The sequence below is a fragment of the Tachypleus tridentatus genome, chromosome 3, assembly GCF_004210375.1.
Source record: "Tachypleus tridentatus isolate NWPU-2018 chromosome 3, ASM421037v1, whole genome shotgun sequence".
Taxonomy (NCBI): Eukaryota; Metazoa; Arthropoda; class Merostomata; order Xiphosura; family Limulidae; genus Tachypleus; species Tachypleus tridentatus.
In genome coordinates, this window is record NC_134827.1 from 34,017,917 (window position 1) to 34,275,524 (window position 257,608).

Genomic DNA, 257,608 nt, shown 5'->3' on the forward strand with positions numbered 1-257,608 from the left:
TTCAAACCCATCTGTACAAATTTTCTGTATTATCTCCTAATCGGTGTCATAGGTTGTAACACTTCCTTAGTTTATTTGATGAAGAATTACCTTCTTGTGGAAGACGTGAGGCTTAACTGTTTGCATAGAAACATTGTTGTAATTACATTAATGCTACAGGGATTGGTACAAATATGTTTTTAACCCAAATGATGTATTTATTTCAGTGCCCTTTTTTACCATTTTGCATAATGTGATAGATTAATACTAGGCCTATATTTTAGGTTCTATTTAGGATAGAAGCACTATCATAAGTGTGTCTTTGAGGTATATATTCACCTTGAAAAACAAAGTTTATTTTTCTCAGTTTCTCCTGCATTACTTATTTTGTTCACATAATGTTTACACATTACTGATACTCAGGTTGTAATTTAGACCTACTTTTGATGGTAGAATTACGTATATGTAATATACAGCCTAACTTACAAAGTATTTGTGATTCAAAGCTAGGTTGCTCTTTGTTAGAAACGTAGTCACGTAAAACATAGTAGTCATTAATCATCAAATAACTGGAGCATGTAATTAACCATATCTTTATTTTAAGGAAACTGATATATTTACTGCAGGAGGAAGGATTGTAAGGTATGTTTTTAACTTGTATGTATTCTTTGAGAAAAATACTGGTATGTATCAATGGTTATTGCTACTTGCATATTTTGTGTATATATATATAGATTTATTTAATATCTAGTAAGTGTCATGTAAAAACATTCCAAATGATCGAGATAATCGGTTGTGATAACTTACTGATTCAGTTATCATATACTTCAGTGCCTGATTGGAACCTGCATATATTCTCTTCTAAACACGCATCTCTCTTAGTGAGAGCCTAACCAGAAAAGTTTCTGATATTCTAAACAAGAATGAGACATAGTTTAGATTGTGTACGTTTAATTTAAAGAGGCATTCTTACCATAATGAGTAAAATTGTCTTGTATTGTAAACGGTTGAGTGATCAGAAAACTAATCTTCCAACAATACAGAATCAAAACAGCATTTTGAGAATTTGATTTCATCTGACTCTGTCAAATGTGTCATGCAATTTTTTTTTATTTCATTATATGTGCTGGAGTGATAAGTTGACTTGTGTAACTGTGCTGTAGTAAGTGAACAGCCAATGTTTCCGAGAAGGTTTGTGTCTTTGATTTTTCTAAAAAAAATGCACTATGCACAAAACCTGGAATTGTGTTCACTAACTTATTGCCCAGCAAGTGGAACTGAAAACAATACAAGAAAAAACTATTTAAATTAACAATCAAAATAATGAAAACATTCACTAACACTGGATATAAAAATTATGTTTATGAATTGTTTGATATGTTAGGTTTAACTCGGACGTTATTGATTTCTCGTTAATGCAAAGAATTTTATTACTTTATTTATGAATAATAAGACAAAAAGTATTATTTTGATATTATCCATCACGGTAATTATTTTCAATAATTTCTTACATACATGATAGTTACAAAGAAAGTTAAAACGAAGAAGAAGTAACAATCTTGTTATCACAGTAGGTAAACAGACACCGTTTACTGGGAACTGGCTTGGATGTGATGAACATGCAAGCAAATCACAACACAGATTTGGCTAGAATTTTGAGCAGATGAATATTTAACTGAGTCCTGAGATCTCTTTTATATTCTTCTACTGGTATTAATGCAATAATTACTTGGTGTTTGCTACTTGTATTTGTAGATCATATAAAAAATTTGCATCTTCTTAATTCAAGACAATATCATAGTTTAAAAGCACTTTTAGAACATAAGTGGCTAAGCTTTAAGGTATTTTTTCAAAACCAAGACAAAAATAAATGTTATAGTAAATAGAACAAGACCGTATTATTTAGTTGGACATAAAAGAACATACTCTGTGAAACAGTATATGTATGTTATTTGTATGGTATGTGCATATTTGTACGTCTGTGTGCTTTGTTCATGTATAACTATATAAATGTTGTATGTTTACATTGTGCATGAATTTTTGTGCTTCATACATCACTGTTTATTGAATAAAACTGTGTACTTGCTGTTAACCTAACTGTTAACTTCAATCTTTGGGTGCAGTGTGCAGGTAAGAAAACTAACATAATTTAACACTGGCTCTTTTGTGTATGTTTTTATTAAGTGAATGATTTCATAATGCCAAACCATGTATAAAAATACACGTTTTTCGAGAAAAAAAATCATTTGTGTTCGGAATATGTGGTGTTAATTTTATATCATTTTAAGTTAAGGGAATTAAAGGCATGTTAAAAAGAAAACCCAACAGAAGTTACAAGGAGAATTATCATATGCCTACCCAAGTCAACGTGATTATTTAATTTTGCTTGTGTATAATTTGATAGAAATAAGAAATAACTAATCTATTTGCCAAAGTTTTTTTTATAATTGTGATGAGAAAAAGATACCAAAGGAAGATAAAATATCTTCTTTATAAATAAGTATTTTTTATTAAGTTAAATTATAAATTTAATTCATGGATTTGTGTGGTGTATAATGTTGAAGCAGCACTTTAAGGCCTAACAGCTTTAAACATTTCACTTTCAACATCCAGTATGAGTATTCTGTGTACTTGATAATGTAAACTTTGCTTGCTCTGTCCCACATATCAAAGGTTATGAGGTTGAATATATATAAATTACTGACAGAAATTACATTTCAACTAAAAAGGCTACATTCGAAATAGTTTCATGCAGACAAAAATGTAGCTGAAATGCTTTGTGCTTTAATAGTAAATAATAAGATATTTTGGGAATAATTCTGGAGTTATTTCACTGTTTCATCCTACTTGATAATGCAAATTTAATTTATAAAGTTTCTTAAGAGAACTCTGATATTTGTCTGAGGTGATTTTCCAACTTAGCATTTTTGTTGTTGTTATTCTATGTCTTAATGTTTTCTTCTGTCAGTGTAATTTGTAGTAACTACAGTTTTAGAAGTAACCCTAAAATAGGATTTTTAGATTCCTTCAAAAGATTGTTTTGTCTTTTTTTTCTATTATATATTTATCTATATTTTGAGAGAGAGAATACCTGTTTGCTATGATTTCTAGTTAATTAGTTCTGAGTATTTGTTTCTGTTCATTAGTAGTGTACTTTGCATATAATTAAATTATTTAAACTACTTCTGTTTTATAAAATCACTTGTTACAAAATGTGTGTTAACACCATTTAAGTACTGGGCCTAAAATGCAAGTTTTTTTACCATCATTCAAAACAACATTCCAAAGATGATTTTTATTGGTTGTTGATAAACATAATGGATATAGATGTCGCTTGTTTGCAGCTGTAACTCTGATTTCAGCTGCATACCTCTCTTGCATACAAAAAAAGTGTAAATGTTAAAAATACTTCCTTTAACACACACATTGAAGCTCACAAACAAGAGTTGATCCCTGGTAATTAATATTTTATGAAGATCAACCAGCTAATGTCTAAATTAAAAGCTGACAGCTCTGTTATACAATTAAATTTTGGTATATGATGAATCAGTTTATGTAAAACAGGAGTGAATGAACCAAGGAACACTTTATGGAAAGTGTTACAATATAATGAAGAAAGTATTTAAACTGTTTGTTTTCTTAAACAATTGTTGTAAACATACATGTAAAAAACAAAAAGGGTATAATAAACATGTTTAGTTAATGTACGGTTGTTGTTGATCTTTAGTAATCACGTGACTGATACCTTAAGATAAACTAACAAATAAATCTTTTATACGCTGTAATATGGCAGCATTTATAAATAGCAAACTTCTGGATAGATTGTGACCAAACCCAGCATATGCTGATATAGTCTCTATAGGAGTGTGTTAAACTGGTACGTCAACTGGTATATGGGTGTACCTACATCTATAGGAGTGTGTTAAACTGGTACATCAACTGGTATATGGGTGTACCTACATCTATAGGAATGTGTTAAACTGGTACGTCAACTGGTATATGGGTGTACCTACATCTACAGGAATGTGTTAAACTGGTACGTCAACTGGTATATGGGTGTACCTACATCTGCAGGAATGTATTAAACTGGTACATCAACTGATAAGTGGGTGTAACTAGTGTACCTACATCTGCAGGAATGTGTTAAACTGGTACATCAACTGGTATATGGGTGTACCTACATATGCAGGAATGTATAAAACTGGTACACGTGTGTACCTACATCTACAAAAGTGTGTTAAATGGGTACATCAATCAGTTTGTATAATTTCATGACAGCAACAGTGAAGTACCCAAAAGAAATAGACTGGTTTATGGACACCAGTTAGGTTGATTGTTGGATAACAAAGTGAGAGGTAATTGAAATAGTTCATTTTCCTGCCAGGAACATGAATTGTTTTTCACTGTGGATGTTAATAACAGTTTATTGGAGAATATGAAAATATAGAAAATTTATTATATTTCTAAAAATATTTCATTAGCAATGAAAAATTACTGCTTCCATAGAAATGAGTATGCAATGACCACTATCTTTTCTAACCGAAAAGGTTTGATTTGTTTGTTTTGAATTTCGCGCAAAGCTACACGAGGGCTACCGGCTAGTTTTGAAGTAAAATTTCATCATGCATAATCATATAGAATATTGTTATGTAGCAATCAATAACGCAGAAGGCCCGTTACAGCCAGGTGGTTAAGGCGCTCGACTCGTAATTTGAGAGCAGCGGGTTCAAATCCCCATTAAACCAAACATGCTCGCCCTTTTAGTCATGGGGACATTACTATGTTTTTGGTCAATCCCACTATTCGTGGGTAAAAGAGTAGCCCAAGAGTTGGCGGTGGGTGATGATGACTAGCTGCCTTCCCTCTAGTCTTACACTGCTAAATTAGGGATGGCTAGCACAGATAGCCCTCGTATAGCTTTGCGCAAAATTCATTCATATCTTCTATTATTATTAATTATGTTTGAATTTGACAATTTGAATTTTGCGATCTCTAAACTTTACGTTCTTGTTAGTTAACTCTTTCTCATCCATAAAAATACTTGCACGTCACATGAATCTCGCATCCCTTTGATAAAGAAAAATACAATTCAATAAATGTGTTCTTAAAAAAAGAAATCAGATTAAGTATGAAACATTAACATGACAAACGTTTGACTCGTTTGACAAACGTTTGACAAAATAAAAAAAAACACGTTCTTCAAGGAACCACATAACACTAACGTAAAACCTTTAAAAATTATATACAATTAATTGGAACAAAGAACATTACTTTTTAAAATCATTCTTTAACATACTATTAGGTTGTCCATAAATAAATTTTCGGAATTCTCACAATGACATTTAGAAACTGAATATTGAGCAACTTATCGTCGGTGTTGTTGCTTACAAGGTGTCTTTATTGTCCACTGTTTTAGCTCTATTCAGAGAAAGTTTTGCAGCTGTCAAGGAAGCTTGCTTGGACAAGAAGGGATTTGTCTCATTTTCCTCTACGACTTCAAACTTGGACGAAAAGCTATTGAAACTACACGGAACATCAACCAGGCATTCGACCATGGATTTGTTCCTGAATGTACAGTTCAGCGTTGCTTCCAAAGGTTTCGACAGGAAGATGAAAATCTTAAAGATCACGAAGGTCGTGGAAGGAAGCCATCCCTACATGAAAACACATTAAGGAAAACAGTTAAGACAGACTCTCACACGACAGTATGTGAGCTTGCAGAAAATCTAGACACAAGCAAATCGACCATTGTCAACCACCTGAGTGTGATTGGAAAGACGAAAAAGTTGGATAAGTGGGTTTCACAGAAGCTGACAAAAGATCAACAAACACGGCGTTATGAGACCTGTCAAGGATGACGCTCCAGATTTTCATTTTCTAAAGCACATTTTGAGCAACTTTCTCAACAACGTTTTGAACAATAAATGCTTTCAAAACCAGGCAGTTTCAGAAAAAACTTTCATGGAGTTCATTGACCCTAAAACTGATTTCTACAGCAGAGGCATAAAGAGCAATGAAAGACTTTTACCAACGAGAGTGAGATTGACCGTCACATCATAGCACCAACATGGCTGAAAGGGCGAGCACGTTTGGTGGGATGGGGATTTTAAACCCACGACCCGCAGATTGTGAGTCGAATGACCTAATTACTTGGTCATGGTGGGCCAATTATAAGAGCTTCTGGTAAAAGTTAAAAAAGTGAGCAATACATAAATTTAACTTATCTGGTGTAAACAAAGAAAATAGCGGCAGAAACCTGTGTAGCCTCTACTGAATAAATTAAAGGAGTAGAAATACGTATAAAATCTGAGTTTGTTAGATTCTTATATGAACCAGGATGTGACTTTTTGGCAATAAATTTCAACAATAAGTAAATAGCACATAGACCATTTGTTTTAAAATAGTATATCAAAATAAGTAAAACTTAGCTACAAATTCGTCACATTGTTGATCATCACAATTGCATCCAGAGCTTTAAATAATTGTTTTGTTTTCGTTAACGTTCCCACGGAGTGGTTCAATTACTTCAGAACACAATTGATAAGACAAATTATTTTTCTACAGTTTGTTATTACAATACAGTCCATGATAATTTCACTTTAAAAATAGCCACTTTATTATCTTTATGGCTAAATTGACAATTACGCAGTCTAGGTATGTTTCGAACTAAATTTTATACGAGTATTTATACTCAACAAAGGTTTTGAACGTTACGTATGTTATAAGATACTGTGATGGAATAATACTCAATTAAAACATCGAGAAAATTCAGAAATTTCTTGTAACATGATGCAATAATATAACAATAATCAATTCATAAGTATTGAACTGCACAACGTATGATTCATAAATGGTTATGTAAACAAACTTGCGATAAACTATCTCATAAAAAATAACAATTTAACACTCATGCTATGTAAACTTTAAATAATAACACAAGCACTAGACTTAAACTGAAACAGTCATATACATCTAACATAGCTAAATAACACAAGCATAAATTTAGATATGACAAATGGTTTCAATCTATCGCTGTTACAGTATTCATCACCACAAATAGCACAGCTTGCTAATTAAATGTTATTTTAAATATTCTTGTAAGAACACCAGCTAAGTAGGTTTTGGGCTTCATCGAAAAATCACGTGCTTGTCAAAGAAAGTTGACGCTAAGGGCTAATGAACTATGACTGAAAGAGAAACTATGAAAAACAATATAATTTTAGAAAAATTACTTTTTAAAGTGAAGATAGGGAAAACCTGTGATATTTTCTGCTACCACAGTTACTCCCCAACTGGTCTTTTCTAACTGTTAAATTATATATATGTATACAACATATCAAACTTTACTTTCATAATACTAAAAAAGTCAAGTAACTCACTCTTCTCGCGTACATCAGTTAATAAACACTGCTTATCATAACCACAAAGCAACAACAACAACGTACTATACAGAACAAAACGCGTTACAATTTTTTATCTTTTTTGAAGGGTTATCCTGATACTCGACACTAACAATTAAACAAAACATACACAAAAGAAAACATGTCAAAACCGCAACCTTTGACACACCTCACCTATTTCCTTTAAAAATGAGTAATTCAAATAAACAATACATAAAAGTACATAAAGAAAATTTTCACAGAGATAAAAGCACATGTATTACCCTTAGATAAGTTAAAAACATTACCAGAAAATAGTCTTAATGAAAATTACGGGAAAATAACCCTTAACGTATATATACAAATCGTAATAGGTTATAATTTCATTGTATAGGTCACTGGTTAGGCCACATTTGGAGTATTGTGTTCATTTTGGGGTTTCCTATCCTAAGAAAGACACTGAAGTGTTGGATAGGGTTCAAAGGAGGTTACGAAAATTGTACCTGGGATGGAAAGGTTGTCATATGAGGACAGCTTACGATCCTTAAAACTTTCTCTTGAATAAAAAAAGAGTTGGAGGAGATCTGATTGACGTGTTTAAGATGATAAGGGGAATATATTGTGTTTATGTATCAACATTTTTCATACTTAACAGCGAGAATTATAGAAATAAGGGACGCAAGTATAGATTTAGGCAAGATAGAATTCGTCTTCGGCTAAGAAAAATTTTAATTTTCAAATAGTATGGATTGCCATCAGATGTTGTGGAGGCATTAAATTTCAGTGAGTTTAAAAAAAAAAACTTGATAGATGTATATATATATATGACAAGGGCTGGCTTTAAATTGTATTTATTTACTAGTTTTAGTTTGGCTTAGAGGATGAGACGGTCGAGATAGACCAACAGGCCCTTTGTTGTCCCTGAACATTGCGTTATGTTTATCATATTGCAGTATCTCTCCAAAATATTGCAAGGACTATTTTCATTAGAATAAGTTTTATTGCTTGTAATCATAATTCCTATTCATCTGTTTGAACGCTGTTATAATTAACTTGACGGTTTTAATATGATGGTTTCAGTACTTCTCATATTTACTGCTTTGATCACCATCGCGAGGGGTACGATCCATGTATAATATAAAACAATAATGATTAAAAAAATGATTACTTTTTGTAAGGACACTAAGCAGCAAAAGCAAAATCAACTTGAGATGTAGTTTTTGTAGTGATTTTTACCAGGTATACCGCTTAAACGTTATTGGGGTGGAACAGTATTATTTAATGTTCAATGTTATGTAATAGCCTATAGCATTCTGTAAATGCATCCATTTCGGAGATTAGAATATTTACTTATTTTTGAATGAAACATATTAAACTTGTGAACTGTCTGTTTTAAAAACTAATTTTGTATTTTTAATAGCAATGTATGTATTCAAACACAAGAAATGATTAACATGAAATTTGCAAATAATTTCCCGTCTCTCCTGCAACCTTTGATCACAGTATCAACATGCTATGTAGTTTTGCCACGTGTAGTCGGATGGTTACCGGTTGGTGAGAAGTCACGAGTAGGTAAATTTAGTTGACGTGGTCTTAGAAATAGTGATTGTAAGTAATATTACAAAAATGTTAAAAATATTGTTATGATATGTAATTATGTATTTTTATTCACTTCATCTCTTCATGCTAGCATATCGTAAGATACATTTTTGTTAAATTCTTAATGGCAAAGACAAGTTTAGACTATGAAGTTAAGTTAGGCCTACTAAATTACTTGTTTCTTTTGAATTTTACGTTTAACTTAAAAATGAAAGGTTTAGTTTAGTTTAATGTTATAGTGCATTCGAAAGCTTGGGAAATTATTACACCTCGAAACAATCAGACGAAGAAATGATTTTTGTTTATTAGAGAAAATTAAATGGTTTCCAAATTTATTTAATGAAAAGCTTATTTTATTTTTAGTTTTTTTTAGTAATTATAGTTTATTACTTGACGTGCTCGTTCAGCGCACGGAATAACATGGGGACTCCTTGAGGAATAACAGTTTGTTAGTTTCATTATCAACATCAAATATAATTCAGGTAATTTGTGCTGAGTTGTAGGGATATAATTTCGTAAGTCTTGGACTATCCAGTATTTGTTCAAAATTTGGTGAAAGTGGGTCCAGTTGTTGATCAGTTATAAATGGACATGCACACAAAAACGTCAAATAATGATTTTATATACTTGAACCTTCGGTCAGAAATGTAAACTTGCCTCTAATGGTGACAATAAATTGTATAATCTGAAAATATAGTGGTCTTAAACTTTTTTTTTTATTTTTCTTTTGTCACACCATTAGTGGTTTGTTATTTTTTTCTATTTACAAAATAATATCATTACATATTCTAAAATGATATAAAAACTGGTTGAAATTGGTAAAAATTGAACTAAAAATCACAACAGGATAAGTCATTAGACTGATATTCATATAACTGTCTAAAAACATTGTTATGGAATTCAAGTAGATGTACCAATTTGTGTAATAACTTATTCTAGTCATAGTGCTTTGGTTTCAAAGAACTGTACAGTTATTCTGCAACTGTTTGTTGTCTATCCTTTACTGTTCAGTGCTCCTGAGATAACAGGTCTTGACTAATTTTGTCAATGCTGGTAGAATGACATTATATATGTTTATAATAATTAGTGTGTAAAAGTTCTTAATAAATCTGCATGGGAGGTAAGTGTAAATTTTTAATTACTGCTACTCAGATATATTGTTCAACATTGAAGTAATTTATAAGTAAGTTATATAGTGCCATGATTTCTATACATAAATACATTTTTATAGAAAGTCATTGTGAATTTAAGGGCCCATTATTTTAATGTTTCAGTATGGACTGGAGAGACCTGACAAAATCTGACAATAGAATGCTTTGTATACATAAGAGTAACATGTGGGAAGCTTTTAAGCATCATTAAACAAAGTAAAAATTAAATTAATAGTAGAGATGTATGACATCACCATATGTGTGGGACGGTTACAGATAGCACTCTGTATTACAAAGGGAATGGATCTTTCAACCTTCAGAGCAGTACCTCAGTAGTGTTTATGTGTTAAAGTTTTGTGTGTGAGTGTTTAAAGACACTTATGATACTGGTACTGTCACTGTATTAAGTTTTTATGTGGGTCCTCGATACTCATTTTTTGAAAATTTTTCATATCATGATTTGGTATTGGTATCTCTTACTAGATAATTTGATCAGTGTATCAATTTTTTTTAATTGGACTATTCGACTCGAAGTGTATTTTCTTCTTGAGGAATCTGGTGTGTATTGTGTTATGGAATAGGTTTAATGTCACCGAAATAAACCTACACAGTCATCAGATTTATTCAGAACTCTACATGTCTAGCCTTATAATGTAATTAATCTAGGTAGGCCACACATTGAATATATTGCAGTGCATTTACTTTTTATACATACAACAACTAAAAGAATATTTTGTTCACAAAATGTGTTCCCGCCATTGAAATTATTTGTCTCCAAACTGATTGTCAGTTTTACAATTGCTAAACCAACCTTCTGAGCTTCATTTACAAGTACTTCATCATCGTAGCTATTATTTGTATATCATGACAAACAAACATATAAACAGATAAATTGTTCAAAAGTGTTATTTAACCCTTAAATACTACCATTTGTTTGAACAAATTTTCTCATGATCCAATCTATGACAATAGTAAAGGAGAAATTGAGTAGAACATCACCCTACCTCTCTCCAGTTTTTATTTTCTTGACTGACTGACCCTCTTGCAACTTTGTGATTACTGGGACAGCACTCCTGTTCCAAGATGAACCAACTCAGATCCTGGAGCCTTGCTAGTATGATCCTTCCCTCCCAGTGATTTAAATATTTGTAGCTATTGTATCATTTCCTGTATTTCTGTTATTTTTAAGTCTTAACTGGCTCAATAAGTTCTCTATCCATGTATATCAGTAGGTAGCTTTTGTGATGAAAATCATTTAGATACACAGGGTCATTTTCATTCAATGTATCATTAAAATATGGTATCCACTTCTCTAATTTTTTCATTCTTTGTAATTTTATTGTTTTGTTCATCATTAATTAATTACACCATGAGTCTTTAATCATTTGATCTATTCTGGTGGCTTCTTCTGCTTCTCCAGGTATCTCGTGGTGACATCTGTTTGTCTTTTCCAAATGTTCTATGGCTTCTTCTGCCTCTCCAGGTATCTCGTGGTGACATCTGTTTGTCTTTTCCAAATGTTCTATGGCTTCTTCTTCTTCTCCAGGTATCTCGTGGTGACATTTGTTTGTCTTTTCCAAATGTTCTATGGCTTCTTCTTCTCCAGGTATCTCGTGGTGACATTTGTTTGTCTTTTCCAAATGTTCTATGGCTTCTTCTTCTTCTCCAGGTATCTTGTGGTGACATCTGTTTGTCTTTTCCAAATGTTCTATGGCTTCTTCTTCTTCTCCAGGTATCTCGTGGTGACATTTGTTTGTCTTTTCCAAATGTTCTATGGCTTCTTCTTCTTCTCCAGGTATCTCGTGGTGACATTTGTTTGTCTTTTCCAAATGTTCTATGGCTTCTTCTTCTTCTCCAGGTATCTCGTGGTGACATCTGTTTGTCTTTTCCAAATGTTCTATGGCTTCTTCTTCTTCTCCAGGTATCTCGTGGTGACATTTGTTTGTCTTTTCCAAATGTTCTATGGCTTCTTCTTCTTCTCCAGGTATCTCGTGGTGACATTTGTTTGTCTTTTCCAAATGTTCTATGGCTTCTTCTTCTTCTCCAGGTATCTCGTGGTGACATTTGTTTGTCTTTTCCAAATGTTCTATGGCTTCTTCTTCTTCTCCAGGTATCTCGTGGTGACATTTGTTTGTCTTTTCCAAATGTTCTATGGCTTCTTCTTCTTCTCCAGGTATCTCGTGGTGACATTTGTTTGTCTTTTCCAAATGTTCTATGGCTTCTTCTTCTTCTCCAGGTATCTCGTGGTGACATTTGTTTGTCTTTTCCAAATGTTCTATGGCTTCTTCTTCTCCAGGTATCTCGTGGTGACATCTGTTTGTCTTTTCCAAATGTTCTATGGCTTCTTCTTCTTCTCCAGGTATCTCGTGGTGACATTTGTTTGTCTTTTCCAAATGTTCTATGGCTTCTTCTTCTTCTCCAGGTATCTCGTGGTGACATTTGTTTGTCTTTTCCAAATGTTCTATGGCTTCTTCTGCCTCTCCAGGTATCTCGTGGTGACATCTGTTTGTCTTTTCCAAATGTTCTATGGCTTCTTCTTCTTCTCCAGGTATCTTGTGGTGACATTTGTTTGTCTTTTCCAAATGTTCTATGGTTTCTTCTTCTTCTCCAGGTATCTCGTGGTGACATCTGTTTGTCTTTTCCAAATGTTCTATGGCTTCTTCTGCCTCTCCAGGTATCTCGTGGTGACATTTGTTTGTCTTTTCCAAATGTTCTATGGTTTCTTCTGCCTCTCCAGGTATCTCGTGGTGACATCTGTTTGTCTTTTCCAAATGTTCTATGGTTTCTTCTGCCTCTCCAGGTATCTCGTGGTGACATTTGTTTGTCTTTTCCAAATGTTCTATGGCTTCTTCTGCCTCTCCAGGTATCTCGTGGTGACATCTGTTTGTCTTTTCCAAATGTTCTATGGTTTCTTCTGCCTCTCCAGGTATCTCGTGGTGACATTTGTTTGTCTTTTCCAAATGTTCTATGGTTTCTTCTGCCACTCCAGGTATCTCGTGGTGACATTTGTTTGTCTTTTCCAAATGTTCTATGGTTTCTTCTGCCTCTCCAGGTATCTCGTGGTGACATCTGTTTGTCTTTTCCAAATGTTCTATGGTTTCTTCTGCCTCTCCAGGTATCTCGTGGTGACATTTGTTTGTCTTTTCCAAATGTTCTATGGTTTCTTCTGCCTCTCCAGGTATCTCGTGGTGACATTTGTTTGTCTTTTCCAAATGTTCTATGGCTTCTTCTTCTTCTCCAGGTATCTCGTGGTGACATTTGTTTGTCTTTTCCAAATGTTCTATGGCTTCTTCTGCCTCTCCAGGTATCTCGTGGTGACATCTGTTTGTCTTTTCCAAATGTTCTATGGCTTCTTCTTCTTCTCCAGGTATCTCGTGGTGACATTTGTTTGTCTTTTCCAAATGTTCTATGGCTTCTTCTTCCTCTCCAGGTATCTCGTGGTGACATCTGTTTGTCTTTTCCAAATGTTCTATGGCTTCTTCTTCTTCTCCAGGTATCTCGTGGTGACATTTGTTTGTCTTTTCCAAATGTTCTATGGCTTCTTCTTCTTCTCCAGGTATCTCGTGGTGACATCTGTTTGTCTTTTCCAAATGTTCTATGGCTTCTTCTGCCTCTCCAGGTATCTCGTGGTGACATCTGTTTGTCTTTTCCAAATGTTCTATGGCTTCTTCTGCCTCTCCAGGTATCTCGTGGTGACATCTGTTTGTCTTTTCCAAATGTTCTATGGCTTCTTCTTCTTCTCCAGTTATCTCGTGGTGACATTTGTTTGTCTTTTCCAAATGTTCTATGGCTTCTTCTTCTTCTCCAGGTATCTCGTGGTGACATTTGTTTGTCTTTTCCAAATGTTCTATGGCTTCTGCCTCTCCAGGTATCTAGTGGTGACATCTGTTTGTCTTTTCCAAATGTTCTATGGCTTCTGCCTTTCCTCTGTGTAAAAGTTAAATAAATAAGACATTGTTTTAGAAAAACATAAATTTTGTGGATATGGAATATGATCTGGGTTTGAATCTAAAGATTCATTTTAAGTTTAGGAATGTGAAGATTATTGTAAGTGAGAATAAGGTCATTGGTGGATCGTATAAATTCTTTGACCTTCCTGTTATAGGAAGCTCATATTGTGAAACAGGAGCTCCCCACAGTAACACTGGGTGTTAAGTACCGTGAACAATTGAAAGAAATCAAAACAGTTCACTTCTTTCAGCAGGAGTCTTGAAAAATGTTAAATGATGTAATGTAGATTTATAGAATTGTGCAAAACTTGGATAGATTGTTTTAAGATTGTCTTATAAAGTATGGGATGGTGATTGGAATTTTAAATGTTTAATTTTTCTATAATTTGTATTCAGTTATTTTTAAGACAGTTGCAGCACACTTAAAAGTCTTTCTGATGATGTGATAAATATTATTTTTGGTAATTTAACTGTATTTATAGGTAGGAATGACTGTATCACTAACCTCTCTATACAGAGTAGCTATTTTCCATTTGAAGTCATGCTTTTTTGTGTATGGAGCTGAGTATCTATTGGAAATACATTTCCAGCTAAGGAAAAACGTTAACATTAGAGAAAGTTTTATGCATTTATTATTGTTAAGATCATAAATAACTGATTAACCCTTTATTACCTTGCTTATTGTTTGAGCTAATAATTCCTTGTGTGAAACTTTACCTTTGTAACTTTCTTCTTAAAGAAAATATTTGAGATATGTGTTAAGTTTTGGCAGAAAATACAAATAGAACAAGTGAAAACATTTTTAAGAGCATCGGATATGTCTTGCAGCTTTGACATTCATACGTTAATCTACATTAAAATTCAGCCTTTACTTTCAACTTGCCAGTACAATATGTTTTAAATTAAATTTTTTATGTAAAAAATGATCAGTAAGCATGTCTAAGTTTTAAAAATAAAACTTTATTTTGAATTTTGTTATCCAAAGATGTAGACATGTGTTAACAAGAAAGTTCATTTTCCAACAATCTTTATATAGTTTAATGAGATACTAAACATTGTTTTATCCATTCACCATATGTATTTATTGTTTTGTTCAGTTATCAGTCATGTCAGCCACTGGAGTTCAATATAAGAAGAAAGGATGGCTGATTCAGATGTCTCCAGAGAAGCAGGATACACTTCTGAAGATGTTGATTCTTTCAATGGCTGCTATACTGTGTAAGTCGATGAAGAATTCCGATGTTTTATTTGTGTGCATGGTTGGTAAGAAAAGTGATCTCAATGTGTGACATTTCCACTTTGATACCCGACATAAAATGTCATAATTATCCAATACCTATTCATTTTAAGATGTTACATCTACAGCTAATTAGAGAGAGAAAAACAGGCTTATGTGATAAAGAACAGAAGCAATGTCTTTTACTTCATTACTTTGTTTTTAATTAAACAAAAAATGAAAAAAACGTATAGTAATTTGTTAAAAGCGGTCACGTTATTTTTTAAACTATTGTATTCAAATTGAAATATTTTGCACGCTTCAGTTCTTAGTGTAGCAGAAAAATACGTATAATAAAGGTGTGTAAAGTTACATGAGATTAGAGTGATAGATCTAGACAAAAGAGAATTCATAAAAAACATACAAACAATCTAAGGTTTCCAATGAACACAAGGCACAGTTGGCTACAATCATGAATAAAGTTTCTCACACACACACACACACACACACACACACACACACACACAGGAATGCAGTCAATCTTATTGGTCAGTTTCCCATCTTTATGTACTGTCACTCTTTTTTTTAGTTTCTAAGAAAGTGACGGCTGACTATGTCAGATTTATACTTGTTAATATCCTTGACTTTACCCTCATTCAGATGACTTCTGCTTTCCAGTTTTATTCCCCTCTGTAGAAAGGATGCTTCATTGCTGGTAAAAGTGTAGAAGTTTTTTCTCAGTCTGTCTGTCTGAAGTTATGTCAAGAAGGTGGCATGCTGACTGAAAGAATCTCTCCATCATAGCCATGTAAGGGTGTCTTCATGATTCCAGGACAATGAGTATTTCTGAGGGTTTAAAGGATTTTCATGCTTGTTTGAATGTACAGATTGTTTTCTGGGAACCTTAATTTTGAAAGCATTGATCATGTTGTTAGCCCTAACAAATGTCATTTATCCTGGTGTCCCTGCCATCTTCATGTGATATTTCAATGTCTCCATAAGTGTGATTTCTATGATAAATACATTTATCCCACAGTGTCCCAAAATCTTTTTTCTCATAGTGCAAAAACCAGGATACTTGTAAGTTCTTCAGTATTTTGGCTGTAGAACTGCATATGTGGATATCACTGGGCAAAATTGTAACTTGTTGATTTTATTCTTGAAAGAAATTACTAAAAAGGGTTAAATTGAAAATTTTATTTTTTAGTGAAATTAATGTAATAAAAATTCTAGGTGTAAAATATGTTATGTATAGACCAAAAAAGCATCCAAAGTCTAACTTAAAGAAATGAAATCAAAATTGGTGGTTAAACTGGTAGCTGCACTTACAGCATTGATAATGATTTTATAGTAAATGTTTATTCATTAGTTAGACAAGTTGCAATTTTCATTCAGCCTGGGTATACATAGCCTTAGCTAATTAGTAAATGAATACTTGCTGCAAAAGTTTAATCAGTGTTATAAGTGTAGCTGTCATTTTTGATTTCATTCATTTGAGTCGCATGCTGAACTTTTTTTTGTTTTGTTTTGTTTTTTGGCTGAAACTTTTTTTTCACACCTAAGGTGTTTTGATTTGGCATCATGACATTTTGACAATACACTAACAAACCATACCAAATAAGAAAGTGACACTTGATAGTAACCAGCATTAACCTTAGAATCATAAACCTATTATTTGGAACAGATCTTTACCCTACAGAATCAGCCAGGTTCTTTAAAATATGTGGTGGTAGTTTTTCTTGTCTAAAACAGTGTTATAACTTTTTTTTATACTGACACCATGGAATTTAGATTAACAGTTTCTTGTCATCACCTCCATGAACTCATTGCAACTGTATCAAGCATCATTTTTTATGCTAAATTCTTAAGCTTATATCACATGATGCTAAATGATCTTTAATTAGTATAATTTTATAAAATTTAATAAATTTGTACTGAAAGAATAACAATCAGTAATAATTGTCTATTCATATGATTCTTTTGAAAAATTGAGCTAGAAACTGCTAATCTAGTTTGCTTGACCTAACCAGTACTTAGGTATCTGCACATCCTTTAACATTTTAGTTTTATTGCTCTAAATTAGTCATCTTTAATTCATATAACAAAAAAACTAAAGGTGATCCATTTTTAATCTTAAAAATGTTACTGATAACTCGTTTCTCTGTTTTTTGAGGGAGTCCACAAAATGTTTCATTACATCTCAGCAGTTTTTGTTGAATAGGTACATGTGGCTTATTTACACCAAATGAGACTCCTAATTGCAGGCTGTGTACCAAATTTGAAATAAAAATCCACAAAGGTTAAGTGTGTTTTACCATTGGATAAAGTTTCTTTAACTGGTGCAAAGAAAAAACAAAAAGAGAAAGAAATTCTATCAAAATGGAACGTGTTATATCTCGGGTGTTTCTTTGAATTGCTGTGAAATCTGGTATTTGAAGTAAGAGTCCAGTTGAGTGCACGTATTGAAAATGTGTAGCAGTTTGGATTATCACAGTCTAAGCTATAGAAGGTGGAAAAATCACTGAACTGTTACTCTTTTTAATAACACAATGTGTTATACAGGTTGTTTTTTGGTACTCAAAGGGTTAAAGTGCAGTTCTAAATGTATATCTGATTATGGATTTGTGGGTATCAACACTAATGATTTACATCATACATAAGAAGGTAGAACTGATTAATTTGAAAATAACACTGACTATTTTATTCTAAACACATGTTTAGTGTCTGATGCTACTAAGTTGTGCTCACTTCTGTGTGAAACATTAAGTGCTAATTTCTATCTCAACTGGTTGTAAATTCTTCAAACCTGAACTGTCTGTAATATATATATATATATATATATTATACTGATTAAAATGGGTTACTTGGTTTTACACAACGTAAAACATTTTTATTTTAGCATTTTCAACTCGTCTGTTTTCCGTGTTGAGGTTTGAAAGTGTAATCCATGAGTTTGATCCTTACTTCAACTATCGCACAACTCGCTTCTTGGCAGAGGAAGGGTTTTATAGTTTTCACAACTGGTTTGATGATAGGGCCTGGTACCCCTTGGGTAGAATCATTGGAGGAACTATCTATCCAGGTGAGAATGGATTCATTACTTTAACTACATTAAATTTTTTTTTTTTTTTTAATTGAGTGTATGAAAAGTACTGATAAATTTTATTGAGACCAAGTTATCAATGAATGAATATTATAATTAATTCATTGAGGTAGTTGGTATATGGCAGCTTCATTAGACTGTTGATTAAAATTGATGTTAAGAAATGATGGGGATACGTAAATTTTGTATGGATAACAAAGATTTTCATTTGATTAATTTTGTTAGTAACTCTGGCATGCAGGTATTTGATCCTTCCAACAGCTAGAGATTCGAGGATCTGGTATGTGTAATGAGTTGTAGTACTAGAATAATGCTGTGGTCCGATTTAAAATTTTTCTGAACAAACAGAAGGATGATTGACCAAGTAGTGGAAAAGCAGTGTGCATTTTTGTGTAAGGTAGATACTTATCAGAGAATGACATAAACAGAGATGCCAACTATTTCAAATGACTGAGTGTAATGATTGTAGACAGAGGCTTTTTAGATTTGCCAGAAACAAGACAATCTGGTGAACGAGGCCTCTTTTTTTTTCCATCTTGTGAACGATCGCATTGGTGTTTTTATGCCGCTTAGAAAATGAAAAATACCCGTCTACGCGAGCGCTGATTGGCTGACAAGCACTGATGACATAACTGTGGATTCCCCCACGTACCCAGTAGGAGAAGCACTGCACTCAAACTATTGGTAGACGTCAGAGATACAAATATTTTTTGTTATTTCAAGCACAAACATGATTATCACAAGTAGCCATTTGGACTATGTATTTTATTTATTATCAAAATTTATTTGTATCTCACTAGAAATTTTCTTTTCATCTCTTTCAAGCCCTGGGGGAACAATTTATCACTTTATTGTATAGGCCTATATAAAGTATAATAATTTGAGAGTTGCAACAAGTCGTAATATTTGTCTGTATGAGCGTATAGTGCTAATGTATGCACCAAAATCATAATGATTACGCTCAAATCTTAATGGTTGGCATCTCTGCATAAAGTATGTTTATCTTTAAATGAAAATTATAATATGAGTGTATGTTCAGAAGGTGACGAACAAAAGGTGTTCTAATTTTGTGGCATTTTATAAACAGTTCTTGGAAAATAATTGCGTATTGGAAAGATAATTTGTTAAAGTGATACCATGTACAATCTAAAGTGCACCAGTGACTCAAGAAAAATTACAGTCCAAAAGATATTCACTTAATGTATCCTTCCTAGCTAATACTGTTTTAACAAAACAAGATTAAACTTATTGTGCTATGTGTTAATTATTTCGTTATATCCTTACACATGTAATAAGACATTAATATTAATTATCAATTAGAACAAAATGAAAACCCAATCTTTTTATTAGTGTAGCTAATTACCTGTACTTCTGTATGTGTCAATTTACAAAGATTTTAATGTATTGTTAGCGATGAATGTTTTAACATTTTTTTGTTTGAAATGTGTAAAGAATGTGTTGTATATCATTTTAACCCAGTGTTAATTTTTGTAGGTTTGATGATAACTTCTGCCACAATCTACAGGGTGTTGAGGTTTGTCAACATCCCTATTGATGTCCGAAATGTTTGTGTATTTCTGGCTCCTCTCTTCTCAAGTTTGACGACTATTGTGACATATCTCCTGACTAAAGAATTAAAGGTTGATTGTGTATTCAATCACTTTATAGAAACTTCAAAAGATAACATTTTGTTTGAGTTATTTACTATTACGATGTAAATAAAAATTGCGAATGTCTGTCAAAATATAATTTTTGACACTTTATTATAAAGTTAATGTATTTATGTTGGAAATGGTTCCATATATATGTTGTTATGTTTAGATGAAAGTTTAATTTGTATGAAGTATTTGAACCTTTTCTTTGTGGTTTGTGTAAATCTGTGTACCACCCCATATGCAAAGATTCACAATTTTTTGTGGTAGGCAACATTCAGAATGTTACACACAAGATGCTTGAATCTTATGATGTCAACTGTAGTTAAAGAGTTAAAACTGTATGTATTGTCATATCCCTTGACATTGAACTTTGCCATGGCTTTGAAAAGTTGCCTACTAGCAACATGTGATATTTTTAACTTATATGAGGCAGTAACATTGGTAGCAATGTTCATCCAAGGGCAGCCATGTTGAAAAGTGTTTGTAATTAACAAAATACTATATACCATTAAGTTTTGTTCCTTTCATTTGTTATACTAACAATTCTTTTTATTTTGTTTGTTTTACTCTTTGCTAAACACTCACAATTTGACTTTCCAGCTGGTTAACTTTTGTGTAAGATGCTAAAAATACACCAATGGAATGTTTTTAATTTCACATGCATCAGAACTGCAAGTATCTCTGATGTTACCAATTTTAAAACTTGCTGTTAGTTAAATAATATTCTGAAGTAAGATAAGATTGATTGTTGCATCATGTAAACCAAGATGTTGTACTTGTTTTTTGATGCACATTGTATGATTACCTTGTGTGTCTCAGATTGAAATGGACTGAACCTTTGCTTTCTGCCCTTCTTCACAAACATATGTTAAATGTTAAAAATCTGAGTTGATTCATAGCTCAATTGGTTATTTAACTTTTAATTTATTTAACATGTTACATGTAAACAAATTAATGTAGGGACTTCACTTCTGGTAATGTTGAAGTCATATTCTTAATAGGAAGAGCAGAAAAGATTTGCATTATCAGGGAATCCTTAGGATTTTCTCACGTGTATATACTGAGTCTCGGGTCGATGTCCTGAGTTACATGTTTAACCAGATGTTTACTGGGACCCCACAGGGATTCTTAGGATTGTGTTGATAGTAATAACAATAACGTTAGAGATTAAATTATGGTTAAAAAACATTCAGTTTAGAATAATTTAACACTGGAACTTGTTCTCTGTTGGTTGAAGGCACTTCCCTCTTTTATACCTTATTATTGAGAAATGGATGATGAAGGTTCATTAGATCAAGTAACAGTTTTCCACCACAGATCTGGTGCTAAATCATAGTTTGTAAATCACTTTGTTAAATTTGCCAGAGTTATGCTTGATATGGTATCAAACTAATTTTTGTAAGTCTTATGTATTGATTTTGTGTTTTCTGAGAGGACCATATACATTTTGGAATAAAGTTAAATAATTTTTATGTATTCATGAAAATTAAAGATACAAGATAGTTATTGGTTTTGGTTTCAGTTTGTTTTTGAGTTTCATCCTTAATACTTGTGTATTGCATACAGTGCTGAGAATTTAAAAATGGATGTACACTCTGGGATGTCACATCATGTTCCTTGACCAAGAAAATAGAATATCGGACCTTCTGTGTTCGCTAACACAGGTGTTGAATATACATACTGGGATGTTACATTATGTTTTTTGTCCTATAAAACAGGATCTCAAACCTGCTGTGTTCCTTAACATGACTTTCATGTTGAATGTATGTTAAAGATTAAAGATGTAAGTTTCATTGCTGATACAAGTACAAGTAAATAAAAAGGTGTAGATTGTTAATGTGATTGAATGATATTGCACGTTTTGGTCACGATTATTAAGTATCCTTATTGTCAAGTTGACAAGGGTAGAATGAAGTTATATTAGTATCACCACCAACATAATGGTGTTAAGGTACCGCTAAATCACAGCTAAAACAAGTGATAAAGTAATATTTTTGTCTTTACAGATTGGAAAGCTAATTCATGCCTTTTGTCATGTACTTTTACACTTGCAAAGATAGGACCAAAAATAGTGCACTGGCATTGTGAGTTATATTTATTAAGTATGGGAAATAGCTACACCTCCAACTGTAAACCTTTTCACTGTTATGAACAGGATGCTGGGTCAGGCCTCGTGGCAGCTGCGATGATATCCATTGTTCCGGGATACATCTCTCGATCAGTCGCTGGTTCGTACGATAATGAAGGTATTGCAATCTTCTGTATGTTATTAACGTATTACCTTTGGATCAAGGCTGTAAAGAGTGGAACAATCTACTGGGGAACGTTGTGTGCTGTAGCATATTTTTACATGGTAGGTGGTTTTTAAAGAAATATTTTTTACCTGTGCTGTAGTACCATTTCTTCCGTTCATAGAAAAATTAATAACTTTGAATTTAAAAGCATATTATTTCTATACCATTTGTTTTGATCAGTTTGCCTTTAATAAAACTGCAAACCTGTAATGGTAATTATTTTTAAGTTATATTAGTTATAAAAGAGTTCCTGCAATAGGCCAACAATAATTCTATTTCGGATATTAAATGTTCTATCATTTGAGATTTCGGAAACTTTTATAGGATGGCTTAAGAGAATTGGTGATTTGCTTCTTTTCTTAAGTTCTAGTTAATTTTTGAAGTAAAAGATTGTCTGCATTTATTATGTGTTTTGTAAGCTGATAAGGGAATTTGGAAAAAGACAAAAAAAAATCATTAATAACCAATGTCACAGTTCAGTTAAACCTGCGTCTTCGATTTTTAGTTCTACTTTCTTTGTAGGAAATAAAGACCTCGATTTAGTAAAATATATTTCTTGTCCAGTCTAACATAACTGTGGAAAACAACAAAATTTTAGGGATTATTAAGTTATTTATGCTCTTACCTTGACAAAGAAAAAAGGATATTAATGAATTCATTTTAAGTGACAGCAGACAAAGAATGTTTGATACGGTTGAATATTTCTATGAGAGTGTTATTAGTAACATTAAGACTACATTATTTTCCACCTTGTTTTTGGTGTCTTTAAACAGTTATTATTCAATTACTTTTTTCTTTTTGAAAAATGTGTCAACTTTTAGTCTTACATTTGCTCCCAGTTTCTACAGTGTAAGGTGATCATTGAATTTTAACATGAAATTTAGATTGGTTGATTATTACTTTTGAGTATATATATATTTTTACTGTATTGTTTTGTTAACTGCAAATTAAGTAAAAAAAATCGCACGACTTGCACGTCTTTGTCCTTGGCCTTATCTGGCCTTTTGGTTAACGTGCTGGATTGTGGATCTTGTAGATCCATGGTTTGTGTCCTGTTTTCACAAGTTCATGCTCTGTGTTTCGAAGTCATGGATGCATTATAAGAGTGATGGTTAGGTTTCAGTTTTTGAATAGAGAGGCCTAAGAGCTGCCATTGAGTTCCCAATTAGCAAATGTTAGCACATGTAGTTCGTGTAGCTTTGCTTGAATATCAGAAACAAATGGAGCCATCCCAGTTTTCCATGTTGCTCCAACTTGATATATGCTATAGACATGCTGTCACTTCTCTCCAGTCTTCAGAGTTTCATGATTAAAACACCTAATTCTGGGTTAGAACACTGCCAAAGGAGAACTTCTTTGGATGTTACATTAAGTGGTTGAAATATATTTGTTCTTAAAATACTGTTGAGAAAAATATAAAATATATCACAAACATTGGCTAATGACTTTACTCTGATACAAACTGAAATAATGATAAAACTTGTACCTTTTTACTTGACAGATTTTGCTATGCTCTTTTATGAACATTCACAGATGGGATTACAACATAAATTTCTATATTTAGGTCTACAGGTTGCATTGAGGAATGTATTAAAATTAAAATATTTTTTCATATACAATTCTTATAACAAAATCTCTTCTTTTTTTTAATTTACTATTTATCTTGATGTTATATTTTTTCAACAGAGTGCTGTTGATATTTCCTGAAATGTTCTCGTTTATTTATTTGTTAGGTGTCATCTTGGGGAGGTTATGTTTTTTTGATCAACCTCATTCCGCTGCACGTTATAGCACTCATGGTAACTGGCAGATTTTCACACAGGGTCTACATTGCTTATAGTACTGTAAGTTTATGTGACTATTGTCAGATTTCATGTCTTTGTTAATTGTTTATCAATATTTTTTTAACATTTATAAAAATAATTCCATCAAAAATAAGGGTATTGAAGTAATGACAAATGCATGTGTTAATATCAAAGTATTTTAAAGTTTGAATTTCTATCAAAATTGTCTTTTTTCCATAATAACAAATATGATATAAATGTAATAGAACTTGTCGATTTTATCAAAAATGTCCAATTTTTCACTGAACAAAAATATTGTATTTTATTACAGATTTCATGTCCAAATTTAATAAAAAGTTCTTTAACTCTTTTTCAGGTGTACTGTTTAGGGACCATGCTTTCAATGCAGATTTCATTTGTGGGTTTCCAACCTGTTCAGTCAAGTGAGCACATGGCAGTGAGTAAATTCAATGTGTTTTTCTAGTACTAAGAATAGATTTATCATAGTGTGTAATAAATTGGAAAACTGCTCTTCAAGGCTGTCTTAGAAACAGTTGTCATCAGGTGCTTTTCTGTAATAATTGTAACTATCCTGCAGCTCTAAGAATGATGAATTAATAATTAAAGTGTAGAATAACTTTATTGTAACTACATTTTATTGTTTTTCAATATCCTGGTTAAGTAGAATTGCAATACTATAATCTACTAGGATTTGAAAGTGAACTTATCCAGAGAAATGTTGATAAGTTGAGTTAGATGTGGTTATAAAGGAACTTCATTCACTTTGCAGGGAGGGCTGAATCTAATACTATGTAGCATTCCATTAGATTCCAATTGGTTGTAAGTTATGTAACTGAAAGCTCAGATTTCAGGGTTTTGGAATAATGGTAGTTTGGCTGTAATTGTTTTGTTGTCATCTTAACTTTTCCCACTTTTTTGGAATACTTCTTTCCTTTTTTAGTTTTATATTTATATCGTGTGTTACATGTTATTGTATTTGGTTAATTTTCAAATCAGTTTTATAAATAATTTGAATTTTTCTTTTATATTCAAAACTTATGCATGTGGTAGTTGTTTCACAGCTGTTATGCAATTAGCATGTGGTGTTTCCAGTTCAAATAATCAAAAACTAGACTTACCTGTCAGGGTTAATCACACTGTATAATATTAGACTTACCTGTCAGGGTTAATCACACTGTGTAATAGTAGACTTGCCTGTCAGGGTTAATCACACTGTGTAATAGTAGACTTACCTGTCAGGGTTAATCACACTGTGTAATAGTAGACTTGCCTGTCAGGGTTAATCACACTGTGTAATAGTAGACTTGCCTGTCAGGGTTAGTTAATCACACTGTGTAATAGGAACAGTATTCCAGGTCCTTGCTTTTCTTGGGACTATTTTCTTCACTGTGAGTTATGCTCAGTTGGATAATCATGCCAGTGTACTACTGTCTGTCAACACACGTTGTTTATTCATGATGTGTTAAAAACATGTTGATCCAAGAAGTCTTGATAAAACTAAAATAGAAACCCTTCTATTATCAACACACCTTGTTTGATATTGAACAAGAAGTGAAGTTAGATTTAAAAGTTTTCAATATCACATGTAAAAACCATGAAAGCTCACTGATTTGTTTATGATTTTTATTTTTGTATGTTTTGAGACATGGCTGCAAGATTGTGGACTTGTGTGTTTTTTGTTTATCGTCATTATAGTTGAGGGCATTACTCTGGAATAGGCTTAATGAATCTTTAATCTGTTTTCCTATTTTTTGTCTATTACACTCTTTTGTCTTAATTTTTATTTATAAACATTTATGGTTGATCATTAAAGCTGTAGATAATTAAAGGCTATTATAAATTTTAATAACTAACGTCACGTCATAATCAGTTTTTAAGGAAATGGACAATCTTGTTTCTTACAGTACCTCATGATTTCAATCTTGAGTAGAAATGCAAGAAGTGAAACATCTGAAATGATATTTTTACATGACTCATGTTGGGAATCTGAAATAGACACATTTAGGAAGACTGGAAACAAAACCATGTGCAGTTAATTTGATATTTATCACATGTTTCAGACCTATAATTCAGTCTTTGCTAATGTGTTTCACATCTTATTTTAAAAAATACCTTGTTATAAACAAAACTTGTCTAATTGTTAAATCAAAATATAGCAGGTTATTGTCCTCTGTTGATGTTAAATATTTTACAGGCCTTGGGGGTGTTTGGTCTCTGCCAGCTTCATGCATTTGTTGATTATGTCCGATCTCGCCTGCCTAAAGAACATTTTGAGGTCCTGTTTAAGACGGTTATTCTTTTGACTGCAGGACTTTCTGCATTAGTTGGAGGAGTCTTAACGGTCACTGGGAGTATCCTTGACTTATTTGCTGCAGAAGAATTCCTTCGTTTCATATTATTTCGGAACATTTTTGACAAAACCAGAAATAATACATTCATGTTGTTACTGGCAATTATATCTGTTTTATTAAAGTTGTATGAAGTTGAGTGTTTTATTTTCTTTGTTTATATCTGTTTTATTAAAGTTGTATGAAGTTGAGTGTTTTATTTTCTTTGTTTATATCTGTTTTATTAAAGTTGTATGAAGTTGAGTGTTTTATTTTCTTTGTTTATATCTGTTTTATTAAAGTTGTATGAAGTTGAGTGTTTTATTTTCTTTGTTTATATCTGTTTTATTAAAGTTGTATGAAGTTGAGTGTTTTATTTTCTTTGTTTATATCTGTTTTATTAAAGTTGTATGAAGTTGAGTGTTTTATTTTCTTTGTTTATATCTGTTTTATTAAAGTTGTATGAAGTTGAGTGTTTTATTTTCTTTGTTTATATCTGTTTTATTAAAGTTGTATGAAGTTGAGTGTTTTATTTTCTTTGTTTCATTTCATAATTTAGACATTACTAGCAAGACCAAGAGAGAAATATTTATTTAATGGTAATGTTGTTTCTGTTGAAGTTCCATAATCCTTTGCATAAAATTGTACATTCTATTCTTTTTTCTCTGTTAAACTGTTTGGGCCAGAATGAAGAACTGTAGTTAGGTTGGATTTCAAATTTAAATACTGTGTTTGAAAAACACAAAACAAACAAGTGATTAAAATTGGCCATACAATTACAAAAAAGTGTCAAATGAGATCATTAAAGGTGCATCAAAGCTTGTGGGCCCCCAGTGGCACAGAGAAATGTCTGTAGACTCGAACTTCTAAAAACTGGGTTTCAATACCCATGGTGAGCGTAGCACAGATAGTCCATTGTGTAGCTTTGTGCTTAATTACAAACAAACAAACAAAACTTGTGTTTATAAATAGTGTTTTGACCTTTGTCCCACATTGTTAGCTGCACATGGATACTTGGATTCAGAATGTTTTACTTTCTTACATTTATAAGTTTGTACATTTATGTATCTGTAGTGTAGTGAAACTGATGTGAATTCACATCAGTTTTAATAACAATTTTGTGGACTCTTTAATGTTGTGAAACTGGATGCATGGTTGTTATTTAAACTACGCAATGGACTATCTGCACACTGTCCGTTACGAGAAAGTAACCCTCAAGTTTCAGTGTTGTAAGTTTGTAAACTTACCACTGATCCAACAGTTAACTGAATTTGATAAACCTGTAATTCATGAAAAAACGTTCATTCTTGAGTGTATGCTTGTGTGTGTTAATGGTTGATTAAGTTTAGATATATGATAAATTGGTGTATGCCATCAAACTTGAACTATTCAAGAAAATGAACATAACCATAATCGACGAGCAAGCGTAAGTTAATTAACAAGTTATTAGAATTAACAAATAAAAATGCATTTAAACATTTTAGTGCTTAAATGCATCTTAAAAAATCCACAAAAAATATAATCAAAATTTGTCAGGTTAAGTAAGAGTAAATTATTATAGGCCTTGACAGGATTTTCATTAAGAAATTTCTCCATGGACGGGCCGTTTCTACTCACTTCTTGACCCTTCGTATGCCAAAAACAACATCCCTATAATTGCATCTGTGTCGGAGCATCAGCCGACCTCATGGTCTTCATTTTATTTTGATCTACAACTGCTTGTATTCATGTTTCCAGGTAAGTGTAGCATTAGTGCACAAAAGTTTAATGATTCTGTGTAGAACCTCTGAAGGCACTGTGAAGCAACTATGGTTTCATCTTGAACCTCTAAAGGTATGTTGAACTGGAAAATATTTTAGTAGGAGCAGTAGTGGATGGTGTTTATAAAAAAAACAAAAAAAAACTGCAGTTTTATAATCTTTTTTTTTTACCCAGTAAGATATAGTTCATAGTTTTTGGTGTTGGAATCAGTGAGTTCTTGAAGTGTCTCTTTTCCATTACAGAAATGTTTCTATATTTTATAAATAATTTAATATTTCTAGACTTATTTATTCCTTTTGTAAGCTGATGATGCAACTAAAATGGCAAACGTCTGTCTAGTTTGTGTATTTTTATTTTGTTTTTTTAATGTGATGCTTAACACAAATATTTTGAAATAACAGTTTCATCTGTCTAGAGCTTTTCTTTTGAAGTGTTGGGCTTAGGACTGTAAGGAGTTTGGTAACCATGCTGTCGTGATAAGTTTGTCTTCAACTCTTTTTAGACCACAACTGTTAACAAAATAGTTAATACAAAAGTTAGTCTTAACTGTTAATAGTTACAGTAGGTTTAATTTCTATTACAAGAATCTAAATTAATGGTGTATTGGTAAAACTAATAAATAAAAATTCCATATTTTTGTTATTTTAACAGCAAGCACATTTAGATATGTATAATTTGGATGGTTTGAACCTTTGTCAGATAAAAGCTGGAGTTACGTAAGGGTTTGTTGTGAATAGCTCCTATTCTTTAGATGGTTCTATTATTTTTAGGGTGGTTAGGCTATTCAATTCGCAATCCCTGTCTCACCAAGCATGCTTACACTTTCAGCCTTGGGGGTGTTATGTTGTAATGGTCAATCACACTATTTGTTGCTAAAAGATCAATCCAAAAGTTGGCAGCAGGTGGTAACAAGTAGCTGCTTTTTGTCTAGTCTTTCATTGCTAAGTTAGGCACATCTAGCTCAGATGGACCTCATGTAGCTTTGCTCAAAATTCAAAACACACTGTTCATTAGGTACCAAGGCATGTGATTAGTTTATTTTTGCATTAGTAGAATCCACAAGTCTTTTGTTTTAATTTTACAAGTTTTTTTTTTTTATGTGTAAAGGTTTTTTACTTTTTTAGGTGATAATTACTTCAAAAGATGTAGTCAGAGAGGGATAAAAGCAGTATCTTAAATAAAGTTTCTTTTGTAGTTGGACTGTACTTTTGCTTCAGCAAGTTGACGGATGCTAACATCTTCATCATTTTGTATGGTGTTACAAGTATCTATTTTGCTGTAAGTATCAAAAACATCTTTCACTAGTTTAGAACTGGTGTTTTTAAAAGTTAGGTTATTTGTTCTTGAAAGTGTTGACTTTAGGTTATAGCAAAATTTAGATGTCTTTTTACATGATGCTTTAGAAGAGAAAGTTCAAAACTTAACCCTAACCAGCAGCTACTATCTAAACAAATATGAATGGTATTATTGTAATTTTTTAAAGTTTCTTCAGTGTTTCATTACAGAATAAATCTATAGAAAATAAATATAGGTTAGTGCAGAATTTTAATTTTTTTCAAAGAATAATCTAGAATAGATGTTGAACGTGGGTTTAGTATGGGATTACAGTGTATTTAAAGAACTAAGTAAAATGTACGCTCAGTACGGGCTAGTTTAAGATTGGACTGTGTTAAAAATTAATTTGAAGCTTAGTAGGACTTTTGTTTATGAGTATGGTACTAATTTAGATTAAGAAAAGATTTCAGTTTTTACAGACGGTGAAGATCGTGTTTCTTGCACTGGTAACAGTTTTGTTCTGTTTCCAAGGGTGTGATGGTTCGTTTGATGTTGGTACTTGCTCCCGTTATGTGTATTCTTGCTGGAATCGGAGTGTCGTCGATGATGACAACGTACGCGAAGCAGCTCGACGTTTCACAACAAGACAGGAAAACTAAACGTTTTGAAAGTAACTTTTTTATGAAAAGTGAGGTAGGGTTGACTTACTTTACCATGATTTGGGAAGTTGCATTTTGATAATATATGTACCTCTTAGCAGAGATATAGACAAGACTAAGAATCAGATTAGGATATTTTTATATGCGAGGAACCTTCTACTGTAAAAAACATTTTTCAATACAAACAAGAGTTAAAACAACAATTTATTTTTGTCGCATTTGAAAAAAACATTTTGATCATGGCTACTTCATAGCTTTTAACCATTATTTGGGGGACTTCGTAATGTGGGTGAAATTATACCTGTAATTTTATTAGACGTTACTCTAATTTATTATAATATGTAGTGAAATTCATTTGAAACTCTGTTGTGCGTGTATATTAGGAAAAGCCCTATAAAGTAAATGTTTTTGTATTTTCATTAATAACAATATTGTGTATCTGATTTTGAAAACATTTAAAACTTGAGGTAAAGCTCAGACAAAAAAACTTACGAGAAAACAAATAATATTACATTGTTTATTTTAAGCCATTTGCGTGGCACTGTGGTGACCAGTTTAGTTTCTGTTGTGTCATGATAACAGGTAGCCTGGACTTTCCTGACTGTCATGATGGCTCTTCTTGTGACTTACACCTTTCACTGCACCTGGGTGACCTCTGAGGCTTACTCATCCCCTTCCATTGTTCTCTCTGCACGCAGTCACGATGGCTCCCGCATCATCTTTGATGACTTCAGGGAAGCTTATTACTGGCTTAGACAGAACACCCCAGAGGTACAGTGGGATTTTAGCTAGTGGAAAAACTGTCAGACCATAAATGTTTTTAAGTTGTAAATACAAACTGATCCATATATGCAAAAACGGCTCGTTTGTATTTTCTCAACCCAAACGAGCCATTTTTGTATATGTATATATTTCTCTACAAGTGGGTTTTCTCGACAAACTGATCTATCTTTATAAGTGATAATGGTGATTTGATTAAGAGATGTTTGTTGTTATTGTTGAGATTTATTTGGTAAATGATTTTTAGTTTCATGTTACCTAACACTAAATGTATTTTTATTATAGCATGTTAATGTAAAGTCATTTAAAAAATTTAACTTCTCATTTTACACACAAGTCTTAATTTTTACACAGTTTAAAGTGGTGCTCATCTAAGAGTGGTATCTATGACAGTGACCTTATCTCCTGTAAATCTCTTGAGAGGTCAAAAAAGGGATTCGTTGATCGTTTTTACAAGTGTATAAGTGAAACTTCAATATTTCTACCTGCTCTAGTAATTTTTATTATATCTTTTTATCTCTGGTTAATTTCAAAGTGATGAATAGACAAGATGGGATAAATTACTACTACAAATGAAAAAAAGCCAACACAATTTCACAAACACTTTTATTCCTACCTACGTAAAACCGACTCACGCACACCACAAATATACAGCATCCCTAAACCTCATAAACCAGATTGTCCATTACGACCAATAATGTCCACATATGAATCGTTTAATTACAATCTTTGTAAATACATAGCATGGGCATTCTCCAAATATGTAACATCAGTCAGCTCATTCATCAAAGACTCTTAATTTCAAGTCTAATCTAAATCAACTTAATCATAAAGCCTTAATGGCCAGTTTCGATGTTATATCCCTCTTTACAGAAGTTCCAACCACTGAAGCCTGCAAGATAGCCTTAGAATTCTATATCCGAGACCCTAACCCAACTATAGACATTCCCAGCAACCAATTAGCAACCCTCATAGAATTCACCATGATAAAGACCAACTTCATGTTCAACAACCAAAACTATATACAAACAAATGGCCTAAGCATGGGCAACCCAGTATCACCAGTTCTAGCCAATATTTTTATGACACAAGTTGAAGCACAAGCAATTAACACAGCATTACATCCACCACTATACTGGTACAGATATATATAGATGACACAGTTGTGGGATTCAGATCTACAGAACACATACTTAATTTTTTCAATCACATTAACTCTATACATCCCAACATTAACTTCACATGTGAACAGGAACAAAGCAATCAAATATCATTTCTAAACCTCAAGATTACAAGAACTGACACACAATTCAAAATGGAAATCCACCGAAAAATCACCCATACTGGACTATACATTCCTTGGGACTCAGCACATGAAACAAAACAAAACTCAACATACTAAGAAACCAAATAAACACAGCCATAAAACTATGCTCACCAGATAAAATTAACGATGAATTAGACAAAATAAAACAATACTTCATCAACATCAATAAGTTTCCTCCACAAACCGTAGAAAACATTATACGCACACACCTAGACAGAAAGCAAAATCAACCAACTAAAGTAAATATATCTCACGAATCAAAAAATCACGAAACCATATACTGCTGTATACCATATATTCCTGACATCAGCAAACAAATAACCAACATTTGGCAAAAACTAGTAACAAAATATGACATTCCAGTTAATACCAAATTTATTCAAAAACCAGGCACAAAACTGAGGTCTATACTATGTAAAAACTACACTGACAAATACCACATCAACATTATTTATAAAATACAATGTGATAACTGCCACAACTTCTATATTGAGAAACAAGTAGAAAATCGGAAACCAGATTCAAAGAACATAAAAAGTCACCTTCACACGTTTTTGAACACTGCAAATCAAATAAACACAACATAACCATAGAAAACACTCAAATACTAAATAAAAAAACAAACATAAACAAATGCAAAATTAAAGAAGCCTTACTTATACAACAACTTAAACCCAAAATAAGCCAATATAAAGGAACGCCTTTATACCTATATTAAAAATAATAAAATAAGTAATATAAAATTATATATTCAAACATCTAACACTGCCCTCTACGTTACGACACTCAGTTACACAACCCCTTCCAAACATGTGGTCAGCTTCCGGTCAGTTACCTCTTTCTTTCTTTGTGAACCTGACGATGACCGAAGAAGGTCGAAACGTTGTTCGCTCCTTTATGTAAAATATTTTCTCAACCCAAGCGAGCCGTTTTGCATATAAATTACTGTTTTATTTACTCATTCAGAAAAGTGCTTGGCTTGAATATTAGAATTGGTAAAAAAATACATTTAAAAATTAAATTTTAGATTAAAACAAGTTTGGAATATGTTAATAATTTATTTTAATTTACAGTATAGGGTATCTGTTAATATTGATATTTGGCTTTATTTAAAAAAATTTTAATAAGTATAATGGTGAAATTTCATTGGTATTTAATGATATGCTTATTAAAAATAGAACTTTAAGTTAAAGATACTCTGAAATGCATGTATAATTTTTGTTTTATAAAATTTATTCTTAAGCATTCAGTTCAGACATGCTTGATTTATTACTAATTATGATTATATTCAGTAAGTTTTATTTTGTGACAGGCATTGGTGTTAGTTTTCATTTTTATCATTACTGGTAAATAAATAAGACATCTGATAGCCTAAAGTGGTTTCTTAAGCTTATAATTCATATTATAGCCATCTGAGGTAGTGATAGACACTGTTAATTAATAATTATGTTAATTATTTTTGATTATATTCTTTATTTTTACAGGTTTTTTTCTTCTATACCCATTGTATCATAATCTTAGAAAAATTATGAATTAGTCTGAATCTGCAAAAAAAATGTTTAATTTGTTTTCATTTAACTTTTTCAAGAATATTAAATCTTACTGGTACCATTTCAGTATTGAAGAAAGAAAAGAAGAAATACGTTTATTTTAATTACCTTTAATTATTGTTGTTTACATAGATATTCTATCTTCAGAAGGGTTGGCAGTTAGAGGTGTGGGATGAAACAAAAACTAAAATAGGTCTTAAAATTATTATTATTTTCCTCTTATGAGAGGTTCGTAAAGAAACTATAATTCTTGAAATGTTATTTTGTCTTCTGTAGGATGCTAAAGTCATGTCTTGGTGGGATTATGGGTATCAGATAACAGCAATGGCAAATCGCACAATACTAGTTGACAACAACACTTGGAATAACACACACATTTCCAGAGTTGGACAAGCAATGGCTTCTTCAGAAGAAAAAGCTTATGAGATAATGAGAGAGCTGGATGTGGATTATGTGTTGGTTATATTTGGAGGCCTGACAGGTTACTCTTCTGATGGTAAGTTTAATATGGATTATATGCTGGAAGCCTGTACTTCTAACAATAAATTAATGTGGATGCTGTTCTAATTATATTTGGAAGACTGGTAGACTGTTCTTCTGATGCTAAGTTTAAAATGGATTACGGACTGAGTTATACTTGAAGGCCAGATAGGCTATTTTTCTGATGTTAAGTTTAAAATGGATTATGTGATGGGTTATACTTGAAGGCCAAATAAGCTGTTTTTCTGACTTGAAGATTGGTGGAGATACTTTGTATGAGATAATGAGAGAGCTGAATGTGGATTATGTGCTGGTTATATTTGGAGGCCTGATGGAGATACTTTGTATGAGATAATGAGAGAGCTGAATGTGGATTATGTGCTGGTTATATTTGGAGGCCTGATGGAGATACTTTGTATGAGATAATGAGAGAGTTGAATGTGGATTATGTGCTGGTTATATTTGGAGGCCTGATGGAGATACTTTGTATGAGATAATGAGAGAGATGAATGTGGATTATGTGCTGGTTATATTTGGAGGCCTGATGGAGATACTTTGTATGAGATAATGAGAGATGAATGTGGATTATGTGCTGGTTATATTTGGAGCCTGATGGAGATACTTTGTATGAATAATGAGAGAAACTGAATGTGGATTATGTGCTGGTTATATTTGGAGGCCTGATGGAGATACTTTGTATGAGATAATGAGAGAAACTGAATGTGGATTATGTGCTGGTTATATTTGGAGGCCTGATGGAATACTTTGTATGAGATAATGAGAGAGTTGAATGTGGATTATGTGCTGGTTATATTTGGAGGCCTGATGGAGATACTTTGTATGAGAATAATAGAGAGATGAATGTGGATTATGTGCTGGTTATATTTGGAGCCTGATGGAATACTTTGTATGAGATAATAGAAGATGAATGTGAATTATGTGCTGGTTATATTTGGAGAGCCTGATGGAGATACTTTGTATGAGATAATGAGAGAAACTGAATATGGATTATGTACTGGTTATATTTGGAGGCCTGATGGAGAATACTGTATGAGATAATGAAGAGAGCTGAATGTGGATTATGTGCTGGTTATATTTGGAGAGCCTGATGGAATACTTTATGAGATAATAGAGAGAGTTGAATGTGGATTATGTGCTGGTTATATTTGGAGGCCTGATGGAGATACTTTGTATGAGATAATGAGAAGATGAATATGGATTATGTGCTGGTTATATTTGGAGGCCTGATGGAGATACTTTGTATGAGATAATGAGAGAGTTGAATGTGGATTATGTACTGGTTATATTTGGAGAGCCTGATGGAGATACTTTGTATGAGATAATAGAGAGAGATGAATGTGGATTATGTGCTGGTTATATTTGGAGGCCTGATGGAGAATACTTTGTATGAGATAATGAGAGAGATGAATGTGGATTATGTGCTGGTTATATTTGGAGGCCTGATGGAGATACTTTGTATGAGATAATAGAGAAACTGAATGTGGATTATGTGCTGGTTATATTTGGAGGCCTGATGGAGATACTTTGTATGAGATAATGAGAGAGCTGAATGTGGATTATGTGCTGGTTATATTTGGAGGCCTGATGGAGATACTTTGTATGAGATAATAAGAGAGTTGAATGTGGATTATGTACTGGTTATATTTGGAGCCTGATGGAGATACTTTGTATGAGATAATGAGAGAGATGAATGTGGATTATGTGCTGGTTATATTTGGAGGCCTGATGGAGAATACTTTGTATGAGAATAATGAGAGAGATGAATGTGGATTATGTGCTGGTTATATTTGGAGGCCTGATGGAGATACTTTGTATGAGATAATGAGAGAGCTGAATGTGGATTATGTGCTGGTTATATTTGGAGGCCTGATGGAGATACTTTGTATGAGATAATGAGAAAGCTGAATGTGGATTATGTGCTGGTTATATTTGGAGGCCTGATGGAGATACTTTGTATGAGATAATGAGACAGTTGCATGTGGATTATGTGCTGGTTATATTTGGAGAGCCTGATGGAGATACTTTGTATGAGATAATGAGACAGTTGAATGTGATTATGTGCTGGTTATATTTGGAGGCCTGATGGAGATACTTTGTATGAGATAATGAGAGAGTTGAATGTGGATTATGTGCTGGTTATATTTGGAGGCCTGATGGAGATACTTTGTATGAGATAATGAGAGAGTTGAATGTGGATTATGTGCTGGTTATATTTGGAGGCCTGATGGAGATACTTTGTATGAGATAATGAGAGAGATGAATGTGGATTATGTGCTGGTTATATTTGGAGGCCTGATGGAGATACTTTGTATGAGATAATGAGAGAGATGAATGTGGATTATGTGCTGGTTATATTTGGAGGCCTGATGGAGATACTTTGTATGAGATAATGAGAGAGCTGAATGTGGATTATGTGCTGGTTATATTTGGAGGCCTGATGGAGATACTTTGTATGAGATAATGAGAGAGCTGAATGTGGATTATGTGCTGGTTATATTTGGAGGCCTGATGGAGATACTTTGTATGAGATAATGAGACAGTTGCATGTGGATTATGTGCTGGTTATATTTGGAGGCCTGATGGAGATACTTTGTATGAGATAATGAGACAGTTGAATGTGGATTATGTGCTGGTTATATTTGGAGGCCTGATGGAGATACTTTGTATGAGATAATGAGAGAGTTGAATGTGGATTATGTGCTGGTTATATTTGGAGGCCTGATGGAGATACTTTGTCAAATGAACAACCAGTATTTCAGACACTATTTTTTTGCAGCAAGATTTCACTGTTTGATCTGAATGTGTCATCACAACTTTCTCTGTCTGTCTTGATTCAATGAAATTCTCTAGTTTGATTTGAGATTAAAAAATGGCCTTAATGTCAAATAACTCAGAACCAGGACTGGAAAGGCCAACTTCAGGTGACTGATGGTGGTTTTTATACTTACCTGTTAGTCTTCCTGGTGAGTTACTATAATTACAATTATGCTACAGAATGTTCTTTACAACTTGTGTTACTGTGGTTTTTCTCTTTATGTTGTAGACCAGATGTGAACATTAGTTTTATTCTATTTATGTTATTTTACCTTAATTTTCTTTTATGAATTTTACTTTAATTTTAACTTTTTACCAGATGTTTGGCACAGATAACCTAGCTGCTTTGTGCCATAAAACACTAAACCGACCAACAAATAAATGGAATTTGTTGTCATGACCAACCTCGGCTTCTTTGAATGGATTTGTCAGCTTATTAAACTTTTAGCAAGTTTGTTGACATTTCTAAGTCTGCTTTAAAAGACTTTGAAGAAACTCTGTAAAATTGTACAGATATTCTCAAGAGATTCAGCCAGGAAATAGAAGCAATCTAACTGCTACCTTTATGTTGCTATGCTTTAAAATGTAAAACAACAGCTTTCTGGTTCCTGAAGAGTTTCTGGGGTTTTTCATGTACGTTTTCCAGTTGTATAACGTGTTTTTTTTCTTCAAATGAATTTGAAGATTTCTTGGTTCCTTCTGCACTTCCACAAAAGAACATTTCTCTATAGACACCAAAAATGGTAAGCTGAAGATACTGGACCAACCAAAAAAGAACCATCATGGAAAGAGTAGATGGTTAACCACCCTGATTTGGTGCATGGGATCTCTCGGTTATTAAAAGCTCCATGGACAGTGAAATATCAAGATAACCCTAATATAATAAGTAGATCATTTAATTCTAAGTCTCTTGATGCATCAAATATAAATTGCAACATGATTGGTGCAAAGGATTTGTTGAATCATTAAATCAAAATAATGCTTCATGTATAAGTTGAATTTATGATGTCTCATTTTAGAACTTGTTTGAGTTTAACCCTAAGCTCATTCTAGATAAATACTTTTGATAGAAAAGTTGTACTTTTTTTAAAAACTAATTTAGGGCTTTCAAATGAAAGTATTGAGATATAAAATTTGTTAAAATGTTTTTATGTTTAACAACTTCATCTGATTTTTATCAAAAACACTTTGTTATTGGTAGAGTTTTCTGATAATCCTAACTTCTACATTAAGTGGCACCTGATAACCTGTCATTAGTAACCATCATGGGTCCCAAAATTTGCTTTGATAGCTTTATTAGATTCCCACAATCAAATCACTTGTAGTAGTAAGTGGCCTCAGACAAAGCTGTTATGATGAAATAAGATGTTCTGGAATATTTGTTAATTTGATATTTAATAAATGTTCTATAAAACATCTTGCTGGTTTCAATAGTTTTTCATTGTGTGAAGTATCTTTCTGAAATGTTCTTTAAAAAAGAAGTCGTGAAATCTATGACTGTAATACTTAATATTTAGATTTTACAGTGTGTGTCATGTATTGAATATAGTTTACTGTATAATCTTGGAGAGTTTAATAGTAATGCATTATAATATACATGTTAGGTACCAAGAGAAATAATAAACACTGTTCATTTTATTAGTTAGAATATTTGTAACAAAATATATTTAAGGCAATTATATTCTTCCAGTATTTGTAGATATAAATGTATCATTTCTTTTGTCGATATTATTAGATATAAACAAATTCCTGTGGATGGTACGTATTGGTGGAAGCACAGATCGCGGGCGGCACATCAAAGAACACGATTATTACACTCCTTCTGGCGAGTTCCGTATCGACAGAGAGGGTTCGCCCATCTTACTCAACTGTTTGATGTACAAAATGTGCTACTATCGGTTTGGATCTGTCTACACCGAAGCAGGTACGTTCAGTTCGGTGAAGCGACTGCTGCTGAAATAGATTGTGGTTTTCTAACTCTTGAATTATGTTATAAAAATCAGCCACAATACTTGTTAAAAATTAGTCATGAAAAAACATTTCTGTTGCTGTGTTCTTGTACTCAGCATTTACTTGCTAAAGTAATATTGTTACAGTATGTGTTAAATGAGGTAAGGTCTAAAGCAGTGTGATTGGTCATAAATAATAATGTTCTGACTCTGCTCATTAATCAGTAACATGAATGGTCATACAAGTCAACTATAGTTAAACTTCATAGTGTCACCACATTCCTCTATATGTGACTTGTTGAATGTACTGTTAGATTCCTCTTTATAACATTATGAAAAACATAGCTTTACATTGTGTTTTTGAGCCAAAATTAAGTTTAGGTTTTAGGATTTGGTGTGACTTTAAAGCTTTATAAGAAATATTCACCTACTCAACAAATGTAACTGTGAGACTGGTAATATGTACCATTAACTTTGCTAGTATCCAAACTGGTGGTACAGCCAATAACTTTGCCAGTATGTGCTGCAAACTTTGCTAGTATCCAAACTGGTGGTACATACTACTGACATTGGCAGTATCCAGATTGGTGTTCTTTTATGCCATGTAATACTCAAAAAGAAAAATACGTTAGATTTGTTAGGTAGAAAAATTAAAAATGGTTTTTAATAAAGACATTTGCATTTCGTGTAGGGTTTTATTTGACACTCTTTTGATTCTTTAAACTAGGTAAACCTCCTGGATACGACAGAGTTCGTAATGCTGAGATCGGGAACAAAGACTTTGAGCTGGATGTTCTTCAAGAAGCTTACACCACTGACCACTGGCTAGTGAGGATCTATAAGGTTAAAAAATTACCTAACCGAGGAGTGTAGGAAGAATTTCCTCATAATATTTTGTATTCCTTTTTTTTTTAATTATGAGGGTACTGAAAGTTTCTAAAGAGTCAAACATGATTTTATATGCATTAAACTTCTGTAAGTTTTTACTAGTTCCATTCGTATCACTTGTTCATACAGTTTTTGTGAGTAAATTGAAAATCGGCTACTTGCTATGTTAAACATTCTTTTTTTAACAAGTGTAACTTAGTCACTCTGGTAAGGAAAAATAATGATTTATTAGAAGTCTTGCTAAAGAAAAAATGACATTAAGGGTTTAGGTGATTTTAAAATGGAGAAATATGCTTGTTTCTGTACCTTATCATAAACAAGTGAGGTATGGTATATGTCTGTAAGGTTGGATCTTAAACATTGCTCAGTCCCGTGTTTTGTTCTGTGCTGACAAAGAAATGTTACAAATAATAAAATGTATTTCCACTTGTAGCTTGTAAAGCTTTTTTATTTTTTACACAACTATTGATGGTAAGTTACCGATAAAGGTCAGTCTTGAGATGTAATACAAGTTAACTTTCCATCTTACTAATGACTAAAAACGTGTTTTAACTTAAAATCAAACAAATTTTCCAGTAGGTATGTAATAAGTTTTGTGTTTCTGACTAGGAGTTAGGTTCTATCTCTGAGAGATAGTTAAGTACAACAACTGGCTGACCCTGGTCAACATAATGTGTTCCAAGTGGAACAAAAATATCTGACATGTAAGAGTACACAGAAGACACAGTTAGTAATTAAGTTAATGTTGCAGGAAGTTGTTCAACAGTTTAGTGGGAATTTTAATTGTTTTAAGAAACAACGATTTTGTAATACATTTGATCCCAAAGTTGATATATGTATTTTTTTATAAATTCAGGTTTGGATTATCTGGGTTGCAACAAATTATAAACTTCATATTTTAAGTTTTATAATTATGAAAAATTAAATATTAAAGAAGAAAATCTTTTTTCTCCTTGAACAGAATTGAAAATCATGAAGTGTCGGTGAACCAAATTGTCAAATAAATAAAGAACAAGATAAAAGAAATTAGAATAAATTTTAATATTTTATTCATAGATTTAAAGCAGTAAATTTGTTTGCATGTGTATATATTAAGAAAAAGTTAAGTTTTTTTTTTTAGACTAAAGATTGCATTTCTAGAACCACTAAAAGAAATATTAAGTACAATTTTGTAATAGGTTTTGTTTTTACATAAAAAATTAAATATGTTTTTCACATTAAGTTGATTCTATATTTTAATTACTAGAAAGTTTGAAATATCTCAAACCTAGTTATCTTGAATCCTAAGAAAAACATGTATCTTAGGGATTAGATACTCTTATTTAGACCTAACTCAAAGCAATGGTAGCAGAAATTGGACCTGCTAATAGTATGCTGAAGGTTTTGCTTTGACAATGTTAAAAGTTTCACCAGTGTAATGATACATATTATTATACGATGTAACAAACTTGTTACTGTTTATTGTTCCTGGGCAGAAAGTGTTATTTCCCAGTTGCTTATGCCTAAAGTAAATGGAAAAGACCTATTTGTCTCTTCAAACTTTGTTTTTGTGACCTGGAAACGTATAACAAAAACATGATGGGAGACTATATTTGGGGGCTGATATATGAAAGTGATTTATATTACAGTTGGAAATCTCAAAAAACTACTCACTTCTAAGCATTTTTGTTTAACTTTGGTATAAATACATGTAAATCTTGATTCATATGTTGTTTTATTCAGACCTTATGTAAATGAAAATGTGCAAATTTGCCGGTTTTTACATATAAAATAGGTTAATTTCTAAATTTCATTATCCAGGTAACACAAGTAAAGTTTGAAGGGAATAATGGCCATTTTCTGTACTTTTACAACACAAGTAATTAAGAAATAACACATACTATCCAGGAACAAAATTTGTGTTACATAGTGTTATTCATTTTGCATGGAAACTTGAACCCTATTCTGTAAGACTTTAGAGGACAGTGTAGGCTAAAACAACACAGTTTTAATTACTTGATATCTTGCATTATTGTTTTTAACTTTGTTTTACACATTCATAACATTTGTAGATCTTAAACCCTTATTTTACCCTCAGTCTCAGGGTTATTTGCTGGGCAGTGGTTTAGCTAATATTTCCTTGTGATGACCAGTGAATTATTTTCTCAAAAGCCTACTTTTGTGACGATAATTTAAACTCTTATTTACTCTGGTGAAAATTACACTTATTAAAAGTAACCGGTAGAAAAACTTATATCTTCAATAACCAACTTAATTTACCCAATGGTTTTGTCGACAAAGCTGAGTCTGACCTTTTAAAAGTATTCATTAAATGTAACACATCACGGTTACACAATAAAAATCAGTTATTGCTAAGGTGAAAACTTGTTTCTTGTTTTCATACTTGTATTTTCTTCTCTGTGTGTTTTGACATTCATTGATAACAACAATCAGCATAATAAAAATAGTTTTACGAGAGACGGAGTGTGTTTAGTATTTAAATGTGCAGTAGTTTCTCAGTGATCATCATAATGTTTACATAGCCCAGCTCTAAACAGGTGTCCACTTATTCATAGCACTAAGTTATCACATTGTGAGAAACTAATCTCCAGTAAACTTTATCTCTTTTTATAAAGGAATGTGGCTGGAAAAAAAAAGACACAGAAGGTTAGTTCTTTTAAGAATAAATTTACTTTGTTGTCTAAGTAGAAAGATACCAATAACACTTTTTTACATTACTGTTGTAATTTAAATATATTCATTAATAACAGTAAATAAGCCAAACTATTCTATTAATACGTAAAATATACCCTTCCCTTCAAGTTGTGTACACAAAGTTGTGAAAATCCAGGTATATCAAAGCTCAACATTTTAGTATTGGATACTCAATGTATGATACAGGACGACATTTTTATTTTAACACAACAAAATGGACGAAAGTACTGAGGCACCTATCGAGAAGAACTAGAATAATAACCACATTTAAATCTAAATGTATTTTTGCCTTCGAAACGCGTTCGTCATCAGGAAGATGCGTTGTATTCTTCTTCCGTAAAAAGTAATTCGTTGAAATAATGTGGTGATGGTTGAAGGCTGACGCTCACAGTAGAGAAACCTAGAAGATGCCCATCATCCATCATCATTCACGTGGTGACACTTCACCCATGATTCGAGAAAAAATAATAATTCCCGACCTACCATCAAAACCTGTATATGAATGAACTATTTGTCAGTAGAGAACGCGCGCGTAAAACAGTCCGAGTTTTCACACCAGCTGGTTCTGTATAATGAATCCAACAATGCACGGAGGTCGAAGGTTCCTTAGAACAATGTGAGGATTGAAATACAATCGACTGTGCTTGAAACTTGCGTTTTGCTCTACGAGTTAAGTAATGAGGTAATCAAATTCATGACGGAGATAAACTGACTTATAATCATATCAAAACACTACCCAGCTTCCCATAATTCAATAATGGTTTATCAAATGGAACCACCCTCATATTTTAATATAATATTTCTGTCGTACTAATGTTTTTTAATGATAGATGGCAGTTTGCAGGTTGACATACTATCATCATTTGGCCTAGTGGTAATGTAGATAGAGCGTTTTTAACTCAAACTTCGTCATCTTACCTTGTAATAAAGACTGAATTATTGTTATGTTGGACGTTGGTAATTTCGTGACGGGCGTTAACATGGCCTGAACGGATCAGTGATTTTGTGGTCCGTCCTCAGTGGGACGAATTCGTTTGTGTTAGGGGAGCTTGGGAAATCGTGTTGCCAGACTAAGTCAATTTATAACGGCGGAGCCAAGCGGAAATCTGAAGTATTGCAGATAGCCCTACTCTTACTTCCAACGAATCGTGTTATAGACATTGAAGCGTTGTGATGATGGTCTGTAAAACACGACTATGTCCATTTCGCCAATACTACGTCATACGTTAATACAGTCGCTAAGTTATCCTTCAACGATCTGATCATGCGTAGTCAGAAAGGACTCAGAAGTATTTCAATTCACACATTGGGAACGACGACCAAAGAAACAAATCTCATTACAGGAAGCATAACTGAAATCTAGTGTAGAGAGGCTCTGGAATGTGCAAAAGCTAGAAAATTGATTTGAAGTTTAGAATGATGTTGCCAAGAAGGGTATACCAACCAGGAGGAAACATGATTTGAAGTTCAGAATGATGTTGTAAAGAAGGGTATACCAACCAGGAGGAAACATGATTTGAAGTTTAGAATGATGTTGTCAAGAAGGGTATACCAACCAGGAGGAAACAGCTCAGGTTTTACATTCCCCAGAAATGAACAAGAATTACCACACCGCAATAGACAAGTTCACTGATGGATTCACGTGAGAAAATTACCAGTTTCGTTTGGAAATTCGTCCTGGATGTTTGAGATTTTGCACCTAAAGATACCGATAGAAGAAATCTAAGAGAAACGGCAGCCAGTGTGGACGTTGTTAGTTCCAGTTTCACTCTGTAGTGAAAGTGTAGAAAGCTAACACTGGGCCACTGTAACAATATTAAAGTTGGTTGATTGTTTTAGAGCAAATCTACATTGGATTATCCACCGCAGGGAATCGAATTCTAGATCTTAGCATCGTAAGTTTGTAAAGTTACTGTAGTCGATCATGGGACAACAATCTGTTAACACTGTTCCACCATCTGGGATGGAGGTACCTCATACATATCCGAATGTAGAATAACATAAATAACTTTAGTTTAGTTTGAATTCCGCGAAAACCTACTCAAGGACTAGCTGTTTTTAATTTAGCAGCGATAGACTAAAAGGAAAGCAGTCACTTAACACCACCCACTGCCGACTCTTAGGCTATTATTTTACCAACGAATAGTGGGATTGACTGTCACATAAAAACAATAATGCTTCCACGGCTGCAAGGATAAGCATGTTCGGTGACGGGGATTCGTATCTATGACCTGATTACGAGTCGAGCTCCATAATCGTCAGGCCAAAAATAATATCAAATCTATGATGGAAACGAAAGCGAACTAACTTTGCGGAAACCTCTAGATACACGTGGAATTTTACGTGAAATGAATCATATTATTTATCGCTTAAGACGAGTGATTTCCAACCTTGGCGGTACCACAGCTGGTGGGCATTTTGAAAATTCATGAGGCAATACATTTTGAGGGTTCAAAAGTTATATTTGTTAAGGTTAAATCACAAGAACTTACTTCTGTTGCCGTACAATTTCGATTTTAGCAAAATATTTTAATGGTCTAAAAATTATTAGAAAGGGTTAGAGCGCTCATTGTTTGCTGAAGAGGCACTGCGAGGAAAGAAAGGTTAGGAAACACTTCCTCAGACTATGTAACTAATTAAAATAAATTTATATCACACGTAGTACGGTACAACCCAGGAGAACAGGTTAACTTTTAATTATGAGACCACAATATTTTGTTTCTGTGAACTTACAAATTCTGACTTAAATGCCCCCCGCTGGTACGGTGGTAAGTCTACGGATTTACAACGCTAAAATCAGGGGTTTGATCCCCTTGGTTAGCTCAGCAGATGTGGTTTTGCTATAAGAAAATACACACACACACCCGACTTATACAGATGTAAAATCAGACCCACTTAACACTTATGGCTTTTTCATCAGGGTACAGAGTTCTGGTAGCTTTAGATAATCATATTGTAAAATATGAATCAGGAGAAGATTGAATATCCCTGTGATCTTTTAAACCATCTTATCTCCTCGAACCTTCATGTAAAACTGCTGTATTGCTCTAACCTATTGACATTTGTTTAGCCCTGATGTGCGAAAGTTACTCAATCAACCGAAATTGAAAATGACCGGTGACTAAGAGCACATGCTGGTCATAAAAGGTGAGGACCCCCTAAACACGAGCTTTAAAAAAAAAGAAAAAAAAGATGAGTGTCTACCTGATAGTATCAGTTTTAGAACACCGGAATCACACTATTCGTGAGAGGGAAATCCTCAACCAACATTTCAAATATGAAGTTTCAAAATGACTACTACATCGATATTAAATATACGGGTCCGGCATGGCCAGGTTGTTAGGGCGCTTGACTTATAATCTGAGGGTCGTGGGTTCGAATCCCCGTCACACCAAACATACTCGCCCTCCCAGCCGTGTGGACGTTATGATGGTACCATCAATCCCACTTTTCGTTGCTGAAAAAGTAGCCCAAGAGTTGACGGTTGGTGATGATGATTAGCTGCTTTCCTTCTAGTCTTACACTGCTAAATCAGGGACGGCTAGCTTTGCATGAAATTCAAAACAAACAATTAAATAGACGTAAAAAACTTGCCTTGGGCCGGCTAGCGCCAAATCAACATATTGAAAGGCATCCTTGACGTTGTGCAATCCAAATCGCCTTGGTAAACAGACAACCGAATACCATATATGGACATATCAATTTGAGACCACACTGTTCGTGAAAACAGCACCCTAGTGACGACTTATATATTATCATAGCTTATATTAACTTTACCAAAAAGAAATAATGAATAATTATGTTGGACATTGTATTTGTTACTTTAAAAAAAAAACTTTAGAATATACGACGTACGACTAAGTAAACCTCACTCGTCTACGGACTTGAAAGGTAAATAAACATGTTGAAGTCTGATTTTATATCAGTATATGAAACTGCAGACTATACCTATATTACGATATATTATTTCAACAATTAACATAACAATATTCTACTGCAACGACAATTAAAAGTACAAAACAATTCGGTGAAAGTAGCAACCTATACCAGAATTGAAAATTACGATTTAAACAGTTTTTAAGACTCGTGACGTAGGTAAATTAATACGTACTATTAATTACGCACGCGCTTTTATCCACGATAAAATACTTTCTTTTTATGTGCCAGCTTCCTACGCTCTTACTGGATCCATCAACAAACAACAAATGTATGACATATATTATGCATATATATATATATATATATATATATGCGTTGTTGCCCGATAAAGGCTTTGGTATACGAGTAAAAAACTCAAAAATACACGTGTTTTAACGTAGAGAAAAATGTATGCGTAACTGTACATACGATTCAAGGTTATTCAAACTGATAAAGTTATATGAATACAGTGAAAGGATTTAAAACCTCTGACGGTAGATTCGAACGATGCACATGAAGTACGTTCAGACTGACGTAAGTTTCCTGTGTCAACAATGTGAAAAGGAAACTTTTAGAGAGCTTCGTCAACTCAAAGAAAATCAAACATGAAAGTTATTATTTGATAGATACAAGGAAAAGCAAGGTTCACTTAATACAATAAGAAAGGTCGTATGAATGACTTCATAAACAGCTTTACGTTCAACCTTGTTTTGTTCTGCCTTGAAATTTCTTCATACTTTTGTTGGTACCAAGATACTCACAGATGGCGTACAGAACCTTCGTGGGCACAATACTGGAATAAAAAAAAATATATACAATCAGTTAGATTTAAAAAGTTAACTACAGTTTTATTATGATCAAATTTTGAATAACATGCAGCATGTTCAAAGTATATCTGGAGAAAAAGTTACAGAGGACCCAGGGATTTATTGGTTATACAAGGTCACATAAAGACCTTTGTGGCTCAGCATGGCCAGATGGTTAAGGCACTCGACTCATATTCCGAGGGTAGCGAGTCCCCGTCATATCAAACATGCTCGCCCTTTCAGCTGTGGGGGAGTTATAATACGACGGTCAATCCCACTATTCTTTGGTAAAAGAGTAGCCCAAGAATTATCTAGTCTTACACTGTTAAATTAGGGACGGCTAGCGCAGATGGGCCTCGTGTAGCTTTCAGCAAAATTTAAAACAAACCAAACCAAAGACCTTTGTTACACTAGTAACCACAACCGGCAAAGTCCTCTGTTACACTAGTAACGACAACCAGTAAACTATCTATTGCATTGATAACTTGAAATCATAAAGTCCTTTGTTGTATCAGTAACCACAACTGGCAAAGTCCTCTGTTACATCAGTAACCTCAATGAATAAAGTCCCTTTTTGTACCAATAATAACATGACCAACCTAGATAAAAGTTAAACTTTCCGATGGTTTAAGAGGAAATATGAAAAACAAAATATGGCTCTAGACGATGAAAACAGTAGCTTGTTTGAAACATAAAACATACATGTATTATATAATTCATTGTGGTTGTTTCTGTAAAGTGTTGATAAAACTTCCTTGACTGATAGAAAATGGCCTTTACAAATAGGTAACGTTTCATTACAGATGGCGACACCGTATTGCTTTTAAACACGAAATAATTGGTGCATTAACAACAGAAATCTTTTGAGTGCTTACAGTTTTTATTGAATACTATTGTTTCCAAAGAACCAAGTAGTTTTTTACGTATAACATTTAACATAATGCTTTTCGTCAGGCTTGGATCACGCATATTTATTAATATTATGATCTGCAGGTTGACACAGAGCGCAAGTGGACCTAGGCCCGGCATGGCCAAGTGTGTTAAGGCGTTCGACTCGTAATCCGAGGGTCGCGGGTTCGAACCCCGGTCGTACCACACATGGTTGCCCTTTCAACCGTGTGGGCATTATAATGTGACGGTCAATCCCACTATTCGTTGGTAAAAGAGTCGTCCAAGAGTTGGCGGTGGGTGGTGATGACAAGCTGCCTTCCCTCTAGTCTTACACTGCTAAATAAGGGACGGTTAGCGCAGATAGCCCTCGAGTAACCTTGCGCGAAATTCAAAACAAAACAAACAAATCAAATGGACCTGGAAACTATGTTCGGCAAACTTTCGGTATAATTATCTTCGTAAAATAAAGTTTAGTTTTTATTGAATACCGAATACTAACAATTTGATTACCAGCCAATCGTATCCGTTGACTCCAGGTTTATCTTTACGCCCCTATTGTATTCTCAAGACGGCTGGTATGGGTATTGAAAATTAAATAAAGGACAGAACAATGTTTCGACCCTCTTAGGCGATCTTCAGGTTAACAGTTACTTCTGGTTTATTTGTGAGCATTCGTTGTTCTAAACAACTAATACGTCAACTCCCGAGTTACTTGTTGGTGTAATATTTGTGCTTTCTTTAACGTAAACAAGGAATACGTCAAGTCCCAGTGAATGCTGGTTTGTGTTTGAGCTTTCATTGTTCTAAACAAGGTGTACGAGAACTTTATGTCTCCGTATGATTAAAGTAAATGTTTGTTTTAATGAATAATTACATTTTGTGTCAGCTGAGGAGAAAGACAAGGTCAAGAGATTCTTTCTACTGTCTACACTGTAACTACAGGCTTAACCACTTTGAAATGCATTATGTAACGTTATACTCAGAACTGTAAATTAATTCGTAACAATAAAAACATTTTTGAAATACCGAAAACAAATCTAAAACTGTAAACAGATTGAAATAAAATATATTTTTTCATCAAGTTTGTTTGTTTTAATTTCGCGCAAAGCTACTCGAAGGCTATCTGCGCTAGCCGTCCCTAATTTAGCAGTGTAAGACTAGAGGGAAGGCAGCTAGTCATCAACACCCACCGCCAACTCTTGGGCTACTCTTTTACCAATAAATAGTGGGATTGACTGTAACATTATAACGTCCCCACGGCTGTGAGGGCGAGCATGTTTGGTGCGACCGGGATTCGAACCCGCTGCACCATCGAATTACGAGTCGAACGATTTAACACACTTGGCCATGTCGGGCCTTCAGCAAACTCATGTTATATCAAAATGAACAAACTGCCATTTTTCTTTATAAAAACGCCCCTATACTTAGTTATTATTTTTTGTCTAGAAACTTGTACAAATTCTTACCTGCAACTCTAAAGGCAAAGTTTGATTTAACACAGAAATACATATATTTGAATATGTAATATACTTAAGCCTAATTTTGTTTTATTATTGGACTTCAGTTCTTTCGCCCCCTGATAGTACAGCGGTATGTCTCCAGATTTACAACGCTAAAATCAGAGGTTCGATTCCCCTCGGTGGGCTCAGCAGATAGCCCGATGTGGCTTTGCTACAACAAAAACACAAAAAAAACACAGTTCTTTAGTGTAGACGATATTGACCATTTTGAAGTTTAGAACATGGTTTCTTAAGGTCAAAATTACACATTAACTTTATTATTGTATAAATAACTTAATATACAACATTGGGTTTTCTTCCCTATTTTGTAAGTATGAACATGTCTGGTGATTCAGTTATTGACAGTACAACGTATTTTAAACCATGTGCGAAAGCTTTATTCAGTTCCTTTAAGAGTCCCAACTGTAATGGAACTTTGTTAAAATTTATAATGTTGAAAAACTGTGAAAAGTTTAATCGAAATCATATTTAAACTGTGGGGCTAGTTTCGTGGGCAGACATTATCCTCCATGTGAGAAACAACATCGTTAAAAAACTGGAACTTGCGATTCGAGACTTTTTTTTTACTTATTTATTTAAATGTCTTGTGACAGTAGGGTTTTTATGGTTCAGCTTGTTCGATTTCTTTTTATAAACTTCGCGTAAGGCGACTCTAGGGATATCTGCGTTAGCAGTTCTTAATTTAGCAGTGATAAGACATCATCAGTTCTTGGGTAACTCTTTGATCGTAACGTTATAACGTCCCCTCGGCTTGCAGGGCGAACATTGTCGATGACAGGGGTTGGATTCCGTGACCCACAGGTCGCGAGCCGTGCCTCCTAACATCAGGCGAAGTTCGTATGAAAGACAGCGATAACAATAAACGTTGATTGGTTAACAAATCGAGGGGAGTTCATCAAAAGAGCACTATACATTTAAACCATGATTATAAAAACGAAGGGGGGCTGACATCTAGCACCTTATTACATCTTTGCCCTCAATAAACTGTGTATAGATATTAGATTGGATAAAAAGAGGCAAAAACGTTTGATAAAATTTCCACAGAGAAAAGAAACTTCCAAAAATATGAGATTACACCATCCCTACAAAAACAGAAGAGAACACATTACAAATCATTTAATACGATAAAATATATTTCATTACTTCTGTAATACAATCAAATACTGTAAATTGTTACATAACAAACACATAAACAGCCCCTCGATAATACACTTTGATTAGGCACTGTAATTCATCGTAAAGGATCTAAACTTAGTGTTATTCTACCGCCCTCTATCGGTGAAGCTTACATACTTCTTCAGAATGAGTTATGTTACATTTCTCCATGTCACAATGCTGTGTGTGTATGTGTGTTTCTTATAGCAAAGCCACATCGGGCTACATGCTGTGCATACCGAGGGGATCGAATCCCTGATTTTAACGTTTTAAATCCGTAGATTAACCACTGTCTTAGCGGGTGACCACAAAGCTCTGTGTAAAGAACCAAACATTAAAACTGTTAGAAAATTACTTATTTTATATGTAAAACACACTATCGGTAGAGACCCTGCAGAGTTGGTGTTTCTTTATTTTTAGTGCGAGAAACATATAATCAATAAAAATATTCGTGAATAACTAGTTTGAAAATTTGTTTAAAAATCTAGTAACGTCATCGTGGGTTTTGAAAATTAAATATATATGCAAATCAATTGCGAAGTTCATCTTGTAGAAAAACATGGTGCCGAAAAGTTTATTTACTAACTTGCACAGAGAGATAAAAAGTAAAGGGCTCTGAACGTCTCATCTGAAAGATATATTTACATAACTAACGGAATGTTTCATCATGAACGATTTATTTGTTTGTTTCTTTGAATTTCGCGCAAAGATACACGAGGGTTACACGAGCTAGCCGTCCCTAATTTTACAGTGTAAGACTAGAAGGAAGACAGCTAGTCATCACCACCCACTGTCCTGTCAACTGTTGGGTTACTCTTTTACCAACGAATAATGGGATTGATCGAAACATTATAACGTCCCCAACAGCTGAAAGGGCGAACATGTTTAGTGTGACGGGAATTCGGACCCGCAACCTTTAGATTGCGCGTCGAGCGCCTTAACCATCCATCATGAACGAATCACTTTCGAAGCAGATAATAAACTGTGTGACACTTAAATACTAATAATAATACAGGGGTATGTCGCCCCAGGTGCGAGCCGTATTTACAAACTTGGTTTCCGGATAATTCTTGTCTGTTTGACAGTATAAAATCCCATTTTGTGACGAGGTCGCAAGGAGTACACGATGGCTGAAGAAGATAGATTTTTTATCAGTTGAACAATAAAGGTTACTATTTATTGTTGTAGGTTTATTACTGAAGTCTCCAAATCCCTCCAGTAATCCACCATAGTCTTTTAAATAACAAGTTTAATAACAAAGTTAAATTTTACAAAGACAAGTTGTGTCGATATACATTTAACCTAGCTATCTGCAGTAGTATAGAAAGTTTTAATGTTACGAAAACGTGTTTCAACAAGAAGGTCCAAACCTGAAAAAGTAAACAATCCCTACTTTAACTCGGAGTAACATAATTACAGTAATTTGTCAAAGTAGAAAATGTGAATTTTAAAGTTTTGAGTAACCAGTTTTAGTAGTTTGACATTTTCGGTTCAATACTTTGTATGTTATTGTGGCTAGTTAGGTTAGGTATACATTTGTTCCTACTTCTCTTTATAAAATTATTTAAAATCAGGGGTTCGATTCCCCTCGGTGGGCTGAGCAGATAGCCCGATGTGGCTTTGCTATATGAAAAACAAACAAACAAACAAACAAACAAATAAAATTATTAGTATTTTATTACACTTGTTTGTTTTTTTCTTTGTAAGCCATATTTTTGTGCCCCAAAAATATTAAGCGTGGGGCACGCATTTATCCGATTCGATTTTACCACACATATGGATACTTTTCAGTACAAGAAAGGAATCAATGGGGTTCCAGACGATATAATTCTGTGAAAGAATCAGAGCGCTAATGTTCGTTATTTTTTTTTCTCTACGCTTGTCTGGAAAAGTCACTTACTTACTCACTTATATAAAAATTCTTTGAAATAGAGAAATTTCTATTCACTTTATAAATACATACATAGCGATTTAGGCGACTCTATAAGTGCTACCAGCTTTAGTTTTCTTCAGTCATTACTGTGAAATAGTCATTGTTGTTAACATTCAGACGTTTTAAACGAGCGATTTTCGTGGCCGCCATTTTGTTTTATGACCATTGCTACTGTTCCGGTACTACTGAACTCAATGATAATGAAACATAGGTGTAGATACAAATATGAAGACATATCTCACATACACAAAGTATCGTATTCTAAGTCCTATACTATTGTTAGTTTACCTGTCTGTTTACATTTCATTTCTTTAGTTATATTGGTGTAAAACTTACACTTTAATTACAGAAATAGACGACCTTATAAAACAAATATAGGTCGTGGTTTGATTCATGTTAATAGTAATAAACTTCAATTTGTGTTAAACAAAATTAAGATTAATAATGGAACTGAAACTATCAATCTGAATTAATGTAATTAAAATAACGACATCCTACGAATGTATCTTAACTGGCACAATACTTCACTATTATAGCTTCGTCTGGAGCTTTCGGTAATCTACAAGTTCACTAATCCAGTTTCAAGAAACCGAGTCTTACATTAACTATTCAGATTTTACTTAGAATGTAATTCGGTTAAGGTGTGCGACTCGTAATCTGAGGGTCGCGGGTTCGCATCTCCGTCGTACCAAACATGCTCGCCTTTCCAGCCGTGGGGGCGTTATAAGGTGAGGGTCAGTCCCACTATTCGTTGATAAAAGAGTAGCCCAAGAGTTGGCGGTGGGTGGTGATAACTAGCTGCCTTCCCTCTAGTCTTACACTGCTAAATTAGGGACGGCTAGCACAGATAGCCCTCGGGTAGCTTTGGGTGAAATTCAACAAACAACAAGAAGAACGTAATTCAATATAACAACCTAGTACGCGGTTGCAGACGATATTCGGCTCGTCACGGTCAGGTGGTTAGGGTGCTCGACTTGTAATCTGAAGGTCGCGGGTTCAAATACCAGTCACACCGAACATGTTCGCCCTTTCAGCCGTTGGGGTGTTATAATGTTATGGTCAGTCTTACTATTCGTTGCTGACTAGCCGTCTTCCCTCTAGTATGACACCGCTAAGGACAGCGAGCGCAGATAACCCTCGTGAAGCTTTAAGCGAAATTCAAAACAAACCAAACAATTCATATAAATAATGTAAGAAACTGATGTTTCACCATTTCAGTAATACACTATAGCTGTATAATTAGTATTATAACTGTATTATAACATGAGAACAATAATGAAACAATTATAATAACTTATATATTGTTAGACATATGTTACGGCAGACACGAGAAATAAAACGTTACAAGTAGTTTTATAATTTAATGTCTATTCTAATAACAAACAACTGTGTACATTAGCTCGGAGAAGCAACAAAGATGAACGCTGGTTAAAGCAAATATATATACGACCCGCTCCACGCGCCATCTATAATACAGATTTTTCTCAGTTTAACGGCCATTGCACCTGTAATGCAAAATTAAATTTTTTAACCATATTAGGAACAACACATATTTACATACTCCGATCTAAACGCCAAATCTGTTGTCAGTTAAAGTCTTCAAACTCATAAGGTTGGATGAAAAGTTTGACCACTTCGTGATGACGAGAATCCTGCTTGAAGTAAAAATGTATTCTCAAGACGGCTGGTGTGTGAATTACCACTATCTTGTTAACTCTCTTTGTTAACCTGAGGTTGACCTAAGGTCGAAACATGGTTCTGTATTTTATTTTGATAAAAGTTTTAATATCCATTCCAGCCGTCTTGAGAATACATTTTTGTGTAAACCTTCGTTTGGCATCATTTTGAAGTTAGTAAGTTGTACGGAAATGCCCGAGTACTATAATGAATGAAAGTAAGAAAAACCTCTGGGCCGAAATTATTCGTTCGGTAGCACTCAGAAGACCACACAGCCAGCGGTTTTCTAGGTGCCTTCATGTGACACAATCAGACATTGAATCTTATTATATTTTAATACATACCGTTGTAGAACAATGATTCGGGCAACCTCCTTATTCGGGTATCAACAAAAAATATAGAACCGAATAAAAAAGTAACAACAACAAAGACAGCTGACAAAAACATTTATTTATTCATGATCGTGGTATATCCACTATATTAATACATATATCTGTAAATATCACGTTTCACCAACAATCAACCCTATACAACAACAGGGTATATTAATACATATCTATCACGTTTCACCAACTATCAACCCTATACAACAACAGGGTATATTAATACATATCTATCACGTTTCAACAACTATCAACCCTAAACAACAACAGGGTATATTAATACATATCTATCACGTTTCAACAACTATCAACCCTATACAACAACAGGGTATATTAATACATATATCTGTGACTATCACGTTTCAACAACTATCAATCCTATATAACAACAGGGTATATTAATACATATATCTGTAACTATCACGTTTCGCCAACTATCGACCCTATACAACAACAGAGTATATTAATACATATCTATCACGTTTCAACAACTACCAACCCTATATAACAACAGGGTATATTAATACATATCTATCACGTTTCAACAACTATCAACCCTATACAACAACAGGGTATATTAATACATATATCTGTGACTATCACGTTTCAACAACTATCAACCCTATATAACAACAGGGTATATTAATAGATATATCTGTAACTATCACGTTTCACCAACTATCGACCCTATATAACAACAGGGTATATTAATAGATATATATAACTATCACGTTCCACCAACTATCGACCCTATATAACAACAGGGTATATTAATAGATATATATAACTATCACGTTCCACCAACTATCGACCCTATATAACAACAGGGTATATTAATACATATATCTGTAACTATCACGTTTCACCAACTATCAACCATATAGAATAACGGAGTGAGTGTGTGTGTGTCTGTCCGTCTGTCTGTAATTAACAATTTTCTAAGGCTCGGCATGGCCAGGTGAGTTAAGGCGTTAGACTCGTAATCTGAGGGTCGTAGGTCCGAATCTCAGTCACCCCAAACACACTCGTCCTATCAGCCAATGGAGGCGTTATTATGTGACGGTCAATCCTACTATTCGTTGGTAAAAGAGAAGCCCAAGAGTTGACGGTGGGTGGTGATGTCCAGCTGCCTTCCCTCTAGTCTTACACTGCTAAATTAGAGCGGACCTTTCGAAATCGTTCGGGTTATAAGGGTTTCTATTTCAGTTTTGTCAAGACTCCTTGGACCTACGTGTTTTTAGCAAATCATGAAATTACTTTCGAGAATAGAAACTTAAAATTAGTTCACAAATGCCACGATCTGTCGCAAATAAAAACTGTAGTGGTTTAGAAACAAAATTTTGAAATTGCAGGAAAGTTACTTACGGTTTCAATATAAAACAGCTCCAGTTATTTTATTAGTAAGGCTACAAACATGAAGGATGGTCCATAGAACACCAAGAGGAAAAAGCGTTTGTGAGACAATGTGATAGATTAACAAACGCCAGTGTTGATTTACTGGTTATAACAAAGAGTGCTCGGTGCTAAGTTGGGTGTGTGCGCGTTTAGCTGGGTCTACAAGTCCGTATTTCGCTTTTGTTGTTTTTTTCGTTAATGAGTGTAACTTCCACTTTTTGATTTTAAAAATATTTTCCACTTGTTAGGTAAAACTGAATTTTTTGTTAAAGTTTCGCTGGACAATGCTTCGTGTTTATATTTATATAACTTATTAATATGTGTATAAAGATCTCACGATTTCTCTCATACCAGTGACTGCACGTGCCATGCGTGATTTTGAACAGGCCACATGTTTTGCGTGGTAATTTTGTCCTGCTTCGCTTTCTAGTGAACATAAGACAATTTTGTATGGAAAAACGGCTCGTTTGGGTTCTTTGTGAACCTGACGATGACCGAAGAAGGTCGAAACGTTGTTCGCTCCTCTACGTAAAATATTTTCTCAACCCAAACAAGCCGTTTTTACATATATATTTCTCTACAAGTGGGTTTTCTCAACATCACTGATAAGACAATTTTATTTTTGCTAGTTTTTGCATTAGGTTGTTTAGTAGTTTCACAAATCTCAATTGTGATTGTGTTGCTTATGAAAGTAACATTCATTGTGAGTGTATTTCTATATATGTCTGTTTGTTTCTTTGTTCGTTTCTCATGTTTGTTATAAAGGTATTTTGTGTTGTGTTAATGGCATTAGAGTGGAGAATCTTCGATTTATTATTTACTTTAGTTATTGTTCCTCTTTAAAGTTCCACTGGAAGTGTGTTTTATAATAGAGAAATATCAACATATTTCCATTGGAAGTGTGTTTTATAATAGAGAAATGTCAACATATTTCCATTGGAAGTGTGTTTTATAATAGAGAAATATCAACATATTTCCATTGGAAGTGTGCTTTATAATAGAGAAATATCAACATATTTCCATTGGAAGTGTGTTTTATAATAGAGAAATATCAACATATTTCCATTGGAAGTGTGTTTTATAATGGAGAAATATCAACATATTTCCATTGGAAGTGTGTTTTATAATAGAGAAATATCAACATATTTCCATTGGAAGTGTATTTTATAATAGAGAAATATCAACATATTTCCATTGGAAGTGTGTTTTATAATAGAGAAATATCAACATATTTCCATTGGAAGTGTGTTTTATAATAGAGAAATATCAACATATTTCCATTGGAAGTGTGCTTTATAATAGAGAAATAGGAAGTGTGCTTTATAATAGAGAAATATCAACATATTTCCATTGGAAGTGTGCTTTATAATAGAGAAATATCAACATATTTCCATTGGAAGTGTGCTTTATAATAGAGAAATATCAACATATTTCCATTGGAAGTGTGCTTTATAATAGAGAAATGTCAACATATTTCCATTGGAAGTGTGTTTTATAATAGAGAAATGTCAACATATTTCCATTGGAAGTGTGCTTTATAATAGAGAAATATCAACATATTTCCATTGGAAGTGTGTTTTATAATAGAGAAATATCAACATATTTCCATTGGAAGTGTGTTTTATAATAGAGAAATATCAACATATTTCCATTGGAAGTGTGTTTTATAATAGAAGAAATATCAACATATTTCCATTGGAAGTGTGTTTTATAATAGAGAAATATCAACATATTTCCATTGGAAGTGTGTTTTATAATAGAGAAATATCAACATATTTCCATTGGAAGTGTGTTTTATAATAGAGAAATATCAACATATTTCCATTGGAAGTGTGTTTTATAATAGAGAAATATCAACATATTTCCATTGGAAGTGTGTTTTATAATAGAGAAATATCAACATATTTCCATTGGAAGTGTGTTTTATAATAGAGAAATATCAACATATTTCCATTGGAAGTGTGTTTTATAATAGAGAAATATCAACATATTTCCATTGGAAGTGTGTTTTATAATAGAGAAATATCAACATATTTCCATTGGAAGTGTGTTTTATAATAGAGAAATATCAACATATTTCCATTGGAAGTGTGTTTTATATAATATCAACATATTTCCATTGAGAAATATCAACATATTTCCATTGGAAGTGTGTTTTATAATAGAGAAATATCAACATATTTCCATTGGAAGTGTGTTTTATAATAGAGAAATATCAACATATTTCCATTGGAAGTGTGTTTTATAATAGAGAAATATCAACATATTTCCATTGGAAGTGTGTTTTATAATAGAGAAATATCAACATATTTCCATTGGAAGTGTGTTTTATAATAGAGAAATATCAACATATTTCCATTGGAAGTGTGTTTTATAATAGAGAAATATCAACATATTTCCATTGGAAGTGTGTTTTATAATAGAGAAATATCAACATATTTCCATTGGAAGTGTGTTTTATAATAGAGAAATATCAACATATTTCCATTGGAAGTGTGTTTTATAATAGAGAAATATCAACATATTTCCATTGGAAGTGTGTTTTATAATAGAGAAATATCAACATATTTCCATTGGAAGTGTGTTTTATAATAGAGAAATATCAACATATTTCCATTGGAAGTGTGTTTTATAATAGAGAAATATCAACATATTTCCATTGGAAGTGTGCTTTATAATAGAGAAATATCAACATATTTCCATTGGAAGTGTGTTTTTATAATAGAGAAATATCAACATATTTCCATTGGAAGTGTGTTTTATAATAGAGAAATATCAACATATTTCCATTGGAAGTGTGTTTTATAATAGAGAAATATCAACATATTTCCATTGGAAGTGTGTTTTATAATAGAGAAATATCAACATATTTCCATTGGAAGTGTGTTTTATAATAGAGAAGAAATATCAACATATTTCCATTGGAAGTGTGTTTTATAATAGAGAAATATCAACATATTTCCATTGGAAGTGTGTTTTTATAATAGAGAAATATCAACATATTTCCATTGGAAGTGTGTTTATATAATAGAGAAATAGAAATCAACATATTTCCATTGGAAGTGTGTTTTATAATAGAGAAATATCAACATATTTCCATTGGAAGTGTGTTTTATAATAGAGAAATGTCAACATATTTCCATTGGAAGTGTGCTTTATAATAGAGAAATATCAACATATTTCCATTGGAAGTGTGTTTTATAATAGAGAAATATCAACATATTTCCATTGGAAGTGTGTTTTATAATAGAGAAATATCAACATATTTCCATTGGAAGTGTGTTTTATAATAGAGAAATGTCAACATATTTCCATTGGAAGTGTGCTTTATAATAGAGAAATATCAACATATTTCCATTGGAAGTGTGTTTTATAATAGAGAAATATCAACATATTTCCATTGGAAGTGTGTTTTATAATAGAGAAATATCAACATATTTCCATTGGAAGTGTGTGTTTATAATAGAGAAATGTCAACATATTTCCATTGGAAGTGTGTGTTATAATATAATATATTTCCATTGAGTGTGTTTTATAATATCAACATATTTCCATTGGAAGTGTGTTTTATAATAGAGAAATATCAACATATTTCCATTGGAAGTGTGTTTTATAATAGAGAAATATCAACATATTTCCATTGGAAGTGTGCTTTATAATAGAGAAATATCAACATATTTCCATTGGAAGTGTGTTTTATAATAGAGAAATATCAACATATTTCCATTGGAAGTGTGTTTTATAATAGAGAAATATCAACATATTTCAACATTTTCCATTGGAAGTGTGTTTTATAATAGAGAAATATCAACATATTTCCATTGGAAGTGTGTTTTATAATAGAGAAATATCAACATATTTCCATTGGAAGTGTGTTTTATAATAGAGAAATATCAACATATTTCCATTGGAAGTGTGTTTTATAATAGAGAAATATCAACATATTTCCATTGGAAGTGTGTTTTATAATAGAGAAATATCAACATATTTCCATTGGAAGTGTGTTTTATAATAGAGAAATATCAACATATTTCCATTGGAAGTGTGTTTTATAATAGAGAAATATCAACATATTTCCATTGGAAGTGTGTTTTATAATAGAGAAATATCAACATATTTCCATTGGAAGTGTGTTTTATAATAGAGAAATATCAACATATTTCCATTGGAAGTGTGTTTTATAATAGAGAAATATCAACATATTTCCATTGGAAGTGTGTTTTATAATAGAGAAATATCAACATATTTCCATTGGAAGTGTGTTTTATAATAGAGAAATATCAACATATTTCCATTGGAAGTGTGTTTTATAATAGAGAAATATCAACATATTTCCATTGGAAGTGTGTTTTATAATAGAGAAATATCAACATATTTCCATTGGAAGTGTGTTTTATAATAGAGAAATATCAACATATTTCCATTGGAAGTGTGTTTTATAATAGAGAAATATCAACATATTTCCATCAACATATTTCCATTGGAAGTGTGTTTTATAATAGAGAAATATCAACATATTTCCATTGGAAGTGTGTTTTATAATAGAGAAATATCAACATATTTCCATTGGAAGTGTGTTTTATAATAGAGAAATATCAACATATTTCCATTGGAAGTGTGTTTTATAATAGAGAAATATCAACATATTTCCATTGGAAGTGTGTTTTATAATAGAGAAATATCAACATATTTCCATTGGAAGTGTGTTTTATAATAGAGAAATATCAACATATTTGGAAGTGTGTTTTATAATAGAGAAATATCAACATGGAAGTGTGTTTTATAATAGAGAAATATCAACATATTTCCATTGGAAGTGTGTTTTATAATAGAGAAATGTCAACATATTTCCATTGGAAGTGTGTTTTATAATAGAGAAATATCAACATATTTCCATTGGAAGTGTGTTTTATAATAGAGAAATATCAACATATTTCCATTGGAAGTGTGTTTTATAATAGAGAAATATCAACATATTTCCATTGGAAGTGTGTTTTATAATAGAAGTGTGTTTATAAATATCAACATATTTCCATTGGAAGTGTGTTTTATAATAGAGAAATATCAACATATTTCCATTGGAAGTGTGTTTTATAATAGAGAAATGTCATATTTCCATTGGAAGTGTGTTTTATAATAGAGAAATATCAACATATTTCCATTGTGTGTTTTATAATAGAGAAATATCAACATATTTCCATTGGAAGTGTGTTTTATAATAGAGAATATCAACATATTTCCAAAGTGTGTTTTATAATAGAGAAATGTCAACATATTTCCATTGGAAGTGTGTTTTATAATAGAGAAATGTCAACATATTTCCATTGGAAGTGTGTTTTATAATAGAGAAATATCAACATATTTCCATTGGAAGTGTGTTTTATAATAGAGAAATATCAACATATTTCCATTGGAAGTGTGTTTTATAATAGAGAAATATCAACATATTTCCATTGGAAGTGTGCTTTTATAATAGAAAAATATCAACATATTTCCATTGGAAGTGTGTTTTATAATAGAGAAATATCAACATATTTCCATTGGAAGTGTGTTTTATAATAGAGAAATATCAACATATTTCCATTGGAAGTGTGTTTTATAATAGAGAAATATCAACATATTTCCATTGGAAGTGTGTTTTATAATAGAGAAATATCAACATATTTCCATTGGAAGTGTGTTTTATAATAGAGAAATATCAACATATTTCCATTGGAAGTGTGTTTTATAATAGAGAAATATCAACATATTTCCATTGGAAGTGTGTTTTATAATAGAGAAATATCAACATATTTCCATTGGAAGTGTGTTTTATAATAGAGAAATATCAACATATTTCCATTGGAAGTGTGTTTTATAATAGAGAAATATCAACATATTTCCATTGGAAGTGTGTTTTATAATAGAGAAATATCAACATATTTCCATTGGAAGTGTGTTTTATAATAGAGAAATATCAACATATTTCCATTGGAAGTGTGCTTTATAATAGAGAAATATCAACATATTTCTATTGGAAGTGTGTTTTATAATAGAGAAATATCAACATATTTCCATTGGAAGTGTGTTTTATAATAGAGAAATATCAACATATTTCCATTGGAAGTGTGTTTTATAATAGAGAAATATCAACATATTTCCATTGGAAGTGTGTTTTATAATAGAAAATATCAACATATTTCCATTGGAGTGTGTTTTATAATAGAGAAATATCAACATATTTCCATTGGAAGTGTGTTTTATAATAGAGAAATGTCAACATATTTCCATTGGAATTGTGCTTTATAATAGAAAATATCAACATATTTCCATTGGAAGTGTGTTTTATAATAGAGAAATATCAACATATTTCCATTGGAAGTGTGCTTTATAATAGAGAAATATCAACATATTTCCATTGGAAGTGTGTTTTATAATAGAGAAATATCAACATATTTCCATTGGAAGTGTGTTTTATAATAGAGAAATATCAACATATTTCCATTGGAAGTGTGTTTTATAATAGAGAAATATCAACATATTTCCATTGGAAGTGTGTTTTATAATAGAGAAATATCAACATATTTCCATTGGAAGTGTGTTTTATAATAGAAAATATCAACATATTTCCATTGGAAGTGTGTTTTATAATAGAGAAATATCAACATATTTCCATTGGAAGTGTGCTTTATAATAGAAATATCAACATATTTCCATTGGAAGTGTGTTTTATAATAGAGAAATATCAACATATTTCCATTGGAAGTGTGTTTTATAATAGAGAAATATCAACATATTTCCATTGGAAGTGTGTTTTATAATAGAGAAATATCAACATATTTCCATTGGAAGTGTGTTTTATAATAGAGAAATATCAACATATTTCCATTGGAAGTGTGTTTTATAATAGAGAAATATCAACATATTTCCATTGGAAGTGTGTTTTATAATAGAGAAATATCAACATATTTCCATTGGAAGTGTGTTTTATAATAGAGAAATATCAACATATTTCCATTGGAAGTGTGTTTTATAATAGAGAAATATCAACATATTTCCATTGGAAGTGTGTTTTATAATAGAGAAATATCAACATATTTCCATTGGAAGTGTGTTTTATAATAGAGAAATGTCAACATATTTCCATTGGAAGTGTGTTTTATAATAGAGAAATATCAACATATTTCCATTGGAAGTGTGTTTTATAATAGAGAAATATCAACATATTTCCATTGGAAGTGTGTTTTATAATAGAGAAATAAACATATTTCCATTGGAAGTGTGTTTTATAACAGAGAAATATCAACATATTTCCATTGGAAGTGTGTTTTATAATAGAAAAATAAACATATTTCCATTGGAAGTGTGTTTTATAATAGAAAAATGTCAATATATTTCCATTGGAAGTGTGTTTTATAGCAGAGAAATATCAACATATTTCCATTGGAAGTGTGTTTTATAATAGAAAATAAACATATTTCCATTGGAAGTGTGTTTTATAATAAAGAAACATCAACATACGAAAACATGCTAATTTCCAATAGCCTCCCTTCCAAAAAAAAAAAAAAATCCCTGAAAACATTATGCCCAAATTTGTCTTAAAATAAATAACGAAATAATTTTAAAATCAATTTCATAATTATTATTTGATTATTGTATGAGTCTCCGAGATGTTGATTAACTAGGATTTCTCTCATTATTCTGTGACAATCTTCAAGTACAGAATTACAGAAGGCGGTGATTTGAAACCATCAAATGCGTAGCAGTAAACCTTTCTTTTCACAAAACTGTACCAACCTGTCGCTTTTCTCGTTCCATTATCGTTCCTACGTTCATCTGTCAAAGCAACTCAGACGTTCCGAGTTGAGAGCTTTCGTTACATCTTGATAAAATATTTCGAATCCTCTTTCTTCACAATCAGATGTAGGCGCATAAACTCGGATGAAGACAAGTCGAAGAGTTTTTATCTGAAACCTGGTTAATATTTACCGTGTCTGGTATCTTTCACATCAACAGCTGGCTTTATTCTTCTTTCAATAGTTGAGTTACTGCTCTGTAACGTTCATATCCTCGTAAATATACGGCTTTCGCTCATAAAGAATCTCTCAACCTAATGTCAGCTACCGTGGTGTATCACACTTCAACATTTTCACACCTGGTCTACACACTGTTCTCACATTACATCTTCCAATTTTCAACTTGACAAATGATTACCCTGTTACTGTTTTCATGGGTTCAGACATCAGAACTAAGAAGAACCACAGGAGTCTGGTGGCGGAGGGTGGTGTTGACTAGTTGGTTCCATCTGGTTTATCACTCAGAAATCTAGAACGGCTTGTCCCGATAGTCCTCGAGCACCTTTACTCGAAATCAAAGAAAGAAGACCACAGAAGTCGGCTTTGCCTGCATACATAGAATTTAATACTCACACAAAAACCAGAGCCATTCTTTTCCAGCCAAACTTTTTTTTTTTAAACTGCAAACTGGATATTTATGCTCAATGTAAACATATGTGCTCGATGTAAAAGGGAAAAGACACAGAAGATGAATAGATTGTTATGCCTAAATTTCTAGTTCATATTATAATACTACAAACTTCCGGATGTACTTGTGCAGGGTTTCCGCAAGTGTCCTGATGCAGGAGTAAATACAGTCAGGATTAAGAATAACAAAGTTTTTATTTCTTGCTTTTTAAGTTCATACGTCGTGCTGTGATGTAGCCTACAGACTGCATAATTCTTCTCGTGATTCACGGCATGCGCATGCCACGACAGTACAAATTGCAGCGTTAGGCATCCCTTATGTGACGCCATTTTAGTATATACTGACTGACTGGCAGATAGACATTACTGTGGTGCGAATGATTAAAACAGGAGGCCTTTCAGGAGACCTTCGGTTCTCCTCCAGGGAAATGATAAACGAAAACTGACAAATCCACTTAGAAGCGTACGTAACTTATGTTTAAAAATAATATGGGCAGGCAAAAGAATCACGTCTTGCAATTGTAATAATAAAAAATTACAAATCTTATTTTAATGACACTTGAACTACAAAACCACATGCGATCGATATAAGCCCGAAAATTTCTGGTCCACTTTGGACATCACTTTGGCTCAGAAAGTTTTAAAATTCAAAGGCACATTTTGCATTACAAATTAGATCAGAGAGAGAAATAGATACGTAAGAATCAAGTGTAGTCGTTGGCGCCATTTTGTCGCCGTGCAACATAAATAAAACTACCTTGAACGACATCTAGAACTTCGGTTACTTATTAAATGTTACAGAATTACTTGATACGTTGTATCTAACAGTTACAATCATACGGAGGTAAATAATTTAAGAGGATTTATTTATGGTAGAATTTAGATTCGGAAATTACTTCATATATCCTCGTTTCAGTTAACGTTCGAAAAGATAAAAAAATCTAATTTCAGTAAAGTTTCCACTTGTATAGAGCACGCCATCTTTCGTAGGAACTTCCTGCTAGTAAAAAAACACACACAAAAAAAAAAACTGTGTCAGGCAACGTGCTTATTAATTATTATTATTGCTATTCCTAAAGCAGCACGCGATCTGGAGCACTGCCCTCAAATTGTGATTCTTGTATTTAAAAATTCACTTAAATAATTGCGTTGGCCCGACATGGCCAGGTGGTTAAGGCATTAGACTCGTAATCTCAGGGTTGCGGTTTCGAAGTCCTGTCACACCAAACATGCTCGTCCTTTCAGTCGTGGGGGCGTTATAATGGTACGGTAAATCCCACTACTCGTTGGTAAAAGAGTAGCCCGAGAGTTGGCGCTGGGTGGTGATGACTAGCTGCCTTCCCTCTACACTTACACTTCTAAATTAGGGACGGCGAGTGCAGGTAGCCCTCGTGTAGCTTTGCGCGAACTTCAAAAACAAACAAATAAACTGTGTTAAGTAGATGACTGCTACCACAGTCAACTTTTAATTCTTATATGAAGATACTTTCATTGGATTGGTTGAGCTATAGTAAAGCACAAAGTTTTAAAATGGGCTATACGTACTCTGCTCACCGCGGGTGTCAAAACCCTATTTTTAGCGCCAAAAGACCATATGAATACTGTTACAATTTTCTGGCGATACCAACCAAAAATATTGCTCGGCGTTTTAAGGAGATGTTAAACAATGTCAGATTTTGTTTCTATTGATGCGCTGCATATGTTACAGTAGGTGATTGTGACTTGTTGGCGATAAATTTCCACAACAATTAAACAACACACAATACACTTGTTTCAAAACGATATATTAAAACAATTTTTCTATATACAAGATGATCTTGTACATAAAAATTCTTACTTCCCGTTTCGTTATCACAACTGTATCCAGAGTTTTAAATAATTGTTCTCTTTCGTGATGACGAGCAACCCACTTGAAGAAAAATGTATTCTCAAGACGGCTGGTATGGGTATTAAAACTTTTATTTAAATTAAGTAGAGAACAACATTTAGACACTTATTTAAATTAACGTTTTAATACCCATACCAGCCGTCTTGAGAATACATAATTGTCTCTTTTTTGTCAAACTTTACACAGATTAGTTCAATTACTTTAGAACACAATAGATTTGTTGTTTCAATCCAGTTTGTGATAATTTCACTTTAAAAATCGCTGCTTTACGCTCTTTATGGTTAAACTCTCAATCACAAAATCTGGATCTATCTATCTGTCTAGCTAACTAAGTCGAACTATATTTTGGACGAGTATTTATAGCCCGACAGAGGCCTACAATGTTATTCATTCTGCGATTTATTATGATGGAGTAATACATTAAAACAACGAGAAAACGTGGATGGTTCTAATAAATTACGCAATAATACACCAACTGCCAATTTACGACAGTTTAACTGCACAACTTGTGATACGTAGACAGCTACGTAAACAAACCTGCGATAAACTGTCGTTTTTAAAAATAACTAAATTTAACGTTCGGAAATAGTCATGTACATCTAACATACAAGTTCACGTTTGATCTCAGATAACACAGAAATCAAGCTTTATTGTTAAGAATGTAAAAGAAGTAATAATAGCGAAGGAGATAAGTTAAATACTGTAAAACAAAACACCTAGTGTAATTGTAATTAGATAAACACGTAAAAATGTAAACAATCAGGTGTAAACTTTGAAGTATACAAAAATAGGACTTAGAGCCAGTTCACAACTGATGGTATTATAGACGGTACCAAACATACGGTAAGTAGGGGTAATTACAGACAGTATCAAGCATACGGTAAGTAGGGGTAATTATAGACAGTATCAAGCATACGGTAAGTAGGGGTAATTATAGACGGTATCAAGCATACGGTAAGTAGGGGTAATTATAGACGGTATCAAGCATACGGTAAGTAGGGGTAATTATAGACGGTATCAAGCATACGGTAAGTAGGGGTAATTATAGACGGTATCAAGCATACGGTAAGTAGGGGTAATATACAGACGGTATCAAGCATACGGTAAGTAGGGGCAATTACAGACAGTATCAAGCATATGGTAAGTAGGGGTAATTATAGACGGTATCAAGCATACGGTAAGTAGGGGTAATTATAGACAGTATCAAGCATATGGTAAGTAGGGGTAATTATAGACGATATCAAGCATACGGTAAGTAGGGGTAATTATAGACGATATCAAGCATACGGTAAGTAGGGGTAATTATAGACAGTATCAAGCATACGGTAAGTAGGGGTAATTAAGACAGTATCAAGCATATGGTAAGTAGGGGTAATTACAGACGGTATCAAGCATATGGTAAGTAGGGGTAATTACAGACGGTATCAAGCATATGGTAAGTAGGGGTAATTACAGACGGTATCAAGCATACGGTAAGTAGGGGTAATTATAGACAGTATCAAGCATACGGTAAGTAGGGGTAATTATAGACGGTATCAAGCATACGGTAAGTAGGGGTAATTATAGACGGTATCAAGCATACGGTAAGTAGGGGTAATTATAGACGGTATCAAGCATACGGTAAGTAGGGGTAATTACAGACGGTATCAAGCATACGGTAAGTAGGGGTAATTATAGACGGTATCAAGCATACGGTAAGTAGGGGCAAATTATAGACAGTATCAAGCATACGGTAAGTAGGGGTAATTATAGACAGTATCAAGCATACGGTAAGTAGGGGTAATTATAGACAGTATCAAGCATACGGTAAGTAGGGGTAATATATAGACGGTATCAAGCATACGGTAAGTAGGGGCAATTATAGACAGTATCAAGCATACGGCAAGTAGGGGCAATTATAGACGATATCAAGCATACGGTAAGTAGGGGTAATTATAGACGGTATCAAGCATACGGTAAGTAGGGGTAATTATAGACGGTATCAAGCATACGGTAAGTAGGGGTAATTATAGACGGTATCAAGCATACGGTAAGTAGGGGTAATATAGACGGTATCAAGCATACGGTAAGTAGGGGTAATTATAGACGGTATCAAGCATACGGTAAGTAGGGGTAATTATAGACGGTATCAAGCATACGGTAAGTAGGGGTAATTATAGACGGTATCAAGCATACGGTAAGTAGGGGTAATTATAGACGGTATCAAGCATACGGTAAGTAGGGGTAATTATAGACGGTATCAAGCCATACGGTAAGTAGGGGTAATTATAGACGGTATCAAGCATACGGTAAGTAGGGGTAATTATAGACGGTATCAAGCATACGGTAAGTAGGGGTAATTATAGACGGTATCAAGCATACGGTAAGTAGGGGTAATTATAGACGGTATCAAGCATACGGTAAGTAGGGGTAATTATAGACGGTATCAAGCATACGGTAAGTAGGGGTAATTATAGACGGCATCAAGCATACGGTAAGTAGGGGTAGGGTAATTATAGACGGTATCAAGCATACGGTAAGTAGGGGTAATTATAGACGGCATCAAGCATACGGTAAGTAGGGGTAATTATAGACGGTATCAAGCATACGGTAAGTAGGGGTAATTATAGACAGTATCAAGCATATGGTAAGTAGGGGTAATTATAGACAGTATCAAGCATACGGTAAGTAGGGGTAATTATAGACGGTATCAAGCATATGGTAAGTAGGGGTAATTATAGACGGTATCAAGCATATGGTAAGTAGGGGTAATTATAGACAGTATCAAGCATACGGTAAGTAGGGGTAATTATAGACAGTATCAAGCATATGGTAAGTAGGGGTAATTATAGACAGTATCAAGCATACGGTAAGTAGGGGTAATTATAGACAGTATCAAGCATACGGTAAGTAGGGGTAATTATAGACAGTATCAAGCATACGGTAAGTAGGGGTAATTATAGACTATCAAGCATATGGTAAGTAGGGGTAATTATAGACACTATCAAGCATATGGTAAGTAGGGGTAATTACAGACAGTATCAAGCATATGGTAAGTAGGGGTAATTACAGACAGTATCAAGCATATGGTAAGTAGGGGTAATTACAGACAGTATCAAGCATATGGTAAGTAGGGGTAATTATAGACAGTATCAAGCATACGGTAAGTAGGGGTAATTATAGACGATATCAAGCATACGGTAAGTAGGGGTAATTATAGACGATATCAAGCATACGGTAAGTAGCGGTAATTATAGACGATATCAAGCATACGGTAAGTAGGGGTAATTATAGACGATATCAAGCATACGGTAAGTAGGGGTAATTATAGACGATATCAAGCATACGGTAAGTAGGGGTAATTATAGACGATATCAAGCATACGGTAAGTAGGGGTAATTATAGACAGTATCAAGCATACGGTAAGTAGGGGTAATTATAGACGATATCAAGCATACGGTAAGTAGGGGTAATTATAGACGATATCAAGCATACGGTAAGTAGGGGTAATTATAGACGATATCAAGCATACGGTAAGTAGGGGTAATTATAGACGATATCAAGCATACGGTAAGTAGGGGTAATTATAGACGATATCAAGCATACGGTAAGTAGGGGTAATTATAGACGGTATCAAGCATACGGTAAGTAGGGGTAATTATAGACGGTATCAAGCATACGGTAAGTAGGGGTAATTGTGGACGGTATCAAGCATACGGTAAGTAGGGGTAATTATAGACGGTATCAAGCATACGGTAAGTAGGGGTAGTTATAGACAATATCAAGCATATGGTAAGTAGGGGTAGTTATAGACAGTATCAAGCATACGGTAAGTAGAGGTAATTATAGACAGTATCAAGCATATGGTAAATGAGAATCACTTGTTCAGGAAACAGTCAATTTTTTATTTAATTGAAATGGAGGTGGGATTTAGACAATAGCACGCAGAGAAAGTGCTATTCTTCTCCGGATTTCTTCTTCCGGAAATTTAACCCATCTTTGTTTCGTACATACTAAATGTAGACCCTATAGTACAGGATAGATTGGGTGGGTAGTTAACAGTGACACACAGGATTTTACTAAATGAATTTGTGATAATATATTTGATATTAGTTAATCTGTCTACGTGGATACTGTTAGTTAGCAGGAGTACCCGTCGCTTGGGTGGAAGTTATGTAAAGTCATGATTAATGAAACGTTATCTTCGGGAACGAAAAGTTGTTTCCCTTACACGAAATTATATAAAAACGTAAAAATGCCCATAAAAGCTGTAAAAAAAAATATCTGTAACCACAAGTTAGAAACTATCTCCGCACGGCCCGAGCAAACCTTCATACCAAACAGGGGGATAAGTAGTGCTAAAAAAAAACCCACAACCCTTCCAAAAAAAACTGAAAGTCTGTAAGTATCTCTCCATGGACCCAATAAACCACTATACCAAATTTGGTGAAGAGCCATTAGCGGAGAACGAAGTAATAGTAAAATATTCAAAACTTAAAGAAGGTCGAAACGTTGCCCTGTAGCTTATTTTAATTAAAGTATTAATACCCATACCAGTTTTAATTAAAGTATTAATACCCATACCAGTTTTAATTAAAGCTTTAATACCCATACCAGTTTTAATTAAAGCTTTAATACCCATACCAACCGTCTTGAGAATACATTTTTACTTCAAGTGAATTTCTCTATATCACGAGAAACACACCATGTATTTTTAATTTATTTATCAATAAAATCATGTCACACTAATAGTCACGCATATTTCAATTCTTTGTGCACTACGCCATCAGGATTGTTTTATTTATTCTGAATTATGTACAACTGACGTCAAAAATGTGTTTGTTGAGCTTTTAGAATATAACGTCTATTTTTTTCCCCATGGGTCCAGTTTTCTGGGCCACCCTGTATTCTATGAATACCTGTTTCATTCAGAGAACTAGAATGTTAACATGTTAACCAACTGCAAACTTGGGGCTACCCTAGAAACAAATCTTATCTCCTATCTTTGTGGTTAGGTCCAAAAGTAACCCTTTTTCAAAATAAAATACAAATGTAAAAATAAATAAACAACACTCAAACATTCTTATCGGCTTGTTTTTAGGGAACACATTGTACTTGGTTGATTTATAATTATATTAGTTGTTAAAAGTTTAATCAGAACCAAATTTTATTTTCGACATTTCTGAGGGGTGGTTAAAGACCCATGTAGCTTTGTTTTTTTGGTGTTTTTTTTAGGCCTTCATGTTTAAGGATAAATCTCCTTTGACATATTCTCTGTGTAGGTTTTATTTTTTTTTTAATTTGAATTACGATCATGTTAAGGACTGACTCCTGTACTTGAAAACCATGTTACAAGAGCCAGCGCTAGTGTGGGGGAAAAGAGGTCCTGTCTGAAATGTTATTCTCAACCCCACGAGGTAATTTCCGCCCCATCATACTTGAGATAATTTCTTCATTAACATGCTCTGAAAAGTGACCCATCAACTACCCAACATTCACAGAAACGTGACTCTATTTACAGCTAATTCCTTCACGCAGTCTCTTTAATGACTACCGTACTTCTCGGTGTCAAAGAAGCTATTTTTACCCCAGAATAAGTCTCAAAAATTTACCTTGCGTCTTCCAGGCCGAAGATTACGTTGCTCATAGGCCTAAACTATAGCCTAGAAGAAGCGTTTCGATTCTAGTCAGTAATCCAAACCCCTCTATACGACCCAGAATGAAACATATAAGTCACTCGGTATTAAATAACATAAATAAACAAGAACATGCCACCGTACGTATGGTAAGCAATACCGACACTATTTTGAATTCTTCAATTTCTAGTGGTAATACAAGGTATACACTTTGAATGATGGATATGACTAACATATAACTCACAAAAAACGAGAAGACAACAAGAGGATATATCGTAAGTCACTAAACAACCCACGAAACATCTTGATAAGATGGGGGTGAAGTGCTCCGACCTTATGTTTATGTTTTTTTATTAAAAAAAATTAGCTAATCAAAATGGGGCGCGTGTTTGACACCGGGAAATAAATTCACAATTTCCTTAACACGATTACATAGTATTTTATGTTAATATGGTTAATAAATTTGTAAAATGTAGGTCAGTGTTAGTCGATCTATAACTTTCGTTATTTGGTAGACGGTGTTTAGCATTCTAAGAATCTGAACTCCTAATGGTTCAGCGATAAGTCCAAAGACTTATAACCCTAGAAACCGGGTTTTGATACCTGTGGTGGGCACAGTACAGACAGTCTAGAGTGTAGCTTTGTGCTTAACATAACAAAGAGACAGACGGTCCGATTAAAAGCCCGTTAAGAGGTATTGTTGATGATAAAAATGTATTAACCACGTCTGACATGTCATTACTTTAATTTACTTTCACTTCAGGTTTGGGCTGCATGGGCTGGTTTGTTTGATGTTAAGTACAACGCTACACAATGGGCTGTTTGTGTTCTGCCCGCTACGGGAATCGAAACTTGGTTTCTAACGCTGCAAGTCCGTAGACGTGCCGCTGCGCCACCTGGTGAGATAAAGGTTGGATAATTATATATTTCTGATGAATAAAAAAATTGTGTAATATATTCTGCGAGAGAATCTAAACACGATTTATAAGTTTCAATTACCGTGCGACATTAGAAATTACACAGTGTTCCTAATTAAAGTTTACGATCCACTAAATTCTAAACTATTAATAAAATAAAGTTTAAAATAAGTGAACTCTGGAAGCGCACATTCTGGTGCTTAATGATAGCTTTGACGTAACAAAATAAATCGGGTGTTTCATTTTCTGACACGATGTCGAATCTAATGTGTTCTTATAACACAATTTTAATTTTTAGAAATTCATTTACTTCGATCTGAACCCATTTTTATGCATGTATTTTTGGACACATTGCAAAAATAAAATTTCTGAAGGTGAATTGCCACCAGGGAAATACTTTGAATGATAAAAAAAAAAAGTTGGCCAAAGGTAACGAAAAACAGACAAAACTTAATTGATGGCTATATATGAAAATTTAAGCCCGGCATGGCCAAGTGGTTAAGGTACTCGACTCCTAATATGAGGGTTGCGGTTTCGAATCCCCGTCAAGCCAAACATGCTCGCCCTTTCAGACGTGGGGGCGTCATAACGTGACAGTCAATCCCACTATTTGTTGGTAAAAGAGTAGCCCAAGAGTTGGCGGTGGGTGGTGATGACTAGCTTCCTTCCCCCCAGTCTTACACTGCTAAATTAGGGACGCCTAACGCAGATAGCCCTCGTGTAACTTTGCGCGAAATTCCAAAACAAACAACTTCCTATTTTTGATTTTTCAGAAAACTTGCATTTATGTGGTTAAAATCAGCTGAGAATCCCGCCATTAATTTGTATAGTTTTTTATTTATTTTAATTTCTAAGAATACACAGACGTATGACCTTCACGTAACAAAGAATAAATTGCTTTGTTATTTGGACAATTTAAGTTAAACCGTTCGCCAGTTTCACTTTTCCTATTTGGATTTATAATAAACATTAACGAGTTTCTATTTAGACATTTCCTTATGCTTTCTTATAATAACTAATTAATATATTACAATAGTTTTAAATTTTTAAAAATTATTGTTCAATAACTGGATTTTGGTTCACGCTCTTTGTTTTGGTCACGAGTTTAAAATTGAATTAATTGTAAGTTTCTACTTTGTTGGGCTGCGAAAGTTCGCATCGTTCACGTTACAGTAATACACACAATGACTACTAACAATCCAACCATCTTCGGAATTCGGGGGTTCGAGCCTTGCACTTGGGACTGTAAGTATGTCCGCGCAAAGAATAATGAAATGACTTAAGTGATATTTTTATAGAAGATGGGGTGTTCCCATAAAAAGGTCCTCCCCAAATTTGGTCCGGATTCTGGATTACTTTCAAAGATTCTTATAATGGACATGTAGAGTATTTTTCTCGGTTTGTTGATAACAACCACATAAAAAAACTGATCGGATTAGGGCCCGATTTCACGTGCACGTTGAAAACGAATATACATAAATTTGTGTGCGAGGGAGCGCGGGTACGTAATTTCTGTTTGCCCTTGCTGATTTAGTTTTTCACAACACATTATCGAATTGGTGGCCTAAATGGCTAAAACAAATGTGACGCTTAGTTCGGGCACCTCACCATCTCACTCGTAAAAACTGGATAGATTTTTGCAACTGCTAAATTGGAACTTTTCCACTTAGATGACTTAAGTTTACAGGAATCCATCGAAGCCTATTTATATTACAAGTACACAATTTAACAGAATTGAAAAACGAAATATGTTAACTACTCATCAAAACTGAGATGTAAGAAAAAGGAACCAGAAATGCACTTCCGCGTGAAAATTGAGGACACAGGAACAGTGCATTACCCCTAAAGGAGTTATTATTTATTTAATACAAGTCTTGGAATCAGAGCGACAAATTGAAACGACCGATTTAAGAAATTCAATATTCCACTTTTTAAAACAATTTTGGAGCTATTAACTCAGTTACCTATCACAGATGAGGAATAACTCAATCTCTCTCTTGTATAGGTGCAAACGCAAACTAACGTGGCAGGGGTTTAGTTTAGAGAGAGAGAAATCAGAAGAGTTCTCTCTCCAACTGGGGTGTTCAGGAACGTTGTGGTTCCTCTTCGTCCCCTTTCGTGAAAGGTTATTGAATTTAGCTTTTTTTTTTTTTTTTTTTTTGACTCTTTTTGGGTGAAGGAGTGGAGTTGGTCATAATTAATATTATTCATGAACGAGGCAGAAGTAGCACTGGAGAAAAACAGCCAGAACTCATCCCGAAAGGCAGCTGTCACGGTAAATGTGAACACAAACGACTCGATTCATGGTATGGCAATAAAGTTGTCCTGGGCTGGGATCTAAAGATCCAATGCCCGAGTTTTTGCTGTGGGGGGAAACGGGAGCGCCCCGAGAAAAACCCACTTTCACAGAACAAGCGCCGAAAGTTTTACCTGTCCTGTGCCCGAGATCTGAAAAAGAAAATACATAATATTTACGCGAATTTTGCCCTTTAAGTTTTTTGTTTTGTAATTTGTGATTCTTGAAATATGTTGTAAGGTGAAATGTATTTTGTTGGTGCACTAGTTAATTTGTATAGTGATGCCGTTAGTTTGTTTATGTTTTCTGCTTTTAAATAGTATTTGTGTAACATTTCTGTTTTGTATAGGTGTTTGGGTATTGATGTTTATATACCCAGGTGGGTCAGGTTTCGTCGACCTTCCTCCAAAGTTTAGTTTTACAACTGTCAAGTGTATTTATATATTGTGCAAGAGTAACTCGTACTCACTCAGGCCGCTTTCATAACTCAATCCTCACCTGCTTGGTTGGTTTTTGAATTTCGCGCAAAGCTGCACGAGGGCTATTTGGGCTAGCCGTTTATAATTGAGCAGTGTAAAACTAGATTGTGATACTGTTGAACTAACTTCTGGGTTTCAAAATTCTTTTGTTAGTTGTTATTCTAGTAATTGTGATATTGTTAAATTACATTCTGTTATTCTGTTTCTCAGGAAGATTGCTCTGTCAGAAATGTTATACATAATAAGTGTTTACAAATGGTATTCATATTAAAGGGTATGATGTGGTTTCTGAATGTTGTGTTGGAATTACCACTTAGACAGGTGGAAGTAAAACTGAGAAAGGGTCAAGCTGAACGAACTCTCGACGTAGACTCTCTCATGTGACCAGAACAGTCCAATAATAGTTAACCTTTAGTTTTAATCGTCACAAAACGCAATAACGTACATCATGAAGGAAACAAATAGACAAAACCTTATGTGGGCGAACAAGTGGTACTCTGAAAATTTATGTTCTAACAGGAACTTTGAAATATAAGTTGAACACCGCGTAAGTTGAAACCAAATATATAATTTGACATTTAGTAATTTGAATTACTGTAAGAAAAACAAAAGATATAATCAAACTGTGATCCATTAAAATTTTCAGGCTCTACAGAATACAACAAAATTCTAGAACTTTCTTGTCAAAAGTCGTTTCTTTGAGCAGTGATAATTACAACATCCAGAAATTTGTGTTTATGTTTGATCAGAGATAATTATGTTTAAGTTACATTGACTTCAAATTTGATTTCCAGCTCTCTTTCATGTTACATAATTTGTTTTCCTTAATTTACCCTTTTACAATCTACACTTCTCACCATTTTTAAACGTTTCGCTGAGCACTTTTGTTGTTTAGAATATTAACTGTTTCATCTGATTATTGTTAACTTTATATTAATTATTAATGAATTAATCGACGACGTATCTGATATCAGTTATTAATCATTATATTGGTACTTATGGTGAAGTTAGAAAGGTTATTAGTCGCCGTCCCTAATTCCGAACTGCCCAACTAGAATATACCCACTTACCACGCCAAGGAATTTACTGTCACTCATATAACGCACCCACAACTTAAAGTGCTGGAATTACTTTTTCAATATTATGAGATTTTTTTTTTATTCAGTAACATTAATAAACTAGTTGTTTTAAACCTTAGTTATAACTTAAGTGTTTGACATCTTCAAGAAACAGTTTCTATACATATCAACGTGGAGAATATCACACACATTAATGTGGGAAGTAACACACAGATGATTAACACACATTAACATGAGCAGTAGCACAGATTAATGCGACACAGAGATTACTGTGAGAAGTAATAAAACGATCAGCAAGTTACACGTCTGTAATAATTTATAATAATTAATATATTTTTACGAGGAACGCTTTTACTTTATATATGACAAATCGTAACTGGAAAACGAACACGCAAGTTTAACGACTGGGTTAGAGCTTTTAAGGTCAAAATATGTGGGGTGTGTGGACGTTCAAATCACTTGGATACTTTTCGAGGTATAGAAGTGTCATGTGCCATGCGACACGTGCAAGTCGGCACATTAATAGTAAATTAAAATTTCCGATTTAAATAACTAGGTTGTTTGTGTTTTTTAGGCGAATAATAACTTAAAGATAATTCAATAATAATTACCCTTTGAGTCCAATAAGAAAAACGAATATCTTTGGTAAGATAAGAATCTCCTGATTGGTCATTATAGCCATCATGATTTGGTCTGCAACGTATTCTGGTTCCATCAGTCCAAGAATTCTGTTAAGATAAAAAATACTAATTAATAGCATGTTAAAACATTTTACGCCGACAACCATTAAAAAATTCAAATTATCAAAAATCAGAATTATTTATTTTGTGATAATTACTGTAATAATAATACATAGTGTTAAATAAGTGTTCAACACAGCAATAAAACAAACTGTTAAATAAGTGTTCAACACAGCAATAATACATACTGTTAAATAAGTGTTCAACACAGCAATAATACATACTGTTAAATAAGCGTTCAATACAGCAATAATACAGTGTTAAATAAGTGTTCAACACAGCAATAATACAGTGTTAAATAAGTGTTCAACACAGCAATAATACATAGTGCTAAATAAGTGTTCAACAGAGCAATAATACAGTGTTAAATAAGTGTTCAGCGCAGCAATAAAACATAGTGCTAAATAAGTGTTCAACAGAGCAATAATACAGTGTTAAATAAGTGTTCAGCGCAGCAATAAAACATACTGTTAAATAAGTGTTCAGCACAGCAATAAAAATATTGTTAAATAAGTGTTCAGCACAGCAATAAAAATATTGTGATATCAGTGTTCAACAGAGAAATAAAAATGTTGTTAAATAAATGTCCTTATCCAGAATGATTATTTTATTGAATAACGTAATGCAAACCTTAACATTGAACCGGGGTGTTTCTAGTTTTAAAGAATGAAGTACATGGAAGTTATTGATGTGATCAAAAACACTTTTGGTGAAAAAACATTCAGCGTGCGACTTAGAGGAAAGGCTCGATGTGGCCTAGCTAACTATTGAATAAATATTAAAATTCTTATCAATGGTGGCCTAGCTAACTATTGAATAAATATTAGCCGCAAAATTCTTATCAATGCCACAAGTGTAACAACAAGTTTAGCTGTCAATTGTGCTTTCACGGTGAATTATTTTCTTGGTCGTAAAGGTGGATTTGATTAGATATTATGAATTTTTGTCAACATACTCCAACAAACCCCACTAAATAACAAAGTGAACATGGAAAGTAACCAACGTTAGCTTTAGATAACAATCATGTTATTCGGCAAAGATCTTTACTTTACAGAACCAACCAAATTCTTTAAGATGTATGGTGGTAGTTTTTCATCTTTTAAACACTGTTAATAGATTCTTTTATAGTAACGCTATGGAATTTATATTAACGGCTTCTTGTCATCACACCAAATCAATCAGTACAGCGGTATGAAGTATCATAATTTATGTTAATTGCTTAAGCTAATATTTCGTGAAGCTAAATGCTCCTTAATTAGGATAATTTCACAAAATTTAATAAATTTGTACTGAAAAGTTGACAATGAATCATCAACAATAGCCGTTAATCCGTATAATTCTTTTGAAAAGTAGAGACAGAAAATGCTAATCTACTTTGCTTGGCTTAACCAATACTGCATATTGTTTTAACCTTATAGGTTTGCTGCTCTAAATCAACCACCTTTAATCCAAACCATACACACACAAAAACAAAACTACCTTTCATTCCACTTTTAGATAAAGCAGCGGTAAAATGTTATACCAATAGCTCACGTGACGTTTTACACATGCGTGAAACGTTACACTTCAGCGGTTTTTGTTGAATAACTGCACGTGTGGCTTATAATTATCTCCAAATCAGGACACCTAATTGTAGGTTATAAAGACCTATCAGCGTACCAAATATTAGAAAAAAATGCATATTTTTCTACAAGATAAAGTTTCTAAACTATTGGTGCGAAAAATAAGAAGAAATTTACCAAAATTGGAGGCGTTATATCTCAGGTTTTTTCTTAAAAGATTGCTTTGAAATTGAAGTAAGAATCCGGTAGAGCATATGCATTGAAAGTAACTTATAATTCGGATTACTGAACTTCGAGATGCAGAAAGTGGAAAAATCACTAAGCTATTATTCCTATTTATAACGCAGTATGTCCTGCACACTTTTTTTTTGATGCAAGACACATTACAATGTATTGATCCGCCCTCGACTTGTTCACATTTCTTTATACACCTAATTAAAATAAACAAACCATTGTTGGTAATTCGAGCATGCTGCCAACAATTAAAAATTCGAAGAAAAGTTTCATGTCCGTTTTATAAATAATTGAAAAGAAAAATCAAGTTTCATGTTGCATGTCTGCGTGATCGACAGACCATAATAACATGTTATTCTGACAAATGGCCTTGCCCAAACCCAGTTCAAAGAATTGTTTCATAATAGTTTTCAATATTATCAACTACACTGTCACGAGCCAGTGACATCAGGCTAAGTGTATTTCACCACTACGTTCCTTATTAAATACAACAAATAGTGGATTTGTAAGAAATTAATTTATATAAGGTATTTGTTAGAATAAACATTTATTATGACACGAATGTCTTCTATTGGCACAACATAAATATAAACAACCACATCTGTCACAGGTAGGGGCGTAGATTTTTTACACCCGATGGGGGGGATGATTTTTGCAACCACTTATGTGGACTGTTCAATTTGCAAATTGGTAATCTGTGATTACGTGAACCTGAAAGCTGTAAACATGCAGTCACAGAGTTATCGTGTTGCCGCGATACTTGGATGTATACTTAGGCCTACTGACTGATACTTACGAACTATCGCTTAGATCGAAAAGCTTAGAAGCACACCTATATTAAAGATGTACATTTCGGCTACTGAAAAAGTCTACATCTAGGCCTAATTATGTAATTCGATTGGTAAGAACACGAGAATAACAAGAAGAAACACACAATTTGTAGGCCTGTGATGCAATAAAACAATTCAACAGACCAAACTGTAGGGGGGATGATTGTATGCACCATACCCCCACCTAAAATGAAGGGGGGGATTGTATACCCTCCACCCCCCCAGGATCTACGCCCTTGGTCACAAGGATAATCTTGTTAGGCTTAGTATATTTATAAAGACTGCATTTTTTATTCGGTCCCTTGACAGTTTTCCAAGAAATCTTTTGTTTGGCGTTGAACGTAACGGTACACAATGGACTATCTTTACTGTGCCAATTGTGAATATTAAAACCCAATTTTCTGGATTATAAGCTCTCAAACGTACAGCCGAGCCATCAAAGGTGTAGGGTTCGACTTTGTTCCAACATTCTTCTGTCGTTGTTTGTCAAATCAAGCAGTTTTGAAACTTTTGGTTTATGTATTTCACAAATTAACGAACAAACAGAATTTAAATAATAATACGCATAATTAAGTAATAATCCCTCACAACGCTACGCATCACGTAAAACCATACTGATCTAGTTGTAACGAACACTTAAAGATCTAATACAAGTTTGAGCCATATCAAAATACGTGAGATTTTCTATTTTAAAACACAATTGACTTTACTTATTGAAAGTCGACTTGCGCTCAGAACCTAAGTTCTGTAATGACGAAAATGCTGCTTTAATTATATCGTTCATTTAATTGTAAATACCAGTAGAGGTGTAGTTGGGTGGGGTCACTTGGACACGGCGTACGTTTTTTTTTTATTGTCTTTTGACCGGAATGCAGTAACATTACTATATTTGGAACAAACTCCACCCGTGTACAGTTGGTTATGAAGTAATTTAGTATTCAGGCACTTCCTTCTTTACTACTAAAGCACTGGTTGCTAGTATTACAATTATTGTTACCATAGCGTTTTAGATATATATATCCTTTAAGTGTCGTTGGAGTAGTGTTGTTTTCTTTTCATTGGCGGGTTCTTTTACATACTGTACAGAAAATAATTTAAATAACTTTATTTCCTCCTCTAACATTCCTAGAAGCTTGAACAGTTGTACACTACTACAAATTGTTTTAAGCCTACGTTACACGTTAAGTAACGTAAAACAAGTTAACTTTTACAAAGCACGATAGCAAATATAGATAAACACAGATCCAAATATTTCAGTAAAACACACTGAATGATCTTCATCAGATTCTTACAAAACAACTTAAGATCTACGTCATATTCGTATTTGAGCTTCGAATGCGTTAAAACACTTTACACATCACATTCTTATAATTTTCTAAGTGTTTTAGACTTTTGTTAAACCTTTTGATTTGATTGTTTTTCATCAAGACGTGTAGCTCTCTCTAACCAACATTTAAGCCAAAACATTAAAACAGTTAAGAAATCACAGATACTGTTATAAACTAAGTTAATTATCCAGTGATTTGGCTGTAGGACCTAAAGAGCATGCGCCAATACTCTGTAACAAATAAAAGCAAATACGTGCTTTGAGATAGAGGTTTATAAAAGATCAGTCAAAAAGCTGGTCAAATACAAGTTGTACCAGAGTGGTTGCGAGTCTTGCAAAGAGTAGTTAGCAAGACAAAGTGGTGAACAGTCAATCCCATAAGACGTCCGCTGCTTAATAATATAGGCTTGACACAACAAGCATGTCTGTTTCCAAACTGACTCAACAGTTCTAATCAACATATAGACGTGAATTTAGTACGAAACCTATATAAAACATAAGGTTACCCTTTAAGCTGGACAACGAAATGTATATTCTTCTTACTTACAGCTGCACGATACAAAAATAACTTTCTTCTGTAGTGTCAAGAACATGCGGATTGTTCAAATGACATTTGGATTGTTCCCAAGTATCCACTCTTCCCATGGAATGTGTTTGAATGTAGAAAATGAGCCTCACGTACAGTTGGATGGAGTAAAAGACGGCTGTGGTATTGTGGTCTAGTCAGGGGTTCTGTATTGGGACCATACCTTATGTTCTACAAAACGGTACTGTTATTGACATACCATATACGGATGAGGTCGTACAACCATCACCGTTGCTACATGTAGATAACTGGATGAAAAACAGGTTAACAATCAAACAGAAGCTAAAAGATGTGCTGGAAGCAACCACGATGAGGAATGGGTCATACTACTAAATTTACTTATTTTAAGTAGACTCATCGACCCACGACTTACAATAATGTTCCAAAGTTTGTAATGACAACTGAGTATCTGCGAACATCCGCATATCACAACAAAAACCCAACATTAATACTTCCCCTCATCACATCAGACGTTGGTCAGTTGAGACTTATTTGCTTAAAAGTTAAATCACTGATATCACTTATTATAGAGCAGTAGTAGTACTCTGACTTATCTGAAATGAAAGAAAATTCCCTTCAACTCTCTAATCAGTTTCAGTAGTTTTCAAGTTTTATACCATCAAACTTACTTATACAGTACTGTGCAAGTGTTGGTACACAGTCAATTATTGTATTTCAGACTACTTTCAAGGAACAATGGAAGGTAAATCACAGATACAAAATCAAAATATTATTAATCTCTATATTTAGTACAACAGAAACTCAGTGAAAGTGTTTGTGTTTTTCTTTTGTTTTAATAACTGCAGACAGTCTTTCAAGTATCGTTGTAACATATTTAATCAAATTATTATTTGGGATTTTACTCCAAATGTTTTTTGGAAGTAACTTTTGATTTGTCAAGTTTTTGATCTATCAAATCCCAGATCTACTCAGTTGGGGTGAGGTAGGAGATATGTGAGGACCATTGCATTGTTTGAATGACTCCAGCGACTTCTTTCTTAGTTAAGTAATTTTTGTACGTAGGTTGGACGAGTGTTTAGGGTCATTATGTTCTCGACAGTAGAACTTTTATCAACAACACACAAACAGCTGAGTATACCATGACGGATCACTATCTTTCATCTTTCTTTTTTTGCAGCCGAATTTTGAATCAACTATTTCAAACTTTGACTGATCAGTCCATAACACCAATCATCAACCGTCAAGTTCTTTTGTACTTTTTAACAAATTTCAGTCTGTTGACAATGTTAGTAGGTCGAAGTGAAAGGTTATTTAACTGCTACACAAACAAATAGTTGATTATCGTTCAGTTTTCTCGCTACTATAAAACTGGACAATTTTCTATCATTTGGTACATGGTTGTTTATCTCATGCTTGAGATCAGTAGCAGTCTTCCTTTTGTCCTGAAGGCTGTATAAACAAAGATATTTAACACCTGTATCATTCATTTGAGGTGTTCTATCTTTTCCTTTTATATTTTCAAATTCACCTGTCTTGGTCTAATGATCAGTGGTGTACTTGACAGTGTTTAGTGACCATTTCAAGTCTGTAGCAATTAGTTGGAGAGTCCAACCAGCATCACGTAAAAGCTTTGATGAGAACTCTCAGCTCCACTGAAAATCCTATATGCTTTTCGGACCGTGACATGACAACAAAACATAATATATAGTTTTAAACATTTTTTTTTTTATCAAGGTTTATTTGTGGAGTGCTACTAACTTGATTTCTTCTACCATATACCGGTACCACATGTTAGCTTCTTACTATATAGTTAAGACACTGTATGTGGTACCATGACAGTTACTTCAGACCCTAAGTTGCATCCGTATGTTCATTCAACAGAAACCTTATGACATGTTCTTGGTACAAGTATATGGTAATTACAAGAATGATAAGTATTCTCATCTGATTCATTAAACTGTCAACATGGATCAGTGAAACATTACCATAGTTATGAAATTCATATTATGTGATGGTATGGAAGGGTTAACAACATAGAATTGAGAGAATGCCAAAATATTCTGTTGCCCTAACACATTTACATAGTACTGTATATTTGTTTATTTTGCTTAGGTTTGGTTTAATAATATTTCTACGAATATATTTATTCCGTTCTTACTGTATTTAAGATCACTTATCGTATGAAATAAATATTAATATATCTAATACTATAACACAGAAATTAAACCATGGATAAAACTGGGATTACTGTCGTACTATTGTCAATCAGACGTTTCTGTGATTTAGCATTGTTGTTTAACCTGAAGGAAGTCTGACACAAGTTGACAGGGGTGGTCTTAATATTTCGAACCTCCCCCAACTGTTTAAGACCCAATTTACGGATCGTCTCTTTATTAACAAATTACATTTTTAGTACGTGGAAAAGCCAGCAATTAATAGTTACATTTTAATATAGAACACAGTAAGCGGAGAGCCAGCAAATAATAGTTACACTTTAATATAGAACACAAAAAGCGGAGAGCCAGCAATTAATAGTTACACTTTAATATAGAACACAGTAAGCGGAGAGCCAGCAATTAATAGTTACATTTTAATATAGAACACAGTAAGCGGAAAGCCACCAATTAATAGTTACACTTTAATATAGAACACAGTTAGCGGAGAGCCTGCAATTAATAGTTACACTTTAATATAGAACACAGTAAGCGGAGAGCCAGCAATTAATAGTTACACTTTATTATAAAACACAGTAAACGGAGAGCCAGCAATTAATAGTTACATTTTAATATACAACACAGTAAGCGGAAAGCCACCAATTAATAGTTACATTTTAATATAGAACACAGTAAGCGGAGAGCCAGCAATTAATAGTTACATTTTAATATAGAACACAGTAAGCGGAGAGCCAGCAATTAATAGTTACACTTTAATATACAACACAATAAGCGGAAGCAATTAATAGTTACACTTTAATATAGAACACAGCGGAAAGCCACCAATTAATAGTTACACTTTAATATAGAACACAGTAAGCGGAGAGCCAGCAATTAATAGTTACACTTTAATATAGAACACAGTAAGCGGAGAGCCAGCAATTAATAGTTACATTTTAATATAGAACACAGTAAGCGGAGAGCCAGCAATTAATAGTTACACTTTAATATAGAACACAGTAAGCGGAGAGCCAAAATTAATAGTTACACGTTAATATAAAAGACAGTAAGCGGAGAGCCAGCAATTAATAGTTACACGTTAATATAAACGACAGTAAGTGGAGAGCCTGCAATTAATAGTTACATTTTAATATAGAACACAGTAAGCGGAGAGCCAGCAATTAATAGTTACACTTTAATATAGAACACAGTAAGCGGAGAGCCAGCAATTAATAGTTACACTTTAATATAGAACACAGTAAGCGGAGAGCCAGCAATTAATAGTTACACTTTAATATAGAACACAGTAAGCGGAGAGCCAGCAATTAATAGTTACACTTTAATATAGAACACAGTAAGCGGAGAGCCAGCAATTAATAGTTACACTTTAATATAGAACACAGTAAGCGGAGAGCCAGCAATTAATAGTTACACTTTAATATAGAACACAGTAAGCGGAGAGCCAGCAATTAATAGTTACACTTTAATATAGAACACAGTAAGCGGAGAGCCAGCAATTAATAGTTAGACTTTAATATACAACACAGTAAGCGGAGAGCCAGCAATTAATAGTTACACTTTAATATAGAACACAATAAGCGGAAAGCCAGCAATTAATAGTTACACTTTAATATACAACACAGTAAGCGGAGAGCCAGCAATTAATAGTTACATTTTAATATAGAACACAGTAAGCGGAGAGCCAGCAATTAATAGTTACACTTTAATATAGAACACAGTAAGCGGAGAGCCAGCAATTAATAGTTACACTTTAATATAGAACACAGTAAGCGGAGAGCCAGCAATTAATAGTTACACTTTAATATAGAACACAGTAAGCGGAGAGCCAGGAATTAATAGTTAGACTTTAATATATAACACAGTAAGCGGAGAGCCAGCAATTAATTGTTACACTTTAATATAGAACAGAATAAGCGGAAAGCCAGCAATTAATAGTTACACTTTAATGTAGAACACAGTAAGCGGAGAGCCAGCAATTAATAGTTACATTTTAATATAGAACACAGTAAGCGGAGAGCCAGCAATTAATAGTTACACTTTAATATAGAACACAGTAAGCGGAGAGCCAGCAATTAATAGTTACATTTTAATATAGAACACAGTAAGCGGAGAGCCAGCAATTAATAGTTACACTTTAATATAGAACACAGTAAGCGGAGAGCCAGCAATTAATAGTTACACTTTAATATACAACACAGTAAGCGGAGAGCCACCAATTAATAGTTACACTTTAATATAGAACACAGTAAGCGGAGAGCCAGCAATTAATAGTTACACTTTAATATACAACACAGTAAGCGGAGAGCCACCAGTTAATAGCTACACTTTAATATAGAACACAGTAAGCGGAGAGCCAGCAATTAATAGTTACATTTTAATATAGAACACAGTAAGCGGAGAGCCTGCAATTAATAGTTACAATTTAATATAGAACACAGTAAGCGGAGAGCCAAAATTAATATTTACACGTTAATATAAAAGACAGTAAGCGGAGAGCCAGCAATTAATAGTTACACGTTAATATAAAAGACAGTAAGCGGAGAGCCTGCAATTAATAGTTACACTTTAATATAGAACACAGTAAGCGGAGAGCCAGCAATTAATAGTTACACTTTAATATAGAACACAGTAAGCGGAGAGCCAGCAATTAATAGTTACACTTTAATATAGAACACAGTAAGCGGAGAGCCTGCAATTAATAGTTACACGTTAATATAGAAGACAGTAAGCGGAGAGCCAGCAATTAATAGTTACACTTTAATATAGAACACAGTAAGCGGAAAGCCAACAATTAATAGTTAGACTTTAATATAGAACACAGTAAGCGGAGAGCCTGCAATTAATAGATACACTTTAATATAGAACACAGTAAGCGGAAAGCCAGCAATTAATAGTTACACTTTAATATAGAACACAGTAAGCGGAGAGCGAGCAATTAATAGTTACACTTTAATATAGAACACAGTAAGCGGAGAGCCAGCAATTAATAGTTAGACTTTAATATACAACACAGTAAGCGGAGAGCCAAAATTAACAGTTAGACGTTAATATAGAAGACAGTAAGCGGAGAGCCACCAATTAATAGTTACATTTTAATATAGAACACAGTAAGCGGAGAGCCAGCAATTAATAGTTACACGTTAATATAGAACACAGTAAGCGGAAAGCCAGCAATTAATAGATACACTTTAATATAGAACACAGTAAGCGGAAAGCCAGCAATTAATAGTTAGACTTTAATATACAACACAGTAAGCGGAGAGCCAAAATTAACAGTTACACGTTAATATAGAAGACAGTAAGCGGAGAGCCAGCAATTAATAGTTACACTTTAATATAGAACACAGTAAGCGGAGAGCCACCAATTAATAGTTACATTTTAATATAGAACACAGTAAGCGGAGAGCCACCAATTAATAGTTACATTTTAATATAGAACACAGTAAGCGGAGAGCCAGCAATTAATAGTTACACGTTAATATAGAAGACAGTAAGCGGAGAGCGAAAATTAACAGTTACACGTTAATATAGAAGACAGTAAGCGGAGAGCCAGCAATTAATAGTTACACTTTAATATACAACACAGTAAGCGGAAAGCCAGCAATTAATAGTTACACTTTAATATAGAACACAGTAAGCGGAGAGCCAGCAATTAATAGTTACACGTTAATATAGAAGACAGTAAGCGGAGAGCCAGCAATTAATAGTTACATTTTAATATAGAACACAGTAAGCGGAGAGCCAGCAATTAATAGTTACATTTTAATATAGAACACAGTAAGCGGAGAGCCAGCAATTAATAGTTACACGTTAATATAGAACACAGTAAGCGGAGAGCCAGCAATTAATAGTTACATTTTAATATAGAACACAGTAAGCGGAGAGCCAGCAATTAATAGTTACATTTTAATATAGAACACAGTAAGCGGAGAGCCAGCAATTAATAGTTACACGTTAATATAGAACACAGTAAGCGGAGAGCCACCAATTAATAGTTACATTTTAATATAGAACACAGGAAGCGGAGAGCCAGCAATTAATAGTTACACGTTAATATAGAACACAGTAAGCGGAGAGCCTGCAATTAATAGTTACACTTTAATATAGGACACAGTAAGCGGAAAGCCAGCAATTAATAGTTACACGTTAATATAGAACACAGTAAGCTGAGAGCCATCAATTAATAGTTACATTTTAATATAGAACACAGTAAGCGGAGAGCCAGCAATTAATAGTTACACTTTAATATAGAACACAGTAAGCGGATTGCTTGTTTGTTTGTTTTTGAATTTCGCACAAAGCTACTCGAGATCTATCTGTGCTAACCGTCCCTAATTTAGCAGTGTAAAACTAGATGGAAGGCAGCTAGTCATCACCACCCACCGCCAACTCTTAGGTTACTCTTTTACCAACGAACAGTGTGATTGACCGACACATTATAACGTCCCCAAGGCTGAAAGGGCCAGCATGTTTGACGCGACGGGGACGCGAACCCGTAACCCTCAGATTACGAGTCGGACGCCTTAACACGCTTGGCCATTCCGGGCCCGAGCGGATTGCATTAGTGCATATTAAGAAATGTAAAAAAAACTGAAAACAAGTCGACGGAAGTACTTACAAGTTCCTGAAGTATCGAAATAAGTAAATAATTAATATATTTTGAACCACAATTCAGCGTGTGTATGATTTTACTCAGAAAGAATTGTCTAGAATCTGGATTGAACGCTAAGCGTTGATCCATTTGAAAATTATAAAATACAAATTGAAATAAATCGAAAATTTCAGTCATAGTTGAATGTTATATACTGCAGCTTTATGTTATATATTTGTGCTGTTAATTATAACAGTTTTTAAACAGGCACGTTGTGCCACAGATGACGTCCTAATCTTGGTAGCCAACCTAAGATTCATTGACTTTCTGGAGTCATCCAGTCTTTTTCTTCTGTTGAATCTTTTATTATGACAATGAAATAAGTACTAACTTGTACAACCGTCATAAAAAGTGTAGAATACAACTTCACAAACAACAAACTAACGGATCTACAAACTAAAAGCCCCTAAATTCATCAACACAATCGACCACACAAACTTTCCGACACGAATCTTTCTTTTCTGAATATGGCCCGTTTCACGAGAAACGAGAAACAGGTAATGTTTCGATTCCTTTGTCTTTCACCTAGCGGTGAAAACCTGGTGCACTGTTACGAATAGTAGACTTTATTCTACACTATAATTACGTGAATGGCTCGGTGACTTCTGAAGCAGGCATATTAAAGTTTAACTCAGCACTAAGAAGAAAAACTGTATTTATCAGTCACAAACCATCCTTATATAACTATAAGATGGGAAAAACAGTATATTTATCAGTCACAAACCATCCTTACATAGCTTTAAGATGGGAAAAACAGAATATTTATCAGTCACAAACCATCCTTACATAACTATAAGATGGGAAAAACAGGATATTTATCAGTCACAAACCATCCTTACATAACTATAAGATGGGAAAAACAGTATATTTATCAGTCACAAACCATCTTTACATAGCTTTAAGATAGGAAAAACAGGATATTTATCAGTCACAAACCATCCTTACATAGCTTTAAGATGGGGAAAACAGGATATTTATCAGTCACAAACCATCCTTACATAACTTTAAGATGGAAGAAACAGGATATTTATCAGTCACAAACCATCCTTACATAACTTTAAGATGGAAGAAACAGGATATTTATCAGTCACAAACCATCCTTACATAGCTTTAAGATAGGAAAAACAGTATATTTATCAGTCACAAACCATCTTTACATAGCTTTAAGATAGGAAAAGCAGGATATTTATCAGTCACAAACCATCCTTACATAACTTTAAGATGGGAAAAACAGGATATTTATCAGTCACAAACCATCCTTACATAACTATAAGATGGGAAAAACAGTATATTTATCAGTCACAAACCATCCTTACATAGCTTTAAGATAGGAATAACAGGATATTTATCAGTCACAAACCATCCTTACATAACTTTAAGATGGGGGAAACAGGATATTTACGAGTCACAAACCATCCTTACATAACTTTAAGATGGGGGAAACAGAATGTTTATCAGTCACAAAGCATCCTTACATAGCTTTAATATGGGGAAAACAGGATATTTATCAGTCACAAACCATCCTTACGTAGCTTTAAGATGGGGGAAACAGGATATTTATCAGTCACAAACCATCCTTACATAACTTTAAGATGGAAGAAACAGGATATTTATCAGTCACAAACCATCCTTACATAACTTTAAGATGGAAGAAACAGGATATTTATCAGTCACAAACCATCCTTACATAGCTTTAAGATAGGAAAAACAGTATATTTATCAGTCACAAACCATCTTTACATAGCTTTAAGATAGGAAAAACAGGATATTTATCAGTCACAAACCATCCTTACATAACTTTAAGATGGGAAAAACAGGATATTTATCAGTCACAAACCATCCTTACATAACTATAAGATGGGAAAAACAGTATATTTATCAGTCACAAACCATCCTTACATAGCTTTAAGATAGGAATAACAGGATATTTATCAGTCACAAACCATCCTTACATAACTTTAAGATGGGGGAAACAGGATATTTACGAGTCACAAACCATCCTTACATAACTTTAAGATGGGGGAAACAGAATGTTTATCAGTCACAAACCATCCTTACATAGCTTTAATATGGGGAAAACAGGATATTTATCAGTCACAAACCATCCTTACGTAGCTTTAATATGGGGAAAACAGGATATTTATCAGTCACAAACCATCCTTACGTAGCTTTAATATGGGGAAAACAGGATATTTATCAGTCACAAACCATCCTTACATAACTATAAGATGGGAAAAACAGTATATTTATCAGTCACAAACCATCCTTACATAGCTTTAAGATAGGAATAACAGGATATTTATCAGTCACAAACCATCCTTACATAACTTTAAGATGGGAAAAACAGGATATTTACGAGTCACAAACCATTCTTACATAGCTTTAAGATGGGGGAAACAGGATATTTATCAGTCACAAACCATCCTTACATAGCTTTAAGATGGGGGAAACAGGATATTTATCAGTCACAAACCATCCTTACGTAGCTTTAATATGGGGAAAACAGGATATTTATCAGTCACAAACCATCCTTACGTAGCTTTAATATGGGGAAAACAGGATATTTATCAGTCACAAACCATCCTTACGTAGCTTTAATATGGGGAAAACAGGATATTTATCAGTCACAAACCATCCTTACATAACTATAAGATGGGAAAAACAGGATATTTATCAGTCACAAACCATCCTTACATAGCTTTAAGATAGGGGAAACAGGATATTTACGAGTCACAAACCATCCTTACATAACTTTAAGATGGGGGAAACAGGATATTTATCAGTCACAAACCATCCTTACGTAGCTTTAATATGGGGAAAACAGGATATTTATCAGTCACAAACCATCCTTACATAACTATAAGATGGGAAAAACAGTATATTTATCAGTCACAAACCATCCTTACATAGCTTTAAGATAGGGGAAACAGGATATTTACGAGTCACAAACCATCCTTACATAACTTTAAGATGGGGGAAACAGAATGTTTATCAGTCACAAACCATCCTTTAAGTGTACGAATCAAACTGTGTACGAATTTGTATGTTTGCGAAGTATTTTCATTAGGTAGCCGTTCAGGTAACATGTAAGATTTATTGTACATACACCAATCAAAATATAGTTCTGATACATGACGTTTCACAGTAACTCTATGTTAGCCGTAGTTTCAAGAATTGGGGATGGGGTGGCGTACATATGATTACATTCAGACACTCATCGGCACAAAAATTCAGTTACAAAGAACTACGTAACACAAACACCATAAAATAAGCATTTCGTGACAGACATGTTGGCTTTAGCACTTCATGATACAAATCTTCACGATAGAACGCTTCATTTCACAGACACTCATTGACATAAGCACTCCCTGACGTAAACACTGTGATACAAATGGCTTACGGTCCATTTTCGTTAATATTCGACAAGGCGTTAAATCAGAAACGTCGCACACGTGGTTATTTCGTGGTTTATCAATACATATCGTTACTTACATATCGAGTTATGTTTTCAGTAAACAATAAGTAAAATAGCACTTCCTCTTTCGTACACTACTTATTTCTACATTTTAATATACCAAGATCTAGTTACTAACTATACTTACTGGCATAACTTTAAGAGTAGGGTAGCCTATCCTTGAAGAAATACGGGGGACACACCCCCTTGAAAATTATTCCTATTTACACACTGTGTTTGCCAACACAACATACTTGTATATATAACATTATACATCAAAATTTTATACCAAGGTTTAGTTAGTAACTATAGTTACTAGCATAAAGTTGGCTCCAAACATAAGGGTGCATGGCCATCTATTATGTAAGATGTGAGGGGAGCATGTCCCCTTAAAATTATTCCGATTTGCACACTTTGTTTGCCAGCACAACACACTTGTACTTAAAGCATTATACATTACTATTTTATATCTTTTCTGACAACAAACATTAGTTACACACTTGAGTAAAATCACCATGGACAAACAACTACAACCTCCAGGACCTCCATTTTTCAGTCTTTGATAATCCCTTAAACAAAAGTGAAGGTACCCAACAATCAACAAAAGCACATACACGTTGCAGGAACTTCCATTATAACATATTTTTTCTTCGATCCTTCTCTAATGCTTTAGGTGCATAAGATGCAGACTGTGTGTACATCTTAGGGGATCTGACTTGTGTATCTGTTCTAGGTTTAAATCCAGCTTTAGATTATTTGTTTTTGAATTTTACGTAAAGCTACACGAGGGCTATCTGCGCTAGCCGTCTCTAATCTAGCAGTATAAGACTAGATGGAAGGCAGCTAGTCATCACCACTCACCACCAACTCTTGGGCTACTCTTTTACCAACGAATAGCGGGATTGACCGTCACATGATAACGCCCCCACGGTTGAAAGGGCGAGTATGTTTGGTGTGACGTTCGATTTTAACCCGTGGCCTTCAGATTGCGAGTCGAGCGCCATAAATATCTCCCATATCCAGTGTTGGATGTCATTGGTATAATTAACAGGGTGGTTGTGACGTCATAGTTTTTAACATTTTCTGTAACGTATAGCAATGGTATACATTATTCTCGTAAGTTCTTTATTAATTCTATGATGTTTTGATTTTCGGAGAACGTTTCCGCAGTCTCCAAGCGCTCAAGTTTAATAACACTTTATTACAGCTGAAGGATAGTAGCCATGCGGTGGTCGAGTGTAATTCACTCTACTGAGAACCAAGATAACAAATTTGTTTTTTAATCTTTTGAAAGGAAAGAACAAAAATTTAATTTTAATATTCTGTTCGTTTTGTTCCGAACGACAAAGCAACACAACAGGCTATCTGTACTGTACCCATCACTATATCTAACGCCATCCGTTATGGGCCCACAATAAGCCCCCAAGGTGCAAAATTTAAATATGTTTTTAAATATTAATTACCACGGACTATCTAGCTTACTAGCTAAAAATGTTTTAGAATGTACAACAGTTTTACAAATTATACCTGACCTTTAGTCCTCGCCTTTAACAAACATGCGTATTCTTTCAACCATGGGGTCGTTATAATGTATCGATTAATCAGTCTCATCATTTGATGAAAAAAAGAGCATCTCAAGAGTTAGCGGTGGGTAACGTTGACTAGTTTCCTTCCCTCTTGTATTTCACTGCTAAACTAGAAACGGTTAACGCAGATAATCCTCGTGCAGCTTTACGCAAAGTTCAAAATAAACCAAACCTTCAGGTCTGGATTCTTAGCACTATATAAAAATGATGATTTCGGCCCTAGCTCAACTAAACATTTTAGGCCAAATTTGTATCGTGCAAAACACGTGTCGTCAACGATGGATACAGCGATCGTAGATTGCTTGAAATACTAATATACCCTGCTTATACACATGAAACAACAACCAGAGGATTGTATAACAACACAATAGGCTTAATAATATTGTTGTACTGCAATGCTAGTTAATTATAACACTATATAACACAAATTTTGTTCCTGGATAGTATGTGTTATTTCTTAATTGCTGGTGTTGTAAAAGTACAGAAAATGGCCATTATTCCCTTCAAACTTTGCTTTTGAGACCTGGATAATGAAATTTACAAATTAACCTATTTTCTATGTAAAAACGGGCAAATTTGCACATTTTCATTTACATAAGGTCTGAATAAAACAACACATGAATCAAGATTTAAACGTATTTATACTAAAGTTATACAAAAATGTTTAGAAGTGAGTAGTTTTTCAAGATTTGTGATTGTAATGTGAATCACTTTCACGTATTAGCCCCCAAATATAGTCTCCCATCATGTTTTCGTTATACGCTCCTTGGTAGCGGTGTTCAGAATCCAAAATATTTTGGTGGAAGCGCTCGCCTTGCTCCTCTGAGTATGCTCCGATGTTCTGCTTGAATTTATCAAGATGAGCGTCAAGGACATGGACTTTCAGGGACCTCCTGCAGCACGTTTTGCCGTAGTTCTTCACCAGAGCCTTAACCAGTTCCACATAATTTTCGGCCTTGTGATTGCCCAAGAAACCCCGAACCACTGCAACAAAGCTGCCCTAAGCTTGTTTTTCCCTCCTACTGAGCTTCTTGGGGAATTCTGTGCACTCCAGGATCTTCTTTATTTGTGGTCCAAATAAGACACGAGCTTTGACCTTTGCATCAGACAGCTTAGGGAAGAAGTCTCGAAGGTACTTGAAGGCTACAGACTCCTTATCAAGAGCTGTGACGAATTGTTTCATAAGGCCCAATTTTATGTGCAATGGTGGGGACAACACCTTCTGGTGGTCCACTGATGGCTCACAATTGACATTGTGCTTCCCCAGAGAAAACTCGGTCCGTTGTGGCCAGTGCTTCCTGTTGTAGTGCGCTACGGTGTCCCTGCTGTCCCAAAGGCAAAGATAAGAAGGAAACTTAGTAAAGCTTCCTTGGAGACCCATCAGGAATGCCACCATTTTGAAGTATCCAATAACGTCCCAGCCATACTTACCATACATCAAGGCAAATGCTGTCACAGAGTACTTTTTCACTCTTGTCTTGATAAATTGGCCACATACATAGCAAAAGACGTTTGGAGAATGCTTGCAGCTTCTTGATGCCATCTCTGATAAAATCAGATAGGTCTATGTGTTCACTTCGGCAGTTAAAACTAAACTGAAGTGGCGAGACCCTGTATTTATATTACTATGGAAAGTTCTAGAAAATTCCAAAGGGTTCTTGAAAATTCTCTATCAGCTACTCAGCACTGAATCTACATGGAATGTTCTGGAAAATAGGTAAATTTGAAAATTTCAGTACTCAGGTCACAAAAGCAAAGTTTGAAGAGAAATAAACAGGTCTTTTCCATTTACTTTAGACATAAGCAAATGGGAAATAACATTTTTTGCCCAGGAACAAGAAAAAGTAAATATTTTGTTACATAATGTATTCACACCTTTCCAGCTTGGAAAAGGTGTTTAACACCATAACAAATGTTGTTGTAACAAAGTCAATATAATTAGTGTTACGGTCATAACAGTGCTTTTTGTGTTCCAAGCAGCCTGATGTGTTCTGGACTAAGCGAAACTCGTTGTAGGTAATGAACATGGCGGACACAGTGCAGATGAAACACTATTATTCACACTCATCTTACTTGATAAAACCCTAACGGAGTAAAATAAATAATGTAATTTTAAAAGCATAATAGGCCAAACAATATTGTCTCATTACAAACATAATTAATTGTAACCATGGTTCTCTAAGGTTAGAGAAGGACGTTCACCCAATAATAAACAATTATACTTGCCCGGCACTAACGCCATTAAACATTCCTGTCTTAACGAAGAAAGGGCACACTACTGTCGAGTGGACTCCTGTGTGACCTTCCGAGTCCAGTTCCATGCGAAGCGATTCTTCAAGTCCAATACAAGCAAACTTGCTGGCACAGTAGTCGGTTAGCCTAGGCACACCACACAGTCCAGCCATACTAGCCATAGATACCAGGTGGCCATGGTTAGCTTCAATCATGTCAGGTAAAAAAGCCTTGAGAGTCTGTTGGAAAAAAAGAAATTTTAAAAACGCTTTAATAAAACACAGGTTTAGGTGTATGAAACTAAGTTTCTCACAATAACTAAATGAACATTTATAACTCTGAAAACACAGGTTTAGATGTATGAAACTTAGTTTCTCACAATAACTAAATGAACATTTATAGCTCTGAAGACACAGGTTTAGATGTATAAAACTAAGTTTCTTACAATAACTAAATGAACATTTATAACTCTGAAGACACAGGTTTAGATGTATGAAACTAAGTTTCTCACAATAACTAAATGAACATTTATAACTCTGAAGACGCAGGTTTAGATGTTATAAATTTGTGTTTCTCACAGATAGTTGTAACTAAATGAACATTTATAACTCTGAAGACACAGGTTTAGATGTATGAAACTAAGTTTCTCACAATAACTAAATGAACATTTATAACTCTGAAGACGCAGGTTTAGATGTTATAAATTTGTGTTTCTCACAGATAGTTGTAACTAAATGAACATTTATAACTCTGAAGACACAGGTTTAGATGTATGAAACTAAGTTTCTCACAATAACTAAATGAACATTTATAACTCTGAAGACACAGGTTTAGATGTATGAAACTAAGTTTCTCACAATAACTAAATTTATAACTCTGAAGACGCAGGTTTAGATGTTATAAATTTGTGTTTCTCACAGATAGTTGTAACTAAATGAACATTTATAACTCTGAAGACGCAGGTTTAGATGTATGAAACTAAGTTACACACAATAACTAAATGAACATTTATAACTCTGAAGACACAGGTTTAGATGTATAAAACTAAGTTTCTCACAATAACTAAATGAACATTTATAACTCTGAAGACACAGGTTTAGATGTATGAAACTAAGTTTCTCACAATAACTAAATGAACATTTATAACTCTGAAGACGCAGGTTTAGATGTTATAAATTTGTGTTTCTCACAGATAGTTGTAACTAAATGAACATTTATAACTCTGAAGACGCAGGTTTAGATGTATGAAACTAAGTTTCTCACAATAACTAAATGAACATTTATAACTCTGAAGACGCAGGTTTAGATGTTATAAATTTGTGTTTCCCACAGATAGGTGTAACTAAATGAACATTTATAACTCTGAAGACGCAGGTTTAGATGTTATAAATTTGTGTTTCTCACAGATAGTTGTAACTAAATGAACATTTATAACTCTGAAGACACAGGTTTAGATGTTATAAATTTGTGTTTCTCACAGATAGTTGTAACTAAATGAACATTTACAACATTAACGTCACAAGATTAGGTGTATAAAACTAAGTTTCTCACAGAACTATCAAAGTACAGAAAATGTTAATAAACAAAGTTTTATTCAACTTTCATGATCAAGGATACGACCAACGTTTTGCTTTTATTCACCTTTCACAAAATGTCCATGTTTTTTTTAACCTGTACAGTCCAGAATGGAATTAAAATGTTCGTGGTTGATACAAGTTCCACAGCAGAATATGTGAACCGGTTTCCCTTATTTAACGTCTACATTCAATTAGACGGGTACGTCTAGCGTTTTTAACTTAAGTTTCCCAGTGTGTCTGTGATAAAAGGTAGCGAATGGATATGGAAAACGCACAAGTTTCGTCTATTTATTCAGTAGCGAATTACTGAGTCGTGACTGACCATCGGTATTTAGGAAAGATTCCTGAGCCATAACAACTTGAAGTCTCTGTAATAGATGCCCGTGCTTTGTTGAAGACGACCTCGCAGGATAAGATAAATTTTATCCACGCCATGCAAAACTGCTGTAATGGTTTTGATATTTAATGGTTGGACGAAAGATGTATCCAGCAGAAGGAATTTTACCTTGTTTCCCAAGTGGAGTTAATACCAATTCTCTGGTTTAAGCAATACAACAATGAATTATAGTAAAGCATATTAACTCACGTTCTTGTTCTAACATGAGTGGTTTAATTTAAGTTAAACTTTGGTATTATTAACTTGATTACTTAGTGGCTATATTCTATCTTCTTGATGTTCTTTTATAGTTGGCGTGGACGAAATAATTGGAGAGTTCTTGAATATTACATTTTCCCAGAATGGTTAGCTATGTATAACCATCATTTAGGAGAGAGCTTTGTTTGTTTTGAATTTCACACAGGTTTACTGGGGGACTATTTGCGCTAGCCGTCCCAAAGTTAGCAGTGTAAGACTAGAGGGAAGGCAGCTAGTCATCACCACCCAACGCCAACACTTGGACTACTCTTTACCAACGACTAGTAGAATTTGCCGACATATTAAAATGTCCCAACGGTTGAAAGGGTGAGCACGTTCGGAGTCAGGATTAGAATCCGAGATCTTCAAGTTGCTAGTCGAGTGCCCTAACCATCTGATCGTGCCAAGCCCCCCAAAAAGGAAAGCTGTTGAGTATTACATTATGAATATTTTGACGTGTGTAGCTTACATCCAGAAAACAGGAATGCTTTTAATAATTTTCCTCCAGGTCATGGGTTTTCAAAATTTGCCAACCGGAGGATCTGACCCCCTTCAACGTGTTTACTGTATAGTCAGACCATTTCCAATTCAAAATAGTTTTTATTAGGTGTAACTGGTGTATCAATATACATAGTTTACTACCTTTAGAGCTTGAAAAACAATGAAAGATTTAAATATGAAGAAATAACATCAAATTTTACGATTTACTTTAAATGTGAAGGATGATACGGGTTTACTGAAACAGTCTTGTGAATTTCTGGTTCAATGTCCGACAGTTTTAAACAAAAATCCAGTTCTACGTCTTTCTTATCTCTATACTTCGGTTTTATACGCGTCAATCCAACTGTAAGTCAACGGTATGCCAAGTAACGAATTTACATAATTCATTTTTATGTTAATTATGATAAATAATTTGTGATTTATATATAGTACTAATTAGTTTGATAATGTCTTAACATTACTCGTTACTCTTTGAATAAACGGTAATTTAATAAAGCTGATGTATTATTGTGCATCCCAGGGGTCCACGGACCACAGTTTGGAAACCTCTGCTCCAGGTTGTTTTTCCATGTATAACATATGCTACAGAATGGAAGCCTGTTAAACATTTCATATCTTCTATCGAAGAAAGTAACGCGTTCAGATAATTCCCATGTTCACCTCTGTCAAACTATTAACATTGATTATTACCTTAGTCCATAAAACCAGTAAATAAGCTGATAAGGTGTGACTGGTAATTTGGTCCATAAGAAACTGCTAAAAAGATGTGTGTGTGTGTGTGTGTGTGTGTGTGTGTGTGTGTGTGTGTGTGTGAGAGAGAGAGAGAGAGAGAGAGAGAGAGAGAACACGTTACAACATTTTCAGCCTTAATACTATTAAAGTTATTAAAGCATTGGTGAATAAACCATCCTCCGACCAATCATTGAAAACAGACTACTCTGACCAGAAATACCACAGTTTCGTGCTTCCTGTGAAGCACGCGACAGAACGTGTACCGTTCTTTTCGAGTGTTCCTTAATTCGTGTTTGAAGTGTTTTGAATAGTTAAAAAATATAACCTGTCATACAACGAGGTCATAATACTTATATAATAAAGTCTGTGTGACGAGGCACTGTAGTTGACACAAAATGAATTCCACTTTCTGGTCTAAACACAATATCCACATTAAATTACGGATGTTTTTGTTCTACCTACTCTGTACACGTGGCTAAATACATTAGTACAAGGGTCACAGGTCACTGTGGAACATTTGACCTTAGATGAATGATGTTGATTTCTTTCAAAAACCTTTTAAACACTTTTTATTAAAAGAAATAAACTAGTTTTTTATGCTCTGTAAAAGAAAGTACCGTCTACATTTTTCTTCTACTAATATGGAATAAAACTCTTGAAATTTAAATATAATTCCGTAAACATTTTCTTATAAAAACTCTCGACTCTCAATCATCGATCACAGTGAGTTTCAGCGTTGTTCAACAGTGAAATAAAGCTTAGCATGTTATTTTTTTCAAGCGAGAAGAAAACTGTGACGTGTTCATTAGAAATCACAGACGTGTAATCACCGTATCTTCTGTACGTAATCATCTCGAATCTCGTTACACAATTATTTAGCCAAAGTTTCTGTTTTACCTGTAAAAAACAGAGTCAGATTAACCCGGCATAACCTCTGACGCTGTTCTTTATTCGTTTGTTAATTGGTTCTGAGCACAAGGTCCGACAGTCTGATACTTACACTATAATAATCCATCTAGTTTATGTTTAAAGGTGCCAATATTGGAAACTATTGGCCTGACCAAAAACATCTGTTTCATGAACTCTTGGTGAACTATACAAAGCATCGTAGTATGTGCCCACAGATTTTTTATATAAATTTTACCATTAAAAGAAACTTTTGACTGGTCTTTAACGAAAATATTTGCAAGTTAGTTTCTCTCTATTTTGTTATAACTTCTTTATAATGCATACACTGTGAAAGATAGTTTTGGTAGTTAAATGTTGTCTACTGATTTAGCATAATGTTTTGTGACAACAATGGATCTATTGGTCCATCTCGGCTCTAAACTATTAAGTAAAAGTCCTTATCATTCACAGTTTCCTCTTAAACTCACTTAAATTAACCACCTCTACAACATCCGAAGGTAACATACTTCAAAAGCGAACCATCGTATAAGAAAAATAAAACTATCTTAGCTGAAAATTATTTATAATCTGACAAAATTTGTACTTGTGTCACTAGTGCTAGTATGGTCACTGTTAGGTAAGAAAAAAACAGATACATCAATATTACACACATCGATCAGACACTCTCAAACAATATTACACACATCGATCAGACACTCTCAAACAATATTACACACATCGATCAGACACTCTCTCACAATATTACACACATCGATCAGACACTCTCTCACAATATTACACACATCGATCAGACACTCTCTCACAATATTAAACACATCGATCAGACACTCTCAAACAATATTACACAATATCTAAACACATCGATCAGACACTCTCTCACAATATTAAACACATCGATCAGATACTCTCTCACAATATTAAACACATCGATCAGATACTCTCTCACAATATTAAACACATCGATCAGATACTCTCTCACAATATTAAACACATCGATCAGATACTCTCTAACTCTTCTTTTTCGAAGAGAAAACAGATTATCGTCATCACTGATTACTGAGAAAACAGTTTGAGAGATCTCAACTTTATCTTGTATGACAAACTCTCCATCCCAGGCACTCTTCTAGCAACCATTCTCTGAACCATTTGAAACAATTTAATGTCTTTCATGAGATAGGGCGCCCAAGACTGAACACAATATTTCAAATGTGGCCAACCCAGTGACCTGTAGAATGAACTGATAACCTCTTTGTAACCTCATGTTGCTAAAAATATTTCGTAAATTCGTATTTGCGCTTCCGCTAGCAACAGCACACTTATCAAAACTTCTCGCAGAAGATGTGAAACTAATGGGTCTAAAATTACTGGGACAATTTTTATTACCTCCCTTGAAAAGTAATAATGAATTGTTTATTTGTTTTTTGAATTTCGCGCAAAACTACACGAGGGCTATCTGCGCTAGCCGTCCCTAATTTAGCAGTGTAAGACTATAGGGAAGGCAGCTAGTCATCACCACCCACCGCCAACTGTTGGGTTACTATATTACCAACGAATAGTGGGATTGATCGTAACGTTATAATGCCCCCACGGTTGAAAGGGCGAGGATGTTTGGTGTAACGAGGAATTCGAACCCGCGATCCTCAGATTACGAGTCGAGTGCCTTAAGCACCTGGTCATGCCAGGCCTCTGGTAATAATGAAATCGTTTTATTTAGTTTGTCCGATTGCAAGTTCTATAAATAAAACCTGTTTTAATTACTCGTAAATAACAGTTAACCTGACTTCACTGGATTTAAACCTAAAGTAGATACACAAGTCAATGAAAAACTATATAACCAATTAGTTCACTCTGTCTGCTTACTTAACTTTGCTGTATGGTTCACTCATACGAAAAACAAAATATCATCAAAAACAAATTGTGAAATGTTAGGAAAACAGTGTGTGTCATGTGATATCACTCTAGTTACACTGTGAAAAAATGCATGCTGTGTTCTAATAACGCAACATACAATCTATTCACACTGTGATTGGTTTCTATATATAGTCCAAACCGTGTGTTACGTAACTTAACGTTGAAGGTATTTTAATACGTTTTTTTTCTTTACAGGTTATAAGTAATAATTGTTATATTGTTTCTTTTTAACGTTTCAAATTATTTTTTATTATATATTGTACTGAGATAACTTGAGCCTTACTTAAACTAAAAACTAGGCTTAACTTGTTGATTCCGAATAACATAGGGCCAAGTCTCAGTATTTATTTGCTTGTTTTAGAATTTCGCGCGAAGCAATACGAGGGCTATCTGCGCTAGCCGTCCCTAATTTTGCAGTGTAAGTTAGTCATCACCACTCACCGCCAAATCTTGGGCTACTCTTTATCCAATGAATAGTGGGATTGACCGTCACTTTATAACGCCCCCCCTGTTGAAAGGGCCTGCATGTTTGGTGTGATGGGGATTTGAACCCGCGACTCTCAGATTACGAATCGGAAGCCCTAACATCGTTTATACTGGAATTATTATTATTAATGACTAGTTGTAATAAAAAATAATACTTATAAAAACGGAAACTACGTTATCTCAGTGAAATAGGTGAATGTCATTTATTTTTGGTTTTTGAGTTATCATGTGATAAAAAGAAACGGAGAGGAGAACAAGAAATGCAAACTTCTGTTATGATATTTACAGAGATTACCAGAACGTGCGACTCAGTCATTACATTACCAAAACTTGTGACTCAGTTATAACATTGATACTGTTATAAAAGAAAACACTATACAGTATTTTCTGATGACCTACTGGGACTGGGAAGATATTTAAAATACCATTTCGATTAACTGTCCAAGCCATCCCTAGATACACAGTGCTGCCATCTACCCGATATTCTGCATTTTACATAAAATAGCCTACCTTTTTTTTTTTGTTGCTGTTGTTAATTGTCCTCATAAGAAATGGTTCAGTTCCAAATAGCATAGCAAAACGTTTCGGTCGATCGCTCGCGTGGTGTCTTAATTAGGTTTCATCAAACCTCGAGATCAGTTAACGTTTTATGAATTTAAAATTATTTGTTCTTGTTTGATCCTTGACCATGCTACTGATTGCATGCAATAGCTATTTAAAAAAAAAAATCGTAACAACATTCAGCTATTCACAAAAGTTGTATATTTGTCGCATCTGACGTGTTCCAATGGGTCCAGTAGCTCAGCGGAAAGTTTGAAGGCTTATAATGCTAAAAACCGGGTTTCGATACCTGTGGTGGAATCGGCATAGATAGTCCATTGTATAGCTTTGTGCTTATACTACAAACAAATCGTTTCAGTGAACCAATATAAATGGTTTGTTTTCTGACATTCAAATGGTCACAACAAAAAGTCACTTTTAAAATGTATAACTTAAAATGTGTACCTAGTCTGTAACTGAAACTTTGTTTGTTTATTGATGTTGATTTATTATTATTAAAACTAAGCTTGTCTTATGTCACTTAATATTTCGTTCATTTGTAAAGTTCTTTGTTTTTTAATTTCGCGCAAAGCTACACACAAGAATTTGTGCCAGCCGTCCCTAATTTAGCAGTCTAACCACCAAGGCACTCGACTTGTAATCTGAGGGTCGCGGGTTCGAATCCCTGTCAAAAATGTGTTCGCCTCTTTTAGCCGAGAGGCGTTATAATTTCACGGTCAATCCTACTATTCGTTGGTAAAAGAACAGCTCAAAAGATGGCGGTGGGTGGTGATGACTAGCTGCCTTCCCTCTCGTCTTACACTGCTTTTTGTAGTATTACGATTTGCTTTAGTATTCTAATCAGCTGGGTTACGAATATCGCTCTTCACTTATCTTTATATCTTCTTAAAATTTATTATACCTATTGCACTTTAATAAATACACTTTTTAGTCGACCCCTAACGAGAATTCATTTGTTTCTTTTGTTATCTTCTCACCACGATTATCAAAACCTGTGTCTTAGTGATATAAGCCCTCAGACCTACCACCAGAGGGCAAATGGTTTTTTGTTGTTTTTTCTACTATTTAAGTAGATTAATCTGAAATTTTTTTTCCAGGTTTAAGCACCCACTTGGAAGAAAACAAAAAGTGTGTTTTAATAGGAGCTATCATGTATTCATTTTTTAAAAACACTTTTCGTGTAGGAATTGGCTTCGGTTACTGAACACAGTTTTTTTGTGTTAGAAAAACGTCACTGAGATGTTTATGTACGTTAATGTTTAAAATGAAGCTGATTCACGGAAAACTGAAGACAAAACAAACAAACTACTTGACGAGTATTTAAAAATAAGAACATAAAACTTCCATATCATCACGTGGTTAGTAATGTAACAGTATTCAGCAAGTGACCTGGTTCAAATTCAGCTTAACACGTAACACAGGTTTACTAATTTTAGTTGTCACAATGCTGTTTTTTGTTTAATTCATATGTACAGCAACAACAACTTTTATATTAGGTAAGTTTTGATTTGCATACAAAGTTTCGACCTATAAGATGCGATAAAAATACTTTTCCAACTATTTATTCAGTTACTGACCACTGATGACCTATATTTTGTTTTTATTGCTCTAAACTACATTTTAAATAAGTCTTCTCAATCAATTCTAAAAAAGTGCTCAGCTCTTCAATTTCAATAGTGAATAAACATGGACTCGAATCACTTCACAAATAAATACACATTGTCTTGCACGTTCGATTACCAATCTTGAGTTAACATTTTACCCTCAGAACTTGGCATATAATATGGACAGTATTTTCAGTTTGTCTTATGCGCGTAAGTGTTGTTAAAATTTAATCATTTTATACGTTGTTGTTGTTTTGAATTAAGCATAAAGCTACACAATGGGATATCTGTGCTCTGCCCACCACAGGTATCGAAACCCGTATTTTAGCGTTTTAAGTCCGCAGATATACCGTTGAGCCACAGTTGTTAACAACAATAACAAAAGGAAAGAAAAGCACAAAAAACACACACAATTCTGGAAAGACTAGATTCCGAATTCTTTTGTCAGTGTTATTATTCTAAATAACAAAACATTTGTTTGGTAACTTGTCAGTAATGTGAGCTTGCTTCGTTATGTAATGAGTTACAATATTCTATATTTTGAAACCTGTGAAGCATTGATGGATTTTTTGTATCAAATATATATTTTGAATAAAAAAACTTTCAACTAGTGATCGCTTTTAATATTTATTTCTTCTAGTGTATAGTAAAATAAAGTATCCATATTATTAAAGTAGGCTTAATAAATGTAGCGCGCTAAGCAGAATTCGTTGTTACCAGCCGACCGAACTTACAACATCAACGAGGCTGGTCTTTAGGACACATTCGACTCGTAGTCTGTGGGTTGTAGGTTCAAATGCCGTCACCAAATATCAGATATGGAAATACTATAATGTGACAGTCAATCTTACTATTTATTGGTAAAGAACAGCACAAGAGTTGGTAGTAGATATTCTCGACGAGCTATCTTTTCTGTAGTCTATCACTTCAAAATTAAGGGCTACTAGCATCGATACCCCTCAAATTGTTTTGCGCGAAATACAACAAGCAACTATAAATATACTCTTAAGTACAAGCGAACATCGAGTCTGTCTTATAACGATCATGTTCACACACGTTGACTTTAAAGTTTATCATTTTTCACTGAAAAAAGGCCTTAACAGTGTCAGTTATTGAAATATTAGGCTAAAACGACATTATAAATTCACTGCAATTTGACTTAGCTTTCTAACGTTATCGAAAGTACTGGTTTATTTTAGATAAAAATTAGCTTATTATAAACAATCTAGAATATATTATCAGTCATTTCACTAAATTAACATATTTTGATTTTTTTTTTTAATTACGAGTAATTTCGTATGCGACATTGTGCACGATACCGACTGTCGTGTGTTGAGCTTTGTGTTTAAACAGCCATAGTTGTGGAACCCATAATGAACGTAAAAGTGAAAGCCTTAACTCCTTACGTAATACAGAGATAATTCAACATAGGATAGTTTGTTGAAAAATATTAGGCTGTGTTGAACTCTAGGTCAACGTTTCTCAACCTTTTTGATAGCAGGAAACAGTTCTCTGCTTCCCTAAAATGTCGTGGACCATTATAATAATAATACAATGAAAAGCCATTAAGATTTAAATATGAATAATTCTGTCAATTATTTGTTTATTTCTAACATTAATAAGTGAAGACTAGAACTTAGTTTTTGTGCTGCACAACTTAACACTATTTCTAATTGTAAATAAACAAGATTCTGTTTTCTAAACATACATTCATATTTTCCCCTATTTTTCTTCAAGCAGAATTAAAATTTGGAACCTGAAGGACCAGGTCAAATACTCTTCAGATGGGTAACTTACTTTTTACTTTGCATGTTATCGTTGAATATCTGCCTTTCTTTACTGGCTTCCAACATAGGATTTTCACATTAAGTTTCATTCTCACACAAGTAACAACAGTAGGCTTAACTCCAGTATCGTACAAGTAACAACAGTAGGCTTAGCTCCAGTATCATAGCATAATCATAGTCGGTAACAAAGCAGAATAATTAGCTAGCAATAAAGAATAACAACAACATGAATTTGCACTTTATACGTAAAACTGTGCAGACCGAAATTGGTATCCCTTGTTGAATATCCTAAATACTTCATTTTAAATTATATGGGTGTTAACATTCCTACAAACTCTTGGAACTACGTAGAATCGGGAAATTGAAAGTTTGAAAAATAGATAACAAAAAAAGAAAACGGAAGATAGTTAGCCAGTTTTTAAATTAAGCATCAGTAACTAGCCTTAAATTTAAAAAAAACAACAACATGGTTGTTTAAATCAAATTAAACTTGTCAACCACGTAGCGAGGTTTAACCAATTTTTTGTTTCTATCTTAAGGATAAAGATAGTGTTGATTTCGTCCATTATATTCACTTAATACAAATAAAATTTATATAGATATAGTATATTAAACACTGTGAAGGAAACAATGAACAAAAACGTTCCTACGTAACAACCAAATGATTAAAGCCTACAATTACTTTATTATTATTATATAATAATAACCAATTTTGTAACCGCAACGTAATCATCTAACAACGCACAATTCTAACCTTACTTCGAGTATCTTAATAAAATTTGGTAATTTTTGTACTAAACATTACAAGTCTATTCCAGACAAAAATTCAGGTTTTAATAATGTATTTTTACGACAGATGTGTTGTAACTGTAAGGAGCTTTTATTGAGTCAAACTGAGCTCTGAATTAGTTTATGTTAAGAATAAAACTACTTTTCCATCTTGGTTTTCACACTTCACTTGTATAACACCTAGAACTCCCACATAAAGTTTGTTCAGTAAAACTAGATTTGATTGTTTTCTATATCTAACACCAACTCTAGCAAATTCAGCAATGAATAGCTGATTTGTTTTTGTTTCTATAATGACTGCGTATTGTAACAGATAATTAAGTTATTTATTATTACAGCCAAGACTTTTCAGATCTGAGTAAAACTGCACTCAGACCATTTCAGAGCTAGCAAGCTGGAAGCTCTGTGTGGGTATTAATACTTTATTTTAATTAAAGTTTTAATACCCATACCAGTCGTCTTGAGAATACAGCTTTCCGCTCAGCGCGAGCTGTGACGGAAATCAGAATTTTTTTCCCATACAAGTTTTTTTTAATCTAATTTCTCATTTTATCTTCTCTTGTAACAATAAGTACAATTTACACAAGAAATTTAATATTAACGTGTGGACTCGTATCCTATGTAGTCGGGAAGAACTGTAAGCAAAAATATTAACAAGCACAAGAAACAGAATGTCCTACAACCACTATAATTTAAAGGACGTTCTAACTAACCTAGTTAAAAAATGTTACTACTTAGTCGAGCCAAATACTACAGTGACATGATAACGAAATATTTCCAAATCTGTCTCTAAACAAACCAACCTTGTAGTGTTATAAGCAATTATTAATCCTTTCTAATTTTTTTTTTTTACATCGTAAATGTCATTTCTGTCAGATTACAATGGTAGAAGATAAATTTAAAATGGGCAACAAACAAGTCACGTTATGCAGAAAATTGAAGGTTAAAAATATATTTTAAAATTTCCTTTTAAATTACAAAATAAAAACTTGTTTAGATATCAGGTTTAATGCCATACTTTCAAAGTCTAATAAAATTTGTAAATATGTCATGACATGCGCATTTTGATCATCGTTTCATGGACATAGTCAAATACTTGTGCAAGTCACTTGTATGCAGTCTGCACTGGTCTTTCAATCTCGTTCCACCTTGAAAGTAATCACAAATCTATAAATAATCGTGTTTATTCTTTGGGTTTCAGCATAATAACTGTCAAAATCAGATTTATATGCACATAACTTGATTACTAAGCTCTTGTCTTCAAAGAATATCCTTGGCCTACATAAAACCTACACTGATGAAATAAGATGGGAACATACTGCCGTTTTGTCTCGGCCCTCTTTGCGAATACAAATTAAATTAAAGTTCTGTGTATACCCAAATGCACTCGTATTGCTTGCTGAAGGATTTGCTCTCAAAGGTCAATAATAAATAAGCCATCGTGGACCCCAACAGTGCTGTACCATTTAGGTTCATAAAAAGTAACTTAAAAATTCTTATGTACATATGTATTAAGAAAATCACCACTGTTGATTACCTGACTCTACACTTACAAGACAAAGCTGTAATATTTTCCCTTTATGATTTGTCTGTAAGTGAAACTGAAGAACGGATAACATGGCTGTAAGAGGAAGTTAAAATGTCGACAAAGTTCTCTCTATTTTGTAAAACTATTATATCAGCCATTTTAAAATTTTCTGTTTCATGAATATTACGCGAGGGATGTCTGCGTCAGCCATCTCTATCTTTCAAGTTAAAGAACAGATGGAAGTCAGATAGTCAACGCCACCTACTGCTAACCTGAGCTACCACAAATGACCTAACCCTAGCTACCAATAAAGAATTCAAAGCTACTTAGCAATGAGTGGTTGTTACTAGCTGCTTTCCCTCTGTTCTATCACTTCCAGCTTGGGTGTGACTAGGGTAGATAGTCTTCGAGTAAATTTGCGCGAAATTCAAACAAACAAACAAACTGATTTTCTTTTAAAGTAATGGTGCAACACAAGTGTTGGAATTAGGCTTAATGTTATTAAACATAAATATTCTACTTTTATTGGAAGAGGAAGAAGTGATACAAGATGCAAGTTTGAACGTTTCTTTGGTGTAGTGTGCTTACAACACAAGTTTCTTTATTGATTTATCAAAGAGAAAAAATACAACACATTTTTTTTTCTCTCAATTCTACTCTACGTAAATATTTTGAAAACAGAATTTTAGCATCTCAAGTCCATAAACTTAACGCTGTCCCACCCGGAGACGAACAGCTTATGATATTCAGCTATACTCACTATCAGGTTGAATTTTAGCTTCGCTCTTGTTAAACAGATGGCTCTTCTCGGAATCTAATATAAATTATAGTTTAAATGAACTTAAAAACAGAATGTAAAACGATGTAGACATATTTCTACAAAAGTTCGGTGCACGTATTTTTCAGGATAACGTCTTGTTGTAATTTCCTATAAATAATTTTCAAGTTTCGTTTTTCGAAAACTTAGCTTTCATTTCTCTCCTTCTAAGAATTTTATCCTCTTTACATTTCTTGAACAACGGTACCTGTTTAGTTTGACACTTTTCTGTTATTTACTTAAATTTATTTAAATATTTTAAACAATCTATTAACTTCAAACATATTTCCCACTTTCGATTTCAGTTATGAGATAATTGCACAAAAGGAAGAAGTAAAACCAACACCTGTTTAGGATAAACCCTTTCTTGATAAATTCTGTTTTCTCAAGTACAGTAGTAGTATAGTTCTTTCGTTCGCAGGTTATTTTAAATTATTGGTAAAAAATAATTCAACGTCCAGTCCGTATAACGATAATAAACTACTTTATTTCTTCCTTTAACGTTTCTACAATTTCTACACTTGTAAGCTACTATAAATTGCTGTAGGCCAACGTTACAAATGATGTTAATTAATGGAAAACAGGTCAACTTGCTTGTACAAAGCAACCGTGATAGCTAACACACGGGCTAGTTAACTTTATATTTTTAAACAATATTCACACTTCCCAGTTATGTTGTATTTATAATCTCGCTTCGAATATATAAAAAACCAAAAAAAAAATTAATGTGACATTCTTATAATTTTCTAGGTGTTCTATGCCTTCTAGCTAACAAATTACAGTGTTAAAAATATAGCTTACAAAACTATCTTTTCTTCCACTTATATTAATTCACTAAAGTTCTTATGCCTACTTTCATCACACAGTTTTTACGAACCACTATGAAACTTTAAATATTTGAAATATTTAATAAAGGTCGGTAAAGATTTAAATTAGCACGTCTAAATAAAACAAAAAAAATACTATTTTGTTTTAATATTCCATTTTCTTACAATTTTTTATACAGTTTATGGAAAAGGCTGAACAATATTTTTTGTAAACGTGTTCCAGGTAAAACGTTTGTATTAGAAACTGTCTGTACATACTGTAACGCCTTCAACATTTCTAAGCCTACTTTCTACGTAACAGTATTTACTGCCTGAAGAAGACCGTGAGTCCGAAACGTTCCACGACACAAATTTGTATTTAGACATTTTACTTTATCTTTTATCACTTTTTATCTGTTTTTAATTATTTTTTCTTGCATCTTGTGGAATGAAAGTCATTCAAGAACCACTCAAAATATTGACTCCTTTCGACTTAAAGCAATAAAGATCTCCATCTTAATTTTACATTTTCAAATAGTTTTGGTTATTTTTTTTTGACTGCCTTAATTCATAAAATAGGAAACTTATTAATAATATTAAGGAAAAGTTACAATATCGCAAAAATTGTGCAGACTAAATGAAACTTGTAGAAGCGAAAAATAAACGATCAATATTTGATAATTTGACCAAACGGGACTACTGTAAGAAAGCTCGTACTTTAAACGTTCCAGAATTTTCGGTCAGTTATCTGCGCATTTTAAGGTAATAGTCTAGAATGGCAATTCTCAATGCGAGGTCTACAAGCCACGTTGTGTTACTGTTAGTGTTGTGAACAAGTTGTTGTGTTATTGTTAGTGTTGTGAACACGTTGTGGTATTGTTAACAAAGTAAGAAGATGTCAGAGTGATTACTGACGAAAAGTTTGAGAAAATCTATTAAGTTGAACAGGCCTGCACTCTGCAACCTATCAACTAGTAAATATCAACTAGTAAACTAGCTGGTAAATAATATGCCTTAAATATACAACAGTTATGCAATCCAAGAAAACGAAATCTGGGGCCTTATTCATGAATGACTTCGGGACAATGTCACTCACAGTTCTGCGTGGAATTCTTTCAAACTAGTCGTGTTAACATAGAAAAAAGTAATTTCACGCTTCAAATAATTATAATAATAAAAAAAAGTCTTTTTCAGTAGAATTATTGTTGTCAAAGTCAATAACCACGACTAGAGTAAAAATAATCGCCTCCACGTTGAATGACAGACAGATTAAAGACATTCCAAAAAAGGATTTTTGCCTTATCGGTTTGTTGAATATGAAGTAGGTAGAAGACAGATATAAATCTAACCCTAACAACAAAGCAAACATGTACTTCTCCGATGTCGCCTATCAACAGCATTGGCTCGGAAGAGGTATTACATCACAGCAGTAACTTGTTTAATAATTTTATTTACGAAAATAGCAATAATTCATTCGGGTTGTTCCAGCGAGTTCGGGGTTTAATTGTAAATTAGATTATGTGAACTAACTATACAAGTCCTTATTATAGCATGTTCTGATTACTTGTTGATTTTAGAAACAAAAAACGCGCACAGGAAAGAAAAATAAATAAACAAACTACCTTCCAAAATTGTCCCTAGTGACAGAACAGAAGAACAACAGCTAATAGAAAGCATCCACTGTGGACTTCTTTAATAGTAAGATTTGACTGCCTTTCTTATAACGCGTTCATACAGTGTAACTCCAAAGTACGAAACATCATTGTTTCCGTTTGGGGGCGCAGTACAGAGACAATAGTACCACGCAACTCTCAGATCCAGAGAATGGCACACTAGCCACTGGGCTAGCAGCATGCAGCCACTACACTTACCGCACTAGCCACTGTACTAGTAGTGTGCAGCCACTACACTTACTTCTTCATTGGTTTAACTATTTAAGAAATGACATGTCTGGAAAGAAAAATATTTATATATAATTCTTTTCATTCTTAACACTTCTTATAATATGTACCAGATATTGTTTAAAAATATCAGATCTAAGATATTGTTGTTCTTACTTAGACGTATCTGATTAAGAAAGACTTCGTGAAAAACTTACACACACACAAAGAACAACTCTCCATCTGATAAGTAAACGAGGGAAAATTAAAATAACCTAATTAGGAGGTTTAAATTCATTATTTTTTTTATCCTATCACGCATGTGGTTGTAAGTTTAAAAACGTTTTTCAAGGAGTTAAAAAATTGAAGACTTGGAATGAAATATTGTACGTCGGCAGTAAAAAAACATTAAATATATAAATAAACTACCTGGAGCACCCACCCTTAATAAGAGGTTATCTTAGGATATAAAAATGTACTTCCTTTGTGTAATTGTAAAAAGAGACAAAACTTCCGGTGAAGATCCATCTACACCATACAAAGTGGTAACATGGACGGACAATGCTATTATATTTATATATCATAGGTAAAGCTTCGAGTCTGTCTGAACACAAGTTTAACTACCCGAGTCTGTCTAATGAACACAAGTTTAACTACCCAGTTTTCTCCTCGTATCCTGCTCTGCGATCTTTCGTATCTGATTTTCGCAGATTGAATTAAAACAAACAAAATTCGTTGGTGATTGACGAAGCTGGATAAACTCACTTGATTTTAAATACTTACACAAGTATACACACACACACATAAATTATTGCATAAAAATGTATGTGTGTGTCTATATATACTTATTTCAAGCTATCCAGTTGGTATAATCACCAACGCTCACAAGGTGTATGTATCAAAGTGAACGCACGGAAAGTGGCTCATTGTTTAAACTTGTCAGTTGATCAAATGTCACTGAATATATTAACCATAACACTAAAAAACTGCGTTCAATTTTAGCTTTAAAGAACCACAAAACTAGGCTAAGTCAAGACCTGCTTGTTTTAATTCAAAGCCACACACATCGGATTTAATAATTATATGCAAGTAAAACTAGATTCACATTCTGCAGGGTTCTCAAAAGTGTTTTGTTTCACGAAAAATAAACCTAAAATTAAGAGTACTAAATATCTTTATTTCTGGCTTTTCATGTTTGCATGTCATGCTGTAATGTAGAGTACAGAGAGCATGACTGTTCTTGTGGTATCTCGCTCGCGCACGTTTTTCTGACTGACGTCACGCCAGTACAAATTATGTAACGTCACTTTCGCAAATTTTGACTGACTGACTGACTGACTGAGAGCACACTACTATATTGCGAGCGGTTAAAATAGGTGGCCTTTGACCCTTTGACTCGTAATCTGAGGGCCGCGGGTTCAAATCCACGTCGTACTAAACAAGTTCGCCCTTTCAGCCGTGAGGGCGTTACAATGCGACGGCCAATCCCACTATTCGTTGGTAAAAAAGTAGTTCACAGAGTTGGCGGTGGGTGGTAATGATTAGCTGCCTTCTCTCGAGTCTTACATTGCTAAAGTAGGGACGACAAGCGCAGATAGACCTCGTGTACAAACAAACATACGAGTTACATATCCTTGTTATAAATCTGGTTAAGTGTTAATACCCGTACCAGCCGTTCTGAGATATTTTTATTTCAAGCGAGTTTCTCGTCATCACGAATATCCTTGTTATGTCTCGGATTAATTTATACAATTCGAATTTCAACTGCGATGGTAAAAACCAAATAAAACGAGAAATTACGTGAGCTTTTTCTCCCATTTTAGTAGACAAAAAAATAGAAAAAGACAAAGGGTTATGGCTTCCTTTGCAATCTCGCTTCCCTCGTAAGTCAACCAAGACAAATGGAAGCCTTCTGAACTACATGGGTGACGAGTATCGACCGAGCGCACTTCTACGAGAACAACGTGGGTAGAGGTGAAGCATAGCAGGAGATCCCGTTAAAACCTTTCGTACGTACCACGCATGTACCTTTATCTGTTCCGTTTCTACAGCACTTTAACTAGCGAGTCTATCCGCTTTAAATGACAAAGTTGACTCTAAACATGCCAACTTTAATGAAGTATTTATAATAAAAGCATGCCTGCTTTCAGTGTATTTATTTTTAAAGTGGGTAGGTCTCGAATAGCCATCCTGACGCTTGTATGTTTTTTTTTGATATGTAATTAAAGGACAAAGTGGCCATATTGCAAAACTGAACATAATAAATACTAGTGAATACCTTGTGCGATAACAACACTACTTGTAACAAAACATACGTGACACAAATGTACTATTAAATATCTCGACTGAAATGAACCCTGTTTCTACTGTAGAAAATTCATATCTGTTCCTTTTCTTAATTTCGTGCAAAGCTGCACGAGAGCTATCTGCGCTAGCTGTCCCTAACTTAGCAAAAAACAGCCAGCTTGTCATCATCACACACCGTCAACTCTTAGGCTACTCTTTTACCAACGAATAGTGGAATTTACCGTAATATTACCACGCCCCCACGACTGAAAGAACGAGCATATTCGGTGTGACGGGCACATGACCTTCGGGTTAAGAGCCAAGCATCCAAACCACCTGGCCAGTGCAAATCTACGCAATGTGTTATCTGTACTCTGTCCACCGCGGGGACTTGAACCCCGAATTTCAGTGTCACAAATCAGTAATTTAGCCGTTGATCGACCGGACGATACTCGGATGTTGTTTTTTGTTTACCTGTGCGTGATTGTCTACAGGGTATTAAATTTACTTACATTATTTTCTTAGTTAGATTATTTTGTTTGTTTTATTGTTTTTCTGACAATTTTAGACTCTCCAGATAGTACTACAATTGTTGTTTTTTCACTATAAAGTTTTTACGTGTTTTTTGCTGTTTCAATATTACACTGCATTATTGGACTGATTTTACATGTTTTTCCCCTGGATGTTTCTATGTTTTTATCAAGATCGAACATATCTGGACGTGTAAAAAATCATAGCTCTGTATACTGTGTCACGACTTCCTCATCATAGGCCCTACAATAAAAAAATTCCATTAGGAATATGTAAACATGTTGAAGTTTAAATTTCTTTTGGAAGTAGAGATCGTAAAAATTAAGGAGACTAGGCTGGAGAAACTACATACATTATTATTTACACAAACTACAAACCCCTATTTTGGCTTTATGGTGTTACCTAGAATTACATTTGGTAGAGTCGACATAGAGATTTGTAGTGTGAGTAAATAATGTCTACAGCATCTCCAACCTTGTTTTATTTACTTTAATATGATCCGTATTCCAAGGTTTTTAAATTCGCAATTTTTTAATTTACCTTATTTGCAGGATTCTTTATTTTCAACTATGGACAAATGATTAGTTGATATGGTAGCTATCTTATACATTTTTAATGATAATAAACATAGCTAAGAGCTAGCTAGCTGATACGGTTCATGATGATTTACTGTGGCTAGTGACTATTTGATCACATCGGTTTGGAATGTAAAATGTTATGTTGCAACTGGAGATTGTCATGGAGATCTGTTTGAGAATATAGTAAGCATTTATAGTTTCTGTATAATTGAACTGTCTCTCCCTCTCTCTACATATACAATGCGTAGAAATGGGCAAATATATGTCTGGACTAAGACAATCCCAACTAATGTATGAAACCTTATCAACAGAAAAGCAGCTTCTAAAAAACCCAACAAAAACACCGCTTTAAATAAACCGTCGAGACTTTTAAAGTAATTATTTAACGACTGTGTGTAATAAAATATAACATCATTTGTTTTGATATTTTTACTTCTTCGCTTCATACATAATATGGGTTCGCTCCCTAAAGACACCAACTGTATAGTGTACAAAGCATTGAGTATTCTACGTTACAGTGTCTAATATGCTGAGTTTTTGTTGGTTGGTAATTTCTATTTCACCCTGTATTCAAGTGTTTTAAAGGAAAACCAGGTGTGTGTAAAAAAGCTAACTTCAAGGGGTAATGATAATATTTCAAACTAAAATTGTGATGTTTTTTTTTTTACCTTATGTAAAATACATATAAGAAAACAAAATTAACTTTCCAATACCCCTTACGACCCTCACAGTACCTTATTTGGTATTCTATAAAAGATTTGTTGTAGAATGGCAAGAGAATATTATTATGAAGAATAGCAAACGGGTCATTTTGACCGAATTTTCTTTTTGTGCTTTATCATATGAAGACAGCCTTAGCACTAGGTGTTGTTTAAACTGAATATTTACTGTCTTAGTTGCTTTTTGCTCGAACGTTCTATTATAGTTCTATGCAAATCCTTGAGAACCATGTTATGAACCACTTCCTTTGTTTCACGAACTTAGCAACGAAGAAGTTCACATACTTTATGAACCTCAACTATACCACACAGTAACTATTATGGTTGGTATAAGGATGCGCCCCCTGATGGTAGTAACAATTCTTCACGATTAAAAGCTAACAAGACTATAATAATAGGCTTAATCGAATATCAAACTATCAACTCAGTTACAGATTCACCAGTAAATTATTATCGTATATTACTGATTAAAACAAGAGGGAATCCTCAATAGCCGCGGCATTTTGAGTTTTTTTTTTTTTTAAAAATTAGAGTAAATTAACCTACGAGACCTTTTTGTCGTTTTTATTAGCTATATTTTTGAGAGTCAGAAGTACCAAGCGAGGGGCGATCGAAAACACAGTTCGATTTTGTTACTCATCAGTATCTTTCATAGCCAACCTTCATATTGAAGTTGATTTATGTTGGATTACAGTTAATTCATCTCAGGATCATTGAGCAAGGTCAAGTATATCACTCGAAAGCCTCCTGAGGCCAAAACTGTAATTAGATCTAAAATGGGTCAAGAGATTACAGTGATATGAGCTAAAAGTTTGTACCTGGGGTGTAAAAACCTAACTAAAAACAAAAACCAACTCAGAGCCATTCTATGAACTGCTTTGTCGTAAAAATGCTAAAAAAATTAACTAACTGTTCTGGTTCTTCGGTGAGCTGCTATCGAGGATATTTGTTTCGGCTCAAATCATTATCAAAATTTAACCTAGAATCTTTAAGATTTATGGAAAATAACTTTATTCTGTATATATGCACGTCAATCTGACTACAAAAGAGAAATCCGGATAGTACAGTAAGAGTAAGACAAATGTTACACTTGAGTTCACATGAGTCGCACTACACTTATCCCACTGAATCTACACTTGAGTTCACATGAGTCACACTACACTTATCCCACTGAATCTACACTTGAGTTCACATGAGTCACACTACACTTATCACACTGAATCTACACTTGAGTTCACATGAGTCGCACTACACTTATCCCACTGAATCTACACTTGAGTTCACATGAGTCGCACTACACTTATCCCACTGAATCTACACTTGAGTTCACATGAGTCGCACTACACTTATCCCACTGAATCTACACTTGAGTTCACATGAGTCGCACTACACTTATCACACTGAATCTACACTTGAGTTCACATGAGTCACACTACACTTATCCCACTGAATCTACACTTGAGTTCACATGAGTCGCACTACACTTATCCCACTGAATCTACACTTGAGTTCACATGAGTCGCACTACACTTATCCCACTGAATCTACACTTGAGTTCACATGAGTCACTACACTTATCCCACTGAATCTACACTTGAGTTCACATGAGTCGCACTACACTTATCACACTGAATCTACACTTGAGTTCACATGAGTCACACTACACTTATCCCACTGAATCTACACTTGAGTTCACATGAGTCGCACTACACTTATCCCACTGAATCTACACTTGAGTTCACATGAGTCGCACTACACTTATCCCACTGAATTAGCGGTTCTCAACCTTTCTTTCCCCCTCTTGAGAAGCGATTTTTCGTAGTGAACCCCACTTTAAGTTGTAATAGGTTTTGTAAAATAAAATAACCTTTCAATGTATTGAATGTAAACCGTTTCTGTAACACATAGTATGTAACATGTTTACAGTAAAATCTGGTATTGTCATCAGTGTTTGTATCCAGTAAACCTGAAACGTGACTCTAGAAACATAAGAAAAGAAACAAAAACCGTTTTACTAAACCTAATGAAACTTCTGAACTTGTCTTCAAGAATACAGTGTTTTAAATTTGACTCAACAGAAGATAGACATAGTTTTAACTGTCTCTGAATCAAACCATTGCTTACAGTAAATATTTTAATAAATTAGAAAGAAATTAAAATATTACTAAGACTTGTAGAACAAGGAGATGGAAAAGACACCATTACCAGGTTTTTCTCGCACACCCTTTAGAATTATCTCTCGAACCTCAAGGGGTTCGCGAACCACCCGTTGGTTTGGTTCATTTTGAATTTCGCCCAAAGCTATACGAGAGCTACCTGTGCTAGCCGTCCCTAATTTAGTAGTGTAAGACTAGAGGGAAGGCAGCTAGATATCACCGCCCACCGTCAACTCTTGGGCTACTCTTTAACCAACGAATAGTGGGATTGACCGTCACGTTATAACGCCCCCACGGCTGAAAGAACGAGCATGTTTTGGTGCGACGGGGATTCGAGCCCGCGACCCTCGAAATACGAGTCAAACACCTTAACTCACCTGGCCATGGCGGGCCTACCAGACATTATTGTTACCATCAGCTCATATAGAAAAATATCTGTGACCACAACTTTCAGATAACACCTATCAAGAAAAAATTCCAACTATCAGACAAGATCCAAACGCAGATGCGTTTGTTTTTGAATTTCGCGCAAAACTACACGAGGCCTATCTGCGCTAGTCGTCCCTAATTTAGGGGTGTAAGACTAGAGGGAAGGTAGGTAGTCATCAGCACCCAGCAGCAATTATTGGGCTACTCTTTTACCAACGAATAGTTGGATTGACCGTCACATTAGCATGCCCCCATTGCTGAAAGGGCGAGTACGTTTGGTGCGATGGAGATTCGAACCCACGACCTTTACATTACGAGACGAGCCATCTGGCCATACCTTGTCACGCAGATGTGAAACTAGTAAACAGTTATGAACGATCAGCTAAGGAATAGAAGTTGAATACCTGAAACGCAGAACGTTTCTAATGCCACATTAATCAAATTAAATAACATGAAAATCCAGGTGTTCGATTCCCCCTCTGTGGACTCAGCAAATAGCTCGATGTGGCTTTGTTATGAGAAAAACACACGTGCACTCTTTGAAAATCACCATTTCTGTTACTAATGATTTTGTTACATTATATGATATACCAAAACAGATATGAATGATTTAATTAGGGTTTTTCATCATCTAATTAAGTATTTTCTACATTATTAATAATTATTTAGAAACTGAAATTCACTAGGTGTTAATATAAAAATATACGTCACATTTGTAGTTCATTACTGTTAGCAAACAAGTATATAAGTGAACAGTGGGCGTTAATTTCTCTTCAAACACGGCCAAATTATTTGTGCTTTTATGAATGATATCCGTTTCAAAAATAAGCTAACTCTAAATTCGCACTTTATTTTACACAGAGGATCTAATTTCCATAAATGATTTTGATTTTAAATCAAATAATCCAAAGGAACTTATAACAGAAATAACCAATAATAACAATGTTAATGCACGTTACTTAGATTTATATGTTTATTTTATGGAAGACAAAGTAAGTTGATTATAAATAGAGATTTGATATATCCATCCCCAGCAGTGTCAGTTCGTCTATACGTTTAAAGAAAATTATTATTTCCCAGCCTAGCATGGCCAGGCGTATTAGGGCGTTTGACTCGTAATCTGAGGGTCGCGGATTCGAATCCCCGTCACACCAAACATGCTCGCCCTTTCAACCGTGGGGGGTGGGATAATGCGACGGCCAATCGCATTATTCGTTGGTAAAAGAGTAGCCCAAGAGTTGGCGGTGGGTAGTGATGACTAGCTGCCTTCCCTCTAGTCTTACACTGCTAAATTAGGGACGGCTAGCGCAGATAGCCCTCGTGTAGCTTTGCGCGAAATTTAAAAACAAACAATTATTTCCCAATTACAAAATAAATAACAATTTGTATCATATATAATTGGTCTATCTCGGCTGCTCCCATTCTAAATGTTAATTTTTAAAAATCTTATAGCCAGTCCTCATCATTCATATACTTAACCAAATTTTTCTTAAACTTATTTAAATTTACTGTCTCTACAACATTCGAAGTCAACCACCCTGTTAAAAAAATAAAACGTTTTGCTGAAGACGACTCCTATCCTGCCAACATTTATACTCTTGTCCGTCACTCCCACTGTTTAGTGTTAAAAAGGTGACGTATCAATCACTGCCACTGTTTAGTGTTAAAAAGATGACGTATCAACACTCCCAATTCCCTTAACAATTTTAAACACTTCAATCACTTCCAAATTTTGTTGTATCAAGAGAAAACAACTTGAGAACTTTCAGCCTTTACTCGTATGACAACCCCTATATTCCAGGCACCATTCTAGTATCTCTTCTGTAAACCCTTTCCAACAATTTGTTGTCCTTTCTAAAGTAAGATGCCCCAAACCGAACTCAATATCCCACATGTAGCCCAAACAGTGACATATACAATGCCTCTTAGACTTGTATTCAATATTTTTGTAGTTACAAATTAAACTCCTATTTATCCTACAACTAGCAACAGCACATTGCTTGAATGGCTAAGAGACTGATCAACCATTACCTGAAGATCCTTTATTTCATGACAATCAAATTGTAGTCATAATTAAGTTATTATACTACATTTGCATTATTTTACATTTATTATAATTTAAATATATCTGCCATTTATTTGCTCAACTCAATAAATGATCTAATTCCTTTTGTAAAGTAGTAGCATCCTCTTCACAGATAAAAACACCTTTATATCATCTGTAAGGTTAAGTAACTTATTGATTATTCCTTCATCTGTATTATTGATATAAGTCAAAAAGAGCAAAGGCCCCAAAACTGAGCCCTGAGATACCCCACTTGTGACCTTAATCCAGTTTGACAGAATTCTATTTGTAACAACTCTGTGCTGTTTTTCATCCGACCACTCTTCCATCCAAGTAGCTAATATATTCTCCATACCTATAGAGACAATTTGTTTAACAAGTCTTTTATGTGGTATCTTGTTAAATGCTTTCTGAAAATTCAGATATACAAAATCCACACCAATTACCCTCATCTACATAAGCAGTAACGTTTTCAAAGAATGTCAAAAGATTTATAAGGCAAGATTTTACATTAATGAAAATATGTTGACAATCCAATAACTTTCTTAAGTGTCTGTAAAACTTTTTTTTAAAGACTTTCCAAAAGCAATTCCCACAGCTGATATAAGACATGGATCTATAATTACTGTGACAATTTTTATCACCATTATTGAAAAGAGGAGTTACATCAGCTAACATTTCCAACCCTCTGGCACCTACCCACTTTTCAAGGACTGACAAAAATAATAGAAAACGACTCGTATATCTAATCCTTAACCTCCTTTAAAACCAGTATGCAAATATTATCGGGCTCCAGGGCCTTTTCCGTAAACTACCCAATCATTTTCTTAACCAGATCAGAATTAATGTAGTCGTATTATCTGATCTTCTTTCCACTTACAAACTGTTCAACGTGTCGTATACTGCTTATATCTTGATCAGTAAAAATCAAAGAAAAACAAAATTTAATAACCTAGCCATCTTGTAACCATCACATACTTGACTTCCTTTACCAACCTTCAAGGGTTCCAAACCCAGTTCTAACGTTTTGTTTACATTTAACGTGCTTACAGAAATCCTTATTTTTTTAATGAACTAATTTCATCAACTTTATTCTATAACCTTCTAAGTCTTCCATCATACCAGTTAATTTAAATTTCTTAAATTCATGATGTTTTGTTTTAATTTTATCTCTAAAACTTTTCGTAAACCAACCAGGTTTTTCACTTTCCTCTACCCTTCTTTTTATAATAAATATATTAACCTTTAAAAATTTTCCACATCTGACCAGCATCTCCAAGTAACTCAGCTACCAAATTCATAACGGATAATTCTGGTTGGATCCATTCAAAATTTGTTTTGAAATTTGTAACTAAAATATAGTTATTTGTTATCTCCACTTGCAGTAAAAAATCAAACCTAATACATCAAAGATCACTTGTACCCGGATGTTCCGCAGATTCTACATCCTAAACAGTTTCCAAAAACCTTTTCCCCTCGTGGCTAAATTCTAACATTTTCCAAACTGTATGTCTAAAATTAAAACCTTGAATGTTATATATATTATATGACACACATATACGTTCATCGCTTAAGATTCTTTGTGAGAATGGAAATGAAACTACATCGAACTTTCGTAAATAACGAAATTTTAAGAAGTATGAAAACAGGTTAATGTTTTCCTAGCAAATTAAAAATTATTCTAATATGACTGATAAATATGATAAATAATGTAATATTTGATAAATAATCGCAAATAATTCATTCGATTTCCTCGTTTTCAATATTGTTGTTAATCTTTTCACTGTTGTCCTTGTAACTAAATATTTCGCTACAAAGATGTATTCTTACAGTTTTGTTTAAAATATTAAAGGTAAATGTATATTCATTTCTTCGGAATGCCAGCCTCAACGGAAACAAAACATCCAAGAAAAAGTAGCCCTCCAATTATCCCTACATGTCAATTTCTTACTACCATAAAAGTCTCACCGGTTTCTAAATCTTGGTAGAAACGTAACTGACAAGAATACCAGTACGTGTAATAGTTGTCTAAATGCACTGTAGTTTAATCAAGATAAAATATGCTTTCAGTGATAAACAAAGTAGTAGGCAGTCTTTCTGTTTCCACGACACTAAAATAATCGTATTTTTCTTTAAAACAAACCAATAAACAATGTACACGTCAGCAGGAAGACGTGCAACCCAAATGGCAAGTCAGTTACTTGTTACTATGACAACCTGAAAACGCTAAAACACCACAACGTTAACTGTTAGCGCTCGGATTTATATATTAACGGTGGTTCAGTATCTCATATGAGCTTCCTATGTGTTGTGGGACTTCTTAACAATGTTATTCAGTACAATTTTAAGGAAAATAATAATACAATAAATTGTTGTATTGTAACAAGACAAAAAGAAATAACCCGAAGAAATAAGTTACTAGGTTTAACTATCAGGTGTACACGTGTTTCACTACCATGGTAACGGTCTGGAATTAATTATATAATTATCAACACCTGAAATGCGATTAAAAGATTAATATCAGTATTAGTCCTCAGTATTGACTGAGATTAATTAACTCTTAGAGTAATGACCCCGTTTGTCGAAACCGGATGAACTTGTTTCAAAGTTTGTTTATAATGTCGTTTTTTGTATGAATTGTAGAAAGATCGATCAGCTGAACTATTGAGTAATTCGATGGAAGACATCACAATACCGTTATCTATTATTCCATTGTTAATCTTTAATCCTACGATCGTAAGAACACCAGTGGTAAACCATGACAAATCTACAAGACGGTACACAGTCAAAATACCACTGGTAAAACGTGCGAGTTGATCACTGCTGTATAGTTATTGAACTTACCAATTAATGCCAGGTTTCTATATCTCTTGATAACTGTCGTGGACTTCAGCCAAATAATAATGGCTTCCAATCTGTTAAGCCTGTAAGTGGATTTCTTATAAACTATTTACTAATTTACTTAGGTACAAATCAAGAAATAAATATTTCCCAGATTTATTTTAATAATTTAAAGGACTTAAACTGTCATGGGGAGAGAAGGTGCTCGTAAAGGTTACGTGAGTACTTAAAGGTTAAACAGCACCTCTTGAACCTTTTTTGTAAAGTAAACAGAAATTCTGTTATTTTAATATCCTAACCGTCATCTGGTTAACACCTTTATGAAGTTCTTTAGACAGGAACTTTTCACATCCTAACCATCATCTGGTTAACAGTAGACTTGGTATTCCAACACACAAGCACATCAAAATCTTTTTGAAAGGTTTTGTTTTTTATTTGCATTCCATTAGTTTGTTTCTACTTCCCTACTTCTTACGGTAGAAATATATCCCTTGTTTTATTGGATTTTTCTACTACCAGAATACTCTCTTATTTTTGTAGATTGGCGACAGTCCAATAAATATGATGTTATCATTGGTGTCAAGTTTGAACATGAACAGACATGGTAATAAGACATAGAAATTATTGTTCACTGATTACATCAACAAATTAGCTGAAATGTTTTCTTAAACGTGATCAGTCAGACCGGTTTGGTTTGTTTTTCATTTCAAACAAGTTTTGGTTTTGCTTTGAATTTCGCGCAAAGCGACATAAACTGCGCTAGCTGTCCTTAATTTTGAAGTGAAAAACTAGAGGGAAAACAGCTAATCATCACCAGCAACTCTTAGGCAATTCTTTTATCGACTGGGATTGATGTCGCTCTTACGGCTCAAAGGGCGAGCATGTTTGATGGGATTGGTATTCGAACCCACGACTCTCAGATTACTATGTCAGGCCTCAGTTAAACAAAAAGTTCTAAAAAATACAGAAACCACTTAAAGCTGCAAATAATTTATCTTTTGATCTTTCTCGCTGAATCCTCGAGTCGAGTTACTACCCGTCATTTTAATCTCTACTGTGCAATGTTTGCACTCCCTCTGCCGGCAGAAATATCATACTTCTATCTATCTTGAGGAAATGCCAATCGGTTGATTTATTCCTTAAAAGTCAAGAAGGAAGTACAATAGAAGGATTGACACACGAAGTCATTAATATCACAGGCCTGCGATGGTTTTACTGTCTTCAAATTTTTACAGGTTATACAGTTATTCCTATACATTGAATCCAAAATGTTGTCCATTTTTCTCCATCATTTACAGACTTTTCACAAAACATCGTATGTACTCTTGTACAAGTGAATCATTTTCACTGGAATCTGAACACATTTTGTTATGCTTAAAATGTTGACAACCACTGACTATAAATTTCTCTAGACCAATCGCGACGTGAGTCTTATCGATCGTTCTAGAACCCAAACATAACAAATGTTATAATAAAAATGTTCATTATGGTAAACCAGTGGTTCTCAACCTTTTCGGACTTGCGACACACTACGACAATCTGAAAATTTTCGTGCCACACCTGGAAAGCCTTAACGAATTTTTTTAGGTACACGTTATACGGCAAGTGTTAAAAGCCTTAGAACTAAAACCACGGTCAAAGCAAGCGATATTAATGTCATCTGCACATTGACAATATTATCGCTTGCTTCGGCCGTGAGTGTCGTTCTAAGACTTTTTAACGATTTTGTGGTATAGCAGAAAAATAAAAACTTTTTATTTTTACATATGTTTTCAATGTAACGTTTGTGCCTGGTTCCGAGAGCATATCAAGTTAAAGAGAGGCTCTAACGTAGACAAACAAGTTCGCATTTCATCATCGACTTCGCAAAACCACGAAGATGCAAATGAAAGCAGAACTTCAACTGCTTTTGAACTGATTGCAGGATATGAATTTTTAATGGAGATCTAAAACTCAACCAAGCTCTTTTCGGGAAACAATGACTGGTAAAGTTTGTCGTTTCGTAAATCAACGAAACGTTCTTCCTCCTCAGTTGTAAGATTTATTGTCTCGTTGATTCCGAATGGATAGGTCACCCAATTATATTCGTCGACAGCAAGTGACGGGAAGTAATGTTTTAGTGCGGATTGCAGGTCGCTTAATGTGTTCAAAATCTGAAAGACAATTTTCTTCTTTGATGGACATTCGTTAACAGAAGGAAAACAATCAAAGATTCCTTTCGAGATCTTATTTTTCTACAGCGTCACCTTTTCATCGATTGTTTTTGAAATTCGCACAAAGCTACTCGAGGGCTATCTGTGCTAGCCGTCCCTAATTTAGCAGTGTAAGACTCGAGGGAAGGCAGCTAGTCATCACCACCCACCGCCAACTCTTGGGCTACTCTTTTACCAACGAATAGTGGGATTGACCGTCACATTATAACGCCCCAACGGCTGGGAGGGCGAGCATGTTTGGCGCGACTCGAACGCGAACCTGCGACCCGCAGATTACGAAGCGCACGCCTTAACGCGCTCGGCCATGCCAGGTCCCCCTTTTCATCGAAGGACTTCACTTTGGACGTTGTAGTAATAATGTTTTCAGATGGTCCTTGGAGACTTAAGTTCAGAGAATTTAATTTGTCAAACAAGTCGGAGAGAAATTTAACCTTCAGCCACCAGATCTCTTCATGAAAAGAAAATTCAAAACCTGCTTCCTCAACCTCCAAAAAAGAAATTACTTCAGTTTTTAGTTGGACAAGACGCTTTAACACCTCTCTTTTCAAAAGTCATCGAACTTCAGTGTGATACAGTAACTTTTTGTAGTCTGAATCCATCGCCTCACAGAGAAGAGAAAAAAGTCGAGATTGAAGTGGCCGAGACTTGATGAAATTCACCACTTGAATAACTTGATTCATAACAGACTGCAAATCTTTCTGCAAAGATTTGGAGGTGAGCTCCTCTCTGTGAATCAGGCAGTGAACAATCCTAATGTTTGGATTTTGTTGGCGCATCAGAGTGACGAATCCTTTCTTTTTTCCTTGCATTGAAGGACAGCCATCGGTGCAAACGCTGACACAGTTATTCCAATGTAATTTAAAGAGCAAAATGTTTTCATTCACCAACTCGAAAATGTCTTGGCCTTTCACTGTACTTTTAAAATCTTTGCAAAATAAGTATTCGTTTACGATTTTTCCATCTTTCATGAATCGAACAAAAGCCAGAACTTGAGCTTTTCCACAAACGTCAGTAGATTCATCAACTTGAAGAAACCATAACAGAAACAATTCATCATCAGGCGCTTCGAAGTGTTCGCAAACTTGATCATTCAAATCCGACGACAAGTCTACAATTCTGCACGAAATTGTGTTATTGGACAGTGGAACTTACTTAACCTTTTTGGCGGCATTCGTTCCAAGCATAGTTTCAACGATTATTGCTAACGCTGGCACAATGACTGATTCGACCTCTGTATGCGCTTTCTTGCGTTTTGCCAACAATTGAGCAACCTTATAACTTACAATCAATCCTCTTTGGGACAGCTTCATGCAATCCATAAGCTTCCTTGATTGTTCATGTTATTGAGCCGCGAGATTCTCGAAGTATTCTTTTGGTTTATCCTTCACAGCTGAATGTTTTGTTTCCAAGTGTCTCTTCAGTTTGCTAGAACAAGCGCCTCGTTCGATAAAGCTGCATTGCAGAGTAGGCAGAATGGTAATTGAGAATGTTCCGATTCCAAAGCGATAAAACCATATTCGATGTATTCGTTTTTGTACTTTCGTTTGATTCCTTGCTTTTGATTTAACACATTCTCCTTTGCAGCACCAGACTTACTTAAATATTTTTCCATGGATAAATGATAAAGTTAATTCATACACGATAAGCACGAAGTTCTACAGTTGATATAAAATTCCTACCTACAGTGTAGTAGCTGTAGCTTACCGCAGAATAAGAACGTGTTCCAGAAAGCAGTTTGATTGTTTGATGCATCATTTATGACGTACAAAGTGCTTGTTACACCACAATTAAACTAACAGTCAAACCGTTGCAGTCGAGAATGAAATTTAAGTATGAACTTCTCAGCGCTTGAGTTCAATTAAAACCATCGAATGTTTTGAAAGGTTTCAGAGTGTCTCTATAGTAACATTTATTAACTGATGTGTTCGACTTGCTTGTAAAATCCCATGAGAGTTGAATGTGTTTCAAAAACACCGCGGCACACCTGCCAATCTCTCGCGGCACACAGGTTGAGAATTACTGTGGTAAACAAAATCTCCGTACCAGAATTATGGGGAATATTTCATAAAGTTTAAGTTCGTAGGCCTATGTAATATGTTAAAAACGGATTTGATCAAGCATTGTTGCTGTTGTTGACAGAAACAAAAGTTAAAAAAGGCCGGATAAATGGAGAAAAAGACTCCAGATCAGGAGAAAAATATTTAAAAAATATTTATTCATCAAAAAGTAAACGTTTGTTTGAAAAACATAGAATTGTATCACTACGGAAACATAATTTTAGTTGTTTGTTATAAACTTATAGTTCTGTAATTTTCCACTCAGCATCTCGTCAAAAGATTCTTCGATAAATATTTGTTCAGCCATTTAACAAAAATTCCTTACAATTATTTAGCATTTCGTGTATTTTATCTCTCACCTACGTTTGTGTACTTGTCAAATGTAATTATTAACAACACGTACTGAACAATATCAGACATTTATAAATTTCAGTTTTGAAAGACCACTACAAAATGTGTCCTAGTTCCTCCAAGTCCTCAAACGGATCCTCTCTCCACCCTTCACCTTCCGAGCTTTTCAGTTTTCAGAAACAGTTCTAGAAAGCCCTTTCATAAATACTCAAGAAGTCCCAGGCTTGGCCAGGTGGTTAAGGCGCTCGACTCGCAATCCGAGGGTCGTGAGTTCGAATCCCCGTCATACCAAAATATTCTTCCCCTTTAAGCCGTGGGGGCATTAAAATGTTACGGGAAATCCTACTATTTGTTGGATAAAAGAGTAGCCCAAGCGTCAGTGGTGGGTGGTCTTATACTTCTAAATTAGGGGCGGCTAGCGCAGATAGCCCTCTTGTAGCTTTGAACGAAATTGTAAAACAAATCAAAAGAACGATAGTCAAGACCTCAGCTTTAATCCGCCCTCTAGTGAGCAATAGGTCTATTTTCAGTGGTTCAAACTTATCTACTTTCCTTCACACATGAATAAATATGATTTAAAGTTATATTTTTTATGTTGTAACGTGTTTGTAAGAGAACTGTGTGTCGTAATAATGACACGAAGGTCTTAATATCGGCCTTAGTACACCTAGAAAGTTCTGAAAGATTTGACGTCAGAATAAGTTCAGTAAATTCAAGGTTTAACACTTTAATAGTTTACATTTTAGGTTCAGGATCAGTACCAATCTCTTCCCGGTGATGTAGGTTGAAATGAACTAGATAAAAAAACTGGAGTTATTTTGTTCGATATCTTTTTAGACGCACATACAGCACTTACCGTTTAGGAAGTGAAACAAAATGAACCTTTTTGTTTGGTACGGCCGGGGGGATGTATTTTTTTCCCTCACGAGTATGAAAGGCCAGATTTCCTCTCTGTCGATGACTTTTACATCTCAGTAACCGGATAATAGCTACAATTTTTTTTCTTTCTTTACAGACTCTATTTAAAAGGGGAGTGGGAAACAACACTTGTTTATTGAGGAAGTATGCTTTCAACATGGAAGCACATTTGGGGTAGAACATAATAATATGTAGCAGTATACCACTATTAGAACGTTTCTTACTGTTACTAATTCCAATGTATAATACTGTAAGAGCAATCTTCGTTATACTTAACTAATGATAATAATAAACAAAACACTTCCGTTCGATAAACACAAAGATACACGCTACTTCCGTTTGAAAATATTTTTGAAAGATTACATCACTAAGACAAGAATGATAAGTGGTATGTGTGTATATGTAACTTGTATGTTTAGAAAACCCTGTTTCTTACACTTCCACATGTATTAACATGTGCGACACAGTGATAAACTGATACTGTCCAGCATTGATACATGGTTCTTATGATAACCAAACGTAGAGGAAAATATCACTAGTCTAGAAGGTGGAACACTGACAAAAACAACAACTTCAAGAACATCTGTTGTTGTGGATCATGCTGTAAACTTCGGGTCAGGTGGGTGAAATATTTCTACAGAGTTAAACCTGTACAGACGACGTTCTATAACAGAGGTGACCAAACTTCCTTAACTAAGAGCCACTTACGATAAAATTCAGATGTTTGAAAGTCACAAGACATGAACAAATATTACACACGTTTTTATTGTACATGTACATTTTGTTACATAAATTTAATATAAATATTAATAAATACATGTATGTAATAATATTTATTCATGTTTGTAGTTTTTAAACTGTTAATTTGTATTAGTTTCAATAATCACATATATATATAAGAAATGTTTTCAAAATCATGGCTGATTATTGTTTTAATTATATTGAGCGTATTTATTACGGTAATGAACTACGGAAACATCTGAGAAAAATATACAAATTTTGCATTTCATTAACATTAAACGAGACTGCCAAAAATAAAACGGGTTAAAACAGATGTTTTTAATGATATTTATTGGTTTTAGTAAATATCTGGTCAAAACATGGAGGTCAATATGTAAAACAATAAAATTAGAGTTATTTTAATCAGATACCACCTTACAAAATTGTAGGCTTGTCATAATATTTTTCTTACACGAACAGACATTGATACAAGTATCAGGCTATTTACTGCTAGTAGAGGTCGTGTGAGTTGTTGAAATTCCGGCTGATATGTTGTCAAGGCTGTACGAATTAGCTCCGTTAGGTGTTGATTTTTAAAGATTACACGATGCTCTGACTTCAGAAACTTCATTATAGAGTACAGTGATTCACAGCAGTATGTTGTGCTGAAAATTGAGTTACACACTGGTTTTCTTCAGTTCAGGATATTTTATTTCTGAATCTTGCTTCCAGAACTCAATTGTATAATGGAATTTATGGATCATCTTTAGACCCAGGTCCTCCTGTAGTTCTATTAGTTCCATTTCCACAGCAGATGATTCTGTGACCAGAGGTTCGAGAATTGGACAACCATCATTAATCACATCAACCGTGAATGGATTTACAAGAAAGGCGAAGCAGGGCTCCAACTTCTGCAAGTCCTCAAACCTGTCTAGGAAGTTATCAAGTAGTCCTCAAACCTGTCTAGGAAGTTATCAAGCAGTCATTGTAATGTATCTTTGTATTCTTCCAGTTTGTTGTCTTTTATTTCAATATCAGGGAATGTATTTACTTTCCTCTTGAGACAACATGTCTCTGAAAAGTCTTATTTTATAGTGAAAGTTGAAAATTGTCTGAATAAGATCAGAAACAATCTTATCCTTCCACTGGAGTGTAAAATTGAGTTTGTAGATGATTCATTATATCAGTAAAGAACGTTAGATTTTGCTTCCATTCATCATTTCCCAGTTGAAGATAAAATATTTTCTTTACTTCAAGAAAAGTAATAATAGGCTCCAACGGATCCATAAAACTATTTTAGACATTTCTGGTTGACAGCCACCTCACAATGCAGTGGAAATGGTCGGTTGGTTTGGTGTTTTATGGCGCAAAGTAACCAGGCTATCTGCGCCAAACATCCGGTTAAAATTAAAGTAAAATTATTAAACGTCATAAAAGGAATTAAAGTAAAACAAAACAAAGTTTAATATTTTGAATTAAAAACAAATAACATTAAATACAATTTTTATATCTAGTCTACAGCAGTAAGAGAGAAACTACAGTAATACAAGTTGTAAAGGACTTTGTTGCATAATTGTAATTATCGTAACTCGCCAGGATGACTAACGGGTAAGTTCAAATATCAGTGTTTGTCACCTGAAGTTGGTCTTTCCTGTCCTGGTTTCGCGTTATTTGACGCCATTTTCTAATTTAAAATTGAACTAGTACTTCGATTCTTAAAAGAAAACCACATTAAAAACATGCAATGTATAAGTTAAACAACTTAAATGGCATTAAAAAAAATAATGGCCTTTAAAAAACGAAAACATTACCAAGGTGGAGAGTGTCACCATCACCAATAACACTAACGTTATAAAGAAACCTTGTTTAAAATAGTGCCGTCGAGTCTTAACGACGGCAAGACAGTAAAATGCGGCTTATTGTGACCTAAATGTCACACAGACAATGCATCAGTTCCAGATAAAAGAAAATGATGAGTTAAAAAACTGTGACCAATTCGTAGTCCAGTTAGGACAACTTCCGCTTTCCGATTCTTACGAAAGCAAGATGGACAAAGTCCAATATAGGGTTTCATTTGGAAAAGCTTGTTTTCACGTTGCTCACTCCAAGTCTACTACCAACTGGCACAGAGCCGAGCTTTGAATACAGGACCATAGTCCATGTATGGAACAGGCATAACAGTGACAATGCTACAGCCAACAGAGTTAGCTGCGGTGTCAGCGAGCCCGTTTTCGCGAATACCAACGTGGCCTGGTATCCAGGGAAAACTGGATAGAAGTAGATGTTAAACAGAAATGGGCCAGTCAGCCCATCCCATCATGGTTTATTACAATCCCCAAATGTGACCTATCTTTAAGTCATCTGAGAAAAGCAGACAGTCCTGATTGGAAATACTGTATGTTATTTGCTGAACATCTTTCAAACCATCCTTTCATTCCTATTTATACAGTTGGTTCAAAATCAGGTGACTGTGTGGGCTCTGCCATGTAGATACAACAATGTTATCCAACGACAGACCCAATTCATCCAACTGCAGGTGGATATGAAGGCCAAAAGGAGCAATGGCAGATTATCTGTTCTGAATAAGCATGGCTCACCAAGGAAGGAAAACACAACCCTAGGTGGGATGCTTTGGTAAGGAACGAAGTTTCGAAACATACAGTAAAGACTGTTGCAAATGTCGGAGGTGCAAAGAAGGTTCATGAGACTGTGTATAAGCTCTGAACTGGGAAGTGCTGAAAGCCCCAGTGCAGAGCCGAAGTCCTTGATGATGAATGGAGTCCAGCATCGTTTAGGCTGAGGATCTGGCAGAACCATAGACTAGTGATTCATAATCTAGTTTCGATCTAATAAAAGCACGATATATCTTTAGCATAGAACGTCGATCTGCTCCCCAAGTGGTGGAAGAGCGGACACGGGGGATGTTCAGTGCTCTTGTACATTTGACCCATAGCTGCTTGATGTGTGGTATAAAGATCAGCTTACGGTCAAAGAGAAGCCCCAAGAACCTGGTCTCAGGGACCACAGGTCGTACAACTTCACGAATATGGAGTTCAGGATTACAGTGAATACCCAGTTGGCGGCAAAAGTGCATGTAAACGATTTTAGAAAGAGAGAGTGTAGTTAAAACCGTTTGCTGTTGTCCACTTCAGTAAACGACTGAAGGTAGTCTGTAGCTGCCCTTCAATATACTTCTTGTTTGACGACTAACATGAGATGTGAAAGTCGTCAGCATAGAGCCCATTTGTAACAATGAGAGGGAGTTGTTCAGTGATGGCATTAATCTTTATACTGAAGAGTGTGACACTCAAAACACAGTCCAGGGGGACTCCAAGTGCCTGTTGAAACAAACCCACACGAACATGGAATCGCCTGTTCATTAACAAAACGTTTAAAGAAATGAGCAAATAGCCATGTAATCCATATAAATGGAGATCTCACAAAATGCCATACCTCCATGTTGTATCATAAGCCTTCTCAATGTCAAAGAATATTGCTACAAGATGTGGTCATTTGAGAAAGGCTTCTCTGATTGCCGTTTGAAGTTGAATCAGATGGTCCATGGTGGAGCACTATTTTCGGAACCCGCACTGGGTGGGCAAGAGGAGGTTGTTTGATTTGAGGAACCAAACAAGACGAACATTAACCATCCTCTCTAAGGTCTTACAGAGACAGCTCCAAGCAATTGGACGGTAGTTTGAAGGAATCTTAAGAGAAAGGTAGTGGAATAGTCCGGCGCCAGACATCAGGAAAACATTCTTCTGCCAGACCCGATTAAAAATAATCAGAACAATAGCAAGAGAAGCAGGTGATAAATGGCACAGCATGTCATAGTGTACATCATCAGGTCTGACCGATGTACCCAGACCAATGAAGGGCCAATTTGAGTTCCACCAATGTAAAGAGACAATTATAGTCATAAAAACAATCAGCTCGAAAGGAAAGAGGCGATTGCTCTGCCCGAGTCTTGATGGCTAAGAAGGTGGAAGAATAAGCAGAAGTGCTAGATACTCGGCAAAAACTTTCATCCAGAGTATCGGCGATGCTCCGAGTATCAACTACTTCCTGACCATCAGAGAGCAAGACTGAGAAGGGGACAGTTATATTGCCTATATATGATATAGAAGATATGCTGGTTGTGAACTTAATCCAAGAGTCCTTCTGACCTTGAAGACTTACCCACCGAACATGTGCACAAGTCTGCTGGAAAGCGATGCAGTTCTTGAGCGTGGGATACCAAAGAAAACTGTCAGACCTATTTTTGAACATTTCGTGCCATGTGGCAGGGAGGATTCCACCACAAAACGAAGATATTGTGGGAAACGTGTCGAGGTTTTAGGAATACACTGAGCAGCTGTCTGTATAATACAGTCAGTTACAGCTGCCACACATTCGTCTATTAATGGCTTATAGACGAGGGCAAAATCAGGTTCTGCGAGAGCAGTGGAAGAGGGCCAGTTTACTTGATCCAGCTTCCATTGGAGCACGCGAGTCAGGTGGCATCGACCACGGCCTGTCTCTCTCAGATTATAGGAAAATGATCACTTTCTAGTGGTTTATTGTTGACCCTCCATGAAAAATGAGAGAATAATGAAGGGGAGCAAACTGAGAGATCAATAGCAGTAAAGAAGTAACTAGATGAATGAAAATAAGTACAAGAACCAGTATTGAAAAGATAAAGGTGATCAGAGAGCACACGCTTTACAGAGGCGCGTGTTAAGGCGTTCGACTCGTAATCCGAGGGTCGCAGGTTCGAATCCCGGTCGCACCAAACATGCTCGCCCTTTCAGCCGTGGGACGTTATAACGTGACGGTCAATCCCACTATTTGTTGGTAAAAGAGTAGCCCAAAAGTTGGTGGTGGGTGGTGATAACTAGCTGCTTTCCTTCTAGTCTTACACTGCTAAATTAGGGACAGCTAGCGCACATAGCCCTCGTGTAGTGTTGCGCGAAATTCAAAAACAAACAAACGAAAGTGTTCCAAGCCCTAACCAACATATCATCCAAGCCTCCAGTTAAAGTTTCTGTACAACTGAACACACCGCCGCCACTATCCAATAAATAGTAAGACAGGTAAGAGCCATTGCAATTGATGCAATGAGGGTCTGTTTCACACTCACAGGCATAGTGGTCCTTGCCACCACAACGAGCACACGTCAACGAACCACGACATGATGTCTTCGAGCGACAAAAGCGCTGACACTGAAAACATTCGAGAGGATTAGGAATGTATGACCGTGCCTTGCAATTAAGATAACCTGCCTTGATGGTGGCAGGTAGATGTGGTAATGTAAATGTGAAAATGAGGACATTGGTCGGCATCATAATTCCATCTTTGCGAGTGAAAATACGCCTTATTGCAGAAATTCTTTGGGTAAAAAAAAAAACCAGCGAGGGCCTCTGACTCGGAGACGTTCTTCAAATCCTTCTCAACAATAACTAATCGTGGCGAATTCAAAGTAGCATGAGGCGTAACCTCAATAAGTATATCTACAATAACCTTTGAATGTAAGAGGAGTTCGCTGTGTTTAGATGTGGATGTTTCCACCAGAGTGAAGCTTTTGACTGACTTTGGAGAGCCAGCAAGTCCCTCCAGTCTCCTCTGAATGAAAAAGGAGACATCTACCCTAAAGGTTTGTCTGTAAGAGAATGCAGTACAATAAAATGAAGTACAGGAGTTACAGATGTTGAAGATAGCTGCTCAAATTCTTTAAGACGTGATCGTTAACCTACGGACTGTTTTTTCACTATTTTATTTAAGTTTTATTTGGAGAATCCATAATAAAATAGGAAATTTCAGTGCCCACTGACCCCACCCACCATGAGAGTCTTACGAGGGGACGCACTACAATGCCAAACAAAAATACTGTAGCGACGCCAGGGTTTCGTGAACACTATACACAAACACCAGCATCAGAAACAATGTCCACAACATCTGTTGAAAACATCCAACACTGGTACTTGGTTGACCCTAGCCCAAGTGGGCCAGTGGGTTGACTCAACAGGGACCACCCTAAGGCTGTCCGTCTACAGGAATTCAAGGCCAAAGTGGTGTGTTAGGGTTGGAGCCCTCAACCACCAGGATCTTCTCCTTCACGGGTCACCACGCACGGCAAACACGTGAGTGGATGTTTATATCCCAGAGGATGTAAACTGAAAGAAGAGAACCTTCCCTGGGAGGTCCCCTCACTAAGTACAGGAATCCACACCGAGGTATAGAAAGAGACATCACTGGGTTTACCTTCAAGCTCCAGTCTTAATAATATTTTTGAACTATCGGTGGGTTTTCCCATTTAAGCGTATGGAATTGACAAGTTCAAGTATGAAGATGTTACGAAATTTATTCTTGAAGTATCTGGTTGCCAGGTGTTCACGACAGACAGTGCAGTGAACAGGGAGAATCTCTGGAAAGCTGGGATCACTTTTCATAAGTGTAATTAATCCTGCGTTTCCCTCACTATTGCAGGTGCTCCATCTGTTGCAACACTGATGAGTTTACCCAGTGGAATATTAGCATGTGTTAAGCTCTGTGAAGCACATTTTTTATGTCAACACCACGAGTTGTTTCTTTTAGTGCCACTAAGTCCAACATCTCTTCTTTCACAGTTACATTAAAAGAAACATAACGAACAAATACCGCCAGTTGTGGGTTGTCTTGTATGTCTGTAGATTCGTCAAGGTCTAAGTTGAATGCAAGGGAATTCTTTAAATCATTTTGTATTTTGCCTGCAACGTCAGCATGGATATGGGAGATACGTCTCTGTAGTGTGACGTGAAGCTGGTGTTTTTGCTATTAGTGGCTGAAGTTTTGAGTTATTTGGATCTAACAGTGCAACAACTTCAGGTACATTCTTCTTAACAACCTCATCATCAGAATATGGGCGTTTAGCGCGAGTAATATTCCATGATATAACAAAATTGGCTTACAGTCGTTGTATCAACTTTCTTACTGGCTATTTAGTAATGATTTTAACACAGTTAACTTATTTTTCCGTAATTCTGATTTTGGTGCATGATCAGACCAAACGTTTGTGATTTGTTTCATAGTGGCATTTCAAGTTACTGGCTTTGTAATGACTGAGTAACACCTTGCAGATAATACACAAAGGTTTACCAACTTTAACAGTGAATGTAAAATCTTTTCTCTCACTCTGGCTTAAAATTTTTGTTTTCATCTTCATACTTTCGCTTCTAAAAATTTGATTACGTCATCTCCCTTCACAACTTTTTCAGAGAAACAATAAGCTCCAACACGCGTAACACAACCAAACATCATAGTGCCCTGTATCACACTAAAACCCCAATAATTTCACTGCCCGCAACACAGCCACACACGCCACAATCACGCGATCGCAAGCCACGCCCACTAAAACTAACATTGTAAGCACCACTTGTACGATTACTGATTCTCCAGGACAATTTCTCTGTAATCCTTGCTGATCCAAAGTGTCTTTAATCACTTACTCAAATCTAGCATTAAAATTATGATTTAAATTATTAAATATATTTACTCACCATGAACATTAAACTTACGTTTTAATACAGTGTACTCTCAGTTTATACCCGATAAATAATTATGAAGCTTGAACTTTTTAACCTTTTATATTAATTGTGATGCAAAAAAAAAGCTGAGCCAACATATTTCCACGAGCCGCACATTATATGTCAAAGAATCCCATGTGGTTCGCGAGCCACGGTTTGCCCACCCCTGTCCTGTAGCGTTAAACCTCTACCGGAGAAGTGACAACGTGCTACAGGGTTTAAACCTCGGCTGGACGAAAAAAAAAATCCAACAACGTGGAGTAATTTATTACTGGATAGGCTATTTATTATGAAGCAGATAGGAAATAATATTTACGTTCACCCTGGATACAAATACATTCTGTGTATATTCTGCCACAAATTGTTTTCGGAGGTTCGCGAATGTGCGTTGCATATATATACACATATATATATTTACCGTGGTAGTTAGTTTCATTCAAAGTGGCCCCCCGCTGGTACAGCGATATGTCAACGGATATACAACGTTAAAATCAGAGGTTCGATTCCCCTCGGTGGGGTCAGCAGATAGCCCTATGTGGCTTTGCTATCAGAAAAATACAGGCACTCATTCAAAATAATATTTTATATTTTTAAACTATTAATTTAACCATTCCTTTGTGCACCACAAATATTAACAGAAACAGTTCGTTCCCACATGTGCCATAGAACAACTTGTATTAAATTGATTGATTTATTGGAAAGCCACATCTGACTAGGTCCATCGCGGAGAATCTAACCCCGAATTTAAGCGTTCCAAATTCAAAGCCTTACCGCTATCTTACCAGGGGTGATTCTTATATTAAAAACTTTTACCAAACAAACACAGACAATTTTTGTCACCGTCTCAGCGAACAGAACACCTACAACGTACACTTGTTGGCTAGGTTTAGCATCTTTGTTTATTTCTTTTGAAAATTTGAATTTCAAGCAAAAGTTCGGAATTTCATGCTATTTTATCAACAAAGGATATAACAAAATCCACTGTAATTACACCTAATTTCTATTACCTACAGGTTATTTGTGGTCATTAACTTAAGAATAAACTTCATAAATTAACTGAAAATATTCTATAATTGGTACAATTTAGGGAAGCTTTATTGTTTTTTTCTGGTTTTTTTTTGACGATGCGAGATTCCAGTTCAACGAACACGTGCTTACAAACAAAGCAATTCCAGATTAATTATGTCACATTGAATTACTATCCTCCACTGTGGATAGGTTTTCTTTGTTGTTGTTTTAAATAAATTACAAAAAAAATTCATCGGTAAAAAAACCCGAAAGATATAACAATAGCTCAAACACTATATCTGTGACAAAGGGATATAGTGTTTGAGATATTGTTATATCTGTGACAAAGGAAATATTTCTCATCGTGCCTTCTGGGACAAGAAGACAATTGTAATAAATATTGGTGACGCTTCGCACAATATCCATCACGTAAACGTGAGAACTTGATTTAGTAAGCTACGTATGTTTGTTTTTGAATTTCGCACAAAGCTACTCGAGGACTATATACGCTAGCCGTCTCTAATTTAGCAGTGTAAGCCCAGAGGGAAGGCAGCTAGTCATCACCACCCACCGCCAACTCTTGGCCTACTCTTTTATCAACGAATAGTGGGATTGACCGTCACGTTATAACGTCCCCACGGCTGAAAGTGCGAGCATGTTTGGTGTGACAGGGATTAGAACCCGCGACCCTCAGATTACGAATCGAGTATCTTAACCACCTGGCCATGCCGGGCCTAAGCGACGCGTGATTTTTGTTTGTTTGTGCAAGTAATTAAAAATCACATTTAGATTTATCGTTTTTATTAACACCAAGCTATTTATTTTTTTATATTATTCACTTTAACCGAAGAACCAGTAGATCAACTGAATCCAGGAAGACATCACAAAACAAACGGATACAAACCTGTTAACAAACATTTCTATACAAAATATAATAATGCATCTGCGTTTTTATTTAGCAGAAAAGGTAAACTACTGAGATGTACTGACAGTTAATAACTGATTTAAAATATTTATATTACTTGTGGTATTTAAATAAAATGAGACTTTTCTGTGACTTATCCAGCAAAAATATATACTTTTTTTCTGCGACTATTTCTTTTCACCAATCAACCTCTCTTCGGTTTGGAGCGAGGTAGTGAAGTAAATGATAAAACTGGAACTGGAGAGAGAAAAAAATGGAAGTAAATACAATAATAATACAAGAACCAGGCTACATCCGGTGCCGACTTTCGGTTCTGGTTGACTTATACAGTGATTCGTGTCTTTAACAGTGGCTAACGGTAAATTTTTGGGACTTCGACACTACACTTTCAAATTCGATCCCTGTTGCGTGCACAACGCAGACAGTCCATTGTGCAGCGTTTGCATTTCACGCCAAAACCCTACTGAACGATGAACATACTCGTAAAATATGAAAATTTAGTAACAAACTGTACATTACGTACAACGTTTACAGTTACTAGCCAACTGTACGATACGTATAGTAAAACAAGCACAGTGCTGGATCTAGTCAGAGCACTGTGCTATTTTCCTTCTGTCGTTTCACTTTTAAAATTTCTCCTGTTTGTACTAAATTAATAGCGACATTAAAATCTCGTCATAAACTTTGGTCATTTGTTTATTATATCCAGAAGACAATCTGCATATACATAAATCGTAGTAAAAAACACCCTTTTAAACCTATACGACCCACAAACTTTAACAATCGTTGCGCAACACGTTCAGCGATGACGAGTCGTGTACACTTTTTCTTACAATTTCCTAAACTGAAACTCACTCAAGTCAAACTTGAAGTCAGCCGTAAAGCGGTTTTAATTTGTTACACCCTAACTGTTTTGCAGCCAATATACACACGTGTACACACCTACAACTGTGCGTGTGAGAGCAATTTCTGTTCGTACGGATTCGAAACGTTGGCAGGACTGAAATATACAGTGGTGTTCCATTTGGATTTACATTTTCTTTTAGCGTTTATGGTGGGAAGTCAGAGGCTCCTAGAACTGTTCTGACTGGTGTACGTATGAGGTGAGCATATGAAATAAGGAAAACATATAACATTACATATTAGGTTACTCTAACTTACTATTTCATAATTGCCGGTACAACATACGAAAATTGTACTCTAATATGAATAAATGCACAGGAAAAGTTCTAAAGCTTGACTTTTTAGTTTTCATATCTCAGTAAGTTATACAATTACTTGAAGCATTCTGTATCAGGTGTATAACATCTAATGCGTTACAATATCAGAGTCCTCTGGTGTATTAACTCGTGCACAACTTGAAAGAGTGCCGATAATAACAATGACAGCTCGCATCTCGTGACAAAACCCAATAGATTCAGTTTCACGAGCCAGCGAACTCTAGGTTTGGAGCCTCAAATCACGTGATCTTCTGTTTGGCTTCTGGAGCGGCAACAGATGACATATTTGGATCAATAACTAGGTAAGTTCGTCACTATATACAACTACGTTTACTTAGACGTAGGTCCACTGTTTACGAAAAACTGTATCCAAGAAAGAACACGAAATACAATTTTCTGAACGGTCAATAGTCATTATAAAGGTTATACACTTTTCTCAACATATGGAGTTAAATCCTGGATAAGTACAGTTAGTTTTCCGAGGTTATTTATTACAATTACACCATTCCGCGTTTTTACATGGTTAATAATAAACGTAACTTTCAAAACTATCCAGTTAATCGTGCATTCTAGAACAGAGTGAAAGGTTAGACTAGTTTTAACAAGCCTGCTTTTGTACCACTAAAAACAACAAAAACAGCACACTGATCTAAAACTATGACTGACTGATACTGACACTACCAGCCTCTGCCGGACAATTCAGTAAATTAATTACTTCTTTTTGGAACACGTTTCTATACGAATGAGATGAAAACGCCATTTTCCACACCACATTTAGTGCTTATTGATACATTAAATACCAGACACAACCAAGTGGTAAGGACGCTCGACGGGAAGCTTCGGATCGCGTACCACGGATCGTGTGGACGTTATATTGTCATGGTCAATCCCAATATTCGTTGGTAAAACAGTGGCCCAAGAGTTGGCGGTGGGTAGCGATGACTAGCTTTCTTCCCTCTAGTCTTATTCTACAAAATTAGGAACGGCTGGAGCAGATAGCCCTCGTGTAGCTTTGCGCGAATTTCAAAACACAAACAAATACGGAGACATTAAATAACAAACCACGTCTGTTAAGTCCGACTTATCTTACAGAGCGTGTCATATTTCACGGAGAACTTTGAAAGCGTTTTTTTACAGCGTCATAACATTTCAATTACTGTCATTGTCGTTATTGCATGGTCGTGATTATGATAGAGAGAAGGTCAGATACACATTGGACCTTCTACGGCGTGGTTATGAATGCTGGACTTGTTTAATAAAGACAAGTTTCTTTTATATTCCACATTACCAGTGGTTAGAGAACTGATTTCCACACGTGCAATTATTTCACCTTCACTACTTTAGGTTACCGTACACCCAAATTACCTTTTTCCAGTCATGTTCATGAAAAAAATGATTTTTCAAAATAACCAACTGTATCAGGAAACCGCTTGTTCGAAAGCAAAGTTCTGTTCTCGTAAACTGTTCCATACTCAGAAAACACAATGTGGAGAACATTTTTAGTTGCACATAAAAACACTTAAAAATAAAACTACCGGTTTGTTTTATAGCGAAGCCACCTTAAGCTGTCTGCTCTGTCAACCGCGGAGAATCGAACTCCGGATTTTAGCGTTACAAGTCCGTAGACTTGCTGCTGTGCTTCCGGGAGACTTGAAGAGCTTACAACAGTTCTTAGGCCTATGTTCATCACGTACGATAGTTACTCTGTAGAATTAGAAAGTAATTTGTATTTAAAGTTATTATTGAAATAGGCTTACTATTTATTAGGAATAAATATTATTACTTAGGAATTTACTCGACGACGTAGGGATATTTGATTTTAAAAGTTTCGTTTACTGAATTTCGTACAAGCCTACTCTAACTGATAGTCCCTAATTTAGAAGTGAAAGCAGTAGTATAGGGATAAAGCGTATGGTTAGTCATCTATTAACTTAAGAATCATATACACCAGTAACGTTACGCCTAAACAAAGTAGTTTATGGCCTCGCACGTCTTATCGCTTTGGGAAACAGAAAAAAACCAAAAACAAAAAAACAATGGTAACCTGGAGTTATCGAGTCCATTTTACGTGATAATGACTAATCTGTGCTTATTTGAAACGTGCTAATAAATATACACGTAAATTGAAGCTTCGTACCGTATATAAAAAATTGACTTTGGATTAAAAAAAGAGGGAAAATATGGCGTATGTTTTCTAGTTTTAGAGGTCGCCTTGAGCTGAGTTATTTTCCACGAAGGTCGAATAATATGATTACTTTTATCGTTGTAATTTGTCAACGAAACGGTAAAGTATCTATCTTTGAGACAGCACAATCGTATTTTGAAATTAAAATAGATGTAAACATTAATGTTGTAATTTACGCTTCCGGTACGCTGTAAAGTGGTCTAAAACATTTCCAAACTGTTACTCGAACAATTACTTTATTTACACGACGAAAATTTACGAGAAAAAAAATAGAGCAGACTCAGTAGCAAAGGAGAAAATGACAAAAAATTTAAATTTAACACTTGTTCTTATAAGCCAGTATATATTACATTAAATCATGTATACATGCACACAAATATTATACCGGTATACTTTACAAATTTGTGTGGGTCTTTTGCTCGCCAGATTTTTAAACACGAGGACTACTGGTTCAAGTCTCGTTTCTTAAAAATGAACACAGCAGTTTGGGTCGTAGATTCAAAAAGAGTAACAGTCAAATTCCACTATTCTATGTGCTACAATCAAGCTTTTATTAAGATTTAAAGACAATGTATCGAAACAAGCGGAATTCACCGTTAAATACCTCCTAAAATCTGTAAAATAAAGCTTGACGTTACAGCCACAGACTCAAGCTTACAGAAGCGAAACACAAATATATACTCATAACGGTCCCGAAAGGAACACAAAAGACTACAAGGGAGCCTCTCTAAATCTTTCTTTATTGACTCAAATAATTCATTAGCCTCAATACTGTTCCTATAACATTTTAGAAAGGGTCAATTATTGTACTGTACCTTAAAACACTTTGAACTTAAAATGTATAATTTTGAAGATCAGTCACGGAAGATAAGAGTTTACTCATAGTTCACGCAAATTTACTCTCTTTATCATAACTGTATTGTTTCTTCCCGATATGACTATGAAAAACAAACAAATAATCAGTGCTGAATATATATAATATTATGATATATATAATTATCTCACGAATGTGTTTGTGAATGGCTTAATTAAGGCCGATACTAATTAAAAACTCCTACCTTATTTGGCTAACACCATAACGATTGCTAAACATGAAAACTGATTATATATATACAGTTTATTTCCACATTTTTTAATGGTCATCACTTACAGTAGAAGTATTTGTAATAAACGCTACCCTACATAACACCTTTTCTAATTTTGTCTTACTTTTCAGTTGTTTTTTTTTTCTTATAACAAAGCCACATCGGGCTATCTACTATTTACACAGAGGGGAATCAAACCCCTGATTTTAACGCTACAAATCCATAGGCTTACCGCTGTCCCAACGGGTAACTTTACTTCTTTTAACTGAAAACGAGTTAACACGGATTCACTTTGTAGCACGAGAAACATTTTTACTTTATTTGTAATATCTTTTATTTATTATTTCTTGTTGTTGTTGTCTTTACCGCAATAGGTAGCATATTGCCATAAGGAGTCTGACCGTTAGAAAACAAAGGGTAATAAGACGCCAGTCGTAAACAAGTTATTCACGCTTGTGCCATGGAGCGTATCATCGCCAGGGGGCGAAACGACATTCCACCTCCAGGATTCGAGCCTTTGAAAGAAAATAACTGTTGTAGTAATATGAATAATAAACTGGATCTCCCTTCACACATATGCCCAATATTAAAGTTCGTTTCTTTTGTACAATGTAACGATAAATTCGTGTTTAAGTTACCAACTCGCTAAACAGGTTTTTATTTGGACATAAATATGTATACATGTTTTGGATATCTTTGAGTAAACAAATTTATTTACTTACGTATCTTTTATTTTTATACACAGTATGTACTAGCTTGTTTCTTTTATTTATTATTAATGTGTGTGTGTGTGTGTGTGTGTGTGTGTGTGTGTGAACATAGGGTTAACTGAGGTAGGCGACAAGTCTCTATGTTACTTGTTCCGAGAAGGTCAGTATTCGCAAACAAGACTTGCTTTCATTCTAGTCCTGGTGGTTTGCACGCCTAACTACAACCTATTGATTGCCCGATCGAAACACGTAACGAACAAGCTCGCCCTTTCAACTGTAGATTTGTAACGTGATGGTTAATCCTATTATTCGTTGATAAATAATAGCTCAAGAGTTGGTTGTTCTTGATTGGCTGGCTGCCTTTCCCTTAGTCTCCAACTTTTACAATACGTACAATCTGTGAAGACGTTGGTCGAATAGCCACGTTACGAAATCAACCACACAAACATTTATATTCTAAAAGTATTGTTGTTGTTTTTTTCCTTATGGCAAAGCCACATCGGGCTATCTGCTGAGTCCACTGCGAGGAATCGAACCCCTGATTTTAGCGTTGTAAATCCGAAGACTTAACGCTGTACTAGCTGGGGACGTTTTAAAAGTAACAAAGCAAACATCCTTATATTGTAAGAAACCGGGTTTCAATATCCGTTGTAGAAGTTAATTAAATGCCGATATGTATCATATTTATGATATTTGCCAACAAGACTAACAAGCAGGTGCATTTCACTTGACGGAAATACTGGCTAGCTTCTTCGCACGCAAGTTTTTTCCCGATGAAAATATCTAATGTCCTTGTAAAAATATTAACGTTCGAAGTTATTTCCCTAAAGTAAAACGGTTTGTAATGTTCCAAATTTATAAACATTCCTGGTCAGATATCTGTAGTTTACCGATTAATAAGCGTTTATTAGCAGTTATAGTTTTCCGAGGTTTATTGTATACTAACTGGAGTAAACCAAGATAAAACTGTCTCTTCGCGTTGCGTTGGTTATCTTTTGTAAGCTTGAGATAAGAGTTTCTAGAAATTTCAGTTGGCAACAATACCAGCAACCGCTATTACTTACACACACAAATAGTACATTGTTGATTCTTATATTCGAGAATCTACAACTTTAGTGAATAGGCGGGAATTTCAAAAGATATATTTAACATTACACGCTACATGCAGTACTAAATATTTAACTAAAACAAACACTAATATTAAAATAAATACGTAACAGTAATCACTCTGTTACACTGCTTATCAATTTTTAAAAAATCTGACTGGAAGTGCGTTACGACCACACCGGTCATAACTTGTGTTCAGTCATCACGTTAAAGATGCATTTCTTGTTTGTTTGTTTTGGAATTTCGCACAAAGCTACGTGAGGGCTATCTGCACTAGCCGTCTCTAATTTAGCAGTGTAATACTAGAGAGAAGGCAGCTAGTCATCACCACCCACCGCCAATTCTTGGGCTACTCTTTTACCAACGAATAGTGGGATTGACATAACGCCCCCACGGCTGAAAGGGCGAGCATGTTTGGCGCGACCGGGATGCGAAGCCTCGACCCTCATATTACAAGTCGCACGCCTTAACACGCTTGGCCATGCCGGGCCAATGTATTTCTTAAACTTACAGAAGGTCCTAGAAATGCTTTTATATCCTCGTGCTCCTGAATAATTCATGTTTTCAATCAAATTACCGTTAATTGTGTTGTTTTAATGAGTAGGTCTCTTGTTAAGCACAATGCTACACATTGTGTTGTTCGTGCTAGTATCCAAACCCATTTTCAGCGTTACAAGTCCACCGAGTTACCGTTGAGCCTTTGTATTTTTTTTATTTTAATGAGATAGTACAACGTGTAAGTGGTCATACAGTTAGTCGCGCAAAATTCTGTAAAAAATGGCAAAATACTGGAAACCAAAACTATTCCGTATGAAACTGGCAATATATATCAGAAATATAAAATTATTTCCCAGGAATATGCTGTATAATGTTCCAGAATCCACTACAGATAACCGAGTAAACATGCTGTATAATGTTTCAGAATCCACTACAGATAACCGAGTAAACATGCTGTATAATGTTCCAGAATCCACTACAGATAACCGAGTAAACATGCTGTATAATGTTCCAGAATCCACTACAGATAACCGAGTAAACATGCTGTATAATGTTCCAGAATCCACTACAGATAACCGAGTAAACATGCTGTATAATGTTCCAGAATCCACTACAGATAATCGAGTAAACATGCTGTATAATGTTCCAGAATCCACTACAGATACCGAGTAAACATGCTATATAATGTTCCAGAATCCACTACAGATAACATGCTAAATATTAGTATCATTGGATAAAATATTAAACCATACGATAACCATGCGATTGTATATACACATCTGTTTTTCTGATGAAAGGTCGTCCTCTTCTTGCAGATAACCGGAATCTTCAATCTGTCTCAATAAAGAATTTTTCGTAATAATGCCTAAGCACAGATTTGCGCTAATTTTTCACAGGTGTTGATAGGGTACGAATGTACTTCCATCACGAGAGTTTTCCCGGCTTATTTTCCGTATTATACTTAGCCTGACGTCATAATGATGTGGATGATGTGGTGCAACACACAACGCTAAGCCTGTTTGTTAATTCCCTCCTCAACAGGCTTTTATACAGCAGAAAAAGTCCCGAAATATAGGAGTTATGCTTATGTTAAGGATTAAATTCAACTAAAATAAAAACGGTCAATCAAACGAGGAAGTATTATAGAAAAAAAAGTAGAACTGGACTTTTGTAACTCATAAGATTCGGAGAAACCGACTGACCAACACTTAATTGTCATACATACTGATAATAATGCAACGTATTTACTTTATCTTGGATACGTTATAAAAACATACTATACAGAAGCTTCAGTAAAAATCAGATCAAGGCTTTTTCTATTCTTTCTTCATCTTTGTTCCTATTGTATCGAACAATGTGCTGCTGAATAATTCACTGCTTTAATTCGGAGTTTTGGCTTTACTAAAATGCTACTTGTAAATAACCAAAATGTCACAGTTTGGATGCTTTGAAATATTGTGTTTCTAGGCCAAGAGAGTATACATAGCTAATAACTAGTGTTTTGGTTTGTTTTGAATTTTGCGCAAAGCTATTCGAGTGTTATCTGCGCTAGCCGTCCCTAAGTTAGCAGTGTAAGACTAGATAGAAGGCAGCTAGTCACCACAACCCACCGCCAACTCTTGGGCTACTCTTTTACCACCGAATAGTGGGACTGACCGTGAAATTATAAAGCCCCACGGCTGAAAGGGTGAGCACGTTTGGTGCGACGGGGATTCGAACCCGCGACTCTCGGATTTCGAGTTGAGTGTTAACCATCTGACCACGCCAACTAGTGTTTGTGTTCCTTCAGCAAGATGTGCTATTATTCTTTCTCTAGCGTTACTTTCATTAACGGTGTTAGTTACATGGTTTAATATACAAATTTTTATTATTTTAATATTATATTCTCATTGTACACATTGTTGCTTTAGATTTAAGCCTAAACTATATCTCCCCACTAACCAAACCTCATTGGATATTATTGGGTTTATGGTCGACAGAATCGACGGCATGGAAAATACACAAGTCATTAAACAATGCACTTCAACAGTACATTTAATTAGCCGATGTTTCGCACGCGGCCAGAAGAACTCGGATGAAAATAAAAAAGGATAAACTGATGAGTCTAAACAAAAATATTTTTTTATTTCTAATTATATTTTACCACATTCATTGTTATACAGCCTCACTACCTAACGAAGGGCGTGTTCTTGAAATGTTACACTAGAGAAAACTAAAAAAAAAAAAAAGGTTTTCCACACGTGTCTACTCGTACTTTTATTGTATTGTATCGTGGAGTGCGCTTATATTGTCAAGTATCTTGGCTATATTCATTAGCGGATTACTCTTGCCTATAGATCGAAGAAAATGATTTGCTCTGATCGGAACTGAGCATAAACTGAACTGTTCGTAAAGCTAAGTGTAAGGTAACACTCAAATTGTTAGCTACAGCGAGTCATCCATATTTTTAAGTACTGTCACGTTTTTACGAGCTCACGCTTCGTCGAACTAAAATAAAAAGGCCGAATGAGTCTTCGATTTCTCCTACTGGCAAACACACACCACCGCAGGCAAGTTTCAAACGAAATCCTCGTTTCTTTGCAACTTTAAAATTTATCAGTAGCAAAAAAAAAACGAAGGTTAAATACAGCTAGTTATTGTTTATTTGAAACAAGTTTTCCAGTACCAAATAACTCTCTCAAACAAAATAAAACTACGACAAACTTGTAGCTTTAGTCACGTAATTAAAGAGCGTTTTAAACAAAATTACCAGGTGTCTCTCGAAAAAAATATACAGATCAAATGCAATTCGTATAGATAAGAATCTATTTAAAATATGATCACAAGACATTCCATGAAATTTACACCAAACAATAAATCGTGCAGTATTCATGGGTATTTTAGTGATATAATTTATTACCTACAAACAGCGGATACAGCGATCAGTGTTAAATAAACTAACCGATTACTATAGTTTGTAACGAGTTCATCAAACGATTAATTGAATTTCAGAGATTGTCACGACATTAATCAATTAATTGAATTAGGGTTTCCAGTTATTAATATTTTCGATTAATCCCATCATTCCAAGTAACTAAAATACTGAATATCGAATATGTTCGCCTCTCTTTGCTACAAAAGCCACCTGCCGGTCAGTAATTTTCATCTTCTCACCACAGGGAACATAACTAGTTAGTACCACTTGGCGCCAACTTCTTTTCTTGAGATGCTGAACAAATGAAAATCAACTGGTTCGCAGTACCTTTCGTCAACATTTCTTTTATGTATTAAGCCCGTTTGATTGGTTATTTTAGGGTTTGAAATATACAGACTGGACAGGAATCAATCAATAGACAGCTCTAAAGGTCAACTCTCAAGCTACTTTTGTTTGGTCAAATAACAGGATTTGACTAACTCTTCCGGTGTTCACACGCTAACAAATATATATATATTAACAATGGGACACGAACCTTGAGCTCCCTGATTCACAGTCCGGGCACGCTCACTGAAGAGCGCCATCAATAACGTAATTCAATTTATTGAATTAACATTATTTTAATCAATAAATAAATTCTTATAAAACGTCAAAACTACATATCCACTTACATCGGCGAAAACCAAAACAAATAGTTGTCATCTCGCAACTATCCCAATCTCGTGCGAAAGACGAGAAGTTTACGTGAGAAGTACTAATATTGAAGATTCACCAGTTATGATCAAACGTTAATATTAAACTGTAAATTAACAGTTGAAGTTTCTTACATCAAAAGAATTAAAAACTTTCTATCGATTTTGACTAGTTTCTTGTGTTTTAAAAATACATTTAAACCCAGTTTCGGCATTCTTTAAAGATATAGGTTTTCTTAATACAGTACCTTTTAATCTCTTAAAACGTCTAGATGGCGCTGTGAAGTTTTTCACTTGATCATTTGGGCAACTTGCTTACTAAAGGTTGATCGAAACTTGCAACATGTACATCCATTTGTTTAACATTAACACAAAGTTAAGCATATTTCCCTCAATTTTTGATATTTTAGGAAAGTGCACATTATTACAACAGTGATAAAAATTAGTAGCGATTAATATTTACCGAGAAACCTATTGAATGAGACGGTTAATTTAAAAATACTTTTTAACATCTTCGACACTAGCCTGAGTAGGGAAGTACTAATTTTAATTATTACAACGTTACTGGACCTAAATTTTACTTGATCATAAAAAAAACAAGTAAAAAAGGAATTTACGTAAAGTTCGTGGTGGTGTATTTTTGACCCAATCATTAGTACTGATTATTACCCACATAATACCACCCGTTTTTACTTCACCCCTTGACTATATCACTTTTTTATGTTTCCTATCGACTTTTTTATGTTTTTATTATTAATTGTACAGTCAAAAAACACAACAAGAGAACATGTTATGTATTTATTGTTCGATTAATAAGCCATAAAACTATTGGATAACCACTAACATTAGATTACTTATTAGTTTGACACTTTGACAATATTTTATTCGGTTACAATTATACATTTATATTAACTTAATTAGTCGAGGTGTTAACTTGTAATATTCTAGTAATAATTAAGGCTTTATTACTTACCCAAAAGTGAGACATGGTGTTAATATTGAAAGTCTTGGTTATATTTTCGTCGGTGCAATCGAGGAAACGTTTTCCATTAACTATACCAGCATTATTAATGAGAATAGACACTTTCCCAGCTTCGCTTTTCACTTTCGCCGCAGTCGTGTATACAGCTTCCCTGTCAGATATGTCACAGAAGTATGTATAAACGTCGCCACCCATTTTCCGGACTTGTCGGGCGGTTTGTTCATTTCCAGTAGGATCTATATCCCAAAGAACAAGCCGAGCACCTCTAACGGCAAATCGAAGAGCTAACAATCGGCCAATTCCACTGCCCGCTCCTGTGATCAAGACGGTCTCCCCCTTAATGTCTTTGCACAGGAATTTTCTCGGGATTAAAGTTAGGACTAATGCCTCTACCACATAGTAAAGGATTAGCAGAAAACCGAAATAATTCTAAATACATAGTTCATAACATAGTTTAAATTTACACTTTCCATTGTTAAAATTTCACTCTCTAAACTTATTGGTTTACTACAATTATTGTTATGAAATTCAAACGAAAATATTCTGACAGTCAACTAACTTTTCTGGTGTGTCATTAACATAGCCTATGTTCACAACAGTTTCATTTAACCGCAGATTTCCAGTTCCTGATTGCTGTACAACTAGCTACAAACTTGATCTTGTATGAGCTGCAGTAACTTACGAACGTCTACTTTCACTGGGCTGACTGGGTAACTCGCTAGCTTCTAACGCCACACGCTTGAACTCAGAACCAAAAACAAAATTATCTTTGGCTTCGAGATAACCAACTTACACTAGTTTTGTTCCCGACTTACAACGAAGAGCAACAACCCGCTCAGCTATTATTTTAGTCTCCTGAAGCTTAGTTTATTTGTTTTGCTAGTCCTGCCAATCCGGTGGCGCTTTAGCTACCCTAATGCTTTAGCGCCATCTACCATAATGTAAATTTATTTTGTAAAGTACTACAAAATTGTCTAGACAGTATTTAGTGAATGTGATTTTATTTACATAAAAACTGTTAAATTATTTTGTGTAGTTGGTTCTTAATAAATCAGATAATATTTGACAAAACAGAGTAATATTCGATAAGTTGTATCTTATAATGCTTAAATATGAAATAATGTTTCATAATGTTGTTTTGTTGTTGTTTTTTGAGTTAAGCATAAGGCTACACAATGGACTAGCTGTGTTCTGCCCACCACAGGTATCGAAACCTAAGTTTTAGCGTTGTAAGTCCGCAGACATACCGCTGAGCCTCTGGGAAGGCGCTTTTGATAATGAAAAATAGCAACTACCGATGTAGTTTAGTTTGTTTGTTTGTTTCTGAATTTCGCGCAAAGCTACTCGAGGGCTATCTGCGCTAGCCGTCCCTAATTTAGCAATGTAAGACTACAGTGACGGCAGCTAGTCATCACCACCCACCACCAACTCTTGAGTTACTCTTTTACCAACGAATAGTGGGATTGACCGAACCATTATAACGCCCCCACGGCTGAGAGAGTGAGCTTGTTTTATGAGACGAGGATTTGAACCCGCGATCCTCGGATTAAGAGTCGAGTGCTTTAACCACCTGGCCATGCCAGGCTACAATATCAAAATAAACCAATAAGTAAGCAAGAAAAACATACACGGACTATAACTTGTACTTAATACTTTTTACAAAGACCACCTGAGAGTAAAACTCCTTAAAGCATGTTTCTATTTTGACCAGAACCGTTGTTGTTTTTTTAATTTACCATAATGACGAAAACAAAAGGCTGAACTTGTAGACTATTGTTATCTTTCAGACTTTCAGAAAAACCCAGACACTTCGATGTACATTTTTGAATTCCAGAGGGCCCGGCATGGCCAAACGCGTTAAGGCGTGCGACTCGTAATTTGAGGGGCGCGGGTTCGCATTCCCGTCGCACCAAATATGCTCGCCCTTTCAGCCATGGGGGCGTTATAATGTGACGGTCAATCCCACTATTCGTTGGAAAAAGAGTAGCCCAAGAGTTGGCGGTGGGTTGTGATGACCAGCTGCCTTCCCTCTAGTCTTACACTGCTAAATTAGGGACGGCTAGCACAGATAGCTCTCGCGTAGCTTTGTGCGAAATTAAAAACAAACAAACAAACAGAATTCCAGAGATCCTTCTTCTACACGTTGGTTCGCTACACGTTGGTTCGCTACACGTTAGTTCGCTACACATTAGTTCGCTACACATCCTTAAGAGAAAGTTGCGTCGATATGATTTTGCTCGGAATATTATTATTATTATTGGTGTTATCGTTTAATCAAAGATTTTTCAACTGGTTTAGCCACTTTCACAAATATCCAGAAAAGTATCATTTAACCATGATAGATTTACAGCCAGTCACTGTCAACAACCTTTTAACTTTAACACTTGCTCTTTGAAATATCTTCTGTACAAAGGCGTAGATTTTTTACACCCGATGGGGGGATGATTTTTACAACCACTTATATGGACTGTTCAATTTGCAAATTGGTAATCTGTGATTATGTGAACCTGAAAACTGTAAACATGCAGTCACAGAGTAATCTTGTTGCCACGATACTTGGATGTATATTTAGGCCTACTGACTGATTCTTACGAACTATCGCTTAGATCGAAAAGCTTAGAAGCACGCCTATATTAAAGATGTACATTTCGGCTACTGAAAAAGTCTACATCTAGGCCTAATTATGTAATTTGATTGGTAAGAACACGAGAATCACAAGAACAAACACACAATTTGTAGGCCTGTTATGCAATAAAACAATTCAACAGACCAAACTGTAGGGGGGATAATTGTATGCACCATACCCCCCACCTAAAATGAAGAGGGGATGTATATACCCTCCATCCCACCCAGGATCTACGCCCCTGCTTCTGTACTACTACGTACGAGTCCCATTGACAAGGAGTAAGTTTGGAAAACTACTGATGTTCTTTCTTTAGAATGTATGTATAAACGAACAAAACCTCTCAGAAGAATACAGATTCCAACCTCTTAAAGACATTGAGTAATTTTAAAATTAACTTTACAGACCAACCATGCATGAGAGTTTTGGAAGTGTTGTCCGTGAAATATCCGTTGTAAAAATTGTAATGGAATATGTGATTTACGGTAAAGCGATCCTCTATGTCACAAAATTCGCGACGGACCAACATCATCAAAACAAACTGACATTTATTGACCTTAAGGTTTGGAAAGAACGAGATTAAAAAGTGGTCTATGGTTTATTACTAGCCATGTATTATCTAATATTTGATAAAGACTTTAACTTGTCCTATCTAATTTCAGATAAAGGCCTCAACTCATGTTATCTAATGTTTGATAAAGACCTTAACTCGTGTAATCTAATGTTAAATAAAGACCTTAACTCGTACTATCTAATGGTAAATAAAGACCATAACTCGTGCTATCTAATGTCAGATAAAGACCTTAACCCGTGCTATCTAATGTCAAATAAAGACCATAACTCGTGCTATCTAATATTAAAGACCATAACTCGTGCTATCTGATGTTAAATAAAGACCATAACTCGTGTTATCTAACGAAGCTCTATAACCCATGAAGTAAAATCTGTAGACAATTGGACCACTTTTTTGTTGCTCACAAGAGCTACATATATTGTGCCCTTTTGTTTCTTTTTTTTAGAAGCTGTGAATATTGGGCCTTTTTTGTCTCTTACAAATGCTACAGAAAAGTTAGCTTTCATCACAATTTCCCGTAAAGACAAGTTGCTTTTTATTTAAATGTTTGATTACAATGTCTATCAAATCTCACAACAACAGTAAAGAAACAGATTAAGGTATGATTTTATGTCGTTAATTTATTTTTAGTCTTAGCTGTTATTTAGGGATGCTTTTAAATTATTTCTTCTTTTAGAAAAGGAAGAAATTATACTAATTATTTTTTCCTTGTGAGTGTTATTACTTGAACTGAGAGTTCAGGTATGATTCTTGTTTCCAGCACTAATATTATTTATTCAAACCTGGCGTTTCTTGAACAAACTAAGTTATGTCCTAAACAGACGCTGGAACATAATAAGTAGGTATTAACTATCAATAAACGCAAAATGAAAAGCCTAGAATTCAAAATATTTAGTTTCTTTCTATATTCACGCAAACTTACTCGAGTGGTACCATTTTCAGACATCCTAATTTAGCAGTGAGAAACCAGAAGGAAGACAGCTAATCAGTACCATCCACCGCCAATTCTTGGGCTACTCTTTTACTAACGAACAGTAGAATTGACCGTCACATTATAATATCCCCACAGGAGGAAGGACGAGCATGTTAGTTAAAAGGATTTAAACCGTGATCAACAAAGCCAGTAACCGTCAAATTACGCCAGACTTAAGTTCAAAGTAAAAACTAACTATAAGGAAATGTTTGTTTGTTGTGAATTTCGCACAAAGCTACTCAAGGGCTATCTGAGCTAGCCGTCCCTAATTTAGCAGTGTAAGATTAGAGGGAAGGCAGCTAGTCATTACCACCCACAGCCAACTCTTAGGCTACTCTTTTACCAACGAATAGTGGGATTGATCGTCACATTATAACGCCCCCACGGCTGGAAGGGCAAGCATGTTTGGTGCGACGGGGATGCGAACCTGCGACCCTCAGATTACGAGTCGCACGACTTAACACGCTTGGCCTTGCCGGGCCTAAAATAACAAAGTAGTACCTATTTGTTGGTTCTGCGTCTATTAATAGAAAGAAAACTAAAATAATCAGTACAAAAATAAGTGAGACAAGCAAGGTGACTGACCAACAGCCAACCAAAAATTTATCAAGTTTTATATGAAAAGGAATCTCTTTATAAATATATATACGAACACACAAACTTGCTCGAACAAAAGAAAACAAACTGCAACATAATTTTTAATAATAAAAATATCTTCGTCGGTTGTTCAACTTCTTTATAAACATTTGAAGAGCACGTTTTGAAGTCTACTCTTGAAACCAGTGAATATTTAGCTGTGTTTTCCAATGACACCAGGTGCCAGAAGCATTGGCACACGTTTTACATATTAAGTTATCGTGACGTTCCGCATTTTAATGCGTCTCGCCACAAACAGATTTTCCATCGAATAATTTATTTTGTGCCCAAGAAACACCTTTTGTGTGTCAAAGCCCTCACTGGATTCCCCTCGGTGGACGCAGCAGATAGCCCGGTGTGGCTTTGCTATCAAAAAACAAACCAACAAACAAGACGTCACTGGAAACACCAAATTGCTTGCTTGTTAAATTTTGCGAAGGCTAATTGAAAACTATCTCTGCTAATCGTCCCTAAATTATCAATGATAAACTAACTAGAGGGAAGAAAACTATTGAATACTTCCCACCGTCAATTCTAGGGATACTCTTTTACCCAATGGATAAAGGCCCGGCATGGCCAGGTGGGTTAAGGCGTTCGACTCTTAATCTGAGGGGCGCGGGTTCGAATCCCCGTCACACCAAACATGCTTGCCCTTTCAGCCGTGGAGACGTTATAATGTTACGATCAATCCCACTATTCGTTGGTAAAAGAGTAGCCCAAGAGTTGGCGGTGGGTGGTCATGACTAGCTGCCTTCCCTCTTGTCTTACACTGCTAAATTAGGGACGCCTAGTGCAGGTAGCCCTCGTGTAGTTTTGCGCGAAATTCAAAAACACACCAATATATAGAGGTATTTACCGTTATAACGCTGAAGATGAGCATTTTGAATGGAAGCATGTAATAGAACTATATTTTATCGAGTATTTTAGTGGAAGAATGTGAACAAACGTGTTTATAAATATAGATAGTGAATAATGTACACATCTAGGAGTTCTTCATACTTAATACAAAGTGTTTCTTCATTGACGGGTTTCCTGTATCAACTATATTTATTAATATTTGTTAAATTTTTAATTGTATCAGCTCATATCATATTATAAATACTTTTGATTGGACAGTTCCTGCAAGGCCCGGCATAGCCAGGTGGTTGGGGGCGTTTGACTAGTAATATGAGGGTCACCGGTTTGAATCTCCGTCACACCAAAGATGCTCGTCTTTCAGCCGTGGGGCGTTATATAGTGACGGTCAATCCCACTATTCGCTGGTAAAAGAGTAGCTCAAGAGTTGGCGGTTGGTATGGGTGACTTGCCTCCTGCTAAGTTAGGGATGACTAGCACAGATAGCCCTCGTGCAGCTTTGCGCGAAAATTAAAGACAAAACAAAACTGATTTTGCATTGAATTGTCAATAATTTCTTGTAATAAATTTCAATCAAATCGAGCTTTCTACGTTGTTCGTAACTAAAAATTAACTCTGTAACGAATATTGATAAATTATTATACGAGTCTATTTAGGAGTATGAAGTATCATAAAATAAAAATTAAAACACAGAATGCATCGAATAATCAGTGGAGTACCTCGTAATGGCGTAATTCTGTTTCACGAAATTTGGTCAGCTCGGGAAATTTAGGTCAGTCCTAAGTCCATATATTCAGGTTTTGGTTTGTCTTAAGTTCATATATTCACGTTTAGGTTAGTCCTACGTCCATATATTCAGGTTTAAGTTAGTCATAAGTCCAAATATTCAGGTTTAGGTTAGTCCTAAATCCATATATTCAGAAATTAGGTTAGCTCTAAGTCCACATATTCAGATTTAGGTTAGTCCCACGTCCATATATTCAGGTTTAGGTTAGTCCTAAGTCCTTATATTCGCGTTTAGGTTAGTCTTAAGTCCATATATTTAACTAGAAATGCAAAATGATAATCATAATATGTATGTATGTATACAGTAAAGAACGAAAGGTGACAAAAATAAGTATATTATATACGTCAAACTTTTAAACCAATAGTATTAATGAAGCTAACATAAGAGAAAAAAATGAATGCATCTTACTTTAAAAAACATACTAATATCTCTGTTATTTGAAAAGCTTAACACTAGACATTCCAAACTTTACGTAGTCCTCTGTAACATCACCTAGTAAAATCTAATTACAATATTTCTTATCAAGAAACAAATTGAAATTGTTTAGTACAACTGAATTAGTTTTATTTTATATAAACCAGTTTCTATCTTTAGGTCACACCCATTTTTATCGTAATGTTTAACAATATATCTCATCGTTTAGCAATAAAACTATTACCTGATATTGTTGTCAGGTTAACAATGGTGTTTTGGCTGAATGGCCGAGTTTTAGTAACTGTTACTGTGAAATTTACTGTAAACTTGTCCACACGCTAAAGATAACGAATTAGTTTTTTTTTTTTTTTATTACTTTCGTTAGTGGGTCTAAATTCAAAAACAGCGTTTAAACAGAAATTCTTAGACTAATAGTTCGTCTGCCTCACAAGTAATCTTGTTAAATTTTCTCTTGCTAATTTATAGCTAACAAACATGCTAAGTAGGTCACTGTTTAGCTTATTAAATGAATCACAGAATTGAAATAACTCACCGAGTGACGATGAAGTGATTCACTGATTGGCTCACTGAATACTTCATCAATTAAATAACTCACTGAGTGATATTTATATCATTATTCGTTTTCTATTTACTACACAAAACTTTTACGTGTCCAGCTTTCAAGAAATTTCTAGAATGAAACGTTCCCTCTAGCAACAAACATCTGGGTTAAAATATTAAAAAGATAGCTTATATTAGTATTATTATGTGATCTTGCAGTTGATTGTAAAGTATCGTGTAAAACCTTGTTTATATTTAAGCACAAAGTTACACAATCGGCTATATGCGGTTTGCTCACCGCATACGCACCTTTGTGTCACTAGGGGTCCCTGCAATAGCAACTGTAAATACAGTGATCTTTCACATAACGAATTCAATTTGTTCCACAAAACCTTCATGTGAGTATGGTAAATACATGTTAAAAGCTTAGTTTGTTCCAAGACTATTGTACGTTAACCTTTTTTGACCTTAAAAATACAGTTTTCAGAATTAAAATACTAACACGTATTTGAGAAATAAACATTGTAAGAACATTCTTAAAAATTAAAATGAACTAAAACATAGAATCATCTATAAATAAAGCATTAATATACTTATACAATAACAACAATTCTTGCCTTAAGCAAAGAAGATGATTGGCTTAGGGGATGTTGATGGAGAAGATTCTATAGGAGAATCTTCTTTCATTATAACCCCCAGGGGCTCAAGGGTGAAGCAGATAGGTTTTCCGAGCTGCTTCAATTTTGTCTTCTTTCTAAAGAAGCTGTCAAGAATTGACTCTTATGTTGCCTTCCTCTTCTCTATTAACCGCTTTTTAAAGATGGACGTAACTCTGTCATAAAATTGACATATTTTAAACTCTGTTTGCTCCATGGATGGATGACTGTTGTTAACATCAGCGTTTGATTTTGATATCAGGTTCATTATTGTTCTATAGCTTATTTGATATCAGGTTCATTATTGTTCTATAGTACTTATTTGATATCAGGGTCATCATTGTTCTATAGTTCGTATTTGATATCAGGTTCATCATTGTTCTATAGTACTTATTTGATATCAGGTTCATCATTGTTCTATAGTACTTATTTGATATCAGGTTCATTATTGTTCTATAGTACTTATTTGATATCAGGTTCATCATTGTTCTATAGTTCGTATTTGATATCAGGTTCATCATTGTTCTATAGTTCGTATTTTATATCAGGTTCATTATTGTTCTGTAGTACTTATTTGATATCAGGTTCATCATTGTTCTATAGTTCGTATTTATTTGATATCAGGTTCATCATTGTTCTATAGTTCTTATTTGATATCAGGTTCATCATTGTTCTATAGTACTTATTTGATATCAGGTTCATCATTGTTCTATAGTTCGTATTTGATATCAGGTTCATTATTGTTCTATAGTACTTATTTGATATCAGGTTCATCATTGTTCTATAGTTCGTATTTTATATCAGGTTCATCATTGTTCTATAGTTCTTATTTGATATCAGGTTCATCATTGTTCTATAGTACTTATTTGATATCAGGTTCATCATTGTTCTATAGTTCGTATTTGATATCAGGTTCATTATTGTTCTATAGTACTTATTTGATATCAGGTTCATCATTGTTCTATAGTTCGTATTTTATATCAGGTTCATCATTGTTCTATAGTTCGTATTTTATATCAGGTTAATTATTGTTCTGTAGTACTTATTTGATATCAGGTTCATCATTGTTCTATAGTTCGTATTTTATATCAGGTTCATCATTGTTCTGTAGTATTTGATATCAGGTTCATCTGTAGTACGTATTTGATATCAGGTTCATTATTGTTCTATAGTACTTATTTGATATCAGGTTCATCATTGTTCTATAGTTCGTATTTGATATCAGGTTCATTATTGTTCTGTAGTACTTATTTGATATCAGGTTCATTATTGTTCTGTAGTACTTATTTGATATCAGGTTCATCATTGTTCTATAGTTCTTATTTGATATCAGGTTCATTATTGTTCTATAGTACTTATTTGATATCAGGTTCATTATTGTTCTATAGTATTTGATATCAGGTTCATTATTGTTCTATAGTACTATTTGATATCAGGTTCATTATTGTTCTGTAGTTCTTATTTGATATCAGGTTCATTGTTCTATAGTTCGTATTTGATATCAGGTTCATTATTGTTCTATAGTACTTATTTGATATCAGGTTCATCATTGTTCTATAGTACTTATTTGATATCAGGTTCATTATTGTTCTATAGTACTTATTTGATATCAGGTTCATCATTGTTCTATAGTTCGTATTTGATATCAGGTTCATTATTGTTCTATAGTACTTATTTGATATCAGGTTCATTATTGTTCTATAGGTTCATCATTGTTCTATAGTACTTATTTGTACAGGTTCATCATTGTTCTATAGTATTTGATATCAGGTTCATCATTGTTCTATAGTACTTATTTGATATCAGGTTCATCATTGTTCTATAGTTCAAATTTTAATTTCAGGTTCATCATTGTTCTATAGTACTTATTTGATATCAGGTTCATCATTGTTCTATAGTACTTATTTGATATCAGGTTCATCATTGTTCTATAGTACTTATTTGATATCAGGTTCATTATTGTTCTATAGTACTTATTTGATATCAGGTTCATTATTGTTCTATAGTTCTATAGTATTGATATCAGGTTCATTATTGTTCTGTAGTACTTATTTGATATCAGGTTCATCATTGTTCTATAGTACTTATTTGTATATCAGGTTCATCATTGTTCTATAGTTCTTATTTGATATCATTATTGTTCATTATTTGTATCAGGTTCATATTTGTTCAGGTTCATATTGTATTTTTGATATCAGGTTCATTATTGTTCTGTAGTACTTATTTGATATCAGGTTCATTATTGTTCTATAGTACTTATTTGATATCAGGTTCATTATTGTTCTATAGTACTTATTTGATATCAGGTTCATTGTTCTATATTGTTCTATATAGTATTTGATATCAGGTTCATTTTGTTCTATATATCAGGTTCATTATTGTTCTATAGTACTTATTTGATATCAGGTTCATCATTGATATCAGGTTCATTATTGTTCTATAGTACTTATTTGATATCAGGTTCATCATTGTTCTATAGTACTTATTTGATATCAGGTTCATCATTGTTCTATAGTTCGTATTTGATATCAGGTTCATCATTGTTCTATAGTACTTATTTGATATCAGGTTCATTATTGTTCTATAGTACTTATTTGATATCAGGTTCATCATTGTTCTATAGTACTTATTTGATATCAGGTTCATCATTGTTCTATAGTACTTATTTGATATCAGGTTCATCATTGTTCTATAGTTCGTATTTGATATCAGGTTCATTATTGTTCTGTAGTACTTATTTGATATCAGGTTCATTATTGTTCTATAGTTCAGGTTCATTATTGTTCTATAGTACTTATTTGATATCAGGTTCATTATTGTTCTATAGTACTTATTTGATATCAGGTTCATTATTGTTCTATATACTTATTTATATCAGGTTCATCGTGTTCTATTTGATTTGATCAGGTTCATTATTGTTCTATAGATATCAGGTTCATCATTGTTCTATTGATATCAGGTTCATTATTGTTCTATAGTACTTATTTGATATCAGGTTCATTATTGTTCTATAGTACTTATTTGATATCAGGTTCATTATTGTTCTATAGTACGTATTTGATATCAGGTTCATTTCTATAGTACTTATTTGATATCAGGTTCATTATTGTTCTATAGTACTTATTTGATATCAGGTTCATCATTGTTCTATAGTACTTATTTGATATCAGGTTCATTATTGTTCTATAGTACTTATTTGATATCAGGTTCATTATTGTTCTATAGTACTTATTTGATATCAGGTTCATTATTGTTCTATAGTTCTTATTTGATATCAGGTTCATCATTGTTCTATAGTACTTATATATCAGGTTCATTTGTTCTATAGTACTTATTTGATATCAGGTTCATCATTGTTCTATAGTACTTATTTGATATCAGGTTCATCATTGTTCTATAGTACTTATTTGATATCAGGTTCATCATTGTTCTATAGTACTTATTTGATATCAGGTTCATCATTGTTCTATAGTTCGATATTTATTTGATATCAGGTTCATTATTGTTCTATAGTACTTATTTGATATCAGGTTCATCATTGTTCTATAGTTCGTATTTGATATCAGGTTCATCATTGTTCTATAGTACTTATTTGATATCAGGTTCATCATTGTTCTATAGTACTTATTTGATATCAGGTTCATTTGTTCTATAGTTCTTATTTGATATCAGGTTCATCATTGTTCTATAGTACTTATTTGATATCAGGTTCATCATTGTTCTATAGTACTTATTTGATATCAGGTTCATCATTGTTCTATAGTACTTATTTGATATCAGGTTCATCATTGTTCTATAGTACTTATTTGATATCAGGTTCATCATTGTTCTATAGTTATCAGGTATTTGATATCAGGTTCATTTCATTGTTCTATAGTACTTATTTGATATCAGGTTCATTATTGTTCTATAGTACTTATTTGATATCAGGTTCATTATTGTTCTATAGTACTTATTTGATATCAGGTTCATTATTGTTCTATAGTACTTATTTGATATCAGGTTCATATTGTTCTATAGTACTTTTGATATCAGGTTCATTATTGTTCTATAGTACTTATTTGATATCAGGTTCATCATTGTTCTATAGTTCTTATTTGATATCAGGTTCATCATTGTTCTATAGTTGATTTGATATCAGGTTCATCATTGTTCTATAGTTCGTACTTATTTGATATCAGGTTCATCATTGTTCTATAGTTCTTATTTGATTGTTCTATATCAGGTTCATCATTGTTCTATAGTACTTATTTGATATCAGGTTCATCATTGTTCTATAGTCTTCATAGTTCTATAGTATTTGATATCAGGTTCATCATTGTTCTATAGTACTTATTTGATATCAGGTTCATCATTGTTCTATAGTACTTATTTTTATCATATCAGGTTCATCATTGTTCTATAGTACTTATTTGATATCAGGTTCATTATTGTTCTATAGTACTTATTTGATATCAGGTTCATTATTGTTCTATAGTACTTATTTGATATCAGGTTCATTATTGTTCTATAGTACTTATTTGATATCAGGTTCATTATTGTTCTATAGTTTATTTGATATCAGGTTCATCGTTGTTCTATAGTACTTATTTGATATCAGGTTCATTGTTCTATAGTGTTGTATCAGTACTTATTTGATATCAGGTTCATTATTGTTCTATAGTACTTATTTGATATCAGGTTCATTATTGTTCTATAGTACTTATTTGATATCAGGTTCATTGTTCTATTGTTCTATAGTTCTATAGTACTTATTTGATATCAGGTTCATTATTGTTCTATAGTTCTTATTTTTGATATCAGGTTCATTATTGTTCTATAGTAGATATCAGGTTCATTTTGATATCAGGTTCATCATTGTTCTATAGTACTTATTTGATATCAGGTTCATCATTGTTCTATAGTACTTATTTGATATCAGGTTCATCATTGTTCTATAGTACTTATTTGATATCAGGTTCATCATTGTTCTATAGTACTTATTTGATATCAGGTTCATCATTGTTCTATAGTACTTATTTGATATCAGGTTCATCATTGTTCTATAGTACTTATTTGATATCAGGTTCATCATTGTTCTATAGTTCGTATTTGATATCAGGTTCATCATTGTTCTATAGTACTTATTTGATATCAGGTTCATCATTGTTCTATAGTACTTATTTGATATCAGGTTCATCATTGTTCTATAGTACTTATTTGATATCAGGTTCATCATTGTTCTATAGTATATTTGATATCAGGTTCATTATTGTTCTATAGTACTTATTTGATTCTTCATAGTTCTATAGTATTATTTGATATCAGGTTCATCATTGTTCTATAGTTCGTATTTGATATCAGGTTCATTATTGTTCTGTAGTATTATTTGATATCAGGTTCATTATTGTTCTATAGTACTTATTTGATATCAGGTTCATTATTGTTCTATAGTACTTATTTGATATCAGGTTCATTATTGTTCTATAGTACTTATTTGATATCAGGTTCATTATTGTTCTATAGTACTTATTTGATATCAGGTTCATTATTGTTCTATAGTACTTATTTGATATCAGGTTCATCATTGTTCTATAGTACTTATTTGATATCAGGTTCATTATTGTTCTATAGTATTTATTTGATATCAGGTTCATCATTGTTCTATAGTACTTATTTGATATCAGGTTCATCATTGTTCTATAGTACTTATTTGATATCAGGTTCATCATTGTTCTATAGTACTTATTTGATATCAGGTTCATCATTGTTCTATAGTACTTATTTGATATCAGGTTCATTATTGTTCTATAGTACTTATTTGATATCAGGTTCATCATTGTTCTATAGTTCGTATTTGATATCAGGTTCATCATTGTTCTATAGTTCGTATTTGATATCAGGTTCATTATTGTTCTGTAGTACTTATTTGATATCAGGTTCATTATTGTTCTATAGTACTTATTTGATATCAGGTTCATCATTGTTCTATAGTTCAGGTTCATTATTGTTCTATAGTACTTATTTGATATCAGGTTCATCATTGTTCTATAGTACTTATTTGATATCAGGTTCATCATTGTTCTATAGTACTTATTTGATATCAGGTTCATCATTGTTCTATAGTTCGTATTTGATATCAGGTTCATATTGTTCTATAGTACAGATATCAGGTTCATCATTGTTCTATAGTACTTATTTGATATCAGGTTCATCATTGTTCTATAGTATCAGGTTCATTTGATATCAGGTTCATTATTGTTCTATTGTTCTATTTGTATCAGGTTCATTTTGTTCTATAGTATATTTGATATCAGGTTCATTATAGTGATATCAGGTTCATATTGTTCTATAGTACTTATTTGATATCAGGTTCATTATTGTTCTATAGTACTTATTTGATATCAGGTTCATTATTGTTCTATAGTACTTATTTGATATCAGGTTCATTATTGTTCTATAGTTTGTATTTGATATCAGGTTCATTATTGTTCTATAGTTCGTATTTGATATCAGGTTCATTATTGTTCTATAGTACTTATTTGATATCAGGTTCATTATTGTTCTATAGTACTTATTTGATATCAGGTTCATTATTGTTCTATAGTACTTATTTGATATCAGGTTCATTATTGTTCTATAGTACTTATTTGATATCAGGTTCATTATTGTTCTATAGTACTTATTTGATATCAGGTTCATCATTGTTCTATAGTTCGTATTTGATATCAGGTTCATTATTGTTCTATAGTACTTATTTGATATCAGGTTCATTATTGTTCTATAGTACTTATTTGATATCAGGTTCATCATTGTTCTATAGTACTTATTTGATATCAGGTTCATCATTGTTCTATAGTACTTATTTGATATCAGGTTCATCATTGTTCTATAGTTCTTATTTGTTCATCATTGTTCTATATACATTTGATATCAGGTTCATCATTGTTCTATAGTACTTATTTGATATCAGGTTCATCATTGTTCTATAGTACTTATTTGATATCAGGTTCATCATTGTTCTATAGTACTTATTTGATATCAGGTTCATCATTGTTCTATAGTTCGTATTTGATATCAGGTTCATCTGTAGTACGTATTTGATATCAGGTTCATTTGTTCTATAGTATATTTGATATCAGGTTCATTATTGTTCTATAGTACTTATTTGATATCAGGTTCATCATTGTTCTATAGTACTTATTTGATATCAGGTTCATTTGATATTCATTTGATATCAGGTTCATTATTGTTCTATAGTACTTATTTGATATCAGGTTCATCATTGTTCTATAGTATTTGATATCAGGTTCATAGTATTGTTCTATAGTACTTATTTGATATCAGGTTCATTCATTGTTCTATAGTACTTATTTGATATCAGGTTCATTATTGTTCTATAGTACTTATTTGATATCAGGTTCATCATTGTTCTATAGTATTTGATATCAGGTTATTTTGATATCAGGTTCATTGTTCTATAGTATTGTTCAGGTATATTTGTAGTCTATCATTGTTCTATAGTACTTTTTTGATATCAGGTTCATTATTGTTCTATAGTACTTATTTGATATCAGGTTCATCATTGTTCTATAGTACTTATTTGATATCAGGTTCATCATTGTTCTATAGTTCGTATTTGATATCAGGTTCATCATTGTTCTATAGTACTTATTTGATATCAGGTTCATCGTTGTTCTATAGTACTTATTTGATATCAGGTTCATCAGGTTCATCTTGTTCTATAGTACTTATTTGATATCAGGTTCATCATTGTTCTATAGTGATATCAGGTTCATCATTGTTCTATAGTACTTATTTGATATCAGGTTCATCATTGTTCTATAGTATCAGGTTCATCATTGTTCTATAGTACTTATTTGATATCAGGTTCATCATTGTTCTATTTGATATCAGGTTCATTATTGTTCTATAGTACTTATTTGATATCAGGTTCATTATTGTTCTATAGATATCAGGTTCATTTTGATATCAGGTTCATTGTATCAGGTTCATTATTGTTCTATAGTACTTATTTGATATCAGGTTCATTATTGTTCTATAGTACTTATTTATTTGATATCAGGTTCATCATTGTTCTATAGTACTTATTTGATATCAGGTTCATTTGTTCTATTGTTCTGTTCTAGTACTTATTTGATATCAGGTTCATCATTGTTCTATAGTACTTATTTGATATCAGGTTCATCATTGTTCTATAGTACTTATTTGATATCAGGTTCATCATTGTTCTATAGTACTTATTTGATATCAGGTTCATTATTGTTCTATAGTACTTATTTGATATCAGGTTCTATCATTGTTCTATAGTACTTATTTGATATCAGGTTCATCATTGTTCTATAGTACTTATTTGATATCAGGTTCATCATTGTTCTATAGTACTTATTTGATATCAGGTTCATTATTGTTCTATGGTACTTATTTGATATCAGGTTCATTATTGTTCTATAGTACTTATTTGATATCAGGTTCATCATTGTTCTATAGTACTTATTTGATATCAGGTTCATCATTGTTCTATAGTATTTGATATCTTATTTGATATCAGGTTCATCATTGTTCTATAGTACTTATTTGATATCAGGTTCATCATTGTTCTATAGTACTTATTTGATATCAGGTTCATCATTGTTCTATAGTTCTTATTTGATATCAGGTTCATTCTATAGTATTATTGTTCTATAGTACTTATTTGATATCAGGTTCATCATTGTTCTATAGTTGATTTGATATCAGGTTCATCATTGTTCTATAGTACTTATTTGATATCAGGTTCATTATTGTTCTATTGATATCAGGTTCATTATTGTTCTATAGTACTTATTTGATATCAGGTTCATCATTGTTCTATAGTTCGTATTTGATATCAGGTTCATTATTGTTCTGTAGTACTTATTTGATATCAGGTTATTTGATATCAGGTTCATTATTGTTCTATAGTATCAGGTTCATTATTTGATATCAGGTTCATTATTGTTCTATTTACTTATTTGATATCAGGTTCATTATTGTTCTATAGTTCGTATTTGATATCAGGTTCATTATTGTTCTATAGTACTTATTTGATATCAGGTTCATTATTGTTCTATAGTACTTATTTGATATCAGGTTCATTATTGTTCTATAGTACTTATTTGATATCAGGTTCATCATTGTTCTATAGTACTTATTTGATATCAGGTTCATCATTGTTCTATAGTACTTATTTGATATCAGGTTCATCATTGTTCTATAGTTCGTATTTGATATCAGGTTCATTTGTTCTATAGTTTGATATCAGGTTCATCATTGTTCTATAGTACTTATTTGATATCAGGTTCATCATTGTTCTATAGTTCTTATTTGATATCAGGTTCATCATTGTTCTATAGTACTTATTTGATATCAGGTTCATCATTGTTCTATAGTACTTATTTGATATCAGGTTCATCATTGTTCTATAGTACATTTGATATCAGGTTCATATTGTTCTATAGTACTTCATTTTGATATCAGGTTCATCATTGTTCTATTGTTCTATAGTATTTGATATCAGTTCTATAGTATTTTTGATATCAGGTTCATTATTGTTCTGTAGTACTTATTTGATATCAGGTTCATTATTGTTCTATAGTACTTATTTGATATCAGGTTCATCATTGTTCTATAGTACTTATTTTGTATCAGGTTCATTTGATTGTTCTATATTTGATATCAGGTTCATCATTGTTCTATAGTACTTATTTGATATCAGGTTCATCATTGTTCTATAGTACTTATTTGATATCAGGTTCATCATTGTTCTATAGTACTTATTTGATATCAGGTTCATCATTGTTCTATAGTTCTTATTTGATATCAGGTTCATCATTGTTCTATAGTACTTATTTGATATCAGGTTCATCATTGTTCTATAGTACTTATTTGATATCAGGTTCATCATTGTTCTATAGTTCTTATTTGATATCAGGTTCATTTGTTCTATAGTTCATCATTGTATTTGATATCAGGTTCATCATTGTTCTATAGTTCTTATTTGATATCAGGTTCATCATTGTTCTATAGTACTTATTTGATATCAGGTTCATCATTGTTCTATAGGTCGCGTTTGATATCAGGTTCATTATTGTTCTATAGTACTTATTTGATATCAGGTTCATCATTGTTCTATAGTACTTATTTGATATCAGGTTCATCATTGTTCTATAGTTCATTATTTTTGATATCAGGTTCATTATTGTTCTATAGTACTTATTTGATATCAGGTTCATCATTGTTCTATAGTACTTATTTGATATCAGGTTCATCATTGTTCTATAGTACTTATTTGATATCAGGTTCATCATTGTTCTATAGTACTTATTTGATATCAGGTTCATTATTGTTCTATAGTACTTATTTGATATCAGGTTCATTATTGTTCTATAGTACTTATTTGATATCAGGTTCATCATTTTCTATAGTTCGTATTTGATATCAGGTTCATTATTGTTCTGTAGTACTTATTTGATATCAGGTTCATTATTGTTCTATAGTACTTATTTGATATCAGGTTCATTATTGTTCTATAGTACTTATTTGATATCAGGTTCATTATTGTTCTATAGTACTTATTTGATATCAGGTTCATTATTGTTCTATAGTACTTATTTGGTTCATATTGTTCTATAGTACTTATTTGATATCAGGTTCATTATTGTTCTATGGTACTTATTTGATATCAGGTTCATTATTGTTCTATAGTACTTATTTGATATCAGGTTCATCATTGTTCTATAGTACTTATTTGATATCAGGTTCATCATTGTTCTATAGTACTTATTTGATATCAGGTTCATCATTGTTCTATTGTTCTATTGATATCAGGTTCATTTTCTATATCAGGTTCATCATTGTTCTATAGTACTTATTTGATATCAGGTTCATCATTGTTCTATAGTTCGTATTTGATATCAGGTTCATCATTGTTCTATAGTTCGTATTTGATATCAGGTTCATCATTGTTCTATAGTACGTATTTGATATCAGGTTCATCATTGTTCTATAGTACTTATTTGATATCAGGTTCATTATTGTTCTATAGTACTTATTTGATATCAGGTTCATTATTGTTCTATAGTACTTATTTGATATCAGGTTCATCATTGTTCTATAGTACTTATTTGATATCAGGTTCATTATTGTTCTATAGTACTTATTTGATATCAGGTTCATCATTGTTCTATAGTATATCTTATTTGATATCAGTTCTATAGTACTTTTGTATCAGGTTCATTGTTCTATAGTACTTATTTGATATCAGGTTCATTATTGTTCTATAGTACAGGTTCATTATTGTTCTATAGTATTATTTGATATCAGGTTCATTATTGTTCTATAGTACTTATTTGATATCAGGTTCATATTGTTCTATAGTTCTTATTTGATATCAGGTTCATCATTGTTCTTAGTACTATAGTTCATTATTTTCTATAGATATCAGGTTCATTGTTCTATTGTTCTATAGTTCATTATTGTTCTTATTTGATATCAGGTTCATCATTGTTCTATAGTACTTATTTGGTTATCAGGTTAATTATTGTTCTATAGTACTTATTTGATATCAGGTTCATCATTGTTCTATAGTTCGTATTTGATATCAGGTTCATCATTGTTCTATAGTACTTATTTGATATCAGGTTCATTATTGTTCTATAGTACTTATTTGATATCAGGTTCATCATTGTTCTATAGTACTTATTTGATATCAGGTTCATCATTGTTCTATAGTACTTATTTGATATCAGGTTCATCATTGTTCTATAGTTCTTATTTGATATCAGGTTCATCATTGTTCTATAGTAGTTATTTGATATCATGTTCATCATTGTTCTATAGTACTTATTTGATATCAGGTTCATCATTGTTCTATAGTACTTATTTGATATCAGGTTCATCATTGTTCTATAGAACTTATTTGATATCAGGTTCATTTCTTGTTCTATTTGATATCAGGTTCATTATTTGATATCAGGTTCATTATTGTTCTATAGTACTTATTTGATATCAGGTTCATTATTGTTCTATTTGATATATATTTGATATCAGGTTCATTATTGTTCTATAGTACTTATTTGATATCAGGTTCATTATTGTTCTATTGTTCTTCATAGTTCTATATTTGATATCAGGTTCATCATTGTTCTATAGTACTTATTTGATATCAGGTTCATCATTGTTCTATAGTACTTATTTGATATCAGGTTCATCATTGTTCTATAGTACTTATTTGATATCAGGTTCATCATTGTTCTATAGTACTTATTTGATATCAGGTTCATCATTGTTCTATAGTACTTATTTGATATCAGGTTCATCATTGTTCTATAGTACTTATTTGATATCAGGTTCATCATTGTTCTATAGTACTTATTTGATATCAGGTTCATCATTGTTCTATAGTACTTATTTGATATCAGGTTCATTATTGTTCTATAGTACTTATTTGATATCAGGTTCATCATTGTTCTATAGTACTTATTTGATATCAGGTTCATCATTGTTCTATAGTACTTATTTGATATCAGGTTCATCATTGTTCTATAGTACTTATTTGATATCAGGTTCATCATTGTTCTATAGTATCAGGTTATTTGATAGTTCAGGTATTTTCTATCAGGTTCATTCATTGTGTTCTATAGTACTTATTTGATATCAGGTTCATTTGTTCTATTGTTCAGGTTCATATTGTTCTTATTTGATATCAGGTTCATTATTGTTCTATAGTATTTGATATCAGGTTCATTTTGATATCAGGTTCATTATTGTTCTATAGTACTTATTTGATATCAGGTTCATTATTGTTCTATAGTACTTATTTGATATCAGGTTCATTATTGTTCTATAGTACTTATTTGATATCAGGTTCATTATTGTTCTATAGTACTTATTTGATATCAGGTTCATTATTGTTCTATAGTACTTATTTGATATCAGGTTCATTATTGTTCTATAGTACTTATTTGATATCAGGTTCATCATTGTTCTATAGTACTTATTTGATATCAGGTTCATCATTGTTCTATAGTACTTATTTGATATCAGGTTCATCATTGTTCTATAGTACTTATTTGATATCAGGTTCATCATTGTTCTATAGTTCTTATTTGATATCAGGTTCATTTGTTCATTTGTTCTATGGTACTTATTTGTACTTATTTGATATCAGGTTCATCATTGTTCTATAGTTCTTATTTGATATCAGGTTCATCATTGTTCTATAGTACTTATTTGATATCAGGTTCATCATTGTTCTATAGTACTTATTTGATATCAGGTTCATCATTGTTCTATAGTACTTATTTGATATCAGGTTCATCATTGTTCTATAGTTCTATAGTTATTTTGATATCATATCAGGTTCATCATTGTTCTATAGTACTTATTTGATATCAGGTTCATCATTGTTCTATAGTACTTATTTGATATCAGGTTCATCATTGTTCTATAGTACTTATTTGATATCAGGTTCATTATTGTTCTATAGTACTTATTTGATATCAGGTTCATTATTGTTCTATAGTACTTATTTGATATCAGGTTCATTATTGTTCTATAGTACTTATTTGATATCAGGTTCATTATTGTTCTATAGTACTTATTTGATATCAGGTTCATTATTGTTCTATAGTACTTATTTGATATCAGGTTCATTATTGTTCTATAGTACTTATTTGATATCAGGTTCATTATTGTTCTATAGTACTTATTTGATATCAGGTTCATTATTGTTCTATAGTACTTATTTGATATCAGGTTCATTATTGTTCTATTACTTATTTGATATCAGGTTCATATTGTTCTATATATTTGTATTTTATATCAGGTTCATTATTGTTCTATAGTACAGGTTATAGTACTGATATCAGGTTCATCATTGTTCTATAGTACTTATTTGATATCAGGTTCATCATTGTTCTATAGTACTTATTTGATATCAGGTTCATCATTGTTCTATAGTACTTATTTGATATCAGGTTCATCATTGTTCTATAGTTCTACTTATTTGATATCAGGTTCATCATTGTTCTCTATAGTTCTATATTTGATATCAGGTTCATTATTGTTCTATAGTACTTATTTGATATCAGGTTCATTGTTCTATAGTACTTATTTGATATCATTGTTCTATAGTTCTATAGTACTATATTTGATATCAGGTTCATTATTGTTCTATAGTACTTATTTGATATCAGGTTCATCATTGTTCTATAGTACTTATTTGATATCAGGTTCATTATTGTTCTATAGTACTTATTTGATATCAGGTTCATTATTGTTCTATAGTACTTATTTGATATCAGGTTCATTATTGTTCTATAGTACTTATTTGATATCAGGTTCATAATTGTTCTATAGTTCGTATTTGATATCAGGTTCATCATTGTTCTATAGTACTTATTTGATATCAGGTTCATCATTGTTCTATAGTACTTATTTGATATCAGGTTCATCATTGTTCTATAGTACTTATTTGATATCAGGTTCATTATTGGTTCTATATTGTATCAGGTTCATTATTGTTCTATAGTACAGGTTATTTGATATCAGGTATCATCATTGTTCTATAGTTTATTTGATATCAGGTTCATCATTGTTCTATAGTACTTATTTGATATCAGGTTCATCATTGTTCTATAGTTTTTGATATCAGGTTCATCATTGTTCTATAGTTCTTATTTGATATCAGGTTCATTATTGTTCTATAGTATTTGATTGATATCAGGTTCATTATTGTTCTATAGTTCTATTTGATATCAGGTTCATTATTGTTCTATTGTTCTATAGTTCATCATTGTTCTATAGTTCTTATTTGATATCAGGTTCATTATTGTTCTATAGTACTTATTTGATATCAGGTTCATCATTGTTCTATAGTACTCATATTTGTATATTTGATATCAGGTTCATCATTGTTCTATAGTTCTATAGTTCTATTTGATATCAGGTTCATTATTGTTCTATAGTACTTATTTGATATCAGGTTCATTATTGTTCTATAGTACTTATTTGATATCAGGTTCATTATTGTTCTATAGTTTGATATCTTCATTATTGTTCTATTTTATTTGATATCATAGTTCGTATTTGATATCAGTTCTATATTGTTCTATAGTACTTATTTGATATCAGGTTCATTATTGTTCTATAGTACTTATTTGATATCAGGTTCATCATTGTTCTATAGTACTTATTTGATATCAGGTTCATCATTGTTCTATAGTACTTATTTGATATCAGGTTCATCATTGTTCTATAGTTCTTATTTGTATCAGGTTCATCATTGTTCTATAGTACATTTGATATCAGTTCTATAGTTCTATAGTACTTATTTGATATCAGGTTCATCATTGTTCTATTGTTCTATAGTATTTGATATCAGGTATTTAGTACGATATCAGGTTCATCATTGTTCTATAGTTTCTATATCATTGTTCTATAGTATTTGATATCAGGTTCATATAGTTGATATCAGGTTCATCATTGTTCTATAGTACTTATTTGATATCAGGTTCATTTGTTCTATAGTATATTTGATATCAGGTTCATCATTGTTCTATAGTATTTGATATCTTCATTATTGTTCTATAGTACTTATTTGATATCAGGTTCATTATTGTTCTATAGTACTTATTTGATATCAGGTTCATTATTGTTCTATAGTACTTATTTGATATCAGGTTCATCTATTGTTCTTCATAGTTCTATATATCAGTTTATTTGATATCAGGTTCATCATTGTTCTATAGTTCTTATTTGATATCAGGTTCATCATTGTTCTATAGTACTATATTTGATATCAGGTTCATCATTGTTCTATAGTACTTATTTGATATCAGGTTCATCATTGTTCTATAGTTCTTATTTGATTTGATTTCATTATTGTTCTATAGTACATTTGGGTTCATTATTGTTCTATAGTACTTATTTGATATCAGGTTCATCATTGTTCTATAGTTCTTATTTGATATCAGGTTCATTATTGTTCTATAGTACTTATTTGATATCAGGTTCATACATTGTTCTATATTGTTCTTATTTTGTTCTATATATCAGGTTCATCATTGTTCTATAGTACTTATTTGATATCAGGTTCATCATTGTTCTATAGTACTTATTTGATATCAGGTTCATCATTGTTCTATAGTACTTATTTGATATCAGGTTCATCATTGTTCTATAGTACTTATTTGATATCAGGTTCATCATTGTTCTATAGTTCTTATTTGATATCAGGTTCATCATTGTTCTATAGTACTTATTTGATATCAGGTTCATCATTGTTCTATAGTACTTATTTGATATCAGGTTCATTATTGTTCTATAGTATTTGTAGTCAGGGTTCATTTTGATATCATTTGATATCAGGTTCATTATTGTTCTATAGTACTTATTTGATATCAGGTTCATTTGTTCTATAGTTCTTATTTGATATCAGGTTCATTGTTATTTGATATCAGGTTCATTATTGTTCTATAGTACTTATTTGATATCAGGTTCATTATTGTTCTATAGTACTTATTTGATATCAGGTTCATTATTGTTCTATAGTACTTATTTGATATCAGGTTCATTATTGTTCTATAGTTGATATCAGGTTCATCATTGTTCTATAGTGTTCTATAGTTCATTTGATATCAGGTTCATTATTGTTCTATAGTACTTATTTGATATCAGGTTCATTATTGTTCTATAGTACTTATTTGATATCAGGTTCATCATTGTTCTATAGTACTATCAGGTTCATTTGTTCTATAGTATATCAGGTTCATCATTGTTCTATAGTACTTATTTGATATCAGGTTCATCATTGTTCTATAGTACTTATTTGATATCAGGTTCATCATTGTTCTATAGTACTTATTTGATATCAGGTTCATCATTGTTCTATAGTACTTATTTGATATCAGGTTCATCATTGTTCTATAGTTCTTATTTGATATCAGGTTCATCATTGTTCTATAGTACTTATTTGATATCAGGTTCATCATTGTTCTATAGTACTTATTTGATATTTTCATCATTGATATCAGGTTCATCATTGTTCTATAGTTTCTATAGTATTTTTGATATCAGGTTCATTATTGTTCTATAGTACTTATTTGATATCAGGTTCATTATTGTTCTATAGTTCTATAGTTGATATCAGGTTCATTATTGTTCTATAGTACTTATTTGATATCAGGTTCATCTATAGTACTTATTTGATATCAGGTTCATTTCATTATTGTTCTATAGTACTTATTTGATATCAGGTTCATTATTGTTCTATAGTACTTATTTGATATCAGGTTCATTATTGTTCTATAGTACTTATTTGATTTTAGGTTCATTATTGTTCTATAGTTTGTATTTGATATCAGGTTCATCATTGTTCTAGTACTTATTTGATATCAGGTTCATTATTGTTCTATAGTACTTATTTGATATCAGGTTCATCATTGTTCTATAGTACTTATTTGATATCAGGTTCATTATTGTTCTATAGTACTTATTTGATATCAGGTTCATCATTGTTCTATAGTTCTATTTGATATCAGGTTCATATTTGATATCAGGTTCATCATTGTTCTATAGTACTTATTTGATATCAGGTTCATCATTGTTCTATAGTACTTATTTGATATCAGGTTCATCATTGTTCTTCATCATAGTACTTATTTGATATCAGGTTCATCATTGTTCTATAGTACTTATTTGATATCAGGTTCATTTGTTCTATTGTTCTATAGTACTTATTTGATATCAGGTTCATCATTGTTCTATTGTTCATATTGTTCTGTAGTACTTGTTTGATATCAGGTTGATTATTGTTCTATAGTGCTTATTTGATATCAAATTCATTATTGTTTTATAGTTCGCATTGATATCAGGTTCATTATTGTTCTATAGTATTTTGATATCAGGTTCATCATTGTTCTATAGTACTTATTTGATATCAGGTTCATTATAGTTCTATTTGATATCAGGTTCATCATTGTATTTGATATCAGGTTCATTATTGTTCTATAGTACTTATTTGATATCAGGTTCATTATTGTTCTATAGTACTTATTTGATATCAGGTTCATCATTGTTCTATAGTACTTATTTGATATCAGGTTCATCATTGTTCTATAGTTCTTATTTGATATCAGGTTCATCATTGTTCTATAGTACTTATTTGATATCAGGTTCATCATTGTTCTATAGTACTTATTTGATATCAGGTTCATCATTGTTCTATAGTACTTATTTGATATCAGGTTCATCATTGTTCTATAGTACTTATTTGATATCAGGTTCATCATTGTTCTATAGTACTTATTTTTGATATCAGGTTCATCATTGTTCTATAGTTCTATTTTTGATATCAGGTTCATCTTGTTCTATAGTTCTTATTTGATATCATTATTGTTCATAGTACATTGTTCTATAGTTCTATATTTGATATCAGGTTCATCATTGTTCTATAGTACTTATTTGATATCAGGTTCATCATTGTTCTATAGTACTTATTTGATATCAGGTTCATTATTGTTCTATATTGTTCTATAGTACTTATTTGATATCAGGTTCATTATTGTTCTATGGGACTTAGTTGATAACAGGTTCATTATTGTTCTATAGTACTTATTTGATATCAGGTTCATCATTGTTCTATAGTTTGTATTTGATATCAGGTTCATTATTGTTCTATAGTCAGGATATCAGGTTCATTATTGTTCTATAGTACTTATTTGATATCAGGTTCATCATTGTTCTATAGTACTTATTTGATATCAGGTTCATTATTGTTCTATAGTTCTATAGTTCTTATTTTATATCAGGTTCATCATTGTTCTATAGTACTTATTTGATATCAGGTTCATTATTGTTCTATAGTACTTATTTGATATCAGGTTCATCATTGTTCTATAGTACTTATTTGATATCAGGTTCATCATTGTTCTAAACTAGTTATTTGATATCAGGTTCATCATTGTTCTATAGTACTTATTTGATATCAGGTTCATCATTGTTCTACAGTACTTATTTGATATCAGGTTCATCATTGTTCTATAGTACTTATTTGATATCAGGTTCATCATTGTTCTATAGTTCTTATTTGATATCAGGTCATACTTATTGTTCTATAGTTCTATATTTGATATCAGGTTCATCATTGTTCTATAGTACTTATTTGATATCAGGTTCATCATTGTTCTATAGTACTTATTTGATATCAGGTTCATCATTGTTCTATAGTACTTATTTGATATCAGGTTCATTATTGTTCTATAGTACTTATTTGATATCAGGTTCATCATTGTTCTATAGTACTTATTTGATATCAGGTTCATTATTGTTCTATAGTACTTATTTGATATCAGGTTCATTATTGTTCTATAGTACTTATTTGATATCAGGTTCATCATTGTTCTATAGTACTTATTTGATATCAGGTTCATTATTGTTCTATAGTACTTATTTGATATCAGGTTCATTATTGTTCTATAGTACTTATTTGATATCAGGTTCATTATTGTTCTATAGTATTTATTTGATATCAGGTTCATCATTGTTCTATAGTACTTATTTGATATCAGGTTCATTATTGTTCTATAGTTCTTATTTGATATTTTATTTTTTTGATATCAGGTTCATCATTGTTCTATAGTACTTATTTGATATCAGGTTCATCATTGTTCTATAGTACTTATTTGATATCAGGTTCATTGTTCTATTGTATTTGATTTTTGATATCAGGTTCATCATTGTTCATTGTTCTATAGTACTTATTTGATATCAGGTTCATCATTGTTCTATAGTACTTATTTGATATCAGGTTCATCATTGTTCTATAGTTCTTATTTGATATCAGGTTCATCTATTGTTCTTCATAGTTCTATAGTACTTATTTGATATCAGGTTCATCATTGTTCTATAGTACTTATTTGATATCAGGTTCATCATTGTTCTATAGTACTTATTTGATATCAGGTTCATTATTGTTCTATAGTACTTATTTGATATCAGGTTCATCATTGTTCTATAGTACTTATTTGATATCAGGTTCATCATTGTTCTATAGTTCGTATATTTGATATCAGGTTCATTATTGTTCTGTAGTACTTATTTGATATCAGGTTCATCATTGTTCTATAGTTCTTATTTGATATCAGGTTCATTATTGTTCTGTAGTATCAGGTTCATCACTTATTTGATATTTGATATCAGGTTCATCATTGTTCTATAGTACTTATTTGATATCAGGTTCATCATTGTTCTATAGTACTTATTTGATATCAGGTTCATTATTGTTCTATAGTACTTATTTGATATCAGGTTCATCATTGTTCTATAGTTCGTATTTGATATCAGGTTCATCATTGTTCTATAGTACTTCATTTGATATCAGGTTCATTATTGTTCTATAGTTCATTATTTGATATCAGGTTCATTATTGTTCTATAGTACTTATTTGATATCAGGTTCATCATTGTTCTATAGTACTTATTTGATATCAGGTTCATTATTGTTCTATAGTTCTTATTTGATATCAGGTTCATTATTGTTCTATAGTACTTATTTGATATCAGGTTCATCATTGTTCTATAGTACTTATTTGATATCAGGTTCATTATTGTTCTATAGTACTTATTTGATATCAGGTTCATTATTGTTCTATAGTACTTATTTGATATCAGGTTCATCATTGTTCTATAGTGTTCTATAGTTCGTATTTTATATCAGGTTCATATTTGATATCAGGTCATTGGTTCATTATTTGATATCAGTTCTTATTGTTCTAGTACTTATTTGATATCAGGTTCATTATTGTTCTATAGTACTTATTTGATATCAGGTTCATTTTTCATTATTGTTCTATAGTACTTATTTGATATCAGGTTCATATTGTTCTATAGTTGATTTGATATCAGGTTCATTATTGTTCTATAGTACTTATTTGATATCAGGTTCATCATTGTTCTATAGTACTTATTTGATATCAGGTTCATTCATTGTTCTATAGTACTTATTTGATATCAGGTTCATCATTGTTCTATAGTACTTATTTGATATCAGGTTCATCATTGTTCTATAGTACTTATTTGATATCAGGTTCATCATTGTTCTATAGTACTTATTTGATATCAGGTTCATCATTGTTCTATAGTACTTATTTGATATCAGGTTCATCATTGTTCTATAGTACTTATTTGATATCAGGTTCATTATTGTTCTATAGTACTTATTTGATATCAGGTTCATCATTGTTCTATAGTCATTTGATATCAGGTTCATTTGTTCTATAGTACTTATTTGATATCAGGTTCATTATTGTTCTATAGTACTTATTTGATATCAGGTTCATCATTGTTCTATAGTACTTATTTGATATCAGGTTCATTATTGTTCTATAGTACTTATTTGATATCAGGTTCATTATTTGATATCAGGTTCATTATTGTTCTATAGTTCATCTTATTTATTTGATATCAGGTTCATCATTGTTCTATAGTACTTATTTGATATCAGGTTCATCATTGTTCTATAGTACTTATTTGATATCAGGTTCATCATTGTTCTATAGTACTTATTTGATATCAGGTTCATCATTGTTCTATAGTTCGTATTTGATATCAGGTTCATTTGTTCTATAGTACTTATTTGATATCAGGTTCATCATTGTTCTATAGTACTTATTTGATATCAGGTTCATTGTTGTTCTATAGTACTTATTTGATATCAGGTTCATCATTGTTCTATAGTTCGTATTTGATATCAGGTTCATTATTGTTCTGTAGTACTTATTTGATATCAGGTTCATTATTGTTCTATAGTTCTATAGTACTTATTTGATATCAGGTTCATTTGTTCTATTGTTCTATAGTTCTATATTTGATATCAGGTTCATCATTGTTCTATAGTACTTATTTGATATCAGGTTCATTTGTTCTATAGTTCTATATTTGATATCAGGTTCATCATTGTTCTATAGTACTTATTTGATATCAGGTTCATCATTGTTCTATAGTACTTATTTGATATCAGGTTCATCATTGTTCTATAGTACTTATTTGATATCAGGTTCATCATTGTTCTATAGTACTTATTTGATATCAGGTTCATCATTGTTCTATAGTACTTATTTGATATCAGGTTCATTATTGTTCTATAGTACTTATTTGATATCAGGTTCATTATTGTTCTATAGTACTTATTTTGATATCAGGTTCATTTGATTGTTCTATAGTATTTTATTTCATTATTGATATCAGGTTCATTATTGTTCTATAGTACTTATTTGATATCAGGTTCATCATTGTTCTATATTGTTCTATAGTACTTATTTGATATTAGGTTCATCGTTGTTCTATAGTACTTATTTGATATCAGGTTCATTATTGTTCTATGGTACTTATTTGATATCAGGTTCATTATTGTTCTATAGTACTTATTTGAGGTTCATCAGGTTCATTCATTGTTCTATAGTACTTATTTGATATCAGGTTCATTATTGTTCTATAGTACTTATTTGATATCAGGTTCATTTCATCATTGTTCTATAGTACTTATTTGATATCAGGTTCATCATTAGTTCTATAGTATTTTGATATCAGGTTCATTGTTCTATTGTTCTATATAGTACTTATTTGATATCAGGTTCATCATTGTTCTATAGTACTTATTTGATATCAGGTTCATCATTGTTCTATAGTATCGTATTTTGATATCAGGTTCATTATTGTTCTATAGTACTTATTTGATATCAGGTTCATCATTGTTCTATAGTACTTATTTGATATCAGGTTCATTTGTTCTATAGTCAGGTTCATCATTGTTCTATAGTACTATTTGATATCAGGTTCATTATTGTTCTATAGTACTTATTTGATATCAGGTTCATTATTGTTCTGATATCAGGTATTGTTCTTATTTGTTCATCTTGTTCTATAGTTGATTTGATATCAGGTTCATCATTGTTCTATAGTACTTATTTGATATCAGGTTCATTATTGTTCTATTGTTCTATTTGATATCAGGTTCATCATTGTTCTATAGTACTTATTTGATATCAGGTTCATTTTGATATCAGGTTCATCATTGTTCTATATTGTTCTTATTTGATATCAGGTTCATTATTGTTCTATAGTACTTATTTGATATCAGGTTCATCATTGTTCTATAGTTCGTATTTGATATCAGGTTCATCTATTGTTCTATAGTACTTATTTGATATCAGGTTCATTCATTATTGTTCTATAGTACTTATTTGATATCAGGTTCATTATTGTTCTATAGTACTTATTTGATATCAGGTTCATTATTGTTCTATAGTTTCATTTGATATCAGGTTCATCATTATTGTTCTATAGTACTTATTTGATATCAGGTTCATACATTGTTCTATAGTTCTATAGTACTTATTTGATATCAGGTTCATCATTGTTCTATAGTACTATTTGTATCTTCATTCATTGTTCTATAGTTTTTGATATCAGGTTCATTATTGTTCTATAGTACTTATTTGATATCAGGTTCATTATTGTTCTATAGTACTTATTTGATTTGATATATCAGGTTCATTATTGTTCTATAGTACTTATTTGATATCAGGTTCATTATTGTTCTATAGTACTTATTTGATATCAGGTTCATTATTGTTCTATAGTACTTATTTGATATCAGGTTCATCATTGTTCTATAGTAGTTCATTATTGTTCTATAGTTCTTTGTTCTATAGTTGATTTGATATCAGGTTCATTATTGTTCTATGGTACTTATTTGATAACAGGTTCATTATTGTTCTATAGTACTTATTTGATTTTAGGTTCATCATTGTTCTATAGTTTGTATTTGATATCAGGTTCATTATTGTTCTGTAGTACTTATTTGATATCAGGTTCATTATTGTTCTATGGTACTATTTGATATCAGGTTCATTGTTCTATAGTATATTTGATATCAGGTTCATCATTGTTCTATAGTATTATTTGATATCAGGTTCATCATTGTTCTATAGTACTATTTTGATATCAGGTTCATTCATTGTTCTATAGTTTATTTGATATCAGGTTCATCATTGTTCTATTGTTCTATTCTAGTACTTATTTGATATCAGGTTCATTATTGTTCTATAGTACTATTTGATATCAGTTCATATTGTTCTATAGTTTCTGATATCAGGTTCATTATTGTTCTATAGTTCGTATTTGATATCAGGTTCATTATTGTTCTGTAGTACTTATTTGATATCAGGTTCATTATTGTTCTATAGTACTTATTTGATATCAGGTTCATCATTGTTCTATAGTACTTATTTGATATCAGGTTCATTATTGTTCTATAGTACTTATTTGATATCAGGTTCATTATTGTTCTATTGTTCTATAGTACTTATTTGATATCAGGTTCATTATTGTTCTATAGTACTTATTTGATATCAGGTTCATTATTGTTCTATAGTACTTATTTGATATCAGGTTCATTATTGTTCTATAGTACTTATTTGATATCAGGTTCATTATTGTTCTATAGTACTTATTTGATATCAGGTTCATCATTGTTCTATAGTACTTATTTGATATCAGGTTCATCATTGTTCTATAGTACTTATTTGATATCAGGTTCATCATTGTTCTATAGTACTTATTTGATATCAGGTTCATTATTGTTCTATAGTACTTATTTGATATCAGGTTCATTGTTATTGTTCTATAGTATATTATTTGATATCAGGTTCATTATTGTTCTATAGTACTTATTTGATATCAGGTTCATTATTGTTCTATAGTATTTGATATCAGGTTCATTATTGTTCTATAGTACTTATTTGATATCAGGTTCATCATTGTTCTATAGTACTTATTTGATATCAGGTTCATACTTATTGTTATCAGGTATAGTACTTATTTGATATCAGGTTCATTATTGTTCTATAGTACTTATTTGATATCAGGTTCATATTGTTCTATTGATATCAGGTAGTACTTATTTGACACCAGGTTCATCATTGTTTTATAGTACTTATTTGATACCAGGTTCATCATTGTTTTATAGTAAACATTATTTGATTTGATTGAACATTATTTGATTCAGTACACACACATATTACTGATAATATATTAAACATTATTTGATACAGTACACACACACATGTCACTGATAATATATTAAACATTATTTGATTGAGTATACACACATATTACTGATAATATATTAAACAGTATTTGATTCAGTACACACACATATTACTGATAATATATTAAACAGAATTTGATTCAGTACACACACACACATATTACTGATAATATATTAAACAATATTTCATTCAGTATACACACATATATTCCTGATAATATATTAAACATTATTTGATTCAGGATACACACATATTACTGATAATATATTAAACAGTATTTGTTTCAGTACACACACACATATTACTGATTATATATTAAACAGTATTTGATTCAGTACACATACACATATTACTGATAATATATTAAACATTATTTGATTCAGTACACACATATTACTGATAATATATTAAATATTATTTCATTCAGTATACACACATATTACTGATAATATATTAAACATTATTTGATTCAGTACACACACATATTACTGATAATATATTAAACAGTATTTGATTCAATATACACATATATTACTGATAATATATTAAACATTATTTGATTCAGGATACACACATATTACTGATAATATATTAAACAGTATTTGATTCAGTACACACACACATATTACTGATTATATATTAAACAGTATTTGATTCAGTATACACACATATTACTGATAATATATTAAACATTATTTGATTCAGTATACACACATATTACTGATAATATATTAAACAGTATTTGATTCAGTACACACACACATATTACTGATTATATATTAAACAGTATTTGATTCAGTATACACACATATTACTGATAATATATTAAACATTATTTCATTCAGTATACACACATATTACTGATAATATATTAATCATTAATATTATTCAGTACACACACACATATTACTGATAATATATTAAACAGTATTCGATTCAGTATACACACACATATTACTGATTATATATTAAACAGTATTTGAATCAGTACACACACATATTACTGATAATATATTGAACATTATTTGATTCAGTACACACACACATATTACTGATAATTCATTAAACGTTATTTGATTCAGAATTCACACATATTACTGATAATATATGAAACATTATTTGATTCAGTATATACACATATTACTGATAATATATTAAACATTATTTGATTCAGTACACACACATATTACTGATAATATATTAATCATTATTTGATTGAGTACACACACACATATTACTGATAATATATTAAAGTGTATTTGATTCAGTATACACATATATTACTGATAATATATTAAACAGTATTTGAATCAGTATACACACACATATTACTGATAATATATTAAACAGTATTTGATTCAGTACACACACATATTTGATAATATATTAAACATTATTTGATTCAATACACACACACATATTACTGATAATATATTAAACAGTATTTGATTCAGTATACACACATATTACTGATAATATATTAAACAGTATTTGATTCAGTATACACACATATTACTGATAATATATTAAACAGTTTTTGATTCATGTCACACACACATATATTACTGATAATATATTAAACAGTATTTGATTCAGTATACACATATATTACTGATAATATATTAAACATTATTTGATTCAGTATACACCCATATTACTGATAATATATTAAACAGTTTTTGATTCAGTACACACACACATATTACTGATAATATATTAAACAGTATTTGATTCAGTACACACACATATTTGATACTATATTAAACAGTGTTTGATTCAGTACACACACACATATTACTGATAATATATTAAACAGTATTTGATTCAGTACACACACATATTTGATAATATATTAAACAGTATTTGATTCAGTATACACACATATTACTGATAATATATTAAACAGTATTTGATTGAGTACACACACATATTACTGATACTATATTAAAAGTATTTGATTCAGTATACACACATATTTAATAATATATTAAACATTATTTGATTCAGTACACACACACATATTACTGATAATACATTAAAAAGTATTTGATTCAGTATACACACATATTATTGATAATATATTAAACAGTGTTTGATTCAGTACACACACACATATTACTGATAATACATTAAAAAGTATTTGATTCAGTATACACACATATTACGGATAATATATTAAACATTATTTGATTCAGTACACACACACATATTACTGATAATATATTAAACATTATTTGATTCAGTACACACACATATTACTGATAATATATTAAACAGTATTTGATTCAGCATGCACACAAATATTACTGATAATATATTAAACAGTATTTGATTCAGTACACACAGACATATTAATGATAATATATTAAACAGTATTTGATTCAGTATACACACATATTACTGATAATATATTAAACAGTATTTGATTCAGTACACACACCCATATTACTGATAATATATTAAACAGTATTTGATTCAGTACACACACACATATTACTGATAATATATTAAACAGTATTTGATTCAGTACACACACATATTTGATACTATATTAAACAGTGTTTGATTCAGTACACACACACATATTACTGATAATATATTAAACAGTATTTGATTCAGTACACACACACATATTATTGATAATATATTAAACATTATTTGATTCAGTACACACATATTACTGATAATATATTAAACAGTATTTGATTCAGTACACACACATATATTACTGATAATATATTAAACATTATTTGATTCAGTACACACATATTACTGATAATATATTAAACATTATTTGATTGAGTACACACACACATATTACTGATAATATATTAAAGTGTATTTGATTCAGTATACACACACATATTACTGATTATATATTAAACAGTATTTCATTCATTATACACACACATATTACTGATTATATATTAAACAGTATTTGATTCAGTACACAGACATATTACTGATAATATATTAAACAGTATTTGATTCAGTACACACACATATTTGATAATATATTAAACACTATTTGATTCAGTACACAAACATATATTACTGATAATATATTAAACAGTATTTGATTCAGTATACACACATATTACTGATAATATATTAAACAGTATTTGATTCAGTACACACACATATTTGATAATATATTAAACATTATTTGATTCAGTACACACACACATATTACTGATAATATATTAAACAGTATTTGATTCAGTATACACACATATTACTGATAATATATTAAACAGTATTTGATTCATGTCACACACACATATATTACTGATAATATATTAAACAGTATTTGATTCAGTATACACACATATTACTGATAATATAGTAAACATTTTTTAATGAGTATACACACATATTACTGATAATATATTAAACATTATTTGATTCAGTACACACACATATTACTGATAATATATTAAGCAGTATTTGATTCAGTATACACATATATTACTGATAATATATTAAACATTATTTGATTCAGTATACACACATATTACTGATAATATATTAAACATTATTTGATTCAGTATACACACATATTACTGATAATATATTAAACAGTATTTGATTCAGTACACACACACATATTACTGATTATATATTAAACAGTATTTGATTCAGTATACACACATATTACTGATAACATATTAAGCATTATTTGATTTAGTACACCCACATATTACTGATAAGATATTAAACATTATTTGATTCAGTTCACACACACATATTACTAATAATATATTAAAGAGTATTTGATTCAGTATACACACATATTACTGATAATATATTAAACAGTATTTGATTCAGTATACACACATATTACTGATAATATATTAAACATTATTTGATTCAGTATACACACATATTACTGATAATATATTAAACATTATTTGATTCAGTATACACACATATTACTGATAATATATTAAACATTATTTGATTCAGTACACCCACATATTACTGATAAGATATTAAACATTATTTGATTCAGTACACACACACATATTACTAATAATATATTAAAGAGTATTTGATTCAGTATACACACATATTACTGATAATATATTAAACAGTATTTGATTCAGTATACACATATATTACTGATAATATATTAAACATTATTTGATTAAGTACACACACACGTATTACTGATAATATATCAAACAGTATTTGATTCAGTATACACACATATTACTGATAATATATTAAACACTATTTGATTCAGTATACACACACATATTACTGATAATATATTAAACAGTATTTGATTCAGTTCACACACATATTTGATAATATATTAAACATTATTTGATTCAGTACACACACATATTTGATAATATATTAAACAGTATTTGATTCAGTATACACACATATTACTGATAATATATTAAACAGTATTTGATTGAGTACACACACATATTACTGATACTATATTAAACAGTGTTTTATTCAGTACACACACATATTACTGATAATATATTAAACATTATTTGATTGAGTATACACACATATTACTGATAATATATTAAACGGTATTTGATTCAGTACACACACATATTACTGATAATATATTAAACAGAATTTGATTCGGTACACACACATATTACTGATAATATATTAAACAGTATTTGATTCAGTATACACACATATTACTGATAATATATTAAACAGTATTTGATTGAGTACACACACACATATTTCTGATAATATATTAAACAATATTTCATTCAGTATACACACATATATTTCTGATAATATATTAAACATTATTTGATTCAGGATACACACATATTACTGATAATATATTAAACAGTATTTGTTTCAGTACACACACACATATTACTGATTATATATTAAACAGTATTTGATTCAGTACACACACATATTACTGATAATATATTAAACATTATTTGATTCAGTACACATACACATATTACTGATAATATATTAAACATTATTTGATTCAGTACACACATATTACTGATAATATATTAAACATTATTTGATTCAGTATACACACATATTACTGATAATATATTAAACATTATTTGATTCAGTACACACACATATTACTGATAATATATTAAACAGTATTTGATTCAGTATACACATATATTACTGATAATATATTAAACATTATTTGATTCAGGATACACACATATTACTGATGATATATTAAACAGTATTTGATTCAGTACACACACACATATTACTGATTATATATTAAACAGTATTTGATTCAGTATACACACATATTACTGATAATATATTAAACATTATTTGATTCAGTATACACACATATTACTGATAATATATTAAACAGTATTTGATTCAGTACACACACACATATTACTGATTATATATTAAACAGTATTTGATTCAGTATACACACATATTACTGATAATATATTAAACATTATTTCATTCAGTATACACACATATTGCTGATAATATATTAATCATTATTTGATTCAGTACACACACACATATTACTGATAATATATTAAACGTTATTTGATTCAGTATACACACATATTACTGATAATATATGAAACATTATTTGATTCAGTATACACACATATTACTGATAATATATTAAACAGTTTTTGATTCATGTCACACACACATATATTACTGATAATATATTAAACAGTATTTGATTCAGTATACACCCATATTACTGATAATATATTAAACAGTATTTGATTCAGTACACACACACATATTACTGATTATATATTAAACAGTATTTGATTCAGTATACACACACATATTACTGATTATATATTAAACAGTATTTGATTCAGTACACACACATATTACTGATAATATATTGAACATTATTTGATTCAGTACACACACACATATTACTGATAATATATTAAACGTTATTTGATTCAGTATACACACATATTACTGATAATATATGAAACATTATTTGATTCAGTATATACACATATTACTGATAATATATTAAACATTATTTGATTCAGTACACACACATATTACTGATAATATATTAATCATTATTTGATTGAGTACACACACACATATTACTGATAATATATTAAAGTGTATTTGATTCAGTATACACACATATTACTGATAATATATTAAACAGTATTTGATTCAGTATACACACACATATTACTGATTATATATTAAACAGTATTTGATTCAGTACACAGACATATTACTGATAATATATTAAACAGTATTTGATTCAGTACACACACATATTTGATAATATATTAAACATTATTTGATTCAATACACACACACATATTACTGATAATATATTAAACAGTATTTGATTCAGTATACACACATATTACTGATAATATATTAAACAGTATTTGATTCAGTACACACACATATTTGACAATATATTAAACATTATTTGATTCAGTACACACACACATATTACTGATAATATATTAAACAGTATTTGATTCAGTATACACACATATTACTGATAATATATTAAACAGTATTTGATTCAGTATACACACATATTACTGATAATATATTAAACAGTTTTTGATTCATGTCACACACACATATATTACTGATAATATATTAAACAGTATTTGATTCAGTATACACATATATTACTGATAATATATTAAACATTATTTGATTCAGTATACACCCATATTACTGATAATATATTAAACAGTATTTGATTCAGTACACACACATATTACTGATAATATATTAAACAGTATTTGATTCAGTATACACACATATTTGATACTATATTAAACAGTGTTTGATTCAGTACACACACACATATTACTGATAATATATTAAACAGTATTTGATTCAGTACACACACATATTTGATAATATATTAAACAGTATTTGATTCAGTATACACACATATTACTGATAATATATTAAACAGTATTTGATTGAGTACACACACATATTACTGATACTATATTAAAAGTATTTGATTCAGTATACACACATATTTAATAATATATTAAACATTATTTGATTCAGTACACACACACATATTACTGATAATACATTAAACAGTATTTGATTCAGTATACACACATATTATTGATAATATATTAAACAGTGTTTGATTCAGTACACACACACATATTACTGATAATACATTAAACAGTATTTGATTCAGTATACACACATATTACGGATAATATATTAAACATTATTTGATTCAGTACACACACACATATTACTGATAATATATTAAACATTATTTGATTCAGTACACACACATATTACTGATAATATATTAAACAGTATTTGATTCAGTATACACACACATATTACTGATAATATATTAAACATTATTTGATTCAGTACACACACACATATTACTGATAATATATTAAACATTATTTGATTCAGTACACACATATATTACTGATAATATATTAAACAGTATTTGATTCAGTACACACAGACATATTACTGATAATATATTAAACAGTATTTGATTCAGTATACACACATATTACTGATAATATATTAAACAGTATTTGATTCAGTACACACACCCATATTACTGATAATATATTAAACAGTATTTGATTCAGTACACACACACATATTACTGATAATATATTAAACATTATTTGATTCAGTACACACATATTACTGATAATATATTAAACATTATTTGATTCAGGATACACACATATTACTGATAATATATTAAACGGTATTTGATTCAGTACACACACATATTACTGATAATATATTAATCATTATTTGATTGAGTACACACACACATATTACTGATAATATATTAATCATTATTTGATTGAGTACACACACACATATTACTGATAATATATTAAAGTGTATTTGATTCAGTATACACACACATATTACTGATTATATATTAAACAGTATTTGATTCATTATACACACACATATTACTGATTATATATTAAACAGTATTTGATTCAGTACACAGACATATTACTGATAATATATTAAACAGTATTTGATTCAGTACACACACATATTTGATAATATATTAAACATTATTTGATTCAGTACACACACATATATTACTGATAATATATTAAACAGTATTTGATTCAGTATACACACATATTACTGATAATATATTAAACAGTATTTGATTCAGTACACACACATATTTGATAATATATTAAACATTATTTGATTCAGTACACACACACATATTACTGATAATATATTAAACAGTATTTGATTCAGTATACACACATATTACTGATAATATATTAAACAGTATTTGATTCATGTCACACACACATATATTACTGATAATATATTAAACAGTATTTGATTCAGTATACACACGTATTACTGATAATATAGTAAACATTTTTAATCAGTATACACATATATTACTGATAATATATTAAACAGTATTTGATTCAGTATACACACATATTACTGATAATATATTAAACAGTATTTGATTCAGTATACACACACATATTACTGATAATATATTAAACAGTATTTGATTCAGTTCACACACATATTTGATAATATATTAAACAGTATTTGATTCAGTATACACACATATTACTGATAATATATTAAACAGTATTTGATTGAGTACACACACATATTACTGATACTATATTAAACAGTGTTTTATTCAGTACACACACATATTACTGATAATATATTAAAAGTATTTGATTCAGTATACACACATATTTGATAATATATGAAACATTATTTGATTCAGTACACACACACATATTACTGATAATATATTAAACATTATTTGATTCACTACACACACAGAAATATTACTGATTATATATTAAACAGTATTTGATTCAGTATACAAACATATTACTGATAATATATTAAACAGTTTTGGTTCAGTATACACACATATTACTGATAATATATTAAACATTATTTGATTCAGTACACACACACATTACTGATAATATATTAAACAATATTTGATTCAGTATACACACATATTACTGATAATATATTAAACATTATTTGATTCAGTACACAAACATAATACTGATAATATATGAAACAGTATTTGATTCAGTACACACACATATTACTGATAATATATTAAACAGTTTTGGTTCAGCGAGGATTTTTGAAACTTGTTTTCTTGTTTCCAAATTTGCCCGACATGGCCAGATGGTTTAGGCCCTCAACTAGTAATCCGAGGTTCGCGGGTTCGAATCCCCTGTCACACGAATCATGCTCGCCTTTTAGCCGTAAGGGCGTTATAATGTGACTTTAAATCTTACTATTCGTTGGTGAAAGAGTAGCCCGAGAGTTAGCTGTAGGGCGAGCATGTTTGTGTAAAATTCAAAAACTAATAGAAATAAAACAATTGTTTTCTAACCAGACTAACAAGGTTATTCGACTTTCAAAGTTTTATTATTAAATATAAAAATATTAATACACTTTGAGTGATTTTTGAAATCTGAACCTTTCTGTCTCTGTTACTTTGAAACACTTTAATTTTGTTTCACTAAATTTATGCATATTTATAAATGATTTCATGTCTTAGAAGTATCAATTTTTGTAACTATGCAAACAGGTTAAGCTTCTTTCAAAGAATTATCGTTCCAGGAACCTGAACTCATTTTAATAATTTGTTTTAGTTGTGGTGAGATAGCTATAGTTCGTTAGCCTTCACATTCTAGAGTAACAGCCACGAAAATGCTCATTTGAATTCAAAAGCAATAAATAAACATGTAATATTTATAAACTTAGAGATTATACTGCAAGATTATGTATATATTGTAATGAAAAATATAATCTGAATTGAACATAGTCTTAATATGTATTCTCAAGACGGCTGGTGTGGATTTTAACACTTTAGTTAAAATATAATACAGAACCATGTTTCGACTTTAGGTCATCTTCAGGTTAACAAAGAGAGTTGACAAGATAGTGTTAATACCCATACCAGCCGTCTTGAGAATACATTTTTACTTCAAGCAGGATTCTCGTCATCACGAAAGTCGTAATATGTTTGTTTATTGTTTATAGGAGAATTGTTTGTAAAACTAATGACACGGAACTGTTTACCAGTTAGATAAAATGTGCTCTCTTCAATCACAAAATGTCACGTTTCTCTGTCTCTTGAATTGTATGGATATAATTAGTTTAAAGGATTATTACATGTGGTAGAGAGCTGTGGCAGGAACTGAACCACCCAGCTGGTGTCAAAATAAGCAAAATAAATCGAATTACAGTTACATACAGGTTACTTTTATAGAACTTATAATTAGACACGCGCAGAACTACAATTTTCTAGGCCTTTACAAAACACGCTATTCATAACACGTAGAAGGAACTGAACCAGCCAGCTGGTGTCAAAATAAGAAAAATAAATAGAATTTGTTATTAGACATACAAATAAAGAAAAAAATATTTTGTATTATATACGTGCATGTTATTTGTCCAATCTAATAATTTATATTTAAATAAAAGTCACCTTGTGAGTGAAAACACATTTTTAAATATATTAAATACTTCAACATCAAACTCTATGTGACTTCTGCTCCTCGCCAGATGTCCATGTTTCGTAGTTGATTCTTGTTTATGTAACAATGTTTACCAAGAGCATACTGATTTGATAGCTTGTAAGTCGAACTGAAAACATCGATTTCGGGCCCGAAATCAGTGTTTTCAGTTCAGCTTATAACGTATTCCAGCTTGTTCGTGTAACAGCGCCTTTCAAAGGGAAAATAAACACAACGAAAAACATTACATTGTTTGTTTCAGGAAGTATCGCAAAGCTACACGAGGGTTATAAGCACGTAGCAGCCCTTAATATGAACCAATGACAATTACTTTCTGATAATTATTAAGCTGTCCTTCCATGATAAAATACTAAGAGTTGAGCGTCACTCTTAAAGTGCAGAGCACGTCTTTGTGCTAATAACTTTTAAACCACAAATTCTTGGGTTTAGAACCCTTGTATACTTATCATTAGAATAAGCCTTGTTTGGGCACTATTACAGAAAACAGTGCTCGAACTATCAGAGGAAACATTTCTGGAACAACTGGTCCTCAAGTGTTTCAGACTTCCTAAAACAACTAGTCCTAAGTGTTTAACACACTTGAGTCTACCGCGTGACCACTTCATCTCGGTGAGCAGTGTTATACGCGCGCGTGTGTGTGTGTTTGTGCGTTTTATTATAGCAAAGCCACATCGGGCTATCTGCTGAGCCCACCGAGGGAAACTGATCCCCTGATTTTAGGTGTTATACACCAACAACTGATTCATAGCTATCAAGTTCCTTGTAATCCATATGCTGCAAGACACTGTGTACTGGATTGTCCAATCTCAGCATCAGGTCTCACACTATCTATTCTTTAAATCTTCAACTCAAATGATAATCTGATCTGTCTGAAATTGTGAGGATATTGTCCAAGTATTCCTTCTCATTACCTGTAAACACTGCAAACGTACCTCACATATCAATGTAAAACAGTGGTTCAGACAAGTACTTGTTAGCGACATGGCCATACGGTTAAGGCAATCGGCTCGTAATCCGAGGGTCGCAGGTTCGAATTCCCGTTACAGCAAACATGCTCGCCCTTTCAGCTGTGGGGGTGTTATAATATTACGGTTAATTCCATTATTCGTTGGTAAAAGAGTAGCCCAAGAGTTGGCGGTGGGTGGTGATGACTAGCTGCCTTCCCTCTAGTCGCACACTGCTAAATTAGGGACGGCTGGTGCATATAGCCCTCGTGTAGCTTTGCGCGAAATTCAAAAAACAAACGTCCAAACCTCAAGTTCACATCAAATCATTTTTAGAAATCTAAAGAAGGTAGAGATTGCCTTACCTCTTTACCCTAGAAACAGTTTCACAGACTCTTAGACTAATTTTAAGAACTTTATCCCGATATTTTAAAATGAGACTTGGCCATGTATCTGTTAAACAGAATTTTTAACCTACGCTTAAATTCTTCTGTTTTACACGAAGTAATTACACTTCTCCCGAAACACCTGTTAAACAACGTCTATCCGAATAACTTTCTTTTAAACAAATAATTATTACTTTCAAATTTCTAAATAACAAATTCCAACCATCTGCTACTTTGAACACTAATTTCCCTCATTATCCGCCTTCTTTTGATAAGGTCACTAAAGATACAAAAATGATAAAAACAAACGCCCTCTTTGTTAACATAAGTATGGAATACTTCATTATAAGCGTCAAATACCAACACTTCTACATTCATAGCTCGTGGTGGTAAGGTCCTGCATGTATATTAGAGAAACAAAACCCAACTTGAAGACTCGAGACTGTGAGTTCCACCATTACCCAAAGCCCATTCGTTCTAGTGTTTGAATCATAGGTCTTATACGTAAAACGACAGTTTGGTATACATTTATGAATAGTTTATAGAAAGTGAAAGAAGACACAGACATGTTTAAATCTCTGTGGTGTAATAACAGCTCAAGTAAGTCAGGATTAATAAAGCTATTTAATAGCTTTAATAATTTAATAATAATAATTTAATAGCTATTTATATCCTGTATTAACCACATTATTTTATGACTTTTCAACGACTACGTCAGAATAAATGACTGACCTAGAATAACATTTTGTAGTATAGAATAACATTATAGGTGTGAAAGGTTATCTTCTTGACTGCAGGGGCAACAGAGTATGGGGACTTTTACCCCAAAACGAATATGGTTCTTTTGCCCTAAATGAAACGTTTAAGTGGTTTTCTTTATCCTAAAGAAAACTTGTTAAACGAAAGTATCAGAATTGTTGTGGTTTGTAACTAGCTACAAAGCTACACAATGGGCTATCGGTGCTCTGCCCACCACAGGTATCTAAACTCGCTTAATAGTCTGCAAACACACCATTAGGGAGTAAAGAAAGGCTTAGTCAATCTTGCATTAGTAAGGTGGGGCAAGTCTATCAAATATAATTATTAGAATAGTACGGCTGTTCCGAATAGTGGGGTGATTGTCACAACTACTCCCATATTGGGGTGATTATCACAACTACTCCTATATTGGGGTGATTGTCACAACTACTTCCATATTGAGGTGATTGTCACAACTACTCCCATAATGGGGTGATTGTCACAACTACTCCCATATTGGGGTGATTATCACAACTACTCCCATATTGGGGTGATTATCACAACTACTCCTATATTGGGGTGATTATCACAACTACTTCGATATTGAGGTGATTGTCACAACTACTCCCATATTGGGGTGATTATCACAACTACTCCCATATTGGGGTGATTGTCACAACTACTCCCATATTGGGGTGATTATCACAACTACTCCCATATTGAGGTGATTGTCACAACTACTCCCATATTGGGGTGATTATCACAACTACTCCCATATTGGGGTGATTATCACAACTACTCCCATATTGAGGTGATTGTCACAACTACTCCCATAATGGGGTGATTATCACAACTACTCCCATATTGAGGTGATTATCACAACTACTCCCATATTGGGGTGATTATCACAACTACTCCAATATTGGGGTGATTGTCACAACTACTCCCATAATGGGGTGATTATCACAACTACTCCCATATTGAGGTGATTATCACAACTACTCCCATATTGGGGTGATTATCACAACTACTCCGATATTGGGGTGATTGTCACAACTACTCCCATAATGGGGTGATTATCACAACTACTCCCATATTGCGGTGATTGCCACAAATACTCCCATGTCCCCCTCCCTTTTCCAAATATTAAAATGGTCATTAGAAACACTCCTATGCCCCCTTGGTCAGTTATGTCACTGTGAAGTTTGTGCTCAACATTGAAACATAAAATATGAAGAGAGTTATTCTGTGTGATAATTATGATATTTATAGAGAGTCGATGACTGTCACACTGAAGAAAACAATTGACTCGGTATAACTGGTGTTAGTACAGAAAACAAAAAGATTTAATACTTGTGTTCATGTTAGATTAATACATAATCTGCAGCTTTTATACAAATTTTTAAAACCAGTTTTCATAATATCTTTATCGAAGAACTTGTGGAAAGTGTCGGAACTGTCATTCTGCATTTTAGTTGAAACCAACTGCATGAATTACAAAACTGAAAATATATATAAATATGCTGGGGAACATGTTTCGATACAAGTGACTGACCTTGCTAAAATAAGACTAACCACTGGCTATTCTTAGATGAGAAAACAAAGTGTAATGTAAAACAATAAGTATAGAACTTGATGAAAGTGGGAAATAACAAATGTGATCAGATTTACAAGCAGTATTTCACCATCGAGGGTGAAATTTGTGATTCAAAATGTAATTTCTAATAACATATATATTATCACGTGTGTGAGTGAAGAAAACCACTGTGAGGCGGAGAAAACAAAATGAGACCCAACTTCTGTGTTTTCTTGGCTGAGTAGTTAGGGCGTCAGACTCGTACACTGACGGTCGCGGGTTCGAATCCCTCATCCCCCCAAACATGCTCGCTCTTTCAGCTGTGGGGGCACTATAATGTTACGGCCCAAGAACTGGTAAAAGAGTAGCCCAAGAGTTGGTGGTGGCTGGTGTTGGCTAGCTGCTTTCCCTGTAGTCTTACACTGCTAAATTAGGAACGGATAGCGCAAATAGACCTGGTGTAGCTTTGCGCGAAATTTAAAACAAACAAACAGATCGTTGTTAAAAATATGTAGAGCTGAGAAAAGTTATATTATTTATACCTTATATGGAGAGTACACTGGATTAAAACGTAGGTTTAATGTTCATGGTGAGTAAATATATTTAATAATTTAAATCATAATTTTAATGCTAGATTTGAGTAAGTGATTAAAGACACTTCGGATCAGCAAGGATTACAGAGAAATTGTCCTGGAGAATCAGTAATCGTACAAGTGGTGGTTACAATGTTAGTTTTAGTGGGCGTGGCTTGAGATCGCGTGATTGTGGCGTGTGTGGCTGTGTTGCGGGCAGTGAAATTATTGGGGTTTTAGTGTGATACAGGGCACTATGATGTTTGGTTGCGTTACGTGTGTTGGAACTTATTGTTTCTCTGAAAAATTTGTGAAGGAAGATGACGTAATCAAATTTTTAGAAGCGAAAGTATGAAGATGAAAACAAAAATTTTAAGCCAGAGTGAGAGAAAGATTTTACATTCACTGTTAAAGTTGGTAAACCTTTGTGTATTATCTGCAAGGTGTTAATCAGTCATTACAAAGCCAGCAACTTGAAACGCCACAATGAAACAAATCACAAACTTTTGGTCTGATCATGCACCAAAATCAGAATTACGGAAAAATAAGTTAACTGTGTTAAAATCATTACTAAATAGCCAGCAGTCACTGCTGACAACATTCAGAAAGAAAGTTGATACAACGACTGAAGATAATTTTGTTATATCATGGAATATTGCTCGCGCTAAACGCCCATATTCTGATGGTGAATTTGTTAAGAAGAATATAGCTGAAGTTGTTACAGTTTTAGATCAAATAACACAAACCTTCAGTGACTAATAACACAAACACCAGCTTCACGTCACAGTACAGAATGGAGTATCTCTCAAATCACTGCTAATGTTGTAGGCAAAATACAAAGTCATTTGAAGAATTCCCTTGCATTCAGCTTAGACCTTAACGAATCTGCAGACATACAAAACAACCCACAACTGGCGGTATTTGTTTGTTATGTTTCTTTTAATGTAACTGTGAAAGAAGAGATGTTGGACTTAGTGGCACTAAAAGAAACAACTCGTGGTGTTGACATTAAAAATGTGCTTCACAGAGCTTAACACATGCTAATATTCCACTGGGTAAACTCATCAGTGTTGCAACAGATGGAGCACCTGCAATAGTGGGGGGGGAAACGCAGGATTAATTACACTTATGTAAAGTGATCCCAGCTTTCCAGAGTTTCTTCCTGTTCATTATATTGTTCATTGTGAACATCTCACAGCAAGGTACTTCAAGTATGAAGATGTTATGAAATTTGTTCTTGAAAGTGTCAATTTCATACGCTTAAATGGGAAGACCCACCGACAGTTCAAAAATTTTATTGAAAAATTGGAGTTTGAAGATAAACCCAGTGATGTCTCTTTCTACTGCATTGTGAGGTAGCTGTCAACCAGAAATGTCTAAAATAGTTTTGTGGATCCGTTGAAGAAAAGAAAATATTTTATCTTCAACTGGGAAATGATGAATGGAAGCAAAATCTAACGTTCCTTACTGATATAATGAATCATCTACAAACTCAATTTTACACTCCAATGGAAGGATAAGATTGTTTCTGATCTTACTCAGACAATTTTCAACTTTCACTATAAAATAAGACTTTTCAGAGACATGTTGTCTCAAGAGGAGAGTAAATACATTCCCTGATATTGAAATAAAAGACAACAAACTGGAAGAATACAAAGATACATTACAATGACTCCTTGATAACTTCCTAGACAGGTTTGAGGACTTGCAGAAGCTGGAGCCCTGCTTCGCCTTTCTTGTAAATCCATTCACGGTTGATGTGATTAATGATGGTTGTCCAATTCTCGAACCTCTGGTCACAGAATCATCTGCTGTGGAAATGGAACTAATAGAACTACAGGAGGACCTGGGTCTAAAGATGATCCATAAATTCCATTATACAATTGAGTTCTGGAAGCAAGATTCAGAAATAAAATATCCTGAACTGTAGAAAACCAGTGTGTAACTCAATTTTCAGCACAACATACTGCTGTAAATCACTGTACTCTATAATAAAGTTTGTGAAATCAGAGCATTGTGTAATCTTTAAAAATCAACACCTGACGGAGCTAATTCGTACAGCCTTGACAACATATCAGCCGGAATTTCAACGACTCACAACCAGGATGGAAACTCACACAACCTCTACTAGCAGTAAATAGCCTGATAATTGTATCAATGTCTGTTTGTGTAAGAAAAATATTATGACAAGCCTACAATTTTGTAAGGCGGTATCTGATTAAAATAACTCTAATTTTATTGTTTTACATATTGACCTCCATGTTTTGACCAGATATTTACTAAAACCAATAAATATCATTAAAAACATCTGTTTTTACCCCTTTTATTTTTGGCAGTCTCGTTTAATGCTAATGAAATGCAAAATTTGTATATTTTTCTCAGATGTCTCCGTAGTTCATTACCGTAATAAATACGCTCAATATAATTAAAACAATAATCAGCCATGATTTTGAAAACATTTCTTATATATATGTGATTATTGAAACTAATACAAATTAATAGTTTAAAAACTACAAACATGAATAAATATTATTACATACATGTATTTATTAATATTTATATTAAATTTATGTAACAAAATGTACACGTACAATAAAAACGTGTGTAATATTTGTTCATGTCTTGTGACTTTCAAACATCTGAAGTTTATCGTAAGTGGCTCTCAGTTAAGGAAGTTTGGTCACCTCTGTTATAGAACGTCGTCTGTACAGGTTTAACTCTGTAGAAATATTTCACCCACCTGACCCGAAGTTTACAGCATGATCCACAACAACAGATGTTCTTGAAGTTGTTGTTTTTGTCAGTGTTCCTACTTCTAGACTGGTGATATTTTCCTCTACGTTTGGTTATCATAAGAACCATGTATCAATGCTGGACAGTATCAGTTTATCACTGTGTCGCACATGTTAATCCATGTGGAAGTGTAAGAAACAGGGTTTTCTAAACATACAAGTTACATATACACACATACCACTTATCATTCTTGTTTTAGTGATGTAATCTTTCAAAAATATTTTCAAACGGAAGTAGCGTGTATCTTTGTGTTTATCGAACGGAAGTGTTTTGTTTATTATTATCATTAGTTAAGTATAACGAAGATTGCTCTTACAGTATTATACATTGGAATTAGTAACAGTAAGAAACGTTCTAATAGTGGTATACTGCTACATATTATTATGTTCTACCCCAAATGTGCTTCCATGTTGAAAGCATACTTCCTCAATAAACAAGTGTTGTTTCCCACTCCCCTTTTAAATAGAGTCTGTAAAGAAGGCAGCGAGAAACCAGAAGGAAGGCAGCTAGTCATCACCACCCTCCGCCAATTCTTGGGCTACTCTCTTACCAACGAATAGTGAAATTGACAGTCACATTATAACGCCCCAACGGTTGAAAGGGCGAGCATGTTTGGCGCGACGGGGATGCGAACCCGCGACCCTCAGATTACGAGTCGCACGTCTTAACAACCTTGGCCACACTACAATGTCAAACAAGGACACTGCAACAACACCAGTGTTTCGTGAGCACCATACCTAAACACCAGCATCACACATAATGCGGTGGATGTTTAGATCCCAGAGGAGGTAAATAAAATTCGTGGCAGGTGTTTCGAATTAACACTTTGCATCTCAAGAAAAGATGCAAACCAATAGAGGGCGCTCAGAAGAGACTTTCTCTTCGCTCTGCACGCGAAGCTTGATTTAGCTGGACTGATGATTAATAGCTATTGTTACAAAATTTAAAGTTAACGAGATTATGGAGTCAGCTGTGGCAAAGATACGTTGGTACTTCGCCAGAGGTTAAATATTGACTTCATAAAAAAAAAAAAAAAAACAACACGAGGGTAGGGATCTGTAAGTCCTAATACCCGGTAATTTAGCTATGGGAGGAAAACCGGAGTACTCCGAGAAAAACACACTTTCACTAACCAGACGCCGAAAAAAAAGAGGAGGTAAACTGAAAGAACAGAACCTTATATAGGATGTCCCTTACCAGGTACAGGACCCCACATCGAGGGGTTTACTGGTTGAAAGTCTTCGAAAATATGAAAAGGAGAATGAAAATTTTTATACAGAAAATAATTATTTATTTTCTCTGATATTTAAACTACAACAAAATACATGCGAACAGTTTCATAAGGTCGAAAACGAGGTTTTATAACGAATATTAAAAACACGGTCATACAAAAACATCATTATTAATTACGAAAGTTTCCGAATATCTTCGACTTGCATTATCAGTCTTAAAACCACAAAAATGTTTACAAATTTAAGTACAAAAACAACATTAGTACAAGGCGAGTTTTCATACGCAATCGGACGTTTAGAAAGACAGATAACACTATAATGAAACGTACGACAAAACGTGGAATATACACGTGTTTAAGGCACTCGACTCGTAATCTGATGGTCACGTGCTCAAATCCCCGTCACACCAAACATGCTCGCCCTTTCAGCTGTGGGAGCATTATAATGTGATGGCCAATCCCACTATTCGTTGGTAAAAGAGTAGGCCAATAGTTTAGCGGTGGGTGGTGATGACTAGCTGCCTTCCCTCTAGTCTTACACTACTAAATTAGACACGGCTAGCGCAGATAGCCCTCGAGTAGCTATGCGCGAAATTCAAGACAAATAAACACGTGTTTAATAAATAACAATGTTAATAGAGACTTATCAATGATAAAAGCTTTATTATAAATATAAACACTGTAAGTAATAACAAATACAGAGTATTCAGATCTGATTCCTGTAATGACAGCCACAGAAGTTGATATTTAGTGCTGGATAACCATTAAATATGGAGAAGCTTCATTTAATGAAGGGTACATAATCTGCGTTCTGGAATTGAGAATTTTAAAGTTTTCCTGTTTAAATACACTTGTCGACTTCTTGGAAGCTGTAAACATACCTGTATTGGTAGAAATACACGTCACCTACAAATATGTGAAGGTAGCCGGTCATCACCACCCACCGCCAACTCTTGGGCTACTCTTTTACTAACGAATAGTGAGATTAACCCTCACATTAGACCGCCCGCACGGCCGAAAGGGCGAGCATGTTTGGTGTGACGAAGATTCTAACCCACGACCCTCGGATTACGAGTCGAGTGCCTTACCCACCTGGCCATGACGAACCCGATTAGGTGAGAAGTTGCTTTTATACATTTTACATCGTTTGTAATTATTTGTATTGGCGAAACAAATTATCTAAATAAAGCGACAGAAATGCCACCTTTTGGCAACATGTATTACTATTATTCAAATATTAGTGTGTGTATATTACGAACGTAGAATATCGAAGAAAATTAGACCAGTTCGTGAGAGTACAGAACAAAGGGAATATATATATTAAAAGTTTTATTTAAATAATGCATACAAAATAAACTTATTATACAGTCCTTTCTCATGTCTATTTAATTTGGTTAGATAAAAATGAAGGTTGTTTCACGATAGCTCATTTATTACGTATTTCTGAAATAACAATTATGTTACGCTTTACGATAATATCCGCTACACATTAATATGTTACGGTAACATCCTAAAAGTAGACTATTACACACTTTAATTAAAAAGTTACGTTGTAAATAGTAAATGCATTATCACGTGGGTGTTGCTAGGGGTATGCACGTGCGTACCAGTCAAGGTACGAAATTTATCAGAAATATAATCTTAACGTGTTTCCTCACAACAATATTTCATACCAGTCATCATAAAGTTAACGTTTGAAGTTGCTTGTAATGCTGAAGGCTTGTAGTATCAGAATACATCACTTCAGGTTTAAATTTTCGAAGCGAAATTCGAAATCAAACCAAAATTCTTTACAAAAATAGAGTTTGTTTTAATTTTATGCAAAGTTACATTGTAGTTATCTGCGCTAGCCATCCTCAGTTTAGTAGTATACGAATCGAGGGAAGGCAGCTTGTCTTCACCACCGACCACAAACTCTTGGGCTACTATTTCGCGAACGAATAGTGGGATTGACTGTAACATTATAACACCCCATAGTTGAAAGAGAGAGCACGTTCAGTGGTTTTAAATCTGTGTAACTGAGAGAGCTGTTCTGACAATTGTAACAATTCTAAACATAATATAAACGGTACGATACAGTCATGTTGGATTTTCACGTGTTATACAGAAACCCTAGATATTTCAAGAGGGCTTCTAGCTAAAGTTGATAAGTGATACCAATAAAAACTTCATGCCAAATTTAGTGCTTGTATCTGCTGTGTAACAGTAACCTCAAAATACCGCATCAAGCCACCTGAGAATCTCCTGTCAGTAATGGGTCAAACTTCTCTATTTGGAATTCACAAAATCTTACCATAACAACAAAACGTAGCAGAAAGAAACTCTTAATCCAGGTGTAAACATTATTTGTTATGTAATATTTCGAAAATATTGACTTATTTTCTAACACAGAAAACCTAACTCGTTACATACATAATTCTAAATTATGTAAATAAAAGGTTAAACAAAATATTTTAAAAGGTCTATAATTTAATACACTGAATGTTTCAAAGGCCACTTCTGCTGTTCAGACCAGTTTGACCATTCATGCACTATTTCACTGCAGTCAATTATTTGAATATTAATTTAAACAACGGTTTTTAACATTTCTGGGTATCACATGATGTGACCATAATGTTATTGTAACACGCCACAGTACTGTGTTTGCTGTTTTCAGCATGGCCAAACTGGTTTATTCACGGAGTTTCATCACATTATATCCTGGATAGTTGAAGTGACTTTTCCTAAATCATGTTATGAAACAATCTGGTTTGATATTTAATTTACTTAAAGTGATAAATACGTTGTTCTTAGACAGTCTTATTCTTCTATAACTTGCATATGTTACACTTTTATCACACAGCTTGTATACGTGAGTACACGTGCTACTGTCACATCTGTAATACTGAAATATCCAGAATTTGCATGTATTGATATAGAGCAATGGACTGTGCAGTCTAGACATAATTAATAACCATAATGGTGTTTTGAAAGACTGAGTGCAGTGACAAGTCGACCAGATGCATTACCATATTTTCTATTGCTTGAGATAACATTATAATGATAGATTAAAAATGTAATTTTATAACATAACAATAATTTATAAACATGTGCAAGGTGATAAGTAACAGAGAGATGACCAAACCTTGTATTGCACCTATAGGTTTGCTGTGTCTCATGTGACTGAGATATGAGGCCACAATGCAAAACTAGTCCATATTTGAGCAATTCCACTCGATTGTTATATACCCAAAGTAATATTTATTGTAATTCAGTTTAGTTTATGAAAAACTTCAGGTTAAACTTAAGATATTTCATGTTAAAAATATAATAAAGAAAAATATAAAACTTACCTAAAATGTTGTTGGTTTTTTATTTATGTGATACACTTTACTACAATAACTTAACCAAAGTTAAATATTCTGACAAAAAAATTTGTTCTTTCTAAAACCCTATGCCCAACATTAATAATATACCTTCTCTAAATAAAACCATGATAAGTAACATTGTTACATCTAATGTAGTTTTACATGACATAATAAAAACCTCAGTTTTCATAGTGATATGCTTACATAAGGAGGGGAGAAATAAGTGTTTTGTATCTGCTTATAGCTCTAACTACCAGAAACAAAGGATTTTTTTTTCTGAAGAATTATGAACATAGTGTTATATATCAGTTATTATATTTATTTTATAACAAAAACTATCTGTATTAGGAATATTAATTTATACACAGAACAAATAAAACAATTTTAATAATGTTCACACTAATTCTGAATAAAAAATTAACATTATACAAACATTTTAAAAATTGAGAACAACTTATTGCAAGAGCTCAGAAAGAACAAGGAGGTTACATTATGGGTTTTACTTTTGGGTCTTATTTCAATCAATACGATCTGAATGAATACAACTGTTCAGACAACATACTGGAACAGGTACCCTGTTCAAATGATACAACTGGGTATTGAACCTTGTGGCTGTATTCTCTAGTACCTTAAAAGACAATCACATGGCAAAAAATATTTCACTGCATCTGGGATAACACTTGACAAGTGTAAATAATCTTGCATCGAACACCTTGTTGAGACATGTAGATGTAACCATTAGGACTAACCTTTGTCTTGTCTGAAATCCTGATTAATTTTACAACAGTTTGATGCTGAGGTTGAAAAAATAATTTAAAGAAATGTGTAAAATTGGCACTGGTGATTATTACTCATAACATAAAAACACACACACGTTTCAAAGATGACAACAAGCACATGCATTAGCCTGATGGGCAATCGTTTATCTCCATTCAACAGTATTATGTCCCAAATTATAAACTGGACATTAAAATGGTTGTTAATTCACACAGGTAGTTACTAACTGTTGAATTCTCATCTCTTGTTTGTTAAATAAATGTTTCTTGTATATGTTATTTATCAATTAGTGAATATTTCAAGTCATAAGAAGAATTTCTCATGAGTTATGTTATCCCTGGAATTTATTTCATGACCTATTAACAGGAAATTTATAACAGTATCTAAAACATCAGTCAGATATTATATCACACTGATTGAGGCTTACATTTAAAACTTAAAGTTCCAACCAGCAAAGGAGAACAATATAGCAACACTAAAAATGTATTTGAATAATGACTAAATAAGAATTTTTTCATAGTTTGTTATTTACAGGTTTTACAAAGTTATCAACACTTATTTTTAAAGTTTGAGCTTACATTCATTCCACAGACTCGTTGTTAGTTTGTTAATTCATAAAAAATATTCTGTTCAAAACTTTCACAAGAAAAATAAAATGAGGAAAGAAGTACCATGTTTCCATTCTCATATTTCTAACTAAATCGGAGCAATCGCCTCTGTCGTAAACTCTCCAAATTTGGATACAAGCTTGACGATGGGATAGAAATAGGTGAACCATTGTTTTCCTGATGGGCATCATGGGACGATTGGTTCTGTGAACTTCTGTTGCTGTGAATGTTGTGATCCAACAGGCTCGCTCTTACTGCTTGATTAATTTGTTCCTCTTCACTCATCCCAGGTGGCACAAGCTGTCTGTAAGGTTGTGAATAAGCTACTGGGTGACTGTTCTCCCTTGTTTGGCTCCTACTGGGTGTAATATCTGGTCTGGACCTAAATATTAGAAAACCTGCAAATACAGTAGATGAAAAAGCATCCATTACGGTTTTCAATGGTCCTTTAACGTACGAGAGCCCAACAAGTATGCCAGCCAAGTGACCGAGAAATGATGCTTGTGGTACAAATAATTGAATCACCAAGAGTTCAGCCCAAACAAGATACTGTGAAGACAGAGGTAAGTGCATCCCAAGAAACGTGTTTTGGGTACGTGGCCAGTAATAAGTTGTTACTACCTTTAAAGCGAAAATAACTCCTGAAAATCCTACAGCACATTGGTCAACAAAACGTACATCAAACAATTCTGATGCTATAAGAGATAGTGCGACTAAACATCCACCAGTTAGTGTTGTAAACACGATTATCACATACAGAAATTTCAAACTTCCAAGCCTTTTCTCAAGCCTAATGCCTTTCCAAATGAAGGAAATCATGTTGTAATACAAGTGCATGTCATCAGCATGTTCTACTGCTCCATAAAATATCCGCCACCACTCTTTTCTCAACCACACTTGGCGAACACTGATACACACTTCATGCGGTGAAGTCCAAGGTAGTTCAAATAAACGAAGATATACAGCAGACATAAAAACAGTAGCACAAAGAGTTATTGGTGGTATGTTATTGATACCGACTGCTCCAAATACCTCGAAGAATAAAAGTAAAATTACAGGTGTCCCTCGTCGACGTCCAACGATCGGCATCTTTCACTTCGAAATTTCTTCCATAACCTAACAACAAGAGGTGCAATTATTCTGTTTACAATTGTCTACTAGCGACACAATGCGAGTAGTTCATCAACCAAATAATGGAATTAAAATATATTCGTTTGATTAATAACTTCCAACGTCATCAATCAAAAATTAAATAAATAAATATATGTATATACACACATACCTTCGTGTAATTTCGTTTCCCACAAAAAACTCAATAAAACAAAGTTTCAGTAAACAATAAAGACAGAAACGATGCTTGGGAGAGAACATTATTTTTATTGGAGTTAGTGTGCAAAAGTTTTCGGAATGCACTTATTCAAATAATCCCATCGTCAGCAAAGTGTAAAAAAGGACAAATGTTGTGATAATTTTGTAGAGATGAGATAAAATGATATTTGAAAATAATAAAATGAGAGAACTGAGAAAACGAACCTTGAATAAATATAATATTAAAAGATTGTAGGGTTTACTATTTCTTTTCCAAACCTATTTAGCAAGCTTTAGATTCGAGTCACGAGTGAATAGTTTACACTCCTGGCCATTATTACTCATTAAGGATTACATTATACAAACATTCCTCTAACGGAGAAGTTTTTGCCGAATGGAATTTTTTATTCCATGTGGCACATTTTTGCACCGCTTTTAATTTTGTGTTCCAACACTCGCGTTTTGCATCTTATTGCTCAGGCACGTTTCACAATACATTTAAAAGTGAAGACATTACTACGTTTATGTTTCGAAATATATGTTTCATTGTTATATTACTGCCATCTGTTGAAAAAATAGTTGTTTTCTTCGAACAGAAGCATCACACAATTCATAGAGATATAAATATGCGACACGAAGGTTGAAAAATAGACAAAAACCATGACAAGACTCGTTTGTAACCACACAGACTCGCCGAGATTCTCTTCAGAGAGCAAGAAATCTTCATTGTGATCTTCAAAACTGGTTTGAATTTTTGTATTGATTCAGACTGCACATGACAAACATGAAAAAGCCAATATTCGATCACAAAAACCTGTATTAGCATCCCATTAACCCAGCAAAGAAAATCAACAAGATTGAATCGAAACGACATCACTTGGACAATGGTTTTAAGATTGGATGGCATCACTTTTCATTGAACAACTCAGATTTTGTTTGTTAATTCATCTCAGGATGTTGTTCCAATGCTAGAGTAGTTAAACACGATCACTATGATTGTAGTTAACTGGTCCATCATATTCATCAGCTTCAGTGACAAAGCTGAAATATGTGTATTCCGCAATGGCTCTTTAATATTGATAGGTATATAAGAAGGAAAGTTTAGACGTTTACAGGTGGTAACATACTGGCACCATTGTGATGAATTCAACCTTGTGATTTACAGTGCCTGCTCTAACAATGTTTGAATTGTGGAGGAGTCTTCTAAGAAGAAGACTATTGCATTCATGGATTGAATACAATTTTATTTTCCAATATCAACCTTATCTCGTTTGGGTAGGATACTATCCAACGTGCTGTTTCGGCCCTTACAGTCCACAAGCTGTGAAAACCCTCAAGGAAGAATGGAACCAGCTGCCACAAAAAAATATTCACAGACGTATTAGCAGTATACAAAAACATTATTAGGTCTTAATCAATGATTTTTTTGGCAGCAAACGAACTTATAGTAGGTTTTCTTTTACTTATTTTTTTTTTCAAGAAAATAATCTTTATATACCTAAAATATTTATTTTTTGGAGTGACAACTTTTATACTCAGTTGCGTAAAAGATGTCCTAGGAGAAAATGAATGAAGTTCATGTTTAATTTTAAGAATATATTGTTGTGTTTTAAATTTCGCGCAAAGCTACTCGAGGGCTATCTGCACTAGCCGTCCTTAATTTTGCAGTGTAAGACTATAGGGAAGGCAGCTAGTCATCACCACCCACCGCCAACTCGTAGGCTACTTTTATACCAATGAATAGCGGGATTCACCGTCACATAATAACGCCCTCACGGCTGAGCATGTTTGGTAAGACGGGGAAGCGAACACGCGACCCTCGGATGACAAATCGAACGTCTTAACCCATCTGGCCATGTCAGGTCAGATGTCAAGCAAATTCAACAAGCTTGAAGAAAATCATATAGCTCCGAAAATTTGCTTCGCCTTTGTTAAGCCCATATCTTAAACCAAACAATGAAGCTATGAATTTTAATTAAAAACTGTTAATAAAACGCAAACACAAAAAAAGTATTGCTGCTCGAAACTGGTTTAATTTGTTACTTACCTATAATAAACTCCAGTAATTTTTAAATTCTATCAACATTTTTTTTTATTGAACAATGATATAACAAAAAGATATAAATGTACGTAACACTAGGAGCCATGAAATGTTTATTTATTGTAACCATAGCTATTTCTCACCTGGATTTATTTTTTTGCTATCTCTGGAAGACGCTACAAAAGCAGGGTAATGCAGTATTAGTACTTCTATGTTACATACGGCCAAAACGTTGTGAAGAAACCCAATTTTGTGATTGATTGAGAATTAGACAATACAACCGTCTCATTTTGGCGGACTTTCATTTGGTTGGGCAAATCTATTTTTCAGCTATAGCGATGACGAAAGCTAGAAGGTATGGAAAATGTACTTGTTTAGCTGTATATAATACAAGGTTTTCTATGTGTTTTTCTTATGTAGACGAATATACATTTTCACCGAAATAGTATTCTCACAATTTCATAAATATATTAATATAAATCCCTTAGTAAAGCTACACGAGGACTATCTGCGCTAGCTGTCCCTAATTTAGCAGATGGAAAGCAGCTAGTCATCACCACCCACCGCCAACTCTTTTACCAACGAATAGTGGGATTGACCGACACGTTACAACGTCACCACGACTGAAAGGGCGAGCATATTCGCGACAGCTTTCGAGCTCACAGCCTGCACATCGCAAATTGAGCGTCATAAACAATTTGTCATGCTAAGCGTCGCGACATTCTGAAACAGACAATTCTGTTCAACTTGAACATGCAAGCGAAGCACTAAGATTTGCCCAATTACAGTTGACGATACCTAGAAAACGTAGCCATGTTTCTATCCATGTCTAATAATTTAATCTGTAAATGATTTTTATATTTAACTCAAGTTAGAACTGATAAATAATTCCGTATTATCACACAATAATAAAACCGAGAACAAGGACGTAGTTAAAATTAAGTAGACAAACAAACAGATTACGGATGTCCACGTAAGTTGAATATATATATAACATATATATGTATATATATATATGTTATATATGTATAACATATATATATATAGAAATATATGCATGTTTAACATAAGCCTAAAACATGTGCAAGAGTGAAACACCGGATACATTTAGTTGCAACTAACTGTGATGTTTACACATCAACTCTAAGTATAATATACTTGTTATAGTTGCAAAACGTTTCAGTGACGTCACATTAAAACACAGAAACGTGACGTTGCTTATGTGCTAGTCATTGCTGTCACGTAGCAGTATGGTTTCACGGTGCAAGATTTTTAATACGTGATACCTCATAGTCTGCGTCTTTCCTCTTATTTCTATGCATAGATATAGATTAAAAATAAATTAATTGGAATTTTTAACCTAAATATCACTTTATGCTAAACGGCCATGTCAGAGACCTTCAAGATTCCGGTATACTCATTACTAATTTTGACCTACTAACCAGAAAAAGAGGAAACAACCAGTAGCACCTACCGTCATAAGGGCTTTGTTCAACTCCTTGAACGAAATATTAACTTTAAAACCAAGCGTGTTGTCATGATCAAACACCTTGGGCAGTTCGATCTGCGGTCCAGCACACTAACCAGCCACAGCTGGAGTACAGAACATTACGATATGATGCGGACTTGTCTTGTCATGACTGACGACAGGTAACTTGAAACTGCGACTAATCACACTATAAAATGCCCCATGTTTGCCGAACCGCACGTGTACAACAGAAACAGAAGAATGACTTATATTTGGTTCTGAATTTATAATATTCAGGTGGGAAGCTGGTTCATGTTGGTGTTTCAAAGCAGGAGGTGAAAAACATGTAAAGTTTGACTCTTCTGGACACTGTAAGATATGCAAGGTCTGACTCTACTGGACACTGTAAGATATGTAAGGTCTGACTCTACTGGACACCGTAAGATATGTAAAGTTTGACTCTTCTGGACACCGTAATACATGTAAAGTTTGACTCTTCTGGACACTAAGATATGTAAGGTGTGACTCTACTGGACACTGTAAGATATGTATGGTGTGACTCTACTGGACACTGTAAGATATGTAAGGTGTGACTCTACTGGACACTAAGATATGTAAGGTGTGACTCTACTGGACACTGTAAGATATGTAAGGTGCGACTCTACTGGACACTGTAAGATATGTAAGGTGTGACTCTACTGAACACTGTAAGATATGTAAGGTGTGACTCTACTGAACACTGTAAGATATGTAAGGTGTGACTCTACTGAACACTGTAAGATATGTAAGGTGTGACTCTACTGAACACTGTAAGATATGTAAGGTGTGACTCTACTGAACACTGTAAGATATGTAAGGTGTGACTCTACTTGACACTGTAGCTTTAGTTTCAGTCATCAAGTGATTCAACATTGTCCATTTCTTTACATTCGTTTTTGTTCCCTTAAAGTTTTTCATCAAACCTTTTAATGCAATTTTAATTTTTTAGTAGTAGAGACATATGCATCTCATTAAACCAATATACTACAAGCAAATAAAACTAGTTGGAACTTAAATGTAGTTGCATTTTCATATACCTGCAGAAAAAAATATTTGAATCATTTTTCTCCCCTAGAATATCTTAATAACAAGCCAACTATTATATATACATAAACACACAATCCCTTCCACAATAACACAGTGAAATCTGTTACTATTTAGGATGGGATCACACAATGAGGTCATGTTTATCTAAAAAAGACCATACTGAATACATGATGAAGCCATGTCTATCTAAAAAGGACCACAGTCATTACACAATGAGGTCATGTCTATCTAAAAAGGTCCACAGTCATTACACGATGAAGCCATGTCTATCTAAAAAGGACCACATTCATTACACGATGAAGCCATGTCTATCTAAAAAGGACCACAGTCATTACACGATGAAGCCATGTCTATCTAAAAAGGACCACAGTCATTACACGATGAAGCCATGTCAATCTAAAATGGGCCACACTTACAATATATATGCAGTTTTTGTTTTATTTTGTATCAGTTGTGTAGAACACTTTAATTAACTGAACGTTTTATCACACAAAATAACGAAACCCCAGAAAGGTCTTGCAAAATCTAAGTCATAAAGCTACCTCTTTATGTTACAAAAATTTTAATTGCTGTAAAAATTCAAGTTTTACCACTAGATGTCGATTACAAGTACAACAGTTACAAAACTGAAAATGCGAACGAAATACCTGAAGGTAGAAAATGAAACTAACCACATTAAAAACAAAGGGATATCACGACATCCAGTTCTTGTTTTCATTACTTCAAAACATACATTTCCAATAACTCTCCTCACTTCACATTTTATTACACAGTACCAAGAGTAGTTACTGTTCTTCTAACTGTACTGTTTATATAACCTTACAACTCCTTGTACAAATAATAATACAATCATATACATAAACGACTTCAAACTAATCATCCATCTGCATAATTCACAGAAAAGTAGGCTTGGTCGTAAAGCATTTCCACCAACAGAACAATATAATTCTTTACTGGACAGATGAAACAAATATATTACTTTTCTATTCAGGTTTTTCTTCTCCCTCTTGGGCTACACTAGCCGTGTCAGTAATCTCACTCCCAGCGCTTTCTTCTTCCTTTTCTCGTTTAGATCGCTTGTGTTTGTGTCTGGATGAACGATGTTCTTCGTCTTCCTCACGATGATGACGTCTCCGAGAAGATCGATGGCGTTCCTCCCGTTCCCGATGTTCTCTGTGTCTCTTATCTCTCTCTCTTTCCCGGTCGCGTTCTCGAGGGTGCTCACGGACATAGTTCAGACTCTCTTCACGCTCTCGGTCCCAGTTTCTCTCTTTATCTCTGTCTCTTTCTCTGTCACGAGACCGTTCATGGTAGTCTCGTTCCCGATAACGCCTTCTTTCATAATCGTCTTCAGAACGTTCATATTCACGGTATTCGTAGGAATTGTAACCCATTCTGTGTTCTTGTTCCCTGTCTCTTTCACGTTCGTTCACTTTTTCCTTCTCTCTTTCTCGTTCACGATCTCTCTCACGTTCTCTGTCTTTCTCTCGAGGGGAATTATTCCAACTCTGTTGGTTAGATGGTGCTTCTGTGGTAAGTCCTGTATGCTGAGGTGTTTGTCCACCGTTATAAAAATTTGTGTGATTTGTGAAAGACGTCACTCCTTGGCTGAGAGGTTGTGGTGGCGGAAACCGTGGAGGTCCGTAGCTACTCTCGAAACTCTTTGAATACGGTGGTATGCTGATGTTAGCTATTGTACCTGGTGGTGGTGGAGGTATATTTGTAGGTGGTATGCCAGGAGGAGGCACTGGAGGGGGTGGTACACTTAGGTTAGCATCGTGTGGAGGAATCATAAAAGGAGGAGGTAAATGTGGAGGTGGAAGGTGAATATTTGGGGGTGGAATACCTGGAGGTGGTGGTTCAAAATTCCCTTTTCGTCCTGTCATAACCTGCAGAAGAACATAAAGTACTCAGTTACATGAATAAAACTAACTGGCAAGAAATTATTAACCAATCAATGTATGCATGTAGGAAATCCAAACAACTGTAAGGTTATTTAATCAACAATATCAGGTCTTAACTGTAAACCAAGTTTGCAGTGGGTCAAAGTTGTTTCAAAACAAAAAATTGTTAAACCAATGCTTTGCAGCATCCTCATCTCTTAAATAAACGTCACGTTCATCCATACATACAATATTGACGGTTAATGCAAGTACATACAACTTTTATAAGTATCTTTCTGATTTACTTAAAACAATCAAATACAGATTCATTCTATTTTAGGAAAAAATAAAATGTTTTATTTATAAATATACAATATATATTTATAAACTGTCTGTAAGACAATTCATTTCATACAACATGAATTCTGTGTCTTATTATCCTAGTTGACACATACACTTACATCTGTTAGTCTATAATATCAGGTTACTATACTTCAGATTAACAGTAACAACTACAAACATATAAATAACTAAGTTATTTATAATTAATGAATTAGATGGATAATTATTAAAAATAACCATTAAACTTTATGTACGCATAAAATCCATATAATAAACAACAGATCAACTTTCAGTTGTGCACTTGAACATTTTTTTTTTACCACTACCTCACCTTCTGTGGGTGGGTCTTCACCAAATCTGATCTGGAGGTTCACTGCATTCATGAGGAGATGCACACAAATTTTCAATTTTGTGTTTTGCAGTTTTTATAAGCATGTTTTACAGTTACATACAAGGGAAGCAACTTTTGATGTCCTAATATAACCTTTCATTAATCATGATTTTACACAGCTTCTACGCAGGGGACAGGCACCCCAGCTAATTTATAATCAAAATTCTAACCTAAAAAAGTCTGACTTAGCAAGAAGGGTTAAATCGAAGACTTAGATTTAATTACTTGTGATAAACATCCTTTAAGATCTCACCTTTTAACAGTGATAATACAGTCCTCTCTTTCATCCATTCAGTTAACCAATACAAGTTACTGAGTAAAAACATGTGAATATTAAACTCATACGAGTTTACCACAGCTTCAGAAAAACTATGTATTTTTGATAAAATTAGAAATGGACAGTTTTAATCTCAACTGCAGAACCACGATTTTAAAAGTTTTTAGTGATCAAGACAGAGACTAAAATGGTTTGATACACACAACCAATTATTGAACCATCTGATACAGTAGTGCTTAAAATATTGTTTGTTTGTTTTCATTTATAAATACACATAGGAACTTCTAGAAAATATAACATTTATTACTTCTCTAAAAATAATCCAAATTTCTTGTTGTAGTTTTTAAAGTATTTGTTTGTTTTGAATTTCGCCCAAAGCTACAAAAGGACTAGCTAACTGTCCCTAATTTAGCAGTATAAGACTAGAGGGAAGGCAGCTAGTCATCACCGCCCACCACCAACTCTTAGGCTACTTTTTTACTAGTGAATAGTGGGGTTGAATGTCACATTATAATGCCCCCATGGCTAAAAGGATGAGCATGTTTGGCATGATGGGTAGTTGAACCTGTGACCTTCAGATTACGAGTCGCATACATAAACACCTGGCCATACCTGGCCCTTCCTTTGTGTTAGGTCAGAACTAGGATTTCTATTTATGTAAGGTACATCTTGCACTGTGTATCAGATGCCACTCTACATGTGGTTAATAGAAACAACTTTGGGTTCCTACCAATATGGAATCTCACTTGTTGCTAGTTGACAATCCAAAAACAAATTCACATGGTAAAAAATATTAATTCTTACAAACAGAAAAAAAAGGATAACTGAACATAATCTTAAAAAACAACAACAAATGATTGACTTGTCCAATTAATCTTCATCATATTAAGAATAAAACTAATCCATTCCCACCCTCGTTACCCACCCCTTTCCCACATAACAAGTGCTTCCAAAACCTTTTGAAACAAATTGTTAAAGGTTTGAGTTTAGTCTACTGACCCTGTATTGGAGAAGGAATACTGACTACAATACCAAATTTATTAAGTGCATCTACATGAAAGGACGGTAGTGTTTAGTGTTACATACAAGTCTGTTGTACACAAAACATCAGATGTGTTACACATGTACTCGGGATGTGTCTATGAACTAGCATCACTCAGACAAACGAGAATACAACTTGATGTTTATGTGAAGAATTTAAATATTTTTATTCTTTATACAGTATCACCTCAAGAACTTTCAAATTACATATTTACAGTTCTTTCAGTAACCCTGGTAGTTACTATCCTATACCACGAACTGTTGCTAGATCAGCAATGCACAGGGTAAAATGAATAGCTCATAACTCTTTGACACCAAAAATATAGAGCCATGTTGAAAAGCACTCTGTAAACAGTCATTGCCTGCTCACCTGCAATCCTCACTCATCTATATACTCTGTATACACTTACTGTGAGGTTTATTTTGCATTGGTATATCAGTACGTGAAATTGGGACTGATGTAAAAATTTTAATCTGGCTGGACCCCACATGGCACATTATTAGGATTACAGAATACAATACAAAACACCAGTTAGAGTGAGGTAATGTTAATGATTAATTAATTCATTTTAATCACATATTTTGTAACACTTAACATTCCTAGTTGAGTATATCAAATTAGTTACATTATTTACAGGGTTAATCTTTAGTTTGTATCTACATAGGTAGCATGCTTTAGCTGCAAGTTATTATTGACATATATTTGAGTCTGACATAAAGAGTAAACACATGAATATAATCACCTCAAAATAAAAGCACTGATTACCAATCTTAACATAAGAAAAACACAAGTTACCGTAATGACATTTTCCTTAGTGTTACTTGCTGGCCTACGGCTAGGTAATGATGGTGTTCCTCCACCAATAACATCAATGCTTCCAGACATCTTCCTTCCTGGTGGTGGCCCTGCTTTCTTGACACCTGAATTCATTCCTGCATATTTGCTATTTTCATTTACAGTGGCTGTAGGAATCTGCTGGTCTTTAACTAAACCAGGATGAGCCTAGAAAATAAATAATATTCAATACTTCTTTACACAAAATTTGCAGTATTGAAAAACATAGTTGTTTGTTAAATATGATCTATTTTTGTGTTATAATATTTGTTTTATTTACAATTACAGCAGACTTATAAAAAGACCTCAACAGACTTTCTGGATAACTTGTTTTAAAGGTGCTTCAGTTTCATCTTATTTTATCTTTTAAATACTTGTAACTTTATAAGTGTGAAAATATCAGGTCATCTCTTAAGTAATGTCCAATTTTAGGTTTAGAAAATAGAGAGGATTTCAAACACTTTTAATGTTATTTAATCGATAATGTTTGTTCCATTATTAATAATTACTTCCTGACGACAATTCACAAGCTTCTGAATGTCACTTCTATAAAATTATTGGGGTTTGGAGGAAAAAATGTAAAGAGGGTAGTTTTGATATCTTAATGTGTTCCAATCTCTTTTCCATCAAGATAGTTCTGCAAACTTTGGAATAGATGATAATCAGATGGGGCAAAGTCTGGAGAATAAGGAGGATGTGGAAGTTTTTCACAGGCTAGTTCTTCAGTCTTTACAGATGTAATCCTTGCTGTATGGGATCTGTGCATTATCCTGGTGTAGCACAACACCTTTATGACTGATCAAAGCAGGCCTCTTTTCTTTTAGTCCAACATTCAAGCATTGTAACTGTTGACAACAGAAGTCCGATGTAATCATTACATTGAGTGACAGCAACTCAAAGTGGATCACACCAATAATATCGCACCAAATGCTTAACAAGAATTTCCTAGGTTGAAGGTCCATTTTGGGCTGTGGTTTAGCCAGTTTATCTGCAATGAGTCATTGCCTGCAGCACTTAACATTTTTATAATATATCCATTTTTCATCTCCAGTCACTAACCTGTCCAAAAAAGGTGAGTTACGTTCATGAGAGTGCACTGAAGTGCAAATGGCCACTCTTGCTCTAACAGCTTCTGTCAAATCATGGAGGACCTATTTTCCAAGCTGTTGCAGATGACGGTGAACTGTTGAATTGGTTCAATTAAGCTGCTGTGCTAGTTCTTCAACTGTTACAGCACAATCTTCATCAAGTGCAGCCAGCAGCAAGTCATCATTAAACTCAACAGGATGACCTGAATGTGACTCATCACTTAAACTGTAGTCACCTGATCTGAACTTCTAAAACCACCTTCAACATTTTCTTTCATTGAGAGACTCCGCACCATAAACACCTTGAATGTTTCGTGTAGTTTCTGCTTCACTATTACCTTTTTTAAACTCATAAATCATTATATACCTAATGTGCTCCTCAGACACATCCATCTTTATAAGGGTTTATTTGATTAATGATTAGAAAAAGTAGAGTTGGGTTAGTTTCTTTTATTTGTCTGAACATTTTTATACACGTCCTACTAGATATTTTAGTCATTAAAACCTTCTACAAAGACAGAAATGATGATGCACTTTCTGTATTAAATATTTGGACATTACTCATGAGATGACCTGATATCAACCATATATTTTTTACTGTAAAACAAATAATCTTCAGTATATTATCAAGTAACAAAACAACAAACTACAAACTGTATAAACAAAAACAATAACAATTAACTTGATTTTTCAAAATAATTTTCAGCTCATAATACTAGATTAATTTATGTAAATAAATAAAATCCAGGTATATTAAAATGGTGCACTAAATAAGTTAGTGTTTTTAAAGAGATAATTCAAGATACGAGCCCAAACTACTCAGTGAACAATGACCTCACCTTACTCAATGCACTTGCATCAGTTCTAAATTTTTTCTGTCGTTCACAGTAAATCTTCCAAGTCTCTTCACTAAAACCATAGTTGAAATAATCAGTGATGTCAGCACCAGGTTTTCTCCAAGGTTTTTCTTCTAAACTGTCAAGGTTAAACTCGTATATCGAAACACCATTGATGGTTCCCACAGCGTCAAGATCAATACCTTTTGGTTTAGCTCCTGCACCACTGACACCACTTCTTTTGATGTTGAGATTAACAGGTGGCCCACCATAGCCATAAGTTGGTGCTGATTTAATATCTCCTATAGTTACCTGTGGAAATAATAATAATACTGAGTTTAACCTACAAGATATATTACTCTATGTACTGGAAAAAGTACAGATATTAAATTAGTAAATGTTCTCCTAAACACTATGAGGATAAGAACCTAAAACATATAATTTGCTTTTCATTTGCCAAAAGTTCATTAAAATGTATGAAATAAATAAATATAATTATTTTGAAAAACAATAAAAATTGCCATAAACAATTCAGTTAAAGGTGAAACTTTTCCTGCTAAAGCACAATTTAAAAAAAAAATCACCTGCACATCATCATCATCTGAATCACTTTCTTCATCGTCATCTCCATCTTCTTTTTCAACTCCAGGAGGTCCTTGTTCATCTTGTTCTCGGTTCTCTTCTTCCCCACTTAGCTCTCCCGCTTCTCTGTCATTAGGTTCTTGAATCTGTATTACCAATAAACAAAAACATAACACAGTTTTGACAATATACAAGTAGGATTAAGAGATAGAGCTCCCAACTGATGAAACAATTCATTACATGCAAAAGTATGTTTGATTAGCCATACCGAGAGCCAGGTATTAACTCAGAGTCACCTGAATTATAAATAATCATCCTGGATAAATTAATTTCTGTTTCATTCAAAAACCTACAATAAAATTTTCTAAACATGTTTTCAAGAAGTAAACTACAGCTATTACTTCAACATAACAAATGGACAACAAGGACCCATTTAGTCCTTACACATCCATACTTACAAAATGTAAAGAGAAAAGTTTAATTTATGAAAACACGAATACCCCTCTTACATTCACATAAAGCATTACCCTCCACCAATGACAAATACTCTGCCTTCTGACAAAATATATTTTCCTTTGTTACAAAAGATTTGCAAACCCTATGAACATGCAAGAGTTTGATTCAGTCAGGTCTGTAAAATATGAACAAGTTAACCTCATATTATTTAAGTTAAAATCAATGTATTGTTATCATATGAAAAAAAAAATAATACTGGCTACAAACCTGCTTATATAGTGAGAAATTATTTATAGTTATGTTAATAAAAGTTTAATTCTTTATAAAATTAAATGAAACCTAAAGTGTACACAGAACAGTTTTGTATAACTCCACAAAACATCTAATACTTTATCTAAACACTGAACTTGAACATGTACATACCTTACATGTAGTTACTATAATTGCACATTAGATAAAAGTGTTTTTTCAACTGCCATAATTGCTGTAACTTAGTGCATACTCTAATAGTCATGTGCTTTTGATAGAAATTTCTTGTATTCCAAAAGTTATAGAAATAAAGGACAACTATACGTAGTTGTTAACTTATGTAACAATTCATAACAAAGGAAATGAACATACATGTATCAAAATGCTACATTACCAAGAAACCTAATTTTGTTTAAAAAGTTTCATCTGTTTAGTTCACTTTTGCTGATCGTAACCAATGAATGTGTGAACATACTGCATGGATTAAAAACAAGCTGACTTTTGCTGATCGTAACCAATGAATGTGAACATATTGCATGGATTAAAAACAAGCTGACTTTTGCTGATCGTAACCAATGAATGTGAACATATTGCATGGATTAAAAACAAGCTGACTTTTGCTGATCGTAACCAATGAATGTGAACATATTGCATGGATTAAAAACAAGTTAACTTTTGCTGATCGTAACCAATGAATGTGAACATATTGCATGGATTAAAAACAAGCTAACTTTTGCTGATTGTAACCAATGGATGTGTGAACATATTGGATGGATTCAAAACAAGCTAACTTTTGCTGATCATAACCAATGAATGTGAACATATTGCATGGATTAAAAACAACTCATGTAATCTTCTTGAGAGCTTACCTTGAGTGAATACAATTCTCAAGTATTTCTATTCCTGATTTTAACACATGTAAAAGAAAACAGACATTTAATATAATAATGTTCATGTCTATTAACTGGACTTTACAACATTATGAGTTTCTAAAGTTGTGAAGATTGACTGTTAAACACCAACAATTCAAATACAAAAATGTTTCAAGTGCAAAGTTCATTAAAACTTAGAGCCTTGCTGTTAACAGTGTTACAAAGCAAAATGAAAAAGACACCTCTGTATAATAAAGCTGGCAAAAATACACTAGAAACAATACAAGAAATGTAATATAGTTTGATAAATATGGTTATTAAACTACACATTATATATTTCCATCATTGTATGTCAAGGCCAAATTTAAATGTCATGTTTGTATCTTGTTAGAATTTTTGAAATGCATCAGGAAAGCAAATACTTATAATAAACATCCTTCACATACACCTACTAATGAAAGTCCAGACTCTTATATTGACAAGTGTTGCAGAACATCATGAAACAGCTTATTTTAATACCCAATTTTAAAAATCATTACACATTTAATCAAGAAAGAATATTCAAAGACATTCCCTTAACTTCTGGTTATGCTTTTTCAAAGTAATTTTGTTTAATAATTATTAATTTGTTAAATTGCACTCATGAAACAGATGTCAAAGGTTACTGATAAGTCATATTACACAGATCACATTGTGATAGTGAAAAGTGCCCATAATATTAAAAACCATGATTATTACATATTGTATGAAATAAACTGTAATTGAACCCTTTTTTTGTATTATGTATATATTACAGACAGGAAATAATCGAATACACTGTAATAAATATTTTATGACTTATTCACACATTGGAAAAAATTCTATAATTTTAAATGACCAGATAAGACTGTCAGGAAAGCATCTATCACATTTTTGCACATTCTGTTACAATTTATAAAACCCAAGTTTAGTTGTTTCTTTCATTTTAAGTAACAAGTGTCTGTGTATAAAATTTGTAATGGAGGTACAACTGTTATTAATAGTGATTCCCAGGGAATTACAGTTCACATCACGGAAATGTTTTGGTACAAAGTCACATTTGCATATATATAAACCTCCCAAAATCAAAATACTAAATTATTGTACACCAAACAATAAATGAAAATATGTACAATGCTTTTACATTCTAAGTTTACATTGTTTATTTCAATGCAACCATACTTCCACTAGTTGTAAATTTGATTACAAGAATAATACCACAATCACGAAACATTTTTACACCATTTTGTGGTGACCAGTGGAGCACCAAAAACAGGACACTATTAGATGGGTTCTTGGCCAGCACGAGCCAGTGACTCAAAAAACAGCACCTCACTTCACTGTTGACATGTGTGTTTTGTATCCAAAGTATTTTATATTTGAAAACAGACAAACAAAACTTTAAAGCTATTGATAAAAGTCAACTGGTCATTTAACTTGTAAAAACAAAAATGTAATAAACTTAATGGTCCATATTTGATAATTCATAAATTGATATACATATATACCTGTACAACTTGAACTGATAGTAGATAGTTGCATTGACAACAGTTTGTTACATCATAACAGACACTGAACACAAATTTTCCTTTAGTTTAATAGGTAAATACATAAGTTTGTACTTGATTTTTAACAATTGGTTGTTGACAGGTTTTGTTTGATTTATCAATGTAAAGTCACTTGTATAGGTTTTTAAAATTATGTATTTTATTATGGTTACATTTTAGCACAAGATTCACACAGTGCCTCATGCTACTAGGTAAAACAACTTTATTTGCAATGTTTCAATTAGACATTCAATGACCCCCTACTATTAACGTTATTTAGCCATTTGGAGTAAAAATAATACTATTATTAGCACAGCAGTAATTCAAGTTACGTGTTACTATTGCAATAAGTCAAACAAAATTTTACTTCCAGAAAGACCACTGATATATTATTATTAGTACTGCTAGTAGCGTTATAAACTTGTTGCAGTGTCTAGTGGTACCTTCAAAGTTTCTAAAATGTACAAATTTTGACTTCAAAGTTAAGTCTTAGTCTTAGTAACCACTCTTTCAAATATGTTACTGCTAAAATGTTAATAAAAATTACAACAATAAATATGCAAAGTAACATAAAACGAAAGACATTTAGTAACAACTGCGCATACGTATTGTGAATTCACTGAAGTTTAATAGTTATACGTGTACTAAATTAAACCTAACGCTGGTATACTACACCATAAATAGGCTTAGTAATATAGTTCTAGTATTATCATTAGGCCTAAACAACCGAGAGCCAAGTTAACAAGTACTATCGCTGTTAGCATTATATTCAACTTAATGTTTGATGGTGAAGGAAAGCGAAAAATATAAACAAAATAATAGCACGTACTTGTAAACTCAGATCAGCAACGTTTAAAGAATCATCAGTTAGAATGGATTTCGAACTTTCATCTGCTACAACTCCTGTTCCGTCTTTCTTCTCATCCGATTCCCCATACAACCAAGCCTCATCATCTTCAACTGCCGCAGTCGCCATTTTAAGCGCGTATAATCTGTTAGAAGATATTTTATTGTTGTTGTAACGTTACAAAATATCTTTAATCATTATTTTTAAATATAAATTCGAGAAATACGGATCACTATATAATTTTTTCTTCCAAATAAATAAAGTTTTGAATATCAGAGTCAGCCAGCAAAGTTGACACAAACGTTATTCTGCTAGTAACATTCTTATCAATAAAGTAAAAAGTAAATATACGAGGTCTGTTCAAAAAATACGCGGACTGACGTCATAAAACAAAATGTACTTTATTTAGAAGTTACAGGTCTGGGACCCCTTCAAAGTACTCTCCTCCCCAACGCACACACTTATCCCAACGGTGTTTCTGCTTGTTGAAACAGTCCTGGTACGCTTCTTTTGTAATGTCCTCCAGCTCCTTCGTCGCATTTGCCTTAATCTCGGGAATCCTCTCAAATCTTCTTCCTTTCAAGGGCCTTTTGAGTTTGGGGAACAAGAAAAAATCGCAAGGAGCAAGGTCAGATGAGTAGGGGGGTGGGTGGGGAAGAACAGTGTTCGAGTTTTTGGCCAAAAACTCACGAGTTCTGAGGGCCGAATTTCGCAGCGACGCGGTGCATCTTCAATTTTTCGGTCAAAATCTCGTAACAAGATCCAACTGATATCCCACACTCTTCAGCAAGCTCCCCTGACAGTCAGACGTCGATTTGCCCGCACCAGGGTGTTGATTTTGTTGACGTGGAAGGACGTCCAGGACGCTTATCATCTTCAATGGACTGTCGACCATCCTTAAAACGTTCATGCCACTTGAAACATGCCGTACGTTTCATAGCAACATCACCGTAAGCCGTGTTAAGCATAGCAAAAGTTTCAGTCGCAGATTTTCCAAGTTTAACACAAAATTTTACAGCAAGTCGTTGCTCCTTCAAGTCATTCATTCTGAAATCCGCCAAACGAAAAAATCGCACTTCACTTAAAACCGCGTAGCTAATACACAAATGAAGATATCTGCAATCGGGAAATGGTGTCGTAATCAGCTGATCTGTGCGAACCTAGCTACACCAAGCGGATTCCCCTAGAACCAACTGGAGCCACGCAATTCAAACAGTCCGCATATTTTTTGAACAGCCCTCGTAGTACAGTAAAGTTTAAGGTGTTTTTTAAATATAAAATACCACGGATTATTCCTACCAACAATAAAAATTTGTTTAGATTTTAGCATTTTTATTCTTAATATAAAAGAATAAAATATTCAATGGATTTTGGCACTTGGCAGATAGTTTTATGTTAAGCAAAATGAAAGCAAATACTTTTTTAATTTATAAGTTTTTTTATACTTCTGGGAGCAAGATCAGTACCTGTAACTTTTTAAGAAGTCAATTTTTAAATTTATGTAATTGAATTGTACCAAGAAGTTTCTGATGAGATACTGAAGAATAAAATAACGTTAGTAATATTTTATTAATGTCCATTAATTGTGTAGATTTTAAGATTTCCAAGATCTAGTAAATTTGATATAAATTGTAAGCCTGAGGATATTATTTTAATCGAAGTTCGGTGAAAGACCAGTAGAGGGAAGCACAACGACTTTATTTTATTCATGCATTACTATTCCTTACCAAATTACTAAAACTCTTACCATTTGTTTGTTTGTTTTGAATCTCGCGCAAAGCTACACGAGGGCTATCTGCGATGGCCGTCCCTGATTTAGCAGTGTAAAACTAGAGGGAAGGCAGCTAGTCATCACCACCCACCACCAACTTTTGGGCTACTCTTTTACCAACGAATAGTGGGATTGACCGTCACTTTATAACGCCTCCACGGCTGAAAGGGATTAGGAGCCGAACGCCTTAACACACTTGGCCATGCCGGACCATATACTCTTACAAAAATTAAAGTAGTTATTTTTTCTTTTAGGTATGAATATACGTCCATGTGTAAAATTTAGATATAACAATGAAGGAGAAAGAGCTCACCCTTACTATATTTTTACTGTCGTCAGTTAGTGACGTATACATCTGAGTGTAATTTTTGGAGATTAGGTGAGTTATGTGTTATAACAGTAGTGAGGTTCAACTTTTCTTCAGAATTTTTGTTACATAGATATGCAACTGTCCATAAAGCGTTTACAATAAACAAAATCCAGAAAGATTAACCGCTCATATATAGTGGTGAGTAACTATGTGCAAAATATTGGACAATTTAACTGCATAATTTTTATCCAGTAACTAAATTTCATTAGGAGAAAACTGCTTTTCAAAAATTCATTTAATAAAGACCTGTTCATTAATTAGCCTAATTTCAATCTGTAATTAAATCTTTAATGTCTTAAGTTTTCCAAGAAGTTGTTATTTTTAGAACTTTTTATTTACAAATCTTAAAAAAACACACACGGAACATCAAGTAAATACCTGTATAAATGTGAAGAAAAACCTTAGCATCTACACTTTCACATGAGCTAACACTTAACATCTACATGACAAACTTATGACCGTGTTACAAAACATTAAGTAAATGTTTCCACTAAGCCTTTTCAAGAGCTGAACTACAACTTTAAAATAAACAATGATTTGACAAAGTTTTCTTATGAACTAAACTACATAGTTGCGGATGTGTTGCATAATATTAGTTGTGAAATGTTAACGAAAGGAGAACGTCGAACACATTTATGAAGAACAACTCACGTTGTATTAAACACCACCTGCACATCAAATATTCTTGCGTGAGGTGATTCTAACTTGACGGCTGTGTGAAACTAAACAAGTATGTTTACGGATGCGAAAGTATCCACAATGTAGCAACAAATGTCGTCTGGTCAAAAAGACGTCCATACAAGACAGACTAGTAGGATGAGAAATTCTATAGACGGATAACCTTTCTTGTAACCTTTTACGTCATTTGACGTCCAGTACTGAGTCACTGGGCACCAATCACTAAAAACAGAGGAGACGAGTCCACTCTAATTGCTGGACCAATCACCTCAGTTTCTACCCTCGTTAATTTGAATGGATTATGCTGCAGCATAATATAAAAATTGATGTTTCTGGACCATAAGTAGTTGGTTGTTATCGATATCAGAATGTCCCTACCTCGAGGTTTCTCCAGTTCTTTCAGCTAAGTTATCGAGAGATACAGACAGAAAATTGTAGTTTATCTATACGTGCAACACTTGTACTACAGTTTATATATAAAAAAAATTTACGTACTTACAAACAATATTAAGTTGTCTATCTTGTATGGCACTTTCTTGATAGCTTATCAAAGGTTCACGATGAGCGGATCAATTTCGAGTTGATGTAGGTTTAATTCATTTAACAGGTAGTTAACTAGCTCTGTATTTTTCTTTCTTAGCCGGCCACACCTCGAGTTATTTATTCCATCACTAAATTACGTAATGTTTTCGTAAAAATACATTGAAATTAAATGGTTTGTAATGTTCGAAATATATAAAAGTTGCTGGTCAAGTATCTGAAGTTTCCGATTAATAAGTGTTAAAAATAATTATAGCTTTCGAGGTTTATAGTACACTAATTAAATCAAATCAATAATATATATTGTTTCTTTGCGCGTAGAGTTGTTACATTTATAGACGTAAGGAAAGTTTCTAGAAACTTCAGTCTACACAAAAATATGAGATATACTAGTGTTTAAGTACAGACATATATTGATGATTTTTACAATGGAGAATGTTCTACAAGTTTAGTGAATAGGCAGGAATTTCGCAACACAGATTTAACAGTATAAGTTATGAACATGTCTAAATATATATTTTATTCCAACAAACATTAATATTAAAACAGATATATGGTAGTAAACCCGTCACAAATCTCAAGCAAATGCAAAATTAGCCTGGACTTACTACTGTTGTTGATAAAGAAATAAATAGCTTGTGGAAAAACAACACAAAATTCACTCAGTACTGCATAGATTTTTCGTTTAACAACAAACAAACAAAACTAAAAGACCCTAACTAACGAATATACAGACGTTTTCTTCTTTTTCATCATGAATGAATTATAAGCAGGTCTTCACTCTAGTTCGTAAACGTAGAATTTTAATCTTTGCATTAAACGTGAAACACAAGATATTTTGTGTTGAGGTATAAACAGATTTATATTATATAATATAGTGAAATCTGTACGAGGACTGTTCAAAAAATACGCGGACTGTTTGAATTGCGTGGCTCCAGTTGGTTCCAGGGGAATCCGCTTAGTGTCGCTAGGTTCGCACAGATCAGCTGATTACGACGCCATTTCTCGATTGCAGATATCTTCATTTGTGTATTAGCTACGCGGTTTTAAGTGAAGTGCGATTTTTTCGTTTGGCGGATTTCAGAATGAATGGCCTGAAGGAGCAACGACATGCTGTGAAATTTTGTGTTAAACTTGGAAAATCTGCGACTGAAACTTTTGCTATGCTTAACACGGCTTACGGTGATGTTGCTATGAAACGTACGGCATGTTTCAAGTGGCATGAACGTTTTAAGGATGGTCGACAGTCCATTGAAGATGATGAGCGTCCTGGACGTCCTTCCACGTCAACTGACGACCCACATGTCGACAAAATCAACACCCTGGTGCGGGCAAATCGACGTCTGACTGTCAGGGAGCTTGCTGAAGAGTGTAGGATATCAGTTGGATCTTGTTACGAGATTTTGACCGAAAAATTGAAGATGCACCGCGTTGCTGCGAAATTCGGCCCTCAGAACTCGTGAGTTTTTGGCCAAACACTCGATCACTGTTCTTCCCCACCCACCCCTACTCACCTGATTTTGCTCCTTGCGATTTTTTCTTGTTCCCCAAACTCAAAAGGCCCTTGAAAGGAAGAAGATTTGAGACGATTCCCGAGATTAAGGCAAATGCGACGAAGGAGCTGGAGGACATTACAAAAGAAGCGTACCAGGACTGTTTCAACAAGTGGAAACACCGTTGGGATACGTGTGTGCGTTGGGGAGGAGAGTACTTTGAAGGGATCCCAGACCTGTAACTTCTAAATAAAGTACATTTTGTTTTATGACGTCAGTCCGCGTATTTTTTTAATAGACCTCGTACAAGCCGGAAATATCAAAAGTTTGTAGCGTTATCTTAAGATTTCTCTTATTAAAGGCCCTCTATATGGTGGAACCTGCGTAAGGTGGACGTTGGTTGTTTTGAATTTCGCGCAAAGCTACTCGAGGGCTATCTGCGCTAGCCGTTCCTAATTTAGTAGTGTAAGACTAGAGGGAAGGCAGCTAGTCATCACCACCCACTGCCAACTCTTGGGCTACTCTTTTATCAATGAATAGTAGGATTGACCGTAACATTATAACGCCCCCACGGCTGAAAGGGCGAGCATGTTTGGTGCGACGGGAATTCGAACCCGCGACCCTCAGATTACGAGTCGCACGCCTTAACACGCTTGACCATGCCGGGCTATCAACATTTAAGGAAGAATGAACTTCCTGTGGAATAGAAAGCTAATAATAAAGTGTGGATGACAAGTGTTATATTAGAGGAATTTTTGAATAAATTAAACAAAAGAATGGAACAAGAAAATAGGAATATTCTACTTTTCCTAGATAATCTAACTTGTCACCCAAAAGTTCAACTTTCATACGTTCGTTTAGTCTTTCTACCTTCATGTACAACATCAGTTCTTCAGCCACTAGATAATGGAATTATACAGTGTATAAAATTGAAATACAACAACTGATGCTTCAGTACATTATTGTAATTGGTAGTGACGAGCAGTTGTTGTCCATCTAGTCTTTCACTACTACATTAGGGATCACGTGTGGAGATAGCCTTAGTGTAACTTTTCGCGAAATTCAAATCAAACTTTCTTAAATACATTTATACTACACAGTAAATACGTATCTGTGAACTATATTTTGAGAAACCAACAAAAATAATTCCGTGGTTTATTTAGACTATTACCTATAAGTGATAGTATTTAACTACAGAACTGAATTTTTTTTGTGTGTATTGAGGTAGGCCACCTGTACGTTACAACGTGTGATATAGTATTAAACATATCCATAGTATACGTGAGAAACGTACTTTATTATAAGAGCCCTTGGATTGATCGTACACAAGTATATCCAAGAGCATCACAAGGAAAAACAACAAAAATATGTTATTATAAATAAATATTATATATACATTTTAAATTTTGGCAACTGTCGGTTTCCTTGAACGATCAAAACAATTATTTTAATACTTTTTGTGAAACTTAAAATTAGATTGATCGAATTCTTAACAAATTAGGACAACGTTTGAATTTCAAAGCTGGAGTATTATTTCTCAGGAAATTATTTCCCTTGACCACATTTTATATTCACTAAAAATATTATTTTTTTTTCAAATGGTTCTTCAATCATTATAGAGTACCAGAATACATTGAAGTTTAACTTTAGTGTAGTTCTTTTGTGTCATATAGGAATTTAATTTTTATTATCCACGCTATAAAATAAAATGATTTTGTATATTTACGAAATTTTCCAATGTTTGACATTACTCCGCATATCAGAAATATTTATGTCGATACACCTTATAAAATACCAGCCTTTGCTCTTACAAACAACATTGCCATCATCACAATGCCAAGAGCAATAATGAATTGCTAAAATGGACTCAGTTCTCAGAACAACATGCATAAGGAAGAAAAGGATGAGCTTGTTGCACATGACTGGGAAGAGTTTGTTTGTTTGTTTTTGAATTTCGCACAAAGCTACTCGAGGATTATCTGTGCTAGCCGTCCCTAATTTAGCAGTGTAAGACTAGAGGGAAGGCAGCTAGTCATCACCACCCACCGCCGACTCTTGGGCTACTCTTTTACCAACGAATAGTGCGATTGACCGAACATTATAACGCCCCCACGGCTGAGAGGGCGAGCATGTTTGGCGCGATGGGGATGCGAACCCGCGACCCTCAGATTACGAGTCGCACGCCTTAACACGCTTGGCCATGCCAGGCCGACTGGGAAGGAAACTGATACACCTTTGCAATGTATTTACATATGTTTCTAAGGAGAGCTGAAGAAAAATCAAAATGAATGAATTATGAACTTAATAATTTTGTGATTTTATAAAACAAAGGAAACAATTAAACACAAGATGTATTCTTACAGTTTATTTTTAGATGTTCGCTAAAGGGCTGAAAAAAACTTAAATACTTCAAACTAAATAAGTATCTGAATTGGTTTCCTGAAAAGTTTCTATTTTTGTATAACAGAGCCACATTGGACTATCTTCTCTGTTCTCTGAGGGGTGTCGAACCATTAATTTTGCTGAAACAGTAGAATCAATTGTCTATAGTTCCATTTTATAAGCGATTAAAAATCAGATATTAAGTATAATTTATAGATGGCAATTCCAAACAGTATAGAAGGAAGGCAGTGATTAATACACAAAACCATACAAAAATCATTACTTAAGTAACATGATCTCCCACCATCATCACCACAAAAAACAACAACAGCAACCAAACAACAACTATGTACTGGATTCCTGTCAGTTCCACAAATTTAGGTTTGAATAAAAGTATTTAATCTGAATAATGCTATACAGTCTTACAGTTGCTAATAGCTATACGTTTGTAAGACTGACTCAGTACTCATTGACTACTTACCTCTGTATAGTTTTGTGTTGTCATTCCGACCATATTTCTTTCTAATTAATTGCAACTTCTTTTTTAAAGCAATTTTATTAAAGTAGGTTAATAAGTGAATGTTAGTTTTATTTCTGTAATTAAGTGGTAGTATATATTGTTAATATCATATCACTTTTATCAGTTTCTCTAATTTAGGATTATAGAGGAGGATAGTAAAGCTGGAATAGTCCCTCCAGGATGGTACAAGTGAACGTTGGGCTGATGTTAAGGGAATATTTACAGGAACACATCTCCCAACTCACTTCATGTACATACAATCGACTCCACTACATGCTAGGGTCATGTCAGTTAATAGGGAAGGCATCATGGAAATCACATGCCACAAAATATTATGCCACGTATACACATACAGCTGGCAGACTCAACCCCAGTGAAAATTTGAAGAAAGTAGATTACTATATAAATTATTGTTTTGATAATTAAGAAACTAGTGTTTTTAAATTCAGACATCAATAACTTGTAGATAGATCTGCCATTTGGATATATATTTGATATTCTTGATAGCTTCAATATGATTTTAAATTATTCTTTCTTTATTTAGATTGAAACTGTTTTGATAAAAATATTTATGAAATGAAAAGTCAGAAACGGTCGTTATGTAAGAACAATGTGTGCTGCCATCTATCGCCAGAAGGGTAAGTGTTACGTATGAAACATGGAAATAATATATACTCGTAAACTGAACTCATTACTAAGTAATAGCTTACCTTTTTATTATTTCCTCACAAAAATAACTGTGGTAAAAGAAAAAAATAATGTTACTGCTGTAAAAGCTCTGTAGAACTTGCTAATGGCAAGCGGGTGCTCAAAATAAGGTTATAACTCACCTTTAAGAATTATTTGTAAACATCATGAAGTAAAATACTGAATGCAACAACCACTTTTCCTCGACTTATCCCTGCGTACTAACCCCGTCCTTAGTAATATGTTGTCCTGAACAACTGAAAATAAAAGTACAGCATATGACAGTGAAACGTCATTGTGTCAACAAATTAGTGTCAACTATACATTTTAAATAAAAAACACTGAACCTTAATCCATAAAGTCTGGAGAAACCTGACACCCTAATCAACAAATACACTAACATTAAATTTATACCTTACGTAAACACATTTTTTCTTTATTACATCATCTTACGAAGCCCACGTGTTTTGTGTTTTTTTCAAATATAATATTATATATTATAACAATCCACTGTGGAATATATATAAAATAATACTAATGTTAGCGTGCTATGTTATCTCTCTTCATCCATAAATTGTAGACTTGCACGTAAACACACTCATATATGTATATACAATATCTCGATTATTTTATATACTTTCGCTATGATATATATATATATATATAGAATTATTGGTTGTATACAGGGTGGTTAACTTATTTAATTAGTTCGTGTATACTATAAATAGCTTGTTTAAGTACCGATACTCAGTAAATAAACGATGTAATTATCCTACTCAACCCAATCAATCAGGATACAGTGTACCATACACTGTTTATCTCTGTAGTCAGGATACAGTGTACCTTACCTAGTTTATCTCTGTAGTCAGAATACTATCATGCTCATCTCTGTAGTCAGGATGTACCTTACCATGATACAATGTACCTTACCTAGCTTATCTCTGTAGTCAGAATACAATGTACCTTACCTAGTTTATCTCTGTAGTCAGAATACAATGTACCTTACCTAGCTTATCTCTGTAGTCAGAATACAATGTACCTTACCTAGTTTATCTCTGTAGTAATGATACAGTGTATCTTATCTTATTTATCTCACCAGTCAGGATACAGTTTATGTAATATAAATGTGTTTAGTCCCCCGCTGGTACAACGGTAGAAGAGGCAGATATCATATCTCTGCTACCCCTTTAGTTAATATGCAAAATTTTCGAAATTTTTGTTGTCTTTCAATTCAGTTTGCTCGAATTCCCGTCACACCAAACAAGCTCGCCCTTTCAGCCGTGGGGGCGTTATAATGTTACTTTCAATCCCACTATTCGTCGGTAAAAGAGTAGCCCAAGAGTTAGCGGTGGGTGGTGATGACTAGCTGCCTTCCCTCTAATCTTACACTGCTAACTTAGGAACGGCTAGCGCAGATAGCTCTTGTGTTGCTTTGAGCAAAATTTAAAACAAACCAAACAAAACCAATCAATTCAGTTTGCATGCTGAAAGCTGCTCGTTAAACCTACTGATATTTCCATAGTATAGCTGCACTCTGGACTGGGACTACTAATTGGCCATTACGCTTGTTCTGCTGCAGGAAAAAACGGTTGTGGCTTCACCCTTGCTCTCCTGAGATAGAGAGCTGTCTTTCCTGTCGGCGGATCGCGTAATGTATTCACGTTAATTTTAAGGGCAAGCTCTTCTTGTTGAGTACAACTATTATTTTTGTCGTTCTTATTTCAGACTGTATTATAGAAGTGAGAGTAAGTATTGCATCAGATACAGCGTTTGTGTGTCTTTAAACTGTTATATGACTTTGTATAGAATAAACATTATAATCCAGATTTTGATTGATTTTAGCTAACTTTGTTTTGTTAAAAAAAAAACAACATCTAAGAGGTTAAATTTACTTAAAATTGTAATTTTATTTTTCATTCATATTAAGGGGAAGCTACTCACACTGAGTAAAAGTTTATTTTTGGCGTTTCTTTGTTTTACCATCACGCACTTACTGCAAATACGTAAACTTATTTCGTTTCATATATACATAAATGTATATGCTGGTTGTGTTTTCCTACTAAAGATGGCCGCTGTGTAAATTTTGTATATTAACAATCTTTCGGAAAAGACAGAGTTTAAAAAACATACAGACTCACAACCTCTAGCATAATATTTGATGAACCTTCTGTTTAAAGAACTGTGCTCAGTGGTGACTTTTCTACTGCCTTAGTGAAAGCCCGGCATGGCCAGGTGGTTAAGGCACTCGTCTCGTAATCCGAGGGTTGCGGGTTCGAATCTTTGTCACACAAAACATGCTCGCCCTTTCAGCTGTGCGGGAGGTCTAATGTGAAGGTTAATCTCACTATTCGTTGGTAAAAGAGTAGCCCAAGAGTTGGCGGTGGGTGGTGATGACTAGCTAGTTGTCTTTCCTCTAGTCTTACACTGCTAAATTAGGAACGGCTAGCGCAGATAGTCCTCGAGTAGCTTTGTGCGAAATTTAGAAAACAAACAAACAAAACCCTTAGTGAAAATTTTTAATCTGTTTTATTTTTCATTTCAATTTGCCTTCACACTAAAGTAAAACGCAAGACAGGAAAAATACATTATTTTTAGAATAAATATAATATAGAAATTAATTTGTTGTTTCTTGGTGTTTGAAAAATTAATTAATTTACTTGTACTTAAATCCATTAGGTTAAACTCACCTATTACTGTTATAGTTAGGTTATAATATAAATCAGGCTAAATACACTGTATTATTAACATTACGTAGACATCAAAAACTAGTTATTATTACTTCTAAGGAGGTCCTACATCTAAATTATACATAATTAAAGATTTTGAGTGTTTGTAATTAAGCACAAATCTACACAATGGGCTATCTCTACTCTGCCCACCACGGGTATCGAAACCTGGTTTTTAGCGTTGTAAGTCTGCAGACATACCTCTGTTCTGGCATAAAAATTAAAGATAAACTGTATTATTTCAGTGTGAAGGTAAATTAGTGAAAAAACACAATTATACTTTGTTCTTAAACGTTAGGCTTAAAGTAACAGTTGAGGGTTATAATGGAATAATACTCACTTTTGTTTATATTTAATGTTTTAATAAAATTCATTTACCAAAAACTTTTTTAAATCTTAAAATATTATATTTTTCGTATTTATCCCTTCAGTTTTGTTTGCTTTGAATTTTGCACAAAGCTACACTAGGGCTATCTGGGCTAGTCGTTCTTAATTTTGCAGTGTAAAACTAGAGGGAAGGCAACTAATTGTCACCATCCACTCTTGGGCTACTCTTTTACCAACGAATAGTGGGATTTACTGTCACATTATAACGCCCCCATGGCTGAAAGGGCAAGCATGTTGGGTGCAACGGAGATTCGAACCTGCGCCCCTCGGATTACGAGTTGAGTGCCTTATCCACGCGGTTCTAGAGGTCCTATATCTTTTTAGTGGTCTTAACCACTATTTTTTAAGCTACGTATTCACCAAACATCTCGTGGGTTAACGACTTTAACAGCTATATTTAGTTTTTAACGCTTCATGTGACACATAAAGAAAGAGATAATAATAACCTGTAATTAATATTACGGTCTTTTAAATATTTTACAAATTAGTGATTTTGTAGTATGTTCAGATCAATCTATTTTCCCGACAAGTTCTTCCAATGAATAACAGCAGGTTCGACCGAGTGTTCTAAGTGAACTTCGACCCGGCATGGTCAGGTTGTTAGAACGCTCGACTCGTAATCTGAGAATCGCGGGTTCAAATCCCCGTCACACCAAACATACTAGCCCTTTCAGCCGTGGGAGCGTTATAATGTTATGGTCAATCCAACTACTAGTTGGTAAAAGAATAGCCCAACAGTTGGCGGTGGGTGGTGATGACTAGCTGTCTTCTCTCTATTCTTACGCTACTAAATTAGGGACGGCTAGCACAGATAGCCCTCGTTGAGCTTTGCGCGAAATTCAAACCAAATTTCTGTAGGACTACAGACGTTGGTCCAGAGAGTAAGTCTTTTTTTACGGTCACGAGGTAACCGTACTGTTATCCTACGTTACTGGTCAGCTGTTCTTTCCATGGCTCAACGCTACAGTAGTCAAGCAAAGAAGGTTCTACGAGTTCCTATACTAGAATGTTCCTGTGCTTCCACCAGTGACACAGCGGTAAGTCTGCGGACTTATGTCGCTAAAAATCGGGTTTTATACCCGTGGTGAACAGAGCACATACATTCCATTATATAGCTTTGTACTGTTGTTGTTGTTGTTCTGAATTAAGCACAAAGCTACACAATGGGCTATCTGTGCTCTGTCCACCACGGGTATCAAAACCCGGTTTTCACTGTTGTAAGTCCGCAGACATACCGCTAAGCTACTGGGGGGCCGCTTTGTACTGAAAAGTAAACATCATAAATATAAAAAAATATGTAATGTTTTCCACGTATTTATATAAATATGTGTTGTTTTCTAGTGTTTTATTATTGTGAATAATTATTAAAAGTAATGAAAACATTATCATGATACTGTTACAAATACTTCTCGAAAGATTAGTTTAGAATTTACGTGTCATACCGACCCGATGTAATTTCAAATAGAAATAACCTTAATTTAATAAGATGCTTATTAGAACTTAATATAAACTCATATTATATATTTTATTTCAAGTAGACGGACGGCCTGGCATGGCCTAGCGCGTTAAGGCGTGCGCTTCGCAATCCGAGGGTCGCGGGTTCGCGCTCGAGTCGCGCCAAACATGCTCGCCCTCCCAGCCGTGAGGGCGTTATAATGTGACGGTCAATCCCACTGTTCGTTGGTAAAAGAATAGCCCAAGAGTTGGCGGTGGGTGGTGATGACTAGCTGCCTTCCCTCTAGTCTTACACTGCTAAATTAGGGACGGCTAGCACAGATAGCCCTCGAGTAGCTTTGTGCGAAATTCCAAAACAATCAAGTAGACGGTTACAAAATATCATGGCAACAAATGACTAGCGTTTAGATGAAACAAAAAACGAGTTATTATTTTACGTTCGAATTGCAAGGTTGTCACCATTAGTGAACTTACATTGTGTTTGTACTGGTAGGTGGCTTGTGATTTTAACAATGATCGGTTGTGGTTTCCTGGAAAAACGGAAATGAATGAATGATTTGTCTACTTTATTATGTTGTGTTTTTACAGCTATTGTTTTTAAACCAAGTTAATAAAGTACTCGTTAAATCCAGTACGGACGTGATATTGTTTAGATATACGACGTAGTATTCCGACTTCGTATTTTATGTTTCAAAACAACGACAAGGAAGACCTTTGCTACCAACGTATCACGAAGTTAGGCAGAACTTTATTAGCATATAGTAGTAGGAGGTCGACGTCTCATGTTAACGCAAGCAACTCTACTCTCCTCACCAGGGTATTTTTCGAGCGTGAACTGAAACATCAAATCCAGGGAAATATATTTGAAAGAAAACGAAATTCTTTGGCCTACTTTAATTAAATCGTTTGTACAAAGCGTGCGACTAGTGCTTTAATGTGTGTTGGAAAATAATATTCACTGTTTACATGCTGGGTTTCTTCGTCAATGCAAGTAAAATCAACCAAACCCGTATTTGTAGTCGCGTAATTTGAATATTAAATACACTAATAAAACTAAAACTCGCCAAAGACGAGTCTGATCACGTGATGAACTCTTATGGACAGGGTGAAGCAGTCTTCCTGCGTCTTACTAGTGGTTTTGGTTCCATGGCGGAAGGAGGTAACATGAAATAACAAGTATTGCTACGCCTTTGTAAGAATTTCTCTTTCATAAGTTGAAGTCGTGAAACACCAAATAGTGCGATTTTTTTTACCGGATGTCCGTTTAAATTACTCAGTCTGGCTTTACTGATATTTTTACATACAGTGAGTGCGTCAGAAGTTATTTCTTTGCTCGTGAGTTTGTTTAAAAATACAGAGCACATATACACAATAAGTGCCGTAATTGTATATTGTGTTTACACTACGTACACTGACTCTTCTGAAGAGGGTATTGTGAAGAAATTTCAACGAAACAAGTAATGTGATGGCAAGATGGGAAACAATATTTTTTACGGTAAGAATAGGAACACATTACCTTATTATTTTTCAATGAATAACTCCAAGTAACGAAGTGAAATGTACGTGTTGCTTTCTGTACAGTGACGGTAATAAAATATAATCCGTTTAACCGTATTAAACTATTCTCATAAAATTGATATATATTTTACATATTCGAGATTTAGATCAGGTTATGAACACATCACTCTTAAAATCAAACCGTTTTAGTGAATGACGTGTTACTAATTACATGTGATCTTGCATGACCAGGTCGTTTGTTGAGGCACTGGACTCGTAATGCGAGGGTCGCGGGTTCGAATCCTCGTCACATTAAATATGCTCGTCCTTTTAGCCATGTGAGCGTTATAATGTGACGGTCAATCCCAAGAATTGGCGATGGGTGGTGATGACTAGCTGCTTTCCTTCTGGTCTCACACTACTAAATTAGGGATGCCTAGCGCAGATAGCCCTCGTGTAGCTTTGCGCGAAATTGAAAAAAACAAAGAAATCAAAACTACTCGAATGTGCCAGGAGTTTCAGTGGAAGGCTCAAAATGTTAGAAAATGTTCTATCCTCCTTTGAAAGATGAATTAAGACCAAACAAGAAGGAAAAACTAAGTTAATTGTAGAGAGAATTGGAATACAAAAATGTGTGTGCCACAAACTAGTGGTATTAGAAGCAGCAGAAAATATGTATTTTACGACATGCGAGAAGAAACACTCACTTTAAAAATCAAAGTTTGAAGTTAAAGTTAATAAACGATATCCGACAGCAGAAAAGCTAGCAAGTTGGCAGATTTAATCTTTAGGGAAGTTTAACAAAGAGTTTTGTTGAAACTTTATAATTAGTTTCGAAGAAGAGATAAATCTGTAACGTATTAGTAAAGATGCTTTATTAGGATTGTAACAGTGTTTCGTTACTCTACTATTCTGAAATGGATAATTCTTTATTAACGTTGGTGGTTATAACTTACATCCTAAAGAATTTCTTGTTCGTATGTTAATAGTATCAGTATTTGTGAATAACCTTTAACTCATATTTGGTTCAGAAATTTTAATGCTACGCTAGGTGGAACTGTCATCAGTTGTACGCGAGTGAAAGAAAAGTAGTAAGTTACAGAACTTGTTAAGAGTCCAGTTTGAGCTGCCTTTCTTGGGTGTATACTCTCTTCGCTTCTACACTGACTTTCCGCCTACGTAAGACTCGCCAGCGTTTTCTTTTCCTTTCCCTCAGTCGTACAGCGATATGTCTGCGGACGTACACCGCTAAAAACCGGGTTTCGATACCCGTTATGGGCAGAGCACAAATAGCCCATTGTGTAGCTTTGTGTTTAATTCTAAACAAAACAAACCGTTTTATGTCCTTTAGACTGATTAATATTACACCACGTATTCTTCAATCGTATCAGAAAAAAAATCGTATCTTTATTAATGGGTGAGTGTTAATATCCTACTCATTAATGGGTGAGTGTTAATATCTTATTCATTAATGGGTGAGTGTTAATATTCTACTCATTAATGGGTGTGTGTTAATATCCTACTCATTAATGGGTGAGTGTTAATATTCTACTCATTTATAGGTGAGTGTTAATATCCTACTCATTAATGGGTGAGTGTTAATATTCTACTCATTAATGGGTGAGTGTTAATATTCTACTCATTAATAGGTGAGTGTTAATATCCTACTAATTAATGGGTGAGTGTTAATATCCTACTCATTAATGGGTGAGTGTTAATATCCTACTCATTAATGGGTGAGTGTTAATATTCTACTCATTAATGGGTGAGTGTTAATATCCTACTCATTAATGGGTGAGTGTTAATATTCTACTAATTAATGGGTGAGTGTTAATATCCTACTCATTAATAGGTGAGTGTTAATATCCTACTCATTGATGGGTGAGTGTTAATATCCTACTCATTAATTGGTGAGTGTTAATATCCTACTCATTAATGGGTGAGTGTTAATATCCTACTAATTAATGGGTTAGTGTTAATGTTCTACTCGTTTATAGGTGAGTGTTAATATCCTACTCATTAGTGGGTGAGTGTTAATATCCTACTCATTAGTGGGTGAGTGTTAATATCCTACTCATTAATAGGTGAGTGTTAATATCCTACTCATTAATGGGTGAGTGTTAATATCCTACTCATTAATGGGTGAGTGTTAATATCCTACTCATTAATGTGTGAGTGTTAGTTTTGGTTTCATTAATGGGTAATTGTGTACTTCAACACAAATTTTAAACATGAACGTTCTAAGCAAGTCTGACAAGTTCTTGGGACATGCTACTGCCGCTAATTTATTTGACAAGCTGATGACATGAACCTTGTTTCTAAGGATTTGTTGCACATATTCATGGAAGGCCTCAGTTTTAATTGGAAATTACATTAAATGTTATCAAGTGAAGCTAACAAGCACAATCCAGTATGCCATCTGTTGCATGTTGGATCCTAGATTTTACACACAATCCATGATGGGTGTAAAACAGCTTCCTGTAAGCTTAAGGAAAATTTCTATAATTATCAAAGTTTCAGCATCAAAAGTTAATGACTTCAAAAATAAGACTGGATGCTTAGAGCTCCCACTGAGGTTGTGTAACCACTGTTGGCTCAAGAACATTGGTGTTGTGAAGAAGTGCTTATTTTTAAAATATATGTGGGTGCCCAGAAAGAAAAAAAACTTACAAAAATTAAAGTCAAAAGATAGCATTTATTGTTTTTTTTATGGCTACAAATCCCTTGGTCTTGTCTAGAAACTGTTGGAAAGACTTATTACTTCAAGATGAACATAACTAATCCACAGCACCTGCGAGCCTGTGTTTGACAGATAAAAAGATTTTTAAGAAACCGTTCAAAATTGGTATTGGTTTTGTTACAAAGAAAACCCTCAAAGATTTAAAGAGGGCTTCAGAAATTATTAATAATAAAAAGTTTCTAATGGTAGTCTTGCAATTGTCTGATTTAAGCGTTTGTATGTTTCAAGTAGAACTGAACAGACTGCAATGTTTCAAGTAGAACTGAACAGACCGTATGCTTCGTATTTTCATCTTATGTAAGAGAAACAAAAAACAGTTTTTGAGAGTTTGTAACACTTCATTCCGTCTCACAAACAGGCCAGTTTGAAAGGGACTTTTCTACAAATAAAGAAGCTTTTACAGAAAGTTATCTGACCATGTTAGACATACTGGGGCGTGTCCCGAGTGTAAACATACTTATGGAAAAGCAAGGGACGGGTATGGGATGTACACTACGGAGAAAGCGTAAGTCAGAGAGGAGTTAAGGGGACTTCATTGAAACTAAAAGATCTCAAACATAAACATACAAGACATTAGTCTAATGGTAAGTAGATCCTTTCATCAGTTGATGAACATGTTGAGAAAATAGACAAGGGAAGACACTTTAGTCTTCTTACGACGGCTAATTCTCTAAGGGAAGCTCTAAGAGAGAAGAAGGAATCCTAGAAAATAGAACTGTCAAACAAGAAACATTTTATATTCAAATACTGCTAGATTAATAATATAATTATTTCTCCTTGTATACCATATAATACATTATGCACCAATATTAATATAAAATTTACATTTGAAAACGTACGTCAGGGTGCAGTTTCTTGTGTAACCGACATGAAATGGTCCTGGAAAAGTCGAGATGATTCATTTCTGTATATTTGCAGGAACCCTGGAGCTAATGTATGCATTAGATAATTAGACAAAAATAATGTTTAAGTTACGAAGGGCATGTGCGTTTTGAAGTAAAACGTGGAAAGTTATAGAGCCCACACATCTAATTGTCTATTGCATTTAAATGTTTATATCCAGTTATAATACGTATAATTTTTATTTATAATTACCTGCAGATGGAGCCACTTTACCCTACCAGCACATCCATAGAGTATGTAACACTTTGTGTTTGGAACGATAGTTATGGAAGAAAGTTGCTTCTGATGAAACACGAAAGTAATTAGATAGAACACAAGTAAGAATAGGTGGATGACAAAATTAAATAGACGTGATTAAATTTAGACAGATGTATTGGTCAAGAAAAAAAAGGACGTCAGGAGAGGCATATTGAGTTGACCTGACAGAGGTAATGCTGTACAGACACATACTGAAGATTGGTTGACCTGGATTGCCAGTGAGAAGGAAAGGATAACGGACACTCACAATAGTAAATATGGAAACAATGAGAAAAGATGGCCAACCAGCTAAGAAACTGAACTGGTGGATAACAGGCTAATGAAAAACAACCAAACTGGTAATTAGCGGTGATAAATGTTAATTATCTTACATATATATCAGTCCCGCCTCAGCCCGGCACGGCCAGGTGGGATAAGGCGTTCGACTCGTAATCTGAGAATCGCGCGGGTTCGAATCATCGTCGCACCAAACATTTTCACCCTTTCAGCCGTGGGGGCGTTACAATGTAATGATCACTCCCACTATTCGTTGGTAAAAGAGTAGCCCAAGAGTTGGCGGTAGGTGGTGATGACTAGCTGCTTTCCCTCTAGTCTTACACTGCAAAATTAGGGACGGCTAGCGCAGATAGCCCTCGTGTAGCTTTGCACGAAATTGCAACAAACAAAGAAATAGTCTCGACTCCATTTTATTCACACAGTGTATGTGTGTGTGGGGGGGGGTGTCGAATGAGACGTATAATGGGGCAGAATCTAAAATAAGGTTTAAAGACGGCATTAGCTGGGATTGAGTAATTCATCTCTTCACTCTCAGAAAATATATTTCCATTAGATGGTTTTAGAAACTGATCCAGTTGTACAACGTGTGTTGACTAAAGGGAAGGTGTGAAGGAATTGCCCAAAAGTGCGAGAAACAACTATCTCTTTGTCATTGTATTTACCAACCTGTGTTCTATACTTTTCTATATGGTTAATGGGAAACCTGTTTCATCAGACAAAGTGATCTGTCGTAGGTTGCTTGTTGACTTTTCTTCTGTTACTTTCCCTAAACTACACAGATACTTACTGCACAACCATTTTCAGTTGTAAGTTTAAAATGCATCTTTATTACAGTATATTTCTGGTTACATAGGCCTGTGAGTTTAAACTTCATAAAAGTTGTTTTGGTTCTAATAACGGATTTTCCATAATTCAGCTGCACTGATTTTGAAAATAATATTCATTTTTTTAATCACGCAAGGATTTTTTTTACAAATCGGGAAGAAATAAAACTTATTTAGATCATATTATTATTTCGTTTACCACAATGAACATTTTTATTATTATTATTATTATTTGGTTTCTAGAACGATCGATAAGAGTCTCACGTCGCGATTGGTCTAGAGAAATCTACAGTCAGTGGTTGTCAACATTTTAAGCATAACAAAATGTGATCTGATTCCAATTGAAGTGATTCACTTATGTAAAAGTACATATAACGTTTTGTGGCAAACCTGTATGTGATAGAGAAAATTTGATATAATTTTCGGATTCAGCTTAGAGAAATTACTGTAGAACAAATTTTACAATAGTAAATCCATCGCAAGCCTGTGGTATTAATGAGTTAATTTAACATATTTCTGGCACGTAACTTATTATACATTTCAGATCTTTTTATGTGCTTCATAAATCACTGCTCAGTTACAACGCATTTCTATCTTTACTAAAAGTTGTAGCTCTCAGTTATCAGGAAATTTTGCTTGGATGTGTTTCATAGTCTTACAACTCGGTTTTCCGTCACAACACTTATGTCGAGTGCCTGAAGAAGATGTTTTAAACTTAAATAGAATACTCTAAAACTGTTCAGTAGCTTATCCACTGTATCTGTATAGTATATAAGCATATCATGCATGTTCAACCTCTTATCACTAAGCGCAGTAGTGTTTAGTATGTAGGATAGGGCGAGAACAAAATGGCTGCGAACCTGTTACTCTGTGATGGTTATGAAAAGTTAAGTTATTAGCCTTGTTTTAGAATCTAATTTCCATTATCGAATGTTTCACAACTTGTGAGACTCCTACTGTCATTAAAAAGTATTTTCAAAGTGGAGATCTGGAAACAAGCTGAAGAGCCAACATGGGCATCTTTTCATTTCCAACGCTATCCAAAAAATATGTAAAGTTTTCCGATTGGCTTTAGTCAACGGGAAGGCATTTAACAGTTTTTATTTGGAATAGGCTATCTATCACAAAGCACGGTAGTTCTTAGTTCTAAGCTAAAAAGTATCGTAATTCTAATGAAAACGATGTTCTTATTACTCCTTGAAGCTGTTGTTTTACAAAACTTAGTGTAGAGGGTGGAACAGGAATTATCAACCAATAATAATAGATAAACGTTAGATGACTGTAACGTGTAGAATACTCAGTGCTTTGTACACTATACAACTGTTCTCCTTAGGGAGCCAATTTTTATATTATGTATAAAATGAAGTTGTAAAAAAGAATCAGCACACATGATATTAAATTTTGTTACACACATTAATAAAATAGAGTCATTTTTATTCAGGGGAAAACGTCACTCAACAAGTAGTAAATAACAGCTTGTAAATATAAAATGATGTAGAAATGGTAATGACCAAAAAATACAGACATGAATATTGTGACGATAAAGCTAGACATTAATTACATTTCACTTATGTTTCTTCCATACTGTAAGTTCCTTAACATTAAATTAAAAGAAGTGAACATTATGAACAGAAAAATAGGATAAAACAAGGGTTACATCTGTGTAATCGACAACATAATGAGTTAACTCAGAATAAATGTTAGCAAAGTCGAAACTCCTCTTTTAAAGTAATCAGATATTATGAACGTTGACGGAAGCTACTTCGGAGTGGATAGCATGTCACCCATTCTATCAAGACCTGGACAGACTCGAATTCTGGCTGTTACCAAGTTTGTAGTCGGGACGTAGTTTTACTAACAGCTGAAGAAATATATCATTAATAAATAAGTTTAGTTGTTTGTGTAAGTTTCTAGTCCAGATAATAAATAATAGTGTTCCATAAGTACATAACAATACTTGAAAAGTATTATAGGATTTTGTTTAAGGTACATTTATTAATGCTTTGCATAAAATACTTTAAAAAATGTATTATTTTAACATCTAGAAGAACTGTAAAACGATTATTTTTGAAAACAAACTGAAAAGAAAGTTACAGTTTGGGTAGGTAACTGGAAAATAGGACTTGACAGATAACCGGAACCACTTCTAACGACGTTTTGTCCTGTGTTTAAGTACGTTTCATAACTCATGAGTCATTACTAAGAACTCTTATCCTGTGTTTGGTCAAGAGCTTAAAAATGTTTTACGTGTGTATCTTATAATTTCCATTTTGCTAACAATAACAGGATCTGTATAAGGTATGCATTTAAAAATACAATATTTCAGAAAAAGATTAAATCGATAGATGATCCCATCTGTATCTGTGTATATATTGAGAACTATATATATATATATATATTTCTCAATATAATACATATAATAATTATACTTTTAACTGTTGTTTCACTGTACCTTGAATGAAGTTCAATAATTTTGGGACCTGTAAACGGTAAACGATATATTTACTTCTGACAGATTATGTTTATGGTTGGTCTGAATGCACAAACACATAATTCACCTTGAAGTATCAAACGATTTTGCATCATGGGTAAAGTAAGACAAAATGTGAAGGAATGTATGTAGGCTTAAATACTCTTCAAAAAGTAATCCAAACAGTTGTGAATGCTTTGAATGATAATTTAACGTTCGTATTGTAACACGAGAGAACGAATTTATAAATCATAAACTCAACTAATGTCAAATAACTAGAGGTCAGAGATTTAATATAGTCCCAATTTTTGTGAACAAGAGTGAGTTAACCACATTAACTCTGAAGCAGGACCATCCTTCATATGACGTCATAAAAATTGAATTTTCGTGGAAGACGACAACGATTTCGGTTATATGTCCGTTGTTTTCATCATGTTTAGGCCTACGATATTCCGGGAGTCTTGAGTGTTGAAGGAGGTTACGAAACTAAAATAATAGTAATAATATTGCATTATTAATAAAACAATTATAAGTCTGGACTTTTTTTTACTGCTAACGAAAATATTGTCCATTGCAACCCGTTTTATTACAATAAATGCAGCATAATCATTTTGTTACTGTTAACAAATCGATTCGTTACGTTATATAAGTAGGTTCAGGATGTTAGGAAAACATGTATGTTCTAAAAAGTAAAGACAAAAACAATTAACCTTGTAGCCCTCGTGTAGATTGAAATTCAAAACAAACAAATACAGAACGTATTTTGTTTTCAACGATATATTTACTACCACAGGAACGATAATGTATATTTTGTTTTGGTGACGTAAAATTGCTTTTATTGAACGAACAATGTTTTACTTTTGTGTGGATAGAACTATTGAGATAGTAAAAAGAGTTTTTAGTCGTATAGATAACCTCCCTATGTTTTTCTTATACAATTTTTAACTGTAAAATGTTTAGCAAAAAATTGTTTGCTTTCCGGAATGTTGATGATGCATTATGACTGTCAGTCCAGCTACTGATTGTGTAGCTCTATGTTAGCCAGGACGTGCAATTCTAGTGTCGAGTGAATATGTTATTTGTAGTGAAAATAGCAGACGCCAAAACATTACCATGTTGTACGGAGATTATGAGTAAGTTTTAGAAACGTAATGAACAAAAAACCCTGGATCTGTATCAAAGTTAATTGAATAGAATTATGATCTTTTATTTCACATTATTTCATTAGATGTTAAACAAATATTTTCACGAGAAACAAACAAAAGAAGTCATAGTTATGACTTGATATTATTACAGCAACTGTTGTGAGTTTTATTGCGCATGTCAGATTTCGATGATGTGTCGTGGGAGTTAATACAGTAACCTGTTTACTCCTGTCATGTCTGGTTTTAAATCTCGTGCGTGTAAAATACCCTTCGTCTTATGGATATCGAACTTTAGAAATGAAATGCCGTGAATAACGTAGAAACGTTAGATATTCCTTGTAATACTGGGAAAAAATCAGTTCTTTGTATTGTAAGCCCCATTTTAAGATTTTTATGGTTCCTTTCCATGGTAACAGCTCTTTTAGGCTGATCGTAGTATGTCGGTTTCTCCAGTCGTCATCGTTGGTCTATGATTACTGTCGGTGTCGATATGGTAATAGTAAAGCTACCATGAAACCAGTCTTATTTACGCCATCTATTGGAGGTTGTGCATTATAATTACGTTCATTTAAAAAAATACATTTAATTTTGGTTTCTCCACATTTTGATCTTAAATTTCACCCACAGGTGTTATAGATTTAAGATTAGACCAAATGTGTGCCCTGCAATACAAACACGCTCTTAAGGAAGAACAAACAAAACAAAACGTTTATTTTGACCAATAAAAAGAAAGGCCGGTACAAATATGTTATGCATGCAGGTACCTATTTTCAAATTTTGAAATAAATTATTAAACCAGTTGGAAAGTGTCACACAGCTACTTCTGTTAAACCAGTTTGTTTTTTGAAGCATTAACAACAGTACAGAGAAGACTATTCAACAGAGTATCAGAATAGACAGACAAGTTTGCAAGACTTGAAAAAGTGCGTTATTCTATCAGAATGGAGAAATACAAACCGAAAGAAGTCGAGAGTGTCCGTGAGTCCTCAGAAGGTGCATTTGAATACTGAGCACGAAAAATGTTTCATTTGAACTGCTCTAAATATCAGTCGAGTTGCAACTTAAGACCTCTTTAAATTTGTACTTCTCCGCACAGTTGTATCATTACTAAGTTTTAAATTTGTACTTCTCCGCACAGTTGTATCATTACTAAGTACAAAAGATAGCGAGTCAAATGCAACCGTTATTTTGTTGAATTTCGCCCAAACCTACACAAAACCTACCTACATTAACCATCCCAAATTTTCAAATGATAGAATTAACCAACAAGCCGATTAACGTAATTCATCGCCAACGCTTGGACTATCTTACCAACGATTAGCGGGATTGACCGTAACATTATAATGTACTCACGGCTGAAAGGGCGAACGTGTTCGGTGACGATATTCGAACCCGCGACACGGAGATTGAAATTTGATTACTTTAACCGTTAGGCCTAAAGATGGTAACGTAGTTGATTAACTTCCATGGTTTCGCTTCATTATTAACCATCATGTGATCTGTGGTTCGTGTCTACCACTGTTCCAACAAACTATCGATACATGTTTAAAACACACTCAAGATGTGCACAGTCATGACTACATTATATCCTGTGCGATAATTTTACTTTAATAAATGTTCTTGGATGGAATCATGAACATTTGGGTGACATTTCTAGATTTGTCTGTTTGTTTGTAGTTAAGCACAAAGCTACACAATGGGCTATCGTGTTCTGCCCATTGTGGGTATCGAAACCCAGTTTCTAGTGTTGTACGTTCGCAGACACACCTTTGTGCTACGGGGAGGGCACTCTGTTTAGAAGGCCCTGTTTCGAAAATGGCCGTAGATGTGAATATCCGTAGTGTATTTATAATAAATATTACGAATTGTTTTTAGTGATGAAATATTAGTAGAGTAGGTGGTCTAGAGAACCAAATATTATTAGATTTAGAACGTTAAATATTGACCTGTTAATAATTTTAGCAACAGTAGTTTTTTACAGTCCACATGCTAACATTTATTGGTCATAGTAAGTCTCCATTACGACATGAAAAAATATCTAGTACAGAAAGTTAGCAGACGAAAAACAGCTCCTGTAACAATTGGCCAAAGCAGTATTCTCTCTCTGTAATCTTCCCAAAGGCTATTCCCAGTTGAGAATACTGGCTACAATGTATTTGTTTTTATTGGGTTGGATGTTGAAAAATATGTTTTACCAAATTAAAAATGTAACCACCTTATGTGAGATGCTCAATGAATATTACCTGGGATGTAATTTTGAATCGATGGCGTTTGCCAAGTCTTGAAAAGCGCTGTTGCTAAGGGAGAACAGTTATCCATTTTAAGGATAAATGGAACAACCAGATGGGTTTTAATTTTTTCCACATGTGGGTGGATGAAAAGAAGTTATGCCAGATCAACTCCTGTTAATTCTGTTGTTAAGTTACAGATTACCACCACGTCATCACCTTTCACAGATTACCACCACGTCATCACCTTTCACGTTTCAACCCTACGTGTATTTCCTGAAAACCTGTAAGAGTTGGCGCAGATTTTATGAGAAATAGGAAAGAGTTGGTTTTGAAAGATAAAAGTTAACCAAAAGTCAATGGTTCTTATTCAGAGTTGATGTCGTTATGCAACCTGACAATACAGAAGTTGAAGAAATACTAATTCCAAGATGTATGACTGAATGTCGAAGTTATAATTTAAGGAATTGGTGAGAATTTAAGTTACTGATTCTTATCTAGCGACCAAACATTTTAATGTTCAGATGGTGTGAAACGCGGGTTCAGTTTATTTGGTAAACATCGAGTTGAGGTAGGTTTAAAATGTGTGTGTGTTTATTCTTCATTAGATAAACTTTCAATTTTTTTGTTTACCTGTTTGTTATCTATTGTCTGTAGTGCGCCCATCAAGGGTATTAAACCCAAATTTATTTTTTATTTCGAGTCGTGAAACTGCGAACAATGGAATTCTTTCTCTTTAATTAATTAAATCATGGTGTTTAATATGCCAGAAATCACTGGACTGTTTGTAAGTTTAAAAATAAATATTTTGGTGTTACTAATTAATAAATATAAACGTTTTTTTTTGTTTTGTTTTTTGCAGGAGGCGCGATGGAAAGTATCTTACTCAAAATTATTTTCTTTTGGATTCTCTCCGCTTTATTATTATATCATGAAGTTCAATCTCATGTACAGCAAAATTTTACAGAAGAAAATAATGGATTGAAAATTAGTTTTCTTTATAGATATCACAACGATTCCATAGGGGATTACAGGGTGAATCTGTTTCTCAAAAAAACGATTGTTGTTGGTGTTATGGATATCTATAAGTTACAGACCCTTGTTCCAAGAGAAACGGTACATCTGAACATATCAAAAGGAAACTTCCCATTTCTAAGTCGACCATTATTTTCCAGTTTAAAGAACTTATTCAGCCTTGCATTGATTCAAAGCAACATCAGTAACATTACGTCATCTGTGTTTACTGGATTGCGTACTTTGTTTATTTTGGACCTAAAGCAGAATAAAATACAGGCTTTAGATCCCCTACTCTTCTTAGAAACGCCTCAAATAACAGAAATAAACCTTTCTAATAATTTAATTTATTCATTTCGACTTATCTCGGAAGCTCTTTCTTCGCTAAGATTTTTGGAGATGTTGGATCTTTCTAGCAACTCTGGCTTTAGGGACTTATACACCAGGGATTTACAGGTTTTACAAAATACTTCCTTAAAACAACTGTTATTACAAGACTGTAGTTTAACTATGGTTGAAGAAGAGGCACTAGGAGTACTTGAAAATTTGAATATATTGAACCTTGACAACAATCTTATATCTGAAGAAGCTTTAGAGAATATTACATTAGGCCTAAGAAACACAAAAATCCAGACACTGTATCTACGTCATCTTCGCCGTTTGACGAAGTTTCCTTCTTATGGTATCGCATCTCTTTCAAACACTTCCATAGAGTTCTTGTATCTGGATAAAAATTATTTGCATTCTACTTATTCGCTTCCACATATGCCTTTTTTAAAAGTTCTTTCCTTAAATTACTGTTCAATTCCGTTTATTTTTAGTTTTCACAATGTATCAGCATTAGAAGAACTATACCTTAGAGGAAACGGCATAGGGTCTATGAATGATGACCAATTATCCTCGCTTACAAGTCTACGAAAACTTGATATGAGTGACAACAGAAAGGAAATATCGCGGTTTGTGCTTGGAAAACGTCAGTTTTTTAAGTTGGTGAATTTAAAAAAACTTTACCTTAGTAAAATACTTATATATAGCACTCTCAAGAGAGACGATTTGTACGGCCTTATAAACCTACAGATTTTAGACCTTTCTTTAAACTACATACAGATAGAAGACTTTGCATTCGAAACCTTACGATCTCTTGAGTTTCTTAACTTAGTAAATAACCAAATGAAGTATTTATCTAATTATACATTTTACGGACTTAAAAGTCTCCATTTCCTTCTACTGAAAGGAAATCTCTTAGTTCTGGAAAACAATACGTATCCTTTCAAAATGACGCCTTCTTTACAAGTTTTGTTTTTGGACAACAATAAAATAAAATTACTGAAGCCTAAAACGTTCTCCTTTTGCACAAACGTCAGAAATCTGACCCTATCACACAACAAGTTAATGGCTTGGAATGAGTCTGTATTTTCAAATAAACCCAACTTAGTATCGCTTCATTTAGATAGCAACCAAATAAGTCACGTTACTCAAGCCATGTTGAAGGATTTCAATAACCTACAATACCTGACTCTTTCCCGTAATCCATTTGATTGTCATGCATGCGGAATGGACGTTTTCCAGCAATGGTTGAGAAGTACCAACGTTTCGATTGGAGGCCTTAACGTATCTCGAGCGTATTCCTGTCAGAGAACGAAAGAACTAGAAGGCCAGTCCATTCTAAATGTACAGATTCCAACAGACCACTGCAGAGTTCACGTTGTCAATGTTGTACTGATCATATCGGCAACGCTATCCTGTACTGCAAGTTTCGTCACTGTTTTAACCTTGGCTGGTTACCGCTTTCGTTGGTACATTAAGTACTATTGGTTCTGGTTACGCACAAAAGTAAAACGATATCGAGAGATCCAAGAAGCTGAAAATTACATTTATGACGTTTTCGTTTCCTACAACAGCGCAGAAACAGAATGGGTTTACCAGAGATTACTACCTGCTTTAGAAACTGGAGAAATTCGACTAAAGGTTTGTATTCATGACAGAGACTTTGAACTTGGAAGACCAATAACTGAAAACATTATTGAAGCAATCGCGAAAAGCAGGAAGACACTTCTGGTTCTTTCGGATTCTTTTGTGAAAAGTAATTGGTGCATGTTTGAACTTAACATGGCACAACATCGGCTGATGGACGAGAGTCGTGACGCACTCATTTTGGTCTGTCTCAGCAGAGTTGACGAAAAACTTATTTCAAAGAACCTGAAATACTTAATGAAGACAAGAACGTACATTCCGTGGACAGAAGATGTTGTGGGACAAAAACTATTCTGGAAAAGGCTAAAGCTTGCTTTGTGTAAAACCAATGTACAAGAGGACGTTATTGATCAGGTGTGAAAGTACTAGTACTTTGTGTGTGTTAAATTCAAGATGTCTAAGATTGAGTTGGTACTTTGTGTGTGTTAAATTCAAGATGCCAGAGATTGAATTGGTGCTTTGTGTGTGTTAAATTCAAGACGTCAAAGATTGAATTGGTGCTTTGTGTGTGTTAAATTCAAGATGTTAAAGATTGAGTTGGTACTTTGTGTGTGTTAAATTCAAGATGTCAAAGATTGAATTGGTGCTTTGTGTGTGTTAAATTCAAGATGTCAAAGATTGAATTGGTGCTTTGTGTGTGTTAAATTCAAGATGTCAAAGATTGAGTTTGTACTTTGTGTGTGTTAAATTCAAGATGCCAAAGATTGAATTGGTGCTTTGTGGGTATTAAATTCAAGATGTCAAAGATTGAATTGGTGCTTTGTGGGTGTTAAGTTAAAGATGCCAAAGATTGAATTGGTGCTTTGTGGGTGTTAAATTCAAGATGCCAAAGATTGAATTGGTACTTTGTGTGTGTTAAACCCAAGATGTCAAATATTGACTATTTATTTGCTTTAGCGAACATCCTGAATCTAAAGGAAAATGAAACCACTCAGAGAGTCGAGACTCCTACGGCTTTTCAACTGTAGTAGGCAATCATTTGTAACTGTTAACTAATTGTCTTAGGAAAATGAAACACCTACTTTATAATTTAAAATATTAATTTTTTTTATAAAATTACTTCCCCTTTTTTTTGTAAGACGACTAACCTGACACTAGGGGGCAGCTGTATGTATGTAGTTGTAACTAGTAAAGTCACAATGTTATCATATACTTGAGTTATTCCCACTGCCTATTTACAGCTTGTAAGATGTGTTAGATTTATCATTTGAACGCTGTATATTAAATACTGTTTTTCATTTGCCAGTTGTTTTATCAAGTTTGTAGTGTATTTTACTATCAAACATATGATATGAATTAAAATAACCACAAACGTTTCAGAAGTTTTATTTCTGCTCCATATGTTACTTGTTGTTATTTCGTATGGTAAACAACAACAAACGTTTTAATTATTAAACAGCTCGTTAGGTTTTATCAGTATTTTCTGGTTTTGTTATTCGTTGCTTTATGACATACAGACAGGTGTTTAAACAGACACAGTCTGTGAATCCATTAGATGACTCATAGAAAAGAACTTTATATGTAAACTCAACTCCGCTGTCTGGAGACTACTTGTAACACTGAACAAATACCGAAACAAAACCATATCGACTGTTTTTTATTTCGCACAATGCAACTAGAGGGCTACCTGCATTAACCATACCTAATTTTTAAGCTACACACCAGACAGAAGGTAGCTAGCTAATCTGCATCACTCACAGCCAAGTTTTGCGATACGTTTTATCAACGAATATGCTCCTGACTCTTACATTATAAAGAACCCACGACTAAAAGGGTGAGCATGTTCAGTGACAGGATTCAAACCCTCACATTGCCCTAACCAATAGTGACAAGATTCAAACCCTCAGATTGTCCTAACCATCAGTGACAAGATTCAAACCCTCAGATTGCCCTAACCTAACAGTGAAAGATTCAAACCCTCAGATTGTCCCTAACCAACAGTGACAGGATTCAAACCCTCAGATTGCCCTAACCAACAGTGACAGGATTCAAACCCTCAGATTGTCCTAACCAGTAGTGACAGGATTCAAACCCTCAGATTGCACTAAACAACAGATCAGCCAAGGCCTCCAGTTAATTTTCACAACATTGCCCGGCATGACCAGGTGGTTAAGACGCTCGACTCGTAATCCGAGGGTCACGAATACTCATCACACTAAACATGCTCGCCCTTTCAGCTGTGGACACGTTCTAATGTTACGGTCAATCCCACTATTTGTTGGTAAAAGAGTAGCCAAAGAGTTGGCGGCGGGTGGTGATGACTAGCTGCCTTCCCTCTAGTCTTACACTGTTAAATTAGGGACAGCTAACGCACATAGCCCTCGTGTAGTTTTGCGCGAAATTCAAAAACAAACAAACGAAAGTGTTCCCAGCCCTAACCAACAGATCATCCAAGCCTCCAGTTAATGTTTCTGTACAACTGAACACAGCGCTGCCACTATACAATAAATAATCTTATATACGTACCAGACTGTTTAGTCCAAAGCAAGAAAGAAACTTTTCACGTTACAATGAACCAATAAAAGTTAGCCGAGAACAAGAACATGAAATACGTGTACACACATTTACCGCCGAAATCAACAAAAACAACCTCAGTTATTCAGTGTAGATACTCTTCCATATTAATGTGTGTTTCTTCGAGTTCTGTAGCCAAGTTTCACAACTACTTGTCTTGTGTGGTACAAGAAGTAATGTACCGCGCGTAACTTAGTGTTTAATGTACGATAACTGCATTCGGAAACCAGAAAGACGTTTTGCACACTCAACGCGGGCGCAGATAGCCTAGTTGCTTTGCGTTATAAAACGCCAAACCCACCCACTTAATGAGTAGTTGTATAGTTTCGGTCAATCACACACTTTGGTCAGTCCGTGTCATGTCCGTTTAAAATTAAAGACGGCTATATGTAGATAAGCCTCTTGTACGAGGCTTGAGTAGTGTAAAGTTATCAAGGAGGGCTCACTTACACAGGCTCTATGAGTCGGAGGGTCCGCGGTGTCCTATTTTGATTCTTTGATACTGTCACGATGTATACTGATAAAGAAATGTAACCGAGATGTACAGAGTGGCTCGTAAGTCCCTACCCATCCATATATCTTATGTATCCAGTGTATCTGTGTGCTGTCCCTCATTCTCGCTGCATAATATTATGCGACGCCATGTTCTGTGAGACATTTTCCTCAACATAACAGGAGTTATTGTTCCAAATGCCGCGGTAACAGCTGCCTTCAAATCATCATTAGTATTATAACGTTGTTTAGACACAGCATATTGATGGGTAGGTACTTACGGGCCACCCTGTAGAAGAGTGATATGTTGCAGGTTAGGCTTACATGAATGGTATGAATTGGTTATAATGTTTACATGGTTTTAGTTAATGTTTCAATAAATTACAGAATATAGTATTGCCAGCTGTGATCTCTTTAAAACATCTCTTCAACTTGTACAGACCTTTCTTTATAAATATGAATTTAAAGCCTTTCGACTTTAGTCGTTTGTAGAAGTGTTTGGGTGAGAAAAACGTTTGTTGATTGTTTGTTTGTTTTTTGAATTTTACACAAAGCTACTCGAGGGCTATCTGTGCTAGCCGTCCCTAATTCAGCAGTGTAAGACTAGAGGGAAGGCAGCTAGTCATAACCACCCACCGCCAACTCTTGGGCTACTCTTTCACCAACGAATAGTGGGATTGACCGTCACTTTATAACGCTCCCACGGCTGGGAGGGCGAG

General features: G+C 33.5%; 5 protein-coding genes across 9 annotated transcripts; 2 read left to right on the forward strand and 3 right to left on the reverse strand.

Moving 5' to 3' along the window:
• Positions 1 to 8,761: 8,761 nt before the first annotated feature.
• Positions 8,762 to 40,394, forward strand: Stt3A (catalytic subunit 3A of the oligosaccharyltransferase complex). 3 transcript variants are annotated; one of them, XM_076493739.1, is made up of 15 exons: positions 8,762 to 8,930; positions 15,156 to 15,276; positions 18,174 to 18,356; positions 19,872 to 20,017; positions 22,188 to 22,385; positions 24,060 to 24,170; positions 24,487 to 24,567; positions 26,326 to 26,482; positions 28,043 to 28,195; positions 29,415 to 29,497; positions 30,026 to 30,187; positions 30,736 to 30,924; positions 34,087 to 34,306; positions 38,861 to 39,049; positions 39,802 to 40,394. In XM_076493739.1, the coding sequence occupies exons 2-15, from the start codon at positions 15,165 to 15,167 to the stop codon at positions 39,945 to 39,947; spliced, it is 2,130 nt and encodes a 709-aa protein (XP_076349854.1). In that variant the 5' UTR covers positions 8,762 to 8,930; positions 15,156 to 15,164; the 3' UTR covers positions 39,948 to 40,394. The 3 variants fall into 3 exon arrangements, with proteins under 3 accessions (XP_076349854.1, XP_076349852.1, XP_076349853.1); XM_076493737.1 differs by having other exon boundaries at positions 8,782 to 8,926; XM_076493738.1 differs by having other exon boundaries at positions 8,872 to 8,966.
• A 2,215-nt stretch (positions 40,395 to 42,609) lies between these two features.
• LOC143246668 (epidermal retinol dehydrogenase 2-like) lies at positions 42,610 to 152,603 on the reverse strand. Of its 2 annotated transcripts, none has more exons than XM_076493741.1 (4): positions 151,652 to 152,603; positions 96,402 to 96,646; positions 77,682 to 77,798; positions 42,610 to 47,367 (listed from the first exon to the last, which is right to left on the reverse strand). In XM_076493741.1, exons 1-4 carry the CDS (start codon positions 151,853 to 151,855, stop codon positions 47,274 to 47,276), a joined length of 660 nt encoding a protein of 219 aa, XP_076349856.1. In that variant the 5' UTR covers positions 151,856 to 152,603; the 3' UTR covers positions 42,610 to 47,273. The 2 variants fall into 2 exon arrangements, with proteins under 2 accessions (XP_076349856.1, XP_076349857.1); XM_076493742.1 differs by lacking the exon at positions 42,610 to 47,367 and adding an exon at positions 72,332 to 72,368.
• Positions 152,604 to 204,959: 52,356 nt separating this feature from the next.
• Positions 204,960 to 209,547, reverse strand: LOC143246669 (rhomboid-related protein 4-like). Its single transcript, XM_076493743.1, has one exon. The coding sequence runs from the start codon at positions 209,465 to 209,467 to the stop codon at positions 208,463 to 208,465; it is 1,005 nt and encodes a 334-aa protein (XP_076349858.1). The 5' UTR covers positions 209,468 to 209,547; the 3' UTR covers positions 204,960 to 208,462.
• Positions 209,548 to 214,826: 5,279 nt separating this feature from the next.
• On the reverse strand, positions 214,827 to 225,949 carry LOC143246670 (uncharacterized). The gene is made up of 5 exons (XM_076493744.1): positions 225,528 to 225,949; positions 221,559 to 221,702; positions 220,978 to 221,286; positions 219,012 to 219,218; positions 214,827 to 216,170 (listed from the first exon to the last, which is right to left on the reverse strand). The coding sequence occupies exons 1-5, from the start codon at positions 225,672 to 225,674 to the stop codon at positions 215,265 to 215,267; spliced, it is 1,713 nt and encodes a 570-aa protein (XP_076349859.1). The 5' UTR covers positions 225,675 to 225,949; the 3' UTR covers positions 214,827 to 215,264.
• Positions 225,950 to 239,134: 13,185 nt separating this feature from the next.
• On the forward strand, positions 239,135 to 255,199 carry LOC143246671 (toll-like receptor 4). 2 transcript variants are annotated; one of them, XM_076493746.1, is made up of 3 exons: positions 239,135 to 240,049; positions 243,893 to 244,290; positions 251,758 to 255,199. In XM_076493746.1, exons 2-3 carry the CDS (start codon positions 244,272 to 244,274, stop codon positions 254,241 to 254,243), a joined length of 2,505 nt encoding a protein of 834 aa, XP_076349861.1. In that variant the 5' UTR covers positions 239,135 to 240,049; positions 243,893 to 244,271; the 3' UTR covers positions 254,244 to 255,199. The 2 variants fall into 2 exon arrangements, with proteins under 2 accessions (XP_076349861.1, XP_076349860.1); XM_076493745.1 differs by lacking the exon at positions 243,893 to 244,290 and having other exon boundaries at positions 239,139 to 240,049.
• Positions 255,200 to 257,608: the final 2,409 nt, after the last annotated feature.

Excerpts from the sequence above, each read along its gene's own strand:
- Stt3A (XM_076493737.1), top strand. The coding sequence starts at position 8,804 with ATGATTAACATGAAATTTGCAAATAATTTCCCGTCTCTCCTGCAACCT. Across the intron at positions 8,927-15,155 it reads CGGTTGGTGAGAAGTCACGA|TTATCAGTCATGTCAGCCAC; the intron begins GTAGGTAAATTT and ends TGTTTTGTTCAG. Across the intron at positions 15,277-18,173 it reads TTCAATGGCTGCTATACTGT|CATTTTCAACTCGTCTGTTT; the intron begins GTAAGTCGATGA and ends TTTTTATTTTAG.
- LOC143246668 (XM_076493741.1), bottom strand. The coding sequence starts at position 151,855 with ATGGGTGGCGACGTTTATACATACTTCTGTGACATATCTGACAGGGAA. Across the intron at positions 96,647-151,651 it reads ACACCATGTCTCACTTTTGG|ACTCTCAAGGCTTTTTTACC; the intron begins GTAAGTAATAAA and ends TTTTTCCAACAG. Across the intron at positions 77,799-96,401 it reads TTTAATGGCGTTAGTGCCGG|AATTCTTGGACTGATGGAAC; the intron begins GCAAGTATAATT and ends TTATCTTAACAG.
- LOC143246669 (XM_076493743.1), bottom strand. The coding sequence starts at position 209,467 with ATGCCGATCGTTGGACGTCGACGAGGGACACCTGTAATTTTACTTTTA.
- LOC143246670 (XM_076493744.1), bottom strand. The coding sequence starts at position 225,674 with ATGGCGACTGCGGCAGTTGAAGATGATGAGGCTTGGTTGTATGGGGAA. Across the intron at positions 221,287-221,558 it reads CAGATGATGATGATGTGCAG|GTAACTATAGGAGATATTAA; the intron begins GTGATTTTTTTT and ends TTATTTCCACAG. Across the intron at positions 219,219-220,977 it reads ATGCAAGTGCATTGAGTAAG|GCTCATCCTGGTTTAGTTAA; the intron begins GTGAGGTCATTG and ends TTTATTTTCTAG.
- LOC143246671 (XM_076493745.1), top strand. The coding sequence starts at position 240,028 with ATGGGAAACAATATTTTTTACG. Across the intron at positions 240,050-251,757 it reads GGGAAACAATATTTTTTACG|GAGGCGCGATGGAAAGTATC; the intron begins GTAAGAATAGGA and ends TGTTTTTTGCAG.